This window comes from Amborella trichopoda, chromosome 1, assembly GCF_054954075.1.
Source record: "Amborella trichopoda isolate Santa Cruz 75 chromosome 1, AtrichopodaSantaCruz75HAP2 v2.0, whole genome shotgun sequence".
NCBI lineage: Eukaryota > Viridiplantae > Streptophyta > Magnoliopsida > Amborellales > Amborellaceae > Amborella > Amborella trichopoda.
Genome location: NC_142336.1, coordinates 60495662 through 60774322, shown reverse-complemented (window position 1 = coordinate 60774322; position 278661 = coordinate 60495662). Strand labels below are relative to the sequence as shown.

Here is a 278661-nt window from a genome sequence, read left to right as displayed (position 1 = left end):
AGAACCATGATAGCCGGACCTAGTGTTTCTAATCCCACATCAAAAACTCGAGGAAACAACCATGAATCTAGTTTTTTTTCAATATATTTTCTCAGATCTAGGGTTTCTTACTATCTTTTTTCTTCTTCAGATTTAGGGCTTTTGCCCGTACGGCTATGGGAGACCTTTGTACAGGTACATCTTTAGGGTTTCAAAGAAAACATCATGAGGCTTCTTGCTCTAGTACCAATTTAAAACATTGTTTTAAGATGCGGGATGCGGCCAAAAGCGGTGGGGGGGGCCGATGCTGCAATGCGGCTCGATGCTCTTCGAATGCGGGTGCATCGCGACAATGCGGTCAATAAATATAAAAGGAGGAGAAAAAATGAAGAAAATAGATGAAAAGATCTAGTGCTCAATGAGAGAGAAAATGAGGAAGGAAGTGGAGGTTGAGAGAGGGTGATGTTAGGTCTACTGACCTCCCTCTCATATGTTTATCTTAGTTATAAAAGATCTACTTACTATACAAGAATGTCCTTTGGTGACCTCCCTCTCGTATGTTTATCTTAGTTATAAAAGATCTACTTACTATACAAGAATGTCCTTTGGTCGGGAAAAGCACAAATGAGTCCTTAGAGACTTGAATACAATATAATGAGGACTAAGCCTTCAATAATCACTCTCATTACAAATACTCAGTATTTAGGTATGAGTAATTTGACTAATCATTCAAGAGATTAAGAACAAAAAAAATTCTTGCTAAGGTAACATGATGCATCAAACCATTGAAATTTTATATTGTGAAATGTGAAATTAGATTTCTTGTTTGTGGTATTTGTATTTGTATGCTGGAATCAAAAGGAATCTTATATATTTAGTCTATATCAACATTTAAAAAACCGGATCAGGTGGCCAAACCGGTTCCCAATCAACCTGGCGAACCAACCGACTTGGATTGGTTTGAACCGTTAGGCCACACCGAGTTGGCAAAAACAATTGAAAAAATATTCCAAAAATTTTAAAATCAAAATAAGTTGACTTGTGAAAAAATGACAAATAGATTTATATATTTTAATGAAATTTTCAATGAAGTCTGAATATGGGGAGTCTACTTCTTGTTTGAGTATCACATAGTCATTTCACAGTTTAAAAGGCATTGAATCTCAATAGTGACATCTATAGGATTGATTAAAATATAATATTAATCTAAAAATTACATTTTTTATATTTTAATCTAAAAATATGATATATTAGATAATTAGATAATATTTAAAATGTTAGACTCATATTTAGAATTTTAGAGACCTGTTAACAATTATATGTTGAAAATATATATTAGATAATTAGAAAATATATGTTTAAAGTTAAAACTTGAACTAGATATAATAAATTTCAATAATTTTCTAATTAAGCATAAATATTTTCTATTTATCTTATGTATATGTTTAAGGTTTAACATATATCTAATATTTTTAATCATCTAACTAGTTGTAAATAATGTAATATATGCAGAAAATCTGTAGCTTTAAACAAAAAAAACTATCTGAAATATTTTTTTTTCTGCAAATAGCAGCCTATCTATAACTTTTGACACAAAATTTTAATATATGATGGAAATCAATGTTTGAATGTTATAAACTGGAAATTAGATTAGATTATGTTAGATAAACCCTTCCTAACACAGCCTACAACATGAAACACACAAAAACGAAAGGCATACTACATGCAAAAAAATTTGGGGACTCTTGAATTTATCAAGAAAACCTCACACTGAGCAGAAAATTTCAAATACATATAAATATTGTTGAAAAACTTCAGGTGCCTGGTTTAGATTTTATTAGCCTTAAATTGATGAACAAGAGAAGAGAGTACATAGAAACTTAAAAGAGTTTGGGCTATCCACAAAGGCGGAAGCTCCAAAAACAGAGATAAAATAATAGAAGAGTCAAAAAGCTTCTTTTTGAAGGTTACATTAACGGCAAAAGCAACCCACAAAAAGCCATCGATCCAAAAAACTAAGAGCTGTCCGAAGTAGCAGCTTCTTTAGCAAGGTTGTCTGCCACCTGGTTTGCTTCCCTCCAAGTATGCCTCCATAAGACGTGCATATCTTTGCAAAGGTGTTTAATTTCGTAAAAACTGTGAGCCAAAAACCGGGGGGAAGGGGGGGGGGCGGGCGGCGGGGGTGGAGTTCGTAGCCCAAGTAATGACATTCTTCAAGTTGCCTTCAAGAATAATGGACTCTATCCTGAGAGGTTGGGTAAGCTTGAGGGCTTCCAACAGAGCCTATCGTCTCTGCTTCCATAGAATCAACGTGCCCAATAAACTTAGAAATAGAGGCAACTGTTGAGCCAAGTTGGTGTCTGAGTATCGCTCTAATTCCCGATGGATCGGGATTTTCGAGGGAGCAACCGTCAAAGTTAAGCATGAAATGGCCCTGGGCAAGAGGCCTCCAAAGAGAAGCTCGAGGTGGGTGCCTGCGGTTATGTTGAAGAGCAGTGACCCAATCTTGGTAAAAGGTGGAAGTGGGAACCTGTTTGAAACTTTAGTGGTTGGTGGTCCAAAATACCACCGATTTGAGCTTGACAAATATGCAGAGCCGGGACGATTGCTCACCCCGAAAGATCCTATTGTTTCGCTTTATCCATATGGCCATAAAGAGGCAGTGACTACTGATTTCCAAAATAAAATGCCTACCTTTGGCCATGGGTAAGGTTGAATGAACAAAAAGATGAGAGATACTGTGACTGGAAGCATCCATTGAACTTCAAAAAGGCGTAGAAGTTCCCCCCAAAGGTTGAAGGCAAACGAGCAATGCAGGAACATGTTTGCATTAGTTTTTCTGTCTGCCATGCAAAGAGCGCAGTGATTGGGTAGCTGAATGCCTAGTCTTTGAAGCTGGTCGATAGTGAGCATCCTCTGAATGCCTAGTCTTTGAAGGTGGTCGATAGTGAGCATCCTCTGAATGCCTAGTCTTTGAAGCTGGTTGATAGTGAGCATCCTCTGGGAGAGTGACAACCACGTGAAGATCTGAATTTTAGGGGGGGCAAACGAAGACCACGCCTACGCAACTATAGAGGTGGTAGGTAGGGGAAAAGTGGGGATTGCGATAATTTTTTGTAGAACGAGGAAACGAAGAATTCCAGAGGCTGTCGGGATCCAAATAATGCGATCCAAACCTTGGGTGGCAAGAAAAAATGCTTGTAGAGCAGCCGAAAGGTCCACAAACTGGGGAACTTCTGTGTCATTAAGCGCTCTTCTGAATACCAGGTTCCACGAGCGAGATGACCCAGCCACAATCATCTCCTCTGCCACCGTCGTTCCTTGAGATCAAGCAAGTGAGTAAAGAGTTGGGAATCTCTCCATAAGTGGTGAATGTCACAGTCAAAGGTCTTTCCAAACTAAAATACGACTGTCATCTCTTGGGTGGAGCCGAATATATTCTTTGAAACGTTGAAATGAAGAGCAAATTGATCTCCAAATCCCTGACGACCCATAGTTCGTGCTGCATACGTGTAACCAAGGAGAGGGTGGAATGCGATATTTGTGGCTTAGAACCTATATCCACAACTGGTCTCTTTGAGTGACCAGCGCCAGCACCATTACCCTAGGTAAGCCAAATTTTGTGGCTGCAAATTTTTTATCCCTATTTCTCCCCACCACTTAGGCTGGCAAAAGGTGTCTGGTTTAAATTTATCAACCCTTTTGAATCAAAATCCCCGAAGATTTTCTTGATTGGAGATAAAAAAGAAATCAGATCAAGAATTTGAGGTGAAAAGTTTTGGCAAAGTTTTACATTGGCTGCCTAGCTAACACAACCTACCTCCTTTACCTGAGCTTGGGACGGGTTAAGGGAAATTTTAAGATCCTCACTCTTCTTAGACCAATCAAGAATTTGAGGTTCGTTTTAGAAAATCTTGAAATTTTCGATCTTCGATTTCTTCAAATACTTGATGAGATTTGAAAAGTTTTGGGTGCGCTTTGATGGAGGACTAAATAATGAATCTAATGAAACAGATATGGGGTTATTTGGATGAGAATTGAAAGAAGTTTGGTGGATTGGGTATGTAGGATACATGAAGTAGCTGATTTTTTTACGCAATTAAAAAAAAAATTTTAATTTTTTTTTTAAAAATTTTTTTTTTATTTTCTAGGACTTAAAAAGTTTTCTTTATGGTTATTCTTCTTTTTTTTTTAGTAGAGATTTGAGGGGTAGAATTGGAAGTTTAATTTTTTTAAAAAGATTAGATATGGGTAGGGATTAACATGGTTGGGTTGGTTAGGATATGTTAGACTTGTTTTTAAGAGATAAGGGAGGGATAGAGTTTAGTTTTCTATTTTTATTTTATTTTTATTTATTATTTATTTTAGTTTGTATTTAAAAGGAAGAACTCCATTCTTTTTAGAGAGTGATTAGTGATTGAGTAAAGAGTTTGATATTGTGAAAAGATCTTCCTTGCAGGCCCAGAGAGGGTATAATCTTTCAACCTTTTTAATTTTATTATTTATTATTTTCTCCCTGTATCAGTTGGTATCAGAGCCTTGAGATCAAAGATTCATTCACTATATGGAGCACTTGGACCGATTGATCAAATATTTGAGCAATTCGATCAACAATTCGATAGACACATGGATGACTTTCAACTATATCTACAAGATCTACTTAGTATATTGCAACAAGAGCAACAAGAATATGAAGAGGTAGATCTCTATACAAAAGAAGATGTCGATAACCCAAACGTGCAAAAATTTTGAAAATCAATTATAAAGAAGAAGATATGTGTGATGCAGTATTTGAAATCCAACCTGTGAGTCTGAAAAAGAAGTTAAGATTAAGCTTGAGATCTCAGTTTTCTACTTCAAGTTGCACACAAAGTATTTAACGAATTGGTTTATTAAAAACAAAACTGATAAGAATGTTGAGACTGCATTATCAACTTTTGAGAAGGCTTATGAAAGATTTAACTTCAATAAGCTCGAGATCAAGCTTCTCGCAACCCCAGGAGAATAATACAAATAAAAAAATTATTGTTTAAATTTTTTATTTTTATATTTTCTAAGACTTAGAAAACATGTTATTTGGATTTTTAGTTTTTTTTAAGCTTATTCTTATTTTTTTTTAGTTGTAGAGATTTAAGGGATAAAATTGAAAGTTTAGATTTTTTTTAAAAAAGATTGGATATGGATAGGGATTAACATGGTTGGGTTGGTTAGGATACATTAGATTTGTTGTTAGGAGATAAGAGAGAGATATAATTTAGTTTTCTATTTTTATTTATTATTCTCTTTAGTTTGTTTTTAAAGGGACGAGGTCCATTCTTTGTAGAGAGTGGTTGGTGATTGAGTAAAGAGTTTGATATTGTAAAAAGATCTTGGATCGGATTCCCTTGTAGATCCGAAGAGAGGGTATAATCTCTCAAACTTTTTAATTTTATTTCGTTTATTATGTTCTCCCTGCATCATTTTTGTTGAGAAAAAGTTCGAAAATCCAAAAATCAAGCAACCCAGGGGGTTCTATGATTTTTTTTTTTATTTTTAAAAAAGCCGAATTTTTTAAGTTTAAAGTGCCTTGCAAAAGGCTTGGCAGGTTGCCTTTCTCAAGTACAGGCGAGACTTGGCCCGGCGAGCCACCGGTTTTGGTTTTCCTCGTCAGTGTTTCAGAAAGTGCAACATGCTTGTAAATAAATTCTTCGTGCATTGAGAAATTTGCAGCCTGTGGCATAGTTTTGAAATTTGTCAAATTTTCGGGTTTGGGCCTTCTTAATAGGTCTGTTGGATGAGAGACACTATATCCTTGATTTCAGGCAAGTTTCAAATTCATTCTTTTATTTCATGATAGATTTGCTTTATTTTTCAGAATTGGAATCCACAAATTTTGAAAGTCCACTGTTTTCTCTCCTTTGAATTTTCCTAAGAAGAGGTTTTGTTAAATTCTATCTGAAATCCATATTACGAACTGCATTCCCCCATTGAAAACCTTTATGAAGAGGCAAAATACCCATCATATTCATATTTGTTACTTAGATTGGTTTCAGGTTGCAGCTTAATTGGATAGCCTCATAATAGAATATTACTATATAGGATATGGAACTATAGGTTCTTTCATCATTGTGAATGCAAATGTATATTCTGCAAGTCCATTTGTGAGTATGTTCCCCTTTGACTTTTTTTGTATTTTCTGGTGTAGGGTCTGAGTTTTTTCAATGGGCTTCATGATTGATTTTCTACTAACTGTTCATTATGCTTTAAAAAAAGCACCTAAAACATGTGCCCCATCAGCTCTGCCAACTCTATCAAGAATAAGTGATGTGATGATTGCAACACCATAGTACCATTTTCCTGGATGTTCCGAAGTTAGTTATCCTATCAATATTGCCTATTAGATTCCAAAGTGATACTCTTGATTTCTCAGATCTGCCTAGAATACCTCAAATTGGTGAAGATCTCAAGAAGGTATCTAGGAAAAGAGTCAATACCACCAAAGAAAAGCATGAAGGGCCATGTTCCCCTTGGTCACACGGTTCTTATATTAACATAAATGCCTAGTGATCTAGATTATTTCAGAAACATCCCACGACCATATTTATATTTACAAATGACCAAAGAATACAAGAAAGGTCAACAATAAAATACACTTTTCACCCTGTATGATATCACTCTGTGATATCAAAAGGTGTAGAAGCATGCAAATTACTAGAAAGAAAATGCGTTTTATGAGATTTGCAGTACAGCAATCAGAACAAATGAAATTCCAATCAGAATTTTTCCATCAAATTTATTCACGAGTGTGCTAGAATAAAATAAATTAGCTATCATACAATTGTTGATGACTTACAAAAATGCTACAGGTCCCAAACTTCTCGTACACTCTTGATATCATCATTTGTTAGTGTAAGTAAACAAGTGGGAGTAAATTTAGCTGAAGGGAAAAGGGCTTTCTTGTCTGCAGCTCCGTCCAACTACCTTCCCATTCAAAGATCCTATAGCAAACCGCCAGATGAATGCAATAAGATAACATAGTGATTGTCAACATGCTATGACACATACAGATTTGTGGGACTTTAGGAACATAAAATACTTTCTAGGAGGAAAGATGACAGAATTCATAAAGAAAAATAAATATGTATTCAACACTCAAAGCTTCTTTTCGCCATTATAATGAGTGACGTGCTCAATTTTCTACTTATCACTCATCATATGGTGGTAGTACCAGAATCAATGACCTAAGGTTTAGATGGGAACATACTAGAGGAGGATACCTTAGCCTTAGTTGCCTTGAGAATTTATTCTGTTATTTCCTAAAATTTGTAGTTGTGTTAGAGGTGGTGCAGACCATAGTTCCCAGGATCTTTTATGGAGGGAGTCACTACCGCTCTAGAAGCTCAATCTTGCATTCCGAGACACGAGATCTCGATTCCAAATGATTCCTTAGTATTTGGGATTTGGACCCGAGAAATCAAGGAACTCGATCCCATCTTAATGGGATCCAGATCTCTTTGTCAAAAATCATAGTTCCATGAGTAAGCAGAACCATTATTTCACCAACTTATAGTGGAGTATTTTGGGTATGAGTTTCATGGGCACACTAGTTGGTTCGTATACAATGGAGTGTGGATCTCCCATTTTTATGACCTATAAACTTTCTAAGTGCCATGATTCCCTACATGTTTTACAGTTCACAACTTTATACACCGTATGAACCATGACTTATTGAAAGTACAAGATTCCATGATTTATTGAAAGCACGAGATTGCCTCTAAGACATGCTTCCTCTCGGATCCCTCTGTTTGTTATTTCATTGGTTTCAATGCACCTACAATAGGGGAGTAAGAGAGTTTATTTTTGTTATTGTATGTGAAAGTTCAATGACATGATTCTTGTTTACATTGATACTTGGATTTTTTAATTTGGAAAAAGTTAAACATATTATTCAACGAAATTGAAGGAAAGTTCTTTAGGACAGTTGTGATACTAGCTTTACTTTATAGGGCGGAATGTTGGGCGGTCAAGAAACAACATACTCAAAATAATTGTAGTTGAGATGGGGATGTTGCGATGGATAAGTGGCAAGACAAGAAGGGATAGAATTTGAAATGAATACATTTGGAAGAATTTAGGTGTGGCACCAATAGGTAATAAGATGAGAAAAAGTAGATTTAGGTGGGCCGGCTATGTGTACAACAGTTGTTGAGAGGTAAGAGTCAGTTCAAGTGGAAGACTAAAAAAGGGTAAGGGGTAAGGCCCAAAAGGACATGGTTGGAAATAGTGATAAAAGATATGAGGACTTATGGCCTCTTTGAGGTTATGACTCTCAATAGAGCAGAATGGCAGACTAGGATTCATGTAGCTGACTTCAATTAGTTGAGAAAAGGCTTTGACAATGATGATGATGATGATATTGTTCGATGGAATTCGCTTTAAGTGAACTTAGGGAACCTTGATCCTAATCATGGCAGATTGTGATCCCATTTAGTTAGGAACTCCATTTGGTGCAGATATGGAACATGCTCCCTAAAAGTCAAGGATTTCTATCCCTTAACCTAAATATGTGCAGACCTCATTCCCTGAACCCCGGATTTTATAGCCTACCTCACATCGCGCCTCCACTCCCGATATCGGCGCTCTTGTTGCTCCCATTCCCGTTACTATGGTGCAGGCATAGGAATTTGCACCTGTAACTTCTTGCATCTAAGTATGTCTTCACCAACACTAACAACAAAGCCATGCAACCTTAGATTTTTAGGAGACCTCTTCTTACTCATAGAAGTAATATGTACTACTTCCTTACAATAATAGCATGACATTCGGATTCTTGAGACATTGAGATGGTATATAGTCATATTCTTTGCTAACGTAACACTATACTAAAATTTCGTACTCTTTACCTTACTAGAAGCCAAAAGTACTGTATCATGTTTCTTTAGTTAGCAATTCTACCAGTGCTATGTCCTAGTCAAGCATCACAGATCTATTCAAGAATGAAGATTTAGTTAATTGGAACTCATCTCGAATCAGTGTAGATGGGATATGGCACTCAATCCATAATTCCCCAGGCTACTTTAGGAACTGATGTGATGCAAGCAAAAAATTATTCTTATTTTCAATTTTTATTCAATTTCAAAGGATGTACATTTTGATTTTAGTTTTAGAGCTTATTTTTAGGGTTTTTAAGTTTCAAGGATTCTAGGATTATTTTATATTTTTTATTTAGTATTGACTGGTTACTATTCATGGTACTGTTTATAGGTACTATTCATGAGTACTGTTCACGGGTTACATTCATAGGGATAAAATTGTTATTACGAAATTTTTGTTTAAGTTGGGACTTTTTTGGTCAGTTTAATTATTGTATGGATATTAATATCTTTGAGCAATAAATTATAATTTATAAGAGGTGTGTGGCCTTGAGGGGGTCATTCCACATGAGTTTTAGAAATTGAAAATGAAAGAAAAGCTTAGGCTTTTAGAACCCTAGCTTGGGATATGGGGAAGAAACCATAGGTTTCTTCGACTTGTGCTTGTGTTTAGCTTCTTTTTTGCCGATTTACTGCTTTCTCAAATTTTCCTAGTGCGTGGCTTGTTTTCTTCGAGTTTTCTCCAACTAGGGGAGAATGATGCAGGACAAAATTATTTTTATTTTTAATTTTATACAATTTTAAAGATGTATATTTTGATTTTAGTTTTAGGGTTTTTAAATTTATTGGGATTCTAATATTTTTTAAAAATTGTTTATTTACTGTTCACTAAATACTATTCCCAAGTACTATTCATGGGTACTGTTTTGTTCATAGGGGTAAAATTATCATTACAAATTATGTGTTTAGGTTAGGACCTTTTGAGTCATTTAATTATTGTATGGGCGTTTAATGTTTTTAAATATTACATTATAATATATGAGATGTGGTGGGGCCTTGAGGGAGTCATTCCACGTGATTTTCAGAATTAGAAAAGAAAGAAGAGCTCTAGGCTTTTGAAACCCTAGCTGGGTTAGGGAAGAAACCCTAGGTTTCTTCAAATTGTGCTTGTGCATGGCTTGTTTTCTTGCTGATTTCACTTTCTATCAATTTCCCTACATCACGATGGTTTCATCAATCCCATCTCATTCCACAAAGTTACGTGGAGCAAAGTAAAGTAATACTCGTGTGTTCCTATTTTCATCAACTCCTGCTCAATTTGGCATGATCATATCTTCTTCAGGTAATCCCACATCTCCTTGGTGAAAATAGCTGAATCCAGTGCATTACTGTCCTCAACTGATTGGAGAATCCAGCTTTATTTTTTACTTTCTTTGGGAGTTAAACCAGTATTCCAGTTCTCCATTTTTTGGCACCTTTTTAATCAACAGGTCTAGATGTTGACCTATCAACTATCCCAAACAAATCTTTGCCCCTTAAAGAGTTTCTCATGATGGATGACCAAAGGAAATACTTTCTCCCATTTTGAGATTGGGAGGCACAACATGTGATGTTTCCCCATAGCCATTATTAAGCAACACTAGAGTTCAAACACACAATAATGAAAGGGAACACTACATTAGAAGGAATGGAAAACCAGGAAGTAAGTAGTGTACTGCCCCTCAAAATATTTGAAGAAATTGGAAACGAGGAAATAAGTGCTGGAATGCCCTCAAAATACTCATAGCAGCCAAATCTAGAAACCAGTCCCCTTTCCAGAAATGGATTGAAGGTTAAATCTCGATTGAAGTCTTCAAACAACCATAAGAAATACCCCAGATTTCGGTGAAGAAGAAAAATGGAGTTTTATCTGACAAAAGTAGTAGAGGAAGATAGATCCACTTAGTTTCTATTATATCTGATAGGCAATCTTTTAGGTCAAATAACTACGATGATAAAGCTTAACCAAAAAAGTGAGGGATTGTTGCAACAGGGAGATAGGGTGTAGGAATCCTAATTTAATCATCAGAAGACATTTGATATGCAATACACCTACTCTGATACCATGGTAGAACCAGTGACACTCTTGATCTCTTAGGTCTTCCCTAAAATACATTAAAATGGGAAAGATGTCAAGAAGGTTTCAAGGAGAAGAGTCCATGCAACTAGACAAGAACTTGAATGGTCATGTTCCCCCTTGGTCACATGGCTCTCATATTAGTATAAAGGAAAAGGATGTACAAGTACAGCATTACCACCAGTGATCTAGAATACTACCAGTGTTCTTAAATGGTGGATAATGCGGTTGGCATCTGATGTAGTGATGTAGCTCAATGCATGTGCATCACATCTAATGCGGTTAGAAAACATAAAAAATGTTAAAAAGCACAAAAAAATAGAAGAACGCATAGAAATAGAACATAAAAATATGATTTATGTGATAGTAGGTATTTTAATATATTCAATATGTTGTTCTAACTTCTAATCTTTAATAATTCAAATGTCTAACACACTTAACATGTAAAACAAAGCAATCCGCTCCATCTCATATAAAATATCCAAAATTCCAAACTTTAAAGTTCATACTCCAACAAGGCAAAGCCAGAAAGTTCATGATATATAGAAGAAAAGGATAATCAGTTCTCAGTTTTTTGAAAAAAAGGATAATCAGCTCTCAATCAAACAAGTTATCAAATACTTGAATTTCTTCTAGCAATTATTTTTGTCTTATTTTCTTATTTTCTTTGATTTTTCTCAGCTACTTATGTATGTCATAATCTCTCTTCCAATCTCATTGGTTGTGAGCATGCTTTAACCTTTTTAGTAATACCGGCTAGGTCTTCCTTTCGCTGAAAAATATTCCCCGTATAAGTATTCCCGCATAGAGTACATATAGCGATTTCAATCTTGAAGGTTTTGAATTTAGCATATTTCCATACCGGATTCTGGTTACTTGATGATGACGTTGCCCCCAAAAAAGAAGTATTAGGAAATGGAAAAACTTACTAATTAACCCAAAGAAAATTGATGCGGGTGGTGCGGCTGGGCGCATCACATTTTTTTCGCATATGCGGTCTGGAAGGATGCACTCGGGCCGCATACTGCATTATGCGACCCCATAATGCTTTATGCGGCCGCATTTTGAAATAATCAATATTACAAAGATATGCCTTGGCCATATTTATTTTACAAAAGGACCAAAAGAATAAGAAACAGTACAATGAAGGTACGACAACGTATTTTGAACGAAAAAGAAATATTTGCAATCATTTTCTTGCTACTTATTCGAGTGGGGTGATCCCTCTTCTGTCGTCAGTGATTCTGCCCTACCTAGCTAGTTGAGTGATTCCCGGTAATATCTTGCAGTAATGAAATTGAAATTTCCTCCTACTTGGTGTAGAGAGAGAGAGAGATTCAACTCGTGAGTTGGAAGCTCTACTTGGATTCCCGCCAGTACGAGCAACATTTGGGCCCCTCTACCCTCTGAGCACTTCAGCAGTTCCTCTACCTACTCGTCTCCTTTTATGTCAGTGGGCTCCAATTTCTGCTCAAACATGGACAATGCTCAGGGCAGTGTCGACAAGGTGATGGGCGTCATAGGCTTCAAATTCGACAACTCTAAGGAGGATGTAGAATCTTTCTCTAGTTTTAATGTTGAATCTACATTGAAAGTAAGTAATCAAGGCTCCAGGGAGCTCGCTAACCTCTCCTGCGGGATTAACTTTGACCGTCCGGCACTAGGCATCCTGGCTCCCTGCCTTTCCCTTCTACCTCTCGTTTGTGACCTATTCCTCGATGTTCGTCCAGAGATCTTTATCTCTTCCCAGAATATGAAAGCCTCGGTCTGGAACATTAGGGGCCTTGGCTCAGCTCGCAAGACTCAGGCAGTCCACGACTTCTACCTCAAACACTCTCCTGGCCTTGATCGAGACTAAAACTCCCTCAGCCCTCTCTCTTTCAAGTCCGACAAGTGTGGGGCTGCAGACCTTGCCAATGGGTCACCCTCTTGGCCCAGGGAGCGTCTGGTGGCATCTGGGACCCCTCTTCTTTTGCCTTAGTTGACTGCTAGATCGCTTCATACTCTGCTATGGTGTCCCTTAGCCATATCTTAGATGGGCTGCCTTGGATGTTTTCGGTAATCTACAGACCCAACTCTACCCCCGATCTGGCCACTCTATGGCAAGAACTCGATGATGTTGCGGTGCATCCTCCCTCTCACTGGTGCATTAGTGGTGACTTCAATGTCACCAGGTGGTCCCACGAACGAATTTGTCACCTAAATCACACCGGCCATGTTGGCATTTGCTGACTTCATCCGAGGTACCGGATACACCTGATCGAACAACTCTTCTCGCTTCAAACTAGACTGATTCCCATGCTCCCCTGACTGGGACACCAACTTCCCTCTCACCTAGGGGACCCAAGCCTTTTCAGTTTGAGTTGTGCCCTGGAGAGGGATATCCACAAACCTGTTCTTTTAGATACCAACCCCATACCTAGGGGACCCAAGCCTTTTCAGTTCTAGCTGTACTGGATGGAAGAACTTAATTTCAGTGCTAACTTGAAGGCGTGTGGTCTTCCTATTCACCCCTGGCCCGCTGGTGGGTTTGTTTGAGACTCCAAAAGAAGCTCACCCTTCTTAAGTCATCTCTCAAAGTCTTTTGCCGGGGAACTTCCACGACCAAAAGTCCCTGATTCTTGACTCTATCCTCCATCTTTACACCCTAGAAGATACCCACTCCCTGTCACCTGATGAGTCTCTTCTCCGTCAACAACTCAAAGGTGACTTCCAGTCCATCCTTAGGAAAGAGTAAATGCATTGGGTGCAAAGGTCCAAGGTCAAATGGCTTAACTACGGGGACCTCGATAGGATTGCCAACTGTAGAAGAAGGAACAATTCAATAGGCCAAATCCAACACAACGGGTACCATTATTGATGAACCTATTGCTATAGAAGAAACAGTTAGAATATTTCAAACAGCTCTTCAAAGCCCCATCCTGATCCAACCACAAATGCACGACCTTACTTTCCAAACTTTATCCTTCGATTAGGCACAGTGGCTGGAAAGGCCCTTCCTTGAATCAGAGATCCTATTAGCAATCAAGGATCTATGCCAAGACCATGTTCTGGGGCCTGATGGATTCCTAGTGGCCATCTTCAATCATCACTGGGACATTATGCGCCTCGACTTTTTAGCCTTTTTCTCCGAATTCTATGAACGGGGCATTATTCACAAAGGGATGAATGCTAACTTCATCGCCCTCATACCCAAGATCAAAGGGGCAGTTGAATTCAAAGACTTCTGACCTATTACCCTAACCAAAAGTTCCTACAAGATTTTGCCCAAGGTGCTGGCCTCTAGGCTTAAAGTTGTTCTAAGTTCGGTTATCTCCGCTAATCAAAGCGCCTTTGTCAAAGATCACCAGCTCCTTGATGGTGCTCTAGTAGCACATGCATGCATTCTAGAATGTCTTCCAAAAACCCTGGCCTCATCGTCAAATTGGACAGGGAAAAGGCATATAATCATGTCGATTGGGATGTACTCGAAGAAACCAAAAGAAGGATGGGCTTCGGTGCTAGGTAGAGGAAATGGATCTGGGGTTGTATCCGAGGTCCTTTCTTCACGATCCTAATCAACGGCTCCCCTAGAGATTCTCGGGTCCTCCAGAGGCCTCAGACAAGGCGACCCCTTATCCCCTTTCCTTTTTGCAATTGCAGCAGAAGTCTTTAGCAAAACCATTGCCAGAATATACCAATAAGGCTTGGCTAAGGGTTTTCAGATTGATGCATAGGGCTCGACAGTGTCGCATCTCCAATATGCTGACGACACCTTCTGTTTTGTGAAGCAGATATCAGGCAAGTCAACAACTTGCTCTTCTTCCTACAATGCTTCCATTTCGCAACTGAGTTCAAGGTTAACCTACAGAAATCGAAAATAATTGGTATCCTCATGGACCCTAAAGTCCTCCAATCCTTCGCCAACAGTTGAGCTTGCAGCATCGACTCTCTACCATCGACCTACCTCGGTCTGCTTTTCTGTTACGGGGAACCCAAAAGGCCCATTGGAGTCATACAATAGATAAGGTTAAAGAAAACTGGCTTCTTGGAAGGGGAGGTTCTTTACCAGGCCGACAGACTAACCCTCATCAAAGCAGTTCTTTCAGGGGTCGCTATCTTCCAGATGTCCATGTTCTACATTCCGGCATCAGTGCGCTCTCGCCTAGAGCAACTGATGCGGAACTTCCTTGGGTCCGGAGACGGAGTGACCAAAAAATACCATCTTTTCTCCTAGAGCACGGTCTGCCAACCCAAACCTGAGGGGGATTTGGGGATTCAGAGCCTGAAAATTCAAAACCTAACGGTCCTATGTAAATGGTGGTGGAGACTACCCACCCAGGCTGGGAACCTTTGGCATTCCATTCTTCAATACAAATACTGTCTTTCTTCTTCACCCACCTTGGTTTATCCCCGAGACCCAACCCCATTCAGTGTCTCGTTTCTTAAGATCTATTTCCCACTTTCTCCAGCTTTTCAAATCCCACATTATATTTCACCCGAGGATCAGTTCAAGGGTTAGGTTCTTGGCTAGATCAGTGGTTGGGAGACTCCTCCCTTTCATCTCAATTCCGTATTCTGTTCCGACTTGCCAGGAACCCCCTTGCCTCAGTTGAGGAAATTTTCCCCCCTCAGGTCCATCGAGAACCGGGAACCCCGATCTTGGTAGACCACTGAGGGATGAGGAAATTCCCTCCTTTATCAACTTCTCTGCCCTCTTATCTTCCTTCCCTTTCCTCTCTCAAGGGGAGGACAGCATCATTACCCAGACCCTTCGGGGATCTTTACGGTCTCCTCTCTATTCCATGTTCTTCACCTAACCCCCCTGGGAGTCTTAGCCTCCCAACTCTCAACCCCCAAAGCATGGAACCCTTTCATTCCCCCTAAGATCCAGTTCTTCACTTGGATTGCCCTGTGGGGTAGAGTTCTAACCATGGATCAACTTCAAGAAAAGAGGAGTCTAGAGCTCGAACAGATGCATCATGTGTCTCTTGGAGGAGGAAACGAATGACAATTTATTCATTGACTGCCCTCTGGCTGCAAACCTATGGGCCGATACTCTTTCAACCTTTGATTGGGTATGGGTTACTCCTCACTCGGTCCCCAACCTCGTCAAGCTCTCAGCTTTTCTCCCCTGAGCCAAATCTGGAGCTTTGCTTTGGAAAGCCACTGTGGTGGCTACCTTGTGAACGATTTGGAAGGAGCGCAACAGGATCTTCCAAGGCCTTGTTGCCCCCATCCACAAGATCAAGGACTTGATCAGGGGCCTAGTCATCTTCTGGGCCGCTAATCATAGACATTTCAAAAGTCTGCCTTCCCATGACCTCCATCTCAACTGGACCAATGTCCTTTCATTCAAACCCAGGAAGGTTTCTCACTCAGCCCTATGGAGACCCCCCGACATTAGCAGCATCAAACTAAACTTTGATGGCTCATCGTTAGGAAATCCTGGCGCGACAGGAATAGGTGGAATCTATAACAATCATGAGGGTGTTTCCATCCTCTCCTTCGCCTCCTCTATTGGGACGTGAGATTCTACCGAGGCTGAGGCCCAAGCCCTGCTTGAAGGATTGAGGCTGTTCGACCCCTCCTGGGCCTCCCCCTCATCATCGAAGGGTACTCCAAAAATGTGATTTCTTGGGCTTCTCACGAGTCCCATCCACCTTGGAGACTATGGCACATCTTTGCTGAAATTTATGACGAACTAGCTAAACAAGGAGCATCATCAAGGCCATAGCAGATTCGAGTTGTCTTTTGGGTTTTGCTTGATTGGGTTGTGGTTTTAGTTATCCCGGGTGTTTCTCACCCTTCTTTCTTTTGTTGTTTTATTAGTATTATGGGTGTTCTGTCTTTTTTGGTTTGTCACCTCTCTCGGTGACTTTATCCTGGGCATTTTGTAAACTGTATGTGTTCTCTTTTCCATCAATGTTAACATTATCAAAAAAAAACCGTCTTTTCGACTAACCGGTCACACATCAACGAGGCTACTGACTCCTTGAGGTTATTCACCCTTTCCACCATCTAGTCCAGATCATAATCACCATAAACATGACCACGTTTGCCACCATGACCAGCCACCACGATCGAACTAACACACAACCTTGGCTCTGATACCAAATGGGGCAGCTAAACTATGGAGACTGCAACTTAGTGAGAGAAACAATCAGGTCGGCTCAGGGTTGCCGAGACCCAATCCCGACCCGACCCGACTCGACTAGGTTTTACCCAGACCCAGATTGGGCTGCAACTCATTTGGACCTAGACCCGGGTCTAGTAATTAAGAAGATAAAAAATAAAAAATAAAAACTATTTATATATTGTGTATTTTACATATTTATATGTTTTATACTAGGATGGGTTGGTTTGGGTCGGACTCGACCTGACCAGAGTCAGGTGCAAGTCATTTGGACCTGGACCCGGTTCAGGTTGACCCATCCGGTCGGGGGTTTGACCGACCTGATTTCCACCCTTACAATTTTGGCTTCCCATGGTTTATGTTACTAATGCACACATTTTTATGTGTCTTGTAATGTATGAGATTGCATTTTGAGTTGTAATGGTACATGCAGTGTTTGACGTAAGTTTTATGAGAATTGTAAGTTGCTGAATTTTTACATATGCACAAATTATTTGTATTTAAGCAATCTCATTGTGTCCAAATGAATGTAAATCATGTTGGGGATGTTTAGTGGTGTTTTTTATCCTCTTTTTGTTGCTGTAAATCAGGGACTGGAGTGATTAAGCCTGCACATGTTGAAAATTGTCAAAAATAGGTTCCAGCCTCCATGGGCATGGGGGCTCTCTCAAAACCCAGGCAATAACATTTTTGGAATCCCCATTTTGGAGGCCAACGCAACTTTTTCATATTAGTGAGATAAACCGTGTAGATGATGACTCACACTGGCACGGAATCTTTTATGGCATGCCTGATGATTCTGTACTAACTGTTCATTTCATTACCCTATAGGAGCAATTTAACATTTATCACTTTATTTGAAGGTGGTGCTCGGTCCCTTGCAGTGTTTGATCATGATATAGGAAGTGCTTCTATTTCGCCTCTCCTACAAATCCTGAAATTCCACCTAAGTCCCTGTCATGGCCATGCAACCTTTGCAATCTTTCGAGGTCCGTCCGGGATCCTTCCGATTTTCATCCGGCCAAAAGATTATTCTTTCTTGATCGGCTCGGCAAGATGGTCGTTTTGATACTCATTTCGAGCCATGGATCGGACTTTTAGGCCACGATCACGAGATGTAAAAATCATGAGAAACGTGCAATCTTTGATTCAAGATCATGCCCGTTTCTCAGTGTTTTTTCATGATGTCTTCATTCTATTTTGACGAGCATGCTGTCATGAGCATTTGGCGATGAATGTGGCTCGATTTGATGTTCGAACGATCATTTTCAAAATTTGGTATTTTTGCCGGGACTTGGTTTCCGGTGGCCACCAAAAATTGCAGCGACTTCGTACTCATCGTGCATCGAATCTAATCGTCCATCACATGCAAGGTTTGGCTAAGATGAAGCGTTTGATCTCGTGCTCCTAATGGGTTTGGTTTCAGGCCATCTGATTCAAGCACCTCATTCATTATACATTCTCCTTTTTCTCCTATATATGCATAGTAATTTTCACTGCAACATGGAGAACTTGGTCATGTGCACATGTTTTGCTCCATTTGCCGAGGTTCTCATTTGAAACTGAAGGAACTAAGCAAGCATTAGCAATTGCTTTTTGTAAAGCTGCATTTTCATGTTCTCTTGACATTCAAAGCAAGCCAGTGGATTTGAGGAAGCCTCTTTTTCCGGTTATTGCATCTCATTGTATATGTTGCCCTGATTATATGAAAAAGGTTTTGGAGAAGGATGAGGATGAAGGTCTTACTGTGTGGGTGCGTGGAGTGTTGTATGCTTTTGCTCATTTGTTCCAGCCTAGTCTTTCATCTAGCTCCAAGATAAAGTTGGCTGGTGAGTTTGACTGCTTTGCTTTAGTCTCAAATGGGCAATGAAGATTCATGTGTGTAGATTTATACACACACACACATCCTAATTCTGAATGGTGATTTTAGAAATATCTAATTAAAAAAATTTCAAAACCTTTTGCCCTTATATTAATTAAAATACATGTGTCTTTTCCTTTCTATAAAACAAATGGAGAGCTTAATATAAAACTCTCTTCAAGATCTCAGTTTTCCAGATGTCTCCCATTAGGAGGATATCTATTGTCAAGAGACTCCAGCACCTAATGAGAACTTCCTTTGGTCAGGGGCACAAAGAAAACATAAGTTTCATCTAATAAAGTAGGACACCATTTGCAAATCCATTAGGTATGGATGATTGCACATTAGGTGCCTAAAGCAGATGAATAGGATCCTTTAGGGAAAATGGTGGTGGCACTTTGCAATGCAGGATGACCAACTTTGGAGGCTGGTTATTCAGTGAAGGTATGGCTGCGAAGGCTTAGGCTTTCTCTAGAGGTTGAACCAATGCAAGGGCCAGGGGGATTGAAAAAGTATCATCTCTGCATATTTGGCCCATTTCATATTCGGTTCATGGCAGAAACTAGAGATAATATTCAAATGTGGAGACATCAATGATTGTGAAAAAGCAGTTTTGAAGCCCAATTTCCTATCATCTTCCCAGTGGCAGCTGACCAAGGTTGTCATGTCTCTAATGTAAACAAAGTTCTCTTTAGGCATGTTGTTTGATTAGAGGTTTAGAACAGAACTATCCAATAATGAAATCCGAGACCTGATAACCCTGCTATAACCCCAAAATCCAAATTTCCATCCTCAGTCCTCACCATGGCAGGGACAAGATGGTGTAGGAGCCAGCTAAATCAGGGTTCTTTTTGGCAGAATGTCTTTCTATGAGCAGCTTTGGCCAAGTGATCTTCCCCTGCCATTGGCAGCGAGGTATGGCTCTCCCCAGCCCTTCCCAAAACCTAGGTTCTCAGTTGGTTATTGATTAGCAAAAACGCTCTCATGGTGCATCACATCCAGCATGGGAGAATACACTTCACTGACAGATACAAATGTATCATGTACAAAACAAAATTAGGAATCAATTGTACTAGTAGGATTTCTATTTGTGGATTGAGACTGAACTAGTGTTCGAATATTTTTTAGCCCACTGAATCTCTTGAGGTGTCTTCCCAACATGCATGGCATGAAGCCAATGCTATCGCGGATAGCCTCACCAAAGAGGGGCCTTCCCAAACAAATCTTGTAACCTTGGTCTAGAGGGCAGTCCCTTTTTGTTTCTTTTTTGTACAATTTTGTCTCTGTTCTTTGTTAATTAATTGTACAAGAGTTCTGGTTTTACACTTGTTATAAGTAATCCAAAAGAGTAAATAAACAAAAAAAAAGAAGTCCTTGCTTTCCTTGTGGAACTTGCATAATATCAACAATTGACTTTATCATTTGTCTGTTGCTCATGAAAATAGGAATGGATTTTGAAATAATATTAATTTCTGGAAGTATATCTTAGGTTTTGTAAAGAAATATTGATTTTACTTCTGGAAACAATCACAGAAAAAAAGCAGAGCAAAGCCCTCTAACATAGTTTGGAAGAAAAAAGATGCATTTTATCAGTTAGCAAAATGACATGAACTCCTTGAATATTTTGAGGCCCTCATTTCTAGTAGACAAGCATTAAAATAATTAGTTTGTGTATTTCCTTTATCGGTGGATGGAGGCCAGAATCTATGCAGTGATTATCTATGTGGCCAATAATTTCCAAAATAATTTTTTTTTTTTTTTTTTTCAAAACAGCTTTTCCTAGATATATTTGACACTCAAGTTATTATTGATTTTGTTGTAAGTATCTATACTATCAAGACTCTTGTAGCTACTTTGTTAGCTGTTCAACTTCATATACCTCCTTATGAAGAGTATTTTCGTTCGCTACCTTTTGATATACCACAACATTTGTGTTGTTTTCTTGTCTTTCGAATTATTTTTATTTGAAAATGATATTCTTCATGAGCAATGTATGCTAGAATCATGTTATGTTCATATTTTGCCTCTTTCTTTTCTGCAATCTTAATCAAAGTCCTTTTATGGCGTATTTGCAGTGTGCTATTCATGACCCTTTCTTAGCTATTTTTAGGGGAGTGAAAAGGCAAAAGGATAAAGGAATGAAGAATTATTTAGAGATGTGCTAGTTGGAGAGTCTTATAGGCACTGGTCCAGTGCAAGCATCTGCTAGAATAGGAAGGATAAACTCACCTACGCAGCACTTGCTTTTCATGTGGTTTATGTCTTCTCGTTTTTTTTGCCTTGTAATTGTAGGTGTGATATTTTATGTTGTTCAGCATTGATAAATTAGGAGAGTTGCATATTTTATTTTATTTTATTCTATTTTTGTTAAAAATAATTGGGGATGTCATGGTGAAGACTCTCTCTCTCTCTCATGATTTAGGCCTCTGGACATTTGGCCATCTGCTATGGTACTCATTTTGAAAGTCTTTTATATTGTGAAATACACATTTGCTAACTTGCAAAAAAAAATGTAATCTGTATATGGTATCTAAACTTTTCTAATTTCTCTTCATTAATGGACGTTCCTGTCCTAAACAATCTGATCTCATGATGTAATGTGTAGACATGTGAAATGGATTGCTTGGGCAATGTAGCTGAAATGCATGATATAGTTTTTCAATTGGATTTACTGGCCTGAATGCTCCTATTCCACCTGGTGCTAGCTTTGGTTATCATCATAGAGGTTGGGGCAAGCCTCCTGTTGATGAAGTAACTTCCTATGATTCTTGCATTCATGTTGTCGTAGTGTTTATAATATTTTGTATGGATTCTTTTTCTGTGCGATTGCTTATTCTTTTGTGACCGCTTCTGTGAAATTTTTATTATGTAGTTCAGACGTCCTCTATATGGTGACATTTTTGGTGTCCAACAACAAGAACAACCTAATTATGAGGTATGGAGATGTGCATTTGGGAAAGCTAACCTAATTATGACGTATGGAGATGTGCATTTGGGAAAGCTTTCTATGTGATCCCATCTACATGTATGATATATGTGAACCCTGATCTCAGCCGTCAGATCTGAGTAGATGGCTTGAGCCATAATGTCACAAGTTGGTGCTTAACCTTCAGATCTTGATTTGACGGTTCACAGTTATATATCATTTCGAAGAAAAATTTGGGGCATGCATAGATCTGATAGGGGCACACATGATAAAAATAATAATAAAATATTTTTGGTGATAAAAAGTTACCATAATATTTCAGGTGATGGAATATTTGATTTTTATTTTATTAAGCTCGCCCTAGTTTATTCCTGTTGTTTTTTCCATTTGTTATTGATTGGTATACTTAGATATCTGGTCTTTCTTTCGCTATGTTTATTTGAAGACAAAACCATCCATCAAACGAGGACCCTTTTTTGTTTGTTTTGATCCATAGATCAGTCTGTGACACCATTCTCTTTTGTTGATTACTTTCTTCATAAGATCAATGGCAATGATTCCTAGGCCCCGCGAGCTTATCTCTGTAGATCAAGTGAAAGAATCTTAAGCACGCACAAAGGGACTGAGTTTTTGGAGTTCAGGCCTTTTGAGATTGCTGCAGCTGTAGCGGTATCTATATTTGAGGAATCCAAATCGCTTGATGTCAGCAATGGTCTTTCTTGTAACCCCCATGTTGACAATGGCTAAGTGTTGAGGTGCGATGAACTTATTCAGTAAATTTTGTTGATTAAAAAGCATTGGGTCAGTTTCATCAGTGCCTCAGAGTCCAATAGGGGTTCTTGATTCTCCATGTCTAAGCTATAGAAGTGATGATAAAACAATTGGGTCTTGCTCTAGTTCACATGCCAGCCCTGCTAGCAAGAGGAGGAAACTAAACCGAGTTGCTGAAGGGACATGAAGGGGAAAAGAAAGAGAATTCAGGGGTCGTACAAGTAGGAGTTTTTTGTGAGATGCATCATCTAATGCGTTTGTAATATCAAGCTTCACTAGTTTTTTATTAGGTCAGGGGAAGAGAATCCCAATCATTCGCCTCACCATTAGCGCATCTATCGGTTCCTAATGAGCTTTTCTCATTTCCTTTCCCATTACAAAAATAGACTAGGACACAAGTTCCTTTCCTGTTACCGTGGGCATGCAAAGAGAGATCCTTTTTATTCGGGTTTCCTCTATTAAGACATGAGAGAGATGGCTTGAGAGGGCGTGCAGAGAGAGAGAGATCTGTTCTGTCAATTTTATTTTATTTTTGTAGAAGGTCTAAAGAGTATTCTGTGAACGTGCAGAGAGAGAGAGAGTGATACTTTTTTTTAGGCTCACAATGAGATTTTGCAGTTGCATTGAGCATGGCTATGAAGAAAGAGGTAATAAACAGTTTATTTGAGAGGGATAGAATAAAGGGCAGAAAAATGATTCATAACAGTTCAGAATTGAGATATGGAAACCCTGATTAACGTCTAAATATTGAAATATGCTGAATAAGTGACAAACTTAACATAAAGTGCTCTCACTATAAACATAAAAACTAAGTTTCAAAATAGAAAACTTGAAATTCTCGGCCCTAAATTTTGGTTGATTTTCGGTTGTTCCTGATGAGAAACCAACTTGCTTGAATAATTTGCCAGAATTCGAAATTTGAAGATCGTCTATTTTTTATTTTTAGACAATAATTTGTAGCTGAAACGAAAAAAAGATTGTTTAATTTGAGAATAGAAAATGATGTCCAAAATTTATCTGATATTCTAAAATTTTATGGAAATTCCACAATTTCAGTATTTTAAAATTTCAGTGAATTTCGTTAAAATTTTATTGAAATTCTACAAATTTTCTTGTAGTAATATATTTTTATGTTAATATTATTTTATTTTTTTTCATATTTTCACCTTTTTTTTTTTTTTTTTTAAAAATCCTCGGCTTGGCTTACATAGGCTTCACTCGGCTTGAATCATCTTAGCATGGCTTATTTCTGCTTGGCTCGGCTTGGCTGGGCTTGGCTCGGCTAGTTCTGGCTTAAAAAGTTCGGCTCCACTCAGCGAGACTTGGCTCGGCCGACATGAGCAGATCTAAGACGATAAGCTAAGCCAATACGATCAGTGCGTAGCCAAGTCGAGCCGTTTTGTAGCTGAGCTGAGCCTAATATAGCCGAGCCGAGCCGAGCCGTGTGTAATGCGTTGGTAATATCAAGCTTCACCAGTTTTTTATTAGGTCAGGGGGAGAGAATCCCAATCATTCACCTCACCATTAGCGCATCTATCGGTTCCTAATGAGCTTTTCGCATTTCCTTTCCCATTAGAAAAATAGTCTAAGACACTAGTTCCTTTTCCGTTACTGTGGGCATGCAAAGAGAGATCCTTTTTATTAGGGTTTCCTCTACTAAGATAGGAGAGGGATGGCTGGAGATGGGGCGTGCAGACAGAGAGAGATCTTTTCTGTCGGTTTTATTTTCTTTTTGTAGAAGGTCCGGAGAGTATTCTGTGGGCGTGCAGAGATCTTTTTTTTTAGGGTCACAATGAGATTTTGCAGCTGCAGTTGCATTTGCATTGAGCTTGGCTATGAAGAAAGAGGTGATAAACAGTTTATTTGAGAGAGAGAAAATAAAGGGCAGAGAGATGATTTATAACAGTTCAAGCAAAGAAGTGAGATGTAGAAACCCTGATTAACTTCTAAATATTGAAATATGCTGAATAAGTGACGAACTTAACGTTAAGTGCTCTCACTATAAACATAAAAACTAAGTTTCAAAATAGAAAGCTTGAAATCCTCGGCCCTAAATTTTGGCTGATTTTCGGTTGTTCCCGATAAGAAACCAACTTGCTTGAATAATTTACCAGAATTCGAAATTTGAAGATCGTCTATTTCTGATTTTTAGACAATAATTTGTAGCTGAAATGAAAAAAATATTGTTTAACTTGAGAATAGAAAATGCTGTCCAAATTTTACCTGATGGTCAAAAATTTCATTGAAATTCCACAATTTCACTATTTTAAAATTTCTTTCACTAATTTTTTTTTTTTTTTCAAATCCTTAACTCGGCTTACATAGGCTTCGCTTGGCTTGAATCATCTCAGCTTGGCTTACTTCGGCTTGGCTCGGCTAATTCTGGCTTAAAAAGATCAGCTCCACTCAGCGAGACTTGGCTAGGCCGACATGAGCGGATCTAAGACAATAAGCTAAGCCAATACAACTAGTGCGTAGCCAAGCCGAGTTGAGCTGTTCGTAGCTGAGCCGTGTGTAGCCAGCAAAGCCGAACTCTATGAGCCAAAGGAAAAATAAAAATAGAGGAAAATTTGCATGAATTTCGTTATCATTGAATCTTTTGGGTTTAAAGAGAAAAAAAATAGATTTTTTTCTGGGTTACTTTTTTCTAATTCTAGATATTACTTTGCGGTTGCTTTAATTACTTCTTCTTTTTTAGAGTATATTGCTTGTATTTTTTTTGTACACCTTTTGAAAAGAAATCATTAGTGAAACTTTTGATGAAATTTTTTGTTAAATCAAGATTCTTAATTTAGTCTCATTCTTGTCGTATTCATCTTTAAATCAAATTGCAATAATATAAAATAATAAATAAATAAAATTATAGAGAAAAGTTTATTTGAAAAGTATTTTTGAAAGAAGATAAAATACGGTTTTATATATAAGTTGTTCCGAGCCGATATAAGCCGAGCCCAGCTGATATACGCTAAGCCAAGCCAAGCTGATGTAAGTCGAGCCGAGTTATGGGCCAAAACAAAATATCCACAAAAAACATAAAAATTTTAATTTTTTTTTAAAAAGTTAAACAAATCTTGTTATATATGCAAAAAGATTCCTGGCTCGAGTGGTTCGTAAACATTTTTCTGGGTTTTCAAGTTTTTACAGGTGATGGACCTAGAAGGCATTTCCATCAAGCATTTACCAGATGAAATGGGATGTCGCATTCACCTGAGGTATAATTAAGGACTAATCTTTTTTGCAATGGTTCTTGAAAAATCGTTTGAAATTCTTTGGTTCTCATATCTGTAAAATTCCCTACTTCAAGGCTTTAGCCTTTACCAATTTTTCTTGAGTTTTGAATTCTTCATGTGGTTATTTAGAAATAATTGAAATTTTCTATTTCTGAATCTCTGTGAAATTTCAAACATAAAATCTTTAGTCATTTTCTTTGATAAATATTACATAGTAGTATGACTCTCTGAGTGATTTCTATAATGATAAAAGTTACCTTTTCTGATCATTATTCTCGAAGATAGAAATCTCTCTTTCTCTTTCAGGGTTCTATCCCCTTTGCTTATGCATCGAATTCCATCATTTTGTTTATTCTCTCACTATATTAATTATTGAAAGGGAAAAATTTAGTCTCTAATTCTCTATCTCTATTTAGTTTTTCTCTCTAAGATTTGTTTTCTGGTTTCTAGATTTTTCAGTCATTTGTTCCAAGAATCTTTGGGTCAAGAGGGAGATATTGGAGGAAAAGCGATTGATTGGATGCCTCAGGTTGTCGTCACATGTTAACTTACCCCATAAGCAAAATGGTTCAATCGCCTTTGTTTATCTTATTTTCTCTCATCTCAGTATTAGTTTACTTTGAATTTGCTCTGCATTTCCTCTAAATTCAACTTTGTGTAACAACTTGATTTCTTAGTTTTAAGAGAAGCATGGATTGTCACAACATTCCCAACTTCCAATGCTTCATGTCCCTTTTAATTTTCTTTTCACCAATGATTTGACCCACTCTAGAGAGAGATATACTGTTATAGGAGGCTATTGGTAATACTTCTTACTATTTTTTCTCCTTTATCTTCTTCTACTGATATTGTGCTAATTGAAACAGAAAATGAGAATGAGAAGAGATCTTCATATGATTCTGTCTATACGTTTATTTCTATGATTTGCCTGTGTGTTTGGATTTGACGTCTTGGTATTTTTTTTGGATATGTATTGTTGAAGTTATGCTTCTTGGGCTTCTCATGTATTTTATTTTCTTTTCCTTTTTTTTGGTACATGTAATTTTTAATTGAAAGGCCATCGTTTGGAGATTCTAGAGTTCTTATAGGGTTTAGGGAATTTAATTGTGTTTTTGGGGCTTATTTTGTGGTTTCTAGTGGAATTTTCTTCTTTTTTTCCCCCCCGCCCCCCCCTCTCCCCCCCCGCCCCCCCTCTCCCCCCCCCCCCCCCCCCCAGTGGAACGCTTAGCTGTCAGAGACAATTTCGAATCTCAGACGCTTAAAATTTTTATTGATGTTGTTCATTTATGTTTTAAGTGCTTATGATTTTTTTTGTTTTGCAGGGAGGGACGCTATCTCCTACAAAAGTCGGTCTCAAGCTTATGGGAATTCAAAAGAGCATAAAGGAGGAAGAAGAATCTCAAGACTCATGATGATTTGAAACTCCTTATGGGAATTCAAAAGAGCAGAAAAGAGGAAGAAGAATCTCGAGGCTCATCACGATTTGAAAGTCAAGATCTAGATGAAAGGTGAATCCAAAAACTTTATATGCGTTTTTTTTTTGCTTTCGTTCTTTTATTAAAATTTTGGTTTTGGAAGATAAGTTCATTTTGCTTGTAGTTGCCCTTTTTCTATCTAAGTTATCCTTTCGTTGCTCTCTCTCTCTACATCACTAGTAAGATGTCCCTAATTGCTCTTTCTCTCTCTAATTTATCCTTTGTTTGCTCTCGCTCTCTCTCTCTGAATCTTGTATTTTGTATGCTCTCAGCCTTATTTACAAGGATTGTAATAGCCTCTCTCTCTCTCTCTCTCTCTCTCTCTCTCTCTCTCTCTCTCTCTCTCTCTCTCTCTCTCTCTTAGAATACCCACTAGGCCATAACGTGTTCTGTTTATTCTCGCACTTTTTATACTCTGTTTCAATCTTGCAAGCCCATATACAAAATGGATACATATATTTACAAATGTCAAAGCATGGTGTTACTCCATTCAGAGTAAGATGGAAAGGTATGGGATTCTACTAGCCTTTATTAATCGATTTCTTGAAGCGATTTTTTTGATGGTAATGAATCTTTTAGATTTTTTATTTTTTATTTTTTTGAGAGAAAGAGCAAGCGCTTAGCTTCAATCTCCACCTCGATCTCTCTCTGAAAGCTAGGCTTCAATCTCTATTTCCATCTAGACTCCAACTATTACGAGCCTGAGAAAGCTCAATTTAAGGCCTGAACTAACCAAAGAGACAGAGAAATTGTCATGAAGGGGAAATATATGATGGTTGAGGTAGAGACAAAACCAGCAATCATATATTTGTTGAGGCTCATTAGTTTGAATTTTGAAGTAATACTTTTTCCTCCTCCTCCTCTTTGTTCTTCTCTTCTCTTTATGCTTTCTTTCTGCTTCAAAACCCTAGGAGCAAGTTAGATTTATCTCTCTCTCTCTCTCTCTCTCTCTCTCTCTCTCTCTCTCTCTCTCTCTCTCTCTCTCCAAGATTCTTTCATTTCCATTGTTTTCTGTTTTATCCTCATGTTAAACGAGAGATTGAATCAATCGGTGTCTGTAAACTTTTGGAACCCATTTCTAGATTACAGTGTAAACGGAGTTAGGGAGTTATTTTGATTTTTCGGTGTTAGCATTTTAGAAACTTTGGTCAAATAAAAATCTATATCACTATAAAAGCTATCCACCCTCATTTTTTCTGCATACTGGTTAGTTTTTTATTTTATAGAGAGAAACTCTTTACTGCGATTTTCTTGTTGTTCCACTCTTGCTTTGCAAACTAGTATTAAGCTTTCTTCTACACTAGCCTACATATATGGGTGGTGTTTTAGCTAACCCAGAGGATGTTGAATCCATAGAGCATGAAGAGTATTAGGGTTTCTTACGTTGAATCCAAGTCACAGGTATCTCCCTTCTAGGGATTTCTTCTGGTTTATGTTGCTTTTGAAATTTTGAGGCCATCCATTAACCTGAACTAGGATTTTGTTCCCGGTGCCTTATTTACTTACCGTTTATCTAGTTTTCAAGGTTTCTTTTTTAAGGTTTATGCTACTGATTTGTTGCCATAAGCTTGGATTTTGAAATTCAAGGTTTTGGGGGTTTATTGTTAAGATTCATCTAGATTATTTATGTTTATCTAGGCTGCTTTTTTAGAAAAAAACTATTTATTGGTCTTGGGGTTTATTTGCCCACAATACACATTGGGCTGGACATCTGGTCCAATATCCACAAAAGAGATTTTGAAAGTACTAAAGATCTTGCTCTCTAGTCTGAAAATGGCAACCATAGTTGCATCATCTACCATTTCCCTCAATCTGAGTGCATTTTTATTTTAAAGTGGTACTTTTTTTAGCAGATAATTGTTATTTGAATTTTTTTAAATTTGTATGTTGATCATAAATTTTTTTTTATTATCTACTTTATTTATTAACTTGGTTTTAAGTGTTGTTCCTATAATGATTTAATTTAGACTCTCTTTTCATGGATTGGGGTTTAGTCGTTACTCCTCCCACTTAAAGTAGAACATATGTAACTTCATTAAAATTTAGTTATAGGTTCAGATGGTGTGTTTGGAATAGACAATTAGGTGAGGATCACCAAGCATGTCATTTTTTGGTGTCAAACATGGAGGCATTTGCATGTACACATCTCGAAGTTTCACGTTCCTTGATACACGAGGATGGATGGACCGAGGTCTCGCATAGAGGGCGGTCGAGAAATGACCATCAGCGTCCAACTTTCGATCATGCAGCTAACATAGTTGGTATTAAGCAAACTGTTGGCCCAAGATAAGGCTGATGGGATGAGAGGTGGCTTCATAAACACCATTTTCCAAGGCAAGTCATCCCTGACCTTAGAGGAGGCGGCTCTATCTCCCCATCTAGAACAACCACGCTCTTTCCTGATTATCCCCCCATCGATCCTCCCCTACTGTGTATCTCAACGATCTCTTGATCGTAATTTCCTCTTTTTAGGAGATGCCATGTGGCTCCATGTCCCTTGTCCTTTGTCGAACCCTCCTGGCGAGCATGTGATCGCTGCTTCCCTTTCCAATCCCGTGACATTTGGTGTCATCACTCCAGGTCTCCCTCCGGTCTTAGGAAAGTAGCAAGCAACTCTCCGGCCCACCTCCCTTTCCTTCTTTTCACTCGTTGACCCTATTGTTTCCTCAGTTACCTTTTCTAAGCCCTTCCTCTACACAGATGGTGGACAGGTGTCGTCTCCTCTCGTGCCCCTTTCCCCCCCTTTTCACTCATCCAATCGTGTTAGTGTGGGTGTACACATACAAACTGCTCCTTCATCCCGTTCTTCCCAAGCTCTTATACCCTCGCTCTCTTTTCCCTCTCTCTCTCCACCCTCTCTCAATGCCATCTCAAGCTTGCAACCCCTTCCTCCTGCACCCCCTCTTGGTATGCCCTCCCCGAGCCTCATTATTTCACCTCAGCATTTTCCTCTTAATTCATCTCCTCCTCTTCTCTTCCCCCATCTCTCAATCTTGTTGGCACCATTGCCTCGTCTAATCAAGCGTTGATGTCGAGCCCTACCCAGCCTGATCACCATATAGTCTTATGCACAAGTTGTCTGGCAAGCCCATCCTTAGCCATCTATTCCACCCCTCAACCTACCTTTTCACCCGTAGGTAGCGTTTGTTAACTTTTGCTGCAATCTCCCTGGGAATCACCCCTGTTGTGGCTTTCCTAGATTCTGGGATGGAGGTGAAAATTGGCAGTGGGAAAGCTAGAAACCCTATTTGATAATCTGTGGTGCTGATAGTTTCACCTGTTTGGTAATGAGAAAGTTGCTTGTAATATTGTTCATTATGTATTTCATTGTTATAATATGTGAAATGTTATCTTAAAGAATGAGATGAGAGATATAAGATGGATTAGACTAAAAGCTCCAAAGCCTAAAAATGTCCTAATTCTCCAACACCTTCCATTTAGTGTGATCAAATAATAAGCGAAAAAAACATGTCTCTCACCATTAAAATACTGCAATTAAATCTATAAAATGACATTTAATTTCCCCTTGAGCTAATCAAGAGCCATCAAAACTCTGAGGTCTAATTCATCCCTGAACACCCACTTCTTCAATGATTTAATGAAATCCCCCAAAATTCAAGAACATCTTAAACTAGCAATTCATGATGAACACCAGTATTTGGACCAGATCTAGAGTCCAACACTGATCAAGAAGGAAAAAAAATCCATCAAAATCAAGCAAATGGTATGGTACTCAAGAGGAAAGAATCTGATTGAGAGGAAGGAGATAAGATCAAGAATATCAAGAGAGACTAATAAAATTTTTAAAGATAGCGAAAGACAAGCACCCATCAGACAAATTACGCGTTGTATATTAAAATAGTCATACCTAATTAAGAGAAAGGTAATAAGAATCAGACTGTCATAAGAAACCAACAAATTTTCACATTAGAGAGAGACGACAACAAAATCATGCAATCATGAAAATCAAGAAGAGAAAACGCCTCGTGATCAGAAGAAATGCATCAGAAAGGGGAAGAAAGGGTCAAGAGAGGAAACAGAGAGAATAAATAGAGAGAGGTGGCCTCTGAAATCTCACAGGATTATGATGCTCGTGGGCCTCATTCCAAAGCATGCACAAACGAGAGAGGAAAGATACAGAGTGAGAGAGAGAGAGAGAGAGAGAGAGAGAGAGAGAGAGAGAGAGTTATGAGAGAAGACAAAACAGAGTGAGAGAGGAGATAAAGAGTGGATGAAAGATAATTCAATAGAAGCCCCAATTGCCTACATTGTCGAGTCAATTGGGTTGTCCCACTTTAGGGTTTTGATGCTCAATCCACCATTGATATCAAGGATCCTCTCTCCTGAATTGTCTGAAGCTCCTGCAGCTGCTGGGCACTCCATGGTGAGGTCAGAGAGAGACCTTGAGAGGGAAGAGGGGTTTGAAGAGTCAGGGGCAGAAGAAAGGACAAAGCTTTTAGGGTCATCACTTAAACTGGACCGAATCAAGGAGCTTTTAACGTCGTAACCCTTATTGGATGGTTGCAAGGGATTTTTAGAGTCTTCACCTTGCATGGACAGCTGAGAGGGATTTTTAGAGTCTTTACCCTTATCAGACAATTGTGGGGTGCTTTTAATGTCCTCACCTATCTTGGACGAGTTTTGCATTGTTCTCACTATCATGTATTGACCGCCCTCAACAAAAAGAATTTGCCTTAGGATGAAGTCATACAAAGTAGGAAGAGGGGGAATAAAGGCAGAAATGCCTCTTCAACAGGGGGTTGGGGGAGCTTTGACCTGCGACGTTAAGCTTTGGAAGGATTTTTACTATTCTTCTTTTGCTTGACATGCTTGACCTTTTGAGCTTGTGGCAGGGATACCACATTTGCTTGATGAATAGCCTCCCTCTTAAGGCTTTTCATTTTGCCACGACCATGATGCACTTTCCATAGTTCGTGGGCCTTGACATGGGATTGAGGGAAGATGGGAGTTTGAACCTGTTCAAGAGTTCTGATCTCATGAATCTTCTTTGAAGGTAAAGGTGATATGTTTTCTATGACAACCTCACTGCTTTGTATGAATCCTTCCAAAATATCAAAAAACCCCTAGCAGCGAGATAAATCATGTCCTTTGAATTGGTGATATTGGCACCACAGGTTTTGATTTCCCTCCTTTACATGCTTCATATTTCTAGGTGCACAAGGTGTGACCATTCCCTGTCGTGCCAATATATCAAAGAGAACAAGAAACGTATCGGGGGATAGTTGGCTCACAAGAGCACTGTAGGATTGTCTCTCTTGCATTGTTATCATGTGCACAGCCTCTGCAGTTTCAAAAGCTTTCTTAAGGCTATCCAGATAGATCTGTCCTTTTCATATTAAGGCCTCATTGTGCTCTTTAAGTTGAACACAATCTTACACAAGGTGTCCTAACATTCGATGATAGGCACAGTAGTTCCTATGATTGATGAGTCCTGCTTGTTCCGGCCTTCTCATCGCAGGAAGGGTTACCATGCTTTGTTTTATTAGCATCTACAAGAGAGTTGGTACCCAAACTTTGTTGAAACTGTATTGCTGGTTTAGTCTTTGTTGGAATTGACCGGAGTGGTACAGATTTTGCGACAGGGATAATCTATTATAATTTTGAGAACGAGGCTGCTGCTGTTGGGGCTCCCCTTGACCCCTGGGCGGTATCATCCCTCGAGAAGTGTCTAATGCCTGAAGAGGATTGACATTAGCTAAAGATATAGAGTGAAAATGTGTGGTCATTAGTGCTGTGATGACCACGTTTCTTTGCTGGCCAGCACGAGGGTTAAGCATTGTGGAATTCAAACCTTGATTTTCCCTTGAACTTTGATCATGAGTCCCATTGTGATGTCTCAGTAGGCTCTCGATCTTCACTGCCTTAGAGATCATGTCCAAGAACATAATGGGTTGGAAGCTTCGACATGAAGAGAAATGTCTCTCCTCATGTTTTTATGCACGTTTGAATGGCATCGATCTCGAGCATGGGGTTGGTTTGGTACACCGCCAAGTCTCTCAATCTTTGAATGTAATCATTAACGGGTTCATTGATTCCTTGGGTCATGGTGAGAAGCTCTATAGCATGAACTTCCCATTCTACTTCATAGAAGCGCTTGTAGAACAAGTGCTCCATTTCTTCCGAAGAATGCGCTTAATTAGGTGGTAATCGAGCGTACCGTTAAAGGCATGTTTGACTATGCCGAACAAGCAGTCGGGAGTCAGAAGCTGACTCTTGACACACAAACACGAAATGTGCAACATGTTGTTATGGTGACCCCATGTCATTGAAGATAGGTAGTCTTCCTTTTTTATATCCTAAGGGGAATGGCACTTGATCAATAAAAGGTGGATTAGGCTTTTTATAGTGAATGTTTCTTGAGTCTTCGCCACTTGTAAGCCTCGGATACTCTGGTTGATCAAGTTTTGAACATCCTTTTGAGTGAATGTGGGTAAAGCAGCTTGGGAAACCGTATTAGTTGGGCCTTCAGGAAACCCAGGGAGGTTTGGAGGCCTCGAAATAGGAGAAGGTGGACGTCTCCTTTCTCCTTCTGCACGGCTTGGATTGGGAGGAGAGTTAACCTCCTGATTCAAAAATCCCCCAGCTAGGCAAGTATTCTCTAGGCCTGTGAGCCTGTCTATTATATTGTTCATCATAATATTATAGCGAGCCATCAAATCTTTAGGTTAACCATCATTACATCAACTCGTTCGCCATGATTCTGCAGTTCAAACATAAGAGTGGTCTTGACTCTTTTCAAGCCACGATTCTGTAGTCCAAGTATCAAAGGCTCGGCTTGCCCTGATTATTCTTGAGAATGCTCAGGGATCGGGTGAGTATCGGCTCTGGACAGCCTTGGGGCCGCATTGCCGACGAGCATGGTGCATGAAGGCCTTCGGGCCATCTTTCAACTTGGATGGGCTCGAGACGGCCTTGGGGCCATATCTCACTCAAGCTCATGACAGCCTTGGGGCCGCGGATCGGGTAATTGCTCGTGATAGGCTTGAGGCCATGGTTCGAACAAACTTGGCTTATCCTCTTGGACCTCTATGACGCAACAGTGTACCATGTCACTTGCCTCGAATTCCTCCATTGTTTGCAACGGATAGAACATGTTTCGCTTTAGTGGGTCTTCTAGGGTTGAAGACTCTACTTTCCTTTTACAAAGTGGTACTTCCATTCCCTTCCTCTGCTTAATCCAAAATTGGAATTGAATCGGACATCCAGATTGAGTGGGTTGTCTCAAAGTGATGAGAGCAAAGTCAATCAATTCGGACAATGTATGGTACCCTGGGAGAAGGGAGCTCGGAGTCGATTTTAGAAGTTTAGGTTTGCTTGAAGGGGAGGGACACTGCTTTGTCGCTTCTTGGGGAACCATCTTGCCCCGAGTCCAGCCTTGGGGGCTAGTTCGCATGTATGAAGAAGGAGTCGAGAGGATAGTGCTTGAAGGGAACTTCTTCGAGTACTACATGGTCATGGGTTTCTGGGTGGCCAATGGCACATTCGATTGCCCTTATCTCTTGCACTTGATAGCAACCTCGGACCTGCACGTGTGTGTGCAGTCCACAGCAGTGTTCAAGGTGGTTCGTGATCCACCCCCAGGTGAAGTGAAAGGCTTGATATTTGAAATACCTGCCTTTGCAATCTGAGTGGCCTTAGGGCCATTTGCATGTACGTGCGCATTTTTACGGGACATTCGATTGATCCGAAGGTCGTGTGCTCGTTTGGGTGCAGCCTTGGAGCTGCCCCGAGCTGAATGACTAACATACAATGCATTAATGGTCTAATGACCAAGTGTTACGGGTCCGAGTCCCAAGAGGCTCGAAGCAGGTGAGGTAGTCGAGGAAAGTTCTTGTTTGCCATGTTTTATCACAGCAATGGTTGAACCATCCCCCATATGTGTGTGTTGGAAATATAGCCTATCAAGGCCTAAATTCCAGTAACCTCTCATTCAGTGGGAGCGATTGAGAGATTGAAATCTTGGCGCCTTGCGAAATAGAGTCCAGATTCTTTTACCCCAAGTATACATGAGGCATTGAGAGTTCACGTGTTGAGAAAGTAATTTCTCAAGGAGGTGTGAGGGTCACCTCCCAGTTAGGATTGTATAGGTTAGCCTCATGTTTAGCTGTAATTGGCGAGGGCTTGGAGAATCCAAACGAGAAAAATAGAACTCGAGTACTTATTGAGTATTCGCGTTGTAAGGAATGGTCAAGACTTATGGGACATAAGTTTGTATCCTTACATAAGACCATTCCATGGAATGCGCATTTACATTTCGTACGTGAAACCACTCTTCCAAATAAATTATCCTAGTTTGGAAGAGTCAGTGCACATGTGCTTTAAGAGGACTCCTGTAATTGAGTTAGATCATGTCCCACAAAAGTACACCTGTAATCCATTGAGAGCTGGTTAATCAAAAGTTCTAGCTCAACGACTTCGATATGGCCAATTATATGTCCCTGCTTTAGACGGTGGAACATAAGTCTATTTGATCGATCTGAGACTGGACGGAACATCATTCGGAACTAGCCCAATGGAGTACTCCGATACCTACACTTATTGGCCTGAGATCTCACTATACTTTTTGTCATATTTTATAATTGTTAGAAAAATATACTAGTTACTCAAAATATTTGAAATATTTTTTGTGTATTTTAGAGAATTTTTATTTGCTCAAAAATGAAGTTTTTTTCAAATTTTTTGGCTTAAATTCTACTTTAGTCCTTACCTGGTAATGCCAGTGGCATCCAAGTGGCCATAGGGTTGCCACGTGGCACCCCACGCCTCACCCTAGGATCACCGCCCAACTGGCCGCTGATCCCTAGGTAGAGGACTAGATTGGCATTTGGTTGCTTGTTTTATGAGTGTTGTGGTGTCTTGTTATATATTGTTATATTTTGTTATATAGTGTTATAACTTAAGGCATCCTTTCTATCACGCCTTAATTAACTCACACATGAGCCATGCATGGTATATGTGAAGTTTTATTTATTTATTTATTTAATATTAAAGAGAAAATAGATTTTCAAATTTGAACCGTCTTGTTTCCCATGGGTAAGGTCACAAATAGGAGAATGATGAAGTCCCCAATTTTGGACGAAAGAGGAGTGATTGAACTCCATTGCAATTTTAGATAAAGAAAGAAATGATATGTTTGTTCAATGACAGTCTGAACCAACTATAAAGTGGCATATCCCCAGTGGAGTCGCCAGTTGGTTAGGGCCTGATTTTCGCTTCGCGCGCAAACGGCGTACCAGCACGGGGGAAACCCTCTCTCAAACAATCGCGAAGAGACTACACATCTAGGTGTTTTAGACATACACGTTGCTCCTCTTGATGCGGATAGTAACCAACAACAAGAGATATTTTTATTGACAACAACGCGTTTTAGACGCTTACCTCATCGTTTGAAGGGTTCGGGGATACGCCCGGGTAGGCACCCTCTTAAAATAATTACGCAGCCCTCCGGCTGTCTGTCAGCGTGGTTTGGACACAAACTCTCCTCAAACTAGACAAATCATCTCAGTTCTTCTTCTCAAGAATCGCAAAGTAGATTCAATTAAAACGCTCCTCTCTGATGGTGTAATTGAGTGGGGACGGCTGGCAAAGAAAGAATGAAGAAGAAGGGAGATCGAAGTTCTCTTACTCACTTGTGCTACGAAACTCAACAATCAAAACAACTAAAAGAGTTGGAACTCTCTTAATCACCAACCCAGGATAACTCCACCCAAGTGAGGGAGGGCAAGAGTATATCTCTCACAGCTCAACTCAACTTTACGGAGTGGAAGTTAGAGCGGTAATAAGAGAATTGAAACTCTTAAAATAATATTGAAAGCACTAAGTCAGGCACGTAGTGGCTAACAGGTACTATCAGTGTGCAATAGGGGGTAAAGAAGAATCGTTGTAAGGGGTGTGTTCGGACGTGCGCACAGATGCTAATGGAGCAAGGAAATAAAGGCAGGGTCGCAGGATGTCGAAGCCGCTGGTGACGAAGACGTAGGTGACAAAGCCGTTGGGACGAAGCTGCTAGGGTGGAGACACCCCGTGGAGTTTTTATGCATCAGCTAAACTATTGAGCCTTCTAAAATCCTCCACACCCAGCAAGTGTGAACCATTCATCACCTTGCGAAACCGACCCCTGAATAAAAGCCGCACCTATGGTATTTGTTGCCCCAGGGAGCTTTATGCAAGTACAACCCCTATCTTCTTTGTATTACCAAGGAAAGCAAAGAAGCCACGCATGATGAGCATCTGATGATGATCGTCATGAATAAAAGTGAGAGCTTTAGGCGGACATAGCCATGAAGCTATGGGTAAAATTTACCAAAAAAAAAAACTGGGTATGGTAAAAACCCGAAAGGGCACCATGAGTAAAAATAACAGACAGACATGGTCATGAGCCATGAGTAAAAGTCTTCTGAAAATAAGAAACCGGACATGGTGAAAACTTGAAAGGGTGCCATGAGTGAAAATGGAATTACGCTTAAGGAAGAGCAGAATTCTCAAGTACACCTGAAGACCAAATGGACTTCACTGACGCATCGGATAATTAGAGCGAATTTTCTCATAATTCAGACGATGCAATTGAGCCCGAGGACTTTTGATCGAAGCTTGTTTTGTTTAAACAATCAATCTTCTTGATGATCATGTTTCTAATTTCATTGCTCCATAGATGAACGTAATGACGTTGAACTATTTGAACATGGATGAATGCAAAAAAATCTTGTTTCTCACATCGAATCGCATTATGTACATAATAACTTCAATTTTTTTTTAGCAGAATGCAGGTTGATGTTAGAAACATCGGATCAGCTTATGTTATAAAGAATTTGAACATAAGGTGATCCGATGTTTGTAACATCGAACCGACTTCAGTTAAAAAAAACATCAAATTTTTTTGAACAAAATACAAACATCAGACCAGCTTCTGTTCTAAAAAAATGAAAATAAAACGGTTCGATTTTTCTAACATCAAACAACAATCTGTTCAAAAAGATTTAAACAGAATGTGATCTAATGTATATAACATTGGACCGTCTTTTGTTCTAAAAAAATGAATAAAATTTCTTCGTAACATCGGATCAGCTTCTGTTTTAATAAAAAAGAACAGAATGCGGCCCGGCTTTTGTTCTAAAAAAAATTAAGAACGCAATATGTAATATCGGACCGGCTTCTGTTCTAAAAACAATGAATATAAGGCAAAAAAATTTAGGATATTTGGGTATCAAAACATCCTCCTCTAATGAAATTTCTGAGGTAGAGCGTCGCACATATATAAACTTTTTCCTTTAAAAAAGCTAATCTAGGTTTAAATCTGCGACTAATTTCCGGGAAACTTTCACTGGTTGACCGAGGATTAAGAGTTTCAGACGTTGCATAATTTGGCACCATGATTAAATATCTCGCCCACAGGATAGCAACTACAGGCAAGATTCAATGTTTTGCAAGTTTCTCAGAAATCAAAAATTGAAATAAGGAAAAAGCAGAAAAAAAAAATGTAAGAATTGAAATGGAAAATCTCATGAGATGCTTAGCCATAAAATATCTCAAGATAAAACAGTTCATGCTCACTAGTCCCTACGGTGCATGCTACATGGGAAGCTCCCCAACAAGCATGAATATCCCTATGCTTTGTGAGGTATAAAACACATCTTCACCAACAATAAAGTTCCTTTGAAAGATGAATATCTCAACACAACGAGAGAGCATAATCAGGGCATACCAGATGATTTCCTACTGCTCAGCAGAATATGTGATCCACACTAAGAAATTAGAATAAGTAAATACAATAGCCATTTTCCCAATCCCAAAATTATCAATTGAATGCAAAGCCGCCCCAAGAAGGTCAAAAAAAAACACAAAAAAAAGGGGAAAACTTCTAACATGGAAAATTGGATGACATGCATGCCATGGACAGCGGTAGGGTATGTGTTGCGGCCTACCATCATCACCTGCAAATGCACCAAGGGCATCGAAGGTTCCCAGTCAAATGAGCATGTTACCCACCAGCTACTAAGGACTCTCCCCACCTCGTCCATTGCCTTGTCTCCAGATGGGCAAGATATTCCCTTGCTTTTGTAATTTGTCTCCTCTTACCCTATTTCTCTAGGCCTTCATCTCATTGTTGACTTTGCGTCCCCCTTCTTTATTAGTGCCGTCAACCTGATTCCTTGCTCTTCTTCTCTTCTTGGCTTTCAATTCACCATTGCCATGATATTTACTTCCTTTCCTCATCGCATCCTCCTGCTCCCTTGCCTTCTCTCCACATGGCAGACTTTCGGCCTTTGTTTAACCATTCCAATGATGTTCCTTTTCTTTTTTGTCTGCCTCTTCCCATGCTCTTTTTCTCACGGATTCCGCTTCACTGTTGCCCTTACACCCCGCTTCTTTCCACACACCATCTGATGGTTTCCTTGCACTTCTTCTCTTGGCTTCCGCTTTGCTGTTTCTATGATATTCCCTTCCTTTCCTCATACCTTCCTCCAGTTCCCTTGCCTCCTCTCCACATGGCAAACTTGCAGTTTTCAGTTCTCCATTTTTGTAATATTCAGTTTCTTTCCTCACGTCGTTTGCCTCCTCCCTTGCTCTAGCTTCTGTTTCACTGTTGCCATTACAATCCTCATCCTTCTTCTTGCCATCTGCCTCTTTCATCACTCTTTTTCTTCTACTCTTGGCTTTCATTTCGTTCTTGCTGTGATATTCACTTTCTTTCCCTATACCATCCACGTGTTCCCATGTCTTTTCACTACAGGGTTGACTTTCGGTGTTCGTCTCTAAGTTGTCGTGATACTCCTTTTCTTTCCTCATGCCATCTGCCTCTTCCCTAGTACTAGCTTCTGTTTCACTAATGCCTTTACACTCCCCATTTTTCCTCGGGCCATCCGCCTGTTTCCTTGCTCTTTTTCTTCTTCTCTTGGCTTTCATTTCACTGCTGCTGTGCTCTCCGCTTCCTTTCCTCATACTGTTCGTCTGCTCCGTTGCCTTTTCACCACATGGGAGACTTTCAGCTTTCATTTCTCCGTTGTCACGATATTCCATTTCTCTCATGTGGTTTGCCTCTTCCCTTTTTCTAACTTCTGTTCTGCCTGAGCAGTTACATTCCCCTTCTTTCCCCGCACTACCCAACTGTTTCCATGCTCTTCTTCTCTTGGCATTCATTTGGCCATTGTCAGGATATTCGCTTCCTTTGCTCATGCCATTTGCCTGCTCCCTCGTCTTTTCTCCACATGGGAGGCTTTCGGTTTCCATTTTAATTTCACCATCATATTCGCTTCCTTTATGTGTGCCTTCCACCTCTTTACCTGTTCTTTTTAACGGTGCAACACCCTTGGCTTCTGTTTCATCCTTGCTGTGACATTCCCTTTCTGTCCTCTTATTGCCACATGTGTTATTATTATTATTTATGCCATTGGTGCACATCTCTTTGGACAGCCCACCAAAAACATTAGAGAAGGCAAACTTGAGGTTTGCAGGGGTTACAGACTCTCTCTCCTGGTGCTTGTAAAACTTCTTCACAAGTTGATGAGCCAATCTTCCCAAATAAGCACCTGACACAGAATTTGGAACAGGTCTGCATATAGTGGCATGACAATCAACATCAGAAAGTCTCAATAGGAAGGAAAAGCAAAGCAAGAGATTTGAACGTTTTTTCTAAGAAAAAAGTAAGATTTGAAGTTTCACAACCTTTTCAAAGTAACACGGCCATGAAGAGCAGAGTCCTCATGCCACAATACCCGTGCCAGAGTCAAGTCTCGCTTGGTAACCAACTGAGGAACAAAGAGTGGAAGCATTATAAGACCCGTAACCATCACATCCGACATCAAAAATTAATATGCCATAGCAGAGAGGGCCTCGTAGGCCATCTAGCCACAGTAGAAGAATGGCACAGGCATGTCTTTCATCCCACATGTCACCCGCTACTGTGGTGGAGCTTTAAACACCTAATATCCACAGAACTGAGGGAAAAAAATGCCAAAAGAGAGAACAGCAAGGGAACCTTTTTAGGAATGATAACTCCTTCAGGTAGTCTAGGTACATGCGCATGCACACACGGGAGTTCATAGAATACAGATCTGAAAAAAAAAAAAATAAACTAAATACAAAAATAAACAAGAAATTGTCACCCTTACACATGTACACTATTAACATTTCAGGAACGGCAATTACAACGGACAATATGACTTACATAACTTGACTCCCAGCTATGTTCTCCATCCCTTCAACAGGTGCAACAATTAATGGAGGGCAAACGACTTTATCGGAAATGTACACATATCCATTCATTCCATCACTACAGTCAAAGCACTACATTAGTGTGCAACACATGACCTCTCAAAGTGGAGGGAAACATAAAATTCCTCTAGTTGTCTGAACAAGCATGTTAGGAGGTAAGTATACATATGAATAGACAATTGAAGGAGGATATATCTGCTATTTGGTTATTTCTATAACCATGACAAGCTGTTGAAACCCTTTCTTAAAAGCCCGCATTTGGCCTCAGACTTACCAGGGTCCCGAGCAACTTGGCCGGATTGAAATGCCCGAGTCAACAGAGTCTCAATAAAGAAAATGTACAAGAATCTTTGAGTCGGGTCAGACTTTTAGTCATCCAAAACCAGCATCTAGGTCCAAGCGACTTAAGGCCAATGTTCGCAAAATTCGCCTAGGCAACCAAAAATGCCTAGGCAGCAACTAGGTGGACCCCTAGGCAGCTTGCGTCTAGGCGCCCGCCTAGGCATAATAGTTAATTTATTATTTCGTCATTTGGAAGATGAAATTGGGCCAATATCGAATTGTTTTATGAACAAGTGATGTTTTTTTGTACATTGTGTGATGTTTTGATATTCTATTAATTTTGTTACTGTTTTGATATTTTTACATATTTATGGATGGAAAATTTACCGATTTGAATTTATATTTTGTGATTAGTCTTAAACTTTGAATGAAAATTGATATTTTGTGAATATTTGATAAATAAAACCAAACCTTATGGATATTAGTTGATAGTTATGTTATATCTTAACTCAAGTTATGTGATTAAATTTTTTTTTAGATTGATATCATATACTCATAGCTTCATATTATGTGATTTTTGTTAGCTTGGAACTTTGGATAACCAAATATGAAACATTATGTGGTTTTTAATATTTCATTTTGTTTCCACATGTTATGAAGTTTGGAAGTTTCACAATATTGTAAAGTTTCTTTTTTTATGTAGTTGCATTTTCTTTTTTGGAAAAGTCATTTATGAGTCAGTGGGTGCAAGAGCTTGTTGACTCACTAACAACCATCTCTAAGATGGACATTGTAAAAAACTCATAGCTAAAATGAATTTAAACGGTGTAGAAATTTTCTGTAAAAAAATCACATTTTAAATATTGTAAATTTTATTTTTTTTCATATTCATTATCATCTTAACCTAGACCATGAATCCCTAAAATTTTGGATTAAAAATCAAATTCTAAGATAAGTGGGGGCCTGCCCGCATGTGCACAGTATGAGTCAACTGACTCACAGAAACCCAATTCATTTCTTTTATATCTACATTTAAAACTTAAATTTTTTTTCTTATGTTTTTTCTTAGTACTTTAATCTTGTGTATTTCACAAGTTCACTTATTAGGTGATTCACATTGATACTCTATCAATTATTGTGTCTCTATGACAATGTCTTGTAATGGATCAAGCAAGGTAATCCAGGTTAGAAGTATCGATCTTGTCCAAATCCCCTTAACAAGAATAGAGTGGGGTGCAAGTTTTGTAAAAAGTCATATAATGTCGACATCAACACATTGAAGAAACATTAGCCAACATTTGAGGGGATGTCGCCCCATGCACTCTAGTGCCAACTGAGGTTAGGAGAGAGATGAAAGAGCACTTGGAGGGGGTGAAAAACAAGAAGAGGAGGCGAGGAAAAGACATGAAGAAAGTTTATGGAGTGTAGATATTTTTGGAGTTCGAGAAGAGGAAGAAGACGTTTATATTAAGGTTGGATCTTCTAATAGGCCAAAAAGAAGCGGGCCTATGGATGCTTTCTTCCCCCGCCTGATCCTGAGATTCTACCATGATAACAGGCTCAAATGTTTAGAGACCCACTTCAAAAAAGAAGACAGAGTTAAGGTGGCCCAATATAAGGCAAAGCGGGTCTTCCCAGCAGGCATTTCTTAACGCCACTAACTTGAGTAGCGTCCACACTATGTTGGAAGGAGTGGGTCAATTTGGAACCAAGGTTTAAGGCTGAAACTGCATATGAGCTTAAAGGGTCATTCCTTAGAAAAGAAGTGGAGCTCACCAATAACTATTTGAAGATCCATAGGTATGTGTGGGGTATATATGGTCGCCCAGTCATAAGAGGCAAAAGCATTATGAATTTGATAATGAATTGTCCAATAGGGGCAATGTTCTTGAAGTCTATGGATGCTTTTGACGAGTTTAATTTTGTGGACCAGTGCATATAGGAGATAGGGGAGGATAAAGTGGTCCAAGTATCAACCAATATGTTCTCAGCTAATATGGCAGCTGCAAGATTATTGATGGAGAAGAGGCCACATATTTTCTGGTCCCATTGTGCAGCACACTGCATAGACCTCGTGCTTGAGGCCACATATTATGCCCACCATTTTTTCTTTTTCTTTTCTTTGACTCTTTTACCCATGATGCCCTTGCGGGTTTTCGTCATGTCCGTTTTTTTTGAGGAAGTTGTTATACGTCAAAAATGACATATAACAACTTACCGCTTTAGATGTTCAAAAAAGCTCCCGAGGCCTAGCAATGGCAAGAGGCCCCTCATGGAGGGATGGTTTTGTCATTTGCTGAAAAGAGCCTAGAGGTATTTTGGTCATTTGGGCCAAATACGGTATTAATATTTTTATTAATTAAATGTGTATTTTTTGACAATCTTGGGTGTTTTTGAGCATTCCACCCCTGTTTAGTGGTTGCTCTATATAAGGAAACCCACAGCATTTGTAATCTCTCTCTTGGAGGCTCTTCATTTTGGAATAAAATACTTTAACACTTGAGTGTTTTAGAGAGAGATTCTTGAGTTTTTAGTTTTTGGTTTTGCTTTGGTTGCAAGTTCAAGGTTCAAAACGAGAGGAGAGAGAAACATTTCTTACAGAGAGAAAATACCCCTAGAGCAGAATACTCCCTAGGATCCACAACTTCCATACACCTTATAGCCTATCCCAACCCTACTCCATACACCATACACCCTAGAGTACCATACACCTTAGCCTATCCCAACCCTACTCCCTACACCATAGTCCCCCATGAACCTTAGCCTGCTCTATACAGCTTAAGTTCCCATATACCACACCTTAACCCAACCTACATCATCATCAGATGCTCCTTTGGATCCACTTGAACACCCCGAGTGGTGATTCCATAGAGTTGTCTAGTTCACATTTGAGTTTTGGGGTCGTGACATGTATTCATTAGTTGTTTGTCATGTTGACTTTTGATGCATGGCCGAGTATCGCCTTTATAAATTTGTGTATTATTTCTAGTTTACTACAATGACATTTGGGATTTCAAACGATTTGATGTGTCTTACAATCTCTGAGTCTTTCTATTTGTAAATCTGTTCTCTAATATTTGATTTTTTTTATCACGAGGGGTTGGGGGGCTCTTAAACCTAAAAACTCCCTAAAGGCCTACAACCCTGCCCTAAGAACTCCCTAGTCTTTTGTCATTTTTTCATTTATTTTTTTAAGTTTCTTGGGGGGCGGGGGGGTTTCGTCCCTACCTGTCCCTGTTCCTAAATGCCCTCCTATGCTTTTCTGGACATAGCTTAAGGCTAGTCCGAGCCCCAGGTCAACAATTTCTTTGAATACTGGTTTGAACTGCCAAGTATACAAGAGTTCAGAACAAACTACATATGAAAGCTTTCCAAGCAGACAATCACCTAGTCAAGTCACATTATGGATATGCATAAGTACCCCAGAAAATTAATTATCTAGAACACCTAATGGTTATGCCCATCTGCTTATCCAAAAATATCTAAATGGGCCCCACCAAAGTGTATGTTTCACACTTCACATCTATCGTACACATCAAATTATGATTTACAGTGCATATATTCAATGTAATCCTATTCATGTGATATTTGAAATTTATAAAATATTTATTTTCTTAAATTTTCAAGAAAGGTGCTTGCCTAGGTAAATGATATCATATCCTCAGGGACGCTCACCGTAGTCTCGTGCCAAACCTCCAATTACATAAACCATATACAACATCAAAAGCATTGATGAGTAACAAATATGGGAATAGTAGAGGAAAATTTACCAGATAGCATATCATGACAGGGCATACATGCCACAGATTCAGAGAGATATAAGCTGGGGATTCACAAAACCCACAACTATCCGTGCTGAGGTAGAGAGCAGTATTAAGAAAATGCATATTTCAGCACATTATATATTTAATATGATATTCAAAACTAAAAACTCTGTAATTAGAAAGAACGCATTTGGAGCATGTTAAAGAGCATTTATTCACACCTTATCTTAAAATCAATTTTCTCCTTTACACTTGCTTCTGGCAACCTAGGATAATTCAGATCTCGCCTGTATAAGGAAAGGATCTCCATTGCTAAAGGATGTGAAGTGTGCACAAATAGGATCTCTATGCCAACACTGTTTCTCTGTTTTTCTTCATCCTACAAGTCAACCATCTAATTAGAATAACCTAACTAAAACCAGTAACAAGGACATCCAGCTGAGTGTCAAAGCATCTCTGTAATTGCAATTCTCCTTCAGGAAAATCGCATCAATTCCATTCATAAACCATATCTTACCATTAAGGTGTGCTCCACCTTTGCAATTTCTTCAAGAAGACGAAACTCCTCTATAAATGGCAATTTGGGAATACCCTGTTCACTCAGAAAAAACAGTCAATCATTCAGATGATAAAGGATTATGAAAGAAGCAAAGATCCCCAGATGAGTTATATCCAATGTTTGCAAACTCCGACGAGTCTGCTCAGCCTGTGCACCCTGCTAAGCCAGTGCACACCAACCTCCCACCCCCAAAAACAAAACAAAAAAAAAGACCTCCAAAGAGGGAAGGAAGAGGTATATAAAAAGCTTTAGTACTTGGGTGAGTTGTTGTAGAAACTCCCCAAGCACTGTGAAACTCGGCCCAGTGTTGGTGGACTCGGCGCATCCACTAACAGGGGCGGAAAATCCAGCCCTCTTTTTCTTTGTTTTGGATCATTTTATACCAGCAAACCCCCACTGCCCCTTCTCTTTTTCTTATTTTTCCTTTGTTTTGGATCATACCCACACCCATTTGAACTCAAATTTTGCCCATAGTCTCATTTTTGTAAGATTTATCCATTTCATAATTCATATTAAAGCCAAAACAATCACATTTGATGGATATGAGAGGGAGAGGATTTCGACCTCGGTTTTGCCAAATTTCAAAATCTGTGATTTCTATGAAACAGTTGGTTGATCTTCACAAAAAGTGTTTCCTAGGCCTGTTTTTGGGTTCTTCATCCGTTCCTACGCTTGTTTCTTACCAAAGAAACAAAAATATTGGGTTCGTGAGTTTTAAATTTTGGATTTCCAGTTCACCCAGAATTTTCAAGAGCTCGGATCAACTAGATCCGAACTCAAACCCCAAATCTCATTTGGGATTTCCATTTGGATTCTCTGAGGAAGCTTTTACAAAGATTGCGGGCATCGATCTGCAACAAGCACGAAGGGGTTGGGCAATGGCCTTGAATTTTTGGGTAAATTTCATTGTTTTCAATTTGAATTCATATAAGTGATTTATTTTTTACTAAATCAATAATAATGGATTTAAAACTAATTTTGTATGTGCTTTTTATTTTTCTAAATTTCTATATTTTATTTTGGGATTTTTGCATTCTCGAGCAACTAGGGGTGAATTTCAGCAAGTCCCCCTCGGACTCAACCAAGTAACTTGAACCAGCCAGGAACCGAGGTCTGCCCCCAAGCAGCTTTCTCAAACATTATAACCATTATATCGCTTACAACATCGTAGAGTTGTGATCTCTGTGTGCACCCAATTAATTAAATTGCACAACCAAACAATAGACAATCAAGACATGCACAAGTGCCCATTCATGTACTTACATATATTAGCATCTCTTGGCTTCAATAGCCAGTCATGGGCATAAGAAGCAGGGTAGGAGCCTAATACTTAATATTTTAAATTTTGAATAATGCAGCTAGCCTTGCCAATGAAGGATTCTTATATTTGTTTTCCAAAAGTAACAGCAAGTGGATTAAGAATCTCAATCGTACCTGCCATGCAAAACGTTTTCCATTCATATCCACCTCAAAATCTGCCATAATAACATCAACAATAATCAGGAGCCTCAGGTGTAACTAGAGACTGGTTATAATTCAGTAACAATAGTATAAAATAGTCATACCACTAGGATAAAAATCAGCAATAGGCGACATTGGATCTGCCATCAGCTGCTGGTAAGATATTGGAAGCGCATGTGCACTGCTGACGGCACATGTAAGTAGATTCTTAAAAGGAAAATCAGTGCAAGCTACGAGCATTTTGGAAACAATGTTAGCAAACCTTGCAGCTGGCAGGACTCCCATTAGTTGAGTAAAAGGCTTGAACGGTACCCCCAAGGTGAACTGGATTCCTATTTGATCCAGACCATGAAAGTCAGATGCAAATGGAGCGTAATGATAAGGATAATACCTGCATTTGAGATTGTAACTGATGTGAAATTAATGCAAAGAAACATATAAAAGATACCGCCAAACAGACAAAATTCCAGAAAATTAAAAGCAACAGAGTCTTCAGTATATCAAAGAAAAGAAGCAAAATTTTAGAAAAGGTTTTTACGTAACAACAAATAGAAAAGAGAAGGTTTTTATGCAACAAGAAGTACAAGGACACAAATACCATAGATAACAATAAAATATTATAAATACAAAAAACAAAACTCAGCTCACACCATTGCCAGGAGCAAACTCCTTGGTAGTAGTAGTGCATGACCCAGCAGATCCCTTCAGTGTATTTCAAGACCTGCATCACATACCTCAGTGAATTGGTTGAAAGAGAGTAAGACCAAGAACATCTCAACTGTCAAAGATATAGTTTCAGATAATCAACAAGGCTTCTGATGGTAATGAACAAGTACATGACAGATATAGTCATTTCCAAAAACAGCCATACCCCCACACAGTTTTGACTACTTCCTGCCTGTTCTACGATGACTAAATGAAATCCAAGCCATCAAGGCTCGTCAAAAAAGAGATCCCTATCCACTACTTTCCATATATAAAGGAAATTATCAAATGGAGACAGAAACTATGGATTGGCTTACAGCATCTTTAATGAGTTCTTTGCGTTCATCTTCAGTCACAGCAGGAAACTTCTCAGCATAATACCTTTCCTTCCATCCTGGTTCCCCTAGTTTCACCTGTTAAATTCATGCTTTTAAAGCACCCGTATAACAAAGAAATGCCTTTCCATAACTAGATAGACACAAAGATAAACACAAAGAAATGCCTTTCCATAACTAGATAGACACAAAGATACCTATAAATACCTTGTCAACATCTGCACCTCCAAATTCCGGAGCAACTGACACCGCCGTACACAAACCATACATAACACTCTGTCGCTCCATTTCAACAGCCTGAGGTATACCAATCAAAATTCCTAGCAGAATGAGGATAAAGTAATTTAATCATGCTTGGAATGGTAAGTAGTAATTTTCCACAGCCCTTACGTTTTCACCACAAGTTTGTGAAGTTTCACTCATTGGTGTTGAAGTGACAGAAAATGATGACCAGAAATCTTTAGATCCTTTTGCTCGGGTAAAAGAAGACCCGCCTCTCCCCTGCTTGCTATATAGTTGATCCTTGCTTAAATTGTTCTTCTGGAACTGAAAGGAATTCAGCACATTAGTTAAAAAAAATGAGAAGTACAGACTACAGAATAGACCATTTAACTTTGGTGCAAGGAGGTCATAATCAACCTTGACCATTGGAGGTGAAATTGTGAGGGCTGGAGGTATCCTAGTGACAGGGCTCAAAGTCCAAATGAAAATTCTTTAAACTTAATGTCACACTTCGAGCTGTCGACTGAGACATCCAATAGCTATGGAAGATTGTGACCTCATTGTAGGTAAATGATCTCACAGTATCCTCATCATCATCCAAGCCTTAACCCAATTATTTGGGGTCAGCTCCGTCTCACAGTATGCAATCCCAAAAAATAAAGAGACTTTACCAGATTAAAAGAACCAAAAAGAAAACAGTCATCTACTTCATGAACAAAAATGACAATAAAACTAGTCCATAGGCCCACACAATGCATATTTCTGCTCAAACACTATTAAACACCAAATTCCTGCAACTTATGAGAGCAAATACAAAAGGACTAAAGACCCAACATTTGCTTATTGTCAAGTAAATTGGTAATTTCCATACCAATCATCATGAATTAAACCAAATGCGCACGGGAACCATTTGAGTATCCCTAAGGTTGTCGACGACAATCTTAATTGGAAATTCATTCCACCACGCTAATAGGAGCAGCACTAACCAACAAATATAGCGGGATCTTTTCCCTGGTCCAAAACCTCTCTACTCAAGCAATTTCAAGCGTATGGACGACTTTAATAACCTACATCATCAGGAAGATGTGAATCCAAACACAACCTCAAACCAGGGGAAACAGTGACGACCTCCTTTCCTCAACATAGTTTTCTCTGATCAGCGTTCAGCGCTAAATAAGCTTTTATAACGATGGAAAGATAGGCAACAGAACAAACTCTCCTTGATGAACATTTTTAAGCCTTTCACGCCCATGAAAAATGCTTTGGTCAGTTTCCCAGACCCATAGGGGATCCCTCATATCAGGGATTTTGACAGCTAAAAGTGAAGACTCATACCATCTCATTACTCAAACACATATTACCCACCCTCCAGCACTCCTAGGCCAAGGCATTGAAATCCAAAAGGGACAGCCACCTTTCAAAATGCAGAGTCCAACTCACTGTGGTTCTCCAATTTCATTTCATACAGCCCTTAAGGTCAATTTCTGCTAAGATCGAGCAAACTCCTACAACTCAAAGATGTATGGCAGCTACATAAATAAAGGCTGCAATCCCCAGGTGGATCAGAGATTTACAAGTCCAGCATCTCCATGATGAATCAAACTATGTTTGCAGACAGTTTGATTCACTGGAAATTGGGTTCAAAACATTGTTTCCACAAGTCCACGACAGTTTCCACATCCAAGGTGAAAAAGAGCCCCAGTTCAAGGTACCAATACAACAAAATCTAAAATTTCATTCAAAAAAAAAAAAACTCTAAAGTTGACAACAATTGTAGTCTATGCATGAACCATAAACCACTCAAGCAGCACAACTTTTCAACCACACCCTCCCGCTGCCTCTCGCCTCAAAGATTCTACCCACAGCACAATCTCGTTTAGCATCTATAACATGAACCCATTCTTTAAGTACTGCACCTTCCAGACAACTCTACACACAAGATAACATCATTGACATACATTGAATTGAAGACCTCCTCTTCACCTACATTTGTGAATCTAAGATATGGAAGCTAATATGTCCTTTCAATCTTGCACCCTCCAGGCAACTACACACGATATAACCTCATGAACATAAATTAATGGATTCGATGGAAGATGCCCTCCTCGACTTTCCTTGTGAATCTAGGATAGGGAGAAGAATCTGTCCCTCTTATGCTATGGAGACAACACAATATACGGAATATTTTTCCACTAGTATACGACCAAAGTTACTAAACCAACAAAACAAGGAATCTCAGTGGAAGTTTAAATCAGGTCCTGGGTAGTTTGCAAAAATATCGCTTTGGAAAATGAAATAGACTGCATAAAGAGAAACTCAAGAGAAAATCATTGGCAACAATTGTAGATATAAGCAAGACATATAAAATAAACAACTCCATGCATAATGAGACATGTGATGCATATCATATCACCTGGTTACGCCTTCTAAATATGGCATCTTCATACAATCCAAGAACATGAACAAAATGCTCAACACGTTTCAAATCCACCTATTCATCCACAAATAAAAAGACTTTCAGATCCTCCTCAATAAATGAAAGAAGCTTCATGCATAACTTTGTAACATAAATAGGAAGCATAAATGCTTTGCTACAATTTTTTTCCTGATTGTCACACGCAGTGCTGTAGTTTCCAAGAGGGTGCATGTCCGAAAAGTAAAAGGGTATCAAGACAAGGTTTCCCAAAAGCATAAACTCTAGAAACACTAAAATACAAACAGAAGTTAAAAAATAAAACCCTATACAATTACATTTCAGAAAAAGTAACTCCTAAAGAATTTTTCCAGCACAAACCACAGCATGCAGCAGTTAAATAAAACATGATAAAGGTGTGAACATACTGCCTACCTCAGCGGAATTGGTCAAATAACCACCCATTTGGTTGAATTCCTTTTTGTAAACCGTAATGAGTAGGTCGATTGCACCCTGCCATAAGTCTCAAATCAATTAACAAGCTTAAGATAAGCCATGTAACATGTGGGCGCAGAAATCCAAGGATAAATGAAAGATACACCAGAATATCTAAGGTATATATGAGCCCCAAAGACAGAGAGAGAGAGAGAAAATAATATTACTCATGGATGAATTAAATAGCAACAATAGATTAGTCCTGTAAATTAAAGCAGGCTATATTAAAAGGGGGCACAGACCTCAGATATTTCCAATGACGGCATGTGGGGGAGAAAATCATTTCCAACAAACAAACACATAAAGACAAAATCATCAACCAATCTCTCCAAGTCAGCGTCCACTACGGCATCCGGTATTCTCATGTCATGCTTTAAATAGTCTCTCAGGACCCAAATGCAAAGAAACTGGAAATGATGGAAGGAAAAAGAAAATGACAGGAGAAATAATGTCAGAACAAGTAAGCCATATATCTCAAGGGTGAACTTCAAACAAAAGAAAAATAAAAGACAAATGTTGACCATAAAGAAACAGAAATAGTATTACTATATGATATCAAACACATTGAGCCAAGGTAATAACAATGGGCACCCACAATTGAAGGCCTGATATTCAAATGGTTTAAATTTAGCAATTGGTAACTTTTCTCATATATGATAGCAGCTGCATATGTTCGACTACTTTCAGGAACATGAAAAATTTCGAATCTTTTCTCAATCACAATTCATGTCCAACCTAAAGAGGCCAACGGAGAGCCAGGGGAGAGGCATGCGATAACAAAACAAATCTTCAAAAAGACCTTATTTTGGGAAATATAATTCATGACCATATGCAAAATTAACCTAACTAAAGGCAATATAAAGATTCAACAGCAGTCACAAAACTACAAATGCTAATCCATTACAAAAAGATGTTTGTGTTTCTTCTTTTTCTTGTTTTGTAAAAAAGAGAAGAAAGAGCAGATGCCAAATAACCTAGAGATTTTGACGAATCATAACACCATTTTTCAGCCATTCATTCCAGTAAATGCAGCTGTCCATTTTCTTGTGCCTGTGGGACTACCAAGGCTTCATGATGTCTACATTAATTCCCAGTTCATTTTGAGAGTAATTCGAGTTACCTGAAATTGTTTTTTGAAGGTGGTTACCTGAAATTGTTGCCTTGAGATCACTTCCTTCATAGAATAATTTGTTCTGCCTGAGTCTCCCTGCCTTCTTGCACCTGGAATTTGGAAAACAAGCTGCCGGGCTGCACGGACATCCTACAAATACAAGTGGCAAAAATGCTTTCAAATTACAAATAGATAATAGAATAGTGGCTGCATGTACTTCAACAGACTTCGCATTCAAACCTCTCTCAAAACAACGAAATGTATCTCATGAGTAGCCAAAGCCAGCATGATTAAGTCAGCATCCTGAAGCACCATTCAGCACAGAATCAGGTATATTTCACTCGCAACAGAGTGAAGATAAGCACAAACTAACACTCAAAACCAATGGTTTAAAAAGCGCATCGGTGACCCGGATCTAGCACCTCAAAAATCGATCCGGATCGGCGAATCGGCGATCGGGATCGGGAATCGGCTGAATCAATCGAATTAAAGCTTCAAAAAAATCCGAAAAAAATTATTAAAATTCATTATAAATGTTGTTTTTTAGGAATCCAATAAGAAATGAGGGTACTACATTATTAACATTCATTTTTTTCATCAATTTGTGAATATTGAGATGCTCTTTCCTTGTATAAACTTAAGTATTAAAATTACATCACTTAAAAGAAAAATTATAGAATTATCATGGATAAAATATGTAATTATACATAGACTATAATAAAGAGTAGACTAAATCAATGAAAGAATGGCCATTAAAATCTCGTTTTGGCGAAAAACCCTAATCCGCTAAAAAAACCCAAATTATTACAGCCTAACTAACTATAATCCAAAATTATTACAACCTAACTAAGTATAATATTATATACTGAAACTATAATTATTAGTTTACATCAATGATTTAAAAATCGACGAGTCAAACCAGACTCGCCCAGTTCGACTCGGGACCGGCAAAACCCGTGCCGGTTTCAGCACAAAACCGGAACCGCCCGGTTTTAGAGCAGAACCGCCGGTCCCACCCGGTTTTGTCCAGTTCCCTCTCGATTCTGGCGGTTCCCTCCCGGTTCTAGCCTCAAAAACACATTCACGTGTGTACGCGTCACGCGTGCGACACGCACCACTCCCACACGTGTGTACGTGTGACACGAGCGGTACACACTCTTGCACGTGCCACACACACTCCCACACGTGCCTTACGTGCGACACGCACATGCACGTGTGCACCGGCTCTAGCCGGTTCAAGCCTCAAAAACACCTTCACAGGTGTGTACGTGTCACACGTGCGACACACACCACTACCACAGGTGCCACACATGCGACACGCACATGCACGCGTGCATGTGCACAAATGCCCTAGTATTTTCATACTTGTGTTTATATTCCAATTACATAGTTATTTATATAGCATATTTGAATACTCATCCTTTGACGTAGGATAATTTCCAAACATCATTAAATGAAAACAGAATGTAAATATATGGTATTAATAAGCAATTTTAAACACATATGCTAGGGAGGCATGATGGTTATCACTAATGTTATGTGCTTTGACTTCTCAAGTTCGAATCTCCCCTTGGGCAATATAATAGTTATCCCTTCTTGAGCTAATTTTTGCTCCCCCTTAGGCATATAATAAATTAAAGTGTTATTTTCAAAATTTGTACGCATTTTATTAATTTTTACATTGATAACCAAATCTTTTATTTTATTTATTAATTTTTATATTATAAATCATGTAATATACTATTTTTCTTACAGTTGTCAATAATACATTTTAAATTAGATAATATTATAAAATATTTTTAATTTTTTATTATTTATCTAATAAAATAATTATAAAATATAAACTAATAATTATAATTTCAATGTATAATATTATAATTAGTTAGGTGTAATAATTTTGGATTATAGTTAGTTAGGCTGTAATAATTTGGGTTTTTTTAGTGGATTAGGGTTTTTAGCCAAAACAAGATTTTAATGGTCATTCTTTCATTGATTTAGTCTACTCTTTATTTTAGTCCATGTATAATTATATATTTTATCCATGATAATTCTATGATTTTCCTTTTATGTGATGCAAATTTAATACTTAAGTTTATACAGGGAAAGAGCATCTCAATATTCACAAATTGATGAAAAAAATGAAAGTTAATAATGTAGTACCCTCCTTTCTTATTGGATTCCTAAAAAACAACATTTAAAATGAATTTTAACAATTCTTTCGAATGTTTTTGAAGCTTTAATCCGACCGATTCAGCCGATTCCCGATCCGAATCAGTTTTTGAGGTGCCGTTTCCGGGTCACCGATCCGCTTTTTAAACCATTGGTTTACATTTTATAATTATTTTATTAGATAAATAATAACAAATTTAAAAAATTTTATAATATTATCTAATTTAAAATGTATTATTGACAGTTGTAAGAAAAATAGTACATTACATGATTTATAATTTAAAATTTAATAAATAAAATAAAAAATTTGATTATCAATGTAAAAATTAATAAAATGCGTACAAATTTTGGAAATAACACTTTAATTTATTATATGCCCAAGGGGGAACAAAAATTAGCTCAAGGGATAAACTATTATATTGCCCAAGGGGAGATTCGAACTTGAGAAATCAAAGCACATAACATTAGTGATAACCATCATGCCTCCTTAGCATATGTGTTTAAAATTGCCTATTAATACCATATATTTACATTATGTTTTCATTTAATGATGTTTGGGAATTATCCCACGTCGAAAGATGAGTATTCAAATATGCTATATAAATAACTATGAAATTGGAAGATAAACACAAATATGAAAATACTAGGGCATCTGTGCACATGCACGCGTGCATGTGCATGTCGCACGTGTGGCACATGTGGTAGTGGTATGTGTCGCACGTGTGACGCGTACACACCTGTAAAGGTGTTTTTGAGGCCTGAACCGGCTAGAACCGATGCACACGTGCACTCGTGCATGTGCGTGTCGCACGTAGGGCACATGTGGGAGTGTGTACCGTTAATGTCACACGTACACACGTGTGGGAGTGGTGCGTGCACACGTGCATGTGCATGTCGCATGTGTGGGAGTGTGTGTGGAATACCGCTCGTGTCACATGTACACACGTGTGGGAGTGGGAGTGGTGCGTATTGCACGCGTAACGCGTACACACGTGTGAAGGTGGCTTTGAGGCTAGAACCGGGAGGGAACCGGCTAGAATCGGGAGGGAACCGCTAGAACCGAGAGGGAACCGGACAGAACCGGATGGGAATCGGCGATTTTTCTCTAGAACCGGGCGATTTCCGATTTTGTGTTGGAACCGACACGGGCTATGCCGATTCTCGAGTCGAACCGAACGAGTCCGGTTCGACTCGCCGATTTTTAAATCATTGCTCAAAACACAATATTCAAAAGTAAATAAGCAATGAGAAAATTAAAAAATCATTTGGCATGTCGATTAGAAGTAGTCACCAGCCCAAATAAGCAATGCCTTGTATTTGGATCAAACCCAGGCAGATTCCTTTGAAGGCGAATGTATGACATGATTTTGTGCTCTCCTTCACCAGGCACGTTGGCATCGGAAAGAATTACCTTTAAAAAGTGGCAAACACTCAAATCATGAATAATCCATTGTCTCTCTCCATCCCTCTACACCCACTGTCACTTACATGAGAGGCTGAGTTTCCAATATGTGGATGACTAGCAACCCTTTTTTTTACACTTCTTTGTTTGTACCAAACATTTTTTTTATAGGAGCACCGGACTTGGAGGTTGGATTACACTCACTTCCCGTCAGTACTTTTTGTACCTATCTATACTTATTAATAGATTGTCACTAATTTCAAACAAAAAAAGAACACCCAAATAATAAGTAATCCACCTGAATGCATGGGGTACCCAAAGATTGATTACTGAATGAGGATTGCAGAGGAAGATTAAAAGAATATAAAAACATAAGTAACCTTAATCTTTCTCCACCCAGGATCTGAATTCAATCTGAGATGTATGTAATACTCGAGACCTGCCGACAATGCTGCCATGAATTCTGTCCCAGGAGTAATTACATTGGAATCAAGCACCTTTGATTGATTAGAATGTGCCAATAGATCTCTCACTTCTGATTCAAATCTTTGACTTAACCTTTCTTCCTCGGCTAACTGAGAAGACATTGAAAACAAATATCACGTAATCCCTCCCAAAATAGTTAAAAAAACCTTAGGAATCTATACAGCAGAGCAAAAACTAACCATCTCAGCCTCCTTGGCAGCCCTGAATCGACGTGCACGTTGTTGGTTCATCTTTGCCCGTGGGGCAACCCCGTCTAATTCATACAAACATTTTTTTTAATTGAGTATAACATCAGTAAATAAAGCAGGTGTCGATACAATTACTTGGCCCGGACTTGCTATCAGGGCAGGTATTGGAAACTCTAATTCATGCCAATCTGCTTGAATTCGGGGTGAGAGAGACAGAGTGAGAGAGAGAGAGAGAGAGAGAGAGGGAGGGAGTGCATGGCCTCACCTATTGCCAAATATAAAAGCGTGTGAGGTCTTACGATGGAGAATATCCTGTCGATGTATGCAAACACGCACTTGAAAACCTCGTCATATGACTCTGGGGGCGGCTGGGATGAAAATGAAGATTAGTCCATAAATAAACGAGTTAGTCTTATGAAAATGAATAGCAGGAAGACGTGGAGGAGGCAGAGCAGGTTGGATACCAGGTTTTCAGGGTGGAAACAAGGATGTATGATGCCATTCATGTCAAGGTACAGATTATCAAAATCCATGCCTCCTCCTCCTTTATTATTATTAGTATTGTTGTTAGGGTTTGGTTTGCTTCTGCAGCTGCTGCTATTGTTGACGCATGATGACTGCTGCTGCTCTTCTTCGACCACGTCCACCACCGAGAGAGGGTATCTCTCCACCAGCCACCGATAGAACGCAGGGATCCCCATTCCTCACCTCGGCCTATTCTTCCGAGGAGACAGCGAGGGAAGAAGGCCGGCAAAGGTGGCCCTTTCCCAAGCGCGAGAAAGACGGATCGCTGCAGTGCTGCACAGCTACTGTACTCGCGGCTCTGGGGTTTAGGGTTCAGCGGCCGCTGTAAGAGGGATTTGTTTGCTTGAAGTGTTTTTGAATCAGGGCTAGATTACTCGACTCGGCCGGGTCTAGACCAAATTTTGTTTAAAAATAAAAAATCCCAAAAAATGTAATGGCCATGTTAAATAAGGAAAATGATTTGATAGGGCTGCGGCCCAACGAAAATAACTAGAGCTGCAGCCCCTATCACCGTCTAGTATTTTGGACGGTAAGGATTTTGTGAAATGGAGGTCAACATTAATCGGTGGACCTTAGAGCCCGGGTAAGCCGCGCCATTTGTTTGAATTTTTTTCCCTAAAATTTCCATTTTCCCACCGAATCCCTCTTGAGTGTTATCTCCCATCTTGATACCCTGGCCCTTTGATCCAACGCTTTCTCACCCATTCAATTTACCCATTCAAGGAGTACCTAAAATGAAAATCTGCACATTCAAGGTGGCTAGTGTGGTTACCAGATCGGTGCTAAGTTATGGGAAGTTGTTTGTACAGAGCATGGTATTGATTCAACTGGTTGCTACATGGAGACTCAAATCTGCGACTCGAGAGAGTGAATTTTACTATAATTAAGTGAGTTGTGGAAGGTTTGTTCCGAGGGCTGTGCTCATGGATCTGGAACCAGGGACCATGGATAGTGTGCGATCTGGGCCTTATGGCCAAATTTTCAGGGCTGATAACTTTGTTTTTGCGCAATCTGGTGCTGAAAACAACTGGGCGACGGGCCATTACACTGGAGGAGCAGAGCTTATTGACTCTGTCCCTGTCCTGGACGTTGCGATGAAGGAGGCTGAGAACTGAGATTTATTGCAAGGCGAGTTATCTTGTGTATTATATTTCTCATTTTTATAGTTTTTTGTTATGATTTGCTTTCCTTTTGTTGTTCTGAGGGATTTCTGCCACTTTTTGCTTCTTATTGTTTGTTTCATGTTCTGTAACATTTCGTATTCCTGATTTTCCATGGCATGGGGGTACTTTACTCTGGTTTGAATTTTTGTGTGATGATTTTTCTAGTTTTTTTACTAGGAAAATGTTCTGAGATTATGCACATTTCTTCTTCCAGTTTAAATTTTTCATTTATTTTTCATGGTTCTGCGCATGTTTGTTTTCTTGGTCTACTTTCTGGCTCCGCCATTTTTAATCTGCACCCAATATAGTTACTTGTCTGCATTTTTTTGTGATCAACTTCCTTGGTTTTCCTCTATTTTCCTTTTTTTTGTTATTGATATATTCTGGTTTTCCTCTATTTTCCTTTCTTTTGTTATTGATATATTCTTCTTGATTGATCTGTGCACTATTTTCTGCATGCTTTTGCTCGTTGATCTGGTTGTTTTGTTGTTGAACATTTGCATTTTAGTAGCAAATGGTCATTATTAAGCATAAATTTCTTTTTGTAATGTCAAAATTTACTTGCTCAATGCAAATGATTTATTTTTATTTGGTAAATGTGTCTTGTATACCTTATTTTTCTGGGATTGTTATGGATTATTTAACAAGCTCCTGTACCATTTTGTATTTTTCTAGGTAGTTGATAATTTTCTTTTTTACTTCTTTAACCAATTTTCTCTACTACTCCAATGGCCTTCCAGAACTTCTGATCTCTAGATTTTTATTATTCTAGTTGATCCCTATTCTCTTGAAATTTTCCCTTCATGATTTTCTTCCCAATGCATATTAAGCAATTTGTTTATTTTTTGTGATTCCCAATCTTTCCCACATTGAGAACTTACTTGTTCTTTGTGTTCAATGTATATTAAGAAGAATGATCAGAACAAATATATCCCTGATATTTTAAGGGTATGAGGGAGTACATTAACCACCTTTTCTTGCACTGTAAATTTGTGGAAAAACTATGGTGTCGAGCCTGCAACAATCAGTATTATAATGACTCCTACCTAGAACTGTAATTCAGCTTCTAGAAGAACGGATGAGACTTCCCATGCGTAAAATCAGGATTGTATAATGGCACCTTTTCGCTGGCTGCTTTACTATGGCATCTTTGGAGGAAGGGAAGCCGAAGGACCTGGGTTTATACAAAGTATTGATATTCTTAAAGCCAAGTAGTAGCCTCTGTGAGCCAAAAGAAAGAATTTATAGTTGGAATTTCTGTTATGTTTTTTTTGGGTGTTAACAGGTGACTTTGAGCAATGCATAATAGAATTACAACATATAGGAGAGGCAGTCCAAGAATGTTTACACAAATTTCTCGAAACATAAAACTAAAATCTATTAACTTCTAGCATTCTTTTGGACAGTCCTTTGGGTAAATGTCGACTTCCACATTAGATTCCTTATAAACATCGTTGAATTGCACTTCCCTCCCACCTAATGGTGTTCAAAAAGCCCCTTTCAACATGAACCATACTACGATTGGCTGGGAGAAGTTTTGAGTCCCTCAACGAACACCCTCACCTCACCATCATTAGCTGTAGTTCTACACCATCCTCAAAAAAGGTTAAAAGGAGAGTTCCATTATGGTCCTTCACAATTCCACCATAACATGCAGGATAGGATTTCCCAAAGAACAACCATGAACATTAGTTTGATTGAGCCTTCAGATGGTGGTAACCATTTGCCAACCCTGCTGTTTTTTCTTGTCTTCAATTTGAGGACCTCCCTGAAACTATAAAGGATGTCATTCCTCAAGATGCCACTGTTGTCGTTAGAGATACTATTGCTAATTCTAATAAGCCATTTGTGTTCTTTTATATTTTAGATCTTTACTTCGTTTCTCTCAACGAGTGCCTCACAGCTCTCTACTTTTGTAGTGCCTCTAGCAAATGTTGTTAATGGACATCCTATACTGATATGGTTGTGCAAACATATAACAGGTTTCCAAGTTTGCCACTCTCTAGGTGGAGGAACTGGCTCTGGAATGGGCATCTTATTAATCTCTAAGATTAGGGAGGTGTACCCAGACAGGATGATGCTTTCCTTCTCTATGTTCCCATCACAAAAGGTCTCAGACACTGTTGTCGAGCCATATGTTCCCATCACCAAGTCTCAGACACTATTGTCGAGCCATACAGTGCCACTCTCTCTGTACACCAGCTTGTGGAGAATGTAGATGGGTGCATGGTCCTCAACAATGAAGGTCTCTATGATATCTATTTTCAGGAACATCAAGCTCACCACTCCTAGTTGTAAGTGACACTTTGTTTTGCTATTAGTTTTCTTTTATAATGCTCATGTTATTATTGTATATTGTTTACTTAATAGGTTTCAAGCATTGCTACCTTTTTTTTGTTTTAAAAATTGGCAACCCGATCTGGAATCGGGCCATCCAGATCGCGTATCGGCTGGACCGTTCCGGATCACCAATTTGCTACAGTAAGTTATGCATGGTTGATCCGGATCGGGTATCAACTGGACCGTTCCGGATCCAGCCAACTGATTTGCTGCAGTAAACAATTCGATTTGCTACACTAAACAGTACATTTTTTTTTATTTTTTTTGTACTTGTTTAGAAGGGTAGCTCAGGAATTTTTTTTCAAAATTGAGGGCCTATGTTGCCCACATTTCTTGCCTTTGTCAGTTGTCATTGTGTGTCAAACACGTCCCACTCATGCAATCATTAAGGTGCACGCGCCACAAACCTTTTATAATAATGAATTCGCCTTTAAAGCTTCGATGTGGGATAATTCAACGCACACCCTTTGCAGTGCACAGCGACTTTTTAAACCCTTTTATATCATCATACAGTGTGCGTTGAAAATACGTGAGTGCGAACATCATTAAAGTAAATTAAATAATTTATAAATAGCGCTCTCTCTCTCATATGTACAATGATGTATAAATTAAATGCTCTATAAATAGATCTCTCTCTTATACAAGGACGTCTATCAAATGAAATGGTCTATATAATTCTTTTTAAGATTAATTATATTTATTTATTTTTAAGATTAATTATATGTATTTCTTTTTTATAATATACAAACATAAAGTACATATAATTAATCTTTAATTACATATAATTATAAAAATAAAATTCCATGTAATAATTTAATGTTAACATAAGTTCATACAGGGAAAGAACTTCTCAATATTTGCATATTGATGAAAAAAATGAAAGTTAATAATGTAGTACCCCCATTTCTTTTGGATTCCTAAAAAAAACATTTATAATGATTTTTAATAATTTTTTTGGATTTTTTATTGCTGAATTCGGCCAATTCTCGATCCGAACCGCCGATTCACCGATCCGGATGGGTTTTTGGGTTGTCTGATCCGCACCGATCCGTTTTTTAAACTGGATTATGCTTCTTTCTTCATTTTGTGCTTTCCAAAATATTTTTATGTGTGGGTCATGATGGATGTCATAGTCTGATTTCCTCCTTTGTTTCTACATTTTTGGAATCAAAATTTTCATTCTTGAGATCAAAACCTACTTCCTTTTCCAATCATAATTCCTGAATATTACTTGCCCTTGTTCTGTGTTTTCTTTCTTGGGGTTGTATTTTCACTTTTAATGGACAAGACTAAAGATCAAAACCTACTTTCTTGTTATTTCCATTGGTTAATCCATGCACAATTCATTTTGTTTTCTTTTTTTTTATGCAATGTTCATTCTCATTCTTAGTAATGAAGCCCTCTCTCTCTCTCTCTCTTTTCGTAGTTGGAGAACCACCTGATCTCAGCCACCATGTTTGGTGTGACTCGCTGCCGTTTCCCTGGGTAGCTTACTTTCGACCTGCACAAGCTTACTGTGAACCTCATCCTCTTCCCTCGTCTCCATTTCTTCATGGTTGGCTTCACCCGCCTCACCTCTCGTGGTTCCCAGCGGTACGAGCCCTCACTGTCCCTGAACTAACCCAATAAATGTGGGGTGCCAAGAACATGATGTGTGCTGCTGACCCTGCCATGGGCGATATCTAACCTCCTCTGCTATGTTTAGAGGCAAAATGTCCACTAAAGAAGTCGATGAGCAAACGATCAAGGTTCAAAACAAGAACTCATCTTACTTTGTTGAGTGGATCCCTAACAATGTGATATCAACTGTTTGTGATATCCCACCACCTGGGTTGCAGATGGCGTCAACTTTTATTGGGAATTCTACTTCGATTCAGGAGATGTTTAGGGGAGTAGTAAGCAGTTCACTGCCATGTTTAGGAGGAAGGCTTTCTTGCATGGGTATACTGGTGAGGGAATGGATGAAATGGAGTTTACTGAGGCTGAGAGCAATATGAACGATTTGGTGTCTGAGTATCAGCAATATCAAGACAATTGCGGATGATGAGGAGCCCCAAGAGGCCTAGTGAGATAGAGAAAGCGGGACTTGAATGTAAGTTGTTTCCCTTGCTCTCTCTCTCTCTCTTTCTCTCTCTCTCTCTCTCCATATCTCATCATACTATTTGGGATTGAGTGGAACATCCAGTTGATGAGGTTGCTGCTTGAACTTTGAAGATTTACATCGTTTTGTTGGGTTTTTTATAGTTGTACACTCAGTAGTTTAATTGTTTTGTTCTTATTCTGTATTTCCTTTTCGGGAGTTATGGTTGTTTGGGCTGATACTGTTACACTGTTAATTTGGGGCTGAACCTGTTGGTTTTAGTCTTTTTGCTTTTCCTTAGTATGGGTATGTTGAATGTATATGTTAAGTTTTACTTGCTTCTCTCTCTCTATGCGTGTGCTTATGTGAATTGGGAACTAAACAATGGTTCTCTTTTCGCCATACTCCTTCCCCCCTCTTTTTATGGTGATAATCTTCCTCCTGCCTTTCTTCTTGGATATGCTAAATACTTGCAAAAATTGTGTAGTTACCTTGAAGAAATATGAACTTTCTCATGTGTTGAATTTGTGCAAAGGTTTTCAATATTAGTACCAATTCTTATTGAAATGAAGCCACGTACATGGCTTCTTCTCTCTTGTACGAAAACCAGAAGCCCTAATGGCTATGGCTTCTTTTCTCTCCAACAGTTCTCTCTCTCAAACTCTACAAATGGACATGGCTTCTTCTCTCTTATCCGTTTCAACACTTCCTTTCCTCCTGCCTTTCCCCATCTTCCCCCCTCTTTTATGGTTTTCAATATTAGTACCAATTCTCATTGAAATGAACGATTATGTATGTGATACTCTCCGAAGAAGCCATGGCCAATTGTACAGTTAGAAATAGAGAAACGTTGGAGAAGAAAATAAGCCATGGCCATTAGGGTTTCTGGCTTTCATATAAGAGAGAAGAAGCCATGGCCAAATGGGAAGAAACGGATAATTTAATAATGAGCGAGGCAATCGGAAGCCCCTGTTTTCCAAATCAGGGAGTGTGCATTGATGGTTGCAGTCCAATGTCAATAAATAGGGCTGCAGCCTTATAGAAACTTCATCCTTTAGGGATAGGGTGGCAATGCACCCGGACCCAATACGGGTCCGGGTATGCGTTCAACGTTTGGACCTGATAGATGTGTCCAAAACTTGGACTCAAATACTATTCAAGTTTGGGTTCAAGTCCAATCGGATCTAACCTGTACTTGATTTATTGTCACCTCTACCTAGGGATGAGAACCATCGGTGGATTTTTTGGAGTACAAAGTATTTATACCCACGATGCCACTAGGCTCCAAACTAATTATCTTTTTTAAATATTTTGAGAGTTGTAGCCAACCCTAATTAAGTGGGAAAATGTTAAAATGATGATGAACTATTTTGACAGTTGTGGTCTCCCATTTTACTATATTAATTATCACACCTTTAGTTAAACTATAAATCTTTTTGTTTTTTTTTCTCACTACTTCTAACTATATCTTTTTTAGCCTATTTTTTGTTTTTTTTAACATTCAACTTGAACCAACTCGTACTTCCTAACTAATATTGTATTAGGTCTGCGTTGCATATAACTAACTCATCTAAGTTTACTTTCACTTATCTTATTGCATATTGGAGCCACATCTAAGTTCTCATGAATATACTCATTTCGAATTATATCCCTTCTTGTCTTGTCATTCATCTGTCTCAACATCTTCAGCTCTGCTTCACTCTCCTATGGGTATGTTGTTTTTTTTTACCGTCCACCATTCTATCCCAGAAAACGTAGTGGGTCTCGCAGTTGTCCTATAAAACTTTCCCTTCAGTTTCATAAGTATGCAGTGATCATATAAAATTATGGTTATACATCTTCACTTCACCCACCCAACATTAATTCTATACACAAAATCTTCCTCAATCTCTCTATTTGCTTGGATTATTGACTTAATATATTGAAAGTTCAAAACTAATTATATTAAACTATGAATAATTTAAGTCTAACTGTAACGTGTAGATTTCACACATCAACCTCACTCCTAAAAATAAAGTTGCATTAATACAAACCCTTTTAATTTAGATGGTGTGGATTCACTATTGACTTAAAAGATGCGTAATATTGTGATATTGTTTTAAAATAAACTTTAAATCAATATCGTCCAACTAAAATAACTGATATAGAACATCGCAACTTTACTTCTACAAATAAGGTTGTAGAAGGAAGGCAGCTACATGAGGAGTGATTTCGCGCAACAATTCTATAGTAATATATTAAAACAATCTTTAAAGTCTATATTAATACCACCTGTTTGACCCCAAATTTTAAATATGTGTATTATTTTCAATCTAATGAGCAATCATAAAAAAGCAAATTTTGAAAACACATCTTAGAAAGTCTAGTTTTATCCCAATTAATATAGGCCGTCCATATTAGTGATAATCTTAAATTTAGTTCTTAGAAGGATTTTTTTTCTTCAAAATATTCAAATAGTTTTATTATCATTAGATTAAAATTGCTTAAACGATACTTTTGATTTCAAGTTTGTAAAGGCTTATATCTTGAAATTTGGCAAATGGATTGTCTAGGTTCATTGTTGGAGGGGACTTATTTTAACCATATTGTGGGCAAAGATTATTATTATTATTATTATTTAGGAATGATTTTTTGGGGTGAAAGGGCATATGGGTACAAAAGTTGGGGACACACAAATGTCACAAACTTGATTTTCTAGAAGTGCGGTGTCGTTATATTGCAATGACACGGTAACATGAAGTCATTCCTACCACCACTTTGATAGTGATCTTAGAATTTTTCTACCCCAAAAATTTTGAATAGAATAAGCTTTGGAGTAGGAAATTTTAATAACACCATTAGAATGGTGTCTACTAGTATGTGTGCATGTATATATGTGTATGTGTATGTGTACAGCCTTTTTTCAACTATTTGGGTTGGTTATACGAATTCTGATATGTCATTATGCTCTATTAAGGGTCATAATCTCAACGAGGTTATAAGTCTACATATATTTTATTAATACTTCCAAATATGTCATTTTGGGCTTATCTATTGCCTTTTTAGTCTTTTACTTAAAGTCTACATGAGGAAAGTCATGTGGCAAGGAAAGTCATGCAGCGAGGTGTGCGGACCTTAGGTTTCTATAATTTTTAAAATTTACAAAAATACCCATTGAAGAAATGGTGGGCCATGACGTCATGAATCGAAGAATCGAGAGATTCATGACGTCACATGGTGGTTCTTCTCTAGAATCGAGCGATTTTCGGTATTTCATTGGAACCAGCAGGGGTCTGCCGGTTCCCGAGTCGAATCGAGCGAGTCCGGTTCGACTCGCCGACTTTTGATTCAATGAAAATGAGTTAGAGTATTTTTATTATTAAAAAAAATAGTATCGATGTTTGCACTAAAAGACAAAAAGTAGATTAATCATCTCAATAATGGTATATTTGGAATGAGAAGTGATCGTATAGAACCCTCCTCCACCCATGTGTATAGGACCCCAAAGGATCACCATTAAATTTAGTACGGATCTATATAAAAGTCAAGTCTCACACCCATGTGATAACTTTTCTAGAGATCCATACCAACTTTAATGGTGATCCTTTGGGGTCCAACACACATGAGTGGGGGATGGTCCTATACGATCATTACTCATTTGGAACATTCACTAAAAGATAGTACCGAGAACTTCATTCCATGATTAACCTTAGTAAAAATATCACCCATACTCATTTTATGAATATTGAATAATTAAGGGCAATGATTTCATGCAACCGTTGTATAATAATATGATGCAATAACCTTAAAAAACTATATTATGGCCATTTGTTTGATCCAAATTTTGAAATATACACTCTTTTCATTCTAATGAACAATCAAAAAAAAAGAAAAACTCGAAAACACAACCTAAAAAGTATATTTTTAGCTCAAGTAACATAGGCCATTCATTTTAGTGAGATGCTTAGATCTAGGCCTTAGAAGAATTTTTTTCATTTCCAATTTTTTTGGATGGCTTTATTATAATTAGATGAACAATGTTAAAGAAAAAAAAATGATTTTGAATTTACAAATACTAAGATCTTGAAATTCACAAAATGAATGGTCTAAATTCATTTTTGGAGGGGACTCATTTTGACGATATCTAAAGTTCACATTGAACTTTTTTTCTGGGAGGAATTGATTATTGAGATGAAGAGACTGAGTGTGTAAAATTACCACAAACATGGTTTTCTAGGAGTGTCTTTGCATTAGACTATGATACAACCATTGCATTGGATACTCAATAATTAAAGAGGCAACTATGACAATTTTAACGGTTCACAACCCTTTCTAAGTATAACTCAAACTATTTTATAAGGTGTTTTTTATAATACCCCATATACAGGGTGTAACCTTTAGGAATTTGGCTTGGGCTAAACTAGCCAAAAAGAGAATAATACATTTCCATTTTATTTTAACAGCGTGACGGCACCGCCGCATCATATCCTCTTAATTTTCATTTACCCTGCCCTGGCTGCTGATGGTTCAAAGAAAAAGCAGCTCACGACAACAAAAAATTCATTTCGTTACGTACTTATCGGAGGAGAAAGGCAATAATCTTGTGCACTGTACGAGTAGAGTGGGAAGTTCTCAGGCAACACCCAATTCTCTCACAATAAGTTCGATATGTAAGCATGGGAGGTACAGGAAGTTTGAATTTTGGCCGCCAAGCCAAGGTAAAATCTGGTCCCACCAATACAAACAAAATGAAAAAAATACCATACCCTTTTAATTTTAATTTTTGGTAAAAATCCCGGTCTGTTTGCTCGTTTGGTTTTATTCTTTCATGTGAGCAGAGCCACTCAAAGGGGCCCGATTAAGTGCTCCGTAATTTGCAGTCGTTTGCCTTTTCCCTTCTTGTACAGACTACTTTTTTCTCTTTTCCATTTTCTATCGTTAACGTGCCCAAGACTTGGCACGCATGACTTTGTAGCAGTTGGACCCTCTCAACCTCCCGTCCCATCCTCACCATAACAATCACATGCAAAAGAAAACTAAGAACATTCCTTTGATGATGATGATCTTAAGGAGGGGGCGGCAGCCTATCTCTTGTGAGTCTTTTCAGCAGACCTCATGGAACCACATACGAACAGGAATACTGATTTCTGAGAATCAAAAAACTGTCGGATATTCTGCCAACCCCTTTCATTGGTCCCACCATTCCAATAACCCATGTGATTTATGTATGTCCGTCCTTCATAAATCAGCTGTAGTTGCTGCCACAACAATAAGCATATTCCCAGTTGCACAGAGAAGCTAGCAATACACAGATACATAAGCACCATTCCTCTCAAAGACAAGAGTAGTGCAGCGCTTGATAAAGCACGTGCCAGTTCACTAAAGATTCCGACAACATCAAGCATCCTCAATCTTGCAACAGAACCAAAGGCCTCATGACCAAGAGATGGCCAGATATAAGCACTGGCCATTATTGACATTATAAATGCATAAAGATTGCTGATTACTACAAGTGCCAGGAATATAATGAAGTTATGGTGATTTGCTGCTCCTATGCAATTTCCAATCTGCAAAAACAGGAACAAACCTAGTAGGCATTATAAAGAATAAAGCTCATTCACAACGGAAATAATAGGAAGAAAATAATATGACTAACACAAAAAGACAAAAAAACTAAACTTCCTCAATACTAAGTGTTGCGAGACTCAAGAAAACATGACTCGGACGAATCAATATATACATGGTTTTTCAAGCCCATACAAGTTTGGTGAATATTAAGTACAAGAGAATCCGTTGTAGAATGACAGGAGAATAATAAAATACCTCTACTAAATGTAATAACATTTAATTTCAATGTCATCATAAAATAGCACTCGATCATCGAGAGCATTGTTTTGAAAACTAATAAATTTAATAGATTTCAATTTCATCATAAAATAAGACTAATCACTCTTAATCAAGAGCATTATTTTGCAAGCCCACAAATCGAGCCACATAATTTAAGGTAACAAATTTCAATTTCAATTTCATCACACAATAGGACTTCAATCGTTGTAGGTCAAGAGCATTATTTTGCAAACTAGTAATGTAATAAATTCAATTTCAATTTCATCACATAATAGGACTCGATCCTTCTTGGTCAAAGAGCAGCGGTTACAAGAATGAATCAGGCCGACTAGTCGGTCCTTGCCCGACCCGATTAGTCGGATTGATTCCAACCAAATCGGCCGATTACCAGCCCGATTTTTTCGGAAAATTGTAATTTGCGTAAAAATTCCCAAAAAATCCAAAAAAGTTGTAAAAATTGTAAAAAAAATGTTTAAAATTTTCAAGTATATCACATAAAATAAGCAAACGAAAAAAATATTATGGCAAAATTGGGTTTCAGATGAAATTTTTAGGCACCTGCAGCAATATTTTTTCAGTGAACTAGTAATTGAAGAAAATTACATAATATTACACAAGTTTGATACCTACCGTTGAACTACACAAGACAAAAGAAAATGGATTGACCTATTTATTCAGCCGAAAAAAAAGGTAAGACAACTTCAAAGCAATGGTCACACTTTGGTCGCATACTAGTAGAAATTGAATCCCGAATGAAAATACCAACAATTGATTTGATAAAATAAATCTAATAAAATGATTGACACAAGCTAGTCTTTGATATAAAAATATTAGCATCATCCCTAGCCGATAGACGAGAAATCGGTAGGCTAAGGACATGCCGCAATGCTAAAGAAACTTTTCCTTTGACTTTGAAGGTAGTTAAAGGTACGCCTCCTGGTCATCCAATTTTGCATCTAATGGCTAGGGATGATTATGACCACAAGGTACAAAAAACAAATGCTTTTATTGTATACTTAAATAAAGAAAAGTCTGTATAAGGGTGAGGCCCTAAACAATCAAATTAAGGCACGCTCAAAAATCCTCAAATTGATCATCTAGACCTCAAGATACATAAACATGATAAAATTTGGAATTCTTGTCTCGGAAATAGTGCATCATGTAATGCATTTTCTAGACCGTTAATTTTCAATATTTTCAAGTGTTCATAAATCTGCTCAATCTACATTATTTTTCAAGCTTTAAATATTATAATTAAATATAAAAATAAATTTTCAGGCCATCACAAAGATTTCTAGTACTGAAGCAACATCTTTCGACACTATTTGAAGGTATGCCTTACTTTGATTGTTTAGGGCCTCAGCCTTGTACAAACCACATCCCTTAAAACCCATAGAAAAGATTATTTCGATGACCAAAAATCCTCAAATCGATCATCTCGACCTCAAGATGTATGGACATGAGAAAAAATGGATTCTGAGTCTTGAAAATAGTCCATCTTGTAATGTATTTTTAGACCGTCAATTTTCAAGATTTTTCAAGTGTTCATAGATTTTTCACTATAAGTGCACAAATCGAGCAATCTTTGCAACAAATCGCCAATTAGTGCACAAATCAGCTGATTTGTGCCGATTAGTACCGATCAATACAGTAAATCGGTCGATTAATACACTGTATGAAAATTTCATAATACATAACCTTTGGAATCAGGCCAACTTGGGATCAGCCGGTGACTGATCCCGATTTAGTCAAGAGCATTGTCTTGTAAACCGCAAATCGAGCAACCGTTCCACATAATTTAAGGTGATTACTGTGCATACCTATTGCATTAACAGGAATTTTAAAAACTCATTCCACAAGTAACGTAACCAGCAATAGCTTTGTGAGCAGACTAAAGGGGACCTCATCAATTTTATCACAAGGAGATTACCCTTTATAGAAGGTGCTTTGACAATGGACATTGTTGTTTTAAACTGGTAGGAGGTGATTTCAGGTTTTAGAAAGAAAATCATGAATTAAAACTGTGCATTTAGATGCTCAAGAGATGCACAAAGCATAATTGCATTTAGAAAAAATACAGGGACTTTCTAAGAAGTCATCACTTCAACATGCGTGCAACACCAATGCATGCCAGAAAAAATGAGCAGGAAGAACTCACAAATGGGCAGTGATGATCCATGTCCATTATACATGTGCCGCAGGTGCGGCAATGATGCATCCTGGGTGACTTTGGCTTTCCACAATAGTGGCAGAAAGTGAAGTTCTCAAGAGCTCCTTTTCTTACGACTTCTAAGCTGCCCCATAACACATTCAAAGGTGATGCAGCAGACTGGAATGCTACCAAGATGAAACTAACAATAGTGACAATAGAAAAGGAAACTGTCGTCAACAAGTGAAAAACTATCCATCCAAAACTGAAAGAGAAAACCACCGGGTACACGGCCCATATGCCACCGCATATGACAAATAGCATGAAAAAGAGAAGGCCAGTCACAAGCAAACGATCCCGCAGCCTCCTCCACCACGAAGAGCAGCGATCCCGTAAGTTTTGATCGGTTATTGCACCACACCATCCACATTTGAAGATAGGGGTATAAGGTGGAAGCAGGAGTCGCATGCCACATCCCCAACAGATTTTCTCATTGGTCTCAGATATTGTTGCAATATAGTGGTCTTCCTGCATGATTAAGAGGTCTGTCAGATCAACAAACCAGAAAGAACAATACAACTTTATGGGAACTCGAGAATTATTATAGGACAAGCATGGTCTGCTTTGGATCTGGCATAAAACAGTTTTATTTTATCGTGTCTCATCCGAAGCTAAGAGTTACCAGCACACTCCGTGAAAAGATGCAGAGAAGAAGTTTTGAAAACCTGTTGATTGTTCATTGTTTGTGCCATGTAAAACTAGCTCAATTGGAACCTTGATGAGGGGACCAAGATAGTTTCTTTCAAGAAGACCAAATACTGGAGTAACTGAGAACAATAGGAATGAACTTCAAGCCTGCATATACAATAAACTTGAATATTAAACTGGAATAAAGAGGACCACAATGATGTCTTGTACATAGAAAAAGATTGCATAGAACTTAATTCTAACATAGCCAATCAGCCTCAAGAAAAAGGAGAAAAAGATTGTCACTGTATTCCACTAAATAAACTCAAAGACTGTTTTCTTATGTAAATTTAGGTAAGAATGGAATGAATACACCTGAGAAAACCTCAAGCAGAATTTGGAATAAATACATTTAAGTAGAATTCGTGGTCGAATGGCCACAAATTTCATAGAATGGCAGAAAACCCTAGAGTGGCTCAAAAAACCCCAATTTTTTATATAAAAATTTGAAAAAATGAATTGATTTGAGATTGCAATGGATCAATCTTCGTTTTCTAGATAATGATCAATAATTTCCTACAATTATTGATCTGAAAAGGCCTGAAAAATACGAAAAATTGAGATTCCTCACTGTTGCTACAACCTTATGTTGAAGATGGGGAAAAAATGACGAACCGGCGATTCTACTATACAAACTTGTCGTTTTACTGTACAGAATCATCGATTCAGTTCTACACTCGGCCGGTTCCCCATATATTAGTGGGAACCGGAATGGTGGTATCGAGGGTGATTCATGTCTGACTCAGCGTTCATCAAATCATTGATATATAAGTTGTTTATGTTGTACATCCTCAAACAACAAATCTATCCACACATATGATCCATTCACTCAATGGCATCAACCACCCACATTCTCACGCTCACCTATTGTCGTGACGTATTGCGTGATCATCAACCATATCATGAACTTCACTTATAGGTTTTTAAATTCGTGGTCCTTTGGCTACCACAGGGCACCCATGGCCAGTGGGAACCAAGTTGGTCAAATGGTCAAAGGCAACCGTATGTGTGCATACAGTATGCTCCAAAATTGGTTCCTTTGGAACAAAATTATAATACCACTTGAATCTCAAAAAAAAAAAATATAATACCAAAAATCTTGATTTAAAACAAATATTTTTTTAAAAAAAATATCCCTTCACAATACATAAGTGGTTAGATATAGACAATAAAAGCATTTTATTTTCCTTACCAAGCCTTTTGAAAGCCACTTGAAAAACAACTAGAAGAGTATGCTAGCACTAAAACTAAATTCTTCTATCATGCACTCCATGACAACCCTATGATCACATCTAAACCCAAATCAACCCAACAAATCCATAACCCACATGTCTCCCATGCAAATAGTCATGGATTCCATATGCTCTCCCCAAGCCAAGTTTAGAGTCTAATAGGGATACACCAGACAGTCTTTCGACTAGTCAAGAAAGCTCTCATGGGCCTTTTGACCCAATCAATCCATCTTTTGACAACTCTTTTTATGATTAAGGTCGCAAGGAGTTCCAAGAGGGGAAGATCGGCTTTTTTGAAGGACTTTATTTTTAGTTGTTGTTGTTTATTACGGTCTCTTAGGGATTTCCAGTTTTTTAATTAAAGTTAGTTGCAGTTAGGGACTTTTTAGTTTTAATTTGAGTGAAGGGACTTATAGGAATTTTTATAATGTAACTAAAGAGGGGGGTCGTTTTGGTCGTTTTTTAATAATCTAATAAAAGGGCATGGGGTGTTAGGGCTTCTAAGACTTTTGGGGCATGAACAGTAACAACAAGCCTTATCTAGGGTTTTGGAGTCTCTTCCTTGTGCGAGGAAATTCAGTTCCACTCAAATCTAGCATGTTTTGATGGTTTACTTAACTCTTTTGCCTTTTTTCTCTATTTTCCTGCATCAAGTAACATACCGAAAACAATTAACCCAATAAAACTCCAGAATCACACAAATCTGAGGCAAGCATGCTGTGTAGGATTTCCCTTGCCAAATTTTCAGGCACTTATACTCACAGACCCCTAAACATCCTACATCACAAGAGCCTCCTTCGTCTCTTGGCCAACCAAACAACATCCACCCTTGCTACAGACCTTGACATGGTACCTAGGGACCCTCTTCGTTGATGTGCATCATGGGCTCAAAACACAACCAGCCGAGGGTGCAGATTCAATCAACTAGTCAAGGTATAACCGCATGTCAAGGAGAGAATTATGGTGCCCAACTCCCTACTCATGCCCTACTCTAAGTACCCAAGCAGAGCACACTCCCACTAAAATTGTGAATGATCCATAAACATAAAGCATGAGATACATAAATGGGGAAAACACGACAAACTTTAATCAAAGATCAAGTGCACAGGTATTAAAGGCCGCAAATCCAAACATTGGTAGAACACTCTCACATATACTAAATAAAAAGCATTGGCAGGTACTTATACCCACCAATGGCAATTTTAACCACCAATTGGCAGTGTCTTAGACCTGATTATCAGCTTTGATCCAGCTGCACCCTGGTTGCTTCCTCATTCCCCTCTCTTTCATTGCTTGTGTCACCCTCCTTACATCCTCCCATCTCCCTGCGACTGCAAAAATGTTTGACAGTAGAACCAAAGTGGAAAGATCTTCTGTCCTTGTATCCACCATCATCTGTGCAATACGTAATGTTCTCTCCAACTCCCTATGGTTCTTGCAAGCAGTGAGAAAGGTCGGCCATAGAAATGGCCTGTGTGAAATAAGAGCTCTCCTAATAAACTCCTCTGCTTCCTTGAAACTCCCTCCCACTGAAAGTAAGTGCGCACCATGCAAACATGGTGCTCTTACATTGCTTGACAACCATTGACTCAAATATGCATTAACCCTCTATGAGAAGGCCAGCATGCTGTAAGAATTCAAGGATATGTGATGGAGTTGGACTCCAACCGGCTGTTCTGCATCTCGTGGAATAGGTCAAAAGTGGTGCGCAAGTCCCCCAATCATGGTGGTCCATGAAACCATGTTCCTCTACTTCATCCTGCTAAAAAGCTTGAGCGCCTCATCAAGGTTTCCACACTTCGTGTACATATCCATCAAACTATTTCCCATGTGTGCCCTACCGTCTAGACCGAGTTTTGTTGCATGGGCATGGATCTGCCTGCCATGCTTGAGCATGGCTAGGTCGGCGCATTTGCCCACAACCACTGTCATAGCGATCTCGTCTACCTTCATGCCAGATTCAATCATGCGAACAAACACATCCAAACCTTGGCCTCCTCTCCCATTCTCCCCACAAGCTTCTATCAAAGCAGTCCATGACGCAACATCTTTGTCCATGATTACATGGAATGCCTTAGATGCATCTTTGATATCCTTGCACCTTGAGTACATGCTTATCAGTGCAAATCCCACGAAAGGATCAAGGTCTAGACCAGTTTTAACAGCAATGTTCTGAATTACTTTCCCATCTAGCCCTAGCGGTGGCAATCGAGTCGGGTCGAATAATGAGGATCCAGGTCCAGGTCCATGTTTTGAACGGATCCGAGTGAAACCTAGTCAGGTAGGGTCTTGAAATTGCCACCCCTATCTAGCCCATCCTCAGAACAGGCCTTTAGAGAGCTGGAAAGCATGAAGGACGTCACGAAAAATGCTTGGAGACATCATCCTCGAAGGAACTGACACCATGTATAATCAGTTATTTTGCACTAGACCGGATAAAACAAGAGTCCACGAAACATCATTTGGTTCAAGAATCTTTGCAAACACCCGCAGGCATCCGGGACTCTATCGCCCACCCCTGTACAATGATATGAAGCCATTCTCAACGGAGTTATAAGAGTGAAAGCCCTATCTGACGGGCTGGTAATGGACCTGCATTCCAAGCCAAATGAAGCCAAGTTTGGTGCATGAGCTGAGGACGCCCACATATGTGATGTGTGTGGCGGGGCTTCGAGTTGTTTGTGCATGAGAAATGCTTGCAATGCTTGAAAGTGGCTCCGCTTCTGCCTGTATCCAGATATTAGTGCAGTCCAAGAGATGGTGTTTCTAAGAGACATCCTGTCGAACAAGCAGCGAGCATGATCCATCTCACCGCGCTTTGTATCCAGATATTAGTGCCTCATCAAGTGCTTTGTGAAGTACACATGGTGGATGGATAACAGTATGTTGTTTACGATAAATTGGGCATCGAGGTCTTTCCAAGGCATAGAGACTTTTGCTTGGAGCACGCATGCCATAAGGAAAACATGTAAGTGATGGCTAGTGGAAGAGTTGAAAATTGGAATTCCTCAAATCCTTCGGCATATTGCATTATATCCTACTCATGTCATGACACAATTTGAAACAATTATCACAGAGCAAGTGAAATAAATTGCAGGTAATTGAGAGGGTTATTAAATGTACAGAGATCATGCACATGTTTCAAAAGTTCCATGGGGGGGGTGAAACCAATAGGGAGATAAAATGTAAAGCTAGGGAGACAAGGTTGGATGCACAGTAGAAGAACGTAATGATCGTAAAAAAAAAAAAAAAAAAAAAAGTATCCCCACAGATAATTAAACATTTTTAACATTTCTGGATTTTATGTAAAAAGCTAGATATGGGCACATGTGATAGATCTGAAATAAAGATGTATACTGAGAAGGGTGCGGTTGGATTTCATATATAGTTCAGAGTCGATTCAGACCCAGAAATCAAACTCAGTTGCTAATTCTTGCATAAGCCGGAAGAGACGTAAAACTATCAGAGCAGCGAGTAGTTGCTTTTATGGAACAATTGGTACAATTTGGATTTTGGACAAATAGAGTTTAGGTGCATAGTGGCTGTGTTGCTTTAGATGGAGAAGTAGACATAATCGAAATATAGGAAGTGGTTGGATTTCATTCTACCACCTAATCGTCAAATGTAGCTCTTGCCTTCATCTCGATAAAAAGGAAATTATGTTGGCTTTATGGCTCTTTGAATGTGCACATATTGACTCTCTGGAATGGTACTGCGTGAACAAGAATAAATATTGGAGACATCTCTCGTTCCCTCAGATACAACCTCAGCGAAAGAGAGGGGAGCCCTACCCTGTTAGTAAAAAGGAGAGATGAGAGTAAATACCTCCGCTTCAGACTCTCGCTCTCTCGTCTTCCCCGTTCTGTTAAGTCGTTCAGGGTTGGGAGGGCAGGGAAAGTAGGACAAGATGGACTTCTGTCGAGTAGAGGAGCCTTTGGGCAGGCAAAATCGCGCATCTTCAAATGGTGTCCAAATATTAGTTTTGGAATGGCAAAAGTTTTTGTAATAGAGTGGAAAACAACCTTTTTTTTTTTATGTATCTTGAGTTTGGAGCTCCGTTTGGATGGAGAGTTTAGCATAGAGTGTCCATCAACATAGTTGATTTATTAGTGCATAAATAAATAGAATTAATAATGCTAACAAAATAACATAGAACGTGATCTTATATACCCAAAAGTACATGATCTCACCACAATTTTTTTCTAAAAACACAAAATTTTATTTTTTTTCTTTTTCAAATACACTTTTAAAAATAGTTCCTTGTATTTAGCAAAATACGGTTAATAATATTTTTCTTGATGGATTAAGCATACATTGTGTTCTTATGGGTGCACTTAAAAAATATACTTTTACATCTTCCATCCATCCTCGGGGAGTGGTGTACAAGCAATAAATGAACTACAAAAAGTCAATTTTCATTTTTCCAAAAATAACCATTACATCTATTGTAAAAGACAATATTATCTTCATCTTTAATATTATATCTTATTTTTAATAATATAATAGTATACAAGTATATAGTATTTTTTTTATCTCTATAGAGCCTAGGCTCTAAACAATCAAATTAGAACCTACCTTCAAATAGTATCGAGAATTGTGGTTTTAATAGTGACAATCTTTGTGACAGCCTTAAAATATATTTTTATATTATTTATAAAGTTTAAAGCTTCAAAATGGTGTAGATCTATGAAAACTTGAAAATCTTTAAATTTGACTGTCAAAAAATGCATTACAAAATATACTATTTTCAAAAGTTGAAACCTTTTTTTTTTTCCATGTTCATATATCTTGACGTCGAGATTATCAATTTGAAGATATTTGAGCATCAAAACAACCTCTTCTAGTGAAGTTTTTGAGGTAGGCTCAAATTTGATCGTTTAAAGCCTCGGCTCTATATAAACTTTTCCCTTTTTTAAAAATTTTACATTTTTTTTTCTAAAAAAATGCACACTAAGATAATGAAAGTACAATACAAGAAAGCAAAACAAACACCATAAGCAAACACAATACAGGGAAATAAGGAAGGGAGACAAAAGAAGGGGAGAGGATTGCCACTGTCAATAATGACGTGGACCTCTTAAGCCAGCAGATCTGCCTCAATATTAAAACCTCGGATTTAATTTTGCATTCTATTGTTATTATCAAATTGATTCATTTTTAATTTTTACATAATAATCAAAATCATGAATATAACATGCAATTACAAATTTTATACAATAAAATTAAGACATGTTGTTATATCTATCATACATTTGAAAAATCAAAATAAATTAAAATTTCCCTTTTTGTATTGGAAATTATACTCTCACTTTGATAAAATATTTCACAAATTTAAAATGAAACAACATATTTGATTTAAAAATTTATTCACTCATGTTATAAATTTTATATTCATGTTATTTTCTACTATTTGATTCCAATCAATAAATAGTTCACACTTGTGTGGTTCAAATTCGAGGCATACAATTTAAGTCCATTATTGCATATATTATAACATAAAAACAACATAAAAACTCATCTTATGTGCCCAATGGTGTATGATCTCTCACTACAAACTTTTACTAACAACTCAAAATTTACATTTTTTCTGTTTAAAATGCATTTTTAAAAGTAGATCCCCATGTTTAGCATACGTAAAATACCATTAATAAATGCTTTACTTGATGGATCAAATATATAGTGTACTCTTATGGGTGCACTTTAGGTAATATACTTTTACAACTTCCATATTCAACATGTTGGGGTAGCGGTGTACATCAATGAACTACAAAAGTTAATTTTTATTTTTTCAAAATAGCCAATACCTTTATACTATAAGATATTCCCATTATCTTTATTAGTATAGAAGTATATAGTATTTTATTTAATTTGACATTCTATTGTTATCATAAATTTTATTTATTAATAATTTTTATATAATAATTAAAATCATGATTATAACATAAAATAATAAAATTTATGCAATAAAATTAAGACACGTTGTTATATTCTCACGTTGAAAATTTTACATTTATGTTATTTCCCACTATTCCATTCAAAAGCTAAAACTTTTATATACAAAGTTATTATTCATTTAATAATATGTTAGATTTTAATATTTATTTTAAAAACTATAAATGTTTCATAAAAATAATATGAAAACATACAAATATTAAAATTGTTTAATAAATGAGTTTAAAATTTCAAGTATAAATTACACTTTATAATTATAATTATAAAATATAATTTCTAATTATAAATATAAAATAAAGTTCATAATTTTTAATATAAATAAATTTATAATTGAGAAATATCATAATTAATAATAAAATTAGATTTAAATCATAAATAAAAATATGCTTCTTACATAAAAGGTGTACATGACATTACTCACGTTTTCATTTATTTACCTGAACACTTTAGTGAACAAATTGTTAGGTAAGCTTTTTAATCTTAATTTCCTATTTTATGACTTGATAAGTACAATATCACGATTAAAAAAAAATATGGAAGAAATGATATGAAATATTATTAAGGAATAAGACAAATTTATTGAATTACAGTATTACAATCTTGATTTCAATACCATATCTAAATAAATTCTATGTTCATGATATTTTAAAAAAATAAGGTATCATGATATAGTACCACAATAGAATGCATAATTCACCACAAAAAAATAATAATTGTAAATTATAATTGTGTGTGTGTGTGTATATATATATATATATATTATTTATAAGATGTAAAATTATAACTTATACATATACAAATACATATTTTTTTGATAATGGGGTTGGGGGTCATGGTGGTAACATTACTTGTGCCCCAGCTAAGGTCTAGGCTTCCATTATCAACTACCCAAAAAAAACAAACATTTATAACTTATAACTAATAACTTACAAGTATTTAAATTAATTTTATATATTATTAAATTTATAACAAATTTTAACTTTTAATTAGAACCAACACTTAAAAATTGAATAATAAATCTAATGAATTTAAAAAATATAATATTGATTACAAATAAACCTACAATATAGTCTAGCAAGACCACAATAAAAGTACGCTTTGCAATGCTCAAAGAAGTGATTTACTTAATATTAGTACTTATTTAAAATAATAAGACAAGTTGCGAGTGACAACATAATGCCATTACAAAAATGATTTATTGTACTGTTTAACATTAATATTAATTGAATGCCAGCTTTAAAATCTCAAACAATGATTTATTCTTTTATAAGTATAATATCAACTTATCAGTCAAATTATATAGTTACTAAGTTATATTTGTTATGACTCAATATTAGTTACATAGGTTGTTCTAACATGTTCTTATAGTATAAAATTTTTACTATTACCTTTGTCTAGATATCTCTAGAGCCACTTATGATTGACATCTAAACTCATCACACAAATTGAGTTGGTAACACAATAAATCAGCACCATAAACACAATGCATTGTACTACTCTAAGTAATATTTTACTTAAAATTAATATACAAAACTACAGTTTATTAAAAAGAAAAAGTTTATATAAGGTTGTAACTTCAAAATGTAGAATTAAGGTGCAGTTAAAAAATCATCATAAAATAATATTTTGAAGTTTGAAAACCCTCTAATTTGTCATTTTCACATCGAGATGTATGAATATGAAAAAGAAAAAAGATTTTAAGTCCATAAAATAGTGCATCTTGCAACATATTATTTGGACCGTCCATTTTTTCAAGTGTTCATAGATCTACTTGATTTGAACAACTTTTTGAGTCTACAATTTTATAATTAGAGATGAATTTTTATGCCAAAATTACATCTTATGATAAATATTTGTGATGCACATTACTTCGATGTTTTAATGTTACAACCTTATATAACTTACTAAAGACCTTATAATATTTTCTATAAAAGAAATGAAATCACGTGCGGAGCATGTGGATTCCGCTAGTATTTATAAATTTAAGGCTTTAAAGATAGTATAGATGAAGCATATTTATAAATACTTGAAAATATTAAAAAGTGATGGTCTTGATAATATATTACAAGATGCACTACTTTATAGACTTTATGATCCATTTCTTTTTTATATCTATACATCTTGACCTCAAGATGATTGATTTGAAGGTTTTTCGACATTGAAAAAAACGTCTTCTAGTGAATTTTTGAGGGGCGCCTTAATTTTATTATTTACGACCTTGACCTTATATAAATTTTTTCTTAAGAAGAAAAAATTGTTTGTATGTATTTTTGACACACATGTCCCCCGTGCGAATAAAAGAGGAGACGGTTGCAACTGTGGTTCTCAAACACTAAGTATGCCTGAAAAAACATGGAAGGACATGTATAATCAAACCCATCCTTTGAAAAGAGCTCCTGCATGATATCATCTCGAACCCATGAATAGCACAAGAGTGGGTTGTAATACCTTGAAGATATCCCCCAAATTTCAACTCGATTGAATGAGGCCGCAAGGAGATATGAGGAAATTGAGAAGGAGTGTCGTACTCTGTAGGTGTACAAATGAACAATATAGTAAAACTCCTGGAAATCGATCTCAAGTAGCCTCCATACCATCGCAGACGACTTCAAAAAGTCGAAAACCCCCAAGCCTCGATTTCAGGCCAAACGGATCTTCATATGCCTTACTTTAAAAAAATGGGTTGTTTCTATATTGTTCATGATGTTACATCTTGAACTAGTTTCTAAATATAGTAAAATCCTGCAACATTTCATCATAAATGAGCGAACTTCGCGCCCTTGGATCTCTCGATCTGCAAGTCGAATCGAACTGAAATTTGGATAGGCCATGCTCATTGACGAGCATGGTATAGGGTTTGGACATGATTGTCAGCCGGATCAGAATATATATTAGTGAGAAGTATGCAAGTTCTCAAATTCATGCAAAATCAGTTTGTGCAACCTCTTCACATTACAACGATCACAATTCAATATCTGACCATTGGATCGAGATAAAACTTGGAGCACTTGGAGCGTGACTCAACTATCTTCGATTTGACATAAGAAAAGTCACAACCAGATCCCAGTCAATGCCCATCCGAGGCTCGAAAGTGGGCACGATTTTAGTGGTAGCATAAAATTGGTTTCCTTGTGACTTGCCGAGTTCATAACTCGGTTGATCGGATGTCTCTTCGTGTGATTGTTGATGCAAAATGATCATGCTGGATCTCCCTTTGATTTATAAACAAAAGATTCACAATAAACTTTACATTTTCAGAGTAATCGATCGAAGAACACAATAAAAGTTTGCTTGTAACTATGAAACTCAAAACCATCAATGACTTCATCAAGTTTATTATAAATCACATATCAAAACGATTGTAGCGAGCATTTCTACGTCTTTATCAGTGATAGCTCGTTTGTTTCACTGTGGGATAAGCCAAAACCGAGGCCCCACACCATGTGGGTGGGAAGAGGCTCTTTTTCAATGACCTATTTGTTAATTTTAAACTTTGTGCATGAGCTTTTTGGTCAATTTTTCTTTTACACAATATTTGGTTGTATTTTTCATTTTTTTTCTTGTTACTCAGTTTTCTTGGGCTTTGATCATCCACTCTTGTTCAAAATGGGAGTCTTGTTCAAAATGGGAGGCTCTATATAAACCCCGTTATTCATATAATCAAGAGAGATATTTTTGCAAAATGTAATTCTATCAAGAAAGTGAAAGTTTGCAAAATAGTTCTTACCGTAGGTTTAACCTTAGGTTAGTCATCTTAGTGAATTTAACCTATCTCCAACCCACTTTGGTTAACTCCCTATACTTAATCAAGGGTTACCTAAACCCTAACCAAACCATATTCTCTTAACCTAACCATGCAACTCCATACCCCATCATACTGCACACTCTACATCCCAACCTACGCCATCCCCTTAACTTAATCATACACCACACCCTAGTCCATACCATACTCCCTATACCATACCTTACCCTACTCCCTACCTTGCACCATATTCCCAATACACACCCAACCCACTTACCCTAGCCTAGAGGCTCTTCCAAAGCGGTGTCGGGACATGCTTACCTAGCGGACCGCAATTGCGGATTCTTTCAGGGTGCTTCGGCTATTTGCCAAGCACCTTCTCTTGTCGTTTATACCCCTCTAGGGGGGGTGATGCACTCGACTCTCTCCATGTACCCGCCCACCTACTCATAAACCAAACCGACCTATCCTTTAGCATTAGGCACTTTAGCCCATCCAACCCTCTTTAACCAACATGCCCCCCTTATCCCCACTTGACCCATCAAACCCCAAGCCAAATCAACTGGAACCAAACCGTACAAGCACATACCACCATTAGACAACCATAAGTGTGCAGCTTTGAAACATTGGCATGGTGAGAGAGGTGTGAGGGAGTGGAACCAAACCGCATCCCTCAACGGGTTGGAGGGCTTTCCACGGTAACTCTCCACTGGGATCTAAAAGGGTTGATTCTCTAAACGCATCCGAATCCAACCCAACTTTTGAGGTAAGCCTTACCTCGTAATTTAATTTGTTTGTTAGTCATCACACGGCATGGCACACATTATCCACACACACTGCACGGGTACGAGGGTCACACATCCACACACGTACGTGAGGATGTGGGGTGGATGGCCGTGCGGGCCGACCAACAAAAGCTAGGTCCACGAGTTTACCACAAATGGCACGAAAAATGGCAGCAAAGCTCGGGCTACATATATGCGCGTGGGTTGGTGCTATTCTTAAACAACTAGGGGTGGTCATGGGGTCGACCCAAATTGCGGGTCCAGGTGCACCGAGGTCCATGCATTGGTCTAGCTTCCACACTATGGCATCCAGGCTAGGTCCATACATATGACCACCTTTGAGTCTATTAGGTTGGGTCGGGTCAACTTGTATAAATATATATAGTATGATATGCATAAGGTTGCAACTTTAAACAATCAAAATAAGACGCACCTCCAAATTTAATCAAACGATGTAATTTTGTGTAAATTTTTTTAAGGATGGAGTAAAAATCGTTTTTCATCATATGTAATTATAAAATTTTGAGCTCCAAATATGGTTCAATTTAGTAGATTTATAAATATATAAAAATATTGGTTCAGATAATGTGTTGCAAGATGCACTATATTTTGGACTCAATTTTTTTGCTTCTATATTCATATATCTTTATGTTGAGATGATCCATTAGAGGTTTTCCAACTTTAAAACGACCATTCCCCATGGAATTTTGAGATGCACCTTAGTTCTATATTTTAGAGTTGCAATCTTACATACTTTGTCAAAATATAAAAAATATACAATGTATAAATCGTGCGGTTTGAATAGAGCAGAGGCTCTAAACAATCAAAGTAAAGCATACATTCAAATAGTGTCAAGAAATATGTTTTCAATACTGGAAATCTTTGTGATAGCCTTAAAATATATTTTAATCTTTAATTATAAAATTTGAAGCTTAAAAAATAGTATAGATTGAGCAGATGTATAAAAACTTTAAAATCTTGAAAATTGAGGTAAAAAAATATGTTACAAGATGCATTATTTTCAAAACTTCAAATCCATTTTTTTCACATGTCTATACATCTTGATGGCGAGGGGATCAATTTGAGGATCATTGGGCATCAAAACAACCTCTTATAGGGAAATTTTTGAGGTGGACTCTAACTTGATTGTTTAGAGCCTCGGCTCTATATAAATTTTTTCCATGCATAAAATAGATTTTATATTTTTTAATTTCTAGGTTGGGTCACGGTCCATATAAAACCTAGTCATTGACCTGAACCTGACCCAACTGTTTCCACCCTTACAATAGATAATCAAATAGTCGATAGTTAGGGCTCTGGTAATTGGACTAGACAAGGGAAATAAACATTTGAATAAAATAAAATAACTGAGATTTTGTCACTCAAGGATGGGCAGCGAATTGAAAGGAATGGGCTCCAGGCACAGGGCAGCGGGAATCACAACATCATGATGTTTGGAGTACCGTTCCCATGAGCACCCTTTGCTCGCTAAAGTACCCCAAAAAAAATAACAGAAGTCGTATGGCCTCAATGTTTACAAAATCGGCCGTGTTGACTTGGTCAAGTTGGGGATTTTTAAAAAAATTTACAGAGAAATCAAAATTCTAAAAAATAAGAAATTAATTTGTAATGTTTTTTTTTTTACTTTTTTTTAATATTTTGACAAAGATTAGAAAGTGTTTTGCCCATGAATACTTATGTTTACATTTTTCTTGTTTTTCATATTATTTCTAAAATACTCATGATTATAAATTGATTTTTTAAAATTTAATTTTCATTACTTTTTTAATCTCATTTAGTTGTGTTTTATTTAAGGAAGAAGTTTATATAAAGCCGAGGTTTTAAACAATTAAATTAGAGCCTACCTCAAAAATTTCACTTGAAAGGATTGTTTTGATGTCCAAATATCCTCAAATTGATTCTCTAGACATTAAGATGCACGGACAAGAGAAAAAATGGATTTCAAGTTTTGTACATAGTGCATCTTGTAACGAATTTTGAAACATCAATTTCTAATATTTTCAGTTTTCATATATTTATTCAATCTTCACTATTTTTAAACTCTAAATTTTATAATTAAAAATAAAAATATATTTTAAGGCTATTGCCATATTTTTCGAAGTGCTTTACTTTGATTGTCTAGAGCCTCGGCTCTATACATGCTGCATCCACCCTTAGACGGCGGACTCAGCCCTTGTCCATGGAAAGTTAACGACCTACGACGGTGGATTGTAGGCCTGAATACCCAACGATGAAAGAGAGTGCATCACCAAAGGCCATGCTACTTTTTATTGTTTAGGAAAGCGAAGCCACCTTATTCAGGTGAAACGAGAAGCAGAGCAGGCAAGCAACACAGGGAGAAGAAGGGGAAAGAATAACCGGGTTTTTGCTTTGCTTTCATCCAAGAAGAAGGATTGATCATTCATTTATATCCGTAGCAGTAGTTGTTGGTTTGAGTAGGAAAGAATACTAGGATAGTAGTAGCAGTAGGGTTTAGTGATGGCGGCAGAGAAACCAGAAGCTGTTCGAATGCTGTACTGTCCCATATGCAGCTTGCCCGCAGAATACTGCGAGTTTGGTCCCGACTTTGAGAAATGCAAACCTTGGCTCGTCCAAAACGCACCCGACCTCTACCCCCATCTCCTTCTTAACAAAGGTTTGGTGGACTACCTTCTAATGAAGTGTTTCTCTTAGGTTGTTTGTTTCTGCTATCACTGTCCTTATTAATGTCGTGGTTGTTTTTATTAGAGTCATCAGACGAGGCAGCTGCAGGAGGAGAGAAGGATGCTTCTTTAAAGGCGACATCAGATCAGCTTCAGTCCCTGGAAATTTCTTCTGGTGATGGGGGAGGAGGCAGAGGTACCTTAAATTTTGCTACTAGTTGTCCTACCCATTCCCTTTGGCCTATCGATGATTTATTACCTTCATGCTTTCACTATTGGCACTTCTATGAATTGTCACTCGTTAACATTGCTGATTTCTCGTCCTCTTGAAAATCCATCTCCATTTGTTCTGACTGTTAATTGGGCTTGCCTCCTCTTGCTTTAAGTGTTTGTGTGTTCATGTTGATTGATTTTGATTTTAATCTTACAAGCATTCATTAAATTTCGACCAGCTGCCAAACTTGTATAGTTCTGTGTGTTTTTACTCTCTAATCCTCATTTCTAGGGCATTATGCTGAAGAAACCCCCAGTTCTGGGTTTTCGTTCCCAAATTTATGTATGGATAATCTTCCTTTATGGTGTTTGTTGGGATGTAATGGCCATTTCTTCGCTACTGCGGCATTCTGAGACATGCAGATGCCTCAGCCGGTTTAGAGATTGCAGTTCGGTCAGTACAATTCTGAAAAAGAAAAGGGCGGGAAGTCTGTTATTTCTTGTTGATTCTCCCTATTCTTTTTTTGTGCGAATCTGCCTCTTTGATCAAACAACGGTGTCAAAATACAATAATGCATTCAAATCATGAGCCATTTTTGTTGGGCCCTCAGATTTGGCTCTTCTGGATGTTGTTATACAACCTTAGACATCCATAAATTCAACAGGAAATCTCAATTATCTCATACTATAAATTTTGAACTCAATGTAAGCAAGGTTTTGAATTTGTATGTTTGATCTGTCTTATAGCTCTCACTTTTCCGTCTCCAATTATAGGTAGTGGGATGAATCATGAACTTGGATATTTTCACAAAGTCTGAAACTGTGGATGTTGTTCCAAGTATTATTGGATATTTGTTCCAGAAAATAATTGGGAATTGCTAGGGATTGATGTCAACCAGGGAATTTTACTGTGGAGAGTTACCATTGGCCTAGTTCTAGCAGGTTAGGAGAAGATGGTTTTATGGCTTTTTTCAGCAACAATTTATTTTCTTTTGGGGTTTTGTTAGCTGTGATTGAAATCTCAAACATTAAGGTATGGTCCTCAATACCCCAACTACCAAACAGAGTGCCCAAATTCCTTCACATATGGTATCTGATCTTCTTTGATTTTCAATTCTTGATCTGCTCTGTATGCTTAGTGCACATATGCTACTGGATACATGTGCCACATTTCTATATACCATGGTCTGTATTATGTAGAATACATGTGGGCTACATTAAATTTGTTTTACTTCATCATCAGTTAAAAACTGTTTGCGTCCAATGAGCATTTGATATTAGGTGATCTAGGTGTCCTATATGGGGCTGACAACCTATGACTATAACAAAGGAATTCAAGGGAGTAAAATCAGTTTTTTTTCTCTTTTCTGCTATATGTGAATTGCACTTACAAGTGTCACATAATACTGCGGTAAATAAGAAACAAAACTATATACACAACCTATGATCTTTCTTCTTACTAGAACATAAATATGACTCAATCTAGGATTGAAAAGAAGCTTTAACTATAAATTCTAATACAATTAATGCTCCTGGAAATTGAAATAAACTGAGCAATATTAATTGAAAACTAAACTTCAAACAGCCGGGGACACTTACTTGACTTTTCCTAGGGTCAACCCCGTAGGTCTGGGTACACTCCACACCCAATTACTTGATCAATGACACACTTTGATCCTATTGGCCCTGCTGAATTTTCTGAGTCGGGAAGCTTCCTTAGGCAATACCTTTCAAGTCTAGGGTTTTTGAGAGCATAAACAAAATTAGGGTTTCTTATACCCTTATGGACCTCTGTAGGGCATGCTACAAGTGGCACATCCCTTGGTCTTTCTAGAGCTAGTTGTGCCCTTCTCATCTCACCCATGGGTGGTGTACCACCCCTAGCTGCCCAGGGTGATTTGTGCCACCCTCTCTCTCTCTCTCTATCTCGAGTTGTGTATAGAATGAGGGCATCTCCTCCTTACATAAGCCTGAAGGGCTGTAGGAATGTCTGTCCAATTTATGACTCATTGCGACCAATAGAATTTTAGGCAATTTGTGAGGTGAGGAGAATTAATCCGAGCCATCCATGCCATGAATCATCCATAATGATTTAGGGAGGAATCTAGAAGCCTTGTCCCCTGAATCTTTGACCCATGTCCACTTCTATTTAACCTAGGTTAAGACCAAAACACAATCTTCTAGAACTCCCTTGACTCTCACAAGATTGTAGGACGTCAATGACAAAAGATTTGGAGAATATTTTTCGAAAATAAAATATTATTAACTCTCACAAAATAAGAACACATAATCTTTTCATAAGATTATATTAGATTTCCCTCTTTAATAAAGCACCTTTTAAAAATAAAAACAAAACAAGAAGTGAGAAGGTGACTGTGCCATCTCATAGGTGCATTGTGTGGGTCCCATGGGCTCCACACCCCACACATGTGAGAGTGGTGCTTGTGTGGGATGGATCTTAAGGCCCCATATGTTCCACCTCGCTCATCCACAATCCCTATAATTTCTAAAATGTCCATAGCTGAAAATTAATTTTAAGAATTCTAAAAAATTCTAAAATTCATAACATTTATTATATTGTAAACAAGACATCTAGAAGGGGACTAATACTAATGGGTCAAGAAAAGTGACTGTCAAGGCACTCCACCCAACTCAGTGGCTGTGATCCTCGACTATCTTCTCAAACCAACCAAATGAGGCACATGACCTACATTCTCATGCAGGAGCTCATGCTTGGTTGTCAAAGCTAGTCAATAAATAGTGAAACCACGGTCTTGGAATGTGGATTAAAGGTTCCCCCCCTTGAGAGTAAGTCACATGCACATATCACTATAGTTCAAGGGGACTTTCTCTATGCATATGCACACATATCCCTTTGTAGGGTTGCTTCTTTGTATGTTGTTGTATATGCCGTGTAGAAGTTTGTCGAGGATTTAGCCCTTGCTCTCACATGCTTACATCTGCACACAGGAGACCATGAAGTTATCTTGGCTTACAAAGCATCCCTAGGCATCTCTCCGACCTTAACAAGGGATGATCATTTGAAAACGCTCTCTAGTAGTGCCATATGCCCAGGGGGGAGGGTTTTGGACATGACCAAGGCCATAGACTGCCTAACCCTAGGTTAGCCAACCAACACATAAACTCCTACTGAAGTGTACAATCCACTATGATTCTTATTTACATGCTCTCACCGGCTTGAAAGGCCACAAACCCCAACATGACCTACAAAGACCCCTACATGAATTTACATATCAACATGTTGAAGGGGCTACGACACCCTAACAAGTCTGCCTCATCACATCAAATTGTATATCTATGAAACTTTCACTGACTTAGGGCACAAGGTGCGTCGAAAGCCTTTCCGGGCAGTTGAGAAGCCGGTCGATCGGATGGGATTTTCTAAAGAAAGCTCGTAAGCAAGCGAGCGAGCTCACAAGCGGTGGGATGCATAACTAGACTAGCTTGCCACAATTAATAGGAATCTTACCATTATTTGTAAGTTACTTGTGGGTGTAGACAAATATACTAATTAGTAATGAAAATAATGTTTTATGGTATTCAATTAGAATATGATTTGTGGGGTACTTGTTATCCGTGAGTGAGAAAGTTATATTATCTTCCTCAATGATATACTTTTTTATTGTAGGTGGTACATCAACTTCTAAACATGATGAAGTAAAACGCCTTCCTGGTGGCAAGATAAAAAAGAAGGTAAGGATTTTTGGTATCCTCATACTAGTGGTGCCAAGCCACAACTACTATACATCAGGGTATGTTTCGTCATGCACTTGTTTGGTTTCTTTTGGGTAAAGAAAGCATATCGTGTCTGGTTTCTCATATATAAACGTTCATTGTTCAATGGGGTTTTTGAAGCTATTTTGGCACACATCTCCATGAATATTTCCTCGAAAATTGGCGATAGGCAAACTTTCTTCAAATGAGAGGCATTATTTTTAGTGAGACACAATCTCTCTTTTTCTAGCAAATCCATTTTCTATTCTCATAGACTAATTTAATTGTAAATTTGCTTAGTAAAATTAGCATTATAAAACTCTATGTTGCATGGATATGAGTACGTGTGTCAGTGCATGACATGGGTATGGGGTGTCAGATTCTTCGAGCCCTAACAAGTAGGATTTGGCGAAATGACTTACACACATACATACATATACACACACATATACTTATATATATATATATATATATATATATATATATATATATATATATATATATATATATATATATATATATATATATATATATATATAATAATGATAGATACAAACTCACAAAGACTAGAAAAAAAATCATAAGATATCAGAAAAGATAAGAAGTGTCAGTACAAAACAAGATGTGTGCAACACCATTCTAAGAGTAAAAAAAGAAAAAAAAAAGGAAATTGCACAAAACATATGATAGATGCTTTGATTCATCACCAAAATTGGAAGTCTTATAACAAATTGTGAACAAGAAAACTGCTGATCTATGAATCTTCTTCAGTACTCTCCTCAGAACACGGACCGCCCAGCGCCTAGGCGGTTCAGAAGGCATGGGTGCATTGCCCAGGCCTAGGCGGAATAACTAGGCGGTGGTCCCTGGGTAGCCGTTCAGGGCTTGCGCATCACCCATGGGCGAAAATGACTTTTTTTTTTATGGTTTTATTGAGTTCTTTTGAAAAATAAAAGTTTTTAAGGGTGGATTTTAGGTTCATTTGAAACCTAAAGCCTTAAGAACCCTTTTTATGGAGAGAGAAACCTCAAAAAAACTAGATTTTGTGAGTTTTATTGGATCGAAGTGTTTTTCAAAGTTACGAAAAATGGATTTGAACATCACCCAGGTAGATTAGATTTATTTTTGGAGTTTTTTAATCCTATTAGAGGGTGTTTTTGAATATTTTAGCACCAGAAAACTTCTCAGAGGTGGAAGTTTGGAGTTCGAACAATCAAAGTAAGTACAAAAATTTATTTTTTAGATTGTTTGTTTTATTTTGAGATTTCTTCTTGAGGATCTAGTCGAAGTGGAGATTCGAGTTGGAAATATGGATATAACCTGAATCCAAATGACAAAAATTGCATAAGATGCAATTATTGTGAAAAAGATACAAAAGGGGGCATAAACTGGTTTAAGAAACATCTTGTCGGTATTAAAGGGGATATTGCCTCTTGTAAAAATGTTCTTGAAGCTATCAGAGAGGAGATTAAGCAATATATGAGTTCTGTAAAACAAAAACAAGAACAAAATTCCCTTCATTTGAATAGATTTATTTCTGATTCTGCTAGAAGAAGTGATATGGGTTAGAAGTATAGTCATAACCCGAAACCAAACAATAAAAATTGTGTAAGGTGTAATTTTTATGAAAAAGATACCATTGGGGGTATTAACCGATTCAAGAAACACCTACCGGTATTAAAGGGAATGTTGCTTATTGTAAAAAAAGTTCCTAAAGCTATTAGGGATGAGATTAGATAATTTCTAAATTTAGAAGAACCAGACAAGGATGAAAATGAGCCTTGTTCTATAGAAATATCTTCTCCAGGTTCTTTTAGAAGTGGTGATTCAAGTTGGAAGTATAGTTATAACCTGAATCCAAATGACAAAAATCGTATTAAATGTAATTATTGTGGAAAAGATACTAATGGGGGTATTTAACGGTTCAAAAAACACTTTACCGGCATTAAGGGGGATCTTGTCCCGTGTAAAAATGTTCCTGAGGCTACCAGGGAGGATATTATACAATATTTGAGTTCAAGGAAGCACAAAAAGATATGAAAGGGTAGAGCAGCCAGGACTCCTAGGGCCCCATCTGCACATAGCAAGAGGGAGGTAGAAGAAGAGGAGGAGGAAGAGGTAGATTCAGAAGAAACATAACAGGATGAACGTTATGTTGAAGAGGAAGATGCCTCTGATGATGATGGCTTCAAATTTGATGCATATGATGAGGCTTACCCTACTCCTTCTAATGATGGTGGTGATGATGATTGAAGAATTGAAGAGTTGAATACGCATGAGTGTTTGACTCTTAGTGTTGGTTGTTGAGTGTTGACTATTGTGTCTTAGACTGTATATTTTCTGAATTTTTGTATATTTTTTTCTCTTATTTTTAGTTACTACTGTCTAACTTTTGTGTGTATTAGACTATTAGTGTATGCTTGTATGGTTTTATTGTTTTAGCATTATATGAAAATATGGATTATGGTCTTATGGATTATCAAAATTCTCTTATCGAGTTCTCGACTTCTTCTCAATTCCTCATTCATGGAAATATTAAATATGGATTATGGATAGAATATCAAAATTCTAGTATTTGTGGTTAGAATATCAAAATTCTCCTCATTTGTATCAAAATTCTATCTTTTTTCTTTCAACTGGGCCGCCTAGGTTCTGGGTGCCCTCCTAGGCCTTGGGCGGCCTAGACCTCCACGGCCGCCTGGGTGCCTCGCACTTTTTGAAACACTAGATCCAAATCTCGATCGTCTAATATCATGGAGGCCATTTGCAAACAAGTAGGTGCATCCACCAATAACTCATCTCCAAGTGCATCCCAATACCATGGAGGCCCACTTTACGACTCTTTTTTTCTTGAAAATAGGGGAACATTAGAGTGCACATAAACCAAATCCTTAGCTCTTGCAGAAGTCATTCATTTGCGTTTAATAGAGTGAATATGAGAAAAAGTACTCCAATTCCTCTCACAACAAGATAATGAGCAAGGTTGAGCTGCTTGAGTGAGAAGTCGAAATGCTATGCTTGCAGCCTAGGGGTACTGCAACCATTTTCGGTCCCCCATGTCATAGGTTATTCGGTGTAATGGTCTGCCATAACCTCCCATTTTCGGAACTCGCCCAATCCAACTGAGAATATGCCATATTCACTTCTTGTTGCTTGTCATTCATGAGGCATGCTATAAAGGCTGTGAAAGCATTTATCCCTGTTTATAGAGATCTCCCGATCAACATGTGGAGGCACACGTGTAATACTAGGCCCTCCCTCACTAAGCCGCTCGGCACTGTAATATTGAGGATTGAGACTATGGGCCATGCAATGAAGTGGGGTGTTAATACCCCCCACTTCTGCATCGTAAAAAAAGAGATTTATCTTTGAGTACATTCTATTTTTCATGCTCAAATATAACTTGCACTTTTTCTATCTTGGAGTCCCACATTTCATAAACCTTATGCAACATTTATCTGTATCTGCTGGCCTCAACATCTCTATAATTCGTTTTGTGAATTTCAATAAATAATCAGCCTTTTCCGATCATGAATCACTAAAAATACACTCCTTGATTATCATGCCTTCTCATTGTCAAATGGATCCTTATAAGAAAGCCACTCCTCTGACGTTACCATCTGAACCAAAGCAGGTTTAAACTATATTTACTTGTCTCACCATGATAATTGAAGATGCAAATCTCGTCTCCTCGACACCAAGCATTTGAAGACGTGAATGCCAATTGAATATCGTTAGAGCCAATTCATGATTGACAACAAAGTTTCTGATGGCTCTCACATCCTTGTCTATTTTTACTATCCATTTGAACTCCTCATACCTATCTCTATTTTCTGGTGTATCAGCTGGTGAGCACAAGTTTTTCAAGGCCAAATTTAAAGTGTGGACAACACATGGTGTCCAAAATATATGGGGATGTGTAGCTTCTATGATTAGGCCTGCTGATTTGCGCATGCATTATCAATGATAATTTGTACCACATTTTCAAGTCCAACTTCTTGGACTTCATCAGCGAAAGCTTGGCCATATAGGGCACCGTTAATACTCTCCCCGGATGCATTAATAGCCTTAAAAAAAAGAGGACCAGATTGAGAAGCATCTAAAATATTTATCAGTGGCATCTTTGAACGTCAGTTCAACCATCAGATACAATATGTTTTATATTTTTCAATAGCCTTTCAACATTGGCCTTTTCTTGACTAAGTAGTGTTGTTCTTAGTTTATCATATTGAGGTGGACTATATCCTGTCAACGAATGAATATTGTCATTTTCATAGTTGATTACTTGTCTAAAATAAGGGGATTTGGCCAAGTTTAAAGACAATCTAGATGCATAAAACATGCGTGCAATCAGCCCATCTATCTCTCCTTTTGCTGCCAAATTAGAAGACATCGCAATTAGACGCTCTCCTTTTCTTTTTCTTGGATTTACTTCTTCACAGTCCATAGGTAAGGTATGCTGATTCTAGTCGATGATTTACTACTCATTTTTTTCCTGTCAGCATCATCTTGTAGGTTTTTCAATTGACCCAATAGAGTTTCATCTAGAGCTGAGCACACTTGAACTCCAAATCCTGCAATATGCAACAAATGGGCCTTCACTCTTGAATACGATCCCCTAAATTTTCATTGCAATACTTGCATTGAATCATCCAACTCCACCACCTCCTGAATACCTTTCTACTTTTGTACATGTACCCATAGAGTTGTGTTGGTATTTGATACTTAAAACTTTTGCTTTAGGAGTGTTAGACATTGTTCTTGTTCCTGGATTAGGGATAGTCAACAATTGTTAATATGGGAATGATTAGTGCTTTTCATAATCGATCATAATAAGGGGCAGCCTGTAAAAAACAAAGAGGGTAATGAGGGATGCATACTATTTTTTGGCATATTTTGTCATTGGACACAGAGTATGGAAAAGAAATATTACTTTCTTTATTACTGAATGCTCATTGGTCAGCCAAAATAGCAAGTTCTTTTCTTGATTCATAGAAAAAAGTCACAGCTAGCATTTAATAAGTTCTATTGTTTATTTAATGTGATTGAGACTTCAAAAGTTTCATATAGAGAAACACGACCAAAAGCTTAGAGAGAGAAACACAGACTCCTACATGGAGCTTTAGAGAACAACGTCAATGGCTTCGAGAAACATTAGAAGTGTGTTTCTCTATCTAAACCACCACCACTCAACAATTCTACTGCTTCCGTTGAAGCCCACTTGTCAGCATCCATCGCCTCTGCAACACCTTCAAAAGACCACCATTTCTTTTTGGGGTCTTTCAAAGCTCAATGATATGTTGGATCAGTAGAATCATCCAGCTCTTGAATGATGATGTGATCTGACGGCCATGAAAGCCCACATGCAGCTCCAATAGAGAGCTGGTAAACCTGCAATAAAAAATACCCATTACTTCTCTCTCTAAAAAGTAAAAATTCATCACTCTCTCTCCAAAACTGCATGCTTTCACGCACAATGCAGGTAAAACTCTGGTTTTTCGCCTAGAGAGAGAAACAGTAAGAGCATTTACCTCTTTGTATGTAATTTTTAAGTTTCTCTTTATATAAATTCGGCTTTTCAAAAACCGAAATTTCTTAAATTTCAGTTTTTCAAAAACCGAAATAATTAAGAATTTTGGTTTTTGAAAACCGAAAAATAGGCAGTTCCGTATTTTTTTTAAAAAAGTGTTATGATGTTGAAAAAACGTATATATCTGTAAAAAGGGAAACTAAAAGGTATTTTTGTAATAATGACAAATATAACAAATATATACGTATTTTCCCTATTTTCGTTCATATGGAATTGATGCTCACTCTCAAAAAAAAGACATCATACATGTCACTGCCAGACTTTTTATTTTGTAATTTGTTAAGGTATTAGGTTGTGCAATCTATGTTATTAGGGGTAATGGCCTGGGTTCCTTTACGCAGTCAATTGCATCTTTTGTCGCTTGATTTGTTGGAAGATGGGCATGTCTTGTGGTTCACCTTTGCATGCCTAAGTGCTCTCAACTAGGTAAGAGGCGGTGGTCTCTTAGATTAAATCTCCCCAATTAGAGATCTCATTTTGAAAGCTAAGCCAAAATAAGCCCAAATTTCAATTTTAATATTTTTTTCCTTCTTGTTCATTGTTTGCACATTAAATCAGAGCTAACTAATTGTGGATATGTCCAAGTAATCTGCACAAAGGAAAATATCAAATAAGAGTTTCTAATGTCATTCCCACATATTTGATGCATATTTTCTTTTCCCATAGGGATTCTTGCTTTATATATGTATAATATATATGAGAGAGAGAGAGAGAGAGAGAGAGAGAGAGAGAGAGAGAGGTCATCATCATCATCATCAAAGCCTTTTCCCAACTATTTGGGGTATAGGGAGGGAGGGAGGGATGTATGCATACATTTTCATTTCTTTTTCCCACCTTTAATTGATATTGCAACATTCAAATGGTCTTTCATCTTGTGTCCTTTTATCATTATACTTTGTGTACTTCTTTGTTACACATTGATTGCTCAGTTATAGATAAGTAATTCATGTTGTGTTTTTTCAAAAAAGGATTCTTGTAACATTAGTTTGACATTTGTTGTACTTTGGAAGTAAAACAATCACAATTATTATTGTTTTCCAGGACAAGCAAGAGGTGGTCATTGAAAAGGTTGTGCGTAACAAGCGCAAATGTGTTACTATTATTAAAGGCCTTGATCTTTTCGGTAAGCAAACCATTTATGAATTGGTCTTAGTTAACACCTTATATTTCCATTTAGAGTTATCAACCCAGTCATACATTTTAGGTGTTAAATTAAGTGAAGCTTCAAAGAAACTTGGGAAGAAATTTGCAACAGGAGCATCGGTTGTTAAGGTAAAATTGTGCCTTTTAATGTTTTTGACTCTTGTATATGTTATGTCTTTCTTTCATGTAGATTTATGAAAACATAACATGTAGAATGTAGTCATAAGCCACAATGAATGAAATTTAGTCATCCAGTGAAAAAAAGTTGAAATACTGATGTGAATTAAAAGTATGTCATATGTATGATATCCTCATTCCATATGATTTCCTGAATTGTTGTTATCCCTAGGGGCCAACTGAAAAGGAGCAAATTGATGTGCAAGGGGACATAGCCTATGATATTGTGGAATTCATTACAGAGACTTGGCTTGATGTAAGTACTCAATTAAGATTGCCTCTATTCTATTTCTAGTCACTTGTATTATGGCAATTTATATACTTGTATCCAATGTCAAATAATAAAAGGGTGCGGTTTATATAAGGTCGCAACCTTAATTGTAAAAATAAGTTTGCAATGTTCTACACTATCCATTTTAATTGGACAGTGTAGATTTGACACCTCTTTTAAGGTAGTATAAAAAACTGACACGTCTTTTAAGATTGTGTCAAATCTGTACCGTCCAAATAAAATAGACTGTGTAGATTATTGCAACTTTACTTCTGCAAGTAAGGTTGCAACTTTCAACCTTACATAAATGTTTTCCATAATAAAATGATATGCTTTCATTTATTGTTGGTATTTTTGTCTTCAAAATAATTTGTGGTTGTCTTTTTATGGAAACTTTGCATGTCAAAGCCCCATGTTTTGTTTAGTCTATCATTGATCAACTGCAAGTTTTTTTCGGTTTTTTTGTTTTTGTATATATGCGCGCGCGTCTTTTTGTTTTGTGTTAGCCTTGAGGGTCTGGAAGATGAATTGGTTGTCTGTGTGCTTTTCAACTGCTTTGATGTGGAGTGCAAAGTGGTGTTACATAGACACCGAGATGTGTCACTGTCCACAATTGTTATATGCATTCCTTGCTTCACATTTCAACATGGTGCAATTCATTTGCACAAGTATCTTTTTTTTAAAAAGCGTTTCATCTTTACACGTATTTACAATAAGAAGTTAAAAAAAATCAATAAAAAAATTAAAATATATAAACTACCTCTATACAAGCAGTTTTATCTCTGGAACTCAAAAGTCATTCCTCAACCGAACCTCACCTATATTTGTCCTCACTACATTTATCTCTGCAGCTCAAGTGGAAACCCCAGCCAATCCTCACTGAATCTCCTTTTACTATCATATCTCTACATCTCGTAGCAAGCCAAACTATGTAACCACTCAACTTGCAACATTGGACTTCCAAGCATCTTCTTGTAAAAGTTTTCTTGCCTTAAAGTATCCTCATTCATAACCCGTTTGCTATTTATCCTAATCAGTAAACCCTAACTGGGCCATATCAAAGACTACAAACCCTAATAGTTTTTTTTTGGATGTGTAAGTTTCATACCCTAAGAGATAACACACAAATGTTGTGTGCCATTATAATCTTTGATATGGCATGACTTTTAAAGCTATGCCTCATAATGACATGGCTGTATTCTGTTTTTGGGTAAGAGTGCCAGTTCATAAAAAGTAACTTTTTTTTTTAAATGTGCCATGAAAATCCGACTTCATGCTAAATAAGAGTCTTAATAACCTGATACAAGTGATACTTACAGAATGTGTATCACTTCAATGTTGGTGCAAACATGTCCAAGTATCAACACTGCTGATATGTAGCACAAGGGGAGAGTTGCTGTCTACGCAAAACTGGTGGAAAGCACTGCTACCCATGTGTGTTCTTATGGGTCTGGGCATAATATGTGTAGCATGTCGCCAACACTCGTGTAGATGCAGGCCACTAGGCCAGGTCTGTAGTTGGCATGGCACATATGTGCATGGGCAAGTTGTGCCACTATTGCACGTCTAGTTTGTGTTTCGTTTCCTCTTTGGCACCTCCACCTTGACTGATGAAAATTGCTCACAACCAACCCCTCTCTTTTCTCTCCAAGACTACAAGAACATGGATTGTGGATCTCGACTCTTCATCAGCATTTGGCATTACAACATGTCTCTCAGGTGTTGGATCAAAGGCCACACTAAAGAACCACAAATTGGTTTAGTTACACTTTTTGGGTTGTCCGATTGGTTAGGAAGATTTAGGTCCCAATGAGAGTACTTTTATTTAGTTCACTTGCTTGTCTGGATTGTCTTATTACTATCAAACATTATGAAACAGAGGCATGCAAATACCTAGCATGTGTACTATGTTTACAGAGGAGGCTGAGTCTGTTGATCACCGCTTCAGTCCTGCCCTTTCGTGTGGAATATGTTGTCTTTCATCTTGGACCTCTTTAGGCTACCTGGGTGATGCCAGGTAAGGAGAGTAGTTGCATTCAGTTTGCTAGCTTGCATGGATTGTTTTCTTATATTGATCATTACAGAGCAGGGGCATGCAGATAGTAGGGAGGAAGCTGAGATTGTTTATCAGCACTTCATTCATTGCCCTTTTGCAAGGACTATGTGGTCTTTCATGTTGGACCTCTTTAGTTTATCATGGGTCACACTGTCTATAGTGGCTGGCCTGTTTTCTGGATTGTTTATGTTCCATGGAGAGGGGCACCTACCATGACATCTATGTAATGTGGCTGTTCTTTAAGGCATTTGGAAGGAGCACAGTATCTGGTTATTTAGAGGGGAGGGTGTCAGGAGGGAGATCCTTTAGGAGAGGAATAATAATCAGATTACTGTTTGGATTCTTCTGAGACCGGAATTTCGTGGATCCTGAAGAGTGGATTGTCTAAGGGATTGGAATACTGTGTCACTTTTTGGGGGCGACTAATAGACCTAGTATTAGATGATCTCTTCCTCTAGTAGGGACTCATATTCAATTTTGATGGGATGCCAGGCAACCCAATGGGTGGAGCTGAGAGGCTGCAAAAGAACTTTGAGGGTAGGACTTTATCTCATTTTCAGGATCGGAAATATATGTGATTCATCTTCATGGTGATGTTGGTTGGCTTGCTTTAATGCTCGAGGAGGGCAAAAACCTGCTGGTGGTGGAGGGTGATTGCCTTAATGTCATTTGGTGGGCTGGTGGAGTGTTCCTTCATGGCAGTTGGTTAATTTTTTTTTATAATATTAGTTATTTATGCTCCCCTTTAAGATGCTGTGTTGGCACCTCTTTGTTTTTTTCATGTACCTGTTCCTATTGTTTTTTACCATTAATAAAACTCTGGTCACCAATAAGAAATAGATAGACACACTTTTTCATAGGAAATAGAAAATGGCAAACATGAAGACAAAAAATGGCTAGTGGGCAACTTGGTGAAATATAGAGTTCATGTAAAAATGGGCGTCCCATGTTCAAATTTGGTGGCGAATATACGTTGTTCCAAAAGGCAAGCCGCCTAGCACCTAGACGGTCTAGGGGGCCTGAGCAAGGTGCCCAGGCCTAGGCGGTAAGCTGCCTAGGTGGGCGTCTAGGGCTTGTGCCCCACCTAGGGGCAAAAGTGCCCCTCGTTGAGGAGTATTTTTGGGTTGTTTTATAAAATTAAGAGGGGAAAAAGGTAAGGTTTAGGCTAATTTCAAACCTTAACTCCATTGGAGCCCATTTTAGAGAGAGAGAAACCAAAAAAAACTAGATGCTTGTGATTTTTATAGGATTGAAGGGTTTATCAAATTTACGAGAAATTGATCTAAACATCACCCATTGAGATTATATTTAGTTGTAGATATTTTATGGGTCTATTAGAGGTTTTTTTAGAAGATTTTGAGATTAAAAAACATCTCAAAGGTGGAAGTTTGGAGATCGAGCTATCAAAGTTAGTGAAAATTTTTATTTTTTAGATCCGGGTTGGAAATATGGCTATAACCCAAATCTTTTGGATAAAAATTGCATAAGATTCAATTATTGTGAAAGGGATACAAATGGGGGCATAAACCGGTTTAAGAAACATTTTATCGGTATCAGGGAGATGTTGCCCCATGTAAAATTTTTCCTAATGCTATTAGAGATGGGAATAAAAATTATGAGTATTGTAAAAAAGAAAAAGGAGGAGAGAGAGGCATCCATCGTGTCAATTTTGATGATGATGATAGGTATTAGGAGGGGTGTGAAGAGGTGGAGCAACTTGCTGTATCCCAGACTAGGGAGAAGGGAAAGGGAGTTGTACTTGGTTCTTGGAGTGGGGGGCCTAAGAGGCTTTGGGTTAGAGGGCCTATGGATTGTGTTTTGCCTTGGCCTGTCCTTGAGGTTGCAGGAGAGAAAACAAAGAAGCAAACAACTATTAAGAATAGAATCAAGAAGGAAGAGAGAGATAGAGCTGTATAGTACATTGCTAGATGGTTTTATAAGGCGGGCATTCCTTTCAATACTACTCGCCTAAGTAGCTTCTATAGCTTGGTAGAGTAATTGATCAATTTGGGCTTGGGTTGAAGCCCCCAACCCCATATGAGCTTTTAGAGCCTCTTTTTGAAAAAAGAGGTGGTTGTCACAAAGGAGATTGTGGAGTCACAGAAGGATGCATGGGCTTAGTATGGGGTTTATGTTATAATTGATACTTGGAGTGATAAGTAGAGAAGAAGCCAAGTGAATTTGCTAGTGAATTGTCCTTTAGGGAATGTTTTTTTGAGCTCTATTGATGCCTTTGATTGTAGCCATGTTGCTCATTACATATTGTAAGTGATGGAGAAGGACATCAAGGAGTGGGGAGTAGCATGTATTTAGGTTCTCACAGATAATGCTGCTTCTAATGTTGCTGGTGCTAATTTGTTGCTCATAGCTTACCTTAGTATCTTTTAGACACTATGTGCAACACATTGTATAGACCTCATGCTTGACACTCTTGGTGGTTTGAGCAATATTTTAGGCGCAGTTAAGAAGGCAAAGTCAGTTACAACGTTTATTGATAGCCACACCCTCACCCTCATCATGATGCTTAGATTTACAAAGAAGAAATAAATTGTGAGTTCCGAGGTCACAAGATTTGCTACCTGGTACTTATGCTTAGAATAACATACATTCGAGGAGAGTTCAGTTGAGGCAGATGTTTACTTCAGATGAGTGGAGAGCGTGCAAGTGGTCCAGGAATCAGAAAGGGAAGAAGGTGAGAGATATTATCCTTCTAAGGCTTCTTGGCGAGGGGTGAAGGGCGCTCTAAAGGTATTTTTTCCTCTTCTCAAAGTCCTTCGCATGGTTGATAGTGACAATTCCTTCATGGGCTACATATATGAGGGAATGGAGAGATGCAAGAGAGAGATAACCCATAATTTAGATGATTATGTGAGCCGCTATGAGTCTGTTTGGAAGATTATTGATGAGAAGTGGGATAGGCAGCTACATCGGCCATTGCATGCAGCTAGTTCTTTTTTGAATCCAACTTTTTCTATGCTGATAGGGATATATACACGAATGATTGGATTTAATAAGTGTGTAGATGTGATAGTCCCTAATCCGGATATCCATGATATTATATGCACTGATGAGATGATAAGTTACAAGTGCGGATTAAAGTCTTTTGGGAGTCCAATGGCAGTGAGGTAAAGGACCAAAATTGATCCTGGTATTAATATTCTTAAGTTCCTCAAGTTCAAGTTTCATTACATGTTTGTTGTTTGTTTTCCATAATCTATGTTTCCTATATAATTAACAAATGTAATTCACAATCAATTTGCAGCCAATTGGGGGAGCCAACATGGGTATGGTGCTCTAAATTTACAAAAGTTAGCCTTTTGGATCTTGAGTCTAATCGCTACCCTGTCTGGCTGTAAGTGGAATTGGAGTACTTTTGAGATTGCATTTTAGTTCACTTTATTAGTTTACAAATTAGAATTTATTAATTTGTATTAGCATTTTAGTAGTTACTAGTTAGTCATTACTGATTACTAACTGATTACTATGTCAGTTGTAAATTTGTAATTCTGCAGTATTACATATTTTTATTAATTAGTTTCATTTGATTTTATTAGATTCATAAAAAGAAAAAGAACATGCTTGAATCAAAGAGGCTCAATGGCCTAGTGTATGTCAAGTATAATTGATACTTGAAGGAGAGGTTTGTTAAGAGAGATAAGAGAGACCCCCTCAGATAAGAAAATATGGATAATGCTACGGAGTGGTTGGTTGATGACGATGAGGTCGAGGGGCATGAAGGATTGACATCGGATATGGTCATGGAGGCCTCAAGGACAACATCTGATCCTCCTAGGGTCGCTAGTTCTTCTTCCCAGAGGACGAGGGTGGAGGAGGAAGTAGAGGCAGATTCAGAAGAGAGAGAGGAGGATGACTATTATGTAGAGGAAGGAGATGATTCAATTATGATGGACTCGATTCTGAGGCATATGATGTAGCTGACCCTGCTTTTCCTGATGATGAGTGATGATTGAAGACTCTTTTGAGTCTTCATGTCTATATTTTTTGCATTATTCTTTTGTGTATTGTGGTTTGTAAACTTTTAAGTTTTAACAATGTATGGACTACGGATATGGACTTATGGAGTTTTGAGGAGCATATGTGGACTATAGAGTATAGACGTTTGATGAATCAATGTCTTGCTAAGTTGCTATCTTGGATTATATTATCCTATTTTTAGTTTTTATTTTGTGTATGGACTGTGGAGTGCATGGAGTTTGGATTATGGTATGGATATAGTCTAATACTCTAATGCCTAATGGTTTGAAGCTTAAACTTCAAAGTTTGATCTTTGAATTTGAATTGCATGGAATTATGGACTAAAGTATGTCTCAATATGTATTTTTTAATTTTTTACACAAAATCTGACCATAAAACAACTTTTTATTCTACTGGGCCTCCTAGGTTTTGGGCGCTCACCTAGGCGCTGGGGGGCCTGGGCCCCCTCGGCCGCCTAGGCACCGCCCGTTGTTTTTTGGATCATTGGTAATATATTATGATTTTGAATATTTAGTTTACAAAGATTCAATGGGTATGACATAGATCTTGATCGCTAAATTGGTGGGAGGTATCTTTACATGTACGATTCAATGGGTCTTCATCTAGCGATAAACAACACCTATCAGTACTGAAACTAATAAACGTGGGGTTTTGCATTTTTGAAGGCCCAAGGTTTATCGAATGGTGATTTATTGAGCACATGTGAAATGAAGCCCTAAACCAATTCAAGCACTCCCACATAAATGTTGAATTTTGAGTTGTAATCAGTGTTAAAACAAGGAGCTCACTAGTCGTTGCCTAGAGACTGGCAATGGATTTAACTTCGCTTATGAAACATGGACATGCATGTATGGGGGTCTGACCAAATGTCGACACTTGGGTGTCACCAACAAGTATGTTGAAACCTCTAAAACGAATACAACACGGTCAATGAGTGTCCAATACTATGGCTGTGTTCTGAGACAAGTTTCGACTTGAGAATCTGGCGTTTCTTATTTAGAAATGCAAGTTTTGATTTTTTTCTTTTAATTTGTTTTTTTACCTAGGTTTAACTTGACTCGTTCTTCCAATAAAATATCCTTTCTTTTTCAGTCTAGTAAAATTATTAAGGTTTCTCTCTCGCAAAAGTCGTGAATCTCCATCTCGCTTCTTATTCGACACTCTCCTTCCCTTTATCTAAATCTTTCGATCTAAGGTGCATCATATGCTTTAATGCATGTTGTTTTTCTTCGTATTGTAATAGAGATCTCATTGTTTTGGGAGGATTTAGTCATCAATCTCTTCATAATAGGCTTCACTGCCATGTAAATCCGCGCACCAATGATTTTTGTAACAAGTTTTATGATGAGTTATTGTTTTTTATAGGAAGTTTTACGTATGGATTGTTAAAACTATTGAATTTATCCTTTGGTCAATAAGTTTGGAAATTTTATCGCGGGGCCCTACTCCCATTTTAATTATTCTTTCCAAATTTTCCCTCAGTTTGACGTTTCAAATATGAACCACTTAATTTTTTATTTATTATTTAGTTTTTGACATTTGTGGGGAGGTATGATGTTTAGTACAGCGAATTTGCCCCATTTGTAGGGTGGTTTGATGTTGTGGTCCGATTATTGCAACATTGGACTGCTCTACATTTTTTGCCCATGTCTATTGCGCAGCTATGTTACAAACATTGGACCGCCCTTTTTCATAGTTTTTTATATGTTTTTTGAAAATAGTTAACTATAGTTCTATTAATGATATCAGAATGTGCAGTCAAATGAGGCCTCCCGAGAGGGTACCCTTTACATCCCCAAAGGGTTAAAAAAAGAAGCAAAAAAGGTCTAGAGGCTTGGGGTCAACAAAAACTAAAGAACCCCCATGGTGTTAGAATAGGCTCCCTCCTTAGCAAGAAGGTGTGCATCCGAATTGGCTTCCCGAAATACATGGTGCCATCAGATTGAGATACCCAACGACAAGTTAGATATCTCACGGAAGATATCATCTAAATGCCTAGGGAAAGGAGAAATATCGGCTGCCCACAAAATAACATTCTTGCTATCTCCTTTAATCACTAAGGAAGAACCCCAGATGCTATCGGAACTTTGCAATGCTTTCAACAGGGCATTGGCTTTAGCCAGGGTAGAATCTGCTAAACCTATGGGGCAGGAAAAGGCTAACAAAGTATGTCCCTCATTGGTCCGAAAGAGACCACCAACTCCTGATGGGCCAGGATTACCAAGGGAGCAGCCATCAAAGTTTAGCTTGATGGAACTTGGCTCAGGTGGTCTTCACAGAGCTGCCCGCGATCTTCTATGATTTGCCACATGAAGTAGGTTTGACCAATTCCTTTGGAAATCAGAGGGTGGGAAGTCTTTGAACAATTTGTAGTTGGAAGCCCAAAAGGCTATTAAATTCGTAACTTGGTCTGCCAAAGCCACCATTGAAGTTCTTTCTCCTCTAAAAATCCTATAATTTCTTTCAATCCATAATACCCTCCTGTGATTTGTTTCAATCCATAATACCCACAAAGTGACAGATATGGAGGCTTTTCAAAGTTCTCTTCCTGCCTTAGGCCATGGCGAATAAAGGTAGGCTTGGAACAGATGTGGGACTGGGCTTGGGGCGACCTACGACCATTGAAAGAAGCCCAAAACAAAGGTCCATAGAGTTCTTCCACGGTGGAGGAACAAATGAGGATTGGTTTCCTTCTCCTCCATGCACAAGGCACAGTCCTCTTCTTTGCAGTACATACCGTCAACACCCTCTCATAGTTCACTATCCGACAAAAGACTTGGAACCTTGGGGGCAAAAAGTGGTTTCAGGCTTTAGATAATAGAGGCGGCGTAGGGCCAACAGCTGTGGGGGTGGATGTGAGGGTGGTATAGAAAGAAGACACTGAGAAGATCCCCGAGGGGGAAGGTTCCCAAATGATCTTGTCTACCTTGGAGGTAGGAAGGAACACTGAGTGGAGGACTTTTGCCGCGGCCTCGAAGTCATCTAGTTCATTGTCATTGAGGGGTCTCCTGAAATTTGACGACTAAGTATGAAGAAAACTCGAGAGACCAAAATTTTATGCCACAATTGAATGTGCGTCACTTGTTATCTAATAGAGGGTAGGAAACTGATCCCTCAGAGGTGTACAACCAACTCAGTTATCATCCCAAAACAATACCCTTGTCCCATCTCTTGGGCGAAAACATATATGCCAAGAGAATTGTTCACGACATCGTAAACTTGATCTCCAAATCCCAAATATAACTCCATTAATCCTGCAATTAGGAGTCCAGTGGTTGACCCCATAGCAATACTTATGTTTGATCACTTCTCTCTATAAGTGATTTTGATGGTTGCGTACTTTCACCACCACTTGCCTAAGATAGCATTGTTGTGGGCCCTGTGGTTGTGAATACCCAACCCTCCTTAGGATTTTGGTAAGCAAAGTTTGGGCCATGCAATGAGATGGTACTTGTTCTTAAATTTCCTGTGCTCCCCGGACCAGAAAAAGTCCCTCATCATTCACTCCAGTCTAGCGGCTACGGAGGCCGGGATGTCAAATAATGACATCTGAAATACGGGTGTGTTAGCCAGAGTATCTTTGATGCGGGTTATTCCTGCTTAGGACAAAATTCTTCTTTTCCATCCCGTGAATCTTCGATCAAATTTATCGATGGTTTGGCTCCATTGGGATAGTCGTGGCACCCCAAGGCAAAGGGGAAGACCAAGGTAAGAGGAGGGTAGCTTCTCTACCGAGCAACCGCCCCTGCTGGCTAGGATGTGGATGATGGGGTCGGTGCAGACCCCCATCATCTTGGACGTGTTGAGATTTGCTTTAAACCCAGTAGCCATCTTGAAGCATTTTAAAAAAATCCATAGGGTATCAACTTGTTGAACCGATGCATCACAGAAGACCAGGGTGTCATCTACGTATTGAAGGTGGGAGATGTGGGGACCCTGGTTACTAGATTTAAATCCACATAGCATGTCTGCTAGGTAGAGCCACCAGATAGAGGTGCTAAAGACCTCGACCACAATTGCAATCGACAACGACAATGGTGGATCTCCATGGTGGAGTCCTCTAGAAGCCGAGAAGAGGCCTTTGGGGGTCCCGCTGAATAATACTGAGAAGATTGGGCTAGAAATGCATCCTTTGATCCACACTCTCCACTTAGACCCAAAGGCTGTCCTTCTCATGGTTTCATCTAGAACTGCCTAATCAACGTGATTGTATGCCTTCTCCCAATCTAGGTTTATAACTAATACAGGGGTTTTAGAGATGGCGCGAGAATGGATACACCCGTGGGCAATTAAAACCCCGTCCAAAATTTGTCGGCCCTTGACAAATGCACATTGGGTGGGGGAGATGACAGAGTCAATCATTGCCCTTAGTCTGGAAGCAGGGACTTTGGACAACAGTTTGTAAGAGCAATTGACCTAGCTAATAAGTCTGAAATCTTTAAGCTCTTCAGCCCCTTCCGTTTGGGGGAGTAATGCGAGGAAAGTTGCATTCATAACCTTGTTGATGATCCCTCTCGGGTGAAATTCCGAGAAGAACTCCAACATGTCGGGGCAGATGATCTCTCAGAAAGTTTTGAAGAAGGCAATAGAGTTGCCGTTATAGCCGGGAGCTTGGTCGGGGCTCAGGTCATTGAGTGGCAAAAGAATTTCAATCTCTGAAAAGGGACGTTCCAGCCACTCCACTTTTTCAGGGGTAAGGGATAGGAAAGCAATGTCGTGCATAGTGGGTCTTGCGCCAGGCAATGAAGAGAATAGATTGGAAAAGAATCGCACGACTGCTTGCTCAATCTGATGGGGTTGGTCTAGGACCACATTGTTGACCTTGAGGTGGGTGATGGCATTCTCTCGTATTCGAAAATTTTCTATCTTATGGAAGTAGCCTGTGTTCAAGTCTCCCAATTTTAGCCATTTGTCCCTGGCTCTCTGCGCCCAGTATACGTCCGCCTTATGAAGAGTGGCTTGGTAATCGAACTTGGCCTTTGCACGTTGTTCGTGCTCAGCTTGAATAGCGGTCTAGATTCCTCCTCAGTGTCCCATGACTGAATCCTTGAAGCAATGACTCCTTCCTGGCCCAAAACTTCCTTGAGTGTTGGGCCTTCCAAGTTTTCATGTTGGATTTCAGCAGTTGCAACTTCCTTGATCCACCGTGATTCGAACCTAAAGGGCTTCAGGCCACTTAGGACGGTTTGGGTGTCAAGCAAAATAGGGTGATGGTCAGAGGTTGTTTTGGGTAAAACTGTGGAATGGGTTGTAACAATCCTAAAATTTCAAAAAAAATAAAAAAGGAGAAAAGATTCTTTTAAATAGGTGATGGTCTGTTTGAGTATGATGGTCCTTGGGGACCATCACTATTTTCAAAACTTTTTACTTGGTTTAAACTTTTGCTGCTGCTTTTGTTTGCAGCCTTTGCAGTTGCTGCTTGCAGCTGGTCACGTCCTTTAGCGGACGTGGTTTTCGTATGTTAAAAGCAGACGCTTAACGTGACACCTCAGGTATGAGGTAGAGCGTAATAAAATATTATAATAAGACGTTATAAGAATTTAAATAGGGGAGGTGAGCACTCCCACCCTAGAAAATTTTGAGATCTTTCTCTCTCTGGTCGAAACACAGTGAACTCCTCTCTCGAACCGAATTTTTATCGGAAGCTCCCTCTTAAATATTTTGGGCTCAAATTTAGAAAGGTAGCAGTTCGTAACGACGTTCTAGCATAATTGCCAATTTAATATATATAGAAAAACTCTTATAGAAATTCAAGAATACGGAAATATCACAATTTATGGGATATCAATTCACAAATAAACATTTCACAACAATACTATAATCAATTGCAAAAATGTCAATTTTTTTAAATAATAAGGCAATCATTTGCACATGAATTTTACAATGTCTAAATATTCAAAACAGTAGAAAGAAATATCACAATTTTACTAAAAGCAGAAATATTACATTTATTTCTAACAATAAACAAGAAAAATAAATAAATTTATTTTTCTAATTTACAGCATTCAAAATTTCTAACATAGATAAAATATCACAATTTTTATTAAAAAGATTATTTTTCAAGATAATGAGGTCATGTGCGCATAAAATTTATCGCGCCTAAAATTCATGATAATAAGTAGAAATAATTATTTCATTTCATTTTTAAAAAGAATGGATTATTTTTCGAGACAATGGGGTTACTTACACACAAAACTTATAAAATAAATATCCTGGACGGAAATATCACTATTTATTAAAAATAGACTATTTTTCAAAAAGACGATGTCACTTACCCACAAATATTTGAGAGGGAGCTTCCGATAAAAATTTGGTTCGAGAGAGTTCACTGTGTTTCGACCAGAGAGAGAGAGATCTCAAAATTTTCTAGGGTGGGAGTGCTCACCTCCCCTATTTAAATTCTTATAACGTATTATTATAATATTTTATTACGTTCTACCTCATACCTGAGATGTCGCGTTAAGCGTCTGCTTTTAACATACGAAAACCACGTCCGCTAAAGGACGTGGCCAGTTGCAAGCAGCAACTGCAAAGGCTGCAAACAAAAGCAGCAGCAAAAGTTTAAACCAAGTAAAAAGTTTTGAAAATAGTGATGGTCCCCAAGGACCATCATACTCAAACAGACCATCACCTATTTAAAAGCATCTTTTCTCTTCTTTTTTTTTTTTGAAATTTTAGGTTTGTTACATTCTTCCCCCCTTAAAGAAATTTAGTCCTCTAAATTTGTGTACCTGATTACTGAAAAAGATGGGGGTATTTTTCTCTGATTTCATCTTCTCGTTCCCAAGTCGACTCTTCTCTTGAATGGTACTGCCATAATACACGGACCAAAAGAATCTCCTTGTTACGCAACACTTGCACCTTTCTATCCAGTATCAAAATTGGCTGCTCAATGAAGCATAGGTCCTTCCTGATCGGTAAAGGTTCATATTTTAAGATATGGGACCGGTCGGGCTGATATTTTCGTAGTGAAGATACATGAAAGACATTATGGACATTTGCCAATTCGGGTGGTAAGGCAAGTCTATAAGCGACACCTCCGATTCTTTCCAGGATTTCAAATGGTCCGATGTAACGTGGGCTCAACTTTCCTTTCTTGCCGAATCTCATAATACTCTTTATTGGTGAGATTTTTAGGAAAACTCGATCACCTTCTTCAAATTCAAGATCTCTCCTTCGGTTATCGGCATAACTCTTTTGCCGACACTGAGCTGTCCTGAGCCTTTCACGAATTAATGTTATTTTATCTGTGGTTATCTGGACAATTTCGGGCCCCAAAAGCTTTCTTTCACCAACCTCGTCCCAACATATGGGTGACCTGCATTTCCTTCCATACAGGGCTTCATATGCTGAGGGAATTGATACTGGAAGGGTAGGGAGGAAAGTTTGGTGTCATTGAGTGCCAGTAGGGAGGGGGAGTGTTTAGCACATATGTCTCGGATCGTGTTTCTTTTTTGTGGGTGGCCAGGGCCACATATATTCCACATTAAGATTCTCATTGGGAGAGAGTTGATGCGTGGGACCTTCTTGAGAGACGGAGGGACTGAGAGCTGGTTGCTGAGGTTGGGTGGGTCGGAGAGGGAAAGAGGGGGTTGTGAAGGGCCACTGTCATAATTGACCCCAAAAGCTAGCAGGTTATCAAATTCCCTTTTGCCTTTTGTGGTTTTGGATGGTGAGGCTATTTCAGCGTGAATTCTTCGAAGATCTCTTTAGGGCCATTGAATTTTAAGCCCATCACCCTCATACCCTTCCTGAGGGTCTCCCTGTGCACTATGTAAATTATTGAAAAACATGGAGTCAACTGAAGCAGCTGATTCCAACTGGTAGCTTGTGAGTGAAAGCCAAGAAGATGAGGGTGAGTCAATAGGCCCAGCCGAGGGAGGAAAGCCACAGGGTTGTGGGCTATAGATGCAATCTAAGGGGGAAGAAGGGCGAGAGGTATTCAGGAGTGAACCTAATAAAAAAGGGGAGGGGGGGGGGGGGGGGGGAGACATGGGCTGTCCAGGAGGAAAATAGGTGGGGGGCTTTAAGTATTGGGGCTGACTTTTCATAGTGATAAGAAAAGTGAGACCTCTTGGTTCAAATCGCTATGTTGCCAAGGTGCAAGGATGGCCGAGGGGGTGCCTTGAACCGAAGCCACAGGGAGAGAGGTGGTTGTGGAGGGGGAGTTAGCGCATGAGAAGGACCCAGGAAAGGGCCCACTGTCTGACGTGTCGAGGGAGGTCGCTTGGCATAGATTTGATTGGGTTACCAAGGTTAAGGGAGGGTTGACCATTGTATGAGGGATACCCTTGCCTCGGGGCAAAAGATGAGAAGATGGAAGAGGCTTAGACCGCGAAGAGGTGAGCATGGGCGGAGATCTGCTGTTGGATGGGGAGAGCCCTTTTCATGAGGAGATGACAAAAAATGTGGAAGAGAGGAGGCCACGTAGTCTCGAGGCGACATACTTGAGCTGGCAGCAGGCTGGTAAGTAGGAAGGGGTTTAAAGGTAGGACGCGTGTCGGCCACGCCTTCCCTCGGATGCACAAGATTACGTGCTCCGACGGCTACGATGTGAGCCTGTACGAGCATCTGCAGGGTAGATGTTGCTTGAACCTCTTGACTTGCTGAGTTGGATGGATCTCTTTGTACGGCTAGATAACAGGTTGATCAATGCATGGTGCGGCTGTTAGGGACCGGGTGTTGACAATCTCCAGCTGCGAGGGGGCAATCACAGCTGATGATCTGAAGTTCCTTGGACCTTAAGATTTCTTAATCAATGGCCGCGAGACACCATCGTTCACTCCATCGAAGGCTACCAAACGTGGTATTGTGGTCCTGACCCATTAAGACTGTGGTTCTGAACATGGCAAGGTGAGGGGGGAAAGCCTTTAGCCAGGAAATTGGGACGCTGAAGAAGAGCCCATCTGCCTCAAGCCACAGGTTAGTGAGGAAATGTTCCGAGATAAGTGCATCGACCAGGTGTTGAATGGAACCAAGTAGAAGAGAGGCGGCAAAAGGCCAATGAACCGAGATGAATTTTCCACAAGCTTCGTCAATCTTTGGAAGGTATTAACTGTTGGAAGGTATTTTTCATCAACATGGGCCCCCCGATCAATAAAGGCCTAGCAAGTAGTGGAAATTCGAACAGTCTCAAAACAACCCCAGAACTGGCCAAGATCTTCATGAGGTCTCTCAAGAGTCTCTTGTCAAGTTTCGTCGCATTCCGACATGTCTAAGGCATTGTAGACTAAGAAACAGTTATGGCATAATCGGCCTCTAGCACCTTGAAACGGACCCCTATAACTAGAGCTACATTTTTAGTGTCTCAAATTGCTATGGGACCACAAACATTGGATCTAGCACGGTTGAAAACCCTCAAGGGTCAAGTTTCAGCTCAAACGGACATTCCAAGAAGAAGTTATAGGCGAAAGAGTGAAACAAGAGAAGCCTCACGCTATTCCCGTGCGGCCACCCTGCAACACTACACCATTGAAGGGACAGTCACGACAGTGACTTTCGACGCTTATATCTCACTTGTCCAAAGTCGGATCGCGCTCAAATTTGGTGAGCATGTTCGTCTAACATCGTCTGTGCAGTTCTCTCAGGACACGTCCAAGCCCTCACTCCCGTTCAAGAGGAAGCCCCGCTACAAGCCGCTCATGAGCATGCACTGGACCTTTCAGAGCCCTCGACCTCTCAGCCCTGGGAAGTCTACCATGGGCGAAGTAGGCTCAAATCCCTGAAACGTGAGGCGGTCCAAACAGCCCCTCAGGGATCCCGAAGGAGACTGCGAGCACCTAGGTCAGCCGACCGAAGGAATCATCTTCCTCCGCCACTAGTTGAGGAAGAATTCCTCAGGCCCCTTCCCCCACTGCCGACCTTGTGGGACTTCATCCCAAGCGCAATTCTCCTCATCTTATCGTCCAATTAGGCAGACGACCCTGAGTTATCAATATCTCAAGAGTCGGCCAAAATGGGTAACGACGTTAAAAGCACCCCACGACGATCAAAGTTGAAGCATGACCTTAAATACCCCCTGCAAACGTCCAATTCTGGCGACGACGTAAAAAGCTGCCCGGAACTTTCTAACTCTTCTTCTCCTTTCCCCTCCTCTATTCCTTCTGCAGGTACTGCTCGGCGATGCCCATTTTTTGACACTCTAAACAAAGAGTTTGGAGGCACCAGCCTCACCACGCCGCAGCAAGAGCACCTCAGAGAGATGCTGGTCCCTGCGGCTGGATTTTTGACAGTCGCCGACGCTCTGTTAACCCGAGCAAAAATTGAGTCATCCTCGACCTCCTCTTCTAAAGAAGCCTCCCACATGGTGCAGATCTTGGAAGTACTAGCAAGCACGGGGCAAATGAACTTAAGATCGGGAAAGAAGCTATAGCCCACACCTCAAATTTCTTGATCCTTCACTTCCCCCTAAACCTAAACCTAAACCTGAAGACTTCTACATCCCTAATACGAGTCCCTATCACTTCCCCATCAACCCAGACCGTACTTGCTGAGCAACAAATTCAGCCGGTGTCACAAACCAAAACCCAACCAAAGCCTATTCCTAAACCTACCCTACCACCTACACCAGTGACTGGATCAGGAACACAGAAGACGAATGAGGATAAAGTGAAGTATGACGTAATTGGGTCCTTGAGAAAGCTTCCAGGCCTTTTAAGTATCTATGATGCCTTCATGCTGTCTAGAGACTTTCGTATGGCTCTGGTCCAAGCTCTTTCTAACCCAGAGGTGTGCGAGACTGAGGTGGAACCTATTGAGGTTGACCCAGTTGGGGGGCAAATTCCACAATCGCTCCTCTTCGTGAATGGTGAACTGCACGCCTACCCTCTCAATCGGATCATACTGAACGGAGGGTCAACCGTTAACCTGATCCCAAGAAGGATTCTCACCTGATTGGGATTAGGGTCTGACGACCTCACTCTTACCCACATCACCGTGCATTCAACCAGTCAGGAGAAAAGTCGGCCGGCATAGTGCGTCTTCGCCTCAAGATCGATGATCTCAACGATTACGCTCAGTTCCATGTAATCGACACCGATACCTCTTACAATGTCCTGCTTGGTCATCCTTAGCTTCACGATCAGGGAGTGGTTCCTTCCACGCTTCACCAATGTTTCAAGTACAGCCGAGATGGAAGGTAACACACGGTTTATGCTGACAAAAGATCGTTCCCCGTAGTTGAAACTCACTATGCCGATGCCAAGTACTATTTTATAGACCTTCCAGCATTAGAAAAGCCAAAAGATTATGATCGGAAGTTTGTGAGAGAGACAGGACCTTCGTCTCATGACGACGTTGAGGATCTGGTGCGGATGATCACAGATATATTCAAAGAAGAGGAAAGACAAGGCAAGATCCTCCCTTTGACCCCCCTTCACCCAAGTATACCTTGCCACCTCTCCACGGTCATGGTAACCTCTCCCTAAGACGAAGCTTCTCTCTCTACTTCTAATTCGCCAGAACAAAACGACGAGACAGAAGTAACCCCTGAGCCCGAGGAAGCCTTAGTGGTGGACCTTCTAGCACCTAGGGTCGCCTATACATCAGACCAGCAAAAGGTTCTGCATGTCCCCATTGCTCTCTAGAGGCAGAACTGGTTCACCAACCGCTACGAAAGGTGCTTCAAATTCCGTCCTTGAACAAGGAGATAACTGGTAGCCAAAAGGTCCTACACTTCTCGGGGGTTGTCGAGGAAGTACAGGTTGCCACTTTGGCTCTCAGGAACAAGACCCCATGGTGGAGTTGAGAAGCGTTGTGCGTAACCTCCAAAATCAGCTAAAGGCTATGCGCGTCGCTTCAAAGCACTTAAAGGAGTTTGTCCTTGAGACTAAGACTTATGACGAGCTCAAGACCAATGCACCTCGAATCGAAGCCAAAGCTCCTCCAGACTGGAGCATTTACAGCGAGCAGGCTCATCGAATCATGAGAACCATGAATTATGAACCCCTCTCCGATCAAACACTAAGGGGTGAGGAAGCCATTGCTCTCCCATTCGAGGTCATTGAAGCCACAGCGGGCTGCCACAAAACGAAGCAAGGAGTAGGCTATTCTCTCTTGTCTCAAACCATGAAAGGGAGGAAGCAATGAAATAGAAAGAAAAGTCAAAGGAATTGTTTCATTCGCGAATCAAGAGGATGTTACCAGCTGCCTTCCTTTACAATGGAAAGAAATGAAAAAGAAAACGAGAAAGAAGATGTCATCAAAATCGATCAATTGCTTCATTGATCTTTTCCCTGTACAATGCAGTCGATGTTTTCGCCCATTCAATCTCATTCTTCAGCTCTGCTACCAGCCTCGCCTCTTGCTCCATCAAGGTGGTCGCTTCTCCCAAAGAATGCTGGAGGGCCAAAGCGCTATCGAAAAGCACTTTATCCTTCGGTTTCCAATCCGCAGTCTCTTTCTCTAGCTTGTCAAGCTTCTGCGTCAGCTCCAATTACTGCGCTCTTAGAGCCATCACCTTGCGATGGCGGGTGATGGCCTCCTCAGCAAGGCCTGATCTCTGGGATATCGCGGCATCCAGCTGCTGCGATTGAGTGTTTACCAATTCAGGGTAGCGCAGAAGAGAAGACTCCAATGGGGGCAACCGCGAGCTTTCCAGCCGCTGCACAGTTGCTTCTTCTCGCAGGGCATTCACCCTCCATCCCTTCAACTCATTGACAATTTGTCAAAATAAGGAAGGACCTCCGACGCATTCCCTAGGGCAATCTCCCTCAACCATTGGATCGTCGCTCCAAGCTCTTCAAAAGACAGCTCCTTCAGTTGCTAGAGGCCTATCTTAAGCATCACAAAAATGACGCCTGACAATCCGCTAAGTGAAGGCCTGGGCAATACAGTAGAAGCAACCATAGTAGGCAGACCCCCAGCTACAACCAAAGTCTTAGGCTCCCTAGGAGCAACCTCAGGCTGCTCTGATGCTTCGACAATGGCTTTCTTGCTCTGGCCCCTGGACATGACCACGTCGGGCTCGATCTTTTCATATCCAGGCATCGTCGCCTCGTTCTCTGTAAGCATCGCAACCGCAGCTGGGGCAAGGCTGGCCTCCTCGCCTGGAGTCACTACCTCAGTCTCGGGTTGCACCTCGGTAGTTTCCTCGCTCGGGGTAGCGACCTCTCCCTGTGTCCCCTCCTCCAAAGCCATCTCCACCTCGGGAGGTTCGACACCCTCTCCCTCTCCTTCTTCGCCCTGGTCTGCCACGACGATCATTTCATCAACAGGCTCTCCCACGACACCTGTCTCCTCTGCAGTCACGAGCGCCACCTCAGGTCCGACAAGCTTGACCCTTCAAGGTGTCTTGCTTCTCCACCCCCCGCTGATCTATTGCTCGAGGCAGCCATCCCCTACTGCTCGGATGGGCCCCTCTTCAGCTCTTGGGGGTTTGTCCTCTTCTATTATCAAGACCTTTATCGGGGTTTCCCTTTCCTCGGTGGGCACGACAAGTGTCAAAATTCCAGAGGCCCTCGCTGCCTCTGCCGCCTCATCAGCCGCTTTCACTTCCATCGGGACTGGGCCCTCCCCTTTAGCCACAATCGGGGTAGTAGGCTCCGAGGCACTGGCTCGAACCTCTGAAGGGCCAAGATAAAGCTCATGAGAAAGAGAAGGCGAGGCCATAAGAGCAGAAGGTGACGGGGAAACGACCAGAGACGCACAGCCTTCCAAAGTAGCTGAGGGCAAGGAGCCGTCTTCTGGCTCGTGAAACACGGGGACCTTACCTCCTTTGCTCCTCGAAGCCTTGGTTGCCTTTTAGTCTGGGGCGCGAAGAGTCGCTGGCACCGTCCGCTTTTTCTCCTTTCCTTACGTCGACTCGGGCACAGCAGCCTGCTTTTTCTTCTTCACTGGCTCGGGCCTAGCAGCTTGCTTTTTCTTCTTTTCCTTCGTCGGCTCAGGTGCAGCAGCCTGCCTCTTGTTCTTCGTCGGCTCAGGAGTAGCTGCTAGCTTTCTCTTCTTCCCTTTCGCCTGCTCAAGCGCAGCAGCCTTTGAAGTCTTGGACTTTGGAAGAACTAACGGCCAATTTGCTATGAGGAGCTCCTTATCAGCTCATTTAAGTCTTGGACCGGAAGCCCTTCATACCCCGAGACTTTACGGCCTTCCTTCCATTTGAAGATCTCAGAGAGGTAGTAAAAAATACTCTCTGTCTTCTTCTCCAAACTAAGAAACCGCAACAAATACTTGTCCACGGTAAGTCGGGGAGGACGCCCGAGTATGCGTCAGTCATAAGGAAAGCCTAAGGTAAAGATTTCTCCTACGGGAGGGGTCTTAGCCAATTTTTGCTGCAAGGTGTCTTGGCTCCAGCCGCCATCCCCCCTTTTTCAGGGGTGGTCTGCGTCCCAGTACCCCTTGTTCGTGATTCTCCACCAATGATCGTGGGCTTTGGTCAACCGTGCCGTTCTACCAAAATGGGGCAGCACGTACTTGTTGACCTTGGTAGCCTGTAGGCATGTGGTCCATGCAGTGCGAATGTGCCTTGGGTAACAAGTCTCCCAGCGGGTTCCCAATTCGTCCTTCTTCCAGTGGGTTGCCTTGCTATGCCGCTTCTCAAAGAGCAAAGAGAACAGGCACCCCTGATTTAGCCCATGCTGCCGGGCGAACCGGTGAGGAAAGTAGCCCTCAAGGTTAGCACCATGGACAGTGTGATAAGCGAGAATGCTGCCTCTGACTCTTAGCATATACATCAATTCTTTCGTGCAGGTGAAGTTACCATCCAGGTGATGGCTCAGCTCGTCGACGTATGCGCGGTCTGTGAGGCTTCCAACTGGAAACGCCCCCGAGTCATGGAGGTGGTCGTTGAAAACAGGCTACGCGCATGGCCCTGGGGATGGAAAAATGACTTATGCCTGGCAATCTTCAGCAAAAATGGACACATGCTGTCTTCCTGCTCCTTGGTTCTAAGGTATATGTTCTGAAAGTAAGCTCCAAGCCAGCGGTACACATAATAAACCGGGAAAGGGGTCATGAAATCCCCCGGGAAGGCCTCACCATCTACTATGCCATTTTCCCCCCCTTCATCCCTTGGAAATGGCACCCAGGCCATAATAAATGCTGCACAGTACAGGCTGTGCGAGCGCGTATTCTCTCCACCGCGTCATGCCGCATAAAAGGTGACGGGATGACTGACGTCTAACCCTCCCGGTAGGGCAAATTTGCACAAGAAAAGTGCTAAGTAAGTCACCTAGAAGACACGTTCATTCTTCTTTCGCAGCTTGAAAACTAGTGGGGTTTCCTTCCCCTCTTTATTCGATGACGGACCAGCTTCATCTGTATGGTCACCATAAAAGAACGCTACCCACTTGGCGAAGGTAACCCGCCCCATCTTGGGCTCATCATAGAGCTATTAGTAGATCTCGAACAACTCACGAATCCCAATTGGCGGGGCTTCTTCGCCTACCTTTTCCCCTCCGAAAATGACTGAGCTTGGGGGAATAAATTCGTCATACATTGCACCGAGGAGCGGCAGCCCGCCGACGAAGTGCTGGTCCATCAGCAAAATCCTTGCCTTTCTGTGACCAAGTAGCCATTTGTTGCTAGCATGGCTCCAAGTCTCCAACAACACTTTGACCGTGTTTGAACAACGGTCGTAGTAGCTCAGCGAGCACTGGAGGGCAATTGGCAAAGAAGCCAGTTTCAAAATATCCCTGAAGTCTTGCAGCACTTTTAGGGTCCAGGAGGAATAGCCCTTTAGGTACTGGTGCTCCCCTTGCACCCGCAGACCGGAAGAGGACCATTGCATGCCCGGGGTTTCCACCATTCGCTTTCTTAGAGTCGGCAAGTTCGCGTTAGAGGCTACGTTTCGGTGCAGGCAATGCAGAAGGCCTACCCCTTCCTCTAAGCTCATGGCTCCATCAGTATCTTCCCTCGTCACCAACTGAATGGGGGCACTCACAAAGTTGATGCTCAGAGGCCACCTGGGTTCACATAAGGCTTTGGTGAGCCATAGTGGTTCACCTCTCACCCAGCTTTCACCAGTGAAAAAGTCATTGCCAAGCTCCCCTTTTCGCAAAAGGTTCTTCACATCTGGAATGGCCCCCGAAGACTCAGTGATTAGAACTAAAACGAAGGACGCAGGCGGCCACGATGAAACTGCGCTTGGACTATCGCCGTCTGCCCACTGAGATGGAATCGCAGTCTTACAGTCAAAGCTAAGACTATCGCCACTAGGAGGGAATCGTCGTCTCGCGATCAACCAAGGACTATTGACGTCTCGCGAATCAAGGCATATTAATGCCTCACTTTAGTTGTCAGCATGCGCCGCACATGCGACCCTTGAAATCTGGACACGCTGCCTGACGCTTGCGGCGTGGGCCCTCGCCATGCGTGCGGAGGGTGACTGTTCGCCGCCCCACGACCCTCCGTTTTCGCTACCGTTACGGTCCCACGACCCTCCGGGTTCCCACCAGCGTTTCCCCTCTTCGTCGGGAATCCACTCCTGTTCATCGGGAAAATCCTTTCCGCCTTTTGCTCGTTGCTGGAGTTGGCGAAAACCACTAGAAATCCCCGAAAGCTTCCATGCGACCCTGCGGATTGCCCTTCTCCCTGGTTTTCCACTTCAGCAGTTCACCGAAATTTTGCCAAGTTGCCGGTGATCTCAATGCAGCCCCGTCACCTTCTCCTCCAACAACCAGAGAGCTAGCAATGCCCTTTGAACTTTCTGCGACCTCCACTTCAGCAGCTGAACAGCCGGAGCAGCACTCGAACCCTGGCAAGGCACCTCTACAAATCTTGCTAAGGCCCCGAGAAGCCTTGTTCCTTGCTCAGAAAGCCTCGACAGTTCCCGAAAAGGTTCACAATCACGCTGCGAAGCTCCGCACCTCCTGAGCTCGCCAGAAAAATCACTAAAGACGTGTCCCTGCAAGTTTTGGCCAGGAAATGCTCGTCGAAAAACCTCACCAGAAAGCTTTAGCTCTCTCTCTCTCTATAAAAAGCTTTCTACTGTTTTACCCTTCGGTAAAACAGTAAACTGGGGTTTCTCCCCTTTTTATACCCCGCAGTACCGAGAACTGCCCCCGACAAACTCAGAATGACGCTCCAGTCCCCAGCTCTTGATGGCGATAAGACCAGGCCAGGGCGGGCCAAGCCCGAGACTCGAAGCATCATCGTTGTGCGCCTCGTCAAGACTTGCGTTGCGTGCTTCATCAGAAGGCTAGTGTCACGCGCCCCATCAAGACTTTTACCGAGCGCCTTGACCAGAGACTATCGCCACGCATCTCGTCGAGAGATTATCATCGCGCGTCTCATCCAAAGATCATCGTCGCATGGAATGTTGGGGCATACTGCCGCTTGCGCATCACTTAGACTTACTGATGCATATGCTACTCCACACTTGGTGCCGCACGCATGCCTTGGCACTACCCTCCTGACCATCGTCCCTCATCTTCAGGAACTTCATTCCCTACATCACAATCTCACTCCTTGGGGAGCCCAATCTCCGGTGACAGTTCTATTCCCCCACGGAGTCACATCCCCTCACCGTTACCGCCATGGTCCTTGCTGCATGACCTTAAACTGCACAACCATGGTCCGCATTGCATGACCTTAAATTGCATAGCCATGGTCCGCATTTCATGACCTTAAACTGCACAGCCATGGGTCTGAGCTGCATGACTTTCAACTGCACAACATTGGTCCGCATTGCATGACCTTAAACTGCACAGCCATGGTTCGCATTGCAACCTTAAACTGCATAGCCATGGTCCGTGCTGCATGACTTTAAACTGCACAGGCATGGTCCGCATTGCATGACCTTAAACTGCACAACCATGGTCCGCATTGCATGTCCTTAAATTGCACACCCATGGCTTGCATTGCATGACCTTAAACTGCACAACCATGGTCCGCATTGCATGACCTTAAACTGCACAATCATGGTCCGCATTGCATGACCTTAAACTGCGCAGTCATGGTCTGCATTGCAAGACCTTAAACTGCACAGTTATGGTCCGCATTGCATGACCTTAAACTGCACCGCCCTGGTCCATGCTGCATGACTCTAAACTGCATAGCCATAGTCCTTGGCACATGACTCAAAACTGTACGATCATGATCCGAACTATATGACCTTAAACTATAGCGGAGGTCTAGTTGCACGACCTCAAACTGCAAAGTCCTTGTCACATGACTTTAAACTTACGACCAGGGTCCGTGCTGCACGACCTTAAACTGCACTGCCATGATCCATGTTGCATGACCCTAAACTGCATAGCCATAGTCCTTGTCACATGACTCAAAATTGTACGATCATGGTCCGAACTATATGACCTTAAACTATAGCGGAGGTCTAGTTGCACAACCTCAAATTGCAAAGTCCTTGTCACATGACTTTAAACTTACGACCATGGTTCAGCTGTGCGACCTTAAACCATAGTGCACGTCCTGGCCGCATGACGATAAAAGGCTTAACACCATGGTACAAGCTATACAACCCTAAACTGTAGTGGATGTCTAGTTGCCCGACCACAAACTGCATGGTCCTAGCTGTATGACTTTAAACTGCATAGCCATGGTCCGAGCTACAAGACCCTAAAACTGTAACGCGCGGAAGTCCATACGCATAACTCCAACTAGACCTCCAGTGGAGTTAGATGTATGCAAGGGTTGTACTCACGCCGTCATCTTCAGAGAGTTAAGGCCATTCTTACCCCTTCAACCCACGGTGAGGTTCATCTGTGCTCTGGCCCGTCAGAGTCCCATGCGCACCGTTATTCATTATCCCTGTGGAGTCACACTGGCCCTCCTAATCCCCAGTGAAGCCTCTCTCGTTCACTACTCCTCGTAGGGTCACCACCTTCATCTACATCGCTTCGCATGTGTATAGCCTTAACTATCTTTATCCCCAAGGAGTCAGATTGCTATCCACATACCTACCCCCAATGCAGCCCTACTGACATGGCGATTTGTACTCGGTCCATGCTGCATGACCCTAAATTGCATAGCCATGGTCCAAACTATATGACCTTAAACTATAGCGGAGGTCTAGTTACACGACCTTAAACTGCACGGTCTTGATTGGATGACCTAAAATTGCATAACCACGATCCAAGCTATATGACCTTAAACCATAGTGCGCGTCGTGGCTGCATGACGTTAAATTGCTCTGCCCAGATCTAAGAGGCGCGACCTTAAAACATGCCCCCTTTCACGTGCATTTTCGTGCACGCTTTCCCTAACCGACCCATTTGTGTGCGCGTACCCTCTTCTTCTCCCCAGCGAGGCTACTTAGGCGCACACACTCTTTACATGCATCACCACGCACGTCTTCCCTTGCCGGCCCATTCGTGTGCGCGGGCCACCTTCACCATCTTTCATCATCCCCCAGTGAGTCTTACCATGCTCACCAAACGGCAAGCCATCTTGGCACCCATATTCGCTGTCAGCTAGTGGGTCACCACCTTTCACCTACCATCCAATAGACTCTCCACAGGCAATTTCATGCCATCCTCTCAAGTGAGTCAAAGTCATCACTAAACTCACTCTGTGGCCTCTACAGACTGCCATTCCTTACTGCTACGGTGCAGCTGTACCCTAAACTATAGTGCGCGTATTGGCCGCATGATGTTAAAAGGCTTCGCACAGGTCTCGAAGGCACGACCCTAAAACACGCCTTCTCAAAAAAAACGGGCATGTTGTACACCTGGACAAGGGAATGACATGAGTAAAAATGACAGACGGGCATGGGCACGAAACCATGAGTAAGAGAGTTCCATGGAATGCAAAATCCAGGCACGGTAAAAACCCCAATAGGGCACCGTAAGAAAAACGGATGAAAAGGGTTGACATGACCACATGTCATGGGTAAAAGAACCCAAAAATAACAGAAGTTGGTGAAAACCGTCTTCACGGCGCCACTTCTCCTGTTCAAGTGAAAACCCGCGAAAGGGCGCTTGGACCAACAAAGCAGGTTGATGCACTTCCATAGCCTCAGTCGACTCCTTAGTTTCATGGCTCATCAAGGAGTGAGAGCCTCATAAGATCTCCCCAGTTTCATGGCTCATCAGGGAATGAGAGCCTTATAAGATCTCCCCGGTTTTCTGGCTCATCAGGGAGTGAGAGTCTCATAAGATCTCCTCGGTTTCATGACTCATCAGGGAGTGAGAGCCTCATAAGATCTCTCCGGTTTCATGGCTCATCAGGGAGTGAGAGCCTCATAAGATCTCCCCGGTTTCATGGCTCATCGGGGAGTGAGAGCCACATAAGATCTCCCCGGTTTCATGGCTCATCAGGGAGTGAGAGCCTCATAAGATCTCCCTGCTTTCATGACTCATCAGGGAGTGAGAGCCACATAAGATCTCCCCAGTTTCATAGCTCATCAGGGAGTGAGAGCCTCATAAGATCTCTCCTGCTTCATGACTCATAAGGGAGTAAGAGCCGCATAAGATCTCCCCAGTTTAACAACAACAAGAGTCCTTGAGGGTGAGGACGATGACCAAAAGATCCCTTCGGAATGCTAAGAGCCATCACGAAGGCAAGAAACTGAGGAAGCAAGGGTCTAACCTGCCACAGGCTTCAGGGTAATCTTCGCCAAACCCCCTAGCTTACATGGGACCAGACTTTCTGGTTGGGTCAGAAGCCCCCGACTGGACCCCGCTAGATGGGACCTACAGGAGATACCTTGAGTATCAAAAGCAAACTTGGCGTAGCAGCAAACAACGCCGAGCGAACGTCCGTAGCATTTGGCCGTTAAAAAAGGCCTGGTTCTGTACGAGGAGGTCCTGACAAAGGCCTCGTGCTCCAAAACCACAGACAGTCTCTTGAGGGCGTGGACTCTACAAAGATCCCTCAAACTTATCAAATGATTGCAGTTCTCGATTCTCTCAAAGAACAACACTCGGCGGGGTATGCTGTTGGAAGTATTTTTCATCAACATGGGGCCCCTGCTCAATAAAGGCTTAGCATGTAGTGGAAATTCGGACAGTATCAGAACAACCCCAGAACTGGCCAAGATCTTCATGAGGCCCCTTAAGAGTCTCCTGCCAAGTTTCGTCGCATCCGACATGTCTAAGGTAGTGCAGACTGAGAAACAGTTACGGCAGAATCGGCCTCTAGCAGCCCGAAACGGTAGAGCTACATTTTTAGTGCCTCAAATTGGTGTGGGACCACCACTATTGGATCCGGCACGGTTGAAAACCCTTGAGGGTCAAGTTTCAGCTCAAACGGACATTCCAGGAATAAGTTATAGGTGAAAGAGTGAAACAGGAGAACCCGCACGCTATTCCCGTGCGGCCACCCTGCAACACTACACCATTGAAGGGACAGTCACGACCAGTGACTTTCGACGCTCATATCTCACTCGTCTCAAGTCGGATTGTGCTCAAATTTAGTGAGCATGTTTGTCTAGTCAAGACGAACGATTCGATATGTGGCATGCCTCATGGGGATACGAAGTTGTCGATTCGTGAAGAAAAAAAGTTCAGGAAATTCAGCAGCGTCGGGCCTCGCCCGAGTGGCCAAATCACGTCGCTCGCTAGCATGATCGACACGAGACCAATTCCATTGCAGGTGTAAGGTGTCGAGCCATCTCTAACCCAAACCCCATACATGATTAACAGTCGGATTCTGCACACGAAGCCGACGAACAGACTGCAAATTCCGTCGTCGAAATCCTTGATTACGGCCAAATTTCCAAACTCGCAAACTCTTCGTTCGGCCACAGAATCGAGCTGCATTTGGTGCCTCGTGATCGTAGTGGCATGCTCAGTGTGATTCAGCGCAGAAAACATAGAAAAACATCAAGGAACTACCACACTATCTATCCAAAGTTTCAAGATCTACTCAAATTTCAAGTCACATAATCGTGCACCAAAAACACGATCCATGGCTCGAAGTTGGTATCAAATCGATCGCCATGCCGAGCCCTACAAGAAAACAATCATCTTATGATTAACCAGGCATCAGAACGACCCCGGATCAGCCATGCAAGATCACGCAAGTCCTATGGCAACACAGAGACTGTTCTGGAATTCCATGACTTGTTAGGAAGGGGCAAATATGTCATTTTGCACTTTATTTTCTAACTTCTTTTAATTTAATTTAATATTAATTTCCAGCAATTAGGGTTACTTTTGATCATCCACCCATTTTTCGGGCAAATATATACGTACCATCATTGTACGCAGAAAAAAAAAAGAGGTAGTGGCACACACACAAGAGAGTTTTCATGTAATACAAGTTTCTCTTTCTTGCCATTGTGGTGTCACGTTTGAGGGAGAGTGAGGTGAGAGAAACTTTTTGACCGATACCCTTAGGATTGAGGTCAACCTTCTCTTTCTTCTTTTTCTTTTCTTATTTCTATCTTCTCCCCTCTCTTCTCTCTCCTCTTTTTCATCTGAGTTCCTTGGAGAGGTCGTGCACGGCAGTGGCAGTGCCGTGCATACCTCTCCCTTGGTCCCACAGGTTGTGCATGGCGATCGTAGCGCCATGCACGAGTCCCCCTCCCCTTCCATTCGTCTGTTTCTTTCTTCTTGTGAAGTTTGTAGACGGTGTAGCCTATCGCCGCCCACGGACGTAGCTGTGACGTCTCGACGATGAACCCTGACGGCGAAACTTGTTGCCGCCTGCAGAGGTCTTCCTCTACTGTGCGTCTAGCGAAGATGGCGATACCTATGGCCGCGTGGCACGCCTCGTGACGATACCCGAGCGCGAAGAAAAGCTAGAGAGAAGTAGTTGATCCGTGAAGAAAAGTTCAGGAAATTCAGCAGCGTCGTGCCTCACTCGAGTAGCCAAATCACGCCGCTCGAGAGCCCGATCGACACGAGACCAATTCCATTGCAGGTGTAACCTTGGTTCGGAGTCATTTCCTCGCTACCCCTGGATCCCTCACACCATCATCGTCACCTCTCCCTCTTCCCCCATCTGGTCCAATTTAGTAGGGTCCGAGTCATACACTTCAATTAGCCCACTATGTACCCTGGGCCATCTTCTACCTTGATTCACATTGAAACATTCCGGTTCCTTTCTTGCCTTCCCTGTTCTCTCTTCCTAGCTACCTTGTTTTCCCCTTGCCTATTTGCCCCTGTTACCCCGTCCCCCCAAACTCTCCCTCTTGTTCGGCTTCCTAGGATTAGAGTTCACTGATCCTTTCCCCCTCCCTCTTGTCTCAGCCCACTGTTGTTTCCTCTTGCTTGTTTTCTCCCTCTCTACGCCCCCGTTAGTCCCCCTTCTTCTGCTCCACTTGTCCTTTCTCCCTCTGTTATACTTTGCTCAAGCTCCGACCCATTAGCTTCTCCTTGTTCTATCGCAGCCTCGCTGCCTTGCCTTAATGAACCCCTACGTTACCTTCCCCTTGACCTTTACCCATTTGACTTTGAGCACTGCTTGAGGTCGGCCGAAGAATCTAATACGTCCATCTCTCCCCTCTCGACGCTTGTCAGGGAAGAGAGGGTCGATGTGGATGGAATACCACAAGCTCATGAGACCCTAGATCTTGCTATTCCCATCTCTCCCCCCTCGGGTAGTGCCGAGGAGGTCGGCGGGGATGGGAAGGACAGAAAAAGGACTTGAATGGGTTTCCATTATGATGGCCCTGAAGGTCCTATTCATCGTTTCCTACAATCGGGCGCTCAAAGTCCCATGAAGGCGAGTACTAAAGGTCATTGAGAATCCTCAGCCTCTTCTCCTCTGTCTCCTATGACGTCTCCCCACTTGCTTACCTCCCAGCTCCTGCCTCTTCTTCCTCTCTGAGGAGATCGCCCAGACTGGCTTCTCCTTCCTCATCAATCCCCAAACAATGAAGATTCTTTCCTGGAACATAAGAGGTTTGGGTCAATCTTCAAAGAGGGATGCAGTCAAGGACGTGACGTCCAAACACCTTCCGGCTATCCTAGCCCTTGCTGAAACCAAGTTACCAGAGCCCACCCTTCTTCAGATTCGTTAGGTCTAGGGTAGAAGACCTTGTCAGTGGATCGCACTACCAGCAGAAGGGGCTTCTGAGGGCATCTGGGTCGTCTGGAACCCTTCAGAACACCTCCTTCTCTCTTCCCACCTTGGGATCTTCTCTGTTACCTTTCTCCCTTCACGTGTCTTAGACGGGTTACATTGGAAATTTTCAGCCATTTACGACCCGTGTTCTACTGCCCTTAGACCTCGTCTCGGGTTGGAGTTGGACATGTTGGCTACTCTACCTCACCCTGTTTGGTGTCTAGGAGGGGATTTCGACATAACCAGATGGTCACATGAGAGAAACACTAACCCATCCATCTCTTAGGGTATGAACGATTTCTCAGACTTCATCATCAGGAACGTACTCCTAGATATACCTCTATAAGGTAGCTGCTTTTCTTGGTCACCACTCCCGTCAACCGTCCCTATCCAAACTTGATAGATTCCTTCTTTCCATGAATTGGGAGGAAACTTTTCTTGGATCTCATGCCATGGCCTTGGCCAAACCCACCTCAGATCACTGCCTTATTCTTCTTGATACCAAAGCCCTCAATAGAGGTCCTAAACCTTTTCGCTTTGAGCTAGCCTGGCTTGAAGAAAAGTCCCTACTCACCCTCATTCCGGCTTGGTGGAATTCCTTCTCTAGTCGGGTCTCGAGAAGAGCAGGGTATAGGCTCCAAACTAAAAGCCAACCCCTCAAAGCATCCTTGAGGACATGGCGTAATTCCATTTCTGGGAATTATGGTCAAATCGCGGAATCCCTCCTCAAATCCATTAAGGAAATAGACAGTACAGCGGAATCTCATCCTTTGACAGAAGCCGAGTTCAACTCGAGGATCCAAGAAAAGATGGAATATTTCTCTGTTCTCAAAAAAGAAGAATAGTATTAAGTTTGAAGATCCAGAGTTAACTGGCTCAAAGTGGGAGACCAGAATACACAGTTCTTCCATCGGATAACGAATTGTCGCAGGAGAGACAATACCATTTCGACTATTAAATTCAACAACAGCTTTCTGGTTCGGCCTGACGACATTGAACATGCAATTATCAACTACTTCTAGGCTTTCTACACTGCCCCTTCGGGTCCAAGACCTATAATGGCCGACTTAGATTTCCTTTCTCTTACGCTCTTTGGCTGGAGCGACCTTTTTTGGAAGAGGAAATTCTAAAAGCCATAGAAGATTTAGCTATTGACATAGCTTATGGTCCGGATGGCTTCCTCATAGCTCCTTTTAAAATCTTCTGGGAAACCTCTCGGCCAGATTTCTTGAGTTTCTTTGAGGAATGTTTCCACAGGGGATCGTACAAAAGGCAATCAATACCACCTTTATTGCCCTGATACCAAAGGTGGAAGGGGCTGAGGACCTTAAGGATTTTCGCCCTATAAGCCTGCTTAATTCCTCTTACAAAATCCTGGCCAAAGTTATGGCCACAAGGTTACAACATGTCCTCCCCTCTCTTATCTCTCAATCCCGATCTGCCTTCATCAAAGATGGACAAATCCTAGATGGATCTTTATTAGCCCATGAGAGTATCCACTCGAGGCACCTGTCTAAAAAGCCGAGACTTATTTTTAAGATTGATTGAGAGAAGGCCTACCACCACGTAGACTGGTCTCTTTTGGAAGAGGTCATGAGAAGAATGGGGTTCCGAAATCGTTGAAGGAATTGGATGAGAGGGTGTCTCTCTAATCTTGACTTTTTGATCCTCATAAACGGTTCTCCAAAAGGTGTTTTCCCCTCCTCGAGGGGGATACGTCAAGGGGATCCTCTTTCCCTCTTCCTCTTCGCCATCACTGCCCAAGGGTTCAATCACTCTATCTCCCGTCTCTTCCAAGTGGGTATCCTTTCGGGCTTCAAGACCTCTACTCGAGGCCTAGTTGTGTCCCACCTGCAGTATGCAGTTGACACACTCGTTTTCCTAGACGCATCCTCCCAAGAAGTCTAAAATTTGAGACTGTACCTCAAATGTTTCCAAGAGGCCACTGGTTTCAAAGTCAACGTGGAAAAATCTAAGATGATGGGGGTAGTAATCTCTAGCGGAGAAATTCGGGAACTTATTCCATCATGGGAGTGCAAAGTGGAGGATCTTCCAACTATGTACCTAGGCTTGCCTTTAGGCCTTGGAAAACCTAAAAAGAGAATGGTCTCATGTCATAGACAAGGTCGATCGGCGATTAGCAGGGTGGAAAGGAAGATACCTTTCCCATGCTGGTCGTACCACGCTGCTTAAAGCAACCCTAGCCAACGCTCCGATCTACCTTATGTCACTATTCCAAATGCCAATCTTTGTGGCAAACCGGCTGGAATAACTGATGAGAAACTTCCTTTGGTCAGGCCAGCCAGAGAGAACAGAGTTCCAGTTAATCTCTTGGGATAAAGTTTGTGTACCAAGAGAACAGGGGGGCCTCGAGATCAAGATCCTTAGAAAACATAACCAGGCTCTCCTAGGTAAATGGTGGTTGCGTCTAGCTGCCCAGACTGACTCTCTATGGGCACAGGTCTTGCGTAACAAATACAAGATCTCCGAAGGGACTTGGGTACCAGAAGCAAGGAATTGCAACAAGGCCTCAGGAGCGTGGAAATCTTTCTCATCATGCATTTCCCGCTTCAGGAACTTCATTCGATTCCATCCAAGGGAGGGAACAAGAGTGCGTTTTTGGTCGGATATCTGGCATGGACACACTCCCCTAAGGGACCTTTACTCCTCCCTCTACCACAGCTGCAAACAAAGAAACTACAATTGCAGAAGATATGCTAGTGGTGGGAAGTCGAAGGGAGTGGAATCCTTCTTTCAGAAGGAACCTCTCTGATGAGGAAACACTACACTTCCTCTCCCTATCAGCAACCCTACACTCTTCCTTCATAGCAACACAAGGGAGGAACAGATTGGTATGGTCTCTCGCACCCTCTGGTACGTTCTCGGTCGCATCCTTTTACAAAAACGTAGTCGGCCACCCACTTTTCTACACAACCCTCCCTCGGTTCTATCCATGGTGTGGTCTACCATCGCACCCCCCAGAGTGAAGTTTTTCAACTGGATCGCGGGCTCACAAAGGACCCTTACAGTGGATCAGCTCCAAAAAAGAGGCATTCTCATTCCCAATACATGCGCTTTATGTCAAAGCGAAGAAGAATCCAATTCGCATCTTTTCATCCATTGAAATATGGACCATGACATAGGGGGTCATATATTGCAGCTCTGCGGAGTCCAATGGGTTGTCAAGAACTCCTATCCTCCTACCTAGCTACACACTGGCCCAAGGCAGGACAAACCCTTTGGAACGCAGTGGTGGCAGCTACGATTTGGAGTATTTGGAAAGAGAGAAACTCCATGATATTCCAAGGAATTGGCACCAAAGGTCCAACCTTACTCCACAAAGTTACTTCCTCAGTAATTTTTTGGGCACCCAATCACCGACTTTTCTTAGGGATTGACGCTAACACCTTTTTAAGTCATTGGGAAAACATCATGCAACATAGTCGTCACAAGATTAAGAGATCCCACAATTGGCAACCTCCCCCACAAGGAGCCGTTAAACTTAACTTTGACGGCTGTTCCATGGGAAACCCCGGTCATGCCGGAGCGGGAGGAGTTTTCAGACACCAAAATCGTACAATTTTGTTCACCTACTCCGAATATCTTGCCATTGAAGATTCTCAGCACGCTGAAGCTATGGACCTTCTTTTGGGCATCAAAAGCTTCAACCAATCTTGGGGGCAAAATTCAATAGTGGAGGGAGACGCTAGTAATATTATATCATGGACCACAAGGAGCTCCTCTTCTCCATGGTATCTTGCTTTCTTCTTTGACGAGATTGCTGAAATTTGCAGGGATATGAACGTCTCATGGATTCAGGACATCAAACGAGCTAGCCGATCTCCTGGCAAAGGACACGACCAGGGCTTAGGTTGAAGCCTCCAGCTTTGATCCGGATCACAGAGGGACCAGGGTGTAGCATTGTGTGGCCAGCTACTTTTGCATGCTTGGGATCACAAACTCTCGGTGTAAAGGGGCAATACTTTAAGCCCATTTTTTGTAATCTCATTGTATATCTTGTATAACGTTGGACAAACCTATATGATCATTTTGTATAGGGTCGGTTGACCTATTTTTTACGGGGAGTCCTAGCATGGAGGGACTCTCGGTTCAAACACTCCATGTAAAACATATTTATAGTAATACAGTTAATTTTATCAAAAAAAGTTCTATTTTCCTTATTTAACTAATTTATCCTTAAATAAGTCTATTTTCTCATTTTTTAAATTTCACCACCTAGTTATTGAACACCTATTAATTTTATCCCTTCTCTTCTATGTCTTTATGCACACTTCAATATCCACGAGCCTATGTTTGGGTAGTTTAACTCTCTCATGGGACAACATTACAGTATTTGCATGATGGTTAATCTACCTTCTTAACTAAGAATAAGTCTATCTGGCTTTTATGTGATCCACTTTTATGGGTTATTAAATGTTCGTGTCGTTTTTTTAAAGTGAGTGTTTGCTATTGCTAAGTCGTTGGCCATAGCAAAATCTAAAATAGTCTCACCTATCTCATTTCTGTCATTAAGCCTATATCCCCCATGTACCCCTTCATATCTTCTACTATCCTTGCCTAGATGTTCATTTAAGTCCCCTCCTAAAATGGTCTTCTCTCCATTTGGTATGTCTTGGACTATTCCATCCATGTCCTTCGAAATTTGTCTATTAATTCTATCCTCTAATTCTACTTGTAGTAAATAAGCCCTTTCGATATCTTGGGTCGATAATCTAGAAAATAGAGAGATTGAGGAAGATGTCACACACAAAATTAGTGCTGGGTGGGTGAAGTGGAGATGTGCAACTGGAATTTTATGTGATCGTCGCATACCAATGAAGTTGAAGGGCAAGTTCTATAAGACAGCTGTGAGACCAGCTGTGCTCTATGAGGCGGAATGTTGAGCAAACAAAAAACAATATATCCATAGAATGAGTATAGCGGAGATGAGGATGTTGAGATGGATGAGTGGCAAGATAAGAAGGGATAGAATTCGAAATGAATCCATTCGGGAGAATTTAGGTGTGGCACCAATAGAATTTAAAATGAATCTATTATCACCTATTCTCTTGACATTAACTACTTTATCTTTTAAATCTTTGTCTACTATCATGCCTACGCCATTTCTATTATTATCCTTTCCTTGTATAGCAAAGTTTATATCCATCTATTTTTTTAGCTTTTTTTCCTCTACATTAGTATCCTATTGTCACACTATGTTTATTCTCCTTCGTTTCGTTGTATCCACTAACTCCATACTGTTACCTGTAAGCGTTCCTGCATTCCATATGGCTAGACGAATCCTATTATCATGGACTAGCTTTTTTATCCACCCTCGTTCAGAATGCCACGGGAACCCTTGCCTATTTTTCACCGCAACCGGGTGGCGCTGTGGCACATCCCTTCTGGGGAATATCCTAGCCAACCCTTGCTCATTTCTCACCCCGGTTTTGGTACAACATGTCACTTCTGGGGAACACCTTAGCATTAGCAGATATTGTATTTCAAAATACATGATAAGTTTTGGCAAAGTTTTACGTTAGTTGCCTACCTAACACAAACCAGCTCCTTTATCTAGGCATGAGATGGGTTAAGGGAAAGTTTAAGGTCCTCACCCTTATTAGACCATGCAAAAGAAGAACCCAAAGAGATCAATTGCCAAACAAGTATCAGCGATAAGGGAATATTTGTGGCAAACAGGGGACAGTAGAACCTATTAAATAATGACATGGCAAAAAAGAAAAATATCAAAAGGAAAGGGCAAACTAGAGAATGCTACATTATGGATTAAAAAATAAAAACACCACCAGAAATAAATAGATCATCATATAAATAAATAGAACAGACAAAAAAAATGATTATGAGTTCTCAAAGGCTTAGATTTAATTATCCCATCATATGGGCAACATATTTATTCATCGTGTTAAAAGAAACCAGCTTTAAGGGTTTTAAATTCTTTTGATGATGATGTTGACCAAGTTCAAGTTTGTGTGTGCAAAATTTGAGGGCAAAACAAATGCTCCAAGTGTGGTCAGTGATTTGTTGTAGGGCAAACCAAATCCTCTCCTTTATATATACTAGTGGATTATTTGCGATGGACATAGAAGTAATGAAAGAATAAAAACCATTGATTTTGATATCAAAGAAGGGAAATATTAAATGATGTAGTTAAATAATAAAAATAATTAATAAGAGACATCACAAAGAAATAGTTAGCTTACCTCCTTGGCAACTTCAATCTCCAGAGTGAAGATTTGCAAATTTCATTTAAACGCTCTACTACCAAGCAAAAAAGGGGAAAAATTCAAGTAGAATGCCTACATGTTTTAAATTATTTCAAAGAGAAGAAATAGTAGGAAAAATAATATAAAAAATAATCTTAAATCATAAAAGCATAACAAAAATGCCAAACCATAGTTACCGGATGATCCCTTCTAGGATCTCGATTATGCCGCTCCCATTATGAATCTCTCAGGGATCTTGATTTTAAAATTTTGGGATCTCAAACCCCACTCGTAGGGATCCTGATTGTTGCTGTTAGGGATCTCGATCCCAACCTTAAAGATCACGACAACTAAACTGATGATTTTCTTTGTTTATAGCCAACTAGCAACACAACTATTGCTTGCTTGGTATCACTAATAAGATCCCTACTTTAAAGATTATACATAATCCTAGATTATCATACACTTTAAGGTTGGTTACAAGATCCTCAAAAAGTTGGGATCAAGATCCCGAAAATGTTAGAATCTCGATCCCTGACATTTGGGAATCTCGATCCCTAACATGTGCATTGTTCGGACGGCATTCCCAACCATAGGGATCTTCGCATTTCACGATTCTTCGCTCCCGGCACCTTTCCCGCTCCCGATCCCAATAACTATGTGATAAACCCTGTTTATTTGTTTTAGAAAATGAATCCGATGGAATACAATGTAATACACTTGCCAACTATTGCCCAACATGTATAAATAAAAAGTAGTATTAATTTTATTTTAATACTACTTGGACCTGTGTCCAAGTGTTGATTCATGTCTACACGCAACACAAAGCCAAACAACGAGGTACATCTGCAATATTAATTTTATTTTATAGCTAAAATATATAATTCCATGAATGGTGGGTATTCCTTTGAAAGATGTTCCACATGGTTTTGTCTTCCAGTCTTCTAACTTCCATTTTTTTTTTTGGGTAAGTTAAAAAGTGGCAAGTCAGTGGGGATTTGGGCCCCTACCCTTTGGTGAGAATGGAGTTAGAGATCTCCCCATGGAGATTGGCAATACTACCGTTAAGGCCCCGAGCCATACTCCAAAAGTGGTAAGTCAGTGGCGATTTGGGCCCCTACCCCTTTGGTGAGAATGGAGCCAGAGACCTCACCATGAGGCTTGGCAATACCACCGCTATGGCCCCAGGCCATTCTCAAAAGTGATAAGTCGGTGGGGATTTGGGCCCCTACCCTTTGGTGAGAATGGAGTCAAAGACCTCACCATGGAGCTTGGCAATACCACCGCCAAGGACCCAGGCCATTCTCAAAAAAGTGGTAAGTCGGTGGGAATTTGGTCCCCTACCCTTTGGTGAGAATGGAGTCTGAGACCTCACCATGGAGCTCGACAACACCACCGCCAAGGCCCCAGGCCATTCTCGAAAAAGTGGTAAGTCAGTGGGGATTTGGGCCCCTACCCTTTGATGAGAACGGAGTCAGAGACCTTACAACTTTCATTTTGATTCTTAAAAGAGTGCAAGTGGTGTCCAGCTTATTGCTATTAATCAATAATCTTTATTTATGAAATTCCTTGCTTGTAACTTTTAAGTGTGAACAAAAAGGAGAGGAGGCATTAGCCAATCGATATTGAAGTCTCATCACATTTCGCATGTGTATTTACCTAGATCAATAGATTATCCATTGTTTTGGCTACCGACCTCATAAAAGAGTAGGGACCCTTATGGGTGGACCATTTTTGAAGCATAGCTCTCCCCTACCCATTTAGGAATGGAACCAAGGCATAGATGGTCAGGGTGGGGGGATGGTACAATGTGTCGTCTTGTCTTCCATTCTTACTAGGTTGAATTCAAAAAAAAATAAAAAAGTACGTGGGCCTAAAAAATGCAGCACGGTTCAATATGTCCATGCAATGATTCATGTAAAAATAAGACATTACATACAAATGTTTTCTTGGAAATAATTTTTTTAAAAAAAATTGTGTTTATCTATGTTTATTTTGTCAAAAGATGCTTCTCTGAATGGTCTAAGAAGGGTGAGAACCTTAAACTTTCCCTAAACCCGTCCCAAGCCCGGTTAAAGGTGGTGGGTTGTGTTAAGTAGGCAGCCAATGTAAAACTTTATTAAAACTTTCCATGAATTCTGAATCTACGTTATCTGCTTATGCTAGGGGCTTTCCTATAAACGAAAAAGATATGAGGGTTTATATCCTCATTGAGGGTATGGCCTTTAATAGAGAAGAATGGCAGATCAAGATTCGTGTAGCAGACTCGAAATAGTTGGGAAAAGGCTATGATGATGATAATGATGCTACTGCTTCTCTGAACATACTAATAAAAAAAGTTCCCCATTTGTCACATAGTAGCGGCAAATTGTCATGAGACATTATAGAAGATAATGTTGAAGAACTAATTGTCATGCAATGCTGTAATAGTCAAATAAATATCTTGTTTCCTATATATTTTAGAAGTAGAACTATTGACTTTCATCTGAAAATATATTTTACAAGAATCTATATTATAATGTAATGTGTTATGTTTATCCTTTCATATCTATAATGCAAATTGCATCTAGGAGCTTTTGGCTTCTGGGATGTGTTTGTCATTTTCAAGATCTTTTTTGGTCACTAGGGTGTGATTGTCATTTTCAGGATCTTTATTGGTCACCGGGATGGATTTGTCATCTGTAGGAGTTTTGGCCCTATGACGTGTTTGTCGTTCTCTTTGTTTTGGCCCTGGGATGAGCTTGTCATTATCTCTTTGTTAGTTTGGTCATTTTGGGATTTGTCAAGGTCTAGGGAATTTGGTGTAGAGACAAGTAATTTATTGTGTGAAAGTTTCCTTGAGTCTAAAGGTCAAAGATGTGTGGTTTCAATGTATGGGAACTTGGGTGCATGAAGGTTACACATAAGGATGGGAAATTAAGGCATAAGTGTAGTCCAATCATATTTATAATTCGTTAGGGGTATTTTGGTTATTTTATAGGTCCAGCGAACTGGTTTTTATATATGGGTTGATAATTTGATAATGAAATATGTATTTCCTCGTCCTTGTGTACTACGAGTACCTTGAGAGAGAGTGCCCATCCTTGAATACTGCCAGTACCTTGAGTTGGAAGGCTATCTACTTGGTGTAGTGGCAAGTGTTAAGGGCTAAAAATCCTTCTTGTCATTCTCTTGATCGAGAGCAAGGAAGCCAGGACGTTATTGCACAATCGGCCTCGAATCCATACTTTGTGGCACTGGTGTTGCACCATTTGGTATCAGAGCCACGGTTGGTGAGCTTCATTAATTGTGATGGCTGCTCGTGGTAGATGTCGTGGCTGGAGAAATGTAGGTCGTGAACTCGATAGGTTGGCGGAGACTGTGCACAGTATAATGGAGTCGGTGGTTGTGCTTTGCAAGATCAGAATCAGCGGAATGTGAGACGATCCCCAATCATGGATCCCTCACATGAGGGCTTGTTTGGTGAGCAATGCGAGTTGGAGATGGAGACGACTTCACCTAGTTTAGAATTGGGGACTGATTCAAACAAAAGTATTGCTTCACAAAGTTCTTGATAAAGGCATAAGTTGGTGACTCAAGTGGACAAAGCGGAAGGAGTAGTCAAACTTGACGTTGTGTTGATGACTCAGGCATTAAGGTTGACTTCCCTAAATTTTTGGTAGTTTATCACTTGAAGAGTTCTTAGATTGTGTGGTAGAAAGGTGCTTTGAATGGAATGATTTGTTGGATTCAAGGAAAGTAAAATTAGTTGCAATTAAGCTTTGGGGACGTGCATCCATTTGGTGGGATCAAGTGTAGGAAGCAGGGTTGCAAAAGGGGAAAGGTAAGGTTTGAACTTGGGCAAAGTTACGTGAGCTGTTTCTTCCTCCAAACTTCGCACAAACTGTTTTTAAACGGTTTCATCAATTGCATCAAGGGTCGAAGTCAGTCTGTCAGTATATATAAGACTTCCATCGCTTGTCCTCACGGGATTGGATGAGACGGAGGACCAAGGAGTGGCAAGGTATATCTCGGGTTTGCGGCTTCAAATCCTAGGTGAATTCTCCTTACAACAACTGCCTCGAGTAGAAATGGTGTACCAGGCTGCTTTGCAAGCTGAGGAGAGGCAAAAAAAAGATACTCGTTATGGGGCGGGTGTTTGTACATCACAGCTCAAGAGGGTGACACCTCCAACTCGGGGAGTTGCTGGCCCGAGTAAGGGAAGGACGCTGGGTGATTGATCGGGGGCTGTACCACCGTAAAACATTAGATTGCAAGCCCGAACAAATTAGCAATCTGGTGTACAGTGTTTCTGATGTAATAAAATGGGTCACAGTGCAGAGTGCCCATCGGCTACTACTGAACCGTGCTAATCTTGGCGAAGCCGAGGAAAGTGGTGAGGTAGAAGATGTGCCTGTTGCTGATTTTGGAGAGCCGGTCTATGATGAGGAGTTTGGTCAAGATGAACAAGTTAAGAAGGTGCCTGCGGACCAAGGAGATGTAGTTGGTCTGAAGGGTTCTCTCACTTCCTTGAGCCCCATGAGATGATAGCTCGCAGAGATCAAATATATTTCAGACCCAGTTTACTTGTAATGGGCGAATGTGCAAATTAATAATTGATAGTGGCAATTGCGAGAGAGGTAAAACACTCCACAACCTTACAAGATTGCTTAGTTTGAAAGAGGAGTTGAGGTACCTGTTAGTTGCTATTGTATTGTTTAACTTTCTATTGGAAATTTTTATAAAGATAAGGTTTGATTTGATGTTGCACCAATGGGTGCCTTACATATATTGCTTAGTCGGCCATGGCAATTTGATCCCAATATATTCTATAATGGTGAATGTAACACTTATACTTTTTGGAAAGATGGGCAAATATTGTTTTATTCCCGTTATAAGATGAAGTTTCACCTAAACCCATCAAGGAAGAGGGTGTGACTTTGCTCTCGTATGGACAATTTGTTGAAGCTCGTGAAGAAGCGGGCAAAGTCTTTGCTATGGTTAAAAAGGCCTTACAGCAGTGTTCTATGGTTTCTGGAGCCCTTAAGCATCTAATGAATGAATTTGTTGACCTTATGCCGGAAGAATTACCAGCTGGATTGTCACCAATAAGGAGTCTACATCATTGTATTGACCTTATTTTAGGATCTAGTTTACCAAATTTATCGGCATGTTGAATGAATTCTAAAGAGCATGAGGAATTACAACGCCAAGTTAATGGGCTATTGTCTTAAGGGTTTGATTCTTCCCAGTATGACCCCATGTGCTGTCCGACACTGCTCACACCTAAGAAAGATGCGACATGGCGCATGTGTGTTGATAGCCGAGCCATAAATAAGATTACCATTAAGTACTGGTTTCCAATACCAAGACTTGATGACGTGTTAGACACCTTGGCTGGTTTTTCAATTTTCTTGAAAATAGATTTAAGGAGTGGGTAACATCAAATTCAAATCCAAGAAGGGGATGTGTGGAAGACAACCTTTAAGACAGTCGCTTGTATGAGTGTAAGAGTCCCTTGTATGAGTTGCTTGTCATGCCATTTGGACACTCTAATGCACCTAGTTCTTTCACGCACTTAATGACTCAAGTCTTGCGAGATTTCCTTAGCAAGTTTGTGGTAGTATATTTTGATGATACCTAGATATATAGCACTGATCCAGAGGCACACTTTAATCATTTGCGCCAATTGCTTACTATTTTGAGGGCTGAAAAATTTTATGTTAACCTTAAGAAGTTTAATTATATGACAAATAGTTTGGTGTTCTTGGGTTTTTTGGTTTCTTCAGGTGGTCTTAAGGTGGATGTCAAGAAGGTTAAGGCCATAGTTGATTGGCTAATACCTGAAAGTACGATTGAAATGCGAAATTTCCATGGACTTGCCATATTTTATAAGTGGTTCATTCGAAGTTTCAAGACCATCATGGTGCCAATCACCGAGTGTTTAAAGGGTGAAGGCTATCGATGGACTGCCGCAGCTACCAAGGCTTTTAAGGAGATTAAGGAGATGATAACACACACCACTCCTTGCTTTGCTCGACTTCAATAAGGCATTCCAAGTAGAGTGTGATGCCTCTCATGTGGGAATTGGAGCTGTGTTGAGTCAAGAGAAGAGACCTATTGCATTTTTCAGTGAGAAGCTGAATGATGCGAAACTGAAAAATTGAATTTACGCCCTTGAGTTCCATGTTGTCATTCAAGCTCTTCGCCGTTGGAGACATTATTTGATTTACTAGGAGTTTGTGACGCACTCGAGCACATTAATAGCCAAGAGAAGTTGAGTGCAAGACATGCTAAGTGGGTGGCTTATTTGTAAGAGCACACATTCACTATAAGGCATCAATAAGGAGAGCAAAACAAGGTGGCTGATGTTCGTAGTCGATGTGTTCATTTGGGGAGGACATTAGGAGTAAGTGGTTGGTTTAGATGCGGAATGAGAAGCCTATCAAGATGACCCATACTTCAAAGACATAATGGAGAGGTGTCGAGCAAACCATGTTAACTCTTATCACCAATTCCTTTTGTTAGATCGTTATTTATTTTATGGTGCTCGATTATGCATTCCTAACACTTCTTTAAGGGAGCATCTTAGTGCTGATTTGCGTTCCGGTGGTCTTGGAGGACGTTTTGGAAGGGATGAACCATTTTCTTTGATGCATGAAAGATATTTTTGGTCTTCTATGAGGAGAGATGTGCATAGATTTATTGACCGGTGTATGAAATGTCAGAAGGCAAAGGGGTATTCTCAAAATACAGGTTTATACACTCCATTGCCAGTCCCAACTAGGCTATGAATTAATCTATCCATGGATTTCATAGTGGGTTTGCTGAGGATAGCAAGAGGCTATGATTCGATTATGGTGGTGGTGGATAGGTTTTCTAATGACACATTTTATACTGTGTAGGAGAATTTGAAAGTATGGATCTCGATGCTACCACTGGCTGATTTTACATACCATAGTTTTCGAAATCGGTCAACCGGAAAAGCTACATTCAATGTGTTCTCCGGTATATCACCTTTGCATTGTCATGATCTAACTCCTTTACCTATGCGCGAGCATGTTGATATAGATGCTTCAAACATGACTGAATACATGGAGTTACATGAAAAGGTTCAAAAGAAGTTGGGGGAAAGTTACACCAAGTATCAAGATGTTGTGAATTGACACCGACGGCTGCAGTTGTTCAAAGTTGGAGACCTTGTTATGGTATATCTCAGGTCGGAGCTATTTTCTGTTGGAACCTATGGCAAGCTCAAAGCGAAGAAGATTGGTCCTTTAAAATTAAAAGAAAAATAAATGACAATGCCTATGAAGTAGAGCTGCCAAGAGGGTGGGATATCTCCCCAATCTTCAAAGTGCAAAACCTATTGGAGTATCATGGTGATGGCAACTCGATGGAGTCGAGTCTATTCCAACTCGGGGAGGATGATGCAAATTGCATCTAGGAGCGTTTTGGCTCCCGGGACATGTTTGTCGCTTTCAAGGTCTATTTTGGTCATCGGGAAGTATTTGTCATCTCTAGGAGTTTTTCCTCGGGATGCGTTTTTTATTCTGTCTTTGTTTTTCCCCTGAGATGAGTGAGTTTATCATTTATCTCCTTGTTGGTTTGGGCATTTTGAGATCTGTCAAGGTCTAGGGAATTTGGTGAAGAAAAGTAATTTATTTTGTGAAGGTTTCCATGAGTCCAAAGGACAAAGATATGTAGTTTCAATGTCTGGGAACTTGGGTGCATGGAGATTGCATGCAAGCAAGTTAAAGTATGGGAAATGAGGCATAAGGGTAGTCCAGTCATTTTTATACTTTGTTAGGGGTATTTTGGTAATATTCTAGCTCTAGCAAGCTGTTTTTAATACACAGAAAATTACTGTAACAATTAGTTAGTTTTGTTGATTATTTGATAATGAAATAGATATTTCCTCATCCTTGTGTACCAAGAGTATCTAGAGAGAGAGTTCTCATCCTTGAGTACTGCGAGTACCTTGAGTTGGAAGGCCATCTACTTGGTGTAGTGGCAAGAGTTAGAAGCTGAAAATCTTTTTCTTGTCATTCCCTTGATCGAGATCAAGGAAGCCGGGTCGTTTTTGCACAATTGGCCTAGATCTATACTTTCCGCGATACCAGTTTGCACCAATATTGCCATGCTATAACATGGTGCCACATGGCATGAACAATATATTTAGAAATTTTTGTAAATATTTCTTTTCAAGTAGTCTAAACTAATCTATCCCCTAAAATTGTTGCTAAAGTTTGTATGTTTTCATAAGCCAAGACCTTTCTCTCTCCTCTCCCGCCCATTACTGATGATATGCAGAAGTTGACAACAGGTTCATTTCTTAAAGAAAACATGACAGTTGAGCTTAGGTTTTTGTTATGGATAACAATTTTGTGGTCTCGTGAGACCACCCCCTTCAAAAGTCTTTTAAAACATTATCCTCCAAATAACATTTAATTTGGAGCTCAGAGAAAAAGCTCCAAATTCCCCAAAAGATCGCCTGTGCAAATTGACTGTTCGATTCTTGGTTTTGGGTGACAGTGGATTATTCCAAATTGAGTATTTTTGGGACGGGGTTGTTTTTGGAGTGTAGGAAATTGATTTGGAGCTGGTGGGGGGTGGGGGGGGGGGGGGGGGTTTCTGAAAACTGGTTTCGAGGTGGGGGAGCAGCATTTGTTTGGGACCTGGGGTACCATAAAAAACTTATGTTGAAGGTTATCAATGTCTTCTATTATCACAAGCTTGATGCATATGTTGTGCATGTAATGTGTGTTGCACCAGGATCTAATTGCATCCTAAAATTACTGACAAGTTCCAATTCCATAGTGTTTCTTGCTTAATATGGTGTAAGGACACCGATTCCTTACATATATTTTAGAAAACAAATGACTCTTCTTTCAGGAGGATAATTGGATATAGAAGCTCTGCAAACTCGAATGTAGCATGTAGCTTCTCTTAAATTTGAAGAATCTCTATTATATGTGGAAGAATAGAGACTCCTACCAACTCATCTCTCTCTCTCTCTCTCTCTCAGTTTATCTCCTCTCTCTCTTAAATTTGGAAAATCTTTATTTTTTCTTTGAAGTTAGTGACTCCTGCTAATTTTCTCTCTCTATAAATCTCTTCTACTTCTCTCTCTCTCTCTCTCTCTCTCTCTCTCTCTCTCTCTCTCTCTCTCTCTCTCGCTCAGCTGATATCTTGCGACCTGCTCATGCAACCTAAGGCTGGTGCTACTTCTGTTTTACTTAGGTTAATCCACAGGAACTCAATTGAACAATTTTGTGCAACAACAATGAAATAAATTTCTTTGACATGTTCCAGCGTTTGTTGGTTAATTCTTTGAATTATTTTTATGCTAGGTAGTTGGGAAGATATGTGATATTCTTCTCTTCCAAAATTCCAGGTTCCTGAGACTGCAATATATTTTATTGAAGAGGGCAGAAAGGTTCCTGCTGCTTAAGTGGATGAAGCATTACCTGGTCTCTACATGTTTGAAAGCAATAACTGAAATTTTCAACTCTCTTTTCCCATTTGATGATGCATGAAATTTACAAGTATCTCTTTTCCCATTTGATAGATGCATGAAATTTACTTGGAAAAGTGTATGCCCATATCTACTATTCACTCAGAAGCCAGCTGTGAAAATAGCTGCTGTAATAAGAACATTGAATAAGGACCGATGAACTTTGCATAATGGTTGGTGCAACTAGTGCTTGTATGCCTTGAAAACTGAGACGAATTTCCAGGCATCCAATCTTCTTGCATGAAATTGAAGGTAGCTTCATGCATATGGAATGTTCCCAAATATAGAGCACCAATATATTTGTCTATGCATGAGTCATTCAAAACGAAACTCTTCATGGTTTTTTATTCCAGTAACTTGTATGTAAAATTTGTTTCATGTTTCCAGAATGAGCTCCAGGTTGCTGCTGGTTCTCCTTTGCTGATCCGCATTGAGATCTCTGTTGAGAATCAAGTAGTGCATTGGTGATATCTTGAGTGTTCAGACCTACTTGTACAAGAATGTTTTTATCATGGTTATAACAGCCATTGTGATGGTAATCGTCAAATAAAGGGTGATTTAATTTGAATCAACAGCCATTACACCAGTAAATGGCCATTATCCTCCATCTAATAGAAACTTGGTTCAAATTGGTTAGTCACATTGCAACCTTGTTTGTCAATTTGAAAGCAAACTCATCCAATTAGTTCAAAAAGACAATGACTGCATACCACAAGACCAATTACCTTCAGTACAAAAAGTCTCGATCATCAACCACTGTCAAATGTGAAATTAGATGTTAGGGGTGTGCCCTTGGTCATTCAAAGTTCAAATATTTTCTTAAAATTTATATAGAAAAATGACACCAGCCGATGGATTTTACATGACAGTTGCCCATGATTGTGACCTTGTCTAAAGGTAAATGATTTTTTTCTTTGTTTTCCAACAAAGTCATAGCTAGCTTGTGTTTGATGCGTTCAAAATTATGTGGTCCTTGCAAACTATATATATGGACGGGGCATTACCATTTTGCAAAGACCAGTCCCCTATGAAATAAAAACAATGGCAAGTAGTTGATGTTTGAGAATTGCGTTTGGAATTACGTGGTTAACGGTTGATGTTTGTAACACTTCATCTCACGTTTGATTCCTATTGATTCCTATTGCTCAGATACCCAAAAGAACAAAAAAAAAGCTATCCACAGAGAGCGAACAGTGACCAGTTTCAGTGGGTTTCTTAAAGGTTGGGCGTATTGTATGTGTTGTGCAAGGACTGTTTGAGTGAAAGGCAGAAAGCAAGAATAAGTTGAATAGCCAAGCAAAAAGTGCAGGAATAGGGAATGGTAATACAAAATGCTCAACACAAAAATTGAATAGCACGGCAAAAAGTGCAGAAATACCGAATGAAAAAACCAAAAAACATACGGAGATGCTCAATTCTCTGCAAGGTACCATGTAGAAGTCATTAAAATCGCCACAAATAAATATAACAAGCACCATGGAAATCAATTTTGAACAATTCCAAGGTTCATCCATTGAAGAACCATATATGAAAAGTGCATTGAACAACTATATAAAGAACAGTGGGAATCAACTGTGAATAATGCTATGTTAATCCACTAAAGCGTATTTATCTCGATGGTCGGACTTGTTCTCCTTTAACCCTAGGTTTACTTGCTTTTGTGGTGCTGCAAAAGAAAATACGAGGATGGGCTCTAGGCAGAGGTGCCACGTAACATCTGGAGTTCCATTCCAAGTTAACATTTACAACAAAGGAAGAGAACCAATATCCAAGTTCCATGCCCTCTATGCAAACCTCCACATGCTAAATGCCCAGCTTGTAATTCTTGGTTGTTTACTGTCAAGAAAACACACACGCACGCATACTTTACAACATGCAATTAAGGTCTCTCTAATCTTTTCAGCATCTGTTTTTCGGAGACCTGTAAATCCAAGAAAATATTGGTACCTTCTTGGATATTACATGGCAAGTGCATCTCTCTTACAATTGTCAGAAGATGAATTATGGATGGGTTTGTACTCAGGGCAAGTGGAATATCTTATTTACATCCCAGGCCACTTTCATCTTCCCAGTTTTCAACTCGGCTTCGTCAAATGTGCTACCACCAGCCTCAGAAGGGTGCTGCAGCCTTGTCTGTCTATCAACCTTGAGCTCATTAACTTCTACTATACATAGCCCTGATTCTACCAGGTTCTTCCCATACCATCTTCCTTCCATCTGGCAAATCCTCCCCCGGCAAACCTCTTTGCCATCATCATCGGTTAGAGAAACACATTGGCCAGCTTCAAACCGCAAGTATCTCAAATGCATCTGCTGTGCTGCGAAATCAACAAAGTCTGTCAGGGGCAAATCCGGTGTTTCACATCCCATCTCTTTTGTAATGCCGCCATCATCATGATCTTCATCCAATCTTTCTGCACTCTCTGATGGTTGGTTGCTGCCTCTCTCTACCTTTGACAGGAAGTAGAAGTCCTCCCCTCCGGTACTCTCTGATGAGTCATAGAAATGCCCCCCCATATTTGAGACACAATTCCTATCAGAAAATGCATTGTCTCCTTCTGATGGTGCATGAGCATCTCGAGCAGCTCGAGCTAGTCTAGCTTTCCTGTTGTTCAGCCTACACAGCCAAAAACACATAGTAATTGGCAGTAAAAAATAGAGGTACAATGGTTAACTGTTGTTGCAATTTTAGAAGGGGTTTTATTGATTAGGAGCAGCGAAGTTTCCTACAGTACATTCGCAACAACCCATCCATTCCTTGTTGACATGTGACAAATGGATGGCAGCATTGAAGCACTGTAGGACCTTCACTGCACTCATTATGTACAAACCTATGTAATTCAACATACTTCATTATCATGGGCCCCCCAAAAAATTACTCCTTCCAAAAAAAATAAGTGATTTCGAGATCCAAAAGTGTCCCATATTCAACACCCAACAAATCAAATACGGATCATCCATTTGATAGATAATGGATTAAAGAATTTGGAATTTTGTTGCAGCTCGAAATAGATTCTCATTTAGAGTGCTCATTCACTATATTTTCTCACTCAAAAAAGCCATTTTTTAGGATTCTGTCAAAAAGAATTCACAAGCATTGATAGGGATGAACATGGGCCATGTACAAAATTTCGGGTCAAACAAACCCCCTTTTGATAGGCTGTGAGCGAAATTAGCTCATGGCTGTCACACACACACACACACACACACACACACACACACACACATATATATATATATATATATATATATATATATATATATATAACCTTTATATTTTCAAAAGGTTCTGAATTGTAGATTATCCCATATATATATATATATATACGGGATAATCTACAATTCAGAACCTTTTGAAAATATAAAGGTTAATGTTAGAATGAGTTGTGAAGGGTCGATTTATTTTTTTTTTTTTAGTTTTTGTGGTTCATTAAGTAGGGGTCTATCTATAACTATCACTAAAAGACAATAGCACATTTATCATCTTCATAAGGGGTAAAATTAAAATTTTTACTAAAGGGAAAGGGTATTCCACAAATAATGTTTAACTTCGAAAATACTATTACACTAAGAAGTCATCCAAATTAGCCTTAGCACAACAAAACACAACAAATTATAGCCAAAGATCCAGGGAATCACACACAAGAGACCAATGAGGTACCACATGGACGGACTACACCATCTAAACTTGAAAAGGTCAATAAATAGGGTTCATATTGATAAGAAAGCTCCCAAGAATATATAGAAATACAGAGCCAAATGGTTATGATAAACCAGCGACTCATTATGATCTAACACATGAACATTAAGGGCCTAGTACAATCTTCTGCACATACACAAGTACATATAAGGACATTAGACATGTCACCCTAGTTACGACTTTACACGAGTGCAGGTCAAAGTGCAAATGGATGAAAGAATAAGTATGATAATAGAAGAAGATTCCTGCAATAGTTAGACACGACACACACACACACATATATTATATGGCATTGATATATTGTTGTTTTAATGAATAGAGCAGATGTTGCTCAAAATTCGATACACGAAAACTCAATTAACATAGGTGATGTAAGGAAATTGAATATGAACAAAAAAAAACAGTAATTCAGCTCAAAAAGGGTATTTTCAAAATTATGTTTGTCGAGAGGGGATCACATGGTGCCCTTGGAACCAGCCCCACATGGGTGGGGCATGGAGCCCACCCATGGGGGGTCTACACGTCCCACATGGGGCGGCATGCCCCCTTCTCTCTTTATTCCTTTAAGTCTTGTTTTAATTAAAGGGTGCGGTATGTATAAAGCTGAGGCTCTAAACAATCAAAGTGAAGTGTACCTTCATATAGTGTCAAGAAATGTGTTTTCAATACTGGAAATCTTTGTGATAGCCTTAAAATATATTTTCATCTCTAATTATAAAATTTAAAGCTTTTAAAAATAGTATATATCGAGCAAATATATGAAAACTTGAAAATCTTGAAAATTGATGGTCCAAAATGCATTATAAGATGCACCATTAACTTGAAATCCATTTTTTTCTCATGTCCGTACAACTTGAGGTCGAGATGATCAATTTGAGGACACTTGGGCATCAGAACAACATCTTCTAAAGAAATTTTTGAGGTGTGCCCTATGACCTCATAGATTTCCTAAATTCCTATTGGTCATGGTAAATCATACCTAAAGGTCCTTAAGGCCTATATAAGGACATGAACCTTCCTCATTCTCTACACTTAGTCTCCTAGCCTCTCTCTCTCTTGACTCTCTCTCTCTTTGCTCCAAGCCCCACTCTTCCATCACTCATCTCTCTAGTTGTTTCTCTCCACTCTTTCTCTAGGTCGCATGCCACCCCCATAAGGTATGAGGGGCGGCATGCACCAACCCTGGTTAGGGTTTAAGAGGGAGTCACGCCCATCCCTAGAAAGAGGAGGTGCCTTGAGGCATGTCCTAATTGTTCAAAAAGGAGTCCAATAAAACCTAATTGTATATAACGCTCTCTAAAACCCTAGTTTTGTGAGGTATTGCCTATAGAAGCTTCCCGGCTTAGAAAATTTAACAAGGCCAAAAGCATTAGAGTTCGTCACTGGTCAGGAAATCGAGTGTGGGGTATATGAAGTCCTATGGGTGTGACCCTGGGCACATTCAAGTTGAGTTTTCCCGGCCCGGCTGTCAGCTTTTATTTTTCACTCATATTTGCATAGTTTCTTGAATTTTTGGGAACTTTAGTTGTACTTAATTTGTTAGAGGAACATTGTTTTTCATTCACGTATTGTGTCTATTCAATTTGGCAATAAAAGCAAAGGTCCTTGGTGGTATTTAGGGTTTTATTTTTCGATTACAGCGGGTGTATTATACACTTAGTAAGTGGAGTTCAGATTTATTAACATATTTTTTAAATCTCCCAAATAGATTTGATGTTTAATTGTAATACAAATTTAGTTTTTGTAACGTGCTTCTTTTAAAGAAATTATGAAATTAATGAAGCATTTTATTATTATTTCATAATGAAGCATTTTATTATTAATATAATAAATAATTTCATAGTCTCCAAGGATTATATAGGCTTTTAATATAAACATATAGACCATCATCATCATCATCATAGCTTATTCCCAATTAATTGGTAACATAAACATATAGATAAGTTTGGAAAACCCAAATAACATGTTATTAGTGGTATTATGTCAGTTTTTTATCGCCGTATACCAATGACACTGAAGGGAAAGTTCTATAAGACAACGGTGATATCTTTGCTCTATGCGATGAAATGTTGGGTGGACAAAAAACAATATACCCATAAAATGAGTATAGCAGAGATGAGGATGCTGAGATGGATGAGTGGCAAGACAAGAAAGGGCAAAATTCGAAATGAATCTATTCGAGAGAATTTAGGCGTGGCACCAATAGGCGATAAAATGAGAGAGAATAGACTTAGGCGTGTTGGCCATGTGTGGCACCAACCAAGCACAACACCTGTTAGGAGGTGTGAGTTAGTTCAAGTGGAAGGATTGAAAAGGGCAAGGGGTAGGCTCAAAAAGATGTGGTTGGAAGTAGTTCGAAAAGTTATTGGGACTTATGACCTCACTGAGGATATAGCCTTTAATAGAGCAGAATGGAGAACCAGGATTCATGTAGCTGACCCCACTTAATTGGGAAAAGGCTAAAATAATGATGATGATGATGATGACAATGATGATGATCATGTTAGTTTCTGAAAACGTCATTTATATATGAAACCAGAGAAAAAAGACAAACATTTTAATAAACCATCGAAACAAGCCAGATTTGAGTGGATCTGGCTTTCCTTGCACAAAAAAAGTGAAGTCCTTCACATAGTTAGCCTTCCTCCCCTGGATCTCCTTGCCACCTTGTGATGTGGATCATCAAAAAGGGGGTCGTCAAATGATGGATTGATTTGGTCAAATGGCCCATGAGAGTTGTCTCAACTTGTCGAAGGACTGTCTGGTGCATTAATTATCCATCCCTATATGCAATACTTGGTTTGAAGAGATACATAGTAAAAGTTTGCATTGTGACATGGTCCCACAGGAATACATTGTATATTTACTCCATCCCTCATGTTATGACCTGCCGAGAAATGTTTTTTACTTAAAATTCACAATTTATGTTTTCTGGGGGCTGAGGAGGTTAGCCTATTGGTATTTGCTCAAGAGAGTAAATGGGCAGTTTGTTCTTATAAGAACACAAAATCAAACTTATGAGAAATGGCAAACACATATTTATGTCGCCCAACTATGAGAGGCATATGGTGCACGCCATGTATGCACCAGATTTATATATAATAGATATCATACATTGACTTTCTTATATTATTTAAATATTATATTGGGAATCAAGAATTTAGAGGCTCTGTCTTTTACTTCAGTGTTATCATGACATTGACTTTCCTATATTATTTAAATATTATTTTTTCTTATCGAATATAATGTCCCTCCCTTAAACTCAATATAATAATTATAAAAAGTAGTCCATGTCAAATTTCAAAAAAAAAAAATTCGTTCAGGTCCATTTTATCTATAAGGTTATTAAAGTGTAAATAACATGTCTGAACCTCGAATTGTAGGAGGCGAGAAAACTCAAGCACCCATCTCAAGGTCGACGATGTGATCTTTGATCAAGCTCACCTAATCAAATAGGCTGTCGTACTCTTCTCCAATCTCTTCTCTGCACACCCCGGCCCGAGACCCAAACTGTGCCTCCCAAAGTCTTAGGGAGGTCTGGGTATTCACAATTTGAGAGTCCACAATGATGCTCTCTTGGGTAAGTGGTGGTGGAGGTATGTGACCCAATCAAGCCACCTATGGAGAGAAGTCATCAAACACAAGTACTGCCATGGCTCCGACCTATGGATTCCTGTGTGCAGGAATAATGGCCTAATTTCTGGATTCTGGAAATCTGTCCTTAAGTGCCATGAGCAATTCTCTCATCACATAAGGTTTCGCCCAAGAGAGGGAACCAGGGTCTCGTTTTGTAAAGACATTTGGGTCTGATGCAGACCTCTGAGGGATAAATTCCCTAGCCTCTTCCGCATAGAATGCGAATAACCGTCGCAGAAAACTTTGGGATCACGGGCCCCCTTCGATCTTGGTCGCCAAATTTCAGGAGACCCTTGAGTAATTTTGAACTCGACGACCTCAGGGCTCTGGCAGAAATCCTACACCAAGTCTTCCTTCCTATCTCCGGGGAAGACAAGATCATATGGGAGCCATCCCCCTCCGGAATTTTTTTGGTATCCTCATTCTTTAACAACCCCTCTTGTGATCCCATGGCCGCTGGCCCTAACCCTTCCCTGCTTTCTAAAGCCTGGAACCCCATTTTTCCTCCTAGAATCCTGGTGTTCTACTGGATAGCGCTCCATGAGAGAGTGCTGACAGTAGATCTTCTTCAAAGAGGAATGCAATGTCCCAAAAGACGTGCCATGTGCCTGGAGGCAGAAGAAACCAATGCCCATCTTTTCCTCCACTGTGATTTCACAAGAGACCTACGGTCCTTTCTTTTGAGCCTTTTTCAATGATTTTGGGCCACTCCAAACTCCATTCCTCAGATGTTCCAAGCTTACTTATACGAACTTTGGAAAGCCTCGGTGTCTGCCACCATGTGGGTGTTATGGTTAGAAAGGAACCACAGAATTTTCAGAGGAAAAAGATCCGCGGTTGCAGCTTTGGCCGACAAAGTAAGAAACGTAGTGGCATTCTGGGTCTCCAATCATAAGTTGTTCAAAATCTTCCCCTCCACTGATTTTCTTAGCTGGTTAGGCATGTCCCTTTCATATTAGGTGTGGACCTTTGCTATTAATAACTGAGATATCAACCAACCTATTAACTAAACTAGACTGCTTGACGGAAGGATTCCTGGACTGGACTGACTTAAGAAGGGCAAGACAGACAAGGCAAGGCCAGGACGGATAGGAACATGCATACCTATTTCTTACTCAAGCAAGGCCAGATATGGACAGGAACAACTTACTTCTTGTGGGCAAGCCTAGGATCTCGCAGTCATCTCTTTGGAGACCACCCGAACTAGGTTCCATCAAGTTAAACTGTGATGGTCGCAGCCTTGGCAACCCTAGCCCATCCGAATAGGCAGCCTTTTTTCCTCCAATGAGGTTCAGACCTTGCTAACCTTTTCCTGCCTCATCGGTATAGCAAATTGAACCTAGATGAAGCCTGAGCCGTATTGGAAGGCCTCCGAAGATTTGTCAACTCTTGGGGCCCCATAGTGGAGGTGGAAGGGGATTCCAAGTCTATCATTTCGTGGGCATCCGGTCTGTCCCCTTCTTGTCTGTGGCATTTAGATGACATCGTTGACGAGATATCCCACTTGTATATCAAATCTCATGGCGCTATGTTTTTTGGGAAGCCAACTCTGAGGCCAACCATCTTTGCTAAAGAGGGAGCCTATTCTAACACCTCGGTGGGGCTTTAGATTTTTGCAGACCCCCACCTATCTCCTTGGAGTAGATTTCCACCTATGTATCATTTTTTGAACCCTTCGGGGCAGTAAAGGGTGCTCTTTCAGAGGGCCCAATCTTTTGTACATTTTATTATACATTAATACGAATATAGTCAACTTTCCTAAACAAATAACATGTCTGAACCTGACGATTCAAACCTCTAAATATATTTCTTATTTGCCACGTGTTCTATGAACCCGGTCGCGTTAGATATATATGAAAAAGCTACCAATAAGTTGTACCTATAATGAATAGTAGTATAAGTTAAACTCCTAGCCGTCAGATCTTGATTGGATAGTTGAATATGCATGTCACTATTTGTAGTCACTGTTATTTTGTAATTTGGTCATTTTAAATTTTTACAATATGTTTATATGGTGCATGATGGCGTCAATTATATACACCTAAATATTTTTAGCTTCAACCTATTTGTAGAATAATATTAAAATTCAAATAGCGACGTACGTTTTCAATCATCCAATAAAGATTTGACGGCGAAGTTTAACTAAAATAATATTCATTATAGGTACAACCTATTGGTAGCTTTACCAACACGCATTCATACAACCAAACATGTGACATCTCTCGCATGCCACATATGCACCAACACCATCGGTGATTTAGAAAGTTTGAAATTAGTGATACATTTTATAAATTGATAGAGAACTCTCTTGTTATTTGCTTTAAAATACTGACTATATTGAAAAATGTCAAACATAATTGTAGGATAAATGACTCTTGTAATTTGCGTTTATGATATTGGCTATTTTGGAAAAAGTCAAATAATTGTAGGACCCATGGTACACCACTAAATGCTTCCATAAATGCTCCCAATAAACCACTTTATTTTGGAAAATCATGCTCCCATCGGAGCAAACTGCATCGTCACAACATCAAAATATGGACCTACTAATTGGTATTTTCTAGATAAAATGTTTGGGATCAACCACAAGAATATATTTAAAGAAAAAATGCATTCTAATTATTTTACATATCCTAAACAAAATATTATCTGAGGGAGTATGTACCTAATGGATCATACAATCACATGACCTTTTATATATATATAATATAGGTTTTGTTAGGGTACTACACATGGAGTACTTCCTTAATGTAGCCAACATTTTGGACGCTTGATACCCTTACCCAATAATTTAGTAATTTGTTTGTCTAGGGGTATTTTAAGTAGTAGTATTTTTTGATAAAAAGAAAAGCACTTATTGATTTTAGTGAAAAATGACATCATCCACATAAGGTATGACATCATATGGAGCACTAATTATTTTTCACCACTAATAAAATGTCACTAATTTCTTATAACAATATCTATTCTTCCCCTCCTAATAACGAAAAATACCTTTGCTCGGAAAATGTTATATTACAAACCAAGGGTAATGAGTGTGCACTGAATGTTGAGTACATTAAGGAAAATACTACATATATATATATATATATATATATATATATATATATGGAAAAGCCTTCCCAACGCCTATAGGTGAAAATGAACAGTGATTTCGCCTACCCTCATCACCGTCTAAAGTTCATCGTACGGTCACGATTGTCCGGTAGTGTTTCATTTTTCATTTTTTTTCTACAAATCAGAATGATCTGAAATTTGGAGCGTAGGTACATCTTAGTGAGGCGCACCTAATAAAAATACCAAAAAATAATTCGCGAAAAACAAATTGACTATATATATATAGGGAAAAGATGGGATTAGCCCACTAGCTTATATAAACATATGAGCACAACGTCCCAAATTGATTCTGGGCTGATCTAATGATCATGGATGTCCGGTAGTGTTTGAATTTTAATTTTTTCTACAAATCCAAATCACTTAAAATTTTAGGCGTGTGTTCATCAAAAATAAGTGAATCTTCGAAAAAAATCAAATAACATATTTTACATTAAATAAATAGACCAAAATACCTCCGAAATGTCTCGGGGGATATTTTGGTCATTTTTTCTCAAATAATTTTTTTATATTTTTATTAGATGCGCCTTGATGAGATGAACACACCTAAAATTTCAAGTGATTTGGATCTGTAGAAAAAAAATAAAATTCAAGCACTACCGGACATCCGTGATCGTCAAATCGGCTCAGATTCAATCTGGGCCGTTGGGCTCATATGTTCATATGAGCTAGTGAGCTAACCCCATCTTTTCCTACACACACACACATGCACGCACGCACGCATGCATGCACACACACACGTCTAGGATAAGTCGGGATCGCCTTACTCATTTCTTAGCGGAGTCAATGATGGAGTGACCAACAACAAACGAAGGGGAATATAGAAAGGGCCCATAAGCGATTGGTTGTTATCTACGGAGGCTAAACCACAGAAGCGGGAGGAGTATTATGTTGACTAGAGAGACGAGCTATTTGACAAAAAAGGAATGGACAGAGTGAAAAGCGAGCCAACGGAGCCAAAATAGGGTGCTACCAAAGTAGAGCGAGGTGTATTCGAATAAGAGAGTCAATGCTAGATCTGCGAAATGCAGGTGGGGGACTAAAGGTTCAGCATAAACGGGGCGCAGCAAACAAAGAGAAGTTGTTCCTTGAAACACGAAGAAGGTTGGTGTGGTTAGTGCTTAGGGTGATACTCCAACTTGAACTCTTTTCGGCTTATAACTTAGACTTGGATATTCTAAGATAAGATAGAAACTGAGACAAAGGCTTCCAGCAGTTCAAGCAGTGCATGGAAAGGAAGTAAGCGAAGAGAAGAGGTCAGTAGTGAAAGTAAAGTAAGTCAAGTGTAGGGTAGCTTGTAATTAGCTTTGTTGCTCAAGCTCTTTTTTTCTGAGAATTTGAAAGAGATTTTAAAATAAAGACTAAAGTGGGAAGTCGTAGAAATCAGGTAGTAGGTACTTCGGGGAAGGTGGAAAATAGAACCGTTTCACTTCCTTCTCTTTGGCATCGGCACTTGAGCTTCACTCACTTAACTTGCACTCCTCAAGGCCCAGTTTCTTTGGCAAGCATTTCACTACTCAAACTCACCATAACATTTCTCAAGCCAGAGGAACCTCACAACTAAAGAACTACCATCCGCTTTGATTTGACGTGGTCATCTCCATACCTTCGTCACTTGGACTTGGTGCTGCTAGATTTGGTGAATTGGTTCATTTCAATAGACCACGTGAAAGAAAGAAGCCTCCCCGATGGATAAAGTCTTGCTCTCGCTTAGCAATAACACCCTGCGATATGCGCCTAGGGTTCACTTCCTCCAAATAAGTGCAAGAATTAGGAGGAATCTGCTGCTTACTAGTCACATCATCTACTTGATGTACTTTGTGCATCATCAATAGGTGATGCAAGATGTTACTCTCTTTGGTATAGATTCAAAAGAGCCATAGCTCTTACATATTAAATGCTCTAGTGTGGGCCTTATAAAACACTAATCAACTTTAAACTCTTCACAATTATCAACTATGAAATTGTGACTGCTTTGAATTTTTTTTTTTTGGGAAGGGCATCAATTGGATGTCATGCTGCAGCTCCTCAATGTCCTAAGATTTCTAACCAATGAGAGAAGCGCCCAAATCCCCTTTTGACAATTTATTGATGCTGTGACATCCATTAAGAGTTCCTAAAATTGTTGGCATGCTCCTACATATTCACAATGTCAATACAATTCTCATTAAATAGGTCCAATAGAATGACAAGGAAAACCGAATATACAAGTTTCGAAGTTCCACACACAATGCTAGTGTCAACAAAGTGAAATTTATCGTCACACTGATTCCATGTTGAATTTGAGGCCTACTCGGATCCCTCGTACCTACCTTTGGAGACCACTAGAGCAAGGCCAATCCCAGCTTAACTTTGATGGTTGCTCCATAAGCAACCCGAGTCCAACTGGTATAGGGGTCATTTTTACAATGTGAACGGCCTCACCCTTTTCTCGTTCTCAAAACATATCGGTCACACAGACACTTGCCCTTCTTGAAGGCCTAAAAACCTTTAACCCACTAGCCCCATTTTGGTCACAGAGGGGACTCCAAGAATGTCATCTCCTGCATCTCAAGGGCTACACCAAGTCCATGGAGACTTGAGCGCGTTTTTGATGAAATATTCCACATTTGCAGGCCTTGCACATCTCATGGAGAGATACTTGGCACGAGGTCAACTCAGTGGTTGACAGCCTCGCTAAAGGACCACTATGTGACAACTCGTTGGGGACCTTTTTGGCAACTTTTTGAGCTACCGGTCCTGTTTCTTTTTTCTCCTTTCATTGTACCTAAGGCTATGCCATTTTTTGTTGTACAACATTTTTTGATGTACAACCTTTTTTGTATAGAGCATCTAACCTGTGGGCTGCCATAACTGTTGCTTTTTGTTCCTTCTTATCACTCAATAAAAAAATTTAACAGTTTCAAAAAAAAATAAAAATCGAATTTTATCAACAAAATACAGCTAACATGATACATATACACTTTTGACAACAGATAAAACCTACAGTACAACAGCTTGCTTGCAAATAGTTAATTCTAATGATGTAATAGAAACATTTGCTTACCAGTTCTTTAGCTGGGAAGATGTCAGCTCGGAGCCCTGACCAACAGAGTCACATTTCAGATATCCAAATCATACAAGGCCGTAAGCTTCACAATAACAAAGTGAAGTAAAATAACTTGACATAAAAAAGAAAAAAAAGAAAATCTTTTACATACATGAATACTCAGTTTCTCTGTCCATGACTGTAATAGAGATGCATTCCGCTGCATCTCTGGTTCATCTAAAAGGGCCCTCTCAATTAAGATTATCTGTTTTTCATTCATAATGTTACGCTTCCGTTTTCTTCGGTGTTTGTCATCACTCTGTACAGATTCAAGCTTCTCAAATTCTTCTACGAAACCTCTACATCCACTGCCCTTCACACGCTCCTTCAATTTCGGCATTTCACCATTAGCATCATTTAGACGTTGATCAAGACAAGTTTCTTCCTTCTTGGAACTCCCAACAATTATATTCGTATCAGCAGTTCCAAGCTCTTCATTGACTTCTCCTACACATCCTGACGAACCATTCTTATCCTTCTTTCTACTTCTATCGAGCTCCATCACCTCACTGGGGGGGCTTGTCTGCTTGTTTATCACGGCTTTAAACTGGTCCACTTCTTGAAATGATGTCTCCACGGTCCCGTCTTCTATGTCACCATATTCTCTTCCAGAATCTAGAACGTCTACAATAGAATTTGCATTAACTTTCCTTGTAAAATGCAACGCACAACGTCCTGTGCTTTGTGCCTCCTGTACATAATCAAGTTTTCCATAATTGTGTTATCTTGTTAAGCAGTAACATTTATCCAAAGTAGCCACTCAACTCACTATGGAGGATGACATACCTCAGGTAATCGATAGCTATCATTTTCCAGAGTTTCATATTTGAGTTGGCAGTTGCCAAGCACATGAGGAAATGAAGATCGTGCATTCATCAAGGGACTTTCATGTTTGACTATATCAATATTGGAATATCTTTTCCAGCATTGAGAATGTTGGTACTGTTGATATAAATAACCCTTCAGAGTCTTTTCATTAACTTCTCTCGCATCTTCAACAACTGGCTCCTCCTACAAAACAATTTTGAGCAGATCAGCACAAGCATAAGGGCTTCTCACCTCCAACAGCATAAGATTGAGAAATGGGTCATGAAATATGAATCACATGGAATCTCATAAATGCATAGTTATATATAAAAATTTACGTCATTAACATATCACATGTGAAACATATCTCACCTTAGCTGCACCAGTTATAGATTGTGCCGAAGGAAGTGATGCATAGAGTTGCTCAAAGAATACACTGCACAAACACCAAGGAACTGACATAGCCATGGATATTTTCACTAAGATATCTAGGGAAAGGTGATCGATGATGAATCTAAAATATGTCAACAAGAAATAAATTATACTATTTATTTTTACAGCTGCAAGGAAGGGTTCAAAGGGTGCAATCTCTTGGCAAGGGTTGGTGAATTCACGGCTGTGACAGCATTCCAAATGTACAATTCCCAGCTAACTTCAACAACAACCCCAAATCCAAAACTCCCATCATCCCCTTCGTAAATAAACATAATTACAACCGTCCTTATCAAGAATCAAAGTCATCCATTAAAAGCTAAATGATTCTTCCATTACATTCCTTACAGACTTCGAAAGTTCAAATCAAATATGAACCCATTGGACATATTTATGCATTAGAGGGGAATGGATGTGAATAATGATTGTTGTTCCATGGACTCATACAAGAAATTATACAATTTCCACTTTGCAAGTTATGGTAGCTGCACAGCACAGGAGAGGAACAAGAGGATTTCCACTTCGCAAGTTATGGTAGCTGAACAGGACAGGAGAGGAACAAGAGGGAATGGGTGTGAATGGTGGAATATCAGCATTTACAAGGGTCAACCTGAGAATTTGGCACCAGGAGGTAGAACAAGGCTCAGGAGTAGAAGCACTACCTTATGTATAGGTTCTTGCAACTAATATGAATATAAAGTGTTTCCCTCTTTCTAAAAAATTGATGCACGAAGGGAAAGGTGAGAAATTAAATCCACCTTTTTTCTGAACCTTAAGCAAGTAAAATCAACAAACATAGAGAAAAAAACATGGCTCTAAGTCAAGCCAAGAGAAGAACTTTCTTCTTCCATAAAATAGAATTCATTCCAATGACATAAGCCTTCCAAAATGTAACATCCAACCTCTATAAGCCTATGAAACCCTCAAATCAACTTGAGATCCAACTCCAAGTAAACATTTAAAACTCTAAAATACCCCTAATCTATATTAAATTATTAGAAATACCCCTGTGACAATAACATGAGCAGTACCCATGAACAGTAACTATAAATAGTAGCAGTGAATAGTAAATGAAAAAATATGACACCATAGAATCCCTAAAAAACCCAAGACATAAACACTAAAACTAAAACTATAATATACATCCTTTGAACTTGAATAAAAATAAAAAATAAGAATAATTTTGCCCTTCATAAAAAATGGAAAAGGTGAACAAAAATTTGAAAACTGAAAGACAGTGAAGAAGCTTCTTTTATATGCAAACGATCATTTCAGAGACGATTATCTTACCAATATTCAGGAAACTAAAGATAAGAAATGAATGACTTATTCCTAGAAACCACCTACTTCCACAACCTTGACTAGGATATTCAAGCCATCAACTTAAGGAAATTAAATTTGAAGGAATACATTGACATAGCAAACAAGCAAAAGCCTCGAGAATCCAATCACCTCAGAAGTTGCACATCGTCCTCATTCAGTAAGGTTGGAACAAGAGATATTGCATGCTCCAACAAGGAACCTGCACATCATGCTCATCTCCTCAGAAGATTTGAGAAGAAAAAATGTCATGCCACAAAATAAATGAATTTTAGCAAGACTGTAGAATCCCATCAAAAGATAGAGAGTTACACAGGTTCTCGCAAATCATGATGGTTTTTGGCGCATCAACATGGTAGATAACTCCAGCAGAAGAGTTAGATGTCCCCGTATTTAAGCACTGAACAAATTTGTTGAAAAATTGGTCTTTCTCTTGCTCTGTGATCAACAAAGAGCTTAATTAAGGCCACAGACCAACCAGCAAGAAATAAAACATCCACTTAAAAAAAAAAAAGGAAGAAAACTAAAAGGTCAAACTGAAACCTTCACATATATCTGGCACAAAGCAGTGCAGATTTGCAATTATCTTGACCAAGAAAGACGTCCTCTGCTGAACATGGGGGATAAGAGGCATACAATTCAAGGCTAAACTGCAAACAGAATTAGTTTCATCAAGAAGGCTAGGCCCTGTCAAGGCTGTGTAGCGAGCAACTTTTGATGATGCAATTGCCAAGCCTGCTGCCAGAAATGGATCATATTCAAGAGTAGCGTCTTCCTCAATTACTGGAATATCAGCCAAGCACCAATTGGATACGAACTTGTCATGGGGCAAAGACAAAATCTCAGCCAAAACCTTAGTCTGCCAGATAAATAGATCAAAGGTTGTGACTGGATGCAAATGATAATTAAGTCACAGTAATAAAGAACAAAGATGACCATGGATTATGCCTTACAATGTTCGTCATAATGAAAGAACGGAAATTAGAATCATCAGAGAAAATATCAGCAAGACGCATGCAATTGAGAAGCAAATAACCCTTCGGGTTACAGTTGACAACAGAATCATCAATTTGTTTAGGTTCCCTGCTGAAGGCAACCTTCAGTAACTCGAGAACCTGCACCAAAATATTTGGACTCCACGAGATCAAGAACAAGCAACATACATCGCAGTATTCTTTGTAAACCAATATTCTGCCAGTTTGGGAACCAACCTCTAATGCAACAGATGTCGCCAGTTTCATGCTTCTCGGAGAGCTGGCAACCTCATCCAAGTAAGAAATGCTTTCGTCCTCACAGAATTGCCTCAGCTGTAAATAGGGAAGGAAATAAATTTGTAGAAAGGAGATTGACGGGAAGGAAAGTGCACACGGAAAAACTCCAGCTGAATCTGGAATTCAGGCATGCAAAATTCTAATGGAACTTACAACTGATAGAACTTTAGATTTCAGCCTCGACACATTCGCCACAATGGTGGAAGATTCCTTAAAATGACGTGATATATTCAACCTCAGGATAGCAAGAACCAGAGAAAGAATGCTCCCATTTTTGCAGAGGTCCTGAAAACAGAGAGCAAAAGAAATACAACACAATGAATCACAAGAACTAAAAGCAGTAAGGAAACTCTAAGAGTTGAAACATTAAAAGAACTGCCATCCATTTACCCATAACACGAGGAAATAGATAAGTACCCACAAAGATTTACCTTATTTTTAAGAAGGCGTTCACGAAACAACTTTTGCTGGCACAAGGATTGAAGAATCTGAAGAGAGGCTTCGCACTGCTGTGCGATAATGTTCACCGCCCGCTCAGCAACAGAAAAACTGGTTTTCTTTTCAGTAACTTTTGTGTTCAGCGAGGACAAAGTCATTTGGAGAAGTCCAATATCTACTCGCAGGGCATCAAATGATGCATTCATAAATACATCAATCTGGTATAGCATGCAGTGCTATTAGTCCATGTAGATACTTTGAACCTCCAATATTAGAAAAGAAGTACAGTTTTTATTATTATCATCCGTATTGATTGGATTAGAGACTCCATTTATCATAAAAATGTATTTAAAAATCAACTAAATCTAGTAATTAATGTGATTGCAAATATGTTCGAGGAAATTCTCACGAAGATCACCCATTTAGCATTTGATGAGACTTGATCATGGTCATCCTGAAAGAAAATTCGGACGCCTGGCCGTATAGGGCCAAGTTTGATTGGGTTTTGAGAGATTATATACATTTCTTTTCTTGGTTTAGGTCGGGTGATATTTATGAAGTTGGGCATTGATTTGTTTTTCTTTTCAATTTGGTTACTGTCTATGTAGATTTTTTTTTTCATTTTTGGCTTTTAATTATTGGCCCATTCAAGTGTAGATTTTATTTTTGAGTTTTTTTGACATTTATTAAGATTGGGAAACTCAATCCTAAAAGAATGTCAATAAACTCAAGCATGCCAGGTTTTGTTTTTCCTTAGATTGTCCAAATATTGAAAAGGAGCGACACATTTGATGTTCTTTAAAAGCTATGAAACAATGTTTTTTAAAAAAATAATAGATGTTCTATACACTCAATCAGGGGGATTCCGTAACCAACAGAGCCTCCCAAAATCATCCTCAAGGGCCTAAAGGCCCCCCTTTTTTACAGGCTGCAGGTATATGGGCATCCACCTAGGCAGCCTAGATGGCCAGGACCTTTGGCCGCGTAGGCAGCTGAATCCACCTTGTTGAACATTTGTTTAGTAACTTCAATAGTCCCTCCTAATCCAGAGCCCCCAAAGCTAATCCAGCCCTGGTACTCACCCCCCCCCCCCCCCACCCCTTTGAGGTTTCCTGCTCGTGCTCACTATTAGGGCCCTTTGTGTCACCATCAAATTCAGTGACCTCATCGTCGTCATCAACTTCTACTCCATCTTCCACTTAATCCTCCACTCAATGGTGCAAAACTTGGTAACTTGGGCACAGCACCACCTATCACTCAGAATCGGTCCCTGGCCAGTTCCGGAGGGTCCCAAACTCAGGGGAATTGAAACCCTAGACATGCTCAGGTGATCAGAGCGACTTTGCAAAGCAAATTTCCGGCCTGACATTTAGGGCTTTAGAGGCATTTTCATGCCCGATTGCTTGATCAGCTAATAGGGCTTATGTTGCTGTTTCCGAAATGAGGTCATAATAGTGATTCAGCAACTTTGTATGCATCATTATATATAACATATTGTCCCCCTCTTCAAAAAAAATAGTGACGTCAACATCAAATTGAAAAGTTATGACTAAGCAAAGTTGGTATATCACTATAGGGCTGTTTTTAAGAAAAATTTGTATTACTTTGTTTTTTCAGGGGCAAAAGTGTCAAAAAATGGGTTTTCTTTTAATTAGGAGTTCCAATTATGTTAGAATTAGGATTAGGGGGTGCAATAAGGCCTATAAATAGGGTGAAGTTATGGTTTTCATTCAGAATTGATTATTGTTATCAGAACATTGAATTCTATTAAATTCATAGAGCCCTTGAAGCTAGGCGTGTTAACTTCCATTAATCTATAGTTATTTCGAATATTGTTCTCAGAAATTCAATTGAATTCATACAGCCATTGAAGCTAGGCTTAGCATCCATTGATTTATTTTCCTTTATATGAATTTGTATCATCTGGAATTAGAGCAGGTCGATCTCCCAAAGTGTCCGAGGATACAATGCAAGTTTGCGCAATGGCTATCAGAGGAGGTCAAGGTGGTCGCAGTGGTACACTGTGCAGGAAGATCTAGTGAAATAATGAGGAGATTTAAGGAACAGGCACACGAGGTGCAACAAAGCCGATCAAGGAGAGTATGAAGTGCGCCCAAATAAATATGATCAAGGTTTAGCCACGAACGGAAGTGATGAATCTGAGCACGAGTTGGAGATTAAACCCGTTCCAAAACCAGGTGAGAAACAAACCTAGTGTTTTCAAATATCGTTTAGTTCGAGCTCTTGAAGGTACGAATTAGAAGTACCAGGGTTGATGTGCCCAAATTTGCAGAAAATTACAGCCCAATGAATATTTGGATTGGATTGCAATTATTGAACCCTTTTTCGAAAGAATCATCAAATGAGAGGTTAAATTTGTGGCTTCTTGTTTAAAGGGCCACACCCTAATTTCGTGGCATCAGTTGAAAGTGTCGAGTTAGAAAAGTAAAAGATAAAATGACAACTTAGAAAATGATGAAATCATGTTTGAAGGATAAATTTGTACCCACTGATGATGTGCAAGAATCAATCGGAGATTTCATCATCTTTGACAAAAGGATTTGAGTGTGCAAGAGTACAGAAATGAATTCTACCTTTTAATGAGCTGAGATGAGATCCACGATAATGATTATCAGCTCGTTAAAAGCTATGTGTGTGGCCTGAAAATTCAGATTCAAGATGAGCCAATCATACATCGAATTTTCAGCCTTGAAGAAGAAGCACATCACTTGGCCTTAAAGTTGAAGCAAAGTTACAAGAGAACCTCAATAAATCAACTCTATGGTCAGGGCTTGCTTCGGTCCAAAAGGGACGCACTGCAAATATAAAACAGCAAGAGGTGGTTGGCACAAGCTCTCGTCCCAGTGACAAATCTAAGGTGGGAAAAAGACTGGTGGTGAATAAGCCCCTTCAAATTGGAAATTCACGGGAGTCATTTCAATTTACATAAGAAAATTTGAAATTATTGAATCATTGAAGGTTACATAAGATTACCACATAATTTTGTCGATTGTAGGCCAATAAAATTTTGTTCCCCCAATATTAATTAAATTCAGCCCAATCTATTACTAAAAGGATTGAGCTGGAATAAAGAATGGGATCCCTATCTATTTGCATATCGAATGAGCAGTTGTTCCGAACAAAGATCAGTTGTATGAAAAAGGATTCTTGGGTTTCCTACCCCATGCTGAGAAAGTATCCATCCTTGGTTCGAAATACTTCAATTGGTACGCCCCAGAAATAGGCAAATTCAGCAGCTTTTTGCTCAATTTCTCTTGGAATGTACTTTTCTGTCCTCACCTGATAGCATTGGAGCCCCTTCGATATGATCATTGAGAAAGACCCGCTTAGGTTTTTCCTGCATCTCTCGCTAATCAGTTTTGCTGAGGGATCAACCCCATTTTTTACCTTGAATTGATCAAAATACACATAATTTCTTACTTTTCATGGAGGATTAGATCCAATAATAGGGGGTCTATGGCTGACCGATATTGCACACCATCATTTGGCTATTGCGATTATTTTCCTAATAGCTGGTCACATGTATAGGACCAACTGGGGAATTGGTCATGGCCTTAAAGAGAACTCAGAATCAATTGGCAAGAGGTCAACGATTGCGCAAGTTGCTCAAACAATCCCAAGCAGCCCCTCTCGCGGTGGAAGAACAGATAGTTCCTATTTATACAGGAGCGAATGGATATCTTGAATCTCATATTTACGGATGTAAAACAAAGTATAAATATCTTGGGAGGTGTGAAGGATGTCCAGGCCATGGCCACTATAGAGGGAAGTGTGAAGGATGTCCAGGCCATGGCCACTATAGAGGGGGGTGAGGGAAAGTATGTGGTAAGGTACGGAAAGATAAATCCCCCATAGTGGGCCTCAGCCCTTGAGGCACAGAGAATGGGTTTTTGAAGTAGGATAGAATGGCCTCTTCAATCTCCCTAGGTTGATCCAGCAAAATATCCCAATACATGAGATGGGAGACAGTGTTATCACGGCGTCCGCAATTCGCTGTCTTGCGGAAGAAGCCAGTGTTCAGATCGCCCGACTTAAGCCACTTGATCCTAGATCTTTGGAACCAGAATATCTCCTCTTTCTTGAGAATGTTCTGTAAATCCAATTTGAGTTGGATCCTACTCTGGTGCTCTAACTTTGAGACAGGCCTGGATTCTTCAATCAAATCTAAAGCTTAAATTGACTGGAGGGTAGGCACTCGAAGAAAAAGAGTGCTCTTCAAGTCAGGACAACTCAAATCTGGAAGGTTCGGGTCAAATCTGGAAGGTTCGGGTGGGTATCTAGCAGTAAAGGGAAGTGGTCAAAAGTGGGTTTAGGTAGGGCAGTGATGTGGGATCCAGCAAAAGAGGAGCCCCAATCTAGGGAGACAAGAAAACGGTCCAGCTTAAAGAGAGAAGGGTTGGAGGAATGGTTGGACCACGTGAATTGTGTTCCTTGAATGAGCAGATCCAAAAGGTTATTGTGAGATACGAAGTAAGAAAAACTTCACATGGGCGGAATGATTCTAGATGAGGTGTTTCTTTCAAAGGACTATCTGGTCACATTGAAATCCCCACATAGACACCAGATAGGGTGGGGTAAGGAGGCAATAAAGTTTAACTCATCCCAGAATGAAGGTCTCAGGGTATCCATATTGGGACCATAGATCGCAATGAATTTCCATTGCAGGCCACCAAAAATTTTGGATAAGAGGATGGAGACCGAAAAGGTTGCAATTTGAGCTTGGGAAATGGCATGAGCAGTTGGGTCCCAAATCACCCAAATGCCCCCCGAGGCCCCTAGGGCGGGGAGAGCTTCCCATTGGCAAGGACGACGACCCCATAGTCATCTAACCTGTTGGAGAGTAGTATGCATTTTAGTTTCAGTGAGGGCAAGGATAGAGGGGTTGTATTTGTGGCAAAAATCCCTAACAGCCTGTTTTTTGGTTGCGAGGCCTAACCCACGAATAATCCAAGAGAAGACTAACATTTAGAAAAGCGGAGATCCTCGGGGATCGCCTAACCGGAGTCCCATGAGAAATAGGATCAGGGGAAGAAGGTAGAAGAGAGAGATTTGGAACATTGTCGTAATGAATGGTACATGCCAAATTAGCCACTTTCCCTTTGCCCTTGCGACTTACCCTGAACCTTGATTGAGCATTTGACTTGAAGAATTCATGAAAAGGTCCTAGTCCATAGTAGGGAAAATCCATCACACCCATAACGTGGTCAATCTTCCCTTGTGCTCGATCCATCCTATTGACGAAGGTTGAGTCAACTGACATTGGAGAGGGGGTGGACTCCGAAGAAGATGAAGAACTAGAAGAGCACAAACTGATAGCAACTCCCACCGCTGGAGGTGGTGATTGACTTGATGACTGCCCAGAAAAGACAGACATGCCAATAGGGGTAAGCCCATCCTCAGGCGTGGGCCTGAAGATAGCAGAAGCTAAATCGAGAAAGTTGATGGGAGGAGCCGAACCGAAGACTTCCAAAGGCGAAATTTGCTCAAGGGGATTCTCAGGGGGTTTCGCTAGGGTAGTAACAGTAGATGGCACCGAAATGGGAACAAGGGGTGGGGGGTTGAAGAAGTCGCGTTGAACCGGATCAAGAGAGAGAGGGTGGGGGGAGAGGGGGTGGAGAGGTGAAAAGGTCATACAAATGGGGAGGAAAGGAAGAAAAAGGTAGAGGAGAATCCCAAGAGATGAGATCCTCAGCATTGGGAATAGGTGGGAAGGCAAGAAAGTCGAGATTGGTGGAGGTAAAAGGGGGTAAGGCAACGGGGTTGGTATAGAGACAATAATAAGGTCGCCACTGCGGGGATCAGCAGGATACCCTGGAGGCAGGGGGCAGCTGGATAGGCCATTGTACATTGGGGGCTAGAGGGAAGAGAGGATGGAGCCGGTAATTGAGCCGAAGGTTAGAGAAGGGTGAAGTGAGGAAGGAGAAACAGGGGTTCCCAAGCAAAGAGGGGCCTCGGGAGAGGAGTATGGGTAGGTAGGGAGGGGATGGTGTGAGCGGGGCTCTAGAGTCGGCGAGGTGATGACAGGTGTAGAGGGAGAGGGGATCAAGGTTGATGGGGTACTACGGCAACCGCCTGCTGGCGTAAGAGACAGCAGCACGTCAGAATCTTGACTCCAAAGATGTCAAAATCTTGATTCCATAAATGAAGGAATCTCGATTCCATATTCGTACATTCCAACTAGGTCAGAAACTCAATTCCAAAGAGCTAGGAATCTCAACTCCATTCATGTAGGGATCTTGATTCTATTTTGGTTAAATCTCGATTCCTAAAATAGGAATCTCATCCCCTAAAATTCCTCTTGTATGGAAATCAATTCCGTAAATAGGAATCTTATGGCCGGCAACGATTATGTGCTTCTAATTCCTAAATCAATTCGATTTCCGGATCACTTCGGGTAACTATGGTATGGAGTGTATGGACAATGGACCATGTGTTATGTCTAGTACTGAATTTGAAAATTGGATTATATTTTCATATTTTTCTTAATTTGTTATTAATATATTGTTCAAATCTTAGACAATAAGGAAGCATGTGTTGAAGGCAATCAGAATGTTATTTTATAATGCTATCATCCATTTCAGCACAGTCAACAATGAATATTATGTGCCATGGTATCCATGATAGCTAATGTAGGGCTGGAGTCAAGCCCCACACTGTGAGCTTGGCAGGCCCTACTTAGATGAGGAGGTGGCTGGGTTTGGCTATTTTCTGGATGAATAGGGAAAACCATCATGTCAGATGGTTGAGGGACATGATTGGTAGAACATTTATTATTGTTTTGACATATTGCCCATGAGGGATAAGCTTCCATGGTAGTGACAACGCGCGATGGGCTGTAAGAGTGGGAAGTTATTGTAATTGCCACTTGGTGATGTGTTGAGGGTAGTTGATTTGCAGTATGTGTTCCGAGAAGTAACTCACAAAAAGGTGTCGCTATGTAGAATTCCAAGGTTTTCTCTTTTTTTTTTTTTTTTTATTAATAACGAGAATTTCTGATTACAATTGCCACAATACAGTATAGAAATAAACCTACTAACAATCTAGGATCTTTAACTCTTACTACCAAATAAAAGTTTGTTCAAAAGTTGAATTCAAACTTACAATATGAATTCTAATACAAATAAGAATTCTAATCCAAGTAAGAGTCCTAATCCAAGTGGGAATCCTAATTCAAATGGGACTTGTAATAGAATTCTAAAACTCACATAAATCAAGAATTGAAAATAAGCTGATAAAGAAACTGGGCAAACTTACTGAACCTTTGCTTAGGTTACCCCCTTGGGACTTAGCACACCCTACGCCCGTTTACCAAACCAATGGTGCATTATGATCCTTTGGTCCTACTGAATCCTCTGAACTGGGAAGCACTTCAGGCAATACCCTCTAATTGAACGGGGGCTGTGAGCATGGGTTAATAGAACTAGGGTCCCTTTAAACCTTCAAGGCATGTCATTATGTGTCACCACACTCAACCAAGTCAGGCTTGGGCATGCCCCCTCTCTATGCCTAGTTCAGGCAATACCCTCTAATTGAACGGGGGCTGAGAGCATGGGCTATTAGAACTAGGGTCCCTTTAAACCTTCAAGGCATGCCATTATGTGGCGCCACACTCAACGACGTCAGGCTTGGGCATGCCCCCTTTCTATGCCGTAGGTGGTGTGCCCCACCAGTAGAGAGGAACCTAGCGACAGAGAGAGAGAGAGAGAGAGGGAGGGAGAGAGAGAGAGAGAGAGGGAGAGCAAGAGAGGAGAGAGAGATAGGGCTAAGCTCAGGATGGGTTGAAAGAGGGGGAGGATCCCCCTTAAATATGCCTGAAGGCCCTAGGGTATTACCATCGCAATTGGGATTCAGTTGACCATAGGATTCTCAAGTAATATGTAATATGAGAGAGAAAACAAATTAGAGCCATCCCTTCCTGAAATCAGCCATCATGATTAGGAAGGAACCTGGGAACCTTATGCTTTGAATTATCCACTCCTAGTTAGACTAGAACGAGATCTTCCGTAGTTTCGTAAAATCTAGATTCTTACTCGTATGGAAATCAAAGTCAACTTGAAGATCCACTTCAAAGTCAAATATCAAATATTCTATAAATATTTCTTACACCACAAAATAAAAGATGATATCTAATTTTTCTCCCTCAAATTATTCTCAAAGATTTTATGAAGGTTTCTTAAGCTAGTGGGAATACTTCCTCAACAAGCGGGACATCCAACCTATGTGTGACATGTGGCTGAAATCGGTCTTACATCCCACACTGATATGGTACCCACATGTGTGGAGGTTTGGCCCTTGCCCCCCCTCCCCCCCCCAATGGGTCCCAATAAAAAAATAATGCCCCTACAAGTTGCGAAAATATCAACATTGCACTTTTTAGGGTTTTAAGCTTCACATTTAAAAATTTTATGAGCATAAATAAAGTTGAAAGCAATATTTTTGGAGTTCTTAAAACTTCTAGAACACTCTGAAATACCTTTAGAAGTAGATCGGTACCATTGGGTCAAGAAAAGTGACTGTCAAGTTACTCCACCCTTTCTAGAAATCGTGATCCACACCTATCTTCTCAAACCAACCCAATGGACCCATGACACACAGTGATGCATGGGGCTCATGGTGGGCCTGTCAAAGCTGGCCAATAAAGAGTGGCACCACGATCTTAGTATGTGGATTACATGTTCCCCCCAAGAGCAAGCATTGTTCCCAAAAATGCCGGGCAGCGCCGAGGCGGCTGGGGTGGTCCTGGCCGCCCAACACCTAGGCGGCCATCCAGATTTTTGGGCAGCCTTGGTGGATGAACAAGGGTAGGAGGTGTCTAGTCCAACTGTTTTAAGTCCAAATTCTGTGTAAAAAATGCATATTGAGGCATGATACATTAAGAATGCATAACACAGTCCATACACTCCATATAACATTAGTCCACACTCCATGCACAATTAAAAAAATGCTTATTAAGGTCCAAAGTATTTGAGATTTGTAAAGTTGGAGTTGATGATCATCTACTCAGGTGAAAGCATAGAAAGACAATCAGAATGAAATGGATGATAGCATCATAAAATAACATTCTGATTGCCTTCAACACATGCCCTAGGCAGGTGTGTACTCTGGCCTAGGGCATGGAGTGGCCTGAACACTCAATGCCCTAGGTTGCGTGGTCCCAAAGTGATTGTCAGTGTGTACTGCTCACCAGCCCTCCCTCTCCATGAATCTCATAGGCCTGATCAAACCAGGTAAGCCACACACACCCCTTCCACCCCCCACAAAAAAAAAAAAAAATTGTCAATCATCAATGTGACTTAAGGAAGCCCCCAGAGAACTATGCCCTCTATACCTCGCCTATTGCTCTGCTGGCAGTACATCTCCTCTAAACTGTCCTCCTTGCAAGTTCAAGATGCACCTCAAACTCGCTCATCATCCCTTCCCCGCTCTTGAGTTGGGGCATAATATTGGCTACCCAACTCATGAACCATTTTTAATTTTGTAGCTTTCTTCTCCTTTGACATTATGATAACTGCCAGAGTTATTTGCCCCAGATTTTTTGGCATATTGGGCACTAAAACCACCCCCACTCTTGCTAGTTGATAGTGCCACCCAATCTAAATAGGATTCGGCAAGATTTAGAAAATATTTAGGTAATTTGTGGATGCGAAAGAATAAATCTGAGTCATTCATCTCCAAGATCAGCCATCATGATTTAGAGTGAATATTTAAGAACCTTATCCCCTGAGTAACATATATCCACTTTTAAATAATCTAGATTTTTCTCATCATAATCTTATCTTCTAGAATATTCCAGAGTAATCCAAAATATTCCAGATTTCTTATTCTCACATAAGGATAATCAGAAAATAAAATAATGATCAAAATCTAGATCCCCTTAAATCTCTCACAAAATATTTCAAAAAGGATCCTCCTAAAAATTATGCATCATAAGGTCTCCCATAAAATTTGGGAAACCTTGGGCACCCCAATATGTGGGGCGTGTAGCCCATGTGGGCCCCCCCCAAAAAAAACACACAAACATGGTTCCCACCAATTTAAAAAATTTTCAGAAAAGCGCTTTGATAATTTTAAATTTTCATAAATACCCTTCTAGGGATTTTAAGCAAATAAAAATATTTTACAATTCTAAAAATCAAAAACCCACAGTAACGATTTAGTTTAAAACAATATTTCTGAAGATCCACAAAAATCTAAAAGAAATAGATATATAACTTAGAGGTGGATAGGTACCTAATAGGTCAAAAAACAAGTGAATGTCAGGGCACTCCACTCGAGCCAAGATCCACGATCCACTATTGTCTTCTCCAACCTAACTGGACTCATGACCCACAATCAAGTGCAGGGACTCGTGATTGACCCGTCTAAGTTTGCCAATAAGAAGTGGAACCATAGTCCCAATATGTGGATTACAGGTCCCCCCTAAGAGCAACTTAAATGCATGCATCTTTATAGTACAAGAGGGCGCTCTCTCCACAAACCCCTACAAAATCTTCAACAAAGTTCCACACAATATGTACATATGACAACCTTATCGAGAAGCAACCCTACAGAGGAATACGTGTACATGTGCATAGAGAGAGTCCCAATTGTACTACAGTAACATTGTTTGACTTGCTCTTAAGGGAGGAACTGTAATCTACATTCTGAAAATGTGGTTCTACTATTTATTGGCCAGCTTTTACGAGACAATCGTGACTATGCATGAGATAGTGGGTTTCGGTGGGTTGGTATAAGAAGACAGTTGTGGATCATGGTCACTGTGTCCGATGGAATGCCCTTATAGTCAATTGGTTTTGACCCAACAGTACCAATCCGCTTCTGGATATTTTATTTTCAATACTAGGAATGTTTATGTGGATTTTAGGAATTTTTTTTAGAATTTTTTAAATTATTTCTGCTGTAATTTCCTGTAAAAAGAGTATTTTCAAAATTATATGAGTAGCAAAGGGCACATGTGCGGCACTTGGATCCAGCCCCACATGTGCCACACCCATGGGTGGAGCGTGGGGCCCATAGGGGTGACAAGTCCCCCCTTCTTTAATCTTTTAGTTCTTGTTTCTATTAAATGTTTTTTAAGTATGGTTAGTTAGAAAATCTGTTTTAAAAAGAAAAGAAAAGATTATGTTCCTATTTTTGTGAGAGTTAGTTTTGACCTAGAAATATTATTTTGACTTCCTAGAAGTTAACATTTCTCAAAAAAAGACTTCCTACAATTAGAGATAAATTAGGAAGTTCTAGAAAGTTTTAAATTGGTTTAATCCCAACTAAACTAGAAGTGGAAATGGGTTAAATTTAAAAGGGATAAAATTCTAAATATGCCTCCCAAAATCATGATGGCTAATTTGTAGGATGGATGGCTCTGATTTATTCTCCTCACCTCACAGATTTCCTAATTTTCTATTGGTCATGGCGAGTCATTGGATAAGGCCTAGCTAGGAGGGTCTTCAGAGGTTGACATCTACCAAATATGAAAACCATCTCACCCCTTCCATGATCTCAAGTACAATGTAAAATGCACAAGTTGTGAGTAACCATGAAAAATGGAAAGCTACCTTTTAAAATCTAGAAAACTAAACTTCAGTCACCTCACAAAAAAAAAAAAATTGCCATTCATGATGGTGGATTATAGGCCGTGTTAGAAAGCACCTTTGGATGTGCAACCAAAACATTGACGAGATCTTGCCACTTCAGAGAAATATAGTCTCTCAATAGATAAAGACTGCAAGCCACCAATGCTGAATGCAAAAGAGGTAAATAGCTTCCAGAATAGCCATCCTGAACAATAAAGCCAACTTCATTCACAACTAAACACAAAAAAAGAAAATAAACTAATAAACTATTCAGGACATAGACTGCTTATATCGTGCAAGAACAACATGCATAAAGAACACCAAATACAGTATATTCAGTGATATACACACCTGTTCATATCGCGCAAGAACAACATGCATAAAGAACACCAAATCGAGTATTTGCTCAGTGATCTTCACATCTTCCAGCAGAATCTGCAAAAAAAGGAAGATAAAAAAATAAAGAAAGCCAAACAAACCAAAAAAAGGGATGTAAAGACCAATGTCTGGCAAATTGTCACATATATGTGACTAGTTTATCAGAAAAATTGAACATGAGAGAAGCACCACATCTTTAAGACAAATACAGGTTAAAGTGCCATGAACCTTGGAACGCAAGAAAGGATAGAATCTCTATTAACCATACTGAGCACAACCACAGGCAATATCATGAAGAATGCTGTAATATGCTCCCAATATGCCTAGCAACTAAAGGACTACATCCATAAATGCCACTTCACAACTCATAAAATGATCATACATACTATGTGTAGTTCACATAACAATACATTATCATTCCTTTACAAGGGCATATAATATATGCTACTATTCATTTTTGGCTTTGGAACGATACATATGCTAGTTCTCCCATAATTGTACTCCTTTATTTCATGAGGTCAATTATGAATGCCACACATCAAAGTTGCCTATAGAAAACATGGATAAACAAAGAACGCAACATCTAAATATGTTGCATGCCATCTAAAGGAAAACTAGCACTCTTGTGGAAGATTTGGCAGCCTCAACTACCATATCTGAGCTCCACTGCACACCATTGTTTGGGGTCTCCATCATACTAGTTTCGCTGATTGTGGAGAGCAATAACGTCCTTACCCCCATGGAATATCCCCATGAATTTCAAAATCAACCATGGAATACCCCCAGAATTCCTTCCTTTATTTGTTGTTTCCTTCTCTTATCACCTTGTTTGTGGACGCCAGCCCCTTGTTAGCCATAAGTTTGCCACAAGGACCTCTATTTGCCCCTTCTTTCTCTCATCACCTAGTTTGTGAACTCAAGCTATGTTAGCCAAGACTGCCAGCATGATCAATCTCCAATCTCCACAAAATGCAATGATTGAGCATGGCATGACTCAGCAAAACCCAAAAAAGTTCAGGGAACAACCATATATGTAAGAGGGAGTGCTAACTAGCGTGCGAACAACTAGTGGAGGGACAAGTGAGTTTTCAGTAACAATAGGTCTACATCCCGTGGTGTATTTTGTTCGCACACAACATAGTTTAAATTGATGAGACCTGAAGTGGCGTCAAGACAAAGTTAGAACTTTGGAGGGATGCTTTAAAATCTGAAGTTTTTAAATTAGCCGGACTAAGACATAATATATAGAATGCAAGATTAGTAATAATAAGAGTAGAGACGAGGAAGTAGTCAAGATTGACGACCAAGAAATACTAAAACGAGCGTAATTTCAATATCTTGGGACGATAATCCAGGAAAATGGCGAGATTGAGGAAAATGTCGCGCATAGAATTAGAACTGGGTTGGCAAGGTGGAGATGCGTAACCAAAGTTTTATGTGATCACCGCATACTAATGAAGCTGAAGGGGAAGTTTTGTCTCTTGTTTGCACGTCAAACACATGTTTGAGATGATCATACCACACCTTGCTCTAAGACAAACTATTAGAACTTTATCCACTATGGCGAACCTTGCAAAATATTGAGCCTTAGGGGGGGCAGGTGTGAGCCATACTGAACAAGCAGATGAAACGGATTTTTAACACTGAGCCAATATCTAGTACATGAACTCAACTAAAAATTTGCATTGGTACTCAGGTCTTTATATCATCTTGTCTCCCTTATTGCATAAAAGTATTGTTGTACTTCTGCTAAAAGACTAGCAAAGCATTCGACGCCATCCCCTTTCAATGCTCATCTAAGGGAAGGGGTTCAGGTGGGTTGAAGCCCCTCTCTTCTACAACTTTGTCAATTTTGATGTTTGGGAATGAGGTGACTGCAAATAGGCTCAAGTACTTGTCCTTTGGTTCATGCCCAAGTCATGGGTCCATCCAAAACCTTGTTCGCCTCCCCTTTCCTACATGTCCTGAATAAAGTCCATCGAGCACCTATTTATTCCATTCTACACCTCTGAATGCTTGCTTCCATTTTCCAGTTACTTAACTAGCCATCCTGCTTCACCCTCCCAATACTTTTTTTAACACTACCTCTTATCATAGATAATTCTCCACCACCACTTGGCCAGTGGTACCACATTTGCTTCCCTAATTCTTCTAATCCCCAAATCCCCTTTTTCTTAGGATAAGCACACTCTTCCCCATTTAACCAAGTGTATCTAGCATTTGTTTGATGACCCACACCACAAGAAGTCATATAGGAGGAAGAAGGAAACCTAAAATAAATTAAAAAATTAATAATAAAAACTAAGGGTCTGTTTGACAGCACCTTAATATCCTAATATTTTAGGATAATATAGAATCTATTGTAATTTGAATTTTACAAGCAAATATTCCATGTTTGATAGGACCAAATTAGATCTTCTTATATTCCGATAACCTCCAAATATTTGAATCCCGAAAATTCAAGTTTTACTTGAATTTTACGGGATTCACTTTGAGCCTCAAAATCTTTTGCATCTCTCTCCCTCTCTCACCCACTCATACCATCATCTTTCTCTCTCCCTCTCCATCCAACATCCGCTTTCTATGATTCAACTCATACCCTCTCTCTCTCTCGCTCTCTCTCTCTCTCTCTCTCTCTCTCTCTCATCAAAAAGTTGCGCAGAAAGATCAACATCTTAGAGAGGGAAAGTCTCGTGAGAGATCAACATCTTAGAGAGGGAGAACAACATCCACCAATGAAGCTATCCCCTCCTCAGAACCCCAACATCTGCCATTGAAGCTAAGTTCAAGCTCCGAAGAACAAAACTAGATCAAGACCCATGCAAGAGCCAGAGCACTTGATTCCAGGCCTCCTTGATGATATCCCCATATCCTATCTCTTTCGCCTTACATTCCTGTACCAGTTGATTGCCAGTTCGGTCTCATCTTCATGGAACAAACCCATCATCAAATATGTGTCAAATATAAAAAATCAATGAGTTATAATTTGTCAGCCAAAAAGTCAAAAAATTACAAATCTACAAAAATTTTGAAATGCAATTAGACAGCCAAACGTGCACATAAAAAGACATATCATCATAATATAAAATCTAAATATACACAAAGCAAGCAATGCCTTTATTCAAATTTCTAAAAAATTGAATATCTAAATCATGTTCTGTCAAACATACCCTAAAGGTGAGAGATAATACCCTCTCTCTAGGTCTGCAAGGGAGTGCACCCCAAAAGTACTTTTCACAAGACTCAAAATCAAGTCTTCTTCTCTATCTTCTTCTTTTCCAATACTTAACATATTTATGAAAGGAAAATTTTTTACCAATTATTAAATTTATACAAAATAAGCCATTGACACACATGCTTACCTATCACATCCTCATATTTAATATACGCCATACATCATGAGAGTATCATTGATACTCAATAAGAAGCACCGCAAGACCATATCAAAAGCAATGGGAAACTAAGATCAAAACAAAATGGAAAGTCCACAAAATCTATATCTAGCCAAGTCCACAAAAAGAAATGGGATTTAAACAAAATGAAGACAAAGTCCACACAATCTATGTCTAGCCAAGTCCACAAAAAGAGACCAAGATTCATATAAAAAGAAGACAAATCCATAAAATGTGAAAACAAAGTCTACAATATCTAGTTCATCTCATAGACCATACTCATTCCAAATCCAAACTATCCTTTCCTCCTCATTCATAGTCCAGAAGATTTCACTCAAAGCGGCATCAGGAATGATTTATTGAATAGCTTCACATTTCAAAGAGTGGACTCATTTAAGTTTTAAGCCAACTCAACTCAATCCATTAGATTGTTAAATCCAAGCCAAAAAGTATCCACCTATGCTCTACACATTGACCAGATCCATGCACGTTGTTATTACCACAACAAAACCATGTGACCAAGTTTTACAAGTAATTTTCCAAAAAGTAAGTTAAAACAAGATAAAATAAAGGACAACCCAGTAATCATACTTAGCATTCCACTTTAAATTTTAGGTTTCCATGTTGTGATTAACTACAACTGTGACGTGAGAATAAATAAATAAGCTAACTGCAATTTTTGTATATCATATTTGGCATGCCATGCACCCTAGGGACCAAGGATCCAGCCCCACATGTGGCACGCCATGCACCCTAGGGAACACGCCTATTTTTGTATATCATATTTGGCACGCCCTATTTTTAATGCTAAAGGGGGAGTACGCCACCTTTCTAGCTAAACGGTGGCACACCAAATATTTTAACAAAATAGGGGCACGCCAAATATTTTAACAAAATAAGGGCACACCACTATTTTTGGTAACATAGTGGCAAGCAAATAGGGGAACAATCCCTCCTCGCCTTTTTTTTGGGAAGTAAGGGGCACGCCCCTTATTTCTTTGAAATTCAAATTTAAACATGATAAATCTAAAGATGAGAAATCTATTGATATGGTTTCCCAATATTGTGGGAAATCTATATTAGATTTATCTAGAAAATATTATAAGTTTGATTTCAAATTTAAAAGGGATAAAGTTTAAATTTGATTGGTTTGATTTTAAATAGGAGTGCATTAGGTCAAAGTCTAAAGGGATAAGGTTCCTAATTTATCCACCCAAAATCATGACAGCCGATTTTTGGGATGGATAGCTCTGATTAATCTCTCACCCCACAGATTTCCTAGTTAACCTAAAAGGTTTTGCTAAAAATTAGACAAGGTAGGAATCCTATTTAAACTAGGAGATAAGTTTTTCTTCTATTTAAGAAAGAGTTTGAACCTTTTTGAGATCTAATCATTAGATCTTATTTCTCTCTCTCCAAAAGATCTCTCTCTCCCTCACGCGCCAATTCGGGGAGATCTCTCTCCCCCTCACGCACCAATTTGGGGGGTCTCTCTCCTTCACACACCAATTGGGGGGACCTCTCTCATGCCACCTTCTATCTCTCTCTCTTTTAAGCAAAAGAGAGGCACGCCACATCTCTCTCTCTATTTTTTTTTGCCTTGAAAAAAAAAAATAGAGGTGGCTTATTTTTCTAGGAGAAACCCTAAACTAGGGTTTGTTGTATTTTTCAAAGGAACTTGTATTGTGTTAAAAATTATTATATTGTGTTAAAAATTATTATAGAGGCTATTTTAAAAATTATTATAGAGGCCATTATATTCAGGAACTTATATTGTGCTAAAAATTATTATAGAGGCTATTTTAAAGTTCCTTGATAGTTTCTATTTCTCTTGACAATGAAATAAAGATCCTAGGTTGTATTTAGGCATTGTTTTTATTTTCCAGCAATATATTATGCCACATGTAAGTGGAATTCAAGTATTTGGAATAAAAGTAAAAAGAAATTTTTGAATGTAATACCTTGAGTTCCACATAGCTACACCTTTCAACCTTGACGTGTGAACTATAAAAAAATATACTAGTTCAAAAGTAATCTAAGAAAGAATAGAAGAGAAGGGGTGTTTTTTTTGGGAGGGGGGGGGGAGGGGGGCAGAGAGGGCACCTAGTAGGGTGCGAACATCAAAAAAGAATATAGTGACCACCCACAAACCAGGTGCTCAGCTATAATAAGACAATAGATAGAGGAAGCCCACAAACTAGGTGCTCGACCTGCAGTTATTTCCAGTTATACCTGCAAAAAAGAAGACAACAGAAGATAAAAAAGGAGGAAGAAAGTGGTAGAAAAAGCGCAAAGAGAGTGGTAAAGGAAAGAAGGTGAGAAACCCATAATCAGTCAAGAAAGAGAAGTAAAAGGGATCATGAAATCAGTAAGGGCCATGAGAAGGAAGCACCCTCCTTAGCAAAAGCATTGGCCTCAGCATTAACCTCCCACAAAGCATGACGGAAGCCGACTTGAAGATGTTTGCACAAATGAAAGACAGGATCAAAAGGAGCTAGACGCCATGGACACTGGCGTCTCTTGTTAGCCCAAAGAATGATATTGGCATTATCCCCTTCCATAAGACACTTACCCCCCAGCTAGGATCAAACCTAGAAAGACCTTCAAGCAAAGATGCTAGCCTCAACGCAAATGGAGTCACCTGTGCTGAAGACCCATTGAAGGAAGAAATGGAATTACAAGTTAACTCGATGAAAGTAGGGAGACTTGCAAGACAAGTAATGAGACCTGGGATATCTGGGGATGGAATGGAATGCAGGAAAAGGGCTATTTTAAAAAATGTAGTTCAATTCCAAGTATGGAGGCTATGGAATGAAGAATACTACTTCTAATGAAAAGTAGGGAAACTATTTTGAGTAGATTGAGCATATGTATCAAGTGAGAAGTCTTACTGTCTTGCTACATCCTCAACCAGTGATTTGATGGTAGAGTGGGACTATCACAAGAACAACCAGTTGCTACAACGATTGGAGACGGGGAAAAATATTGCTACTCTTCGGCATAGAATGGGTCACTCCCCCTACTGTCAAAGCGCTCATCTCTTATGATCTACATTCTCAATGGCCAAAGGCTGGTAGGGTCCTTTGGAAGCCTACCTTAGCGGCAACCTTATGGACCATTTGGATGGAAAGAAACAACAAAATATTCCAAGGTTCAAAACTACAAGTTTCAACACTCTTGCACAAGACCATTTCCTTGGTTTCTTTCTGGGCCTCGAATCACAAGGTCTACTCGGGTATACCAAGGAATGTGTTCTTTCCCCAATGGAAAAATATTCTACATCACCATCCACGACAGCCACAAAGATCCAACATTTGGCAACCACCACCACAAGGAATCATTAAATTAAATTTTGATGGATGCTCCTTCAGAAATCCTGGCCCGGCTAGCGTTGGGGGGGTATTTAGCGACCACCAAGGCAACGTACCGCTTACATTCTCAGAGCATCTTGGTTTCAAGGATGCACATAATGCAGAAGCCTTGGCCCTCCTACAAGGCATGAAAAAGTTCAACCGCTCTTGGGGCTTTCACCTCATCATAGAAGGAGATTCAAAAAGTGTTCTCTCATGGGCTAGTAGGACTACTTCTCCACCATGGTACCTAACCACTATCTTTGATGAAATTGACCATATTTGCAGGGATATGGACGTCTCCTGGAGGCATATATGGAGGACGTCCAACGACTTCGCAAATTGCTTGGCGAAAGAGGGAACTAGTTTGCAAGTACAAGATCAAGCCAGGGCCGACTCCTTTTTTGCACAGGACCTTTGGCACAACCCTTCAACATATCGTATTAGTTGGCAATTATAGGCCTCCTATATTTTTTGCAATTTTTTGAAAGCTTTATGTAAATCTTCTAAATTAGGCAGAACCTATAAGCCCCTTTTTGTTTATAATACGCTGACTGTTTTTTACCGATCCACCCCTAGCAGGTGAACTCAGACTTACAAATTATTGTACACAAAATTCCAGTAATACAATGTGAACTTTCTTTCAAAAAAAAAAATTAGATAATAATCAAGATATCAGTGTTACATTAGCCTATAATGGAGTATGAAAGAAATGAAAATTTCAATCTCTTAGAGAACCACCTTAATGAGCCTTTCTCATAACCAACCCACCCTCTCAATCCCATATCAGTGCTCTCGAAGGCTTGGTCCACTATAGCCCCTCCCAAAATCCAAATGTTCAATTGGATTGCTATTGCTCATAGAGCACTAACTGTGGATCAATTGCATAACAGAGGCTGTCAAATGCCCAACAGATGTGCTATGTGCCAAAGCAAGGAAGAAACCAACCCTCATTTATTCATCCACTGTAGCATTGCCTATGAACTGTGGACTCAAGTATTGAAGTTGTTTAATATTTTCTGGGTTACTCCACCATCCCCAAAAGTCCTTTACTCAATGGACTTAGCGGCACACTGGCCTAAAGCAAGTAAGATACTGTGGGGGGCGACAGTAGCTGCAACCATTTAGACCATATGGAAAGAGAGAAATTCCTGGACCTTCCAAGGACAACCTAACAACTCTCAGGCACTATTTCACAAGATTACCTCCCAAGTAATTTTTTGGGCCTCAAATCATAAGTTGTTCTCGGGCATGTCAGTGAATTCTTTTCTCTCGCACTGGCAAAAACACAGGCCTCGAAAATCAAAAAGAGCCAATAGGTGGCGGCCCCCACATGAAGGAACAATCAAGTTCAAATTTGAAGGGTGCTCAATTGGGAACCCTGGTCACACAAGGGTGGGGGGGGTTTTCAGAGATCATAATAGCCAGATCTTATTTACCTTCTCTGAATATCTTGGCCACTACGACTCACAATTTGCTGAAGCCTTGGTCCTGCTTTATGGTCTTAGATCCTTTAATTTAGCATGGGGTACCAAACTTCAGATTGAAGGAGACTCCAAAAATGTGATAGCATGGGCTAATGGGACAACTCCACCACCTTGGTATCTAACCTCTATATTTGATGAGATTGCTCAATTATGCAGGGATATGGATGCCTCATAGAGACATATTTGAAGGACGTCAAACAAATTCGCAGACCTATTAGCGAAAGACGGAGCTAGGAAAGTACCGTAGACTTGCTTGCAGCACCATAGCCACCTCGCTTTTGGACCTGAGACCCTACCCTTAGCTGTGTTTTATTTTTGTCTCTCTCTATTCTTTTTATGTACTCTCCCCATTATGGGGTATAGGTATAGGGCACTTTTATAAACCCGGTTTTTCTTGTTTACGAGAGACCCACTCTCAGGGTCCTCTCTATGTTTTGTATCTGCTGTAATTCTTCTTGTATAATATAAATGTCAACACTAATCAAAAAAAAAAAAAAAAATGAGCCTTTCCTCATAAGCAACGATTGATCCAATACAGAGCGGAAATGATTTTGAATTGATTAAAATATATTTCATTGAGCACTATGCAAATGAGGAAACCCAATAAAAGAAAACAATCAATGATCAATCATCTAGATAATAATGGTCGAACCCTTTTCTAGTTACAATTACAGATGTCAATAACCACTTCCCAATGAAAAGACATCTTTTGCAGAATTCAACAGAAGCACCTGTTCGAGTTTTGCATGCCTAGATGCAAGTTCACATAACGAGTGCAGAAGACGAACTCCACACAGGATGTATCTCAAGCTCAAATCATCTTCCATTGAAGAAATAAGGATGGCGATAAGGTGCAAAGGAAGAGAAGATGCAAGTCGTTCCATATCAATCTGAAACACAAAAGTATCTCACGACATCAACACACGCGATCCACAAACTATCAATGCTAGCCCACTTGGAAACAAGGATACCAGGGACAGCAATAAGAATAGAGGAAAAGAAATAAGATACGGGCATGTTTGAATGACAATTAATTTTATCTAGAATAGACTTTCTTATCTAAAATTCATATACTCTTATCGGGATAATTATTATATTAGTTGCTTGGTACATATATTGTATAAATATAATAGTATCCAATTGTTTAGCTTTTTTGGTATTTTTCAGTTATTTTTCGCTATTTTTTGCTAAGAACACATGGTTCTTAAAGAATTACTTTGAACGAACGAGGATCAACCTTTCAAAAGGATAAATTTATTTCTAAAACTGCCTATAAGTTTATCTCAAGTGATTTTATAATGCACATTGCCGAACAATAGAAATCCATTATCGAGATTAACAATATTGAAACAGTGAATTATCATTCGATTAAACATGACTTAAATAGTCACCTGCATAAATGACTCTTTTCCGGCATTGATGTGTAGAGTAAAACTCTCTGAATCCCTTAGGAGCTTATTAAGCTCATGCAAGCTAAGGTAATTCAGCTCTTCAACAATGGACATCATATCAACAACCTATGTAAAATCGAAAAAACAAAAAAAAAGTTAAAAGAAAAGGTAAAACTTAGTGAAGCCACTGCCATGCAAAGCTCAAATAATACTTAAGAAAACTATTCATAGACAAATACAGACTTTCCTAAGAAAGGAGAAATCACTGACAATGATGTATCACAGATGATGTGTGTTTGTGTGCATATTATGTGCATATGCACATGTGTACATGCAGCGAAGCTCAATAAGTGCCTAGGAGTCATACAATGAAACAATTAAGAAGATAAAGTAGAAATCAGTCCAAATGCATAAAACAATACACTTCATGCCTCCACATCAATAGAAAAAAATGAGTGAATAGAATGCAGTAGAGCAATGGGAAGAAGCAATGCAGTACCTGAAACATTGTTGGCATGCAAAAAAAAAACCCTAGCGTTTACTGCCTGATGAAGACGACATAATAAATGTTAAAAAATAAGCCACAACATTTGAAAGCCCCAAAATCATTAGGAAAAACAGAAAGCAACATAAGCACCATACAACTGGGTAGCAAGTTTGACTTGGAACTGGGAATGAATTATGACACTGTTGTTGTAATTATATGATGGACATATGGTGGGACTCACTTGTCTTCAAACCTATCTTTGTATGTGCATGCCATTTGCTACCCTTAGGATGAATCCAACTCCTTGTGGAGTTGACCCCTTGCACAATCTGGACCGCTACGTGTGACTCTGCATGGTGCAATACACTCATTCCACTTGGACCTGCAAGTCAATGGAACACAAATTGGAGAAAATCATCAGGAACTCACCCTGATTACGCGTCATGTGAGACTCTGGAGTAAATTATAGAGTGGATCCCCTCAGCGAAGAAGTGACAACAAAGCAGATAACCATTTCAAGGCCTTGAATAAACCCAGGCGAAAGAATAAAATTACGCCTATGATATTTATTTATTTTTTGAACTTTGACCATGGATTGCAAATCATCCATTCCATTAAAACGTATTGAACTAAGCCTATGATAATTAAACATTAAAACGTGAGCATCTAGACCAGGCATTTCAAACCAGTAGCAAAGATGATGGAGATAGAGGAGAAAGGAGACTGAGGAATAAAAGGGAACACAAAAAAGCAGTGAGACGACTAAAAACATCGAAAATCATTAAAATGGAGAAGTTGTACCAAATTCACTCCTCAATTGATGGAACCCCCTCCCATACAATCTGCAAAATTGATTGATATTGCGGTAAAATATGAAACAATTAATATCCACGTATTGAAGAAGAGGCGGGGAGGGCACACCCAATTTCCATCACAGTACACTATCAGTCAAAGCAGCGAGCCTTTACTTGTTTCAACCTCGGGAAGACGAGAACGGAAACCAGCGTTGTCTTGGTTTGAAAAGGAATAAGATTCTCCCACTCTCTCCTGCTCTGCCTGCCAGCTAAAGCTCTTCGACGATGGCTGGGGACGTTGGCCTTTTCAGAAAAGGCTCGAGTGGATACGGATGTCTTTCCATGAAAAGATTTGGCTGATCTAATACTCATCACGCCTCATCCATCAAAAACCAAAAAAACATGGGTGACTCAAAATACCGAAAACCATCCGTCCGGTATCCTCATCCCCACGTACTATGGAGGTTGACTAGTTGAACCCACGTGCCAAAGAATTTCATACCGTCGTAGGACCATACTATCCATTTATTCCCTCGGTAAAACCAGTTTGTGACTATTTTTTAGGTCTAAAGTCTTCAACCCATAAACTAATCTTAATAAAAGTATATTTCAGTTAGGCGGTGTAAATCTTTAGTGTAATTTATCCACACTTTGTCTTTTGTGCCCCTTCAAGGGGTCAGTTTGATAATCGAAAGCTTTGCACTTTTTTGGATGGAAGTTAGATTTTTTTGATGTGGCAAATATTGTGTTTGACAACTTGTATAAAAGTTCTAGCCATAGGGGTCATATCCATTGAGGTTACTGTAATCGAGAAGTTAATGTCTGTTAAATAATTTAGATTCTCATCCACAGTAGGTTGATGGTCTTGATCATAAAAAAGAAAAACAAAATAGATGTTGAAGGCATGCTTAGGTATTTTATATTGGGTGAATGTGGCCATTAAAGGTTTTATTAGTGCTTATAAAATTAAATGATATAGTGGAACATAAATTTATTGGGAGTGTGGTCCCTTGTGGACCATACTAAGTAAACGATGGTTGTTGATACTAGATTGTGCTTGACGTGCTAGGTTAGTCTTGTTGGGAAAAACATATGTCACCACCTTAGCATAGAAAACTATCAATAAGGGTTCTAATAGATCATCTCTTTATGAGGTCGAAGTATGCCCGGATGAGTACGTCGAGGGACTATGTGACTCTTATGTGTGATGGTGCCCTTCAAAGACTAGGCCAAAGCCTCACTTGTGAGCCATCAGACGGCATGTATATTAATAGTTGTTTCAGGAAACTGAACCACCTTTTAGGGTGAAGCTTATGCATATGCAAAAGATACCCCTATGTACCGTATGAGCTATGGTCGCATCAGGTCTAAGTGACCTTAGTACTTCTCTAGGGGATAACCTGAAATCCACAAACTGGGATTATGAATCTTTGGTGACTCACTAACGAGCCCATGCGTGGACTGTGGGTCATGGGAAACATTGAGTCGATTTGATACAGCAAGTGTGGACCGTAGTCCACATTTGAAGATGGAGTGCCCTAGTGTTTTCTATTTAATATTATACCATATAGATCATTTTCTCCTTTAATGAATTTAATTATATGTTTCTTAATTATACATAATTTTTAGAATTATTATCTGAATTTTTCTAGATTTCTGGATATTTTATTTATCAAATTTGGATTTCTAAAAACATAGATATTGATTTTAGATTGATTTAAATATTCAAATTTGATTTTGTGGATTTCTAAAAATCATATTATTAATTTTAATATTGCATAAGAGACCCAATATATTAATAGGTCCGTCCACCTTAGGTGGGGCCCATAAAGTACCACCTAGGGTGTCACACCCCACCCTATGAAAGTTTCCTTGTGTTAATTCAAGCTTTGGAGTAAAGAGAAAGTTTTGAAAATATTTTGCCTTGAGGAAGCTTTCAATGGATTTTGGAAAGTATGATAATACTTATGCATAATTTTGGTAAGCACTATATTATTTTATTTTTATAGATGAAAAAATAGTTTAGGAATTGGGGATAAATGCTTATTCCACAATGTTGATGGCCTATCTATGAAATTGATGACTCAAATCTCTCACCCCACAAGTCACTCAATATCAATAGTTCATACTTAATTTTACAATAAGAGGCAAACAAAAAAAAACCCTATATATTGTTCAAAGCATATAAAAAGGGATTGTCTCTACCCAAAATTTTTATACATTATTTTTCTATATCTCTATCTCTCTTAATAAAAGTTTACCTCTCTCATGAAATCCCAAATGGGGCACGCCCCTCTCTTTCATCTTTGAGATCTTTAAGGGATTTAGGCTATTAAGAGTTGTCATCTCGCTCATGGTGTATCTCATGATCTCTCATCTCCCATTGGGTTTTTTAGACTTTAGGGTTGCGGTAGAAAAAAAAAGCATCACTATCAAACTAGGTTGCTAAAGGAATTTACTTAGGGTTTGAGTTTGTGATCAAAAGGATTCACGTTTCATTGGTGTCACTAAGCCTAAACTTGTTTTCCCAGTTTGAGATTGAAGGTTGATCGTTGATCATGCGCCATCGGATGATGGTGACTCAGTGTGGGGTGTAATAAGCTCAATTGAGGTAATATCTAGCACTCTCTTTTTCTTTTTATTTCTTGTCATATTTAATTATATTGTCTGTATATTCCCGAACACAAGAGTTGTGGATATTTTATTTATTTAAATAAAATTGGTTTAATGCATCAAGGTTTTTAAGATATTGGATTTGTTAGTTTTATTTTCTTTAAAGCTAGAGTTATTGTAATAAGACTACTTGTAAGTAATCTTTTGCCAAAAGAAAAGAAATGAAAAAAAAAATAGGTGAAAAAAAGAAAAATAAATAAATATATCCCACGACACATTAGTCTTTCTTTCATTGGTATCAAAGTTATTGATACTTGATGCTATTAATTATTTTTCTTCTTTATTGAGTCTAGACCAAGCTTGAAAATGAAATATAATAAAGTTAATGACTTTTATGGTCACGTAATACATCCATGGTTAAGAATTATTGGAATATTCAAAAGCCGAAAAAGGTACTCAACAAAATGGGTATTCTGAGTTATTTTGGAGCAGTGATATGAATAAAATAATGATGTATTTTTCCATTACATACTTCAGTGATATTGTATGTCTTTGAGTGTAGGAACTACCTGCAAAATTTTAGTAGGAGACCCTAGGAGAATTGAGAGTTATGGACTCATCAATAAAGGGTGTCAGTTCTGACCCTGCAAAATCTGGAAACTATACATTGAGTTATGTGATTTTTCTAGCTGAAATTTACCTATACCTCATCAAACTGAGTCTACTTTCAAACAAAAATAGTTTCAACAATAAATTTGATGTAGTATGAAAGATACAGTCTATTTATTGAAGGGTGCGCAAGTGATGTTTTTTGTAACGAAAACTATTTTCAATGACTTGGAAGCCATGATTTTATTTATATTCTTAACATAATATTTTATGGTCCACGCTAAGATTTTAAAATTCCATTCTGAGTGTACTTTCTAATAAAATTTATTTGAGAGAAAAATATATACGGGAAGAGAGGAATAAAAATTTTGGATTGAAGATATGTCATCCTGAATTTTCTACAATTTAGTATATTCTTCATTGAGACATGAAAGCCTACTTAACATAATAATATGAGGCTTGTGGAAACATATGTATTACCATTATGTGTTTATTTTTAAACAAAATTGGTTTAAAAGAGAAACTTTATGAGAGTAAAGAGAAAATATATTTTTACTAGATAGTATTCATTCTGAAATTCTGCAGTATGATTTATTTTGTGACGTGAATGTCACTTATTTATTTATCTGAAAAAAATAATATTTGGGATTCATACCATGATATTATGATTTGGCTTTGAACTTAGTTTTCAACACAAAATACTTCATGAATAAATTCTTTGAAGATTGAGATAAATAAATTTTTTATTGAGAGGTGCTTAACCGGATTTTCTGTTAAAAAAATTGCATTGGTACATAAATATCACTAAAACGAATATTCACTAAATGATATGATTTAGTGATGGAATTGAGCAATATTTTATATTTTTTAGTCGATTTTAATACTCAAAAGGATTTGGAGATAAACTCATTATGAGTTGAGAGATGTCATATTTTTATCATGGGTTGTTCATGTTCTATTGTGTAGTAAATTAAAAGATGTGGCATGTTAAGGCACATCTTTAGATTCCTAATTATAGAGACTTTTTAATGGCTCGCTATGAGTATGGTTTATTATAGTAAAACTTCAGAGATATGTAATACAGAGTTGACAATATATGACACTCTATATGAAAAGTATTCGATCTGAGAATAGCAAAAAGAATAAGAAACACAATACCTATAAAAGCATATTGGTTTTTTCCAAATGAAGGGATACATAAATATACTCGACGATAGCAAAAAAACGTTAAAGCTAAGTGGGAGATTCAAATTTGTGATATTTGAAATCATGAGATGAATAATAGTATTTTTTTTATGGTGTGAGACATGGATAATCCAAGTGTCGAAGAGATGGGCACTTCGTGACATATGAAGCCGATGATCAATATATTATCCATCAGTTACGTGCTCTTCCAATATCACAAAAGGTTGTCAAACAAGTAAAAACAACAAATCAATAAAGCCCAAGTATCATACTACATGGTATGAAATGTATCACACATTGCATGGTAATGTCATATAGGAAATATGATTCAATAAACTTTTATTTTAAGTTTCATATACTTATTTAGTCTTTTGGCTATTTGTTTTATGAATAAGTATGTAGTGTATGGACATAGGTGATAGGTGCTAATAAATTTGAAAGAGTCAATTTTGAATACCTTGTATTTTTATGTTTCCTTATGCTTGAGTATGAACTAATTAAGGTAGTAATACACATGGAGATGTGGTTTGATCGTAGGCTTTGAGCTTAAGTATAACACATGAGAGATGGGTGTGGCTCATTCAAATATATAAGCACGAAGGGAGTGTTCTGATGAAACTCGATCTCAGTAACCATCCTCCCAATAATGTCCAGTAATATGATGTGTTGTATATGACGATGATCTCTTGATAAAGTATTCATATTTGTCAAAAAGAAAGTATTTTGTCAAGGCTTTAATAATCATTCTTTAGTCATGTTTTATTATGGATAAAGTTATAAGATGGTATTTATGATTTGTTTTTGTGGCCATGAACTTGACTTAGTAGAAAATTAAAGGTGAATGCGGTAAAATGATTTATGAAGGCTAAGCATGTATTTTAAAACTAAATTTGATGATTTGAGAAAAACCTAAGTTTATAAATATGGTTTTGAGAAAACCACAGTCTTGCAAAGTCTACTAAGTCTTTATGAAAAATCATTTTAAATCGTCAAACTATTATCTAACTATTGCTTGTGAATGCATATATATATATACAAAGTCAATTGCTTGTGAATGCATACATATATCTATGCTAAGTCAATAGTTTTTTTATTAAAGAAAAAAATAAATTTTTATCTTGAAGGCATTTATAAAATGAGGAAAAATATTGTCATACACTAGTTTTTTAAATACGCATATGCCTTGACCCATGTTTATAGTTATTTTGAATCATCGATTACCTAATACCTTGAACCATAGGAAATGTTGTAAGAAAGCCATATTGCTAAGCTTCACTGATACATGTTGTGTTAATTAGATAACTTGGTTTTTATGGATTTACTACTAAGTCGACTAGTGTGGTTGAACCTTTGTGGTTCAGAAAGGTTTTTTGCATATTGTTAAACCAATGGGCATTGAATTACATATTGCATGAGACTTGTTATGCTACCTCATAATATATGTACAAGAATATTGAGAATGTATATATTATATGTGCAATTATTGAGTGGGAACTTCTATAGTCCCACATTTCATTTAGGTGCTTGGATATTCACATATATAGATGCAAGTTATCTTATTGATCCAAATGATACGAAGTCTATATCTGGATATATGTTCATACTTAGATGGGGTACAGTTTCTTGAAAATCAAATAAATAAAATACAGTGGAATTATCCACCATAGAGGCATAGTACATTGCGTGCTATTTGGTGGCCAATGAGGCCGTATGGATTAATAAATTTCTTAATTTACTTGATTTTTATCCTGTACGTTTTGAAGCAGTAAAGATTTAATGTGACAACACGACGACGATACGCATGTCAAAGGAGCCACGATTCCATAAAAACTCCAAGCATATAAAACCATGTTTATATTATCTGAGGAATGAGGTGAGATTCAAAAAGGTCCAAATAAACTAAATATTATAGTGTGAGTAGCTACTAGTATTTGACAGATCAGCTGGAATAACAGACTATAATGTTGTTCACCCTTGGAACCCGAATGTGTGCCGTTGGTTTTATAGCTATAAAAGGGAGCGGCTTGTTTGAAAAACTCCTTTAAGCCCATAAACATACGACCCCATGTGATGATGGTACATAATGATATTCTTGCGACAACAGGTCCATGATTTATGATGAGATATGAAAAATGAACTACGACTACTTTTGGAATGAGATTCGAGCAGCAAAGAGAAAAAGGCATTGCCTCTATATAAGTCTTTTTGTGAAATTATTGATGACAAAAGCCACGATTAATGTATTGATAAAGAATAAATGAAAAAAAAGCTTGAGAGAGAAATTGTAATTGGGAGAGAGAAATGTGGATGAGAGAAAGTGAGGAAGAGATAATGTAAGACATTCAAATGCCAAATGGGAGATGTTGGGTGAGTGTGGCCGTTAAAAGCCTTATGAGTGCTTGTAAAATGAAATGATATAGTCGAACATGAATTCAGTGAGAGTGTGGTCCCCTGTGGACCGTACTAAACAAACGATGTTTGCTTATACTAAACCGTGTTTGACGTGTTAGGTCAGTCTTGTTGGGAAAAATCTATGTTACCTGGGTATAAAAAACTATCATATAAGGGTTCTAATAGGTTATCCCTTGATGAGGTCGGAGTATGAGCGGATAAGTGATCCAAGAGACTGTGTGACCCTTGTGTGTGATAGTAGCATTCAGAGATGGGGGCCCAAGCCTCATCCACGATCCATCACACGACATGTATAATAATAGCCATTTCGAGAAAGCGAACCACATTTTATGGTGAAGCTTATGCATGTGCGAGAGATAACCCTATGCGTCATAGGAGCAGTGGTCGCATCAGGTCTAGGTGACATTAACTAGTCTATAAGGCAGAACCTGAAATCCGCAAACTGAGATTACGACCTCTTGGCTCATCGACCATATTTGGAGACCCACTAATGAGCCCTTACATGGATTGTGGGTTATGAGAAACACTGGGTCGGTTTGACCAAACAAACATAGACCGTAGTCCACAGTTGAAGGTGGAGTGCCTAACGTTTATTTATTTAATTCCTATACCAGATAGATAATTTTCCCATTAAATGAATTTAATTATGTTTGTTTTAATAATATATGATATTTAGAATTATTATTTGAATTTTTCTAGATCTTTGGATATTTTATTTATTAAATTTGGATTTATAAAAATAGACATATTAATTTTAGATTGATTTAAGTATTCAAACTTGGTTTTATGGATTTCTAAAAATCATATAATTAATTTTAATAATTTTAATATTGTATGGGAGACCCAATATGTTAATGGCCCACCATTGCATGTGGGTGGGACCCACGAAGTATCACCTAGGGTGGCACACCCCACCCTAATGGAACTTTACTTGTATTAGTTCAAGCTTTAGCTTGAAGAGAAAGCTTTGAAGTGCTTTACAAATATTTTGCCTTAAGAAGTCCTTCAAAGGGATTTTGAAAATCATAAGAAGACTTGTGGATAATTTTGGTAAGCACTATATTATAAATGAAATTATTTTATTTTATTTCTATTAATGGGAATATAGTTTAAGAATGGGGGATAAATGTCCTATAATGTTGATGGGCCCATCTATGGAATAGTGGGCTCAAATTTATTAATCCACAAATCACCTAAGATCAATAGTTCATATTCAATCTCAATAACAGTGGCAAACCAATGAAAACTCTAAGAAACCCTAATATTGTTCGAAGCCTATAAAAATGATTGTCTATACCCAAAATCTATACACCTTATCTTTATATCTCTCTCTATCTTAAGAGAAGTTTTTCTCTCTGTCATGAAATCCCAAAAGGGGCACGCCCCACTCTCTCATCTTTGAGATCTCTCTCTCTCACATTGTGAAAGAACCTAAGGAGTTTAGGCTATTGAGAGTTGTCATCTCTCTTATGGTATATCTCATGATCTCTCATCTCTCATTGAGTTTTTTTATACTATAGGGTCGTGGTAGAAAAGAGAAATATCTATCTCAAACAAGGTTGTTAAGGGAATTCACATAGGGTTTGAGTTTGTGATCAAATGAGTTCACGATTCATTGGTGTGGCTTGGCCTAAACTTGCTTTCCCAGTTTGAGATTGAAGATTGATCATTGATCCCACGCCTTCGAATGGTGGTGACTCAATAAGGGGTATAATAAACCCGGTTGAAGTAATCTCCGGCAATTTTTTACTTTTTTTTTGTTTCTTGTCATATTTAATTTATTGTCTTTAAATTCCAATCATAAGAATTGTGGATATTTTATTTGTTTAAAGAAAATTGGTTGAATGGCATCAAGGTTTTTAAGATATTGGATTTATTAGTTTTATTTTTTTTGAAGCAAGAGTTATTGTAATAAGACTACTTGTAAGTGATCTTTTACCGAAAGAAAAGAAAAGAAAATAAAAGGGGTGAAAAGGAGAAAAAAAAGAAAAAATCCCCCGACAATATCACAATAGTCTTTCTTTCATTTCAATGTTATTCTATTTTCTATAGAAATGTATACAATGAGACAATTTATTTTTTACACAAGGAGGTCACAATTGTTATTGACTGCTGAATGTAAAATAGGGCAATTGAAGATGTGTCATTAATTAAGCATAATGTCGAAAATAAAATTTCTCAAAATACTGTAACACACTTCAATCTACTGGAACTCGGATTGCTAAAAAAATAATTGTCACCTCCTTGTACAAAAATTAAATAGTCTCCTCATGTATAATCCTTTTTTATACATCTGCACTAAAACTTGAGGCACTCATGAACGAGACGAAATATCTTTAGGATTTATTATTCAAGAAAGAATAGAGAGACCCATGAAAACCTCAAATCATTTTAATCAAAGACACTAAGAAGGAAGAGTTATTACGACTAATATGCAAGAAGTTTCCCTACTTTGTAAGGAGAAATAATATATCCACATACCACAATTAAATCGAACAAAATCAACTGCCTTTATGGCTTGATGGTCAGAAACCTCTATAATGGGGTTTTTTGCATGCATCAAGATATATAGCTTTCTCATAAGCACTAACAGGATGAGGTGTCGTGGTGTATGTTGTTCGCAAATGATATAGTCTTGATTGATGAGACTCGAAACAATGTTAACATAAAGTTAGAACTTTTGAGGGATGCTTTAAAATTCAAATGTTTTAATATTAGTCCGAATAAGAGTATATGGAGTGCAAGTTTACTAATAATAGAAGTAGACACGAGTAAGTAGTCAAGATCAACGGCCATGAAGTATAAAAAAGACCGTACATTCGATACCTTGCATCGATAATCCATGAAAATGGAGAGAACGAGGAAGATGTCTCACAAAGAGTTGGGTGGGCGAAGTGGAGATGTGCAACTAGAGTTTTATGTGACCGTCGCGTACTAGTGATGCTGAAGGACAAGTTCTATAGGACAACAATGAGACTAATTTTGCTTTATGTGTTAAAATGTTGGAAGAACAAACAACAATATACCCATAGAACGAGTGTAGCAGAGATGAGGATGTTGAGATGGATGAGTGGCAAGACAAACAGGGATAAAATTAGAAATGAATCGATTCGAGAGAATTTAGACGTGCCACCAATAGACGATAAAATGAGAGAGAGTAGAATTAGGTGGGTTGGCCATGCGTGGCGTTGATCAAGTACAACACTTGTTAGGAGGTACGAGTTAGTTCAAGTGGAAGGAGTGAAAAAGGCAAGGGGTAGGCCCAAAAATGATGGGTTTAGATGTAGTAAAAAAAGATATGGGGACATATGGTCTTTAATACAGCAGAATGAAGAACTATGATTCATGTTAATCGGAAAAATGTTAAAATGATGATGATGACCCCGTGATTTTAAATTTTTAACCATCAAATGTTTCAAATAAACTATTTATTCACAATTAATCAAGCTCCCTTCATCTCCTGTTCCCTGGCACATTTTCGGCCCTATACAAATTTTCGACTAATCCCATAACCGACATACTATCTTATACGTTTATCCAGTGATTTAGAAAATGGCGAGAATCAGTCATCGCGTACCGATTATGTCAATATATAGAAAATTATCCGGGTTTAAAAGAGAACCGAGCCAATTCACCAATTCATACTGTTCTTGTACATATTTTATCTGGTTCACTATTTTTTCCACACAGAAAGATCAATTTTTGGATGCCCGATCCAAGTCACTTATCCTTTTCTAAATAACAGGTTTTGTCTATTCTATGCATTATACGCTCGTCAACACATCTCAACTTCAAATTGAGGAATATCCGGCGAGGAACGCCTTTCGCTGGTTTGAATCGACGAGTCACGGGTCCGCAACTCAATACTCTCAATTGAAGCGCTCCGCTTTGTTTTCCACTTTCCCCCTAAGAACAAACATTGGAGAAGAAAGGTAGGAGGGGTTAAATTATTTACAGGGTCTACTTAGCATTACAACATGCAGGCTCTCTTCTCTCTAATTTAATTGAATTTAAATGTTTATTAGGTTAGCGAAGGTCTAATAATTTGTTGTTCGGGCAGAGCTGTTTTTCTCGAGTGACCCTCTTCTTCTTCTTGAAGCCAACGAATCCATGCTCTGTTGTTAGTAGTACGACGGTGATGCATTGAAGGTTGAAGCAAGCTAAGTGCCTTTGAGAGTGAGAAAATGTTTGCTCGTGTCACCACTACTATTACCTCTACTCAATTTCTCACTCCTTGCGCCCGTGCCCCTAGCCCTAGCCCCAACCTCAAGGAATTAGGGTTTTTTTTTTTTGGTTGGTTGCTGCAAGTTTTAGGGCTGTATCGTTCCTCTCTTCTTCTGATTTAGGTTGGGTTGCGTTGGGTTGCTTGAGTCCTGCAGGGTTTTATTTCACAAGCCTGAACAGTTGTGCTTTCCAATTCAGCAAGGAAGAGTTGCATGTAAAGTGACTGTTCTTTCTCTCCGTGCTTCTCCCACTTCTACTCCTAGTTGAGAGAGCAGAGTACAGAGGGATACATAATTCACGAGTATCTGGTTTGGTTGCTGCATCAGTCCCATGCTTCGAAGGAATGGGGTGGGCACCTGCAATCACATTATCAGCCACCTTACTCTGCTTCAAGGTTTTAGTTTTCCTAAGCTGAGCTCAACTCGTTTTTAAGAGAACAGGAAGTAGTATTTCCTACATGCATTGCACCTCCCTTTTTGTGGGCTAGTTACATGCATTGCTTCTCCCTTTTTGTGGGCTAGGTACATGTATTGCTCCTCCCTTTTTGTGGGTTAGGTCAGGTTAGCATTCTCTCACCACCCTTTTTTACCCAAAGGAGGCATTACTTGATTGACTGGGATTTAGAGATGGGAGAGGTGGAATGAGAAGACGACCAGCAAGTTACCATCTGTTGCATTGGGAGATATGACATGAGTAGTAGTAGTAGTAGGTTGTCATTCAGGCCTCGTCCTCTCGACATCCACAAGAAGCTTCCCATCATTAAATCTCTCAAGGACTTTGAAGATGATGACACCAGTACCACGCGCAATTTTTCTCAAATAACCACCCGCCACTCATTGGAGGTGGCAGCTATTACTGACGGAGAGGTAATGATGCATCTGCATAAGTAATGTTCCCAATTCCAAACTCACCATCTTTCTCATTGTAGAAATTGCTTGCCACATGCCTCCATGGATTGGAATGAGCCCACTGCCATATCTGCTTTAGTGTTGCTACCTACCTGAAGTCGAATTATTCAATACCATTTTTTTAGGGATGAATTAACTGTCCGCATTCATAATTGGGCATGTTCCAATGCCATTATTGCAACTGTATTTTGTTTCATGCATTAATTCTTCATGTTTTGTAGCTTCATTGATTTTGTCATCTTGTTGTGAGTGCTATGGTAACATATATTTTACTTCTGAAACTAGAATGAAGTCACATTCAACAAAAAAAGAAGAAGGAAAACTACTGTGAAGTCATGCTTCTTTTCCTTGAACCAATAACTGAACTGAGAAATCCACTGAACGCAACTCATGTAACATGAAACTTTGCATTGCCATATTTTGTTGGTGTTTACGTTAAATGCTTATCTTCTTCTTGAGTTTTGAGGGTGCATGTTGGATGTGGAGGTTTTGAGGGGGGTCTTATCATGAGGGCTTTAAATACTTAGGTTGGGATGGATGACCGAGTAGGTCCTCTATGATGCCTGGGGTGGAGACTGGGTTTTGGGATTGGCTGTCACCAAGCTGATGTAACTAGTGGCACTTGTTTGTGATTGTTTTTATAGGTATGTAGATTGGGGCAGTTTCTTGAGTGGAGTTTGTTTGGTGTTACTGCGGCAGATAGTAGATATATAATGAAATGATTTTCTGTTTTCTCAGAAATAGTATAAGGAACCTGTCCAAGGAAATTTTTTTTTTGAAACTTGCTAGTCCAAGGGAATATTATGGAAAATAGATAGGCCCCAGCCAAACTTTTTCAATTGGTTTGGACTAGAACTGAAGTCTTTTCCTCTCTCACACATCTAGCACATCTATTCTATTTATAAAATGATAAAAAAGAAGATCTACTCTATTTATAAGGTGTGCAATCCAAGTCACCCTTCTGTAACCTTTCGATGCAATCACATATTTTTTGATCCTTATAATGGGCTAGGGTCAACTTAACTAGGAAACACTCTGTAGGATATGCTCATCAACATTTGTCCCAACTGCCAACAAGTTCCTGACCATATTTTCTCTTGACACCTTGCAGCTCAACATGGATGCCACCCAAAGTGCTTAATATGGATTTTGAGTAACTTTTTTTTTGAGGCATGAAATTTTTTCAGATGCACCAGATATTCCAACTCTTAGGTGTAAGGGATTTGTCAAGTCTCAAATGGAGTGTTACCATTTCTTCCTGCTAATCCGCTCTAACAGTACTATCCTCTGCGACCTTCTTCGTATAGTTCATGGCCTCCCTTGGAGCTCCTTTCAAACCTCTTGGTCCTATTACCATTGGTCGCTTGCTCACCAACCCATGGGGAAATTGCCATATTGTGGCTCACAGACCTGCCCCAAATTGGATATACAATGGTTGTATTTCGTTGTAGCGCGAAACTTCTACTGACAGTCCATGTATGTCACTCATTGTCATTACTTCAGTGCTGTTATCTTCTAGGAATTATTTGACAACCCCAAAAACTGTTGAGATTTAACTGTCTATTTTGATGCTTATATTTATATATTTGGTTGGCTATATACAAAGATATTGGTATGAACACAGCCAGCTTGTACCGAGAAAATAGGTTGCATGGCCAAGACAGCTTTGGTATGATGGATCACCAAATGCACAACTGATGTTGGTCTTCACTTACATACTTTGTCTAGTCCTTGTGATATGAGTCCGATATTGTAACTATGAAGAAATAGAAATGTAAGCATGGTGTTATTTTGATTGGTTGTCTTTTAAATTATTTTTAAAGCTATGCAGCTAGTAATGAATGTCAGCTACATCGTGCAGGCACAACAAACCCATAGTAAAAAGGTTGCTTCTGAAATACCAATTCCACAATTTGTTGTTGTGGATACATATGAAAGAGATTATTTATCAACATTCACACAGCCTGCATCGTATTTGCGTGGACGAGGAGGTAAATCTATTAAGATGCCCATGTTTCCATTTTCTAAACATCTTACTTAGTTGAAGATCTTTTGAGGTCTTCGTGGATTATAATATTTATTTAAACTTTTTAGTACTGTTTGCAGCCAGGTCAGAGCTTGGTGATTTTGTTGAGTATGATCTGGACAATGAGGATGAGGATTGGCTTGAGGAGTTCAACAATGAACGGAAAATTCTTTCACCCGAAAGGTGAACTTCAATTGAACATTCTAAACTTCAACTGAACATTCTAATTCCTACTACGGGGAAAACTGCTGCACAACAGTTGGTGCATCCTTATGTCATATTAGTGCTCTCACGATATTTTATGATTAAGTGTATCTGTGGAGTTCATATTGTGACAATGTTATTTTCAGAAAAGTATACCGGCACGTAGTGTACAATTATACCAGGCATAAAGTGGTACCCTTCCCCACATACAGTATTGGGTGGTGTTGTCAAATTGTTGTTCTACTGGAAAATCTGCATCCATGTCAATGGAATAATGGTTGATCTCTACTATCCCTTGTTGAGGATGGATTATGGATGTCCTCTCTATATGATATAGTATGCATTATTTGTTTAGCACACTGACCCTTACTCTCCATAACTTTTAAGAAATCCAGTAGGTTGCCCTTTGCGATGGTTGATTGTGCTTTTGTAAACTTGATATTTAATTCTAATATCACCCACTTGTACCATAAAATTCTCCTCTGGTCATGTTGTGTCCACCCAATTGGGATTAGCTAGAATCAACTGAGGGTTCCACAGTCTCTACCTCCAGCTTCCTCTATAGTAGAATAAATGGGAGTAGCTGCGTGACTCTAGATTGCATTTCTGGTAACCAGATGTTAGACTGGTGTCTTGCTCGGTTGCAGTGTATGCACGACACATGGTTGAATTTGGGGCCACCCGATTGAAACACACTGGATCGCTTAGCTTGATTCTGCAGATATTGAGCGAAGTTACAAAGGGTAATGTAATGAGTTGGAATACTACATAAAAGTTACATAGAATGTAACTGGTTACAATGTTAATGTAAAACGCCGCAGAATAATTTGCTAATTATTTTAGTAATAATACCTTAATTAGTTATTACATAGTAATTTGTAGAAAGCAATTTCATTCTATTTCATATGTTTTTCATATTTTGGAGACATTGTGAATAAAAGCAAAATATAAGATGAAGCAGTTACCAACTCGACACAGTTTTGCATGGGAGATACATACTTACATGTTCTAATACCATTCCCCTGCTCCTGCCTTGTGTCACTAAGTGCTTTACGTGAAGGATCAGTGGCAACTTTGTTATTTCAATTGTCATTTTTGGTTCCGCTTCAATTATCTAGTATATATTGTGTCTAGTGTTTCAAAGCCTGATAAACTTTGCCGTCTCGGTTGATTCCAAAACTGAGTTCACTCGTGGAATCAAACAATTAGCTTTCAAAGGAATCTGGCGAGTTTGTCAAATTTTATAAAAGTTAACAAAAGAAACAGAAGCATCTATTTGGATATTCTAATCTTCGTGAAGCCCAAGTCAGACCTGCACGCCTACCACTGTGGTAAATGCCTTTTGCATGCCAATATAACACCATATTATAGAGACACACACATGCCATGCATACACACACACAATAAATATTTAAATGTATGAATGCAAGAATATATATGGATGGAACTATGCATGTATAATCACATCTGAGTTTCTCGCTTACAAAACTTTGCGACTGACCAAGTCAACTCAGCGAGTTTTTCTGTTTCAATACGTGATTTTTTCCCCACATCAAAAAAGTGAAACCTGAACTTTCTAAGAGTATCAAAAAAGTGAAACCTGAACTTTCTAAGAGTGTCAAAATTCCAAGAGATTTTTCAATCTCTGTTAATCTCTTTCTCCTGTACACAGAAGCAAGCCAGTGGAATCGCTCTAAAGCTTTACTCCCTTTTCTAATTTTTTTCTTTTTTTAAAATATTTCTTTTGTGCGTTCGTGAGTGTATGTGTGTTCAGCTAGTTGATGATATAATATTCATTCATAAAAGTTTATGTAAAAACATTCCAGTAACTGGGTTTATATAAACAATGTCAGTGCCCATTATCCACTGTTGTCTTAAATTTTATGTAGCACTAGCATTTGATTTCAATTTCCTAGTAAACAATTTATAATCATTTCTTGAAGGCATGGGGAATGGTATCTATGGAAAGCTTCTATGGAAACCGCACGATGGCATGAGCAACAGCTGCCATCTGTTCTCTGCTTTCATGTTCATCATTATAGCTTCATTGGCATCAATTTCTTCAAACTGGATTTGGGATACATTCTTATTTCTCCTGTTAATTGCATTTCTTTTCTGTACCCACTCAATGTTTGACTGTTTTTGTCAAGAATATGCGCTATGTTTACAATGCAGGTTTGAAAATCTTCTGTTCAAGTTGGAGGTTTTGGATCACAAGACTAGGGAAAGGGCAGGAATTATAACTCCCAATCTTGGTTCTCCTGTCCCTGTTCTTGTTCAGTTGGATGTTGCGGCTGAGGTCAGTTTTACCTAGATGCGTTCATTAGTTGTATAACTTGGGTTCTGGTTCTCTGGTACTAAATTCCCCAGTATTGAAAAATTGATGGGAATGATATCTTGCTTATGCTAATTTACCACTTTGGTTTGTACAAAAAGCTTTAGTGTTACCTCCCATTTAGCAGACATGGAGATATGAGATTTGCACTATTTTGCACAGATTCTTGCCTTTGGAGCTTGATGCTTTTCTGATGTTTCTTATGCACCATGCCACATTTTCCTTGGATTTGTCAAATACCGCCCTAGCTTTTGCTAACTCCTGCAAGATTGGCGTCTTAGTCATATTTGTTTTCTGGAAAGTTTAAAATCATTAGTACCCATGTTCTGAATGCTGTTCTATTATTTTCATCTCTGACTTAGACTGTGTAGTTTACCATTATTTTAATTTTTAAGCTTCTTTTTTTTGCTTTTGTTATTTTTTCCAAGCTTCTTGCATAGTTACCTGATATTATTCTGAATGCTGTTCTATGATTTTCATCGTCTGATTTAGACTGTATAGTTTACCATTATTTTAATTTTTAAGCATCTTTTTGTGCTTTTGTTATTTTTTCCAAGCTTCTTGCATAGTAACCAGATACTGTTGCTTAATCCTTCTTTCTTTTTGTAAAATTTGCTGTGCCTTATCCCATAAAATATTGCTGCAAAATATCAACTTAAGTGTTCTTTCTTCTTGTTATGTAATTTTCTTTCTGGCCTTTATGTGTTGAATCTGTTATAGTCGTCTTTGATTGACTCATTGAGTTCATTTTTTGTATTAGATAATTGCTAAGATTTGTTGAAGGCCTTCCCATGTCCCATCTGTATTCTTTCTCGTAGAAATATGAGGGAAATCATCGATAATATCCCTTAAATTTTCAAAATTTGAAACTTACCTCTTTTTTTCTTCAACTTTATTCCCATACCCATTTTTTCTCCTTTTTTTAATCCCCAAAATGACCTTCATGCCTTTATGGACCTATTAGGCAGTGAGGATGTTAGCTTGAGGCCCAATGGTGTTTTTTTTCTAGTGCATGTACGAAGACCTTTACGGAAAGACCTTTACAGACCTATTAAGTCTGTAAAAGCCCCCAGTCTTGGGCCTTTAGAGACCTAAGAACTCACTTAGGGCCTTTACGGCCCTATTAGGTCCATAAAGGCCCCGATCCTTGGGGCTTTATGGACCTAAGCTCATAAAGTCCCCAAGTGTAGTAGGCACTTGCTTGGGGCGTTTACGGTCCTATCCAGGTCCGTAAACACCTTTAGGGGCCTATTAGGTCCTAAAGGAGTGCCTTGGGGTCTTTATGGTCCTATTAGGTCCGTAAAGACCTCAAAGCAAGTGAATTGGGTGCTCATTTAAGCTAAGACCTTAAGTCATGATCTTCACGGATCTAATAGGTCCATAAAGGCTTAGGCCCGTGAAGATCATTTTGGAGATATTAAAACAGGTTATGGGTATGAATTTGAAGGGAAGAAAAGGCAAGTTTCCAATTTTTGAAAATTTAAGGGATATTGTGGGTAATTTCCCATGATATGATGATCTCATCTTCTGTTAATTCATCTCTGACGACACTGCTGCCTAGAGTCTCTTGCCATTTAAATATATTGTAGCATCTTTCAGAAAAATTATGGCCGTCCAGAAATATAGAGGGCTATATTATTCTAAAAAGATATTTCTGCCAATGGTATTATATGGTATAAGATTTTCTGCACATTCTGGCAGTTAAATGTCTCATCTGATTTTTCTTTGTGCTTCAAGGGATCTATTGTATGACCTCTCATTTCTGGATGGCTTCTCGATAATGCTTTACTTACATCAAACTTATCACACTTTTGGTATGCATGCAGGCTTTGCAATCTCAGAATATTAGACATGTAATTTTCCAGTCTGTCTATAACTATTGGAAAGCCAAGGTTTGTCTTTCAATTGACACAGTACATATGCTATCATTAGATTATATGCTCATTCTTTGTGAGAGGTCATTCCCATTCTCATGTACTGAAATGGATTTATTACAATTTTTTTTATTATTTAGGATATTTATCTGCATAACAAACTATTTTTAAATCACATGGATATGTTTTCCTTGAGTGTATATTTATTCGTGGTTTAATCATCAGTATACATCTCATGCATGTATCTTTCTTTGTTATCAGCGAGAGCGGTGGCAAAGGCCTATACTTCGTCATCTTCAGGTTAGCTCTACAATTTCATCAAATCTAAATACTACAAGTTTGAATACTTTCTACACAGAAGTATATTATCGAGAAGTTAATGGAGTTATTGCCTTGAAGTTTCTTGTCTTACCTGGTGACTAATAGGAACAATATTTGCTTCAACATTTTTTTTAGTATCCATTGATATAGAACAATTGTTTGGCTGAAAAGCCTGCATATCTTAATGTTGATCTCTTTCCCACAAATCAATCATTAAGAACCTACATGTGAGATATTATGTTTAAGTGCTGCATGTGGTTGGCTTAACTTTAGACTTGCATAGCTATTTGTGATGTTTAGTTTTCCAACTGTTTGTGGAACAGTTGTTTCTAAGGCATTTATGTGTCTGTGCAGCCTCCTCCACCTGTTAATGATACCAACCCATATAATGTTTTCAGGCCGAGGGAGAAAGCCCACCGCCTCCACACAAGGAGAGTATGTACTAAAGTTTATGCTCGAGTTCGAAGATTTGTGTTTCTTCTGTTGCTGCATTGCCATAATTTTCTAAATTTGTAAGGCACCTGTGCAAATGGCTCACACGATTTTGAATTTCTAATGAATTACTTGGCTTGTAGATGCAAAGGCGGGAGAATAATGTTCAGTCCTTTGAGAAGCTCCGCCAGGTAATGACTTGGTTACTTTGTGGTTTAATTTTATATAGTGTACAATCAGTACTATATATTATAGAGTTTCAATTTCATCGATTGAAACTAGTCCACATTACTCATAGAAAAAGAAACTGACCCACATTGTTTCATAGCATGATTTTGAGGCTTTGGATTAGCTATGTGAGCTGCTAGTAGTAAGAAGGGTGACCTAGAGATTCCAACTTAAGCATTGGATTACTGAAGTTTGTGAACTGTTGTATATAGTTGGAACCCTATGAAATTTTGCGATGATCACCATTGCCAACAGTGCCTCAGTGGCTTTGACCTATAAAATTTCTATTCTTGTTTTCCTTTTTCCTCTTAATGCTTTTGTACGTGTGTATTACGTTCCTTATGTTTTTTCCTTTATCTTTCTCGAACTTATGGTGGTTTCTTTAGAAGAAAGAGAGAACAGATTGTTAACCTAAACATATGACTGTCTATCCCAAAATAATCATACATCGTGTCTTTGATTCATGCGAACCACTATTCACTTATTTTACATAAATTTACTAATGATGATAGCCATTCTGATAAAAACCTGGAGAATGATTTTTACCAACTCCAACTCCAACTCCCACAAATGCTTGGTGTAATTTCAGTAATGAGGATGTTAATGCTCCTATTCGATCATGCTGTTTGTGGCAGTTCCAAAGGAACGAGTGGGAATTTAGTTGTATCCTTTCCTCAAAAAAAAAAATTTAGTTGTATCCTAATACATGCTGGTGAAAAATGGCCAACTGCACACTTGGTTACCTATTTGTCTGGGACCTGCCTGTCTATTCCAAGAGTAGGTCATCACGTTCATCTTGTCCACGTGCCTCGTGCTTTTAGTCTAGGACCTGCCTGGTGCGAGATGCTGATGGAATGGTTAAGGCTTCTTTTTAGGACCTTTGGGAGGAGTGATTATGGCTTTAGTACTAGTGCGATGTTGCTAGTTTCTATGTGGTTTTAAGTTTTCCCTGGATGTTGTTTAGGCCGGCAGATCTTCTTTTTCTTACCTTTATACAGTAGTTTATTAAATTCAAAATTTGCACCACCTTACTAAAATTAATTTAACTTTTGATATTTGTGATCTGGTTCAGATCAGGCGGAACTTGGATCAAGCCAAAACAGTATTGGAAGCTTTGATTAAGGTATTTATATTTTGACTCTGTTGCGTTTACCTTCACCTAAAACAAAAATCAAGTTACTTGTATTTGGGGCTGTTGTTTGTATGTCTGCTGAATGTTTTCCTTTTACGTAATTGCTATTTACAGAGAGAGGAGAAAAAGCGGGAGGTTATGAAGTGTGAAGTCAACTTTCAACGGACTCAGATGAAATATAAGGTATCAAGTGTCTCTTACTCGGAGATAAGTACCTGCTTTGCTTTAGCCTTGAAGTCCATATGGTATTCTCTGTAATTTAACTCCAAAACACTATCACGGGCCTTGAGAAATGCCGAAAACTTGCAGAAGTTGTCATTTGTCTTATCATCTGAGCTAATGGCTGATGCACACTAAAATTTTCCAGGGGCATTGCCAATTTATTTCTATTATATCTGTTGTGTCTTTTATGCAGGCATGTTTCAAGTTCTGTATTTGGTGGTTTTTCTCCTGCATTTGCACATGCTTTTAGGAAACTGGGAACAATTAGGATTAATGAGAATTCCATGTTTCAAACTCGAATCATCCAAAAGATGAGGATTTGGATTGTGACATCGAACACCACTCACTGTGATAACTACTTCTATTGACCGTTAAACTATTCAAGTTGAATTTGAGCTCATTGTAGTTTGAATGTGAAATAAAGCAGCAGAACATAGATCACTTCTGTAATTGGTGTTGCATGTTATAATTGAAAACTGTCGTGAATGCATACTCATGATATATATATTTTCTTTTCTTTTTAAGGATTTGGACTATATTTCTTTTTAAAGGCTTTGGACTCTACTTGTCCATTGCTTTAAATACTCCTAGAACTAGAAGAAGTTTAATAATAGCTTAGAGGCTGTACCTGTTTCTCTTCTAATGCATCAAGGTCTTTTCTCATAGAAGCAAAGATTCTTGGAAAGTTATCATCAGTTGTCTTTTTCATCACTTTATTTGAAGTTGGGGTTTAGCAATTGTTCTTTTAGGTGCTGTTCTTATTTATTTGCTGACATCTGTATTTTGTTGGGTTTTGAGGACTAAAACCCATATTTAACTGCTTCTTGATTCACAAAGTTGTAAAGAGCATTTCATACTGAGATTCTTGAGACTCTAAGCCTTACATGCAGTAGTTATTTAGGAGCTCATATGGGGGCTGAGTTGTAGGCATCTACTAAGAGATTTGTGTGTGTTTTCAGCATGAAACACGGCTCTTCGAGAATGGACTAGCTTTATCTGGCTTCCCATCTTTCTCTCAAAGAAGTGCATCAAATGATGACTATTTCATTGATTCCAAGGATTTGACAAATGGTTACACCCACAACCGTTTTGGTTTAGGAACTAAACCACCCATCACGGACTCAATGCTGATGAAGCGAGAGCCGAGAAGGCGTCCTCCACCCCAAGGATTTTTCAAAAAGGAGGTATGGTGTATATTTGTTTCTGAACAAGACGAAAAATCTTGGAGCCCTAATATTTTCTTGTTCATTATTTGTTGACGCTTATGCAGATCACTATGGGCCACTTAACAATTTTTATTTTTATTTTTCAAAAAAACTGATTAACTTTATGTTTAACCATCTGTAAAGATGCATGCCATGCAAAAATACTCGTATACACCTTTATTCCCATGACATGCTGAATCCATAAAGAAATGTGCTGAATCCATAAAGAAATGTGGCATGCAGGATCCACTTGAACCATTGCTTCTTTTTACCAAACCAGTAGATCCAGAGAGACTAGCTGCTGCTGGAATTAGAAAGCCTCCAGATCCTCCCATTAACAAGGCTTTGGCGGCACGACCATATCGCCTCCGAGCAAGGATAGGGAGAGGAGGTCGGATTATCTTTGATCGGTTGAACCCTAGTGCTTGCACTACTTTCTCTGATGAAAACTCAGTTTTACCTGCACCAAGTGATCAACCTCTGCCACTTGGTTAAGCAAATATCTGTTGTTGAGAGGAGTCAGATTGTCTTTGATCGGTTGAAACATACTAGTTCCACCACCTTCTCAGATGAAAACTCTGTTTTGCCTGCACCAAGTCATCAAACCTCTTTCACACGGTTAAGCAAAATTGTGTTGGTGTTGGCTATCATTCATCAATTGGGGAGTGGCATGGTACAGTGCCCTGCCTAAGTGTAACCCAAGGTGGGCCTTATCATTGGAGGAAACAAAGAAGATGGGGCCAGAGAGAGAGAAGCTCCCTGATGATTAGTTGAGGCCCTTTGCATGTATTGCCGGTCTCAGTGCTTCCATTACCTCCACAGAAGATTTGGCCGATGGAAGAGTTTGGAGGTTTTGGGGTGCTGCCTGTGAAATGGTCACATCAAAAGAGCCATGGATGACCAAGCAAGCAGGTGGGTGTAATGGGCAATGCTTGGCATGTCTTCTTTTAACGGGGCAGTTGATGCATTGTCTCGTCTGTATATCTTAACTGCCCCCCTAAATGTTGTACCATTATTCCATCTTTGATAAAAAAAAACTACATCATTCTTTTACCCTTCTTGTTTTTTCCTTTTTGATGTAACTTTCGTAATGCAGCTCTTAACTCTTCCCAGCCATTTGCTTTTTGATTCAATGCATGTATTCCAGCACATTTAGCAAAAGTTGAAACAAAAGATTAAAGCAATGAGTAAATGGCAATGGGAAAACTAAATGAAGGAAAAGAAAAATTGGAATAGCATAAATTAATTGCAAAGGTTAAAGAATAACGTGTTACATGAAATTAAGGCAAAAAGAGCTGAGATTCGGTCCTGCAGAAAACATGTAGGAACTTGATCTCTGCCTTTGCCTACTGCTAACTCGGTTTGCCACTGTTTTTCCGGGGGGACTTGGGGATTGCCTATGCTGGGCCTGGGCGTAAGAGCAGGACAGGGATTCAGTGGATCGTTCTCCCCCTGTTTTTTTTCAATATTTTCACTTTCTTGTTTTAAAAATGTGAGACTTAAGGGTACACATTGAATCTCAATTGCTCTAAAATCCTAAGGACATTTTCTCTTTCACTGGAAATTAGAACCAAATTAGTGTGGATAAGGTGGGGATTGCAAAGAGTTCCAGAATATGATAATGGCCATTTCTCGTGATTCTGAATTAAATCTCAAAGTTTTAGATCAATAAAATGTTTTTAAGTTCGTCAAGGGCGTTGAGGCAGAGGCTAGGCGGGCTTCTGAATTCTGATGGATGATGACTTTGAGTAAGCGTACCTGAATCTCAAACTAGGAAAACTTCCTCCATCCAAGCGTATGACATCATATACTGATTGCTGTCTTCTCCTTGGTGACCTTCCCAATGATTGTGATTCGGGATTTGTTTGTCTTCACTATGACCATTCCCCTTATTCCAAACTGCTTACATACTTTGGTCACCCTTTCAATCTTGAAGTTGGTCCCTTTTATCTAAGATTGATTTAAAGCACACGAACATGTACAAGATATTATTTTGTCGGTTGCTGCTCAATTTTGTGATAAATCTATGCTGATTTGAGGCTGAATGAGCCCAATCATATTGGTAGTGGAGTGTAGGGCATGTATCAAATCAAATCCCATAGAAGAAGTAGCGCTTCTAGTATCTCTTGACATGCCTCCAGCCCCTTGACTATCCAAAACTATCTGCTCAACGGTTTCTACCTTTCTCTTTTGTTTCAACATGGTCAATGCATTGGATGAGCGTTGCCATTAAATGACTAAAGATTCTCTCTAAGGATAACATAATGACCGAAGAGTCTTTTATTCTCTCTTTTTTCTGTCCCCCAGCAAAATTAGTATATATTTCCTTGGACCATGACTTTAGCTACTTGGTTCTCAGCCATTTAACTGCAATTTATGATTATGGATTGGTGGGTTAGACGACTTGCATGGAACTCTTTATTTTTTGGCTATTAAAAAGGGAATCTTTATGTGTGCCTTAACCCACATGATTTATATTATAGGGAAACTTTTATTCGTGTCAATATTTGATCATGGTTGGTAGCATTGCTATCATTGGCCGGTCCAATTGGTTGGACCATGGATAGTTTTCTTGGCAGTCCAACTAGGTGGGCTGTGGAGTAGTTTATTGGCCTGCAAAATTTGAATTTGGCGAAATACTATCGGTTCAGGCCAGTTTGACTGGCTATTTTTGGACAACTCTTTTGCAAATAGGATTTACATTTTTAAAATATATGTATATATTTTTATATATAAGATTGGCACCTTAAAATGTATAATTAAGGCACACCTCTAAAATCCTTTAAAAAATGTTGTTTTGATGTTGGAAAAACTACTGATTGATCATCTCGACATCGAGATGTATAGATGTGGATAAAAAGGAGATTTCCAGTTCTATCTACAATACATCTTAGCCCACATTATCTGGTAAGTTCAATTTCAAGATTTTCATGTGTTTGTAGATTGTTTGATTTGAACTATTTTTAGAGTTTAAAATTTTATAATTGGAGATAAAAATAGATTATCGCATCATTCTAAAAAATTTTAATACCAAAATTGCATCTCTTGACACAGTTTGGAGGTCCATCTTAATTTGATTGTTTAAGGTTGCAATCTTATCCAAACCACACCCTTTATGATATTATTTTTATATTTTAAAAATTTAGCCCAATCAATTCGACCAATAGTCAAATTGGTTTTGACTGGATAATTTTCCTAACAAGCTTGGTGGGCAATTTAATTTTTACATCACTGATTGGAAGTGAGTAAGCAATAATACAAATGATTAGTGACAATTGTTTGTAATTATGTTGTATCATCTCTCACATCAAGATGCATAAAAAGCTTACCCATTTGTTAACAAGGTGCCGTTATCTTACAGCCTACACTTGGTGTTAAAAAGTAAAGTTCCACCTCGAAACCCTATAGAAAAATATAGTTTCCACATTGAGGATCTTTATGATAGCTTGAAAATTATTTTTGCATGTGGTTATGAAATTGAAAGCTCTAAAGTGACGTAGGTCTCATAGATCTATAAATAATTTGAAAATAAATACTAAAAAGTAATTTGTTGCAAGGCGCGTTAATTTTACAATTTATAGCCTAAAATATTTTTTTACTTATTTATGGTTGATGAGGGCAAGATAATTAGTTTGAGGTTTGTCCAGTACGGAAGTACGTTTTTGAGGGGCTTTTGAGTTAACTTTTCTGTTAGAATATATAAAAGTATATTTTAATTTTTTGAAAGTTTATTTGTGAAATTTTTTTTTATATATATAAATATTTAATTTATTTATATTAAAGTCAAAATAAAAAATAAAAAAAATCTGAAGTCAGTACGGAATTATTTCCGGAGACATCATTGGCTCAAGCTCGTAAATATTATTATTATTTTTGTTAATTCAAACATTGTAAGACACATCTCAGCGGGGCGGGTGAAACTTGGGACAGGGAAGCAACAGGAAATGGGATTTGAATGAATTTGAGTCCCTTTTCCCCCCTCATCTCATCTCATCTCATCTCATCTGAGAGAGAATGGAGGATGGTTCCTCCACCACACGGATTTGAATGAATTTGAGTCCCTTTTCCCCCCTCATCTCATCTGAGAGAGAATGGAGGATGGTTCCTCCTCCCGTGTGGTGGAGGCTTCTTCGTCTTCTCCTTCTTCGAGCAGCATTCTTCTCCACCTCATAAAGGAGACCCTCGGCTTCACTCTCTACATGCACCATCAGATCCCTTCGTACATATCTATCTCTCACCCATGTTTTCCTCTGCTTTTAGGGCTCAACAACAGTAATCTCCTAGTTACTTAGTTTACTTTTGCTTTCGCTCGCGGTTTATGTTGTTTGGTTTTGTGGATGTTCCATTCGCGTGCATCGCTACTGCTGTCTACATAACCTTCCTCAACTCCAGTTACCATAGGAAATCATATTGCTTTCTTACGCACTCTCGCTATCCCTTTTCTGCCTGCTTACTTTTTTTCTTTTTTTAAAAAAAATAAAAAATTGCACTTTCTGTTGCTTAGTTGATGGATATGTCATTTAATTGCTACTACAAGTGTTCGGGCTTGGATTGGGGATTCAGACTTTGTCAATTTCTCCTAGGATTAGGGAAATACATCACAACTTACAAAAAAACAAAATCACTTGTGTGTGTGAATTCCAATGAGACTAGGATGTCTCTGACATTTTTTTTTTATTGTTTTTTCCCTGTGGTATGAATCAATACTTTTTTCTAACAATCTGTTTGAAATTCTCTATTTAAGGTGAAACCCACCTGAGAGGATTCCTTACAAGCATAAAAACATGTGATTATGGGGCCTCCATATACTTGGGGAAAATCTCACTCTTATGCAATTTGGGGTTGGGCCATATTGAACAGATGTAAACTCAACGGAACAAGAACTCTCCAATTGTAGTGGTGTCTTTTTATGGTGGTTGGGTGCAAAGCCTTCGCATCCATGACATTCATGCAAGTTTACCTCAAAAATGTGTCTCTTCCTTCTCCTGATATATTGGGTTCCCTTGGGAAATCTTGTTCAATTAAAGAAATAGGTTAGTTGCAGTTTGCACATCCTTACTCAATAAAAATAGAAAGATAGATATGGGGTAGGTCCGCCCCCAGCCATGATGGTTCTGTGGAGATCTACCTTGATGATTGGGGTGGACGCATCTGTTTATACAGAGTCATATACGGCTGCCTTCTCTGAGCCATTCATGTTTCGCTTCACTGAATGATGATGTTAAGGCCACCTCTTCTGGCATTCAATCTCCACCCATTCCTATGATTCTCTCAATGGATTAGCTCATGGGCATGTGAGTTGCTGTGATGGTGGCGACTGGTAGATTCATCCTATACTACTGCATTATTTCTTTTTAATGGAAAATACAAATAATTGTTAATGTACCACACACAGTACATACATTTTGTGTCTGTCTATGTGTGTTTGATATAGCCTACTTTTTTCCTTCTATAAAAAAAGAAAAAAAATCAGATGTAGAAGTCTCTCTGCCTAAAAAAAGGTGCAATTCAAACATTCTGTTGCAAAGAATTGCAGTGCTTCCTCCAGTTTGGAATTTCTTGTGGCCAGATGCTAACTAAAATCACTGTCCTTTTGCAGTATCTTGCAACATTTAGAACTGGAGTTTACTGCATTAACATCGGAATGCATATCTTTGGTATGCCCGTTGCACACTGACAACTTTTTTCTTTTAACGGAATATTATGGGGTGATCTTTTGATTTTCCATAGCCTGAGGAAATGCTACACATGTAGGAGGAATTGATTGCAAAGCAAAAGGAATCAAGGGCATCTTCCCAGAGAAAGAACCTTGGGAGACTAAGGGAGGTGAAACATGGGATAAAGCAACTTGAGAAATTGATGAATTCTGTTTCCAGTGTAATCTCTGCAGTTGAGATGATGGTCAATGAAATTCCTCAAGTTGGCGGATTTCTTTTGGTTCTTGGAGGTAGTCTTGTACGGCCTTTACATGTTTATGAGGTTTCTTTTTCACATGATGGAGAATTTTCTCAATGTCCCAAGGACTGCACGAGTCTTACCAATAATGGAAGCGCAGAAGCCCTTTCTAGAAAGGTTCCTTTCTTCATATTTCTGTAAAATTTTGACTTTATCATTGTTAAGAAATGGTTTGCATTGGCATGTTTTCATTTTCGAGAGTTATGCCATGATTTATACTTCTTTTGTTATATCCTTCTAGGTTATCCGAGCATTGATTTCAAAAGATGCTGGTGGTGATTCCTTTTCAGGTTCTTCAAACAAACATCTTTTTAGCATTATTTTTTATTTTCTGGTTTGGTTATTAATACTAACCTAGGAAGTATCTTCCTGCTAAGATTTTTGTTGCTTCTTTTAGGTCCTGCTAAGCTGTTTGTCCTGATTAAAGCTCCCTGTACATTCAATCTTCCACTGCATTTTCTTCCCAAGCGTGAATTTAGGTACAGCAGAAAGGTATGATGAATTTCTAGTGCAAGTACCTCAGTTGTCTCCGTGAGCCATCATTTCCTAGTCATATTTTCATTTGATTTCCTTTTTACATGTTTATGATGTATATTGTCACACCTTCTGCTCTTTTAGCAAAATATTCTCTGCCTCATGAACTGTTGTCTACCTTACACAGATACAACCTTTCAGATTGCATATCAAGTTCCAGACGGATAATTCTAAAGGATTCCCTGAAACTGTTGATTGCTCTTCCAATGATATGATTTGGTAAGTTGTTGTTGACAATATCATCATCATCATTAACATCATCATTTTAGCCTTTTTCCAATTAATTAGGGTCGGCTACATGAATCCTCGTTCTCCATTCTACTCTATTAGAGGCCATATCTTCAGTGAGGCCATAAGTGCCCATATCTTTTTAGACTACTTCCAACCACGTCCTTTTGGGCCTACCCCTTGCTTTTTTCAGTCCTTCTACTTAAACTAATTCGCACGTCCTAATAGGTATTGTACTTGGTCGGCGCCACGCATGATCAGCCCACCTAAGTTAACTTTTTCTCATTTTATCGCCTATTAGTGCCACACATAAATTCTCTCGAATAAATTCATTGTAAATTCTATCCCTTCTTGTCTTGCCACTTATCTATCTCAACATCCTCATCTCCGCTACATTTATTCTATGGGTATATTGTTTTTTGTTCACCCAACATTCCGTCCCATAGAGCAAAGCTGGTCTCACCGATGTCCTATAGAACTTGCCCTTCAACCTCATTGGTATGCGGCGATTACATAAAATTCTAGTTGCACATCTCTACTTCGTCCACCCAACTCTAATTTTGTGTGTGACATATATCTCGATCTCTCTATTTTTCTGGATTATCGACCCAAGATATCGAAAGTGTGTTCTTTTTTGTACTTCCTGGCCGTCAATATTAACTATGTCCTCATCTATACTCCTATTATTACTAAATTTGCACTCTATATACTCTACCTTAGTCCGACTAATTTTAAAATCTTTGGATTCGAGAGCATCCCTCCAAAGTTCTAACTTTGTGTTGACGCCATTTTGAGTCTCATCAATCAAAACTATGTTATCTGCGAACAGCATGCACCAAGGTACCTCATCCTGTAGGTACTTAGTTAAGTCGTTCATAACTAAGACAAAGAGGTATAAGGTCAATGCTGACCCTTGATGTGGACTTATTATCATTGAACTCACTTGTCTCTCCACTAGTTGTTCATACACTAGTGGTTGTTCCATCATACATATCTCTCACAAGTCGATGTAGTGTCTAGAGACGCCTTTCTTTTCCAACATGGCAACACCAGTCAAATCAAATCTCGAGGTATTCTATCATAAACTTTCTCTAGATCAATAAAGACCATGTGGAGATCTTTTTCCTTTGCCCCAAACTTCTCATTCAGTTACCAAAGTAGGAAAATAGCCTCAGTTGTTGACCTTCCTGGCATAAAACCAAATTAGTTTTCAGATATTCTCGTTTCATGCCTTAGTCGTTGCTCAATGGCTCTTTCTCAGAGCTTCATAGTATGGCTCATAAGTTTGAATAGTTTGCACAATTCTATGTCTCCTTTGTTCTTGTAAATAGGTACCATAATACTTATTCTCCATTCCTCTGGCATTTTCATTGTTCTCAGCACCTTCTAAGTTTTGATCGTTTCTATTATATTGCTAAGTTTTATAACATGTTTGTTTTTCGCTAATCACCTTCTGAACCTCAGCATTCCACCACCAAGTTTCTTTATCGAAATTTTTTTACCTTTTAGATTCTCATAAAACTTCTTTTGATAAATTTAGCCATCTCATTCCATATTACATTGATATCATGTTCAAAGTTCCATTTTCCTTCAACTAATTTATCCATAAATAAGTCGATTTCCTCATTTTTTAAATTCCACCACCTAGTTCTTGGACACCGATTACTTTCACCCCTTCTCCTCCATGTCTTTATGTAGACATCCATGACCACGAGCCTATGTTGTTGACAATATGTGCCTGATAGTTATTTCAGATGTTACCTCTAGAAACTGCATTTTTAAATCGAAAGTTGGGAATGTTGTGTTTTGGATTCATAGAGGCCAGGATGGCCACCCCATTGCAATGAATACTTTTCCTCTCCCTTGACTTTGAGGAGAATTATCATTGAAATAACTGGATTGATGGGTTTTCTGTGCTTACCTAAAAAGAAGTTGATATTAAATTGCATTTACCATTGTGTACTAGCTGTATTTGAGAAAGCTGGGTTGTGCTGCAAATCTCAGATAAAGGCAGTAGATTCTATGCTGATAAGACTAATGATTCTTTCTTTGTATATTTTTATTTCCCTGCTGCCTGCTTTATCTCTCTTATAATTTGGGATTGTGGATGGTGTTTTGAAGGCCTTGCTATGTTTATATTTGATCTTATGTTGCAGGTTCCAATGCAGACACATAGTTAAGGGACTTGGATGCTGCAGTGAAATGAACGATTTATGAAGATCCATCCAAAAAAGAATGCCACATTATCTCTTCCATGAGAGCTTTAATGTTTCTGCCCATCAATATATACCTGAAAGTGTGACATGATGTAGCCAATTACCTGTTTTTGGTTCTTGCTTCCCTATGTAGAGCCATAGCCTTAGAGAGTAACACATGCATAATTAGCTATTAGTTCAATTACCCAGCTATCACTTCTATTACTGGAGCTCTAGTTTTGTGGACTTGTGAAAAGAATGTGGTTCAATGGCTAAAGCTTCTTCATCTGACGTTTCCTTTCACCTCCCACCCCCCAGCCTTTTTTTTTTTTTTTTTAAAAAAAGTTCAACTTTCTTATTTTTCTGATTTTGTTTTGTCCCTGTAATTCAAGGCTAGAAATGGAAATGTTCACAAAACGCCGTATTTTATATGGGTTTACAAATATTTGCACAAGCACCTTTCAGCAATTCATATAAGAAGGGAAGAAAATGGATGACCATGATTGCTTGTATTAATTTAGTTTTATTATTTTACAAATGGAGTTAACTTTTTTTTGTTTGTTCACACTTCTTGATTAGGTGTGCTTAAAAAATAGCCCCTCAAACATTTAGAGGTGTGCTTAAAAAATAGCCCTTCAAACATTTATAAGTATTTTGGTCAATTCATTTTCTTAAATGTTTAAATATTTTTTAGTTGTACCTATTGAGCACACCTTCAAAGTTTCATGTCAGTTGAACCCGTTAAAAAAATAAATAAAATACTACATGCAATCAAGACCACCTATTTTCTTTAATTCTAATCTGAATAATTGGAGCATACCATTTGAGATGGTATACACTTTCATTCCGTTGTATTTGAAAAGGATGGTAGAGTGTGTGACACATTTTACAAGAAGATTGGCTATAAAATTTTCATCCAAAAATTAAAGGGAAAACTTCAATTTTGAAAATGCCATGCACGGCCTTTAGGTACTTTGGAACTTGAAAATAATTTATTTTTAGGGAAATTTACATAAAATTTCTTTGTTTGGGCATTTAAAGGTCTCCCGTATTTCCATTTTATGCTCAAATCCCATTATTTGTGGTTCTTATTTCCGAATTGTCATTTGTTTGGACTTCTATGTGACCTGGGATCAGTTTTATTTTTAAGTGAAATTCTGGTTCGAACAGCTCATATATAAACTGGTCTTTCAGTAAAAAAAGACAAATGACTGGGTTTAGACGGTAGAGATGGTTATCATACTTGGTTTGAAGTTGAACCGTGATGCCCAAGGGTCACAAATTAAATCTCTTTAATGTTGTGATATTTTCATCTATTGGATTTCGCGTCTAATGGTTAAAAGTGATTGTGAGTTCATTGAACAAAAATAAATGGTCTCATAATATACAATCATTTTTTATATCTTGAATTTAACTTAAATTCTGTATGTTAATACTTCTCACCATCATGATCTTAAAAATATTTAAAAAAATTAAAATGAATAAAATTATCAAAATACCCATGAATTTTATGGCAGTGTTTTGGTTATTAATAAATTTTAAAATACTTTTGTGATACTATTTGTAGATGCGTGACAATGCAAAGCAGTACTTTAAACTCAACAATGATCGATTCCTTTTAAATCCCCGTCCCATAAATATCTATTTTGTTATGCTTTTTTTAAATCAAATATCTATTTTCTTTTTTTTCTTAATTTTATATAATATTTTCTTATGCTTCTTTAAAATCCCCACCCTATAAATATCTATTTTTATTTTTATTTTAATTTTAATTTTTTATTTTACTATTCTTTTAGATCGCCAGTTTAAACTCATCCAGATCTAATCCAGTTCAACGATCTTTTGCCAAGGTGTCGAGTGGAACACGTTTGCCGGAATGCTAAGGAGGATTAGTGAGGATGCATGCGTAGCTCCCGTAGATTATAATCGAGGCCTTCTGGTATGGACGATCCGATATGGATTTTTGGGTGAATGGTCCTCCGTAAATCTGGATTTTAAAATATTAATGAAAAATTGGACATATCAAATTTAAATTTAATCTGATATATAGAAAATGAGATAAAATTAAAATAGATTCCTGGGGCTTACTGAAACAGAAATGTATAGAAAGAGATATTCTATCGTTGGTCTAGTTTCTGTTAATTGTTGTTGGAAGTGGTTCAAAGTGTACTACTCAATTAATTTATGGAATTTGGTGTCACATCCGAAGTTGATAAATCTAAAATCTGAAGGTTAGAAGTTATCGTGACGCCCATGTGGTTTGGCACGTGTTCGTAGGGGGACGCTTGTCCGTGAAGGCAGAGTAGATTGCAGCACGACAGCAGCTGGTGGCACTTGTTAACGATCCTCACTTTACAACCACAACGCAACGCAACGCGACGCAACTCTTCTTCAAAGCTCTGTTGTGATCATAGAAGAAGAAGATGATGGCTCCGTCTCATCCCTCGGTAGTTTTGGTCTTCTTCGTCCTCCTCCTCAGCTTGCACTCCTTTCTCGCCGATGGTACCTCCTTGTCCTTTTTTTTGTTTCTTTTGATTCTTGCCAGGGGATGATTGATCAATGGATTCAAACATTTCTTCTTCTTCTTCTTTTTTTTTTTTTTTTTTTTTCTTTTATTCTTTTTTTTTTGGCCGTGAATGCATACTTAAAATACACTTGTGTACTGGAACGAGAAAATCATTCCATTACTTTTATTTTCTTCTGTTGCGATCTCATCCGATGGAATACGTTCTAATAATGGGAATGCATTATGGTATTGAACGAGAACTACCAGATATCTGGTATCAACACTCTTAAGAGGGAATGCATTCTAATAATGGGAGGGAGACGGACGGACTTACATTTGATTCATCTTGGGCCTTAACGATGATTATGATTTGATTTCATATCCCATTACCCCTTATATTCTCCCAAAACATCCACTGATGCACGGCGACAGTGGAAATCAACCGTCCCCTTTATAATTTCTGTACCTGGCCCACAGTTTATGAACTAGCACGATCTTCCCTTGCTATACATACTCCATGATGCTCTTCATTCTTCGCTGTGCCAGGCTTAGTCTCATTTATCACAATCTATGCCTAATTGGACAGCTGCCATCTTTGATATGATCCAGACTGCACAATTATTATCTGTTGCGTGCTTTGTGCATCGATAGATCACTTGATCTGACAAATTCCAGGTCTGTTCTCGTGTGCAATGTGCATATGCCCTTTTTCATTTGTTATCACAGGGATAAGAAAATAAAAAATGAAGGTTTTGCAATGTTACAAACATAGTTCACTGCAACATGTTCAAGGATTTTGCATTTGTCCAGGTAGAAAGTGAAAATACTGTTCTATAGGATAACTGGAAGAGCAGCTTTGCTTTATGAGGCAGAATGTTGGGCGGACAACACCTGTTAGGAGGTGGAGGTGCATGTTAGTTCAAGCGGAAGGATTGATAAGGCTTAGGGGTACACCCAAAAGGACGTGAGTGGAATTAGTCCGAAAAGATATGGAGACCCTCAGAGGGTATGGCCTTAAAAAGAGCATAATGGCGGACCAGGTTCATAGCCGACCTCAATTACTTGAGAAAAAGGCTATGATGATGATGATATGAGCCCCATTATCAATTATACCTTTGACCTAATGGCTAATATGCTTGATTGCTACTATGATATGATCCATAAACTTTAGTGAGAGAGCTTATGATAGAGACGTGCTTAGCTCTGCTATGCCCAGAGTGAGGCATGGATTGTATTTCTAGCAAATTGATGCTTCTTATTTGCAATGGCTTGAGAGGAAACTTAGACGGCTCATATAATTGTGTATACAAATTTTTTATTAGAGGCATTTTTATCATGCATGTTAATTTTAATTAAGTCACTTCATTGTTGCAGCTCTTTGTGCTTGCATGATTAGGGTTTCCTTTAGGGGTCCATCCATCCAATCGATGATACTCATATTTTTTTCATGTCAATATCTAAACAAATGGCACCTTTGATATTTCTGTGTTTATTTTGAAGTTGTCTAGGATGAACTACTTGATGTGATATACCAATCCTTTAATTTTCTGTTAATTGTTTAGGAGATAGGTACTCCTCTTCTATCAACGGTTCTAGGGAATTTGTGTCAATAGAGCAAGGTGACTTATAATTAACCTTGAAAACCAGTTAAGTTTTCGTTTTCTAATTCGTTCAAGAAACTTCTTGGACAATTTGCTCCACATGTAAAAGATAGGAAAACAAAGGTGAACGATTTATTTCTTACCTTGAGGCCCTCTAGCCTGACTGTCTTGTGATGTTCTACTCATACAAGAAGGCAGATGGTCCAGATTTCTTTTTCTTTTAAGAGAAGTTGATATATGGTGTTTTGTACAAAAATGGACCCCAAGACTGCTGAAGGCAAGAGAAGGCCCAAGAAGAGAACTGGGGAGGGGGGGGAGAGAAGAAAGAGTAGGATGAACTAGTCTTTAGACAGCCAACCTTGATAAAAACAAAGATGCTGCGACCCTGCAAAAATGCAGTGGGGAGGATAAAGCAGAGCAGGAGGATTAGTAACTCAGGTTGTGAAGAGCTGGTGCGGATGCCAAAGCTGTGGGTGATCAATGCGTGTAGGTCAAGTTAGCAATGAGTGGCATTAAAATGGCCTTTGAATTTCTAGGCTATCTCCCATTGCACCTACTATAGCCAATCTATCTGCCATGTCATTCACCTAGTTTAGTGGCCTAGCTTAGCACCTGTTCAGATTTCATGCTCATGAATCAAAAGAAGAAAGCACTCAATGTTTACTTGGTACTTAGATTCAGAATTGAAGTCCTGGGGTCGTGCTGTTTTTTCCGGAATGTTAGAATGTTTTCATCTCCTCAACCAATCTATTCTCTTGTTTTGCATGCAGATTCTGAAGATAAGCAGCTATTTAACAGTCTTAACAGCTACAGGTCATCCTCGAACCTCCCTGCCCTATCGAGTAATGAAAATGCAGCTTGCTTAGCCGACAAAATTGCTGGGAAATATGAAGACCAACCTTGCACCAACACCACCGGTGCTAACACGGTCCCTGGAACAGAGACTCAATTCAGTGATTACCCTGATTTCTTAGCCGATTGCCATCTCAACGTGTCAAACACCAGGGACGGTGTCATAATGCTTGTCTGTGTTCCCAAACTCGTTCCGGCACTCGTCCTCTCCAACTTCACGCACTCCCAGCAGTACTCTCGCTATCTCAATGACACCAAATATGTGGGTGCTGGAATTGCTTCGGAGGACAACTGGATTGTTGCAGTCCTCACCACCAACACATCAACTGGAAGCTTCCAACCGTACAACGCTGCTACATCCTCAAAGGTTGTCATGTCTTCTCTCTTTTTACTGGCTTTTAGCTGCTTCTTACTTGACTGAACCCTATGTTGTGTGCAATTTTCCTTCTTTTCTTTTTGGAGATCCTTTTCACGGAACTGTGAACATGTCTTGAGAGTAGGTAGGGATTGCAGCTCTTTGCTCCTTCCTCTTTCATATTTAGAGTAAATACCTGTGTTTGTTGCAGTTTTTTTTTTTGTTGTCATTTTTCATATTTTGTATTCAACGTTTTTTCTTCTCTTGCTACGTCACGAGCAAATCAGCCAGAAGACTTGCACCTTGTTACTTTTATCGGTTATACTTCCCTTCACACACACACAATGAGCTCTCCCAATTTTTGGCTACTGTGATATTATTGGAGGTTTTAAACTCCTAATTGTAATTATTCCTCCCAAGGGAAGTGCTGTTTGGCTTAATCAATGTCCAAGTCTTCATGGGTAGCTGTATTAGATCTTTTTCCATCTTGCAAGCCCCTTTATTTTGTATATCTGGTTTGATCCAAGCAATTGCATAACCGCTCAAGTTCTATAGGAAGAAAGACGTGGGGAAAAGAATAGAACTCTCGCTTTGGATAGTGAACTAACATTATAACTGATCAATCCCCCGATTTGAATTGGGTATCCTTATAGACCTGGCCAATTCCCCAATGGTATCGAGAACCGGTCAAGTCTCTCCTTGGATCACTGGTTCGATCCACTGTACAGTGACTCAATGGGAATCATCCGGTCATTTTTTCACATCAAAGGTAACTTCTTATTTTCCTTTGGGAGTTCTCTCTTTCCCCAACTTTTACGTATCAATAGTTCATTGAAATGATTTATCTGAGGTATAAGAAGCCATAGATTGGATGCCAAAATCATCTGTCGTCTTCCCTTAATTTCTTACCGAAAATTACCCTTTTTTGGCTGAAAGTTTGGGTTTTTTTGTTGTCTAGGAATTTGCTGAATAGCATCATTCTGCTCCATTCTTCAACTAATTTTCTCAAATTTGGCTCTAAATGGCCGTAATCCAGCCTTCTACAAGATTATAGGCTCTATTTGATTGATTTTTCCCGTATTGTTATGGATTTGGCTTGAAAATTTTTGGGTGCTCTATCACCTGTTTTTGGAATCTGCCCGACAGATTTCTCTATATTTCAACAAAACAAAACGATAGGGTTTTTGATATGCACGGAGACTGATTTCTCTATATTTCAACAAAACAAAACGATAGGGTGTTTTGATATACACGGAGCCTGATTTCTTCACATGAAGTATCCATAAATCTTTATTTATATTTTTTTATTTTGATTTTTCGCTTGAATTTAGGGTGCATATAATTTTAGGGTTATTGAAAACCCGGCGAGTTATTGATTTCTACGGTGATTTGAACCAAATATGTTCAAATTTGGTTTGACAGAATTCTTCCCTTCACGTTATTATAGATCTAATTCGATGGATCTAAACGCATTGTTGTATGGTTTAGGTTAAGAACTTATCGGGTCTAGGGTTTCCGAAAGAGTGTCCATTTTTCTGGAAAAAATTGTTTATAATTTGTAAAATTTTATGTTAAAAAATTTTTCTTTGTTTTTCAAATTGAACTTTTTTTTTTTTTGGACCAAATTCTTTGTTTATCAAATTGAAATTTTTTGTTGGGGTTCATTTTGACCATATTCTTTGTTTTTCAAATTTAACTTTTTTTTTTGGGGTTCATTTTGACTGAATATATCGTTCATTTTGATCATATATATGAATGATTTTATGCGAGTTCTATTGTAATATAATAAAACGATTTTCAAAAACTATGTTAAGGCTATTTGTTTTACCTCAATTTTTAAATATACATTCTTTTCAATATTCATAAAAAGTAAAATATGAAAACACAATCTAAAAAATGTTCTATTAGCCTAATTAACATAAGCCATATATTTTGATAAGATGATTAGATCTAGGTAGGAATTTTTTCCTTCTCAATTTCTTTAAAAATTTATTATTGTTACTTGAAAAAGGTTAGAAATAAAAACATAATTTTGTAAAGATCTAGATTTTGAAATTTATCAAATGAATAGTCTTAAAGCCATTGTTGGAGGGGTCTTGTTTTGATCATATTTAGAGAGCAAATTAAGTTTTACTTTTTTGGGGATTGATTATTAAGCTGAAAAAAAAGTTTGTGAAGTTCTGGAGCATACAAATGCCAAACATATGATTTTTTAAAAGTGTGGTTTTATAATGATATAATGACATGAAATCACTTCCCAAATACATAGATTCTAGGATGCGTATTCGATTTAATTTTTTATTTTTTTATTTAATTTTTATGATTGTTCATTGAAATAAAGCTAGTGTGTATTTAAAAGTTAGGGGTTAAACAAATGATCCTAACATAATTTTTGAATATTGCTTAATTATATTACTATATAACTCTTGTATGAAATCATTCCCCATATATATAAATGGAAAAATTGTTTCATATGACACAATCCAACATTTATATTTTTGCAATCCACGAGGTTTAAAGCATTCATCTTAAAGATGGATGCAAATGGATGATCTATCTAAAAACAATTGAAACTACCTGTCTAAATGATTTCTTAATATTATTATTTTTAATTTTCAAAATTCATTTATTTTTTCATATTCATGATTTCCATGTTAAAGATCACGTCATTGAAAATTAAATCCCAAAATCCTTCTCAAAAACAGATTTTTAAGAGGTGACTCGTTTCTACATGGACTCATAAAAACCGTGTCCACATATATATATAATATATATGCTACAGCCTCAACTCAGCTTGGGTTTGCCATGCAATAGGCATCAAAACATCGGAATTTACATATTTGAGAGCGAAAAAACCAATCTAAATCAAGAAAAGGAGAACTAGAGTATAAATAAATCGCTAGACAAAATTGGCTGACAACAAGAGTGCTAAGCAAAATTGAAGAATACGAATCTACACGGTGACTAACAGCGGGAGTACTCTTCGTCAAATTGGAGAATCTGAAATCAAGCTGGGTGAGGCCAGCTGGTTAACTGCAGCTGCTACTTCATTCTCTGCTCACCAAAACACGCACCTTCATCGGTCTTTCAAGAAGCTGCATAAAATGCTTAAGTAACTCGCCCATGGTAGGTTGACGGTCGCTCCCTTCAAAACATCATGCCCATGGTCCTCTCCATTTTCTCTAAATCTTCTTGTGACAAAAGAGTTTTCTTGCCACTGCCGCCACCAGATTTGTCATATGGTTGGGCCATTTTACGCAGGAACTGAAATCACAATCATCAGCAGTTCTCAGAAGATTATATAATTCCCAACCACGAGGGTACAATGCTAGGTACAAAATTTTGAGAAAGTTACAACATAGCGTAGAATTTGCTTTAAACAACAGGATACATCACATTTGTGGGTTCAGATTTATATAGATGGAAGCATGGTGTTCCTTCTTTATATCTTTAGTCAATGAACAATGAAAATCTGAAGTTCCCGATTCATAAGAGCTGCAAGCTTGCAACACTGAGTCTCGCATAAAAAACATGGGCTAACATCCAAGATAACAGTCTCATAAATGGACTAACGACCAAGATGAGGTTGTCAACGATTCTCAAGAGAACAAGAAATACAATTTTCAATTTTTTGTATCCATTTGGCAGTAACGAAAATTTCAAAAGGTTTTTTGCATGCCATCCCAAAAGTTTGTCCAAACTTTTATTGTCTTCTAAGGAAAAGAAAATGGAGTCCCCCTTAAAAAGAATTTTCCCGAGATGAAGGTCCAAATTGGTAATGTATCTCAAGAATGTAAGGTTCGTTAGGGAACCCTGTTATATCCTTCGCAGAGTTTATTATTTGCACAAGTGGGCTAGAGTTTCGAACCCTAAATTTAGTAAATATCCCCAAGAATCCGATAAGATAGAATCAGCAAAAGAATTATTTTCTGGATTCTTCGAATTTCACATGGAATGGATTGAGGTCAAGAAGCACCAAATTCAACACATCTCTTATGGCAGAATTTTCTAGCGCACAAATCAAATTTAATCAGCAACAAATCTTGAGAGTCTTGCAACAAATTCCAAACAGATATTACAAAAAATCTTGATAACAACTTTGGACAAAGGTTGAATAGGTTATAGAAGAAACATTACCTCACGTGCAATATGTAAAGCCATGTCAGTACTCAGATTAAGGTGTGCATCATGAAGATGTGATAATATCCATCCAGGTAATTTTGATCGCTTATCATGACGGCTATATCTGCAAAATTTTATATTATGCATGCATACATACACGAGTGGAAATGTTCAATCCACTGTCGCCAGAAAAGTAACAAAGATTACACAGATGATGATGACCTGATGAAATTGATAAGGAAGAAATTCCGAAGAATGATAGTGGTGCCAAATTTGCCACCATAAATGAAGAATTTCGAATAAACTCAATTATACCATGTACCAGAGCAAAAATACAGAAGCCTGGAATATTCCACCAGGAATATCTAGCATTGTAAGTCAGAGCAATGAAATGCCATCAAAACATGTTCCTAGACGGATCACATTGAAAAGGGTTTATATACGCATAACAGCTAGCTTGTGCAACAGGCAAACATAAGACAACACACCTCTTGTCAGCAAAAATCATCATGCCATAATCTGATTTGGAGCGAATAACACGGCCAACACATTGTGCAGCTTGCCTCTGATAAAAAGTTAGGAACAATACCATCCATGAAATATGAATGAATAATTGAAGATGGAACATGGATGTTATTCATCAAACCACCACATGGAAAAAAGAAAAAAATCATGTAAATGACCCAGGAAACAACAAAGACAGATTTATACCACAGCATCAAAAGTCAGGAAGTCCCCCTCCTTTATCTGAAATGTCTCTCTCAAATACTCTAACCGGGCAAGCAGGATTCTGCAAGAAAAGAGGCAATTATAAACCATCCTATGGCAGGGATAGACATATTTATGATTTTCACGGATACAAAAACTGACAAGAATATTATACTGCTTTTAACGGATATAAGGTACACTATCTCTAAATATATTTACTACTATATGCTTAACCCCTGAAAGAAACTCACTTTTATCAAAATGAACAATAACTACCAGGAATGAAATGAAGTACGTACTATTGTCAACAATATCACCAGGAAGAATAAAACCTGCTCAAAGTGTATTGAAAAGGAACCCCAAACATGATAACAAGCCTCCCATAGTGGCGATCGAAGTCTATACCTTCAGCTACTTTTCCCCTGTGAAATGGTCAGAGACTTTAGCTATTTTGTATGTACATAACTGCTGCATATTACAGTTTTGTATACAGCACAACGTTTTGGTGCATTAACATAATCAAATATATCAATTACTATAACATGAATTGAATAAGCATAGATGTATATATCACATAGGAAAAAGTTCTTATAAGGTTGCAACCTTACTTGTAAAAATAATGTTGTAGTAGTCTACATCCTCCATCTTATTTAAATGGTGTAGATTTGGCATTATCTTGAAAGATTTACCACTGACATTTTTTTAAAATAAATGTCAAATTTACACCATCTAACTAAAATGGGCAGTATAGAGCATCGCAAACTTACTTCTACAAGTAAGGCTGCCACCTTATACAAACCGCACCCCATCATATATGCAAACACCTTCACTACACAGACAAATGCAGCTGTACTCCATATGCAAGTGTCTAATGTCATTACAAGATAACATTATGTATTAAACCTGCAAATCCAAGACCCAATGTAAATGACAAAACCTGCCTAGTCACTGTTCCATGTCTATTCCTTAAGATCCAACGCATAGAAGGGAAAGAGAGGCGAATAACACAAAGTAATAATGATATCTATCTTCTCTCTTTTTCAACCAATAAAGCCTAAATTGTGATTTGTTTCCATAAATTCAGCTTCAAAATGAAAAATATATGCCAGAATGCAATATTTGCGAGCTTTGATTCCCGTGAATGGACATTTCCTCTCTTTGCCTACCAGAATACCTGTGATTGTGTGCACCCACATGCATGCATATGGAAAGGCATAGAAACATCTACCATGCAGTCATTAAGGAACACACATATTTATTTAAACACGGATGCTTGTTCACAAACAAACAAAAATCAGCATGTGCACAACTGGCACAAGCTCAAAAAATATGGCAGAACATAAGCCCACAAAAATAGAAAACATAATGGCATCAGACGAATTTGCGAAACTCAGTAAATGTCAAGCATAATCGTACAGGAATTTGTATTTATTATAGATATGCTTTCCCAAATCAATAATGTTTTCCAAGATAGCAACATGCAAGGCTATAACATATTGCTGCTATGGCCATCAAACAAGAGGGCCCCCATATAATGAGGCTGAGAGGTAATGGTTTTCAGGTACCAATTTCTGATGTCATGTATGGACGTCCATCCATGCCCTCCTTTGCCTTCCCTCTGTGACAACTACATTCATCTATTTCGCCCTGCTGCATCCACCTGTACCACACGCCTCTCTTCTTCATCCAAGTCTTCTCCTCCTGGCTCTACACTCATCTCTTCCCCTGGTAACCTAATCTCCTCTGCCCCCTCATCCCTTGTGTCCCCTGCAACCATTCCCTCCCTCGCATCCCCTCCTCTACCCTCGGCCAACCTCATTTCCTTGAGAGGCCTCCACTTCTCTTCCCAAGAACATTTCCTGGCTAAATCCCTCATTGACCATTTCCACCCCCGTAGCGGCGACCTCAGAGGCATAGAGAGGTGGGGACAACAGATTTGGGAAAGCCTGAGCTAGCCTGCCATAAACACTCAAGCGGTGATTTCCTCTTCTTATTCCCATCCAAAGGTAGTGCACTCAGAGCCCTAAACTAGTCCACTCCCCATTTCAAAGGGACCTCTCTTTCTCCTTCCAAATGGAGCAAGGACTGCAGGGCGTTTCTCTGAGAAAATCTGGCTTCAAGTTTCCCACATTTCCCTTCACACTTGCCACCCAGAAATTTTCAAGCTCATCAGTAACCATTGTGGGCCATTCATCTCCATCTATTGGAAGTCCTCCGAATTCCTACCTCTTGGTTCTAATCTGCTACTCATGGAATCCCTGAATCCCAAACTCATCCCTCCTTTTCTCTGGCTAGAGATCGAGGGTCAATACTATCGAACCCATATCTCCTGGTTCGCGGCTTCCTCTCCCTCATTGCGCCATTTCCAGGACCACGATTCCACTGCCCGAGTGATCATGAGACCAGACCACCAAGTTTCGGTGGTCCACAATGAGTGGACCACAGTAAGACACGAGATGCGGATGGGCGCCTCATCGTCGTCCAAGGTCATATCGCAGCGCCGTGATGGATCCCTTGCCTCCTTGATCGAGTGCGCAGATGGCCAACGATCGAACAGCCCCTGCCTCTAGCCCCTAACTCCTTACCCCATCACGTGCATGCCCACTCCTCTCCTCGTGACGTGGCCCAACCAGCTTTCCAGGGCCACGTTATTTTTCCACCACCCCAATTCAAACTACCCGCCCCTCAGGAGTGCCACCCTCACCTCTTGTACCCCTTTCCCTCAGCATGACACCTCGCCCCCTCACCCTTCCCCAGCCACCCATTCCATGAGCAACATGCCACCCTCTTGCCCCTCAACCCACATGACTGAAGTCCCACCCCCTACCCCTCTGCATTCCCCATCACTTCGGCAGTTGTCCCTCCCCTCATCACCGTCCACCTTGCCAGGTGGTCCATCCCCTTTTAGCCACTTCGTCAACCTAGAACCCCATCCCGAGGCCAGGATTTGGCCCCATCCTTTACCCCTCCCTCTTCCTCCTGCACCTGCTTTTTGCCCCTCTCCTTGCTTCATCCCCCAAACCCAGCGCCCATGACTCCACCCAGATGGCAAGAACCCATCCCTTGCAAATCCCAACCCTCACATTTCCTCGCCCCCATCCGCTCAACCCAGTAGGGTTGGATTACTGGGTTGAACTTTCCATCATCACCTCTCTCTTCTTCCCCCCCTATGTCCCCTGGCGTCTCACCATCTCCGTGGCCATAGCAAATCACCGCCTTGCCAGCGTCTCATCCTCCCTCGCCTCTCCTAACAGCCATTCTCTAGTATTGACGGAACAATGTTGCCTAATCCTCTCCTCCACCTCCCCCAATGTTTCTCCACCACCTGCGCCCGCAACAACACACCCCCTCGCTAGCACCTTTACCGCCCTCACCTCTCCTGGCTGCCTACCATCAACATCTACGCAACAAAGCTACCTTCCCTCCCCTCGACTTTTTCCTTCTCTCTCCTCCCTCCCCTTCGCCACCTTCTCTGAAACCTGCCCCTTTCTCCTCTCTCTCCCCCCCCCACCCACCCACGCACCCAGTTACCCTCATTCCCCCTTCCTTTCCCTTAAACCGGCTAATCCTTCACTACTTTCCTCCACATCGTCTCCTCCCTGTTCTCCAGCTTGCACCCTCTCACCTTCACCTCCCACCACCATGGCCCTCATCCCCTACTCTGAAGCCCCTTTTTCTCTGATCCTTGGTCTTTCCACTCCTAGCCCTGCCCTCTTGGGCATGGCCCCTGTCGGCTTCTACAACTCAACTCCTCCCTCTCCTGTTTTCCCCCCATTCGCATGGGTGTGCTACAATCTCCTTTCCCCCTAGCCTACCCCCTCCCCCCACCCCCAAAATTCTTGGTGGCAACACCACCATTCCTCTGGTCCTCTCCCCACCCTTGGAACTCTACCACCATCTTTTCCTAGCTACCTCACCCCTTCTCATCTGGCTTCAACCTGCACCTTACTACCTTGGATCTATCCCTCCCTCTCAATCTTACCATTTTGTCTTCTTTCCCCCCGCTATGGCCCCCATCACTAACCCCCTATCCCCACCATCCCCCTACCCCAACCTCACGGACCTATTCTCCCCCCCCCCCCTCCCCCCCCCTTCTCTTTCGTTTTTCAAACTCACCCTATGGACAAAGACAAGGCCCTGCTACGAAGGCTATCCTACCACTTCGTCCCCCCCCCCCCCTCCTCCCCTTGTTCTCCCAGAATCTGCCATCCCCCCTAAGACTTAGCAAAGAGTACGTTGTCGGCCTCTCCTCCTTTGGTGGACTCCCTCTTTGTGGAGAATATGGACAAGGCCCAAGGTGATCTCCTAACAATGTTAAAGGTCATAGGCTTCCAATATAATGGGGCCCAAAGAAGCTATCGAGGCGTTCATCACCGCTAATGCCCAAACTAGATGCAAAGTAAGTCCCAAGGGAAAGAAAGAACTCACAAATTTAGAATTCGGGATCAATGGTGACGAGAGAGGCCACAACCCGCTCCAATCCTACCTCTGACACTGCCACCCCAGCAAGTCAGTCCTCTCGGTGCTCCCCTATAAGCGTCACCCACTCCCCACTTGCCACATGAAACTCCTCACTTGGAACATCCAGGACCTAGACAACTCCGTGAAACGAAGGACAACCCATAGTTTTTGTGCCTCTCTCCCTCCAACTGTCCTAGCCCTTGTCGAGATCATGGTCCATGAACCCACCCACCCCTTAATTCGCCAAGTTTGGGGATCTAGACCGTGCAACTAACTCACCCTGCCTTCTCAAGGACCTCGGGAGGAATTTGGGTTATCCGGGACCCAACTATTCACTCCCTTACCTCATCGCATGTGGGAACCTTCACAGTTACCGCCGCCTTCTCAATAACCTCAAATGGCCTTCTCTGAAAATTCACAGCAATGTATGGCCCAAATGCAAACTCCCACAGAGACTATTTTTTAGCAAGAACTGGACCTCATTCCCTCTCTTCCTCATCCAATCTGGTGCATAGGAGGGGATTTCAATGTAACTAGGTGGTCTTTCAAATGCAACTCCATTCCCTCCATCACTCCCTCCAGGGTCCAGTTCTCTAATTCGTGTCTAAAAACCACCTCCCTGACATCCCCCTCCAAGGGGTTGTCTTTACCTGAGCTAACCACTCTCATAACCCCTCCCTCTCTAAACTCAATAGGTATCTCTCATTTCCCTCGCCTAGAATTCCCAATTCCCTGGAACCAATGCCCTAGCTCTCCCCAAACCCACCTCATACCACCGGCCATTCTTTTGGATACCCAACCGGCACTCTGAGGCCCTAAGCCTTTCCGGTTGAAACTAGCTTGGCTCGAAGAGCCCGACATTCTTTCACTCATCCCATCTTGGTGGGGGTCTTTCTGCCCCCAGGTCCAAGGCAGAGCAGGGTTCCACCTGTAGCATAAGCATCAACTACTTAAAGGCTCTCTTAAGAACTGGGTCATTCAGCTCCTTGGAAACTTCAGGGGCCAGAAGGATACCCTACATTGATCAATCCAGCATTGGCATACTATCAAGGAGAGTTGCGTTCTATCATCCAAGGAACACAATCTTCATACGCAAAGCAAGATCTCCTTCCATGAAGTCCTTTGAAAGGAATAAACTCTAGTCACAGCACTTCAGAGTCAAATGACTTAAACACGGCGACCTAAACACAACATTCTTCCATAAAATTGCAAATTGTCGCCAAAGGGACAACACAACCAAAGTGGCAAACTAGTCTTGGACCAGCCCCCACTGGTGGAGAGAGCCATCATAGTCTTCTTTCATAACCTGTTCACCCAACCCTACAATCCCAGACCTAACATGGTGAATCTCTCTTTCCGCTCCATTCCCCAAGAACAAGTTGACTGGCTTGAACAGCCCTTCTCTGAGGATGAAATCTTTAATGCCATCAACGACCTCAGTCAAAATCGTGTCCCAGGGCCGGATGAGTACCCCGTGGCCCTGTTCAAGATTTTTTGTGCCTCACTCAAAGTTGATGTTCAAGCCCTTTTCGAAGAATTCTACTCTCGAGGATCATTCACAAAGCCATGAATGCCACGTTCATCGCCTTGATTCACAAAATCGAACAAGCGGAAGAGCTCAAAGATTTCAGACCTATTAGTTTGGTCAACTCTTACTATAAATTTTTGTCCAATGTTCTGGTCTCTAGACTCAAAGAAGTTCTTCATTGGGCCAACTCCCTCTATGTGGGGGCCTTCATTTAAACCATCAACTTCTTGAAGGAGCTTTGGTGGCCCACAAGTGCATTCACTCTAGGCACCTTGCAAATATCCGGGGGTTGGTCATCAAATTGGATTGGGAAAAGGCGTACGACCATGTGAACTAGTCCATACTCAATTGGGCCCACGCCAGAATGGGCTTTGGGCTTCATTGGCAAACCTAGATCTAGGGTTGTGTCTCTAACGCTTTCTTCTCCATTCTTCTTAATGGATCCCTAAGGGCTTCTTCCCATCCTCTAAGGGTCTAAGGCAGAGAGACCCTCTCTTGCCTTTCTTGTTCATGATTGCATTAGAGGTCTTCAGCCACTCCATCTCGAGGTTGTACAGTAACGACGTTCTCTCAGGTTTCAAAATTGGCCGCCAAGGTCTTGAGATCTTTCATCAGCAATACGCGGATGACACGCTCTTGTTTTGCGAAGCCAAGCCCCAACAGAGTGACTCTCTGTTATTGTTCCTTAAATGCTTCGAGATGGCCACGAGCTTTCGAGTCAACATGGCCAAAATGACCATGACAGGCATCATGACGAACCCCCAAAGAGTCCAATTCCTAGCCAACAGAATCCTGGGGGAGGGGGTCTACATAGTTACCAGAATCCTCTAAGGAGGGGGTCATTTCTGCTCTGGAAGCTTAATCCCACAGTCCGTAACACGGGATCTCGACTTTGGGCGATTCCATGATATTTGGGATCTCGATTCCAGGGAATCAGGGAACTCGATCCCATGTAATGGGATCCTGGTCCCTATACCCAAAATCAAGGTTCTATGATTCAGCGAAACCGCGATTTTACCAACTTGCAATCGAGTATCCTCTACTTTGAGATTGAGTTTCATCGCCAAGTTTCTTGGTTTGTATATAACGAAGTAGTGATCTCCAATTTTTTATGACCTATAAACTTTCTGAATACCATGATTTCCTATGTATTTTGCAACTCATAACTTTACACGCCTTATGAATTGTGGCTTGTATATAATTTCAAAGAAAGGCAACAAGAGAGAGCAGGGAGAGAGAAGGAAGTAGTTGGAAAGAGATAAAGTTAGTCACGAGTTCTAGTGAGAATTGAGGTCGTGATCAATACACTTAACTTCCTTGGGCTAGTTCATTAGGTCTTGTCCACCTCCTGAAGGACTTCTATCGCTTGAGTGCAAGTCAATCAAATTGATCCACTCACAGGGTGGCTTTATGGGTGATGGAATAACGTATATGCCTGGATAATGCGAGGTCTCTCTTGTATATATGTCATTAAGCCCTTAGCAATCTTTGATAGAGGAAAGCTATTGGGAACTATATATGGCAATGTATTTCCATTTTTCTTGCTCAATGGAATTCGGTCCCTAATTACAATGTAGTGGATAACTGAACTTCAGGAACCTCAATCTTAGACATGCCAGTGCACAATCCCATTTACTAAGGAATTCGCTCCTTTGCAGATATGGAATATGCTCCAAAATAGTTAGGGATCTTGATTCCTATACCTGACCCTGTACAGACCTCGTTCCCTCGAGCATGGAGCCTACCTCGCTCCACGCACCCGCTCCCGATCCTAGAGCTCTTGTTGCTCCTGTTCTCGGTAACTATGTTGCGGATCATCTAAAAAGAGAGAAACTGGAGGATTTTTCAAGAGGAGTACCGCTCAATTGGGGCTCTCAAAGATCAAATTAGAACCTCTATCATCTTTTGGGCCAAAAACAACAAACATTTCAGGAATTCATCTTCTTCTGACTTCTACCAGAACTGGCAGGCACAATTGCATTCGCAATCCACTCAGGTACCTCGCTTGTTCCTTTGGAGGCCACCTGATTCTGGCCAGATTAAGCTTAATTTCGACTGGTGTTCTCTAGGTAACCTGGGACCTGCAGGCATAGGGAGCCTCTTTAGAGACAAGGACGGGCGAACGCTGTTTTCCTACTCTCGACCCAACGGTTTCGAAGACTCCAATACTGTTGATGCTGCGTCCCTCCTCAAAGGCCTTAAATCTTTCAATCCATCCTGGAGTCCTATCACGGTCATTGAGGGGAACTTCAAAAATGTTGGATGCATGGGGATCACGATCCTCCCCTTTCCCATGGAGCTTTGAACATATTTATGATGCAATTTCCCAACTTTTCAGGGCTATTCATGTCTCTTGGATGCATATTTCGTGGGAAGCCAACACAGCCACTGATTCCCTAGCTAAAGAGCGAGCTACATAGCTGACAAAACTCGCTGCACGATCCCGAGGGGACTCTCTAGCACCCTTTTGAGCACGGAGTGCCCATGTTGTATCTATTAGTTGATACTGTATAGCACTTTTTGGTTGCCCTTTTAAGGGCTCACATTTTTTGGAAGGGCCCCTCATCTGTAGGGTGCCTAATCTCTCTCGCTTGTACTTTCTTTACTTAATACAACAGTTAAACATATTTTAAAAAAGAAGAAGAAGAGAGAGATAACAAAATGGAATTTAATAATCAGACAAGTGAGCCCAGATCATTCAAATCGAGAAGCATCTCAGATAAAAGTATGTCCAAAGTTCCACATCACAAGATGTACCTGGCGACAGAGAAAAAGACTGCTCCCCTACCGCAGTCACAAGCCTTGCGATAGTTATCTAAAGCCAAAGTAGTTTCTACTACATCTTGTGTCTCAATAAAGACAAGCTTATGCTGCATTACATCCTACACCCAAGAATGAACATAGGAGTATATTAGATATAAGATTACACACAGAACCAAATATATTTGTTATTCTGCAAAAGGTGATTTCTTTGAAATAAAAAAATAAATAATAAAATTGCAATTCCATATTTTTTCGAACTTAAAAGTTTTTACATCATGAAAGGATCAGTTGAATGGACATTGATAGGAACAAATACATTTATAGGTATCAGAGCAACAACAACAACAACAGCTGCAGCAGCAGCATTGCATCCTACACCCAAGAATGAATATAGGAGTATATTAAAAAAAAAGACTAAGCACATAACCACATATATTTGTTATTCTGCAAGGTGATTTCTTTGAAATAAATAAATAACTAACAGAATTGCAATTCCATAGCAAAGCAGCTGGCAACAACAGCAGCAACAACAAGAAGAACAACAATATAACAACAATGACAACAAATCCTCACCTGTAAAATACCCATTTCATTCCAGCTATTAACTATGCCATCCATATAAGAGTAGCTGACAAAGAAACAAACAATGCCATCTGGTACAGCAGCCACCATCTCCAACAACAGCCTCCCATAGTTCCTAACTACACCAGGATCACTTCGCATATCAAACTTTGTACTTACTGGAAGTTGATCGCTGAAATACACCCGGCAAACATTTATTTAGGAATAAACCAAACCACAACAGGAAATACTTGAACAAGGTTCAATATCATGTTTGTAACCAAGAGATTCTGTAACAAATGTACATTGCCGTGCAAAATGAAAGGTACCATGTGCAAACACTTTCTTGTTGAATAGTTTTGATTTTAATGGGCATCTCAAATTAAGAGCTTCCATACGAACCACAATTTTGGGTTCTGGCATGACATAGAAGAAAAATAGTGCTTTCATATTAAATACTTGTGTAAAAGGAGACACAAGTGTCCTCTTTTTCTTTCCTTCCATTTTTTTTTTTTTTTTGGGGGGGGGGGCGACAATGAGCGACTGTATTGTATTAAGGAAGTAAAACTGATATAAAATTCAGTACCATTTACACAATAGGAGAAGTATGTAAAAAGAGAAGATGAAGTTAAAACAAAGTTACAGACTGCAAGGCACTGTTGATGGCATTGTTTTTACAAAACCTTGGCCTCCTTCCCTCCAACTGACAGAGTATTACAGAAGATATATTATGGGCGATATCAAATACACATTTCCATAGTAATCTAGTAAATAGTCAAGTGAAAAGAGACATGAGTACGCATTTATGTTCCGAATAAGATACAATCAAGGTACATACAAACATAGTTGTTGGAAATGCCTAGGAACCCGAATTGTGTTAGGAATCGGAATTGCGGAATCGTGGTTGGCTAGAAGATTCCTGTTTTCAGAATCGACATCCGTAGAATCACGGGGAGCAAGATTCCTATTTTTGGGTTTCGAGAATTGCCCAAAATGAAATCGAGATTCCACCACGTATGGAATCAAGATTCTGACCTCCTTGAAATTGAGATTCCTACCTCCTTGAAATCGACCCCCAAGGAATCAAGATTCTGAAATCTTAGGAATCGAGTTTCCAACGTATGTCGAACCGATATTTGCACCAGTTTGGAATCGAGATTCCAACATATTTGGAGTCGAGTTTCTGATGTATGTGAAGCTGATATTCATGCCAGTTTGGAATAGGGATTCATTTTAGTTTAGAATCGATCTTGATCCCAACTGATAATCGAGATTTGTAACTCTATGGAGTCAAGTACGAAGCCCCATAGGACAAGTTTTCTATATCAACGGCATCTTGTGCTTTATCGACCTAGAACCAATTTAAGTATTCGATATCAAATGTCTCTTATTAGACTTGTAGAAGGGTTCCTCAAATTTGAAGTTAATGTATTTGATTATTGAACTTAGGGTCAAGTAGTCCACTAGAAAAATTATCTACAGAAGATACAAATGTTATCACATATATCCCTAAATCTAAATTGTGAACTTAACTTCATTATTATACAGACGAAGTAGGATTTTCTTTGTGCCATGATATTTATTGTATGGCATCTATAGAGTACCTTCCACGTGTCAGAACCATCGGACATAGGCAATCCCTTGTTAGAGACATTGTGAAACTCTGACTAACAACAGGGTTGAATTTCAGAAGACGAGGATATAAATCAACGGGGCTCAGAGTCCCTGAAGTTATTACAACGGACTGGAACCGTTCAAAAACAGGCTTTATCGCAAGTGATGCATCGAGGCAGCTAAGCTGGACAACACAAACAAATTGACAATAGAAAGCTGGTCATGGGAATGCATACACACACACACACATACACAAAAATACATGAAACTCGGATGAATGCATGGAAAAAAGCATCTCCACATATAGGATTAATCAGCCTCACTTACCTGTAATATCGGATCTGGTACATGTGGCATCCTCTCATCAAAAGGTTCAATTATGATGGAAAACCCGTGTGAGTAGGTGGCAACTAATGTAGCGAAATCACAAACAGTTTGGATATGTAAGAATTCATCAGTCTCAGCAATTTCAAGCGTCAAAAGAAGGGAATGCAAACGATCATAGCAAAATTTCAGTATTTTCTGATCAATCCCAGCTTGGGTGCTTATTGAGGCCACAAAAGCCACTGGCCCTTCAGTCTCCACATTCTCAGTTTGCAAACGGCCATCCAAATATTGTACGAGCCTCCTTAAAACACCTAGAAAATGCTCGGCTTTCCGAATACTCCCAGGCACAGCCTCCCTCAGAATGTCCTCGGGCAAAACAGGGTTGGAAAGCCAGGAGTCCGTGACTTCAAACAACATACATAGACATGTAAAACCATCATTATATCATGACATTCTAGAAGAATATAATTAAATGGAAAGAAAGCACAACAATGTCTGGGTGATTATACATACCAGGCAAATTCCCTCTGTGTGCCAAACCCTCCACAAGCCTATTATACTCAGAGCGCAACCTATTTGCATCTGTAGCCTTGAACCTTCATAACAAATCAATTGTTCATACTTCATACATTATTCAAACTGATATTTGTAACTTCCCTCATATGCATTTGTGAGAAAAACAAAACAAATTATCAAACAGTTACAGACATTACGCACTTTTCAATGGTTTGGGCAATCTTCTTGAGGTTCCGGGTGGCACCATCAAGAGTCTGCTGCCTGATATTGACGCTGAGAGCCTCAATGCACACATTGTCGATGTTATGGGCCTCATCAAACACAACAATGCACTCCCTCTGCATCTCCCGAGATATGATCCCTGCCACCTTTGGGTCCAGCAGGTACTGATAGTTGTACACCACCACATTTGCGAAGCGGATCATATGGCGCGCCAAGAAGTATGGGCACCACCCCTTCTCCCTTCCATAGGCACGAAGGTCCTGGAGGGTGTAAACCCCGGGGGGCAAGAGAACACCTTCCGAGGATGATGCTTCTCTGTCATATTTCTCGTAAAATTGGCACATGGGGATGTTGGGGTTGTCAGCAGCGAGGGCGCGCACCCAGGATGCAGTGAGCTTGCGGCAGCCGGCATCAACGCTGTCACGAGAGGAGGCAGAGTTGACGGAAGGATTTATGCAAAGGTTCTTTCGGGAGCTAAGACCGAGGGCGAGCAGGCGTGCAGAGGGGCCAAGCTGAGAGAGCTGGAACTCATGGAGGAGGCGCAGCTCAGCCAGGACCTTCTCCATCTCATGGACGGTGCGGGTGCAGTAGATGAGCTTCTTGATGCCATTGGATTGGTTAGATGAAAGGAGATAGGATGTGATGAGGGAGAGGAGGGTGATGGTCTTTCCAGTGCCTGTGGGCATCTCGAGGAGGCAGTGGCCCTTTGCATCAAGGGCATGCTTCAGCTCGACCATGTACTCATACTGCTCTGGGTATATGTGCTCATAGGGGAAGTAGACGGTGAGTTCATCGATCTTGAACTTCATTCTGATGATCTTTCTTGCCAACTGATCAACTAATAACTCAATAGCAGCAAGCAGGTCACGAGACAATTATCCTAACAGCACCATTCCATTCCATGCATTCAAAAATCTTCTTTCTGCGGCACAAGGATGGAAACACAGACAACATCTCAAGATTTCAAGAACAAGTACCAACACTATATGGGAAAGCAAAGTCAACAAATATAACACAAATGCACATTTAAACTAAGTGAGCAAGATACAAGCTTTTTGATCATGTTAAGGTGCTGAACCAGTAAACATTGTTTGATAAGGAATTTTTCAATAAATAAAAGGTCAAAGAACAAAGAACACAAAAGCTTAACATGGGTCAAGAGATGCCCCTGAGGCAACATCTCCAAGACTAACCAGTCTACCTCTGCATCCACGAAAAGCGCTCAAAATTTCAATATTTTCATCACCATTTTTAGGAAGATAACAATAAGCAGAAGGGTGGATTTCATCCGGTAGCGGGAGAAAGAACATAACTCACGGTGTAGAAAAGCTGAAAATCAAAGTCCATCAATAATTCTCTCGGAATTACAGAATGGCCATTTCTAAGTTACACATCTAGAGTTATCATTCTTTATTGCATTTATTCTACTACTAGTTTGCCCTTAAGGGTAATTTAGTAAATTGCAATACATATCTCTCGTGTGTGTGTGTGGATGCTTGTTTGAGTGTGTGTGTGAGTGCTGCTGGCTGTATTCGTAAGTGAAGTGTGGAAAGTAATAGACGGGACGGGGTATTGGGTCTCTTTGTCCCCCAATTTTCACATGGTATCAGAGCTTCCTCAAGCTCTAACCTGGTAAGTCTCAATTCCTAGCATCTCTTCCAGTATTTCCACTCTAGATTTTATTGAACATTTTACTTTCACTCTCTGAAGTGGGTTCTTCCCCCCTTCAATTTCTCTCCCTCTCTAGGCTCGAAGCTGATTCCCAATTCATTTCCTTTCCTTTTTTCTCTCTTTATCTCTATAGAGCTGAATTGGGTTTTCCTTATCTTTCTTCCATTTACTTCTTTAACAACTGCTTCAATCGTCTCTTTTCAATTCCCCACTTCTGTACTCTCTCTTACAAGTTGGCAATCATCGTCCACCATATTCACAATTCTCTCAAACTCATAAACCCTAAATATTAGCAAATATTTGTTCATATTATCACTCTATCCAATTTTCTGTTTACTTTCTCCTTTCTCCTTCAATCTCAAATCTCCACTCCATCAAACGCTAAATCAGTAAACCTCAGAAATTTTTATTTCACTCACTCATGTCATCCTCAAGTTTTTGGACACTATCTTCTCCAAATCATTGCCGATCATACGCTCACTGCTGACCAACTGCGAAGAAGGGGCTTTTCCCAACCTAATAGACACATACTTTGCAGAAAGTGCTAAAGAATCCCATGCACACCTATATATACATTGCCCGGTTGCAGTCCAGCTATGGGGAAATCTACTGAAGGATTTCCAGTGGACATGGATGATCCCTGCCACCACCCAAAAAATTATTCAAGGGCCTTTTCTCTCCATCATATTGGAGAGGCTCAATCCACAATTTGGCACTTTGGTTAGAAAGAAATCAAAGAACTTTTGAGGAAAAAGAAGTAAATTACCTCTGCTATTGCACAACATATTAGGGACATCACTTCCTTTTGGACAAACAATTACAGGCGTATGGAATGTTTCACTGGGAGTGACTTTGACTCAAACTGGTACAATATAATCACCCACAGGCCCAATAATCCGCAGTCAAGACCACCAAATGCTGGCTCAATCAAGCTAAATGTAGATGGTTGTTCACTACGAACCCCAGGGCCTAGTGGTTTTGGTGGATCTTCAGGGATAGCTTTGGAAACATGCTACTATCCTTTTCGAGGTATATAGGACACACAGGGCTCCACTGTGGCAGAAGCATTGGCATTACTAGAAGTATTCAAAAGCTGTTTTACATGACATCGACAAGGTGTCGATATTTAGTGCGTGTTAGGCTGTCTAGTACTTGGGGCTAAAAATCTGTTTATGCCCATACAGTGTATTACTCTATAAGCAGTTTATATATAATAATTCCAAAAAATAAACACATCGTAAGTGACCGAGACAATAGCTTGTGCCTTTTTAAGTCGATGGGGAGAGAGACGTCCAGGGTTCAATGCCCCACTCATGCATTATTTTATATCTAACCTTTCACTTCGTAAAACGTTATATATAATACATACGCCATCATTTGCATTAATAAATAGGCACACTAGATGGCAGAACCAATGTTGAATTAACAAGGAATGGGATTAACAAAACATAACAAGTAAAATAACAGAATGGAATTAACAAAACATAAGAAATAAAATAACAGATTAAGATAAAAACATCAACTTATTAATAAAAAGTATTGGAATACTTACATAAAATTAGATACACCAGCACACCAACACACTCTAAAACTTTTACAATCTTTTTAGAGAAAGAGAGAGAGAATAGAGAGTAGGAAAGAAGGCTAAGCAAACTTCAAACTTAAGCACACTTCGAGAGATCATAAGTAGGTTTCAAGACTTGACTTTCAGTCTTTTCTTTAGCAAGATATTTAACAAGTGCATCCCTTTTTTCAAGTGGGTCAATGCTTTTGTCAATTATATCTAATACCAAATTTTGTTCTTCAGAGAGTACATTACGACTAAGAACTTGCATGTTTAACAAGGCTTTATAATGATCACATTTACAATCCTCTTCAGCCTCACTAGTATTAGAAGTTTCAGTATCGATGTCAACAACTTCATCTTCTGAGTCTGTCTCATAAATAGATAAGTCTTCATCAGAAGAGTCTCCTCGAAGGAGGATTTGCTCTAGTTGTCTTCTGAGACCTTCATCAGAGTTTTCGTTAATTTTTTGTTTTGTCCTACACCTATTTGCATAATGCCCATAACGGCCACATTTTTTACAAATAGATATTTTTCTTTTTGGTTTCCTATTCTTGGGTTCAGGATCTTCCTTACTTGAGTTGAATATTTTCCTTTTTTGTTTTCTATGATATTTTCTGTTTTTCTTATACTCACTTCTTTTAGAGTCATTCTTATAGTTTTTGGAGTGAGTTTTTTCAGGAAAAGGATAATAACCAAATTGTTCACAAAAGTCTCCCATTTCTCTTTTGCCAGTGATCTTTTGTTTTTCAAGTTGTCTTTTAAGCTTGAGGTCAGTACAAAGTTCTAAACCAGTAGCGCAAATTTCATTATCAAGCTGGCCAAGAGTATAATTCTCATAGGGGATTTCTTTTCCTCCATTAGCATTTTTAAGCTTAGTCTTAACCTTCTCTCTAAATAGAGCTGGGAGTCCATTCAAGAATTGAGACTTCCAATGTATATCTCTATCATCATTTTTGGTAAGTAATTGAGTAGGGAAAACACCTTTGTACCATCTATAATGAGAAAGGTCAAGACATTTGAGGTTTTCCAAAAGTTCTCTGGTTCTTTCATTCCAGATAGAGGTATCTCCTATGAAGTGTAGGGCAATAGGATAAATTAGTGTATTGACACAATCATCATCCTGAGAAGGTATTTCTTGCTTGACACCCTAATTATAGACGGTGGTATTTCTTTCATCATCTCGTAAATAGAAGTCCCACCATCCTTTTAGTTGCCCTGTAAACGTATTGATTATGGATCTAGCAATGTCGGGGTCTCTATTTCCGTGATTAGCATATGCTTGAGCGTACATAATCATATGCTTAATTAAATTCATCTTTTGATATTCTGACAGAGCATCAATATTCCATTCAACTATAGACCTCCCATCATATTGAGAATATATCTTCTTCATATTGAAGATGAAGAGGGGAAGGCCTAGGATAATACATTTTTGAAGTAGCAGTAGGCCAAGTCTTTGTTCTATAGTTTATTCTATTGATTTGGTTAGGTTGATCAGGATTCTTAAACATATCCTCAAGTTTAAGGATTTCTTCATTGCTAATATCTTCAAGCATATTTGCAGCTGGATCTTTATCTTTGCTCTTTTCATCACTTATTTTAAGGGTAGCAAGCATGTTAACTAATTCATCAAAGAATTCATTTTCTTCTTTGAGAGTTGGTCCAAGTTTAAAGGTTTTATTAGAAAGAGGAATAGCAGGTTTAAACAAGACAGGTTTAAGTTTCTCCTTTTCATTAGGAGGCTGGATTTGTGCTGAGGTAGAGGGCCTATTATTTAGGCTTTCTTCTATTCTTGTGCTTTGTTGACTTATACTTTGTAGGAATAGGTTAGTATAATTATTTTGTTCAATTAGATGATGATTCAGACTTTCTAAATTTGCGGGTCTCTATAACATCCCCTCATCTTTAGGGGTATAGATCTGCTTATAAGGAACGGTTCTAGATTTAGGTAAATCAACGGTCGTTTCAGGAGGATGGATACTTTCTTGTTCTCCATTTGGAGTTTTGCAAGTTTTATATATTTTTGTAAGGATGGCAATGGTTGCAGGATTCTTATTTTTAGGAGTATACAAGTTATCAGGAAATGTTTTCCCTTTTGAGTCCATATAATACTTCAACTAGGTAAAGAACCTTATATTAATTTTGTTCTTTATCATAGTCCTGATATATTCGTCATCAAGGAATTTCTTAAGGGGTTTGCTATGTTTAAGAAACCATTCTCTTATTTCTCTATTTTCTTCAGAGTAAAAATCTTGCCTTAAGAGTTTGTAATTGATTTCGAAATTTTCAACTTCAAGCATATTAACAGATCCTTCAGGGATATTGGAGCTGTATCCCATGTCAGAAAAAGTTGGTCCTTGGGAACCATCAGAATCTTTATCATTTTGTATTGAAGGATTTCCTACCTTATAGGTAGGTTGGACAATTTATTGATTCTTAAGCTGATCAAGTCCTTCTATGACAACATCCTTACTACCCTTTTCTTTTTCAGCTTCTGTCTGTGGCACAGAGGAGAAAGAGATTCTAAGGGGTTCATGCATCCTAGATGATTCAGAACTGAAGGACATTCTTGGAGGCTACCTAGGGTTCCTATTTTGATTAAGGAAAGTTCTAAGAAGAGGATAGAATTGAATTTCTACCTTCCATTCAGCATATTGAGTTATTTGACTGATTTCTTGATTTTGTACAGGCTTAGGAGGGACAGCACAAGGTAAGGTCCATCTTTCAAGTAAATTCACCTGATCCCCTGAAATAGTTCTAGGGATGATTAAATTTGACTTTTCAACATTAGTCTGGAAAGAGTAGTCTGACCCTTAGAGTCAATTGTCCGAACATTAGGACAGTTAGTGGTCATAGCCTTATAGCAGACCCTATAGGTAACCGCTATATTTTGTGACCCGACATCCATGTCAAAACCATTAGTTAAGAGGTTGAGAGTAAGGACTTTCAAAATACGAGGGTCGGTTAAGGAAACTGAGAATCTTGGGAAGCAGTTAAAATAAACTGGTCCCTCACAGAGACTGGATTCAACAGCCCCTAATAGGGAGACTATAAACTGTCTATGCCTACTATCTCTTAAACATAAGAGGATAGGTGTTTGAAGCCCAGCCCTAGTTAAGGGCCTAATCCCAACTTGAACAAGACGAATGTGTAGATAATTATATTTTCTTTTTTTAAATTCTTCAATGCGGTTTTTGTTTAATAAATTTATGGTAGTCTCAGCATTTAAGACAGATCTGGTTTCTTCGTCAGTTTTAATTGCATAATCACTCCTAAATTCAAAAGAAGTTTGTGCTGATATCCCAAATGCTTTTTGAAAGAAAGAAGCATATTGTTGAACTACCTTATGAGCTCGACTTCAATGAAAAATTCATCCCTACCAAATCTAGGCTTATTCAAATGAGTAGCCGTCTTCTAGAAATTTGTAAAAAGGAAATTCAGAACCTTCTTGATAAAAAACCTAATCCGAAATTCTTATTCACCCTGGAGTTGTCCCGCCTTTTTTGTAGAAAAAGCCTCTGAAAAGGAAAGAGGGGTACCAAGACTTGTTATTAACTACAAACCCTTAAATAAAGCTTTAAGATGGATTAGATACCCAATTCCTAATAAGAGAGATTTGCTTAACCGTCTCTATGAAGCACAAATATTTTCTAAATTTGATATGAAGTCTGGATTCTGGCAAATTCAAATTGCAGAAAAAGATAGGTATAAAACTGCTTTCACTGTACCATTTGGTCATTATGAATGGAATGTAATGCCATTTGGATTAAAAAATGTTCCCTCTGAGTTCCAACACATCATGAATGATATATTTACACCATTTACCCAATTTATGATTGTCTATATTGATAATGTGTTAGTCTATTTTAACCTATAGAACAACACTGGAAGCACCTTGCAGTCTTTTTGCAGGAAACTAAAAATGCAGGATTAGTCTTGTTTGGAAAATTCAACTATTCCAAACCAAAATTTGATTTTTAGGTCCTAATGTCCATAACCATTCCATTATTCCTATCGATCGAGCAATAAGTTTTGCATAGCATTTTTCCTGATAAAATCAAAGACAGAACCCAATTACAAAGGTTTCTGGGACGTCTTAATTATATTTCTGACTTTTACAAAGATCTTGCAAAAGTCAGTGCTATACCCTATGATCGTTTAAAAAAGAATTTTCTAGAATGGGGCGAAGAACATACTTTAGCAGTTCAAAAAATAAAATTAAAAGCGAAAGAATTACCTTGTCTTGCAATACCACATCCTAACGCTTTTAAAATTATAGAGACTGATTCATCTGAAATTGGCTTTGGAGGTATTTTAAAACAAAAAATGCCTGATTCAAAAAAAGAACAATTAGTAAGATTTATGTCCAAAAAGAGGAATGATACTCAAAAAAACTATTCCACAATTAAAAAGGAAATCCTCTCCATTGTTTGCTGTGTGTTAAAATTCGAGGATGATATCTTTAGCCAAAAGTTCTTAATCAGAATAGACTGCAAAGCAGCCAAAGATGTTATTGACAAAAATGTCAAAATCTTAGTTTCGAAACAAAAATTTGCGAGATGGCAAGCCATACTTGCCACCTTCGATTTTGATATCCAACACATTTCAGGAAATACTAATTCTTACCGGATTTCTTAACACGAGAGTTTTTGCAAGGACTCCAGGGGAAAAACTCAAATGAAACCCAGCGGTGAAACCTCAAGACAAGCCGCTTACAAAGAAAATAGCCCAAATACAAGTGAAGGCTTAATTCAGTCATCTGAATACAAGGAAAAATCTTATCTTCCCATCTTACCAATAGACAATATTCATATACATCTTAATCCAGATGAGATTGCAAAAATTTACCTAATAAATCATATGCATCCTAAAGATGAATGTAAATCTCAAATGTTCTATGAAACGATCCTTAAAGAAACAGGATCAATAGAAGTCATCCGGAGATATAGAGGGCATGACATTGTGGCCTACTCAAAAATCCGAATAAAAAAAAATATTGGCCTATAAAGATTGGGGATTCGATCCTCTTAAGCCAAGGTATTTTAGAAATACTTGCTCGAAAATCAAGAGCTATAATTATTATGACTACATCGAAGCCTGGGAAAAGGTTTTGATATTTCAAAACAAACAAAATACTCACAGTTGGTTTATCTGTTTCAGGCTTAACGAAGCCATAAATGAACTACCTACATGGTTTAAAAAATGGATGTTATACTGGGGACCTGACCCAGATATTTGTCCCAAACAATTACGATGCTCGCTGTCAAAATTTGAAGCAGCCAACAGAAACTGGTCTAAAATGGAGACCCTAGTACGATTTACCATCTTATATGAAATCCCGTGGATCCTCAGATGGTCTCATACAGTTACTGACAATGATGAAAATTGGGATTATACCCCTCATCTTGAACGAATAATACAAATAAAATGGCGGGACAGATTTGATATTAAAGACTTAGTACCCGAAACTATTAAAATCATCAAAATTAAAGTCATTACACCTGGGCTTAACCAGCCAACAGGTACAGCCTCATATTTAAGGCTTTTACAAACTGAAAATCCAAATTTGTCAAAAGAAGTATTGAAAGAAAAACTATTATCAATGTTCGAAGAAGACTCAATGTCAGTCAGTAAAGCAGAACGAAACCTGAACGGTGATGACAATTCGGGGATTCTACCCCAGATCCATCAAACATAAAGCAGACTATTGGGCCGGCCCGATTCCACTCCATCAAGGACACGAGGCCCATTAATCCTACCGACACCTTTAAGACAAAACAAAAGATAGGTGTCCCTACTATACTGACAGGTGTCCCTATTAAGATGCTTTTGTCACACCAAAGGATAGATGTCCCCACTAAGATGCTGCCACCGACACCATCTGTCGTTATTCCTACCTTTCCACGTAGCAAGTACCACCGACATTACCGACATCCACTACCCTCGTCTTTCCGCATGGCAGGAAATCAATGGACCGACATCCGCGTTTAAGAAAATTGAGATGAATGAAATTTGAAGTCCGAGATTATAAATAGAGGACTTCTCCTTTGAAGAAGGCATCTCTCGAAGTGTGCTTAAGTTTGAAGTTTGCTTAGCCTTCTTTCCTACTCTCTATTCTCTCTCCCTTTTTCTAAAAAGATTGTAAAAGTTTTAGAGTGTGTTGGTGTATCTGATTTTATGTAAGTATTCAACTACTTTTTATTAATAAGTTGATGTTTTTATCTTAATCTGTTATTTTATTTGTTATGTTTTGTTAATTCCATTATGTTATTTTACTTGTTATGTTTTATTAATCCCATTCAGCTTGACGTGCTCAAAATTGGTATCAGAGCCACATAGATCCTATCTTAGGTAAACAGTTTTTGTATCAGAACTCTGTCCAAGTCCTGATAAAATACTGTTCATCACAGTTGTAATAGTAATAAGCCACCATAACTCGCCAAATTTGTGAACAGTGCCGAAGAAAGGCTATTAATTCATTGACTCGGTTGACTCGCATGCCTAATTACATTATTGACTCGATGGCATGACTTTTCAGACTCGGTTCTCAGAGGTCTGATACTGAAACCAGTTCATCTGGTAGGACAGTTAGGAATTCTGAAGAAATTGTTATTGCCAACATAGAAAAAGACTTAAACAATTGAAATATTCCCAAGGTCTCTACTTCTGAAATATACATCAAGGAACTTTTGAATTTAGGAGTGATTACGCAATTAAAACTGAAGAAGAAACCAGATCTGTCTTAAATGCTGAGACTACCATAAATTTATTAAACAAAAACCCCATTGAAGAATTTAAAAAAAGAAAATATAATTATTTACAGATTCGTCTTGTTCAAGTTGGGATTAGGCCCTTAACTAGAGCTGGGCTTCAGACAACTATCCTCTTATGTTTAAGAGATAGTAGGCATAGACAGTTTATGGACTCCCTATTAGGGGCTGTTGAATCCAGTCTCTGTGAGGGACCAGTTTATTTAACTGCTTCTCAGGATTCCCAGTTTCCTTAACCGACCCTCATATTTTGAAAGTCCTTACTCTCAACCTCTTAACTAATGGTTTTGACATGGATGCTTGGTCACAAAATATAGCGGTTACCAATAGGGTCTGCTATAAGGCTATGACCACTATTTGTCCTAATGTTAGGAGAATTGACTCTAAGGGTGTCAGACTACTCTTTTCCAGACTAATGTTGAAAAGTCAAATTTAATCATCCCTAGAACTATTTCATGAGATCAGGTGAATCTACCTGAAAGATGGACCTTACCTTGTGCTGTCCCTCCTAAGCCTGTACAAAATCAAGAAATCAGCCAAATAACTCAATACGCTGAAGGGAAGGTAGAAATTCAATTTTCTCCTCTTCTTAGAACTTTTCTTAATCAAAATAGGAACCCTAGGCAGCCTCCAAGAATGTCCTTCAGTTCTGAATCATCTAAGATGCATGAACTCCCTAGAATCTCTTTCTCCTTTGTGCCACAGATAGAAGGTGAAAAAGAAAAGGGTAGTAAGGATGTTGTCATAGAAGGGTTTGATCAGCTTAAGAATCAACAAATTGTCCAACCTACCTATAAGGTAGAAAATCCTTCAACACAAAATGATAAAGATTCTGAGGAATAGCAGGCTTAAGTTTCTCCTTTTCATCAGGAGGCTGGATTTGTGCTGAGGTAGAGGGCCCATTATTTAGGCTTTCATCTTTCTAATAAAACCTTTAAACTTGAACCAACTCTCAAAGAAGAAAATGAATTCTTTGATGAATTAGTTAACATGCTTGCTACCCTTAAAATAAGTGATGAAAAGAGCAAAGATAAAGATCCAGCTGCAAATATGCTTGAAGATATTAGCAATGAAGAAATCCTTAAACTTGAGGATATATTTAAGAATCCTGATCAACCTGACCAAATCAATAGGATAAACTATGAAACAAAGACTCGGCCTACTGCTACTTCAAAAATGTATTATCCTAGGCCTTCCCCTGTTCATCTTCAATATGAAGAAGATATATTCTCAAATGCTGTTCAATATGATGGGAGGTCTATAGTTGAATGGAATATTGATGCTCTGTCAGAATATCGAAAGATGAATTTAATCAAGCATATGATTATGTACGCTCAAGCATATACTAATCATGGAAATAGAGAACTCGACATTGCTAGATCCATAATCAATACGTTTACAGGGCAACTAAAAGGATGGTGGGACTTCTACCAAAGAGATGATGAAAGAAATACTATCCTAAGTGCTATAAAACAAACCCTTACCACCGTCTATAATCAGGGTGTCAAGCAAGAAATACCTTCTCAGGATGATGATTGTGTCAATACACTAATTTATACTATTTCCCTACACTTTTATAGGAAATACCTCTGTCTGGAATGAAAGAACCAGAGAACTTTTGGAAAACCTCAAATGTCTTGACCTTTCTCACTATAGATGGTACAAAGATGTTTTCCATACTCAATTACTTACCAGAAATGATCCTAGAGATATACATTGGAAGTCTCAATTCTTGAATGGCCTCCCAGCTCTATTTAGAGAAAAGGTTAAGACTAAGCTTAAAAATGCTAATGGAGGAAAAGAAATCCCCTATGAGAATTATACTCTTGGCCAGCTTGATAATGAAATTTGCACTACTGTTTTAGAGCTTTGTACTGACCTCAAGCTCAAGAAACAACTTGAAAAACAAAAGATCACTGGCAAAAGAGAAATGAGAGACTTTTAAGAACAATTTGGTTATTATCCTTTTCCTGAAAAAACTCACCCCAAAAAATATACGAATGACTCTAATAGAGGTGAGTATAAGAAAAACAGAAAATATCATAGAAAACAAAAAAGGAAAATATTCAGCTCAAGTAAGGAAGATCCTGAACCCAAGAATAGGAAACCAAAAAGAAAAATACCTATTTGTAAAAAATGTGGCCGTTATGGGCATTATGTAGATAGGTGTAGGACAAAACAAAAAATTAACGAAATCTCTGATGAAGAGCTCAGAAGACAACTAGAGCAAATCCTCGTTATAGGAGACTCTTCTGATGAAGACTTATCTATTTATGAGACAGACTCAGAAGATGACGTTTTTGATATTGAAACTTATGATACTAGTGAGGCTGAAGAGGACTGTAAATGTGATCATTATAAAGCCTTGTTAAACATGCAAGTTCTTAGTCTTAATGGACTCTCTGAAGAACAAAATTTGGTATTACATATAATTGACAAAGTCATTGACCCACTTGAAAAAAGGGATGCACTTGTTAAATATCTTGCTAAAGAAAAGACTGAAACTCAAGTCTTTAAACCTACTTATGATCTCAAACAAATAATTGATAGAGTCAATAAAAAACAAGTACTCTCTGAACGCGAAACTACTATTTCTAAATTAAGATTTGAAATAAGAAATTTAAAAGAAGAATTACAAGATCTCAATAAACGAATAACTATACTTGAAACTTTTGGTTTAGAAAAACCACAATCACTTGAGAATCTAATTAATGAATTTGAAAATATACAAACTCAGGTTGAAGAAGAGGCTGTTAATGCAATTGAAAAAATAGATCTTAATCAACTAAATTAGATTAACATGACAAATAAAGTTATTACTCAAAAATAGCATACCAAGGTTACAATTGTTGTCTCTAAAGAATACAATTTTTCTCCCATTGCCCTTATTGATTTAGGTGCTCATCTCGATTGTATCAATGAAGGACTTGTTCCGTCAAGATTCTTTGACAATACAACCCAAGTCTTAAATACTGCTAATGGTAAAAGACTTTTAATCAATTACAAACTTTGTGAAGCCGCTGTTTGTAACAACGGAGCCTGCTTCTTAATGTCATTTATTATGGTAAAGGGTCTAGCTCAGGAAATAATTTTAGGAACCCCTTTCCTGAGTCTTCTTTGTCCCATAAAATCTTTAGACTCTTCAAGAATAGAATCTGAGATTCAAGGTCATAAAGTCAAGTTTGAATTTATTGATAAACCAAAATTAAAAGAAATAAATCAAGTCATGGTCTTAATTAGAAATAAAGGATCCTTACTCAATGCCCTCCATCATTTGCATTAATAAATAGGCACACTAGATGGCAGAACCAATGTTGAATTAACAAAAGGCCATGGGATCCAATTTTTACATCTAAGCCACATTCTTTTTTGGAAAAGCCAATTCCTTTTTTGGAGTTAATTTATAGACCTGTACTTTGAACACCCGACGTGGGGGAAACTGATTAACCCCACATCTTGTGGGTTATATTTTCTAACAATAAATAGAAAAAAGAATACCAGTTCTTCTTAAAAGAAAAGAAGCTTTTTGCTATTGTGTATCCTATCAATGGATTATCAACTATTACTCTTTCATATCTCCTTTTTGAAAACTTTTTAATGGTAAAACACTAAAACCAATTACTCCTCCCTCCGTGCTTTTTTGTTGTGTTTGTTTCCTACATTTTTTTGTTGTGTTTGTTTCCTACATGTTAGTACTTCTCAAAGAAACATATTTTCACCCAATGCTCATGAATGTGGTCAATGTTCAAAAAGGCAGAGGCAGCCACCTAGGGATGCCTAGATACCTTGGCAATGTACGGGTGGGGTGCTATATGTTGTATGTCTGTAGGTGTGTAGTGCGTGTGTATGTGCATGCATGCATGCATGTGTGAGGTCTCGCATGAAATACTTTTGTCCTTTTTTTATCTTTTACATAAGAGTAAGAGAGAGCATATGGATCCGTGTTTGTGAGAGAGAAGTCTTGAACACTTGGAGAAAGTTTTTCTTTTTCTTCTAAAATGTCAAGAGAGAGAGAGGGACCGCACATCGAACACTTGGAGGCTATCTTCTTCTTTTTCCTATTCTTACATGTAAAGAGAGAGCATATGGGTCCATGTATGTATTTCTCTATGTGTGTCTGTGTGTGTGTGTGTGTGTGTGAGAGAGAGAGAGAGAGAGAGAGAGGCCTGAAACCTCGCATCGAACACTTGGAGGCCATATTCTATTTCTTCTTATATACAGAGAGAGAATATGGGCCCAAGAGTGGGAGAGAGAGAGAGGAGGCCCTTAAATAGGCCTTAACCTTTTACTTTAAAGGTATTTTTTTATTTTTTTATTTAAAGGGGGTGGCACTAGGCAGGGCGCCTAAGAACATCTCCCTAGGTGCCCACTTAGGCCCATATACCTCTTTTTTTTTACCCGGTCGACTAAGCAACCAAATTTTTGAACATTGGATGTGGTTTTGTTGACATAATAGATCAGTCTTCGAAAACAAAGCTCGGATGCAGAATTTCGGCCTTGGGCTATCCAATTGACTTCGGCAAGTCTAAGTCATCTCACTCAAGCCCAAAGAGCATAAAAACCAAAAGGAACTAGGAAAATCCCGAAAATAAGTAAAAATTAGAAAAAACACAAAAATGATAAACGTAGAAAGTATATGAGATGATAAAATAAAAAATTGATAAAAAAGAAATAAAAAATTGATAAATGATAAAAAAATAGAAAAAATATAAGAAATAAAAAAGATGAAAAGTATATGCAAAATTAATTAGATGCCACTTATAATTGTTTTAGTCGAAGATTAAATCAATTATAATATATTATAAAACAATTATATAAACCCCCTGAGTTGGGGTATTTTGGAGTTGGCAGGTGGACTTGCTAGAGTTGGCAAACACTATTATCGATACGATGACAAAGTATCACATAGTTTCCTTCTTCTTTTTTGAAAATGTTAACTGCAAAGTATGACATAGTTTCTTTCTCACTTAGCATGTACCTTTGATGAAAATGAAACCATGTTTTATTTTAAGGAACCTTACCAAACATCAAACTCAATAGCTACAATTCAAGGAGAAATGTCTTATCAATGTCTATTTATTTGCAACAAAAAGCACATTCTCAAACTCATTTTTCTCATGGAGTTGTATTTGAGCCATCCCAACACTCACCAATCACCTCCACAGCTGTGACAGGTATGATCTACAGCCTTTCACCTCAAGAGATATGACAATCACCCATCATCACCTCACCACCCATCATCACCTCACCACCCATCACCACATTATCTATCCACTTTGCCAAGCTTAAATGCATCTCCCGCAACTATACCAACCTTCTCAAAGAACTCTCATTGATGCAATTCTCCTAGACCTCAAGTACACCATTGCGTCATTCTTTTTGCAGTACTCATCCTCCTATATGCCTTTCATATTATCTACCCAGTCTATAGATATTCCCACTTCAAATATTTACTTGGAGAAAGCAAGATCCAACTAATCCCTAGAAAGCTTTATCTCATATGATAAGTTTCCATTTAATCATAAAGTGTATGTAACATAGATTTCTTAAGTTCAAGAAACGACCTCCTATGAAGAAGCTGCCTTTGATATTAGATGGTTAGCATCCATGAAATAGGAGATTGACGCACTTAAGATTAAGAAGAATCATATAGGTGTTGCCATGTGGTAAAAGTGGGTGCATAAAGTCGGAGTCAAATTAGTCAATTCATGTGAAAGATTAAAGTGAAGGCAGCAATCAGGGGTTCAATCAAGAATATTGTCTTGACCATAATGTAACCTTTAGTCCGCTTATCAAGGCACCCACTATTCAATGCATCTTGATAGTTGCTTCTATTAATAGAAGATTCCACCAGCTTGATGTGAAAAATGCATTTCTTCACTGTGATCTAAAGGAGCAAGTATACATTTAGCAACCTAGAGAACTCAGGAATCCTTCTCACCTACATTTCTCTGAGAATTCCTTCTCATCTCCATTATGTAGACAAACTAAACTAATCTATTTATGGGCCCATGTAAGCTCATGTATGTGGTTTGCGAAGTTTTAGTTCTTCACTCAATAACATTGATGTCTAAAGGAGCAAGAGCAAGGTGGACTATACTCGTTCCTGAAGGGATCTCCCACTGATATCATTCTCCTCTTGATATATGTGGATGATATCATCATTACTGGAAATGATATTACTGACATTGGGCATCTTAAGAAAGTCTTGAAATGAGAAACTGAAATGAAAGATCTTGGAGAATTAAAATACTTATTGCGCATTAAAAATTTTCAAACAGAAAAATGAATTGTTCTTACTCAACACAAGAATATATTACTGACTTACTCTCTAATGCTAAGACGTTGGAGTTCAAACATGTTTCTACACTGTTGAAGTTAATAGAAAGTTAAGGAGTGAATAATGGGCTGCACTATCCAATTAACATTGAGTTAAGGAGTGAATAAGGGATTTACTATCCAATCTTTTTCTTTATAAGAGCTTCCAATACCTTACATTTACATGGCCTGACATTGCTTATGCAATGAAAGCAGTTTGTCCATTCATGGAATCTCCTCGATATCATTTCGAAGCTACTAAAACAATTTGCATTTATATATATAAAAATACATGGATTATTCTATCCTCCCTCTATTTCTCTTGATTTTAGAGCATAATCTGATGAAGATTCATTGGGTTGTCCTAATTATTGTTGTTTTATAACGGAATTTGCATCTTCTAGGATGGCATACTAATTTCTCGGTGTATTAAGAAGCAGCCATCAATTTCAAATCAAGAAACGAGTCATAATATCGTGTGATGACTGTTGTGGCAGCAAATTACCCGGCTAGTTGTGAATCCTATCTTCCGTATCCACATGAAATGTATAGAAATTGATTATCATTTCATCAAAGTGTAATATAAAAAGATATTCCTATGATATTCATTCCTTAACCACATCAGATTGCAAACATAACCACCAAAGCAGATTGATGAAACAGAGCATCTTGGACAGATAAGCTCTGGATGCACAAGATGCATGACTGGCTTGAGGGGCAATTTTAGAACTCTTATTTGTTATTGCATTTATTGTTGTTACTAGTTTACCCTTGAGGTGTAACTTAGCCACTTGCATTGTGTACATGTATAGGTTGTTCTATTTGTATGTGGAGTGCGGAAATTGATAGACAAGGTGTTGGGTATCTTTATTTCCCCAATTTTCACAAGACAGATAGATAAAATCTGCACGGATCTGTGAGTAAAGCATAGACCCAGGCATTTCCAGCAACAAAACTTGTTTGTTCAGGACCTATGAATATGAATTAATATTTGTATCAATGCATATTTTTGTAACTACTACAAAAAGAACAGGTGCATATGAATATTCCATGGAATGCATAACAATGGGCATTGTGCATCTCGGCTTATTATATTCAAAAGGAATAGAATGAACCAAATTTTTAAGGAATTTCATATAGCTCACGAAATGCGTATTATGCATAAGACAGATAAGTGAAATCATATGAGGAGGAAAATGGTTAATTAACTGCATACGTGTATGCATGTCTCTTGAAGAAAGGGGCATCTTTCCTTCACCTTCCCTACGAGAGAAATGCACATTCCCAAAGTATGGAGAGATGAGGAATCAATATCTGAGAGTAGAATGGCGACATGAGAAATCAATCTCTCATGGCACGCACGGCACAAAAAGAGAGAGAGACAAAGGACTATGAATAATAATAATAATAATTTCAGATAAACCAAAATTGAGACCATGGAGGAGGACGAGGAGAATAGGGTAATAATTAGGGTTTTCTTAAAACATAGATAATTGTTATTATGCAGAAGAAACCCCTCCTCTTCTTCATTGATTTATCAGAGAGATAAATATAGAGCAAGAGAGAGAGACCGTACTTTTTTCTTCTCGTCTTGCGGCTTCTTGTACTGCTGTTGATGTTAGTGTTGTGCTCGCAGCTCTTTCGCACGCAGACAGTAGAGGAAGAAGAGGGAGAAAGCGCGAGCGCGGGCGCTTTTGCTCACAAATTGAGCTCGAAAAATAGAGAGAGAGTGAGAGGAAGGAGAGGGAGAGAGCGCTGGCGCTTTTGCACCGCTCGAAAAAGAGAGAGAGAGAGCGGTCGAAAAAGAGAGAGAGAGAGCGGTGCCTTGTTCATCTCCAAGGTACCCTGCTTCGAGGCGTACCGGACACTAGTGCCTGCTGTAGAGCAAGGCGAGGTACATGCCGATAGCATAACCCTGCACCCTCGCGAATTTGTACTACAACCGGGGTCATTTTTGTTGGATGAGGTTTGCCATCTTAAACAATCATAGGACCGCGCTCCTCCAAATTTTGTCACCTTCAAACTTTGGTAAAATTATGTAGAAATCAGTTATATTTTACGTTATTACGATTACATCAAATAGTATATGTTATTACAGAAGTGTTTATTTTTTATCTTCTATAATGCTATTTTTTAAAAAAAGATAAGTTTATCCCTTTTCGGATGTTGAACATCCAAATTTTTAATATTTTCGGATGTTCAACATCCGAAAATTACCGTAGCTCCAACAATGTATTTTCCCATTTTTGGATGTACAACATTCGAATTTTTGGGATTTTCGGATGTTGAACATTCGGAATTTTTCGCGTCAAGTTTTTCCGCTTACTGACGGAAAGTTATTTTATTTTATTTTATAAAGTTGAAAAAAACACATTATACCCCTTTTACTGTCCCCTAATACAATAATCCATAAAGTTGAAAATATTGACTCACTATTTGGACGTGATTGGTACCGTTCTTACTATTGCTTTATACTGTTGATTAATTGATGTTTATTATCAGTTATTTTATAGGATATTATATTTTTGTTATTAATATTTGTTGTGCATTTTTTATTAATAAATGAAATTTGTTTTATATTGATGAAGTGGTTTATTTTATATAATTATTTGTTGTTTGTATAATGTTGATACATTGTATTTCTTGTTTTGGCTAAATAATTGTTAAACTTGTTTATTTGTATTAAAATTTGTTGTTTATTTTATGTTTATGTGAGTATTTGTTGTTTTTTTTTTAATATTTATTAGTCACAATTTTAGTAGTACACTATTTCAATCTATTATGTAATACTCAGATTTTATGAACCCTAAAGTAGTTAGAAATATCCCAATTTTTGGTAATTTCTTTGTATTGATTTTTTGTAACAAAAATTTTGCTATTCATTTAATACAGTAGTATTGGCGATAGCTACCGAGGAAGTGCAACTGGTATTCCGATATGGGGGGTCATTTGAGATGAATGCAGATGACGGACGTGTTATTTATAAATAAGGAAAATTGAAGGTGACCAAGTATAATGGGAATAGTTCTTTGGAGGACTAAAAAGTCATTTTGAAAATTTAACCAAGTGTGATCCAAGCAAATTGGCTATTATGTACCACAACACAAGTCTATCTAGTGGGCTTGATTTGATTTATATAAGTGATGATATAGATGTATCTTTTATGTTGGGAGGGAAATTTTTTAGAATTGTTATATTGCCACTACAATGGAGCCACAACATGAATCTATTGCTAAGGACCCATCTTCAAAGAATAGGTATATCTACAATTTATTTTTTCATCTATAGATTGCTTTATTTTAATCTTATATGTGTATAAATTGTTGCTTCATCTTACACTCTATCTTTTGTTAACAGTCGACGTAACGTTTTACCTGAGCAAAATCGAAACATTCAAGTGGCGCCCAACTCTGAGCTCGTACCAGAGCGTGATATGGAGGATATTGAACCACTAGAGAGTCCATGTATAGGAGTTGGTAACGAGGTTCAATTAAATGTTGGGCAATTTTTTGAAAATGTTAATGAATGTCAGCATCATCTAGTTGATTTTACAATCCACAACAATTTTGTTCTAAAGTTTGACAAAAGTGAATTAAGACGGGTGTGGGCAAGTTGCAAGGCAGAGGGATGCACATGGCAAGTGCGGTGCTTACGAGTTGGCAGTACCGCATACTTTAAAGTGAAGTCTATTATTAAGGAGCACACATGTAGTGGTCAAACGAGGAGGGTCCATCAGCCACTAGCTCGTAGTGATTGGGTGGCAAAAAAGATTAAAGGCCGCCTTCTTGACCAACTAAAAATTAAAGCAAAAGACAGTGTAAATGATGTTCAACGTGATCACGGGGTCAAGCTTTCCTACATGCAAGCTTGGCGGGGAAAAGAGGTTGCTGGAGATATGATAGATGGATCACATAAATAACAATATCATGTCCTCCCCTTGTATATTGAGAACATCCGAAGAACCAACCCGATAACTGAAGTTCGTAACCATAGATGAAGATCGGTTCAAACGACTATTTATTGCTTATCGTCCATGCATTATGGGTTTTGTTAATGGATGCAGGACACTAATTGATATTGATGAGACATTCCTAAAAGAAAGTATCAAGGCATATTATTGTGTGTCATAGATGCAAATAATGAGCTCTTCCCATTGACATTTACAGTGGTTGAGAAAGTGAACTACCAGAATTGGTATTGATTCTTAAGTATATTGAGTGAGCTAATGAATGGGTATCCTAATATACCTGCCTTAACCATTATATCAGATCGACATAAAAGCATGCCAGAAACAATAGAAAAATGCTTTCCCACATGTTTTGAATCATTCTATATGCGACATATGGAGAGACCTTCAAGGGCTTTATGAAGAAGTCAGCAAATACTGAAGTATTGTTATGTTATTTTGAAGGCTGCCCGTCCATTGGTGGGTTTTAAAAAATAATGTTTGATATACAGTGTGCCGAACCAGAAGCATATGAGTATATTAAGAATATTCCCCCTAAATTTTAGGCAGCTGCCTATTTTTCAGGGTCTAGATACAGTCATCTTACCTCAAGCATGATCGAGTCTTTCAATGCTTGGATTTTATCTGCTCGAGAGAAACCGATCATTACAATGTGTGAAGAAATAAGGGTACAGTTGATGACCAGGTTTGAAGAGAAGAGGGAGTTAGGTAATACTTTGAGTGGCATGCTAGTCCAAGAATTACTTGACATGCGAAAGATGAAGGCTCAATTTTTTCACACAGTTATATCCACCATAGACACGCAGTTTGAGATCCACTATCTCGGGAAGAAGTACGTTGTCGATTTAACACATTGGACATGCAAGTGTAAAAAATGACAACTCAATGGCATTCTATGTGCCCATGTCATTATAGCCATTAACCATATGCATTTGGATCCCACTGTGTACTGTCTTAGGTATTTCACAGTGGAAAACTTTAAAAGGGCATTTGAAACTCCCTTTGTGCCTCTCCCGGATGATATTGAGTTGACAGATATTTACAACTGGACAGCATTGCCACCAAGGACTATACGTCTTCCCGATAGGTCAAAAAAGCAAAGAAGAATATCCGAGATAGAACATTCGATCAACAGGCCTTTGAAGTGCAAACGATGTGGCGCAGAATAGGAGGACATGCAGAGAACCGAAATGGTGAAATGGAGACTTTGGAGCCCATATTGAAAGCTATTTTAGATTGCAAATAGGCCATGTTAATTTGTAAAGGCTTCATTCAAAAATAAAAAAGCTGCATATAGATGAGAATCCGGAGCATTCATAGCAACACGACTACTAGAATTGCAATTGTGCATTATCTTCATAATTTCACAATTTGAGTTAATTGCATAATTGATTGATATTAATAGCATAATTGATAGTTCACATGCTACTAATAAGTTGATAAAGCAGTGACTTATAAGTGATCACATGCTACTAAATATCAAGTTTTCGGATGTTGTACATCCGAAAATAATTTTGGATGTTCAACATCTGAATTCGGATGTACAACATCCAAAAACATTTATAATTTCGGATGTCCAACATCCAAAAACTTGACATTTTCGGATGTTGTACATCCGAAAATGTTATAATTTTGGATGTTGGACATCCGAAATTAGTTTCGGATGTCCAACATCTGAAAACTTCACAAATGTCACTGACATGTGAAGGATCAGTTGGTCTCAATGCTCATTATGAAGTTTTGGTCTCAATGTCACTAGTCACTAATACATGTGAAGTATCAATTGGTCTCAGTTTGGTCTCACTGGTCACTTAAACATACCTTTTTAAATCATCGACTCTAGACTTAAGCAAGTAACAGAGAGATTAAGTTAGTAGCAAATTTTAGTGAGAACTAGGTAGGACCATCACTAGGATGGACATTAATTTTGAACCAATACGTAAATTAGTGACTCAACCAATAGCCACTAATTCATATTTTACAACTTTGGCACGTTAAACATTGTTACTGTTTCTATCTTTAAACATTATTACAACATAGGCACCTCATATAATATCATTTGAACTTCGCAAGTAAGAAAGTAGAAAGACTTAATCAAATTGTACTCAACAAAATTCATTAAAAAAATTGGGCGGGTCAAAAATGACCAATACATTACATCGCTCAAAATGAACAAAATTACAAGGGTCAAGACCCCATTACACTGGTCGTCTTCTCTTAGGCTGATACTGTTTCTTTCATGTGTTATATCTTTTGCATTCCTCAACTGCTGGTTGTGTGGATGGAGCTAGGTCTTTTACAGCCCAACTACTTTCACCCACTCCATCATGTTCGGCCTCGTCAGGTACACCTTCGTCATAATATTCACGTTATAAATTTGCCATCAGGGCTTCTATGTCATCCATATCCTCAGGCACAAACTTAGACAATGTTTCAAACGCGTTGTTAATGCGATTATACACTTCAGGATTCCACTTCTGTCCAATAGTAAGTGCTTCTGCTAACATGAATGTAGATGCCTGAACTGCACAAACAAGATTACCTAATTAATAAATTTAAATAATTTTATGGAACTAATAAGTAAGTACAACAATATAAAAATTTGTAGGTCAATATAAACTTACAAACTGGTCTTCATAACTTCGAGGTCTCATTATATATTGTGGTTCATGAGCAGGAACTACATCTTCTTCTTCTTGGTTATGAGATCGCAATATGTCTTTGGGTAGGTTAGCGACATTATGTACTAGAAGATGGGACACTAGGTTGTACCAAGCCCTGTACTCTTTTGAGGGCAACCCATTGTTAGTATCTTCTTCAATTTCAGGCATCATGCGGTCATGACGAGTTTTCCAGTCTTGGAATTTGTCTGCATTCACAGTTCGCCAATCTCGATGTCCACCTTGTCTGCTAGCCCTCTTACCAATAACCAAGGGATTTCTAGGAATGCTTTGTTTAGTTCCAAATTGCCGGCGTACTCGACCTGGCATGAACGGCTCGGTAATATCGTCAAATATGAGCGTTGTTATGCACATTGCAGTTTCATATGCCTGCTATCTATCATCTGAAATGACCTCATCAGGCTTGAAATAAGGATTCAATATTACATGTTATATGATATGCAATCAGTCAATAAAAATAATTACAATACTTAAATATATTTGAAAGTAATCAATATCAAATTATACACTAACCTCCTTAGGTTGGAGGTTATCAAATTCTTGTATGAAGGGAGGCATTAGGTTATGTGGTTTGCCATGATATTTCTTCGGTGGCTCCCATCTTTTGGCCCTATGCATATTTCGAGAGATACTATGCGATATGGGTCTCATATGCATAATATGCTCATACGACCAGCACTGCAATAAATTAAGATATGATAAATATTAAATATTTTAGGAAAGCAGTCTAAATTATTACGCTTATGTCATATACCAAAAAAAAAAGTTTCATGCATGAGAGTGGCTAAACCACTAAAATGTCTTCGGTTGAAAGTACAAGGTTTTCCAAATGAGTGATAAAGGAATGCAAGGGCTGCTGCAGCACCCCAAGCATATTCGTTGGCTCCCTCAATATCTTCAAAAAACTGCAGGTACTTTGTTGGCACTGTTGAAACTGATGCATCATCGAATATAGTGATACTGGTGAGAAAGAACAGATATGCTCGAGTATATTTATAAACTTGAACAGGGATTGCATCAAGTGGAAATTCCCTAAAATTCGCCTTCAACCATGTATGCCTCGGGCTTGTTATGTTGCCATTAGAGACTATACTCAAATTGTCTTATATATACTGTCGCATGTCACTGATAGGACGGCATGTAACTGGCCCGCCATCCACAGCCAGTCTTAATATCTCATATATATTAAAAAACGTTAGTGTCATCTCACCAATATGAATGTTGTAATGGAATGTCTTGGTCGTAGAACGCTACCTCTCTGCATTAACTGAGACCAAAAGATGATCAATTCGGCCTCACGGAATAATAGATAGCGCACTCAACCCATACACATTTACTTTTGAACTTGCTCTTCTGTTAGATGCCATTCATTTAATTGATAACTCTTCTCATCAATTCTAATTTATTGTTTATCTTAAAATACAATAAATAGACAACATATTAGTCTCAATACATATACATGTACTTCTAAATATAAAACAGGAGCAATCTAAATATAAAACAGGTGGCAATCTAAATATAGAACAACGACCCACATACCCTCACTCTGTGAAATGGCTTCAAAATCCAAGAAATATTGTATGTCAAAGACGTACACGGTTGAAAATCAAAATCTATGAACTATTTACTAATCTTTAAAAATGAGATATCAAATAGGCACACAAAAGAACTCACAGATCAAGAATACTGAACTAATGTTCAAATACGCAGAAAACATACTGACCGACGTTAAAATTTACATTCGCACGATTTTCGGATGTTCAACATTCGAAAATACCAAAAATTGGGATGTTGAACATCCGAAAATAGGAAAAAACATTGTTCCAGTTGCGTCTAATTTTGGATGTTTAACATCTGAAAATCTCATAAATTCGGATGTTAAACATCCGAAAAGGGCAAACTTGTCTTTTTTAAAAATGGCGTCATGGAAGATAAAAACGGACACTTCTATAATAACTGAAACTATTTGGTGTAACCGTAATAACGTAAACTATAATGGATATGTACGTAATTTTCCCTTCAAACTTTGTCATTAGATGTAATCTGGTGTTGAAAATTTTGTCATAAGATGTAATTTGGTATTGAAAATTCTTAAGATAGTGTGAGAATTATTTTAATTAATAATTATAAAATTTTAAATTTTGTTTCAAATCAAGCACATTTATAAACGGGTGCAGTTTGCATACGGATGCATCCGTAGGTGTAGATGTAAGGTGCACCTTCAAATTTAATCATGGTATATAATTTTGATGTAAAATATTCTTAGGATTATCTCAAAATCTATTTTTATATTTAATAATAAAATTTTAAAATTAAAAAATGGTTAAAATCAAGTAGATCTATAAACATATAAAAATCTTGAAAATGGACGGTGCATATAATATGTTGTAAAATGCACTATTTCTGAGACTTAAAATCTTTTTATTTTTTATAGTCATGCATCTCGATGTCGTGATGATCAATCAAAGGGTTTTTCAAGATTAAAACTACCTTTCCGATAGATTTTTTAGGGGCATCCGTTGTTCTACATTATAAGGTAGCATCCTTATATAAACTTTTTCCTTTATAAACACATGAAAATCTTAAAAAATGAATGGTCCAAATATGCTGTAAAATTTAATATTAGAATTAAGAAACAAGCACACTATCGATCCGAAGTTTGCAAGATTCATCCAAATTTTGAGTCGCATGATCATGGCTTAAAAACACGGCTCAAAGTTGGTATCAAATCGATCGTCATGCCGATCCCTATAAGATAACAATCATTGTTCTGTCAAACGGGCACCAGAGCAACCCCAGATCATCTACAGAAGAGAATTCTAGGGCAGCAACAAGGACTGTTTTGGAATTTCACACACTGTTAGGCAGGGGCAAAACAATCCTTTTGCACCCAATTTTAGAAATTTTTTAATTCAATTAAATTGTAATTATCATCAATTAAGGTAGTTTTTGGGCATCCACCCATGTTTGGGTCCAATTTTGTAAGTACAAGCTAAACACCAAAACTTCTCCAAATCCATATATCTCGATATCCAAATAATCAACTAGATTTTTTCCAACATCAAAATAAGTCTTTTTGAGGGATTTTTGAGGTGCACCTTAATTCTATATTTTAAGGTGTCAACCTTATATGAACTTTTTCCTTTTTTATAACTACAATCTTTTTGGATTTCTAATGATTTTATAAGATTGATTGAGTGCCACAATGGTTTTTTTTTTTTTTTTTTCTTGTTTCTCAAAGTGGTATCCAGATTGGACTGGCCATTGAAATATTGAGGGGTTAGGTTTAGTTAAAATCAATTCAATTACGATTGAATTCATTAGACTGTATTTTAAATATATATAAACAAATAGGAGAAATAGTTTAAAAGTAATAAAAAATCATTGCCCCACCATTGTTTGAGAAAACCTAATAGTTAAAACCAGTTATTCAACCCAGACTGGTTGGTTTTCACCAAACCCAGTCATTGTTTTTTATTGGACTAGTCAGTCTGATCCGATCTTGATAGCTATGGTTTGTCATCGTAATTTTATCCATTTTCACTGGTTATTACTTTCCACTATTTCCCTCTTTTATTTTCAGGAGATTTTTCCATCTCTCCTTCATCATCATCATCATTTTAGCCATTTTCTAATTAAGTGGGAATAGTTACATGAATCCTGGTTCTCCATTCCACTCTATTAAAGGTCATATCCTCAGTAAGGCTATAAGTCCCCGTATCTTTTCAGACTACTTCTAACCACATTCTTTTGGCCGTACCTTTTACCCTTTTCAATCATTCTACTTGAACTAACCCGCATCTCCTAACAGGTGTTGTACTTGGTTAGAACAGCACATGGCCAGCCTACCTAAGTTTACTCTCTCTCATTTTATTGCCTATTGGTGTCACGCCTAAATTATCTTGAACTGGTTCATTTTGAATTATATCCCTTTTTGTCTTACTATTCCTTCATCTCAACATCCTCATCTCCACTACACTCATTCTATGGGTATATTGTTTTATGTTTGCCCAACATTCCGCCCTATAAAGCAAAACTGATCTCATGCTGTCCTACAAAACTTGTCATTTAGCCTCATTGGTATGCGGCGATCATATAAAATTTCAATTGCACATCTCCATTTTGCCCACCCGGCTTTAATTATGTCTGCGACATCTTCCTCGATATCTCTATTTTCCTGGATTATCGACCCAAGATATCGAAAGTGCGGTTTTTTTGTACTTCCTGGCTATCAATGTTAACTACTTCATTGTCTCTACTCCTATTATTACTAAACTTGTACTCCCTATATGATGTCTTAGTCTGACTAATTTTTAAAATCTTTGGATTCTAGAGCATCCCTCCAAAGTTCTAATTTTGTGTTGACATCGTTTCGGATCTTATCAATCAAAACTATGTCATATGCGAATAACATGTACCACAATACCTCATCTTGTAAGTGCCTAGTCAAGTCGTCCATAACTAAAGGTGGAGAGTTTAAGGTCATTCTTAGACCATATCCCCCATCTCTCATTCATTATCATACTTTAAACAATGAAAGGGTGGAAAACTGGAAAGCATATGTTATCTATTTTTTATTATTTTTTTATAGGGAATTTATCAAAATATTCTAACATTGACCCATTCACACCTATTCCACCTCATGATAATAGATCTTGATGGGCATTTTAAAATTAGTTAAAAAACTTGAGTCGAATGCTAAATAGTTCATCTCCTGTAGGCGTATAGATAAAGGAACAGTATACAATGAGACCATTTACCTTTTGTACAAGGTGGTCACAATTAATCTTGACCGTTGAATATGAAATTGGGTAGCCGCATTTATTCCATTGACCAAGCTCAATATTTAAAAGAATTTATCTCAAGCTTTGTGACATACCCAAATTATTAGATTTCACATTGGTTATAAATAATTGCGACATTCTTATCCCAAAAGTAAACAGTCTCATTGTATACAATCCCTTAGATAAATTTCCCTTATTTTACGTATAAAAATTGGGAATCATTATTGCTTCATGGTTGCCATTTTTATGCTAAGAGATGATAATTTTTATATGTAAGTAACATTTTTTAACTTCTTTCCCGAAACGGTTGGGGTCAACAGGACGATATCACGGCTCTTATTTTCATGAAACAACCATTTTAGATTTGGGTCCGTTCTAAACAATCAAAGTAAAATGTAGTGTTCATAAAATTGAACTCAACAATAAACCGGAAATGGCCCGGAAGTGGTTTAATTGGCCTAATCGATAAACCGGCCAATTCAACCGTTCTAATTGAGCAAGTCCCGGGCGGTCAAAAAAGTGTTGAAAAAATATAAAAGATATTAAAAAAAAAACTAAAATATGAAAAACATATAAAGAATAATTAAAACCAAACACGTTCAAATGAAGTTGAAAATTAATGAAAAAAATAGATTTTAATGAATCAAATTTTGAATTAAAGTGAGTATTAATGATAAATTTTTTTTTAATCTTTACCGTAATGTAAAGAATTTTTAAAAATGCATTACAAACCAAATTCATTATTTTTAAGAATTTATATACATCTTTTTTATTTTTATTTTTTAAATACCAATCGATTACCAAAACCGCCCAAAACTTAAGATCTAAACAGACGGTTAGCGGTTAGATCGTATGGATTTTCTAACAATGTAAGGTCAAATAGTGTCGAAATATGTTGATTCAGTATCGAAAATTTTTATGATGACCTGAAAATTTATTTTCATCTCTAATTATAAAATTTAAAGCTTTAAAAATAGTGTAGTTCAAACAAATCTATGAATACTTGAAAATCTTGAAAATTGAAAGTCTAAATAATGAATTACAAGATATACTATTTCCAAGACTTGAAGTCCAATTTTTTTTGTTTTTTACGTTTATGTATCTCAAGGTCAAGAAGATCAGATTTGAAGTTTTTTGGTATTGAAAAAATCTTTTCTAATGAGTTTTTGAGGTGCGTCATGGTTTGATTTTTTAGGGCTTCAACCTTATATAAACTTTTTTCCTTTATCTTTTGAAACTTTTGGTGCACTATAAAATTTAGTCGCTTAATTTTGGTTAAAGCAAATAGTGTCAGTTTGAACCAAAGACCTACACTCTTGTGATAAATAGAAGAAACGTTTATAAAAAAAAACTCATAAGATATTAACTATTGGAAAATGGTTTGACAGAGCTGTAAACCTATCAAAATAAGTAAATCCTCATTTCAAAACTCATCGAAAATTGCGATTCAAGTATTGAAAAACCTTTACATCAATCATCTTGACTTGAATTATTAAATTGTTTATCTCTATTAAGATATGATACTTTTCTTCAAGTGACACGATAATGAGCTAAGGGTGCCTCATGTGAAATACGAAGTGCCCCGAACAAATACAACAAGAATGTTTTGATGCCCTAAGAATTACTGGGATATTCCAAAGGCTAACTATTTTTTGAATGTTATGATGCCCTAAAAACTATTCGAATATTCCAAAAGACTAACGGTCAGTCGGGTTGATATATATATTTTCAAATAAAATTGGGTCATGGATTGGTTCCATCCACACGTAATAAAAGAACAAAAAAAACAGGGGATGTTGGATGTGAATGGTGGGCTAGAATTTGGATAACGTGGCCAGACCACGAGAGGCGGGAATTCAAAGTGAGAAACTCAGCTTGGATGGTTGTGTGTGCTCACCATTTTCATTACACAAACCTTCTCCTCTTATTCGCATATACGAAGTGAGTAGCAGGGTTATGGGTTGCATTGTTGTTGATTGAAAGGAAAAGCTGAAGGCGATGGCTCTAATATACAACCATGTTGCATTCTTGAGGGGCGATGGGTTCTGCAAAAATGCAGGGTCGGAGAAGAAGTTAGAGGGTTTGAAGTTTGGTGTGGGTGAAGTGATGGGGAAGCAACTTCAACATCTGCACAAGGGGATGGGATTGAAGCGGACACGCTTGGATGCGCTCCGTATGTCCCTTACCACCCATACTATAACCGAGACAAAGGTACAATTAATTAATTCCTCTCCCATACCACACTAGCTTGGTCCGTGATAGAAAAGAAAAGCGCCTTCGATGGCTTTCACGTTTTATAAATGAAAATTTTTTTATATATGTTCCGATAAGATATTGTATGCAATGAGATCATTTGCGCTTGATACACCGAAGTCATAATTGTTTACTATCATTTGATAGGAAATATGACAGCTTGATAGAGTTTGAGAAATTTTTTATTTGAAGATTAAGGAATAAATGCAGCCATTTAATTTTACAGGTCAAATTTAATTGTGACCACCTTATACCAAATTCTTTTGTTAACCGACCCCCTTAATTCAAAAAAAAAAAAAAAAAAAAAAGTAAAAAAGGCGACTTTCAAATATTCAAAACGATGTCCAAACCGAGCTCTCTTTGTAGGTTAGATGCAGGGAATCTTGGCCTGTTTGGAGCTTATACTTTGCATGCCAATATTTGAAGGAAAAGAAAAGGGCGTTGTAGAAGATGGAGCCAAAGTCAGTATAGTACATGCAACAGAGAGACACAGATTCCATGCATTTGAAGCAAGACGTGGGTATGAAAGGCCATAAACTAACTCTCTGTGTTTCAACGTGCTCCTGTAACAGTTTCGGGATATTGAAATGGAGAAAAGGAATCCACGTAGCGTGGTTGCTGTCATACTCGGTGGTGGTGCTGGTACCCGCCTATTCCCCCTCACCAAGAGGAGGGCCAAGCCTGCGGTAACTACTCTCCCCCCCCCCCCCCCCCCCCCCCTCTCTCTCCCCAATTACCATCTCTCTCATTCGTTCCTATTGCAGGTGCCAATTGGAGGTGCATACAGGCTGATTGATGTGCCCATGAGCAGCTGCATAAACAGCGGCATCAATAAAATTTACATTCTCACGCAATTCAACTCTGCATCCCTTAATAGACACCTTTCGAGGGCTTACAACTTTGGAAATGGTGTCAATTTCGGAGATGGTTTTGTGGAGGTATGCATGTACTGTACTCATTGATCTTAAATTAAATCTCATTTTATTGTTTCAGTTCAATGTTACAATGTATCAGGTAGAGAGATTTAGGATGAATATTTATTTCTGTACTATCATCATGCTCGTGCAAGGGGGATCTTATTTTCTGGTGTCATGAACAAGACCCCTCAGTTTATAAACTAAAACACAATGAATTATTTTCTTTTCTAAAGGACATGAGCTGGTGCTTGTCCTGGTGCGCATTTGTTCGCTTTGTTAATATGCGCGATCGTCGAATTTGCCCGTGATAGAGTGAACTATTTGAGTTGGTTACCTAACAAAATGGTTGCATTTTTGCGATGCAAGGCCTTGGCAGCTACTCAGACACCAGGTGAAGCAGGGATGAAATGGTTTCAGGGCACCGCAGATGCTGTTCGACAGTTTCACTGGCTTTTTGAGGTATTTTATATTACTTCTGTCTGGAATTTTCCTTACTATTCACTTGTTGTAGATCTTTAACCACTTCTTTGTTTAATATTGATACAAAATAAATTTTTAGTGCATCCAATTGGAATTGCTTATAGCACTTATTCAGATACACAAGAAGACTTTGAAATATGTTAAGAAACGCCAGAATCTATGACTATGTCCCACGGCAACAATTTTGTTTTTGCCTGTATGGCTTGTTCTTATGCCTGACTTTAGAGGACTTTCTTGTTTATTTAATGCGTACTATTATAAATGCTTAAAAAATTTAAATGAATATTTGTGTTATTTTTTCGTTTGTTTAGGGGCATGTTTGTTTATGAAAGAGGGGCTTGCCAAAACCCCCTCTTCCAAAAAGTACGGAAGCCACCCCGTCCAATGTCAAAAGGCGTTGTTTTTGCAAGCTTGTGGAAGCCACGGCTTCCATCTTGTGGTTTCCACGAGCTTGCAACAAACGTGGGAGTCCATTTGGTGGAACTTGGGTCTCCCACTACCCAAACGTTCAAACAAAAAAAACACACCCTAAATGTTCCTATCCTATTTGCACTATGTTATAGCTTTTGTGACATTTGATAACTGGCACGAACTTAAACACAATTACCTAAACCAGGATGTGTACGTTATGTACATAGAATTATGATGGCCACAAGTAATCATCAAATTCATGAGAAAATTGTCTGAGAAATCTAATTATATTGCTATACAACCAATAAAAATTACACTACAAGCCTCGAAAAGCAATGAATGATATATATATATATATAATATGTCTGTGAAAGACTGAAAATAAAGATTCCCCGTATTTGCAATAACAGTGTCATCCTCGTCTATAAATTGGGTAACGTAACACCTTTGCTATCCTAAGAGAAAGCACAATAAATTAAACCTCTGGTGAGCCTTTCTAAGCATTGGGTGTTGGATCTCTCAACCTCAAAATGTTTGACACATTGAGCTGAATGAAGAGTCCATTTTCCATTTGGCCTTTTCTTTTACTGGAAAGCATGTCTGAACCTGTAAAATGAGGTTGATAGAGAGAGCTCTTCACAATGCTAGAACCAAACCCTATATAAGTGACTGGATATTTTTTCACTGTGGTGTAGAGGCAGGCACCAACCATGACCCAGAGGTAAGCATCTGCGTCAAGGCAGCTCATGACAAATAAAGGTCCGTAATGTTAGAAAATTAGTTGCTATAGTGAAAATAAAGGAGATATTCTCATGTTCTATCCCGTTCACTTGTACATGGTTCTCCAATATTCAGATACGGAAAGACCTGGTTATGTTTGTTTTTTTTTTCTATTGCTGGTCATCAAAATCAGTTACTGATCACATAAATGATCAAAACTGATCGTATTGTATTCAGATACAGAAAGGCATGGTTATGTTTGTTTTTTTTTTCTATTGCTGGTCATCAAAATCAGTTACTGATCACATAAATGATCGAAACTGATCGTACTGCTTTCTCTTTGTAGGATGCCAAAGGAAAGGAGATAGAGGATGTACTTATTCTATCTGGAGACCATCTATATCGTATGGACTACATGGATTTTGTTCAGGTTATGCATTGTATTTTTTGTAGATTACTTGCAGCTTTTGTGAAAGATCTTCTTAATTAGTTTTAGGGTGCTTGTGACTTTTCTTTGACAAGGAGTGATTATGTTCTTAAATCTTTATTGATTGAATTGGTTTCTCCATATGCAGGACCATAGGAAAAGTGGTGCTGACATTACAATTTCATGTCTACCTATGGATGACAGGTAGCTAAGCAATGTTTTATATGTGCCTATTAAATTTTGCATGCCAATACTTCCCTTGTATTATAGAAGTCCACTTCCTATTTTGTGTCATAGATGATATCAGGAAATTTATGCTATGGATGTTCAATATGGTTTTTTACTTAAAAAGATTTTTTTCAAGATTTAAATAAAATTGACATTAACTGAAGGAGTATGCATTGCGAATCTAGAGAAGACTGCTGCAAGAACTTAGTAGTATGCAAAAAATATTCCTCACCACTTACTAATGCTTCAAATCTCTCAAAAGGACCCCTTATTAGCCAGCCTATTAGTGGGTTGGTTTGCTACTATATACTTAATATTGATCGTCTTTCACGTCAATAGATGAACATGAATCTTATCATTTACAAGTTAACAACACTTTGTTCTCCTTAGCCATTCTTATTACGTTAGGAGCATCATCAAATATGCCATGTGGGCTGTGGTTGGACAATCCACTTTGACTCTAGAATCGGATTACAGGTTTAGAACTTTTGTAGGATGCTGACACTCCTTGGGTAAGAGCAACTGAAAATCATATCACATACAGTTTGTTTCCCATCATATATGGATAAAAATGGCAAAAATAGAATGAAGTGGTGCCACTTGTTATCTAAGAAATATCTAGTGATAAGATTTTCCTAGCTGAGGAACATTTTTTGGGAATGAGGATATTTGTTTGATCTCGGAAGAATGGAAATAGATAGTCTCAGTAATAATGTAGCATTTCCCTTTCCATCCTTTGGTGACTGCAGTGAAGTTCATTCTGTCATTTTGAAACTTTGTTTCAGAAGAATTAGCTCTTTAGATCGTTGAGACATGATTTTAAGATAAATATTACTCGGAAACAGGCCCTAACCCTTGGGAAATCAAATTCCCCTGTTTTTGAGCATATGAGATGTTTCTAGTCGGTAAGTATCTTAAATGAATAAGTTAGGCTTTGCATATGGCCTCCTACTCTTTAAAGTTCGTGATCTGGATTCCTACTTGTTTCTTTCAATGTGGCTTAGGTCTCTTTGCTTTCACCTACTTCTGCTTGTATGTTTCTGACAACTGCTGTTGCTTGAATGATATGCATCATTTTGGTTGAATATCCTCACTTCCTTATCAGAAGTTCCCTTGTTTTTCATTTCACAGTCGTGCCTCTGACTTTGGTTTGATGAAGATAGATAATAAAGGAAGGGTTCTCTCATTCAGTGAGAAACCTAAAGGTGATGAACTAAGGGCTATGGTATGTCTCATCCTAACGATGAAATGTTTCACTGATTGGATGCTATTAGAATATGAATTGAAAATCTCATTTTCTGATGAATTTTAATATTTTCTCCTTCTTTTCACTTTTAGGAAGTAGATACGACAGTTTTGGGGTTGTCACAGGAAGAGGCGGAGAAGAAACCATACATTGCTTCCATGGGTGTGTATGTCTTTAAAAAGGAGATTCTTTTGAACCTTCTTAGGTACGACTGATGAAGCTGTTGCTAGAATTTGCCCTCCTTTGTTATGATAGACAAATAGGATTGCCCCATGTCATTTGGCTGAATCACTACTAAAGAAGAAAGGCCATCATGTTAAACCGTAGAAAGTAGACACAGTACATATATGACTTCAAGAAAGAGGTGTTTCTGAACTACAGATCTTCGATGTTTGTTATTATAAACTGATATCTAAACTTGAACTGTGCCGATTACCCTCTTTGGTTAATTTTCAAGATGCCTTCCATCCTAGCTATGGAGACAAACAAGGGTGGATCTGTTTCTATAGCTATGTTAGGTTTGCCTATACCATCCATTACGCATTAAAGCATAAGTGGAACATGAGAATATTGGGACAACCCATTATGAATTGTGTACCTTGATTGCAAATCATATTGTTAATTATCAGTCTTATTTCTTTTAATTTCCCTAATCTCTAGTTTCATGGCATAAAGTGGATTATGAAAAAGTTCTGGGATTTACATATCTGGTTAGGTCATAGGTCTTAAGAGATGTAACACTGGCAGCAATGCAATGAGCAATACTTTGTACTTCTGTTTTCAGACTGAATTTAGAGAAGCTTTAACAGATATCAAACTGGCAGTTAGGAAACTGCTGCTGATGGATGATGGTAGTTTGCTCTTGGAGGCGGTAAGCGAAGGCTATTCCGGAGCAGGTTAGACATAATTGTTGAAATAGAGGAGTACAGATGAAGAATAGCCCAGAGCCTTACACATAGTTTAATGCGAAATTTTGTAATTCTTATAAGGTATTGCATCTGACTTAGTTGCATGCTGGTGGGAAGGCCATCTTTTGCTATAGGTCCTTGCTTTATCAGCATAATTTGATTATAAGTTTTCCATAGGATATCAAGTTAAAAGTAATGGAGAATTGTAAAGATTTATGTTCTTTGAATATTGTCAATCACTATAACTAAGATTATATGAGAAAATTGATCTTAAATAAATAGATGTAGTGGACTCGTCACCTTCCATTGAGAAAAATGATCTAGCTGACACGATAGGAAAAAGAAAATGAGATTCTTGGTCTTATATGCAGATTAAGATTCTAGAAAATGCCCGGCCCAACTGAGCTTGCTATAAATCAAAACTATTGAAAATTTTTAAGTTCAACTTTTAGAATAAAGCAGCACTTGCAAACCCTTGCAAACCCAATAGTATCACGAAATTGTCCTGAAACAACCTTCAGGGTTTCTCTTGCAGAAGAGAAAACTTATACGTTTATGTGTTGAAAGGCCCTTCCAAGAACCCTAGTAACCCACTTTTAAGGCCAACAATATTCTTGCAAGGATATGGTTCATAGGAGCACCCACTATAACATGCCATTAGAGAAATTTGGTTATAGCACCGCCACGTAGCCCCTGGATCTGTCTTTTAGAACATATTATCCACGAATGCATATTTTGACACGATGAAAAATTGTGTCATTGAAGTTTCTACTGGTCAGGAGTTGTAATTCTACAAAAATGTTTCTTGGGTTCAACTACCACAGTCAAGTAGGCAGCTGACTTTTAAGTGGAAATTCTTCCGTTTTTTTGTGGCTTTATGCGCTCCTCTGTATGATTGTGTATGTGAATGAGTTATTAATACTGTTTCCTAAGGGATACTCAAAACATTATCAAGTATAGATGTTCTTTTCCTGTCAATAAAATATAGAGATCAATGTCAAACAGGAGCATTAAGTATACATCATTGTTGGAACCAGATGGCGTTTTCCTACAGCAAATGATTTTGGATCAGAAATAATCCCTGCATCAGCAAGAGAGTTCTTCATCAAGGTTTGCAACTTTGCATCAAAGGTTTCATATATAGCAGATATCAACGATTTTGAGACAACATAAAATTTGGACAGCTAAGTGGTAGAACTAAAGTTGAATGTTTGTGTTTCTAATTCATCAATGATTTTCTTTAGCTCATAGACAAGAGGACCATGATATATGATTATATGTATGTCACTGAGGATGTTGATTTGCTTTTCCCCCTTTCAGTTTTGTTTCACTTTTCCTAGATGATTTGTATGCATGGAATATTTTCTACAGGCATTTTTATTCAATGACTACTGGGAAGACATTGGAACCATCAAATCCTTCTTTGAGGCAAATCTTGCCCTTACTGCACATGTAAGTTTAATGGTCTTTAAATGTCTAATGGTACTGTGTGAGATTATGGCTGGCATTTGAGATGCAAAGTTCTAGTTATTTGCAGTGGATATTTCTTGTTATTTATGCATACAATCACGAGCACACACATAGGCACATTCCATGGTCTAAGAAAGTGTGATGTGGTAGGTTTGAGACTTTGGGAGTTCGCAATTTCTTCCTCATAAAAATCTGCTTATCTATGAATCCAAACACATATTTATGGACACAAATTCGCACACACATTTCCACAGATTCACATTCAGCATGCAAGACAATACTTCTAACTCTTGTTTACACAAATGAAAATCATGATTATCTGCTCAAGATTGTAGGCTTCACGGTGTTTTTACTCTTTTGTGCCTGCAAAAATTAATAACTTCATCTGTTTCTGTAATTACCTCCTGTGTATGTTTTTCTACTCTACAGCCTCCAAATTTCAGCTTCTATGATGCAACAAAACCGATGTACACATCACCACGAAACTTGCCACCAACAAAGGTTGACAACAGCAAGGTTGGTTTTATATACTGTATGATAAAATATAGCATATAAATTCTACTATGCAATATAATAAATAAGGAAATACGTACAATAAAGCCATTTACTTTTGATATAAGGAGGTCACAATCATTTTTTACCATTAAAATCGGGTGGTTGGGGATGTGTTATTGACTAGGCACAAAATCCAAATAAAATTTCCCGAATGTTGTGACACTCCTCAATCTATCGTATTCCCGGTGATTGCTCTGCCTCGTATCCAATGGCTAAAAGTGATTGTGATTTCCTAATACCAAAAGTGAATGGTCTTATAGTATACAATCGCAATGAACAAATACTTGTGCAAAAAGTTGGCAATTAGATGAAATGCATCTTTTAATATTATTCTTTAACTATATGAAGATGCAAACTCCTCTGATCTATTATTTGAGATCTCTCACTTCTCGAATTTTCCTGTAATGATGAATGTACCCTTGGTCTTGACCAAACTTCACTTTGTATTTGCAAAGCTGATCTCCATCTTTCCACCTATCCAAAATCAGAATGAAAATTTCAACTTTCATTGATGGTACTTTTCTCATGTAACTGAATGTTTGAAAAATGAACTTCCCAATTAACAAGATGGCCTTTGTTTTTCCAATGACACACTGCTGCCCCTAAAAAATTTAGGAGATTTTAGATAAGTAATAACCGTTCTCACTGGACCATGAAATATCATTCTGACCTCTCTGATTTGATAATAGTACTTTTCTCAAAGCCAAGAAATGCATTTCCATTTGTAGACTACTTCTGTATCCATAGTATTTGGATGTTTAGTTCATAGATCTTTCTTTACCCGCTCTGGTTAGTGACATCTGGTAGGTGTAAAAATGTTGATTCTATCCACAAAATTTTGGTTGTTTAGAAACTTAAGCATGCATATAACTTTTAGTGGGGGAAGGATTCAAGTCTGTTATTGTTCTACAAATAATTTCTCCATTCTCAAGGAATCAGTGGAATTATATTAACTTATCCAATTGATTGGCATTCTGGTACTTGCACTGAAAAAGGAGGTAGGCCACCTCATTTGCTATCTTTCACTGATGGATCAAGTGTTATCCTCTAGAAACTGGTACCATGCTGTATTTTAGCGTGTAATTCTCTCCATTACAATCTCATTGTTATCTCTTAACATTTTGCAGATTGTTGATTCTATTGTGTCTCATGGAAGTTTCCTAGACAACTGTCTCATTGAGCATACAGTTGTCGGCATACGGTCTCGCATAAACCATAATGCGCATGTAAAGGTTCGAGCAGTATTTAGTTATTGCATCCTCTCTCTCTCTCTCTCTCTCTCACACACACACACACACACGTGTGTATATGCATGTGCGAGCGCATGTACATGTGCACACACACATACAGCTACATGCATGCTTGTGCAAGCACATGCACATGTGCTCACACACACAGATGTTCTGACTTTCCGTGTGAAATAAGCTCCCAGAGTTCATGTTTCTGTTATACCTCGGTTGACCTAAAATGAATTGAATTAAACTCTGCTAGTGAGCAAGCATAACTTTTATTCAATTAAATCCCAAGGATACATTTTGTGACCATGTTAATTACACGATATGGACACATGAAAACCATCTGTCTGATCTTTCTCTTTTTCCTTTTCTGAAAATGATTGGCCGTGTGTTTCCCATCCCAAAACTCGGGGATTGAAACAAACTGCTCCATTATTCTAGGCTAGGCTCTAGAACACAACATTATCAATGTTACTAGGATATTTTGGAAATCCAGAGTGTTAGTTGTTTTGGGTGGGTACAATTGGTTTTCCAAAGGTTTTTATTGTTTTGTGGAAGTGCATGAAGAGCTGACTATATTCCTAATACCCTGTACAGGACACAGTCATGCTTGGCGCAGATTACTATGAAACTGATGCAGAGGTAGCATCACTTTTGGCTGAAGGGAGAGTCCCTGTTGGAATTGGGGAGAACACAAAAATCAGGTACTGCCCTAGCATAATAAAGTTTCCTGCATTTGTTATTGGAAATTTGCTTCATGCGGGCTGGACCACAGTTCTACAATATGCGGTCCAGAGGTATAAAGCATCCATCTTAAAGATGGATGCAAATAGGTGGTTCATCTAAAAACAATTGTAACCAACGGACCAAAATTATTTCTAGTTTCAATTTTTTTTTTTTTTTTTTTCATATTCATGATCTCCATGTTAAAGATTATATATTCTCTACAAATTAGGATCAAATTATTTTTAAAAAATTTATTTATTGCCAAGCCTGCATTTCTACAATATGCAGGCTGGCCACATAGAAACCGTGTCCTTTGTTATTCTCCTTGCCCTTCTAATTTTATTAATTTCTTCTCTAAATTTTTTGTAGAAACTGTATTATTGACAAGAATGCAAGAATTGGGAAGAACATCATTATTTCAAATTCTGAGGTATAGATTCTTATTCTTTTACTTCTTGTTCTGCCACGTTTCAGTATATATCTGTTTCACAAATGTGTCAAACAAAAGAGGTAAAAGTGGTAGTTGCATGGTAGGGCCTATTTATACCGTATGGCAAAGGAACAAGAGACACATTTGGAGGACCATTAACCAGGTCCAATAATGGGTAAAATAGAGCATCAGAAAGCTAGCTAACTGAAAGCATTGAGTACAAGTGCAAAGCAATTTAACGATGCATGCGAGCCAGAAATTAAAAAATTCCAAACTCAAACTCTGTAACGGCAGATACCAGGATAGAATACCATGAATACAGCTTTTTGGAGTCGGTAGTATTGGGAGATACATAAGGATGTCCCCAACAGGGCTGTGCATTTTAGGGGCCATATCCCAATGTGTGATTTTTCAAGTATTGACATGCCATAGCTGCTTTTCATAACTAAATTTGTGGTGTATGTTCCGAGGTGCATGCATGTGTGCATGCCCAATACACTTGATATACCATGCAGTGGGTGAATTTTACTGGAGTTGTTCCATTATTTCCATTAATGAGAATTGGTAGGGGATAGTTTAAAAAGGGAAAAAAGAGAATAGGTAGGGGCCTCTTCCCTGCTGATCTACCCCACAAAACCCAAAAAAACAAAAGAAGAAGAAGAATAATTTGACTAGAGTTGAACTTTTACTTATAAGTTATAATATATCTGTAATCTGGAGGATTATGCTTGGGGGGGGTTCAAGCATGCATTTCTTTTTATGAGGTTGAAGTGTTCCAGTTAAAGCTGAGACATGTCTTTGATGGCTTTAAACTTCCTTTCGAGTCTTCATGATGCTTTATCTTTCTCAATTCTCAAAACTGGGATCTTCTGTGTGGCGGATTTAAATGCATGTTAATCAGGGTGTGCAAGAGGCGGACAGATCTTCAGAAGGCTTCTACATTCGATCTGGGATTACAATCATCTTGAAGAACTCAACCATCAAGGATGGCTTTGTCATATGACAAGCGAGCCTTGTTTCTTTTGTCATCACTATCACTGCAGCAAACTTCCAATGTGTGTTGAACTATGATGTGACAACAAGATGCTCACATGCACGAGAAGACATTAACCATAACCTAGTCTGCAATTATCTGTGGATGTTTTGATTCCTATCCAAATAGAATTACTAATACAGGTTCAATTGATTAAGGATGTAAATGTGTTATTGATTTTCCAAGACAAGTGAGCACTCTTTTTTCAAAATGTCAGTTGATATTTGTTACCTAGGAGTAGGCCCTACCCAGGTAGCCAGTGAGCTTGTTCAAATCACCCTCGGCAGTCAATCCTTACATGTATTTGTTATAATAGTTGATGCACCAATATGTACTGGATCGGTTGGTCATATTGAAAGCTTGCAGATCTTATATAGACATGCTTCAACAAGGATAGCTAGATTGATCAGTACTGAAAGCTTGCAAAGTCTTACATGGACACATTTCAACAAGGATAGGCCTGAAAAAAAGGCCATTCTTGCCACTAAGCTATAGGATATCCATATTTAGGGACAATGAGCACTCAAAGCATCAGAAAGGACAAATGCTTTCCATAATGCAGATTTGTTATGGAAACTAGTTTTGTCCACCTAATAGTGAAACTTATATTGCTCAGAAAAAAAAAAAAAAAAGAAATTCATTTCAATAAATTATCCAATGACATACAACTAAAGTTATTACATAGAGCATGTAACAACAACAATGGGCAAATCAAACCCCAGATGTCTATACCACAAACATATGTCAACAAGAACGTCATTCTTGTGCTCCATCGACTACGAACTCTTTACACTCGAACATCAACTCATTTTCATATCTTTGCAACACAAATCTCTCCTCTGGTGCTATTACGTTAGTGACAGTGCACATCTCATCTGATAAAGGGTGGCGAGCTGTCCTGCCAGCCCTATGGAGATACTCGACTGCCGTTCTTGGAAGATCAAAATTGTAAATGTGGGTAGTCTCTGGGAGATCTACACCTCTGCTAGCTAGTAGCAACCAGTAGACAACGTCCTTGTCTTGCTTCCTACAAATCAGCAGGACAAAATCAT

At 38.8% G+C, this 278661-nt stretch overlaps 10 protein-coding genes, 1 long non-coding RNA gene and 1 pseudogene across 73 annotated transcripts; 7 read left to right on the top strand and 5 right to left on the bottom strand.

The window, feature by feature from the left end:
• The first annotated feature begins 2177 nt into the window (after window positions 1-2177).
• On the top strand, window positions 2178-27496 carry LOC110007813 (uncharacterized). 8 transcript variants are annotated; one of them, XR_016044273.1, is made up of 6 exons: window positions 5275-5382; window positions 5744-5780; window positions 21801-21858; window positions 25765-25832; window positions 26301-26379; window positions 27173-27496. It is a non-coding gene; the product is annotated as an uncharacterized LOC110007813 (long non-coding RNA). The 8 variants fall into 8 exon arrangements; XR_016044268.1 differs by lacking the exon at window positions 5275-5382 and having other exon boundaries at window positions 5560-5780; XR_016044282.1 differs by lacking the exons at window positions 5275-5382; window positions 5744-5780; window positions 21801-21858; ... (1 more) ...; window positions 26301-26379; window positions 27173-27496 and adding exons at window positions 2178-3587; window positions 4505-4677; window positions 20999-21477.
• An 11481-nt stretch (window positions 27497-38977) lies between these two features.
• On the bottom strand, window positions 38978-58000 carry LOC18440547 (5'-3' exoribonuclease 4). Of its 8 annotated transcripts, XM_088851648.1 has the most exons (23): window positions 57614-58000; window positions 57415-57517; window positions 57141-57214; window positions 56856-57050; window positions 56365-56484; window positions 53145-53207; window positions 52941-53054; window positions 52036-52200; window positions 51734-51811; window positions 51299-51376; window positions 49054-49209; window positions 48871-48960; window positions 48646-48741; window positions 48274-48344; window positions 47886-48014; window positions 47728-47804; window positions 47597-47637; window positions 46121-46195; window positions 45825-45982; window positions 41511-41615; window positions 41322-41397; window positions 41009-41091; window positions 38978-40895 (listed from the first exon to the last, which is right to left on the bottom strand). In XM_088851648.1, the coding sequence occupies exons 1-23, from the start codon at window positions 57848-57850 to the stop codon at window positions 39614-39616; spliced, it is 3666 nt and encodes a 1221-aa protein (XP_088707774.1). In that variant the 5' UTR covers window positions 57851-58000; the 3' UTR covers window positions 38978-39613. The 8 variants fall into 8 exon arrangements, 6 of the variants coding, with proteins under 6 accessions (XP_088707774.1, XP_088707764.1, XP_088707778.1 ...); XM_088851638.1 differs by having other exon boundaries at window positions 47728-48014; XM_088851652.1 differs by lacking the exon at window positions 53145-53207.
• A 546-nt stretch (window positions 58001-58546) lies between these two features.
• Window positions 58547-63375, top strand: LOC18440514 (tubulin beta-8 chain pseudogene; annotated as a pseudogene). Its single transcript, XR_016040590.1, has 3 exons — window positions 58547-58802; window positions 60820-61052; window positions 62604-63375. The product of XR_016040590.1 is annotated as a tubulin beta-8 chain pseudogene (transcript).
• Window positions 63376-67865: 4490 nt separating this feature from the next.
• Window positions 67866-77299, bottom strand: LOC18440507 (DHHC-type zinc finger family protein). 6 transcript variants are annotated; one of them, XM_006850651.4, is made up of 4 exons: window positions 77037-77299; window positions 71958-72087; window positions 71242-71760; window positions 67866-68803 (listed from the first exon to the last, which is right to left on the bottom strand). In XM_006850651.4, the coding sequence occupies exons 2-4, from the start codon at window positions 71982-71984 to the stop codon at window positions 68321-68323; spliced, it is 1029 nt and encodes a 342-aa protein (XP_006850714.3). In that variant the 5' UTR covers window positions 71985-72087; window positions 77037-77299; the 3' UTR covers window positions 67866-68320. The 6 variants fall into 6 exon arrangements, with proteins under 6 accessions (XP_006850714.3, XP_020526806.2, XP_020526802.2 ...); XM_020671147.2 differs by having other exon boundaries at window positions 76823-77165; XM_020671143.2 differs by lacking the exon at window positions 77037-77299 and adding an exon at window positions 74403-74773.
• Window positions 74961-75323, bottom strand: LOC148783966 (pentatricopeptide repeat-containing protein At2g34400-like). Its single transcript, XM_088846564.1, has one exon. It carries the CDS (start codon window positions 75321-75323, stop codon window positions 74961-74963), a length of 363 nt encoding a protein of 120 aa, XP_088702690.1.
• Window positions 77300-85982: 8683 nt separating the features above from the next.
• LOC18440509 (Translation initiation factor SUI1 family protein) lies at window positions 85983-143709 on the top strand. Of its 9 annotated transcripts, none has more exons than XR_016044200.1 (8): window positions 85983-86346; window positions 86448-86549; window positions 90216-90280; window positions 96933-97014; window positions 97096-97163; window positions 97384-97467; window positions 102801-102890; window positions 103093-103698. XR_016044200.1 is itself a non-coding variant. In XM_088851625.1 (7 exons), exons 1-7 carry the CDS (start codon window positions 86190-86192, stop codon window positions 143624-143626), a joined length of 639 nt encoding a protein of 212 aa, XP_088707751.1. In that variant the 5' UTR covers window positions 85983-86189; the 3' UTR covers window positions 143627-143709. The 9 variants fall into 9 exon arrangements, 7 of the variants coding, with proteins under 7 accessions (XP_088707751.1, XP_088707760.1, XP_011625667.2 ...); XR_016044198.1 differs by having other exon boundaries at window positions 86439-86549; XM_088851625.1 differs by lacking the exons at window positions 102801-102890; window positions 103093-103698 and adding an exon at window positions 143546-143709.
• Window positions 143710-144645: 936 nt separating this feature from the next.
• On the bottom strand, window positions 144646-184249 carry LOC18440510 (sequence-specific DNA binding transcription factor ATNDX). 14 transcript variants are annotated; one of them, XM_020671456.2, is made up of 20 exons: window positions 184009-184228; window positions 183842-183882; window positions 183282-183422; window positions 183053-183098; window positions 182554-182679; window positions 181894-182052; window positions 172907-172990; window positions 172632-172760; window positions 160958-161182; window positions 160680-160811; window positions 160467-160562; window positions 160209-160370; window positions 159799-160114; window positions 159568-159693; window positions 159388-159457; window positions 157876-157939; window positions 157483-157707; window positions 156809-157387; window positions 156655-156689; window positions 144646-145775 (listed from the first exon to the last, which is right to left on the bottom strand). In XM_020671456.2, the coding sequence occupies exons 4-20, from the start codon at window positions 183068-183070 to the stop codon at window positions 145178-145180; spliced, it is 3144 nt and encodes a 1047-aa protein (XP_020527115.1). In that variant the 5' UTR covers window positions 183071-183098; window positions 183282-183422; window positions 183842-183882; window positions 184009-184228; the 3' UTR covers window positions 144646-145177. The 14 variants fall into 14 exon arrangements, 10 of the variants coding, with proteins under 10 accessions (XP_020527115.1, XP_020527113.1, XP_020527114.1 ...); XM_020671454.2 differs by having other exon boundaries at window positions 183962-184168; XM_020671455.2 differs by lacking the exon at window positions 183842-183882 and having other exon boundaries at window positions 183962-184249.
• Window positions 184250-194416: 10167 nt separating this feature from the next.
• Window positions 194417-206817, top strand: LOC18440511 (uncharacterized). 2 transcript variants are annotated; one of them, XM_011627516.3, is made up of 13 exons: window positions 194419-194585; window positions 194714-195743; window positions 197647-197776; window positions 197892-197994; window positions 200191-200314; window positions 202177-202242; window positions 202486-202524; window positions 202900-202980; window positions 203121-203168; window positions 204278-204328; window positions 204452-204520; window positions 205519-205743; window positions 206008-206817. In XM_011627516.3, exons 2-13 carry the CDS (start codon window positions 195567-195569, stop codon window positions 206257-206259), a joined length of 1365 nt encoding a protein of 454 aa, XP_011625818.1. In that variant the 5' UTR covers window positions 194419-194585; window positions 194714-195566; the 3' UTR covers window positions 206260-206817. The 2 variants fall into 2 exon arrangements, 1 of the variants encoding a protein (XP_011625818.1); XR_016044122.1 differs by having other exon boundaries at window positions 194417-195743; window positions 202944-202980.
• Window positions 206818-209651: 2834 nt separating this feature from the next.
• On the top strand, window positions 209652-214967 carry LOC18440512 (non-structural protein). 4 transcript variants are annotated; one of them, XM_006850656.4, is made up of 7 exons: window positions 209652-209983; window positions 211364-211421; window positions 211519-211836; window positions 211961-212009; window positions 212117-212211; window positions 212381-212472; window positions 214638-214967. In XM_006850656.4, the coding sequence occupies exons 1-7, from the start codon at window positions 209856-209858 to the stop codon at window positions 214696-214698; spliced, it is 801 nt and encodes a 266-aa protein (XP_006850719.2). In that variant the 5' UTR covers window positions 209652-209855; the 3' UTR covers window positions 214699-214967. The 4 variants fall into 4 exon arrangements, with proteins under 4 accessions (XP_006850719.2, XP_088707669.1, XP_020527051.1 ...); XM_088851543.1 differs by having other exon boundaries at window positions 209652-210036; XM_020671392.2 differs by having other exon boundaries at window positions 209652-211058.
• A 953-nt stretch (window positions 214968-215920) lies between these two features.
• Window positions 215921-220204, top strand: LOC18440515 (Glycoprotein membrane precursor GPI-anchored). Its single transcript, XM_020671393.2, has 3 exons — window positions 215921-216615; window positions 216954-217178; window positions 219554-220204. Exons 2-3 carry the CDS (start codon window positions 217100-217102, stop codon window positions 220054-220056), a joined length of 582 nt encoding a protein of 193 aa, XP_020527052.1. The 5' UTR covers window positions 215921-216615; window positions 216954-217099; the 3' UTR covers window positions 220057-220204.
• A 2492-nt stretch (window positions 220205-222696) lies between these two features.
• Window positions 222697-255041, bottom strand: UVH6 (RAD3-like DNA-binding helicase protein). Of its 13 annotated transcripts, none has more exons than XR_016044090.1 (13): window positions 254715-255041; window positions 244288-244380; window positions 236792-237734; window positions 236588-236670; window positions 236075-236478; window positions 235738-235931; window positions 234146-234326; window positions 233567-233691; window positions 225120-225242; window positions 224824-224902; window positions 224601-224677; window positions 224128-224236; window positions 222697-223254 (listed from the first exon to the last, which is right to left on the bottom strand). XR_016044090.1 is itself a non-coding variant. In XM_020671194.2 (13 exons), exons 3-13 carry the CDS (start codon window positions 237619-237621, stop codon window positions 223138-223140), a joined length of 2289 nt encoding a protein of 762 aa, XP_020526853.1. In that variant the 5' UTR covers window positions 237622-237734; window positions 244288-244380; window positions 254715-255041; the 3' UTR covers window positions 222697-223137. The 13 variants fall into 13 exon arrangements, 9 of the variants coding, with proteins under 9 accessions (XP_020526853.1, XP_020526854.1, XP_088707635.1 ...); XM_020671194.2 differs by having other exon boundaries at window positions 225153-225242; XM_020671195.2 differs by lacking the exon at window positions 244288-244380 and adding an exon at window positions 254355-254452 and having other exon boundaries at window positions 225153-225242; window positions 254715-254911.
• An 11473-nt stretch (window positions 255042-266514) lies between these two features.
• On the top strand, window positions 266515-277983 carry LOC18440520 (glucose-1-phosphate adenylyltransferase large subunit 1, chloroplastic). 6 transcript variants are annotated; one of them, XM_088851487.1, is made up of 16 exons: window positions 266515-266781; window positions 267250-267284; window positions 267396-267509; window positions 267588-267761; window positions 268107-268199; window positions 269698-269781; window positions 269927-269982; window positions 271138-271231; window positions 271345-271457; window positions 273198-273270; window positions 273532-273612; window positions 274060-274146; window positions 275313-275417; window positions 276018-276124; window positions 276516-276576; window positions 277478-277983. In XM_088851487.1, exons 3-16 carry the CDS (start codon window positions 267411-267413, stop codon window positions 277577-277579), a joined length of 1329 nt encoding a protein of 442 aa, XP_088707613.1. In that variant the 5' UTR covers window positions 266515-266781; window positions 267250-267284; window positions 267396-267410; the 3' UTR covers window positions 277580-277983. The 6 variants fall into 6 exon arrangements, 5 of the variants coding, with proteins under 5 accessions (XP_088707613.1, XP_020527008.1, XP_006850725.3 ...); XM_020671349.2 differs by having other exon boundaries at window positions 267190-267284; XR_016044059.1 differs by lacking the exon at window positions 267250-267284 and having other exon boundaries at window positions 273166-273270.
• Window positions 277984-278661: the final 678 nt, after the last annotated feature.

Bases quoted from the DNA above. Each gene is read 5' to 3' on its own strand.
- LOC18440547 (XM_088851638.1), bottom strand. From the start codon at position 57,850: ATGGGGATCCCTGCGTTCTATCGGTGGCTGGTGGAGAGATACCCTCTC. The intron at 53,055-53,144 runs GTTTGAATGCGA...TTGTATTTGTAG, and splicing joins ATTTCGTTGTTTTGAGAGAG to GATGTCCGTGCAGCCCGGCA. The intron at 49,210-51,298 runs GTGATATGATAT...AATTCCTTTCAG, and splicing joins TATTTAGAAGGCGTAACCAG to TTCCAGAAGAACAATTTAAG.
- LOC18440507 (XM_088851669.1), bottom strand. From the start codon at position 74,606: ATGATGGTGGATACAAGGACAGAAGATCTTTCCACTTTGGTTCTACTG. The intron at 71,761-74,441 runs GTCTAAGACACT...TTAATCATGCAG, and splicing joins GGATCAAAGCTGATAATCAG to GAAGACCACTATATTGCAAC. The intron at 68,804-71,241 runs GTGAGTTCTTCC...CTGTTTTTGCAG, and splicing joins TGGATCATCACTGCCCATTT to ATTGGAAATTGCATAGGAGC.
- LOC148783966 (XM_088846564.1), bottom strand. From the start codon at position 75,323: ATGTACTCAAGGTGCAAGGATATCAAAGATGCATCTAAGGCATTCCAT.
- LOC18440509 (XM_011627364.3), top strand. From the start codon at position 86,190: ATGGCGGCAGAGAAACCAGAAGCTGTTCGAATGCTGTACTGTCCCATA. The intron at 86,347-86,438 runs GTTTGGTGGACT...TGTTTTTATTAG, and splicing joins CCATCTCCTTCTTAACAAAG to AGTCATCAGACGAGGCAGCT. The intron at 97,468-142,994 runs GTAAGTACTCAA...TTTTTATGCTAG, and splicing joins TTACAGAGACTTGGCTTGAT to GTAGTTGGGAAGATATGTGA.
- LOC18440510 (XM_020671455.2), bottom strand. The intron at 160,812-160,957 runs GTAAATCTTTGT...CTCTGTTTTCAG, and splicing joins AACGCCTTCTTAAAAATAAG to GACCTCTGCAAAAATGGGAG. The intron at 160,563-160,679 runs GTAAGTTCCATT...CCCTATTTACAG, and splicing joins AATCTAAAGTTCTATCAGTT to CTGAGGCAATTCTGTGAGGA.
- LOC18440511 (XM_011627516.3), top strand. From the start codon at position 195,567: ATGAGTAGTAGTAGTAGTAGGTTGTCATTCAGGCCTCGTCCTCTCGAC. The intron at 200,315-202,176 runs GTCAGTTTTACC...GTATGCATGCAG, and splicing joins AGTTGGATGTTGCGGCTGAG to GCTTTGCAATCTCAGAATAT. The intron at 204,329-204,451 runs GTATTTATATTT...TGCTATTTACAG, and splicing joins TATTGGAAGCTTTGATTAAG to AGAGAGGAGAAAAAGCGGGA.
- LOC18440512 (XM_006850656.4), top strand. From the start codon at position 209,856: ATGGAGGATGGTTCCTCCTCCCGTGTGGTGGAGGCTTCTTCGTCTTCT. The intron at 212,010-212,116 runs GTTCTTCAAACA...TGCTTCTTTTAG, and splicing joins TGGTGGTGATTCCTTTTCAG to GTCCTGCTAAGCTGTTTGTC. The intron at 212,212-212,380 runs GTATGATGAATT...TACCTTACACAG, and splicing joins AATTTAGGTACAGCAGAAAG to ATACAACCTTTCAGATTGCA.
- LOC18440515 (XM_020671393.2), top strand. From the start codon at position 217,100: ATGATGGCTCCGTCTCATCCCTCGGTAGTTTTGGTCTTCTTCGTCCTC. The intron at 217,179-219,553 runs GTACCTCCTTGT...TTTTGCATGCAG, and splicing joins GCACTCCTTTCTCGCCGATG to ATTCTGAAGATAAGCAGCTA.
- UVH6 (XM_020671194.2), bottom strand. From the start codon at position 237,621: ATGAAGTTCAAGATCGATGAACTCACCGTCTACTTCCCCTATGAGCAC. The intron at 235,932-236,074 runs GTAAGTGAGGCT...TGTGTTGTCCAG, and splicing joins TACCAGATCCGATATTACAG to CTTAGCTGCCTCGATGCATC. The intron at 224,903-225,152 runs GTTTTATTCTTC...CTTTTCTTGCAG, and splicing joins TTTCAATACACTTTGAGCAG to AATCCTGCTTGCCCGGTTAG.
- LOC18440520 (XM_006850662.4), top strand. From the start codon at position 266,569: ATGGCTCTAATATACAACCATGTTGCATTCTTGAGGGGCGATGGGTTC. The intron at 269,983-271,137 runs GTAGCTAAGCAA...TTCATTTCACAG, and splicing joins TGTCTACCTATGGATGACAG to TCGTGCCTCTGACTTTGGTT. The intron at 276,577-277,477 runs GTATAGATTCTT...CATGTTAATCAG, and splicing joins TCATTATTTCAAATTCTGAG to GGTGTGCAAGAGGCGGACAG.